This window comes from Carettochelys insculpta, chromosome 29 (assembly GCF_033958435.1).
Source record: "Carettochelys insculpta isolate YL-2023 chromosome 29, ASM3395843v1, whole genome shotgun sequence".
In the NCBI taxonomy this organism is placed as follows: Eukaryota; Metazoa; Chordata; order Testudines; family Carettochelyidae; genus Carettochelys; species Carettochelys insculpta.
Genome location: NC_134165.1, coordinates 3053179 through 3328070, shown reverse-complemented (window position 1 = coordinate 3328070; position 274892 = coordinate 3053179). Strand labels below are relative to the sequence as shown.

General features: G+C 60.9%; 8 protein-coding genes and 1 long non-coding RNA gene across 22 annotated transcripts in view; 4 read left to right on the top strand and 5 right to left on the bottom strand.

Annotated features, from left to right (window-relative positions):
- Positions 1-10010, bottom strand: part of ZNF653 (zinc finger protein 653) — a 15661-nt gene extending 5651 nt beyond the window's left edge. The window contains exons 1-4 of one of the 2 annotated variants that reach the window (XM_074979819.1): positions 9667-10010; positions 6690-6733; positions 2721-2936; positions 1089-1670 (exon numbers count right to left, since the gene is read on the bottom strand). In XM_074979819.1, coding sequence (XP_074835920.1) covers positions 1089-1670; positions 2721-2936; positions 6690-6733; positions 9667-9983 — 1159 coding nt within the window. In that variant the 5' untranslated portion in view covers positions 9984-10010. The remainder of the gene's footprint in view (positions 1-1088; positions 1671-2720; positions 2937-6689; positions 6734-9666) is intronic. The other variant, XM_074979820.1, reaches the window with a different exon arrangement.
- Positions 10011-11544: 1534 nt separating this feature from the next.
- ECSIT (ECSIT signaling integrator) lies at positions 11545-17107 on the bottom strand. Of its 3 annotated transcripts, none has more exons than XM_074979878.1 (8): positions 17048-17107; positions 16381-16680; positions 15408-15810; positions 15042-15265; positions 14604-14661; positions 14024-14172; positions 13253-13355; positions 11545-12164 (listed from the first exon to the last, which is right to left on the bottom strand). In XM_074979878.1, the coding sequence occupies exons 2-8, from the start codon at positions 16495-16497 to the stop codon at positions 11944-11946; spliced, it is 1275 nt and encodes a 424-aa protein (XP_074835979.1). In that variant the 5' UTR covers positions 16498-16680; positions 17048-17107; the 3' UTR covers positions 11545-11943. The 3 variants fall into 3 exon arrangements, with proteins under 3 accessions (XP_074835979.1, XP_074835981.1, XP_074835980.1); XM_074979880.1 differs by having other exon boundaries at positions 16381-16677; positions 17048-17066; XM_074979879.1 differs by lacking the exon at positions 17048-17107 and adding an exon at positions 17002-17019.
- Positions 17108-19467: 2360 nt separating this feature from the next.
- LOC142003171 (TLC domain-containing protein 4-like) lies at positions 19468-28675 on the top strand. Its single transcript, XM_074979891.1, has 7 exons — positions 19468-19586; positions 23520-23716; positions 24043-24132; positions 24898-24956; positions 25449-25543; positions 25989-26062; positions 26521-28675. Exons 1-7 carry the CDS (start codon positions 19488-19490, stop codon positions 26825-26827), a joined length of 921 nt encoding a protein of 306 aa, XP_074835992.1. The 5' UTR covers positions 19468-19487; the 3' UTR covers positions 26828-28675.
- Positions 28676-38381: 9706 nt separating this feature from the next.
- On the top strand, positions 38382-52110 carry CNN1 (calponin 1). Its single transcript, XM_074980358.1, has 7 exons — positions 38382-38509; positions 47175-47296; positions 47637-47703; positions 48301-48438; positions 49400-49510; positions 50097-50243; positions 50456-52110. The coding sequence occupies exons 1-7, from the start codon at positions 38447-38449 to the stop codon at positions 50696-50698; spliced, it is 891 nt and encodes a 296-aa protein (XP_074836459.1). The 5' UTR covers positions 38382-38446; the 3' UTR covers positions 50699-52110.
- Positions 52111-55586: 3476 nt separating this feature from the next.
- ELOF1 (elongation factor 1) lies at positions 55587-61544 on the bottom strand. Its single transcript, XM_074980359.1, has 4 exons — positions 61442-61544; positions 60695-60816; positions 58784-58854; positions 55587-57438 (listed from the first exon to the last, which is right to left on the bottom strand). Exons 2-4 carry the CDS (start codon positions 60808-60810, stop codon positions 57374-57376), a joined length of 252 nt encoding a protein of 83 aa, XP_074836460.1. The 5' UTR covers positions 60811-60816; positions 61442-61544; the 3' UTR covers positions 55587-57373.
- A 3240-nt stretch (positions 61545-64784) lies between these two features.
- On the bottom strand, positions 64785-76739 carry ACP5 (acid phosphatase 5, tartrate resistant). Of its 4 annotated transcripts, XM_074980202.1 has the most exons (6): positions 76585-76739; positions 71473-71621; positions 69379-69648; positions 67522-67649; positions 66743-67088; positions 64785-66223 (listed from the first exon to the last, which is right to left on the bottom strand). In XM_074980202.1, the coding sequence occupies exons 3-6, from the start codon at positions 69646-69648 to the stop codon at positions 65981-65983; spliced, it is 987 nt and encodes a 328-aa protein (XP_074836303.1). In that variant the 5' UTR covers positions 71473-71621; positions 76585-76739; the 3' UTR covers positions 64785-65980. The 4 variants fall into 4 exon arrangements, with proteins under 4 accessions (XP_074836303.1, XP_074836301.1, XP_074836299.1 ...); XM_074980200.1 differs by lacking the exon at positions 76585-76739 and having other exon boundaries at positions 71473-71771; XM_074980198.1 differs by lacking the exons at positions 71473-71621; positions 76585-76739 and adding an exon at positions 71086-71390.
- On the top strand, positions 69137-74492 carry LOC142003330 (uncharacterized). Its single transcript, XR_012642811.1, has 3 exons — positions 69137-69313; positions 69419-69636; positions 72879-74492. It is a non-coding gene; the product is annotated as an uncharacterized LOC142003330 (long non-coding RNA).
- A 28688-nt stretch (positions 76740-105427) lies between the features above and the next one.
- On the top strand, positions 105428-114164 carry LYL1 (LYL1 basic helix-loop-helix family member). Of its 2 annotated transcripts, none has more exons than XM_074979832.1 (4): positions 105428-105750; positions 111566-111974; positions 112632-112723; positions 113210-114164. In XM_074979832.1, exons 2-4 carry the CDS (start codon positions 111610-111612, stop codon positions 113587-113589), a joined length of 837 nt encoding a protein of 278 aa, XP_074835933.1. In that variant the 5' UTR covers positions 105428-105750; positions 111566-111609; the 3' UTR covers positions 113590-114164. The 2 variants fall into 2 exon arrangements, with proteins under 2 accessions (XP_074835933.1, XP_074835934.1); XM_074979833.1 differs by having other exon boundaries at positions 111563-111974.
- Positions 114165-117105: 2941 nt separating this feature from the next.
- NFIX (nuclear factor I X) lies at positions 117106-241237 on the bottom strand. Of its 7 annotated transcripts, none has more exons than XM_074980293.1 (12): positions 240915-241237; positions 217754-217934; positions 175443-175974; positions 137766-137828; positions 137394-137468; positions 136015-136135; positions 135574-135710; positions 132745-132867; positions 130358-130533; positions 128776-128923; positions 126153-126244; positions 117106-123216 (listed from the first exon to the last, which is right to left on the bottom strand). In XM_074980293.1, exons 2-12 carry the CDS (start codon positions 217778-217780, stop codon positions 123202-123204), a joined length of 1509 nt encoding a protein of 502 aa, XP_074836394.1. In that variant the 5' UTR covers positions 217781-217934; positions 240915-241237; the 3' UTR covers positions 117106-123201. The 7 variants fall into 7 exon arrangements, with proteins under 7 accessions (XP_074836394.1, XP_074836395.1, XP_074836391.1 ...); XM_074980294.1 differs by having other exon boundaries at positions 240949-241237; XM_074980290.1 differs by lacking the exon at positions 240915-241237 and adding an exon at positions 239956-240099.
- Between the last annotated feature and the right edge of the window lie 33655 nt (positions 241238-274892).

Here is a 274892-nt window from a genome sequence, read left to right as displayed (position 1 = left end):
GCCGGTACCGACCGAGCTGCGACATTACTGGATTTTAAAATGAAATATGCAAACCATTTCTGTGACCACCGGCTTAAGTTTGCACCAAATCTTGCGCCGACGGAGGTGTCTCCTGAAAGCTGGGGATTTGCTGACTCTGACTATGCTGCTTATGCCTGTATCACGCTCGCATGTGAAGTTACAGCTGCTGGCTCTGTACCTGGACTAAAAATGGTGCAGTGCGGGATTCCCAACAGAAGCTCTAGAAGAGCTGGCTGAACAGCGACGCGGCCATCAAGCCGCATCTCAGGAATTGGACCGAGACGACTCCCCCGGGAACCAGCCAATGGCAGAGGGCCCCAAAAGGGGAAGGACAGACGCCCTCCATAGCGTGTGTGACAAAAAAGGGCTTTTCCCTCCAGGTAGTAAGTTTCTAAAGAGGAACCTGGCAGGAGCCATCTTGTCCTTCAGTCCTGAAACCACGGCTCTCAGCCTCCATCCCGGGAGCAGTTTGCAAGAACATCTCTGCTATGAACTCAGCCTGTACGGACTGGGGATCTGTCCCTCAGGGGAGGTATTCTCACAGACCTTCACGACAGCGGCTTTTACCACCAGCTGGAGCCTGCATCAATAGTTTTGATTTGATGCATGGCATTTAACCATCTTAATTTCTCTCTCTCACCCTATTCTTCCTTCCTCTATTAATAAGCATTTAGATTCTAAAGGATCAGCGCAGTGTGTTGTTTTGGGTTAGATCTAAGTATACGTTGACCTGGGAATGTGGCTGGGCCCTTTGTGGATTTGGTGAAATACGTTTACAGAACTTCGCACCTGAGTAAGGAGCCTTACTGGTTTTGGGCATAGGAGTAGCTGGAGAATCTGTGGGATTTGCTTGTGCAACTTCTGGCTGGCAGAGGGACTTTTGAGGCTGGCATGGTTCGCCTAATTGAGGAGGAAAACCCCCGTCTGGGCTGTAAGTGGCCTGGTTGTGACCAGTTTTCCCAGGGCTGGTTTTCTTAGCACTGCCCACAAACCTCTTGTATATGACACAAGCTCCCCCGGCAGAGCTGGGGGCAGGGTGGCAGGCGCTGAGGGCTGGGCACAGCTACCTTTTTTGGTTTCGATGCACTCTGTGCTCTCCACCAGCTGCCCGCTGTCCGGCTGCACGTTCTCTGGCTCTGTCTGGGTGTAGGCGGCCACGCCCTCGATCATGGCACAGGGCACGTCCTCGCCCCCACCACTGGTCACGTTGAGCTGGATGCTCTCGGCCGTCAGGGCGTCGTAGCCGGGCCCGGCGATGATGATGACCTGAGAGCCCTGCATCATGCCCTGCACGGGGCAGCTGGCCACCACCTCCCCCAAGGTCTCCTGCGTCACGTTCTCAAAGAGAGTCCCATGGCCCGAGCCCACCTGCATGGGCATGGGCACGCACACCACGGTCTCCATGCTCTCTGGGCCGTTGAGGGGCGGGTTGTGGCACATGGCGGCGCCCTGCTCGGCCGTCAGGTTCTCTATGTGGTGCTCGAAGGGGATGTGGATGCCGTCCTGCGTGATGAGGCCGCTGCTGCTCCCACCTTCCACGGCTGGTGCTGGCTGGGCCTTGGCTTGACGGCTCTCGGGCTGCTCTTCCGAGCCTGAGCTGGAGCTCTCCTCGGAGGAGTCCGAGCTCCCGGCCCTGACGCCGGCGCCAGCTGCAAAGGGAAGAGCGATCAGCGAGTGCAGGGTAGAGCCGGGACGTCTACCACGACCCACAGGCCAGAATCCAGCCCATGAAGCCTTTTCATTTGGCCCGTGGACCCAGCAGTGGTGCCACTTTGAAAGCTGGCTGGGCGGCTCCGAGCCCCTGTGCCTCTTTAAGGAGCCATTTGCACCTCCTGCCTCCTCCAGCTCCCTGCCCTGCAAGGATAAAGCTCAGTTTAATGGCCGGCAGGAGGGAGGAGGCCATTAAACCAATTAAGCTGAGTCCTATTGGTTCAGGGCGGCTGTGCAGAGAGCCGCATGCTCTATGCGGGGGGGGGAGCCACACTGAGGAGGAGACCCAGAGCTCCTGTGTATTTACACACACATCTCCTAGTGCTGGAAGGGACCTTGGGAGGTCATCTAGGCCAGTCCCCTGCCCTCTTGGCAGGACCAAGCACCATCCCTGACATCTACTTGCCCCAATCCCTAAATGGCCTCCCCAAGGACTGAACTCACACCCGAGTTTAGCAGGCCAACGTTCAAACCTCCAAGCTATCCCTCCCCCTTATTATATTCATGGAATGGACATGAATCCTGGGTGTGGGGCTGCAAGGGGTTAAGCCTGGGACGGGGGCTGGCAGTGGGTTGGGGCTGCGAGAGGTTTAAGCCCAGGGGCGAGTTTGGGGCTGAGGGGGTGAAGCCTGGGGCTGAGGGGGGGCAGGTTAGGGGCTAGTTTGTGTTCGGCCCCTGGAACGTGCAAAAAATTGCCATATGGCCCCCACTGAAAACCCGTTGGACGCCCCTCAGTTACAGGCACGGCAGGTCCAGAGGGCAACGGCTTCTGCTGCTGCCCAACTCGCAGGGCTGGGGGAGTGCTCGGGCTGCGAGCAATGAGCACCTCCCTCCCCGAGGGCTCGGACTTGCGGGCCTAGCCACCGCTCCCTTTCTGCTGGAATGCAGCCGCTTCTGGGGTGGGGCACGCCGCAACGCCACACAACAGGCAGCACTAAGAGCTCCCCTGCCCTCCCCTGCTGCCTGGGGCAACTAGGATCCCGGCTCACCCTCGTCGCTCTCGTTCTCGGAGTCGCTGAGGGGCTTCAGCGGAGAGTGCAAGTCCTGGAAGTAGCGGTGCCCGGCCTCGCACTGCCACACGGCCGTGGTGTACAGCCCAAAGGTGGGGTCCAGTTCCGCCAGGTGCGGCTCATAGGGGCAGCGGTTCTTGTGGTCCTCGTACCAGATCACCATGTTCTTCAGGCAGTTGACGTTCCGCCGCCTTCCTGGGGGAGCGGGAGAGACGCACGTGAGCCAAAGGGGTGTGCCCACTGCTAAGGAAAAACGGGGGACGGAACCAAGTGGGGTTAAACCACCTGCCAGGTGAGTGCCCTGTCAAGCAAAGGGGCAACCTGCGTGTGTCAGAGCTACTACCCTCTACTAACGACCAGCAACCCCTGGCGAGGACAGCCCAGGCTGCAGTGGGGCGGCTCCTGCCATCCGCGCCCCCCAGCCCTGCTCCAGAGTAGGCCTTTGTCCTTCCAGTGCTGCCGTGCCCGCAGGAGGGCGAACTCTGGAACTGAGAGGGACGGCACCTGCATCTAGACCAACTGACTCACTAACGGGCTGTTCCTGTCAGCTGGGACGTGGGCAAACTGCAGACGGTTTTTGCACAGGTACTCCAGTGCCGCCAGGGGGCAGCAGATGCAGACCAGGCTCTGGGTAGACGCGAACAAATCGGACCAAAGTTGTGGGCTCACAGGTAAGGGAAACAGCAGACGTGACCAATCTTATTTTGGGCAGGCTTTGACACAGTCACAGTAACGTGGCCCAGCTGAAATCAGGGTAAGACGGGTGCACGACCGGTTCAAAGATATTTTGGAGCGTAAGCTTTCGTGGGCAGAGACCCCCGGTTCTTTGCCCACGAAAGCTTATGCTCCAAAATATCCGCTAGTGCACACGGTATCAGAGGACTTATTGTTTCGGAAGATACAGACTAATGCAGCTGGTTCAAAGATCACTCTCAAATATTATCAATTTGACAGTCAAACGCGGAAAGGGCGCGTCTAGCAGCATCGGCAGGGGTCAGTCCAGAGCCCAATGCCGGTCAACATTTTCATTAACGATTTGGATCGTCAACTGGCAACTACGCTTAACATTTGCAATGATACCAAGCTGGGAGGGGTTGCAAGCCCTTTGGAGGGCACATTAGAAATCATATTGCCCCAGATCAACTGGGGAAATGGCCCAAAATCAACAAGATGAAACTCAGTGAAGACAAGCGCAAAGCAGAGCCTTTAGGAAGGACGCATCAGATGCGCAACTAAGAAACAGCAGGACCCCGAGAAGCCACTGGTGTTCCAGCAAACCCGAGTCAGTGATGTAAAACGAATGCACCAACGGCTAATGTCATCAAGGGGTGTGTTTGCAGGAGCATCACTGGGATGTGATGGGTGGGGACTGAACTCTAGGAAAGAGGTGGGTGAGGAGAGCAAACCAAATCAAAGATTTTCATCCCCTGGTCTACGGGGAAAGGTTACAAATCGGGGAGCGAGAAAAGGCGAGTGAGACGGGACCTGGGTTAAGGGCTGCTATGAAAAGGGCAGGGATCAGTTACTCTCCACATCCACTGAAGGTAGGATAAGTAGCAATCGGCTTCTTCTACAGCAAGCGTGACTTTGGATAGATGTTAGGAAAAACCTTCCAAGTCTAAGGGGAGCTCAGCTCCAGCGCAGACGTCCAAGGGATGCTGTGAGATCCCCGACACTGGAGGTTTTGGGCACAGGCTGGACAAACTTTCATCAGGGATCGTTCAAATCCACCTGCTCCACCTTGGCACAGAGGGTTGGACATGAGCTTGTGAGCTCCCTTCCAACACCACCCCTGCACACTTTGCTATGACTGCACGGCATTGTTAATGCACATTGCATGGGAGAAGGTCCTGTCCCTGCTGGGTCTCCCAGGCCCCAGAGAAACGACAATTTTTCCCAGCTATTTCCTGCATTTGAGCCCAGAACGGAGCTGCGAAGCTCTGGAATGGACAGCGCCTCTGTGTCGCAAGCCTCTGTCCTGCCAACAGAGCCTCTTGGACCAATGTTACCAGGAGATGGGGACAGATCGCAGGAAGAAATTCAACTGTAACCTGGCCGCCTTCCAGGGCGAGCAGAGCCTGAAACAGAGCAGCTTCCTAGCAGGTATTCATTTCAACAGCAACAGTCTCCTTCAGATGCTAAGATGCTGGAAATTAAGCTTGGGACAGGCTGTAACAGCAATGAACGCAGAGCAGGGTGGCTCCCCGGCAAGGCATCCCTCCTCTGGGAAGGCAGAGACGTGTGCCTTCGGGGTCCTGCATCTCCATGGTGTTTTGCAGTCTCTGACCCTGTGAGGCACCATCCCACCATTTCCAGTCTGTGTTATGCACTTTGACAGCTCACAGCCTGAAATTCTAGAGGTTTTTGCCCCAGTGGGAATGCAACCACTTCTGAGAAGAACACAGCCCTGCTTAAGAGCTCACAGCTTATGGCAGAGGCAGGAAAGTTATGACTCAGGCAGAAGGGCAAACCCCCTTGGAAGTGGCATAGGGCAAAAGGAATGGCTGCCCCGTAGCATCCATACAGCCCTGTAAGGGCACCTGAGCACTTCCCAGTCATTGAAGGGTCTGGATTTCACAGCTTCCTGCGGCAGGGCAGGACTATACAGAGGGCAAACTGCGTCACAGAGAGGCTCGGCAACATGCCCAAGCTCACTCGGAGTCTGTGACAGAGGTGGGATTTGAACCCAGGGCTTGCAGGTCCTACACTAGCACTCTAACCACTGGGTGACCCTCCCCTCCGGGACAGTGGCTTAAGAAGGCCTGCGACACACCGAAAGCTGCAAGGCTCTCCACTTGCCCCTCAGATATGGGCCAAGCTGGCACCGCGCCTGCTCAGGCAGCCTTCCAGCAGGAAAAACCCTGAGAAACTGCCCAGCATGTCTGTGTTTAACGGCCATTCTTTGCTTGCTGGATCCCTCCAGAACAGTGCTAGGGCAGCATTGGCTCTCCTGGCCCAGCCTGCGGCTTCGAACTGTGCACGTGAATTTACCAAAGCCCCCACACAGGCTCTGCTGGTGCTCAGCAGTTAAGCCAGTCAAACGAAAAGCCAAGGAGCAAATGGCCAGATGCAGCCCTAGCAACCCCTCCAATCAGCATATAACCCAGTCGCTCCCTCAAGCCCCATCAGGCCAGCTATTTCTGCACCAGCCGTTACCACCTGTCAGACGTAGGAAAGAGCCTGCACTCAGCACCACTGCCACAAACCGCTGAGGGCAGTTTGAACGAGGAGACCCTACACTTGCCTCTATGGAGCACATTAGGTAGAAGACAGGTTGTCAGTAGATCTGACTCCTCAGGGGAGATGAAGTCACACCAATTATTTAGTAACAGAGAGGAAGCCGTGCTAGTCTATGCACTATCAGAACAAAAAGCAGTCAAGTAGCACTTTAAAGACTAGCAAAATGGTTTATAAACCATTTTGCTAGTCTTTAAAGTGCTACTTGACTGCTTTTTGTTTCAATTATTTAGTGGGTGTGTTACAGTCATGTCTACACACCCTAGTCATGCAATTCATTTGCGGAAGGCATGGTACGGTTGTATTTAGGCGTATCACGGCGGTCCTGATGAGCTCTAGTCACAGAATAGGACCCCAAGGGGCTGGGCACTGTAATTTACCAGGGAATTCCCGTCAGGGCCGAGAACCACAGTTTGTTAAGAGCTGTACATTACGTATTGGTGCGTTATGGTAGCAGCTAGCTGCCCCAGTCACAGCCCCAGCTGAATTGTGGTGGTCCCTGTAAGTGATGTATTAGGTGGATTACGGTCACCGCAGGGCTGCCCGGTTAGGGAGCAGGATCCCATTTGGTTAGGTGCCATAAGACAACCTGACGGGGCAGCGGACAGCTGGCTAGACTAGCAGAGGGCTGCAGGAACAGGTTCTGGGCACCGGCACGGATCCCACATTCGGGCACCGTCACAGGCTGGATCCCCAGTACAAGTCACTTACTTTTCTTTCGTTTCGGCTTTTTAGGGATTTGTTCCCATGGTTTCCTGCAACAGAGAAAGAGAGCAGGGATGTGTTATAGTGCCAAAGTTTCCGTATCAGGATGCCTCACAATCCTTTACATAAGAGGCAGGGCTGTGCTAGTACTCCTCCCCTTTTACAGATGGGGAAAACAAGGCACAGAGGCTTGTGTCTGGTCACATGAGACAGATCTCTGAAAAGTTCCCAAAAGACAGATTTACTCCCAGGTTCATTCAAGGGGAAGGGCTATTTATTTACTTCTTTTTAAGATTACATAGAGACTTCTGTTCTACTACAACACACAGAGAGTGGTAACCATCCCTTACAACATAAACGCTGTATTGGTACCTCCTCCAAGCCATGGATTACAGACCTAAACACAACAGACCCTGAAATCCAGCTGACTAGATGCAACCTAGTGGGATGATGCCCTTAATACAGAAAGGCCACTAAAAACGCTCCAGTCTGTTTTCTGGCAACACATAATTAGCCTGAAAAATTCACTCAGGCAAGTTATTATGTAAAGACCAGATTATCTCATCAGATCCCCTGTGTGCAACCACCCTTACAGGCACTCCTAAAATGAGCTCAATGACTTTAGTTAGACCAAAACATTTTAACCCTCAGGAGAATAAAATGTGTCACAGGTAGAGAGCAGGAGAGATCCAGGTAGCACCCAAGCCCCTGGGACAGCAGGGAATTGTTTAGGTGGAGCATGGCCAGCTGATCCCAACACGTGAGCCCCAACCCATGTTGCAGAGGAAGGTGAAAAATCCCCAGGGTCTGTTATATTCGCTAAGGCCCTGCACCTGCAACGAAATGCAGGCAGATGGATCTCTGCACCTTCATGGACACATGACTCAGACGCAGTACCCTGCGAATGCAAGGAATCCACCCTTGTCTCTCCCCTCCCAGGTTGAGCACCCAGGATATACCACAAGGGAAATACCCGAGATCTCACACATTAGGAGCTGGGATCAGAGAGTCATTTCCCTGCATGACCCAGAATTGCCTGGTGAAATTTCCTTCCCTGAAGCCTTCTGTGATGGGGTTCTGGGGTCCCCCAAGCTCTGCACCCTGTCCGCAGGCAGGAGTCTCTCTCACTCAGCAGGAAAACAGCAGGTTTATTAGCCGACAGGACACAGCATCATACAGAGGAGTCAGTACAGCAGGCAGAGACAGCCAGTTCAATCCATGTTGGGGAGAGGAGGCCCCGAGGGGCCCCCAGAGCTGGGGCCCTGCCCCCTCCTTTGTCTCTCTCTCTCTCCCAGCCCCGACTCACTGCTTCCAACTCCCAGTTCCAATTCAAACCCCTCAGGCTCCACCTCCTCCTTTGTCTGCAGTACAAAGGTGTTACCTGGTTGTCAGGGTTACCCTCAGCAGGAGCCCCATACCCTCTGTGAGCCACTCACATACACACAGGTATCCCCCACTCCATCACACCTTCATCACCAGAAGGAGCACAGAGTTAAGAGGGCCAGTACAGACCACAATGCTAGAGTGATTTAACAATCCTTTGAGGAGGAGCAGAGCACATAAGCAGTTCTACTTCGAGACAGCTCGAATTTGCAGAGCCACAGGAGACACGTACCACTGCAATTCAGCCGTTACTTGGGTGTCTATTTAGGCACGTCTGTGCTACAGATATTTGCCAGTACAGCTGTACGAGCAGATTCTCCTAGCACTGAGCAGTTTATCCTGGTGAAAGAATTCTAGAGGGAAATGTGCTGCACCAGCAAAAAAGAATTTTTGCTCCTATAAACATGTCTACACTAACCGGCATAAAAACCTTGTCAAAAAAAATCAGCCCCCACCCCACCTAAAGCACCATAGAGTTTGCCTGGAGAGTTTTCATATTTAACACTTTTCTGGAGGGCTTTCTACGCAAGGGTCACAAAGTGATTTGCCAAATCGCAGATGCTCAACTCCCTCACCACCTGGGGGAAACTAAGGCATGGGGGTGGGAGGTGACTTGATGAGAGTGTTTGCATTCCTTCGTGAGGAGGGTGGTGTAAAAATGTGAGTTAAGTCATAGATGGAGTATCTGAGAAATCCCTCATCCACCTGCTCACTTGCTGTCCCAGCCCCAGCAATTTGGGGATACAGGATGAGGATCAAGGAACGAGCGGTCCCCACCCAAGTGGGGTTGCCCTTGCCTTCAGTCTAGAAAGGAAATGGACTAAGGGGTAAGGAATAAGAGACAATCAGGGGTCTCACTTGCAACAATCCACTAGCTGCCCCTATTCCAGCAAATGGGGAGCGTACAGGAACAGGGACAGAACAGGAAGAGTTACAGCTCAATGACAGACCACACCCAGCATGCGTAGGAGTGGGGACAGAAGAAAATCTGGCTCAAAAGAGGCTGACTCTTTCCTGCAAGACCCTGCATGCTGTTTTCACTCCAGTCCCACGGTTAAGAGGTGGAGAGAAAAGGGGAGCAGAAGGAAATCAAGCACAGGGGAAAGAAGGTCCAGCCCCACACCCCGCAGCAGAGACTGGAGGGAGCCCATCTCTCGTGTGTGGTACCCCACACCATGCCCCCCTCCAGCTGCAGCATGCGTGTGGGAGAAGAGAGAGCCCAACTCTCAGCCACAGCACCCTGTACCCACGCCAACATGCAGCAGGTGTACGAGGAGACTGAAGACCTGGTTCTCACCCACGGCACCACCTCTGCTCCAGCCTCAGCAAGTACACGTAGGGGGCTGGCGGGACGGCCCCAGGGGAATGCGGGGAGAGATCGGGGGGTTCAGGCTCTCACCTGCAGCACCATATCCCTGCTCCAGCCCAGCAGGCAGGCAGGAGTACACGGATAGGGGGCTCGGGAATGGGGGGTATGGGAGGCCTGCAGGGGGAGAGGGCCAGGCCCGGGGGGACCTATGGAGGAGAAGGAGATGGGGGGCCAGGCCCAGGGGTAACGGGGACCCGAGCGGGGGCGGGGCGGGGCAGTCCCGGCTCTCACCCGCGGCGCCCGGCGCGCTGCCCCCGCTCCAGCCCCAGCAGGTAGGCGGCCAGCTTGGCGTCGCTCCAGCCGCTGCGCCGGCGCAGATCCACCCAGGGCCCGTGCGCCTCGCCCAGGTACACCCGCCGCACGTCGTACTTCTTGCGGGACTCGAGGCGGCGCCGGGCCCGGTCGGACTCGGTCAGGCGGGGCCGCCCCCGGGCCTTGCGGCCGCCGGGCCCCGCCTCCCCTGCGCCGGGCCCCTCCTCTTCCGCCTCCTCCTCCTCGGCGGTCGGGGGCGGCTCGGCCGGGGCCGGGCCCCGCTGCGCTTCGCTCATCCCCAGCCCGTTGTCAGGACTCGGCGCCCCGGCGCAGGGCAGTGACGTCCGCGACCCGCGACACGCCGCTTCCTGTTTCCGGCCCGGCGTCCTCCGCCCACGCGCACACGTGACGGCGCGTGCGCCCTCCCCCGCGTCCCACCCCCACCTCCCGTCCGCCAGTGCGCATGCGCTGAAAGACCTGCTTCAAAGTGCGGAGCCGCTCTCGCGCCGGGCTCAGCGTCCAACTGGCGCGGGAGACGAGCGTGGCTTAGCTCGGCGCATGCGCTGAAGACCCCCTCCCACACCTGCTCCCTCCTCTCCCCACCCTGCCCCGCCCCCCACACCTGTCCTTCTGCACCTGCCTCTCCCAGGGGCCAGCACCCAGGCGGGCCCTTCCCCACTCTCCCCGCCCCCCCAGGACAGACCCCATCCCGCCCCCCACAGTGGACAGCCCCCCCCCACCCGCAGGATGACAGACCCCCCAACCTATCATCAGAGGGGTTGCCCTGTTCCTCTGTATCTGCAAACACAAGAAGTTCTGGGGCACCTTATAGACTAACATATTTGAAGGAAAAAAAGCAGTAAAGGAGCACTTTAAAGACTAACAAAATAATTTGGAGCTTTTGTGAGACAGACCCATTTCTTCAGCCCAGAGCCAGACCAGAGCAGACTCCATATTTAAGGCCCAGAGAACCAATGATAGTAATCAAGGTGGACAAATCAGAAAAAAAAAAATGATCAAGGTGAGCAAATCAGAGAGCAGACGGGCAGCAAGGTGGGGGGAGTGAAGAATTAGATTAAGCCAAGTATGCAAAAGGGCCCCTATAATGACCCAGAAAATTCGCATCACGGTTCAAACCACATATTAATGTGTCAAATGAGAATAAGTTGAGATTGTTTCTCATTTGGCACTAGTAACAGAGAGGGAGCCGTGCTAGTCTACACACTATCAAAACAAAAAGCAGTCAAGTAGCACTTTAAAGGCATTGTTTGCGTATAATGCGTATAAGCCCACAAAAGCTGATGCTCCAAAATATGTTAGGCTATAAGGTGCCCCAGGACTTCTTGTGTTTGTACCAACCTATCAGCGGTCCCAGACAGCTCAGTCACTTTATCTCCTGGCCGCCCATGCACACTTCAGCCCCGTACAGACCGATCCCCAGTCCTGGGCCACTCCACCGCCCCTGCCCCCGCCCCCAGGACAGATCCTGACCCCCCACTCAGGAGCCAGCCCCCACATACCCATACAAACAACAGGCCCAGCTGGCCTCAGCTGGCCACCCCCCACTTCCCCCAAACCACCAAGAAGCCACCCTGCATTCAACAGAACAAGCCTCCCCATCCCCTCAGCCAGAGCAGTCCACAGTATCAGGAAATGCCCTGCCTCAGGTGTGGGGCCGGAAATGCCAGCCCCCCCCCCCCCCGAGTGGTTTGGGCAATACCCGCCCCAAAGCACAAAGCCAGGTTTGTAATGTTGAGCTGCCCCCCTTTCAAAGAGGAGGAGCGGGACCAGGTTGGGGCTTGTTCCCTGCCCCTCGTCAGCACTTTCTGAAGGCTTTTGAATAACATTTCTGCTGGATCCAAGGGGAAGCAGTTTAATAGGAATTCGGGTTACAACTCAGGGGGTTCCAGGCTATCAGAGACCCCGTAACACAATGACCAGCTCAAACCTCCTCCTCTGCTGCCACTACAGCAAATCTTATGGCAACTAAGCACAGTCAGCCAATGCTCGGTACGGTACTTCGGGTCACTGTGACAGACGCTAGGGCCCGGAAGGGAGGTGGACAGTCGCAGCATTCCATCGCATGGGCCTCGGCAGAAAGTGGCTCAGTCCAACTGGAAGGACAGGTCCGTCCCTCTGCCACGGGGGCAGCTGAAGCAGATTCCCCCCTGGGCCCATCCGCTCAAATGGCAGGGCAAGGAGGGAGCTACATGCAGTTCAACGATCACCAAGGAAGTTGACGAAATGCAGACGGGCTCAAAGCTCTCGCTCTGCACGGCAGCTTTGTGGGATCTCCTCCTCACCACTCTCCAAGTCAGAGGCCTCCTGGAGCTCTCGGGGCCCTGGTGTGAGGTGGAACACAACTGGCGTCTGGCTCAGAACGGGATTGGTCTGCTGCAGGCCCAAAATCCACTTGGTCAGGGTAGCCTGGTCTCCCGCCCCAGCCATGCACATGGCAAATAGGGGCCCTTCCTCCACTGCAGGAAGAGGACAGAGAACAGAAGGCGTGTCAGCACGAGCGTACCCTCCAGCACCTTGCATGCGGTACAACGCAGCAGCAGAGTGCAGCGTGACCGGAACTCAGGACCCTGGGGGTCCTAATCTCATCTTTGCCCCTCCCTCCACAAGAAAAAACAACTCTATCAAGCTGCCAGAAGACAATAATCCATCAGCCTCAGCAGGGAGGGGCTCATGCATCAAGGACTGCAGGTCCCTAGTTCGAAGTCTATGCACAAAGGAATTATTTTTTCACCCAGTGCTGAAATGCAGCCTCCCCTGGGGCAGAACACAACAGCAGCAGCACCCATTTAAAACAGAAATGACTGCTGTATCCCATTACAGAGGAATCCAAGTAGGGAAGAAAAGTATCTACTGATATATGTGACCTGAATGTTTGGATTTTTTTTTTCCCCCTCAAAGGTTCAGATGGGGATGGGGAGGAGTCAACCATTCTTATTATCAAAACAAAAAGCAATCAAGTAGCACTCTAAAGACGAGCAAAATAATTTATTAGGTGAGCTTTCGTGGGACAGACCCACTTCTTCAGACCAAGGGTCTGAAGAAGTGGGTCTGTCCCACGAAAGCTCACCTAATAAATTATTTTGCTCGTCTTTAGAGTGCTACTTGACTGCTTTTTGTTTTGATAGTATATAGACTAGCACGGCTTCCTCTGTTACTATTCTTATTATCCTGTGCTCCATTTTGTGAATTGAGCCAGGGTTAACGTATGCAGGCTAGGAGGACCTCGCTCAGCTGCTTTGGATTAGGACTGGGGCGATTTACTGTAGCAGTAATGTCCATCCACAGCCGGGCTGGATTTCAATTGGTAACAGAGAGATTGCCCTCAAATATACCAACACATTACAGGCACTGGAAGTGTACACCAAGGGGGAGTGGCTTTAGTTAAGGGGCAGAGCTAGGTCTTGGGTGAATGATGGGGGTGTATGTTAACCCTGGAACAGTCTCCCACGAGAGGGATCTATTTCTGCTTCCCAGCCGGCTGGCCGGGGAGATTTGCTTTGCTCTAAATGTGCACCTGCCCCACGGCTACTCCCGCACCAGCTACCTTCATCCACGTCAAATTCCTCTTCGTCCCAGATGTCCCGATCTAGGTCCACGTCCAGGTGCATGGGGTAGTAGAAGTTCCTCTCCAAGTCGATTGCCTCTTCCTAGGGAGGAGGGGTGAAAGGTATTTCAATGTCAGGGGTAACGCTCCCTGTCTCTCTTCACCCTACCCAGTGACTAACCAGCACCCCCTGAACCACATGCATCTCTCTGCCCTCCTGGGACAAGACAAGGCCACGCCTTGCGGTACCAGCTCGGGCAGCCCACGGCTTTCCAGAGGAAGATGCCAGAATGGCAGCCCGGTGTATCTGCAAGTGTGAACCTGCTCTCCTGATATCCCTCAGCCCAGCTCTGGGCAGACCCCTCTCGGTGGAAGGGGAGACCTCAGCCTCTCCATTGAGGCTGTAGGGGAAGGGGTTAGTCACTGCCAGTTGTGCTGGCAGTTGTAGGACACCATCACCAGGCTGGCTGGGAATGAGCTGAGAGCTGGCAAACTCATTGTGTGGGGACCAATCAGTGGCCTTGGGTAGCAGCAACCACTGGTCTGCACCATAGTCAGATGGATGGGAACTGGCGCTCCCTGGAAGGGAAAGCCCCATATCTACATCTGACTGGAGGGGAAACACCTCCTGAGCCAGCCCCTCCCCCAGCAGGCTGTCATTCACCAAACCAGCACCAGCTCTGTGGACTTTGCCATACAGGGAAGCTGACCAGAAATACAGCCCGAGCCTCCTTCCCAGGCCCACTGTGGGGAGGTGAGGCCACTCTTCACCTTTTCTTCAGGTAGCAGCGGCTGTCCCCGCAGAACGTAATAGTAAACGCATGTCTTCTTCAGCCACAGGGGGAAGGGGCCCTCGACAAACACCGGCCTGGCGGGACTGTGGCGAGCTAGGAGCTCCTGCTGGTCAGGGCTCTGGATTCCTAGAAGGAGGGCAAATCACACACCCCACAAAGTGAGGGTTAGCCTCCCGAGCTATGCCAACCCAAGACCCGGGCTTGGGCTCCACACACCAGACTCCCAAGCTGCCCGCGGGTTACCCAGACGTGGTGCTCCGCTGAGAGGCTTAGCTCATTATTGTCTCTAAAGACGTTGGCCGCCTCCGAGCCACAGCAGGGCTGTTATTTAAAAAGGCAAGAAGGGCCGTGAAGAGGGAAAATCCATCTCACTGGGGCAAGAGATCTCCTCCATATTACCCCCTCAAGGAACCCCCCACTGAGTCCCTCCAGGACGGCACCCTAGCCTGGCTGCAGCTGGAAGGACGATACACCACTCAGTGGCAGCTGCCCCCTAGCATAGGCGCCAGAGAGCTAGAGATTCTTCGCTCCCACCTCTCATCTGCGGCGTCCCATACCTACGATGTGTGGTTGGGTGATCTCTTTGCCAGCTTCTGAAATATCTGTCAGAGGCATCTGCAGGGATGACATTATAAACAGTTTCCTTCAGGCACATGGGAGCCCCAACCCGCTCGCTCAGTTCAGACAGCCCAGCAGACCAGGACTCAGGAGGCCTGGACCCCAGGGCCGAGCAGGGCAGACCAGTCTGGAGGGTGTTCCCTGCCTCAGGCCTGTGCTAGCTGGATAACAGGCAGAGAAAGGGGTTGTTCCACGTGACCAAAACCAGGTTGCCTCCACCTACGGTGGCCACTTGCTCTTTCTGGGACTCCACCTCTGTGCAGTGAGAGGCCCTGGCACATGGAGACCACCCCCCGCAGCGCTTACCCCTCCAGTGCACAGAGTCAGTCACTCCCATAGCTACAGGCAACACGTAACGGCCAAGCGCCGTTTGTTACCTGATAGACCGTGACCTTGGCACTCAAGTCCGCGGCGATCCTCTGCAGGCTGAGCCTCGCGAGGTCGACAGGATCGCGAGGGAGCTCTGCCGGGACCGGGTAAGGGTTGACGTGCTTGAATTTGGGGAACCAGTACATGATCCGCTGGTACTTGCGAACAGGATGGCTCTTTGCCCCAAAGATCTGGAGCAGCAGGAATTTCGTCTGCTTGTCGGGCATGATGCCTGCGCACACAAGGGGGGAGAAATGGGTAACAGATGCCAAAGGCGCAATGATTTGCCCAGACAGTGGCAGAGCTGGGAATGGGACCCAGCAGTCCTGACCCCACATTGCCCCCAGGTGTGTTCAGACACCTTCCACCCCTACCGTAGTTCTCCATCTGCTCCAAGACCTGGACTCCGCATTCCTGCTGCTTTGGGTAGTGGTTGAACATCCTCTGGATATAATTGTGCGGCACAAACACTTCCTTGGGGAAAACATCCAGGATCTTGTTGTAGACCTCCAGATCCCGCTCCACCCCATACTCGGGCATCTTCCTGAGGGCTGCATAAATGAACTCAACGTGACCCCTCCGCCGGATGTCTCGCTGGCAGAAGAATTCCACCGCTCGGCTGAAAGCAGCCTTGTTCCTGTCCCCTTCGCAGGCCCACTCAAACAGGTCGTCAAAGGACACCAGGGCTCCCCCTTGGGGCTCTCTGCCTTTCTCCTTGTCCCCCCTTCCCAAGGGGGTGAGCTGAGAATGGTTCCGCACCAGCGCTGGCCAGAAGTACTAGCAGAGAATCAGATGAAAACAAGGCTGTTAGCTGCTGTCCTTTTACCAGGTGATTAGACCCCTCTCACTGGGGCAAGGCCCAAGGTATCAGCACCAGGCTCTCTACACCCCCTCTCCTGGGCCGCAGGCATGGCATGGCAGATTACAGGCCAGCCCAGGGCTGCAGCAACTGGTACCAATCAGACAGCTGCTTAGCAGCCTGTGCGCAGTGAAACTGGCTGAGTCTCTGACTACTTCCCAGCAGCCTCTTCTGGTCACCCTACCAATCCACTGAGACACCACATGTACCTGCCTCCCACCTCCAAGTACCCGTCCCTGTCTCGTTCCCCGTGGATTACGATGAACGAGAGCAGTGGTGGGTCCACTCAGCCCTTCCCGCAATCAGATCCCCCTGTGCAGCAAACTTTGGGCAACCAAATAATGAGGAAGAGAAGTTTTGGCAGATGCACCATCCCCTCCCCCAGGCTGGCCGCCTGAGCCTGTTCCTTGGCCTGGCAGCTGCACAGAATGTGTCTGTCTCTCCCTCACTGCCCAGGACGCATTGTCCTGCTGAAGGATGGCCGGTACCTGGACACCGCTGCTTCCTGGCAGCCACGGGAGATCCCGCCCTGGAGCGACTTGCCGTGGGATGCGTCGTCCGGCAGGGAGCTCCCAGGCCAGGAGCAGCCTCTTCACACAGTTCATGGCGGGGCAATTGTCCCTCCGACACAGGGCAGGGGCCAGCTAGGATGGGGGCTGCTGCTGGAGCTGGGAAAGTCAGAGTGCCGGAGAGGGGGCAGGGTCCGTCATGCCAGACAGCCAGAGTTTGCTTGGAACAGCCAGAGGTAACTTGGAGGTTTACTGCCACGCACCAGGACAGGGAACCTACTGCGGGGAGAGGCCAGAAGAAAACGCCCTCACACCTGTTCAGGCTCCCCAAATGTGTCCACATGCGCCACTTGTGTCCCCTGCAGACATCCCATCCCTGGCCCCACCACCCGGCCTGCCAGGTACAGCCACCAGCCCCCCAGCTCACACATACGCTTCCTAGATGCCCCACTGCCAGCCCCCTGGAACTGCATCCCCACCCCACACTCATCCCATCTCATCCCCTCCGTGCCCCCGTCCCCTTGACACGGGCAGGCCCCGTCGGCCCCATGCCCCACCCCCACCGGCAGAGCCCTTCAGCCCCATAACCCCCGCACACACGGGCAGGCCCCCGTCACCCCCGCGTCCCTCCTGCGTCCGGCCTCACCGCCCCACTGGACGCCGCCATCTTGGCACCGCCCCCCGCCGGGTCACGGGGGGAGCTCACCGCACGTGGGGCTCGAAGCCCCGCCCACCCCAGGCTCCTCCCTCTCCCCACGCTTCGGCCCGGCGCAGAGCCGTACACGTGGGCACTGCTGGCCGCCCCGCCCCCCCCGCCGCCGGGAGCCCGGACTCCTGGGTCCGCCCCTCGTGCCGCCGCGATGGCAGAGCTCAGCCCTACGGGGCCGGGCCGGGCCGTGTGGTGCGGGTCCTGGAGCGTTGTGCGGGGCGCTGGGCTGGGCTGGGCGGGGCTCTGGGGCAAGGTCTCCCTTCCCCCCACCAGCTTTCGCCAGGGCCCTTCCTTGCTCTGTGCCTTGTTTTCCCCGGCTGGGGCTGGGGTGAGGCTGAGTCAGCCGGTTCCCGGGAGCTGCCGAGCCCGAGCCCTCCCCATCCGGCCTCAGACGTGCCTGGACGGATGGGTTCTCTGAGTCACCAGGGCTGCTCGCCCAACAGGGGCAGGGCCAGGTGAGGACGGTCCCACCCCAGAGCATCTCTCACCCGGCCTGGCGGGGGAGCTGCCGGCGGCGTAAGAGAACACGCCCTCATTCCCCAGGCTCGGCAATGCCTTCATATTCTCCACGCCCGCCCCCCTCCATCAGCTCCTGCGCTGTGTCAGGTGCTGTATCGACCCAGCCCCTGCCGCGCAGCCGTCACGGCAATGGCAGGGTCAATGACCCCTTTTCACAGATGGGAAACTGAGGCTCGGGAAAGGGCAGTTCCACACTCACGGATCCTGTGGCAGAGCCGGGAGCTGAACCGAGATCTCCGAAGGCAGCGAGGGGCCACCTAAGCTAGTGAGTGGGCTGCAGCAGAGGCCTCCCTTCATCTCGCTGGGCCCTCAGCACACACCTCCCTTCACGTGCCCTGGCTTTGCATGGGGGTCACTTTAGTAATACCAGGAGGAAAAAACCTACACGGGCAGAAACCCTGGGAATCTGGTGACCCTGCACCTAGGCAACAATAAAGAAGACATCCCATGGGTCCCATGCGGCACCCCAATGGGCCGCAGCGTGCCCACTGCCGAGGCCTAGCCCAGGGAGTCCCTCCTGCTTCCCCATCTCCGGGCTGACCCAGCGGGTGCCCAGGCTTTCCTTTCCCAGCCCTGCCTTAGAAGTGCCCTTCCGGGGCCACTGCCCTGGTGTTCCCCTGTCGGTGTGCCAGTTGGGCCCTGGGTTCCCCACCCCTGCAGAAGGGATCGCTGCCTGCCTGCAGGGAGGGAGCAGATGGGTGGGCGCCTGGTCTGGGTGCAGCTGCTTTCAGCTTCAGCTTTATCAACAACGGGAAGGGAAGGTTGGGTTCCCACTTGATTTCCGCCCCTCTCCCGGGTCCTGTTCCCTCCTTCAGGACCACTCGGATTTTTCCTCACTCCCTGCCCCAAACAGGGGCACAGTGTTGCTGTGCACTGCTAAACACCCGCCATGCCCCAGCCCAGAAGTGGCTGCATCTGGGCATCAGCTATCTCTGTGCAAACAGCTGGTGCGCTCTACCCCCTGAGTGACTGTTCCACAGCCCTGGATGAGGGTCTCTGTGTAAACCATCCCTGGACTCCACAGTGGAAGTAGCTGGATTTCAGCAGAGGTGGAAAAAGTATCCAAAATCTACTTGAGTTACAGTACAGCTGTGGCGGGGTAGTCAAGTACAAGTCACTAGTGCCCCACTGGAAAACTACTTGAGTAAAAGTGCTCATGTGTGCACGCACACAGACATATCACCTCTTCATTGTATGCAAGTACCCAGAAGTGAAAGCAGCTACTCTTTTACTCAAGTAACTTTTTGGATCCTCTCCCAGGTCTGGATTCGGGCAGAAAGGTGCCTCTGCAAATATGGGGCTGGAGGGAAGGCTGGGTTGGGAACACCAGAGGGCAGTTTCCTCCTTTTCAAAGCATGGCAGGTACATTGCCCCAGGTGATGGGCGTATTGTCCCCATTCTTCAAGAGGGGAAACTGAGGCACGGGAGTGGGGAGAGGCGTTGACTCGATTATGAGTCCAGCAGGCGGCAGTGAGACCAGAAACCCAGGAGCTCTGGTCCAACCACTAGGCACCATGCCCCTGTGGCAGCCAAGGACAGACCCCGGAGCTTGACTGGTGGCCTGCAGCTGTGAGTGCAGGGGACAGCACCCCCATCCCGGTTCTCAGCCTGGGAGAACCCAGGTGTCCGAGGCGCCCCGCCCCGCCCAGGGGGCGAACCCAGGCGTCCTGCTTCCGTCACAGCCCTGCGGCGCGAGGTGTCACCTCACCTTCGACTGCCACCTGGCCGGGTCCAGGGGCGTGGCTAGGCTCTGGAGGAGGCGTGGCTGGCCGCAGGCGGGGGCGTGTCCCGCGCCGGGATTGGCGGAGGCGGGGGCGCAGACCAGCCCCGCTGTCAGAGCCAGGCGCGGGGCGTGGGGATGTGGCAGCTCCGCGGAACGGCCGCCTGGGAGGCCGCAGGAGCTGGGAGCGCGGCGGAGCCCCGGGGCTCCCCACGGCCGGGGGCAGCAGCCTCCCAGGTGGGTGCATCGGGCGAGCCACGCGGAGCAGGAGGAGCCTGGGAGCCGGATCCGTGGGGGGCTGAGTGCTGGGCGAGCCGGATCTGTGGGGGGAGCCGGAGCCGAAGCCGGGGGCGAGGAGGGCTGAGTGCTGTGGGGGGCTGGAGCCGGGGGCTGGAACCGGGGGGCTGAGCGCTGTGGGGTGCAGGAGCCGGCGGGCTGAGCGCTGTGGGGTGCAGGAGCCGGGGGCTGGAACCGGGGGGCTGAGCGCTGGGGAGAGCTCACCCGATGGGGGGGACATGGGGCGGAAGATGTTTGGGGGAGTCCAGCTTGTGGGGTGATCCGGGGGGCGGTTCAGGGCCCCAGCAGAGGGAGTTGGGAGCACTTGTCGGTTCGGAGTCCAGACCCACCCCCGCCACCGCCTCCGCAACCACTAGTCTCTGCTCCCTTCCCGGCTGGCTGAGCTCGCCTGGGCGGGGGGGACCCCTCCCCTCGGCCCCACCCCCTCCAGTGCTGCACGGGAGCCTGGGGCGAGGCCCCATCACCTGAGGGCTCCCCTCCCTCGGCCCCCGGCCATCGCTTCTAGCGTGGGGCTGCAGAGCTCGCCCAGCCAGCCCCATGGCCACGAGCTGCACCCGCCCGGCTCTTGCCCCAGGCGGGCCGGGGGGAGGCTGCAGGCCCAGGTTGTCCAGTGCCCGGCCGAAATGCGGGCTAATGATTTACCTGGGAGGGGGCAGGGCGGCTCAGGTGGGGGGGAACAGGGCAGCCTGGTTGTGGGGGGCAGGGTGGCTCAGGTGGGGTGAAGAGGGTGGCCTGGCTGTGGCAGGCAGAGCGTCCCAGCTCAGAGGGGAGCAGGGCAGCCGGGCTCAGGGGCAGGAACTGGTTTATTCAGCCATCTGCTCCCCGGGGTGGGGCGTTCAGTCCCTGAAGGAGAACAGCCCAGTGCTGTCCTGGAGGCTGCCGGCTTCCCCGAAACCCCTTCCATGTGCCCCACTGTGCTGACCTGTCCCCGCATCCCCGTGCCCCCCCGGTCTCCCTGCAGCCCTCCCCAGGCTGGGAGAGATCCCAGGAGCCCTGGCGTCCAGCCCGCCCCGACTCCAAAGGTGGATTTTAGCGTTACCCTAGTTCACCCCCACGCCCTCCGGATATTGAAGTAAGTCACGTGATCAGCCCCCTTTTTTGCTCCAGGGCAGCACGTGAAACCAGGGAGCTGGCAGCTGAGCCCAGCATGGCCTGGCACCCGGCACAGCAGCCTTAGGTCCTGCAGGGGCCTGGCCTGGCTCCCACCTGCACTCGGCTTCGTTCTCTGGCTCTGGCTCGTTCGCCTTGGCAGCGAAAGCAGGAGGAGGCAACTTGATTTAACTCGAGAGCCCGTCCCCGTTCCCTCGCCCAGCCACGCCGGCCACGCCGGCTGGCACGTCCGCGGAGAAGGGACCTCAGGAGGGGGCCGCCCCAGCTGCCCCACACTGACGTGAACCCTGGAAACCCCAGGCCAGCCCAGCCCATGTTCTGAAAAGCTGGGGTTAGCCTCAGCCCCCTCCGCAGCCTCAGCCGTTGGCTGGCGGCGCCCCGCATGGAGCAGGCCACAGGCAGTCAGGCCTAGGGGTTGGAGCTGTAGGGCAGGAGCTCAGCACCATTGTGCCTGGGGCTGTACGTTGTTTATTAGGAGTACCATGGCCCAGAAGCAGCGCCGCACAAGCACAGAACAAAGACACTGTCCTGGCCCCAACGGCAGCGCCATGCGCAGCATGGAGCCGAGGCCAGCACGAGGCAGCGTTGGGAGGATCAGGGCCCAAGCGTCAGAGGAGAGGCGGGTGCAGGGACCATGCAGGGGGAGGGAACAATGAGTCAATGCTGAAGGGCAGTGACGGGCCGCGGGCTCAGCTCTGAGCGTCATGCTGCCTCAGCGCCCATCACCGTGACGTCTGGTCTGGAGGAAGGGTGTGGCAGAGCGGGTAGCGTAATCAGCGCTGGGTGCATCCCCACAGCCAGGAACCTCACCGCTCGACCCCGGTGCCCAGCACCTGGCTCCAGACACAGCCACAGCTCCTGGGCCACCGCCAGCCCCTTGCCAGGCCAAACCCCTTTCATCCCCTACCGGCCGGGGGCAATGCTCAGTCCCTGGGCCCCCTGGCTCTGCCTGCCCACTCCACACACCTGCCACCCCTGGGATCCCGGGGTCACCCCCCACCTAGGTCTTCTCCCGGGGCCAGACAGATCCAGCTCGGCTCTGGTGGGAAAGGTGGGCCCTGCCCCCTGGAGCTGGGGCTCCTGACCCCCCTGTGCCCAGGGCAAGGGGATGGGTAAGTAGGAGTGGCACTATTTCTGTTCTGCTGGTGCCCCTCACTCCCAGCCTGCAGCCCCTGCTGGCCCAGCCCTGGGCTCCCCCGGTTCTGCCGGTGCCTAGAGGCAGATTACCCTTTGGGGGGCCTTGGGCCCAGAGCAAGCGAGGATCCCTCCCCACCTGTCCTGCCTGCAGTTCCCCCTCACCTGGGGCTCCTTCCACATTGCAGGGGAGCAGGTTGGTGATTCTGTCCTAGGACCCCGACTCGGCTGGGGCCCGGCCCTGGGCAAGGACCCCATTCACCCGGGGGGCTAATCGGGCACCGTCTGTGCCTCTCAATCCAATCTGCCAATGCTCCCTGCCTGTTCGATCCACCAGCTTGTGGGCAGCTCCCCAGCCTGCTGCCTTTGTGACCTGGGCGCGGTCTCCGTCTCCTGCCCCAGCCCCCCCACCACACAGGGTGAATTGCCCCAAAACCTGCCCCTTTCCAGGCCCCCTGCCCCGAACCCCCTGCCCCGCCGGGTGAGCTGCTCCTGAAAGCCAGGGTTCCAACGGGACAGTTCCTGAGCCAATACTGAATGAAGTACAGAGGTTAGTTTACAGAAGCTCATTATGCAAATCCTTAATTACAGCCAGCAGAGCTCTCTGGACAAGGATCCCTCCTGAGGCCAGCCAGAGCCAGGGCTTGCCTAAAAGTTCCTGCCTCTGACCTTTCACCCACAGACATGATCCTGCTTCCCTTCTGGGTCTGGGGGTAAAACCCAGGCACCCTGGGTCCATCCCCGCCCCCCACTCTAACCACTAGACCCCACTCCACAGGCAGTATTGGGGACAGAACCCAGGTGTCCTGGAGCCAGCCCCCTGCTCTAACCACTAGACCCCACTCCACACGCAGTATTGGGGACAGACCCCAAGAGTCCTGGACCCAGCCCCCTGCTCTAACCACCAGACCCCACTCCACACGCAGTACTGGGAACAGAACCCAGGTGTCCTGGAGCCAGCCCCCTGCTCTAACCACTAGACCCCACTCCACACGCAGTACTGGGGACAGAACCCAGGCATCCTGGCTCCCAGCAGCCCCTTCCTTCTCCTGCTCATACCATTCACTAATGCTCCCCTCCTGCTGGCAGACCCTCCACATCAAGCCTCTCCCCCTGGGGTGGCATCTTTCCCCAGCTGTGGGCAGGGAGTGGGGTCTAGTGGTTAGAGCGAGAGGCCAGCGACCAGACTTCTGGCGGGGGGAAGAGCAAGCTGGCAGCAACCAAGCAGCATGTCCCCCAGTACAGGGCCACCTTGGCTGCAGAGTGGGGCACATACTGGGGGGGGCTGCTCTCATGCCCCCTGGCCTTGGCATTCTGTGCCACAGGCTGCCACTTCCTGGGCACCAGGGCTGGGGGCCAGCTGGGCCGCAGCCAGTGCGAGTCCCAGCAAATCCCCTGACTCGTGGGTGGGTGAAGGGGGGATAAACAGACAGAGCTGGGGGGGGACCTGAGAGAACTGAATTCTGAGTGTTCTCCCCTCTGGGCCGCAGACAGCTCGCTGCTCGGCAGAGCTGCAGGGCAGGAGTCGGGGGCACCTGCCACCGGCCTTTGCGGGAGGGAAGGAAAACGGCGCAGCTGTGTGTCATATGCCCTGCAGTGCCCTCGGCCAATGGTGATTCTCCCACGCAGGTGTGGGGACTGGGCTTTCTGAGCAGGCGCCACGGAGCGGCCATGGAGGACTCCACACGCCTGGGGTATTGCATCGTGGCCGGCAGCTTCGTGGCCTTCCAGTTCTTCTTCTCAGCCGTCAGCCCCCAGCTCTCGCCGGCGCTCAGTCGCCGCTACAGCAGCCTGCCCGCGGGCAAGAGGACCGAGTGGGACTCCAGGTAGTCCAGCCCCCCGGGAAGCCGGAGAGAACCCAGGAGTCCTGGCTCTTGACCCCTCCTCTGACCACGGGGCCCTGGCCAGGGCTGTAGCCGCCCTCCCGGTGGGCTTAGCCTGAGAACATCCTGAGCTGGAGGCACCCGAGGCTGAAGGGAGCCATTGTTGGAGTGCAGGGGGGCTGGGCACGCAGAGCAACAGGGGGGTGAGGTGTGTGATCCCTGGGGGGGGCTGAGGTGCATGTGATCTGTGGAGGGGTGTGGGGGGGCTGACCCATGGGGAGCTGTGGGGGGGCCGTGGGGAGCTGACCCCTTTGCATGTTCCCCCCCAGGTGCGTCTCCACTCTCCATGCCCTCATTGTCGGACTCTTCTGTCTCTACATCCTGTACTTCGATGAGGCCGTTAACGCCAACCCCATCTGGTGAGCTCCACCTGGGCCCTTCCACCCACCCAGCCCCCACAGCCCTGGCCCACAGCCCCCACTGCCCCCCCGCCCGGGCCCCTCAGCCCCAACCTGCAGCCCCCTGCTGGTGCCTGACCCACAGCCCTCCCTGTGACCCCTGAGCCCCAACCCACAGTCCTGGGCTCCCCCACATCTGCTGGGACCCATCAGCCACAGCCCCCATTCCGCTGGGACCCTCATACACAGCTCCCCACTCCCCTCCCCCTCAGCCCTGACCCACAGTCCCCCGCTTCCCACTCTGCTGGGACCCCTGGAATCAGATCCGCAGCCCCTGCTCCATCCACTCTGCTGGGACCCTTCAACCGCAACCTGCAGCCCCCGATCCCTGCCGGGACCCCCAGTATCCCCCCATACAGCTCTGTATTTGGCGACAGGGGGGCTTTGTCCTGGTCACTTTCCCAGGCTCTGTCTCCCAGCTGGTTGGAAGGTGCCAGCCCTGAGTGGGGGGGTCCCGGGGGCCCGAGGTCACATGGTGGCAGAGGGGATAAAAGGCCGTTTGTGTCTGGGAAGAATGGCCCCCTTGTTCCCCGGCTGCCAGGAGCCAGAGCCACCCATGCAGCTGCCATTGGCTGGGCACAGGGGCTGGCATGGTGCCCGGGCCTGGGGGCTGCAGGAGAGGGGGACTTGGGCCAGGCACTGGGGGAGCTGGTCCCGTCATCGCCCCCACTGCCTGTGTTCAGGGTTCAGCCCCTCACCCCCGCCCCCGACTCCTTCTGCTTCCAGGGGAGACCCTCACCTGGTGAAACTCAACGTGGCCATCACCTGCGGCTACCTGCTCTATGGTAAACACTGGGGGCCCCGCGCTGCCCCCCGGCCTCCCTGACCAGGACACCCCAGACTGGTGTTGTAGACCCCGACCCTACAATAGGGAGGCTCTTTCCTTCCGGAGCAGAGGCCTGCAGTGGGGGGGGGTCAGTGGGGCTGGACTCTGATCCCCGGCCGAGGGGGAGCATTTGCCTGCCCCCTAAGCTGAGGCTCCCAGGCATGGCCAGCAGCAGCTGGCAAACCCAGCGCTCCCCATGCCCCCAGCCGGTGGTTTGTCTCTGCGGGTGCTGCAGGACGAAATTTATCCCCCCCACCGAGGGAAAGGCCCGGCAGGTACTCAGGGCCCCCCGGGGCGAGGGTCTTCCGGCAGTGGGTGGCTTGCAAGGGCTGACTCTGGGAGCTGGGCCCTGTGCTGCGGTGCTGGGCGTGGGGTGTCTCTGCATCTCCCCATTGCTCGGTCACACACACTGACCAGCCCGGCCCCCAAACCCTCTGTCTTCACCCTCCAGACCTGCTGCTGCTCCTGCGCTACTGGAAGACGCTGGGCGACTCCCTGTTCGTGTACCACCACTTGGTGGCGCTCTACGCCTATGGATACGTGCTGGTGAGTGCCCGCCGGGGGGGCAGCTGTGGGGCAGGAGCCCCCATCTCTGCCTGTGCTTCCTCTGCATGTACCCCACCTCTCTGAGGGTCACGACCCAAAGGCACCAGCAGGGACGGGCTACTGGGCACTGGCAGAGCTGGGGGGAGCCCGGGGCTGGGCTGGCCGGGGCTGCGAGTCGGGAGTGAGGGGCACCGGAAGGGCTGCGGGGGGGCACTGCCCATCTCTCCCTCAGTCTAGCCGGAAGGTGCAGTCTGGGGGGTGGCCCCCTCGTGTGGCCCTTGACGTGACCCACCCCGATGCTCTGCTGTTGTCTTCCTGTGGGGTCCCAGCTTAGGATCCCATCTCTGGGGTGGCCCCCGAGGAGGCCTGGGGCGGGGACCCCATGCCCTTCAGCCTGTGGGGCGGTGCCGTGGGGCAGGGGACTCACAGTCTGTCTCTCCCCCAGAGCCGAGGGGTGCTGCCCTATTTCGCCAACTTCCGCCTCCTCTCCGAGCTCTCCACCCCCTTTGTCAATCTGCGGTGAGTCGGGGGGAGGCTTGGGGGGCTGGGCCTGGGGGGGCTCTAAGGTGCCGGTCGTCCCATGAGACACAGATTCAAATCCTCCCAAGGCATAGGGAGAGGGGCGCCCCTAAGCCAGAGGATGCTGCGCTGCCCCCCGGGCTGCCCACGCCCACCCCCAGAGCAGTGCTGGCAGGGCTGCTAAGTGGGGACCTGCCCCCCAAGAGGCAGCAGCCACCCCCTCTGCTTGAGCACCAGGGAGGGCACTAGGGGGCTGCAGCCAGGGGGCGAGTGCTGTTCCCTCCCCTGGCGGGAGCCCGAGCTCAGTGGGGCTGGGAGTTAACACCACCCCCCCGGCTTTGACTTGCGTCAGGACCAGCACCCCCCTGCAGCTGGCCCGTGGGCTCAGGCTCTCTGCAGACGGGATGCTGGAGGGGGCGGGGCTCTTCAGCTGACCACGCCCCTTTCTCGCGGCCCAGGTGGTTCTTTGACGCCGCCGGGCAGCCCCGCTCCTCCTGGTTCGTCCTGGCCAACGGCCTGGCCATGACCGTGGTCTTCTTCCTGGTGCGCATCGCCGTCATCCCCAGCTACTACCGGCGCGTGCTGGCCTGGTACGGCACACCCGAGTTCGCCCGCCTGGGGCTGGCGGTGCAGGTGGCCTGGATCGTCCCCAGCCTGGCGCTGGAGGTCCTCAACCTCATCTGGATGTACAAGATCATCCGGGGCTTCTACCGGGCCTTTGGGCGGCCCCGGGAGCACAAGGCGGCCTGCAGCCACGGCGACTGAGCGATGGCCCCCCGGTTAGCCGGGCCCCGAGCTCCGGGCAGAGATGGACGAGCCGCTCCGGCTCCCAAACCAGCCAGCAGCAGCAGGACTAGGCTGGTCTGGCATGTGCCCCTGGCCCCCGCGGAGCACCGGGGCATCCGGGCCAGCCCGTGCCCTGGAAGCACCCAGGAAAGCCCCGAGGCTCCCAGACTGGCGGGTGCGCCAGGAAAGCCGTGGGGCAGCGGGACTGGGGCTGGGACGTTTGGACGGGTGCACAGCCGTAGCCAGGAGCTCACTAGAGCCCCGGGGGGCTAGCAGTGCCCCTGCGCCTGCGCCAAGGCAGCCCCGCCCCCAGCTGGGTGTGGCTCCGGGGGGGCTGCGTGTCTGTGCGGAAGGTGGGTGTCCCATGGGGCAGAGCAAGGAGCTAGGCTGGGGCTGCGGTGCAGCCTGGTGAACGGCTTCCCTGGGCTCCCACCCCCTCCACTCTGGCAGAAAGTGGGGAGACCCCCACTGCCGGGCTGGAGAGTGGGGGGCAGGATGGCCACGTGGCCAAAGGTTACATGTGGCCTTTGGGGACACCCCTCCCTGTGCCCCAACCACCTCCCTGCCAGGAGCCTGGTGGCCATAACGCTCCCTGGGCCCCTGCCCAGGAGCTGCAGCACTGGGGGATGGGGCCAAGCCCTGGAGCTGATCCTGCTGGGGGCTAGGAGGGTGCTGGGACCTGTCAGGGCTGTCCCTAACACAGGCCAGGCCCGAGCCCCAGGCCTCCCATGGCTGCAACTTGTTCCTGCCTCCCAGGCTGGGGCCCCAAAGTGTGGGACTCCAGTCCCTGCTCTGCTACAGCCTTGCCAGGCAGGCCGTGGTGCTCTGGGGCCTCAGTTTCCCTGTCTGTTAAAGGGGGACAATGCCCCTTTGTCTGTGCCTTCTCCCTTCTGTCCAAGAGCCTGTCCCTGCCCGGGCAGTGCCCGGCATGGCCCCTGCGCTCACCCTGGCCAGCACGCAGGGCTCCGGGAAGGCCTTGGTCTTGGCCTGCACAGCTCCCGAAAGAGCTGGTCCAGACAGCGCCCCCGAGCCAGGCCTGGGCCTCCGGCCGTTCCGGCTCCCCTGTGTCGCTCAGGCCCGCTGGCGCCGTGGGCAGGTTTCTCAGGTGGTTAATATATGGAGATACAAACCTATTGCCTAGGGCTGGCAGGGCCCCAAGAGGCTATCGCGTCCTGTCCCTGCCCGCCCAGCAGGGCCGAGTACCCCCGACAGATTTTTTTTATATTTAATCTAGTTGCCGCAGATCCCTACCCAGCCCCCTCCAGGGCTGAGCTCACAACCCCGGGGTTACACGGCCGACGCTCTAACCACTGAGCCATCCAGCCCTCCCTCCCCCTCCAGCCCTGCTCCAGTTCCTCTTCCACCACCGAGGCTTCCGCCCGTGTGAGGAATTACCTGCCCCCCCGCCCTGCCCCCCCCAGTGCCGCCCCCCCCTCACCGTGCCTCAGTTTCCCCTCTTGCCCTTTGGCTCGGCTGTGCGTGGTTGGGGCAGGGAGAGGTGCGAGGGGTCCCGATCCTGGGGACGGGCTCAAAGCACAGCAGGCCCAGGCTGGAAAACACCAGTTTGCACCAGCTGAGGATCAGGCCATGAAGTTTCACCAGAATCTTTCCCTGCTTGGCCCTCCAGGCGCCAGCTGCCGATCGCCCCTCCCAGGGCCTCCTGGCAGCGCTGTGGCTCATGAGCCTCTCGTTACAGGTCGCCCGGAGCCCGGCCCAAGGCCCAAAGAGATGTCCTGAACGCTCCAGCCTGTTCTCGGCCGGGCAAGGGGACGCCTGGCTGCTGGCTGGGGCGGGCGTGTTTTCAACTGGCAATAAACCTGGGTTAGGCTGGTGAGCTGGGCCGTGGCACCACATCTTGGGGGTGGGGGGTGTCAGAGGCACCCAGAGCTGCGCCTTGTGCATGTATGGGGCATTCGAGGGGGGGTGCCCCTTGGGTGCCAGTGGGGAAGGGGGGATGTGTATGGACTTGGCTGGGGGGTGCTGGGGACTCCGGGGGCATCAGGGCGCTGCACATGTTGGGCTGGTGTGTGGATGTGTTGGGGCTGGGAAAAAAAATCCCAGGAAGCGCAAGTCCCAGGCCCGCCCCTGCTCTAACCATAAGACACCACTGCCCTCTCAGAGCAGGGGATGGACCCCAGGAATCCTGGCTAGACCCTCCCACCTCCCTTTGGCTTCACATAGCCCAGTGTGGGGGCAGCTCCACGGACAGGTGACCGGGGGGTGGGGGGCTATTGTTGGCTGGTGATGTGGGCCCCAGCCCTCCCCTGGCCCCAAAGAAATAAGCGTTAGGCCTGGCTGTGCCTGGCAGCCCTGCAGAGCCGGGGCGCAGGGAGGGGGTGGGGTGCTACGCAGGTGCTGTCAGTGTTCCCTGAACGAGCCCTGGGAACTGGCTTCTCATGCCAGGGCGGCTGGGGATCCTGCCTCATGAATCCAAACGTGGGGCTGGGGGACGTCTTCCCCATTGCTGCAGGGCACCTCCTGGCAGCCTCTGGCCTAGCTGGTCCTGCGAGGTCCTAGCACAGGGGTGGGCAAAGCACATCCCCTGGCTGCCCCGCTCTGCCCACCTGGGGCCACCCCCTCCCGCCAATGGCCCCCAGATGTGCCCGCCCTGTCCACTGCCTCAGGCCCCTGGCTGGTCCCCATGGCCGGAGGGAGCTGGCACAGCCCCGTGGATGGCCAGAGCCCCTGCCCCCAGAGTCTGAGCCAGCCCCCAATGTTGCCCCTTGGCCCAGACAGCTGCTTGGATCCTGCCACCAGGTGGGGGGCAGGAGGCTCCTCGCACTATGCCCGCCCCCCCGGCAGGACCCCCAGTCCGGGGGTGTCTGCGCCATGGGCACTGGGCCAGGCAGCTATAAATGGCAATGCTCGCTCCAAGCGGGGGGCGGGGGCTTGGCGCCCAGCTTGACTCAGCCTCACGTCACCAGGCCCGAGGAGCAGCCGAGAGGCAGCCGGGCTGGCTGGGCCCTTAACCCCCTGGCTGCTGTGGTGGAGACAAGCATACGCACCCCCCAGCCAACAGCGCTGGGCTGGCAGGAGCCAGCCTGGGGGGCAGAGGGCTGGTCCCCAGGTAACTCCTCACCCCACCCTTCTAGCCAGCCTGCCTGGCTTTCAGGCCCAGCCCCCCAGTGCCCAAGCTCCTGCTGCAGGGAGCAGGACCCGACACCCCAGTGGGGCAGGGGCAGGGCCCCGGCTCCCTCCCACGGGCCCAGCAGCGGGGCTACCTCCTGGCAGCAGCTGGCACCCAGCTCCGAGTACCACACTCCTGCCAGGCAGCCCTGGCAGTGCAGCAGGGTCCCCCCAGCCAGGGCCTTCCTCCCTTTCTGTCTGCCTCAGAGCCGCCCCGGTACAGACGCCATCACGGTCAGTCACAGCCCCCTTCCCGGGGTGTCAGCCAGGAACCAGAGGGACACCGAGCCCCCAGAGCTTCCACCCGCAGAGCTCAAAGCACCACGGTGGCCTTAGCCCATAAGGGGAAACTGAGGCACCGAGCAGGGAGGGGACTTGGGCGGAGCCAGGGGAACAACCTGCTCCGGGTTTGCTCCAGCTGCTAGGCTGCGCTGCCGTGCTCTGCATTCAACGACCCGCTCACGTGGCGGGGGCACGGGGCCGGAAGCGTTGTGGGGGTGGGGAGGAAAGGCTAACCAGCTTGGAGTCAGGCGGGGCAGGGACGTGGTCCATAAATGGAGTTTGGGGGTGACATGGTCCATGGGTGCTTGGTGCGGGAGGCCTACAGGGGATGGGTTTGGGATGGGGGCCTGTGGGTGCTAAGTTTGGGGGACTCAAAGGCATGGGGTTTGGGGGACATGACCCAGGGCGCTGGGTTGAGGGGACTCAAGGGCACTGGGTTTGGGGGGACACGACCCAGGGCGCTGGGTTGGGGGGACCCAAGGGTGCTGGGTTGGGGGGACATGGGCCAGGGGGTGCTCGGATGGGGGGACCCAAGGGTGCTGGGTTGGGGGGACATGGCCCAGGGGGCGCTGGGTTGCGAACATAAGAGTGGCCGCGGTGGGTGAGAGCAAAGGCCCATCCAGCGCAGTGTCCTGCCCCCCGACAGCAGCCAGTGCCCCAGAGGGAGCAATCTACCCCCACCCTCCGCTGCCCATTTCCAACCAGCCCCAGGCTGGGATACCAGCCCTGCCCCTCCAGCTACCGGCCCTCGTCGGACCCAGCCTCCAGGAACGGCTCTCGCTCTTCGCTGGACACAGTTAAGCCCTGGTCTTCACCCTCCTGCGGCGAGGAGTCCCACAGGCCAACCCTGCTCAGTGGGAGGAAAAGCTCCTTTGCTAGGTTTAAACCTGCTCCCCCTTAATTCCATCTAGCGACCTGTCGTTTGGGGGGATCGCAGCCGGGGGGTGCTGGACTGTGGGGGGGTCATGGCCCATGGGCACTGGATTTCAGGTAATGGGGCCTGCAGGTGCCAAGTTCGGGGCCCCCACAAGGGCTGGGTTTGGGGGAATGTGGCTTGCTGGAGCTGGGCTTCGGCGGGACCATGGATGCTGAGTTTGGGGGAGCAGGGCCTATGGGCTCTGGGAATGGGGGGCACTGGATTTTGGGGGCACTCTTGGTTCCGGATTTGGGGGAATGGGGCCCATGGGCACTAAGTTTCAGGGGAGCTGTGGGCACTGGGTTTGGAGGTCCCCTAAGGGCTAGGTTTGGGGGAACAGAGCCCAGGGGCACTAGGATTCAGGAAGCTGTGGGTGCTGGATTTGGGATAACACCACCCAGGGGCACTAGGGTTTGGGGGAGGCCGTGGCTGCTGGGTTGGAGGAACGAAGCCCACACATGGTTCGGGAAGCGGAATTGACGAGGCCGTGCCAGGCAAGGGCTGAGCTGCCAGGTTGTCCTGCCACCATTGATAACACCCCCGGTCTGGCTCCAGGGGATCAAACCTCCTCTGGCCCCTCAGCTCCCTCCGTATCAACCGGGGAGCCCCAGGCTTCCCCCCAGCCTGTCCCACTGCCCTGCCGCCAACCTGGGTCCGAACGAGCCATATAAAGGCTGAAACTGTCTCGGGCTTGGCCGGGGCCAGCGGTGTTTATAAGGGAAGTTCTCATTTTGGCAGGGGTGCGCTGCCCCCCCCCAGCCTGCGCTGCTGCCGGCGCTTTGATGGCTCCCAGATTTATGGGGAGCCGCTCACAGGGACGCCGGACTTATAAGGCAAGTCCTGAGCCAGGGCTGAGGCTGAGGCGGATTCACTCCAGCAGCACCCAGGCAATTTAAAGAGACAGGCGCAGCTTGCCCAAAGCACGGAGACCTGGGGTGCAGCACTGGGGCCAGCCGGGGGGGGAGAGCGAGGGGTCATGAGAGTGGGCTGGCTCTGTTCCCAGCCATGCAAGGGCAGTGGGGCCCAGTGATTAGAACCTCCTGGGCTGGGCTGTCTCCTTGGCTTGGGAAGACAGCAGCGTCCAGTGACTAGAGCAGGGAGCCAGGACTCCAGGGCTCTATAGTGAGCTCTGGGAGTGGAGTGGAGGCTAGTGGTTAGAGGCAGTGGGTGGGCTTGGAAGCCAGAGGTGGCCTCAGGCTGGGGCTGCATTCCCAGGGATACAGCTCAGGGCAGGGGCTCTGCGAAGGGAGCCCTCGGGAAGTGAAAACCCAGCCACCCACCCTTGGCCAACCCCGGAGTGAAATGAGTTTGCTGGGCTAAGGCCCCGCAGTGGCAGTCCCCCAGCTCACCACCTCCCTCGGGCAGAGGCTGGGCCCGCAGGGCTGGGATGCCCTGGCTTGGGGAGTTCCCACTCCGGGCTCCTGAAGGTTTGATTCCCCCAGGTGGCTCAGTCCAACACGCTCCCAGCTCAGCCAGGGCCTCAGGGGTGAGCCACCTGCTCTCCCTCCTGGCCACCTGGGGTCGGTTCTGTGGCCATGGGCCACGGTGAGCCCCTGCCACATGGAACAGGTCCCAGGAGTCACTGGCACGTGCTGGGACATCAGAGGGAGGTTCTGTCACATCCTCTCTCTCTGCCACCCAAGCGCCTCCTGCTACCCGGTATGATGGAGTGGGGGATACGTGTGTGGGGGGGGGGCTCACAGAGGGTAACCGAGGCGACTTTGTGACACCTCTGGGCTGCAGACAAAGGGGCAGGTGGAGCCTGAGTGGTTTGAATTGGAAGTGGGAGTTGGGAAGCAGCGAGTCTGGGCTGGGAGAGAGGGAGACAAAGGAGGGGCCCCTTGGGGCCTCCTCTCCCCAATGTGAATAATACTGACTGTCTCTGCCAGCTGCACTGACACCTCTGTACAACGCTGTGCCCTGTCGCCTAATAAATCTCCTGTTCTCCTGCTGAGTGAGAGTCACTTCTGCCTGAAGATGGGGTGCAGAGCTTGGGCACCCCTGAACCCCATGACAGCTGGTGGCAGCAGTGGGGATGCGCTGCACCCTGGGGATGGAGCATCCGGCAGTAAGTGACTGGGGCGCAGGAGGAAGAAGGGGGCCAGCGAGAGCCAGGTGTGCTGACGGGCAGTGAGGTGCGGTTCCCCAAGGGAAGGGCCTATGGCTGAACCCAAGAGAGTGTGGTCGTGGTTCTCGGGGCGGGGGGGGTCACACCCGAGGGTGGTTCCTCCTGGGAGTCCGTAGGAGTCGGTCCCAGAAGGTGGAGGGGCCTACGGCCTAACCCCCGGGAACATGTGACCCGCGAGGAGGCTGACACGTTGAAGGGATTCTTCTGGGAATCGTGGGTGCAGCGGCATCGGCCTGTGAGTCTGCAACCCCACTCGGCAACTCAGCTGGGAAGCGGCGGCGCCTAGAAACCGAATTGAGATTAAGGGATGGGAACAACTGCGAGAAAGAAAGCGGCAGTGTGAGTGTGCAGTGGCAGAGCTGAGGGTTAAGGAAACTCCTGCAGGGGTGAGCCCAGATCAGGGCAGGGAACCCTGGACTGCACGGAGCTCTGAACCCAGTGGCCGGCCACAGCTCAAGGAGGGAAGGAGCGATTCCAACCCATTGTCTGCTAGTGGCCAGGACAGGCCTGCGAAGAGTTTTCCAGGCCTGGGCCGAGGAAGGTGCCTGTGTGTCTGTGCAGGAAAGCAGCTTGTCTACTGGGAACGGCAAGTTGTCTCTGACAGAAGCTGCCTCACCTTCTGGGCATGTGTCTGAGATCAGCCGGGGGGCTGGGACAGAGGAGAATTGTCTGTCTGTGTTGAACAGCAGCGGCCGGCCTGGGGAGAGAGCAGAGCCTGCCTTTGGAAAAGGTGCCAAGGCGGAAACTAGTCCATAGTCTGAGGAAGACTCCCCCCAGCCTGGGGTGGCTGGAGAGAGAACCACAAAAGAGTATTCCAGGTGTGATTCTGAATCCAGCCATGGGGGCTGGAACAGGGGGAATGGCTCTGGGATGGGCAGTGGCATCCCTGGTAAGGAAGCTGGTCCTTGGTGTGAGGAAAGTGCTTCTACTTCTGGGGAAGCTGGTTCTTTGCCTGAGCCTAGGCTGGCTCAAAACAGTGGTAAGATCCCAGAGCTGGATCTGAGTGCAGCTGAAGCCCGGAAGGAATTGGTTGTGGCCCAAGGGAGCAGGCCCCTGTAAAGCCGAATGGAGGTCAAGTGTTGCTTGAGGGAACTCCTGAGGAAGGGGGTTCCCCCTGGAAGTTTCCCTGAGCTGTCTGTGGTAACTGCAGGGAACAGGAGCAAGGTAAACGAGAGTGATCAGGAAAACTGCTTGTCTGTAGGAGGCAGCAGTTTGTTTGGGGAGACATTTGTGTCAGTTCCTGATGGCCGAGACCTGCCTGAGTGTCTCTGATGACTGGCAAAGGGGAATACGCCCAGACTCCCAGGCAGAGGAGTGGTCACACCGTGGGCTCTTTTCACCCATAGATCTCAGGGCAGAACAGTGCCACACACGCACACACTCTCTCTCTGCAGATGGGGACCTGCGGTGCGGGCAGAGGAAGCAACCCGCCCAGGTTCCTCCAGCAGCACCAGAAGGGCGGGGGGTAGGGGGAAGGTTTCTGCCCCTCTGAGGAATGGGAGCCTGGTGTGGCCGCCCAGCAGGAGCAGGGCAAAGAACCAAGCTCGGTCTAGGTGGGAGCCAGCTCAGTTTCGGGTGGGGGCTCCCAAGGGGGGCAGCAGGGAGGTGGATCTGCAAGTCCCGAGGCCCAGGCCCTTTGCACAGCGCTGTGGGATCTGCGGCTGGACCGCAGGGAGAACATAAGGCTGGCCATGGCTGGGTCAGACCAAAGGTGCATCCAGCCCAGCATCCCAGCTGCCAACAGTGGCCTGTGCCAGGAGCCCCGGGGGGGCGGACCAAAGACAATGATGAAGCGACTTGTCTCTTGCCATCCATCTCCAGCCTCTGACAAACACAGGCCAGGGACACCATTCCTATCCGCCGGCTAACAGCCTCTTATGGACCCAACCTCCGTGAATTTATCCAGCTCTTCTCTGAACTCTCCTACAGTCCCAGCTGTCACAGCCTCCTCTGGCAAGGAGTTCCACAGGTTGGCTGTGTGAAAAAGAACTTTCTTTTAAACCTGCCACCCATTAAATTTCATTTGATGTCCTCTAGTTCTTATATGATGGGAACAAGTAAATAACTTTTCCTTATTCGCCCTCTCCACACTGCTCAGGATTTTATAGACCTCTATCATATCCCCCCTCAGTCTCCTCTTTTCTAAACTGAAAAGTTCCAGTCTCTTTAATTTCTGCCCATGTTGGACCCGTTCCAAACCCCTCATCGTTTTAGTTGCCCTTTTCTGAACTTTTTCTAATACCAAAATATATATTTTTGAGGTGAGGAGACCGCATCTCTACGCAGTATTCAAGATGTGGGCATACCATAGTTTTATAAAGGGGCAGTAAAATATTCTTTGTCTTATTTTCTATCCCTTTTTTAATAATTCCTAACATCCTATTTGCTTTTTTGACTGCTGCTGCTACAGACTGTGTGGATGTTTTCGGAGAACTATCCACAATAACCCCCAGATCTCTTTCCTGATTAGTTGTAGCTAAATTAGCCCCCATCATATTGAATGTGTAGTTGGGGTTATTTTTTCCAAGGTGCATTATTTTACGCTTATCCACACTAAATTTCATTTGCCACTTTGTTGTCCAGTCTCTCAGTTTGGTGAGATCCTTTTGAAGTTCTTCACAGCCTGCGTTCGCCTTGACTATTTTGCTTAGTATCATCCGCAAACTTTACCAGCAAGAAATGCACCAACAAACAACGCAGCCTGGCGGGGCATGGTCTCAAAAACACACTACTTTTGCCGAAGCGTCCAGCTGGAGATGCCAGGGAAAAGCCACGAAGGAGCTGCCCCAAACCAGACCGGAGTCAGACCACACTCGCCAAACAGCTGACACGGCCACTTAGCAAAACTGGTGGCTAGTTTTGTGGCAACTCAAGAGCTGGCGAAAGGAGGAGAAGTGCTCGTGGGTGGTGGGTGTGGAAAAGCGAGTGTTCTTGAAGAGGTCTCTGAGCAGCTGCATGGTGATTTCAAAGCCAAAATGAAATTGTGCAGACTCCAGAGCTCTCCAGAGAGAAAAGTTTGGGGAGGGAACGTCAGGCAGCCAGTGGGCCAAACACCCACGTAAAGCGCGAGGAAATAGAAGATGTAAAAAGTTGGTGAGTGTCCTGCAGTGCCCGTGGATTGCATCACAAATCAGGGTGGGCGCGCTGTTCTTCACACAGGGGTTGCAGCAAGTCTGGCTGGACGTAATTTATTAAGGACCGTCTCCCATTCACATGCCTCGTGGCTCTTGAATTATGGAGTTTTTTACCGAATTTGGAAAAAAAAAGGCTTTCCTTGCTATTTTGACAAGTATCAGAGAGGGAACCCGGTTAGTCTGTATCTTCGAGAACAACGAGAAGTCCTGTGGCACCTTATAGACTAACAGATATTTTGGAGCATGAGCTTTCAGGGGCGAGGACCCGCTTCATCAGATGTATGAGTGGATGGGGGGATCTCTGTGTAAAATAATAATTGGACGTAAATCAGACATCAGGAACAATAACGTACAGAAACCTGTGGGAGAACACATCAATCTCCCTGGACGCTCAGTAATATTTAGAAGTACAAGTCCTAAAACAAAGAAATTTCAAAAATCAAATGGAGAGAGAAATCTCTGAGCTGCAATTTATTTGCAAATTTGACTCCATCAACCAAAGATTACACAGAGACTGGGAGTGGCTGGCCCCTTACAAAAGCAGTTTCTCTGCCCTGGGGGTTAGTATCTCCCCATTAGACTCTGACATTGGGCGACATTCCCCATCTGATCTGGCTTGTTTTTATCTCTTTTGATACATACTGCTGATAAGGGGCCTTTTCCACCTTGCTGAATAGACCTCGTCAGCTCTGGCCCTCCCTTTGACTGGGACCCCCCTCTTTAAATACCCCTCTGAAACCATCCCTGCCCCACTCACGCATCTGATGAAGCGGGTCTTTGCCCACGAAAGCTGATGCTCCCAAATATCTATTCGTCTATAAGGCGCCACAGGACTTCTTGTTGTTCTTACTATTTTGGTTGCGGACCCCGGAATGGACATTGTGTGTCTGTACATGCGCATGGCTCTGTATAGACAGTGAGCGTGTTTGTGTCTCCCTGTGCGTGTGCGGTTTCCCATCGGTAGCTTTGAGCCCAGCCCCGCTGAGGACACCGCTGGCAGCAGCTGGCGTGTTGGGGTTGGCAGCCCGAAGGGTGCCGGGAGCGAGGGGGACGGATCCTGAGCTCAGCAATGCTGGCGTGCATCAGGATAGACTCTATGTGAGGGTCAGACTGGCGAAAGCCGGAGGGGAACCGGCCGTTTTTGTCAAATGCCGGGGCTCAGGTACGTGGGCCTGGGGCTCCCAAAGGCTCTTATGTCATATCCGGGCTCCTCCCATCTGTAGTGCTTTTCTCCTCACAGCATCCTGTGAGGCAGAGTAATTATCTCCATAAGGGATGGGGAAACTGAGGCACGGGAGCTAAGTGACTTGCCCAAGGTCCTGCCAGAAGTCTGTGTCAGAGCAGCAAAACTGACCTACAGCCCCTCAGGTGCCAGCCACGGCCTCGTTCGTAATGAACAGCTGCAAATTAGCTCCCGGCGCCATCTCCGGGGAAGCGGCCTGGGCTGGCAAAGCCCTTCCCTGCCCGGGGAGCTCCGTGTGCACGGGGTCCTGGGGAGGGTCTGGACTTGAGCCGCAAATGGTTCCTTAAGAGCCACGTACAGCCGGGAGCCACCCTGCCGGTGACCCTTAGAAAATCTAACGGCCACCCCTATTTGGGCCCCGACCCATAGGCCCGGACCCCGGTCCATTCAGTGCCTGGTCCTGCCCTGCGCAGGAGAAGGGAGCAGCCAGAGGGGCGCCGGCCAGAGCGCGGCTCCTGCACAGCCTCCCCCAGGGAGGGGGAGGGGCAGCACGTGGGCCCGGGACAAATCGCCGCGTTCCCGGGATATTTGCAGGTGGAAAAAGTGACGTCCTCGCTCCTCGCTCCCCCCCTCCCCCCAGCCCCCCCAAGGCTGACATCAGTGTCCGCGGCGATTGGCTGGGCCGGCCCGGGCCGGGCCGGGCCGGCCAATGGGGAGGGCTCGCCGCGGGGGGGCGGTGGGGGGGGCCGGGCCGGGCCGGAGAGCGGAGGGTTTTCAAAAGTTGCGGGGCGGCGGCGGCGGCGGCAGAGAGCGCCCAGCGCCGGCCGGGATGTCGTCCGCCCACTTCAACCGGGGCCCGGCCTACGGGCTGTCGGCGGAGGTCAAGAACAAGGTAAGGGGGGGGCCGCAGCGGCTCAGGATCGGGGCCGGGGGGGGCCTGTTCCCACGGACGGGGCCCCGAGCGGGGCGGTGGGTCCCGCGATCTGACCTGGGGCGGCCCCGCGGGGCTGATCTCAGAGCTCGGGGGAGCCCAGCTGAAGTGACCGGAGGGCCCCCCGCAGCTGGGCTGGGCCCAAGGGAGGAGGGGAGGTGCCCCCCAGGCCAGGAGGGGGACGTTCTCCAGTGGAAGGAGGGAGGGAGGCCAGGAGCGGCCGGCGGGGTCTGTACAGCGCCTGGCACAGCTGGCGGCGGGTGCTCCCTGAGACAAGGGCTGAACTAGGGAGGAGCGGGTGTGTGTGGCGGAGATCAGGGCCCCCCAGGCCCGGAGGTGGTGCCCCCAACCCTCCCCCAGGGCAGCCCCAGCAGCCGGGGGAGGGGGGCAACACTCTTCTCTGCTTTGGGGGGACCTGCCTCTCTCCCGGGCACCCCTCCCCCCACGCTGCTGAGGGTCCCACACGCCCTTGGGCAGGGGAGACCAGACCCCACGTGTGCTCAGCGCACCCCTGGGTATTTACCAGGGGGAGGGGAGAACCGAGGCTCCCCCACATCCACCCTCAGGTTCAGCTGCCAATCACCGTTCGGAGGGGGAACATTAGTGCAGGGCAGAGACAGCGCCTCCTGCTGGCCAGCGCACAGCAGTGGCCTGCAGGCTACTCTCAGCTCTGCCACTGGCCTGCTGAGGGACCTTAGGCAAATTATTTGGCTGTGCTGTGCCTCAGTTTCCCCACCTGCCCAACAGGGATGATGCTCGTGAGCGGCCAGATCAATGCAGCAAAGGTTACGCCAGAAAGTGTTCAGTGAGAGCCAGGGAAGATGATCACTAAAAATAAACATTCTCAGCCCCCGCCCTGGCCTGTGGAGAACTGGCTCTGTCCCTAGCCAGGGGTCTCCATCCCTTAGGATACGGATGGTTTCTAAACCCCTTCAGCCCTGCAACTGCTCTGCCTTGAGCTATGGCCACCCCCCAGCCACTCCCTCCTCCTTTACAGCTCCCACTGGTAAGAAACAATCTCCCCGACCCCTGCCCCTGCCTCCACCCCCTCAGTCATGGCTCAGCTGGTACACAGCTACTGTGAGGCATAATACTGATACACCAAACAGCTGCTGTGGCTCCAGGACAGGGGTCTAGTGGTTAGAGCGGGGGGGACTGGTTGCCAGGACTCCAGGGTTCTATCCCCAGCTCTGGGATGGGAGTGGGGTTCAGTGGTTAGAGCAGGGGGGCTGAGAGTCAGGACTTCTGGGTTCCAGTCCCAGCTCTCATGCTGATTCCCTGCCATGGCCTTGTGCCTCAGTTTTCCTGTCTGTGAAATGGGTGCAGTGGCCCCTTGACCTAATGTTTGTGGAATGTTTTCATGCTGAAGTGTTGGGTACTCAGGTCAGGGCATGAAAGCACTGGTGGGGGAAGGAGGGAACAGCAGACTGCCCAGATACCAGAGTGAGGGGCACAGGACACCTGAGGCCTAACTACCTCAGAACACACCATTTTCCACTGGGGCTCTTCTCCCTTTGCTTGGATCACTGGGCATCAGGTCTGGGTACTGGGGACACCCCACCCCCAGCTGTCACGGCTCCTCGCTTGAGTGTTAGACATTCCTGGAGCTGCTCACCCCAAAGGAGCCCAGTGCACTTTGAGGGCTTCCTGCACCCACCTCTGGAGGGGAGCAGCCAACAACCGTGTAGCAGTGGGGAGTCAGGCCCCCATGAAGGGGGAGATTCTGGAACGATACTGGGGGAGACAAGCTCCTTGTGCTCCGGGCATTGGGGTCCCCTACTGCTTTCCTGCCGCTTGGCTTCTCCCACCGTGAGACATAGCTGAGCTCCCCCGTCCCCGCACCACCTCTGTTCCCTCCTGCCCCCAGGGATGCAGATGCATCGCAGGAAGTCAATCCCCGAGGACTGAGGAGAGCTGCGGAGCTGGGCTGGGGTGGGTGCTGGGGAGCTCCCAGCTGGGGACAGGCCGGGGTTACGCAAGCACATCTCCGACTGTCCCACTGTCAGACCTGGATTTGCTACTGTCCAGTACCCGCTCCGGCTATGCAGGGACCCCCATGTGTCCCCTGCTGCGGGGCTCTGCTCCTCCCAGAGGCCTCACCCCAGCTCCAGAGTTGGGGGGCAGGACTTGCCCCCCCAATGCCCAGCAATCGCTTGGCAGCATGCACCCCCAGCCCTTCTCTGGGGCTCCCCCTGCTTTGAATTCCTCAGCTACCTTCCTGGCCAGCCTGCTGTGTGCATGGCGGCCCGGCGGCAGGCTGGCCATATATGGTCGGCTTTGGGGATTCTTTGCGGCCAGGCCCAGGAGCAGGCGGCTCTATATAAGGCGTGGTTTGCTTTATACAGCCGCCAGGGCCAAGCAGCCGCTGCGCTGAGAGATCCCCGGGGGGGGGGGGGGGGCACCCCAGGCCTCGGAGATGGATACTCTCCCCCATCCCAGCGCACGCTCGTGCCAGCTGTCAGAGCCAGACGCGGACATGGGGGGGACCAGTCCTGGGCAGGCAGGGTTGAGGCCCCTCCCAGGACACAGGCCTGGCCCTCCCATGCCCACTAGCACTGCATCTGCCATCCTGCCAGGGGAACAGGGGTGTACTGTGGGCCAGCCCCAACCACACCAGTGGCTAAGCTAGAGCCCCCCAGATCCCTCTGGTCCCCCTCCGGCGCTCTCAAGTGGGACACTGCGACACCCCCGGGGGCAGGAGGGGGTGGAGCCAACATCCCTTCCCTGGCTGTTCCCTGGACCCTTTGCCCCACCCCCCAGACTGTGGAGCCTGCTCAACGGGGCCCCCGAGACATCAGCTGGCTCATTGAGGGGCTGTAAGGCCACGGGGCTGGGCCTGAGCTCTGGGAGGGGCGGGGGCTGGGATGGCTCGTCCCCATGCGGGCTGCCCAGAGGTGGCTGGCGGTAGTGGCAGCTCAGGGAACAGCAGCCCACAAAAGGGGCCAATTCCTTCCCTCCAAGGGGAGCAGGACGGAGTGGTCAGAGCAGGGGGCTGGGAGCCAGGACTCCTGGGTTTGAGCCCTAGCAGAGGGAGGCTGCAGCTGGGCTCATTTGAGTTAGGCCAGGTCCCAGTGACCTGCCGTGCAGGTGGCTCAGGCAGAAGAGCAGCGGGCTGGGCTGGGCTGGGCCAGGCACGCAGGGATTTCCTGCAGCAGCTGGTGTCCCAGCCAGGGACAGTAGCTGTCCCCAGTGATGGGGGAAGGAGCTGGGCTGGATCTCAGCCAGGCCAGGTGTGGGAGGGGAAACCACCACTGCAGCTGGCCCTGACTGAGAGAGCCAGAGGACTGCACTGCCCCCCACCAAGCGCTGGCAGGGCTGGGAGAGCCGAGTGACCCCATTTCACACACTGGTAAACTGAGCCACAGGGGAGCAAAGACATTTCTCTCCCGACCACAGAGTCTGTGCTGGAAGACCCACCCCCAAACTCTGCCGCCCAGCCTCTCCCAGAGCTGGAGAGAGAACCCAGCTGACTCCCGGCGACACGCCTCCTCCCTCACATGTTGCCCAAGCCCCTGACAACTATGGCAAGCTATGGGGGGCACCCGCAGGGGCCCGGGAGCACCGTGAAGACTGACCCCCCCATCACTAGCTGTGCATCTCCAGGGTTGTTATTGCAGGGCGATTGGCCTGCTTGTGGGCAGGAGGATTGCTGGCCCACCTGGGGTTCCAGCTGGCTTGTTTTGGTAGGGTTGCTGACCCAGCAGGGGGTTCCGGGCCAGTGCGTCAGGGGCCACTGGCTGTAGGGGGTTACCAGAGAGCTGGGGGAGGTCTGCCGGCTGGTTGCGGCTGTTGTGCTGGAGACAGGGCACTGCCCCTCCCAGGCAGGCAGCCGGCAGCTCTGCGCTCTGGGCCACGGGGATGCGATGCTGAGGCCAGCACAAGGGTGCCCCAGCTGGCCAAAACCCTCCCAAGGTCCTTCCACAGCCTGACCTCGCGGCCCCACGGGGGCAGAATTTAACCCTCACTCTCCCTCAGACCTGGGCTGAGACCCACCAAACTCGTTTCACTGGTGCCCTGGGCCAGCCCCTGAGTGCACACGACTCAGCCTCTGGACTGGCACCAGTTCCGTAACATGCCCGGGAGCTGGCATCCCCTGGAGAGGAAAAGCCTCACGCTCTGCTCCCCAGCCCTCGGCGCCAGCCAGCCCCTGACCCAGGGCCCGACCAGCGCCAGCCCCACTGGGCTGGAAAGACCCTGTCCATGTCCCCTGTCCCCCCAGCCTGGCCTGGATGGACACTTGCACCTGCTAGAGCTGAAAGGCACCATGTGCTGCTCCCGAGCCAGCCCAGCCCCCGGACCCGGCCTTCCGCCAATAGCCATGGCATGAACTGAGGCCTGTCCCTCACCGGATGCTGCTGGTCCCATCCCACAAACGAACGAGCCAATTCCTCGTCAATGGGATCATCACCACCACATGCCCAGCCGGCTCCTGCTGCTCTAGGTGGGATGGTCCCCAGCCAGGGTCCTGCTGCCATCTCTGCCACGCCGAGGGCCCCCCCCAGCCAGGGATACATCCAGGGGATCAGGCCCAGACCAGGCCCCATTCTTCTCCCAAGTTTGGTGAATTCTTCCTGCCGGGGCTGGGGCCTGTTTGGGTTGGCAGCCGGCCCCGGTGCGGCCGGAGCACGCAGACAGGCTGGGTCGGAGGAATGTGAGTGCAGCAGCCGCCGGCATTGGTGGGTAGAAGCAGACAGTGTCAGAGCCCCTCGGGGATGCAATATGGCACCTGCACGGGCCAGCCTGGGCTCTGGCAGTGCCTCCTCCTGGGACAGGCTCTCTCCCATCAGCCCTTCGCGGGCTGGATCGGCCATTGCAGCCCAAGGACTGGTCGGCCGCAGGCCTGCAGCCTTGTGCTGGGCTCACACCGCTGTGGGCAGGGCCCGGAGCTGGACCAGCTCCCCTCCCACGGGTTAACTACAGCACAGCAGGTGCCCTGCAGCAGCGGACCAGGGAGAACGTTGGGACGGATGACACGTGGCCCATCCTACTGGCCCTTGGTAGCCAGGGGAATCACCCTCCCTGGCCGCAGGGGGCATCTCCCTCCAAGCAGAGGTGCAGGCCTGGGCTGAGGTGTGCGGCCCTCCTGCTGCGCGGAGACGTGGGGAGCCAGGGTCCTGGCAGTACAGAAAATCAGAGCAGGAAGGGGAAGCAAGACCCCCGGGGAAGCAAAATGATTCCCCAAGTAGGATCCAAGGATCTCGACTCCTCCTCTTCTCCTCTTTCCCTCCCACCACAACACTGGACGCCACCTCCCCCTGGGAGGGGGTAGCAGCCATGGGGTTCAGCTGCCAGGCCCCTGCTCTAACCACTAGACTCCACAGCCCTCTAGGAGCTGGGAATAGTCCATCAGAGCCAGACCCAACCTGCAGTCCTGACTGGGCCAGATTCTGATGAAAAGCAGCTCCCAGCCCCTTCCCCCAGGGCCCAGCTCTGGTGGCTGGCAAGGTGCTGGGGGGCAGATTTGAGCCAGTCGGGTAGAACGCCGGAAGGGATCCAAGTGTGTCTGCTCCCACCGCTACCAGCTACGGGGCACCAGTTCTAATCCACCCCCAGCCAGCAGGGACTGAGAGCCATTGCTGACATGAGCTGCCCAGGATCTCCGCCACACATCCTCACTGGCACTAAGCTTGCCCTGGCCCCTTGTCATTTAGTTCCTCTGTACACAAGGGCTCAGGGCGACTCGCACGGGGGCTTTAATCTCAGGCAGACAGAGCAGGAGGCTGCGACCCGCCGCAGGACTCTGGGCGATCTCTGAGCCGCCTCATTTCCCTGTGGACCAGACCCAGTGGAGGGCTGCTGGCCACAGAGCAGGTGGGACAACGACTCCCTGCTTCACCCGAAAGCCATAACGCCGGCCTCCTGCTCCCAAGCACATTGCCAGCTGCCCCTTTTATCTGCTGGACATGGGGCCAAATGGATCCCTGATGTCACTCTAGAGCCAATGGGCTAACAGAAGGCAGGAACTGTTCTTTCTACCAGCTGTTAAAACAGCTGCCGCTTTCCACCCCCGAGGTGGCTGCATTTCAGCAGCCAGGGAAGAGCAGCCCCAGGCCTGGGAACCCTCCAGAATTCACTGAGGCCTTGCGGTATGAGCTAAGATTGATAGTCCAGGCGAGGGGAGGCAGAACCCTTCTCAGGCAGCCCCAGGCGCCGGACATCAAGCCCTGTCGCTCAGCGGTTCTCAGACTGAGTGTGAGGCTCCCCCAGGGGGTCACAACCACCTTTCCGGGGGCTGCCCAGGGCTGCCCCCTACCCTCCCCGGGGCTGGGCAGCAATTCTGTTGTTCGATGTGGGTCGTGGTCCAGCGATGTGGGAGAACCCTGCTCTAGTGCGTCTCCTGGCGCCCAGCGGAGGACTCTCCCCAGGGCAGGGAGCTCAGGGCCATGTCTACACGTGCCCCAAACTTCGAAATGGCCATGCAAATGGCCATTTCGAAGTTTACTAATGAAGCGCTGAAATGCATATTCAGCGCTTCATTAGCATGCGGGCGGCAGCAGCGCTTCAAAATTGACGCGCCTCGCCGCCGTGCGGCGTGTCCAGTTGGGGCTCCTTTTCGAAAGGAAGCCACCTACTTCAAAGTCCCCTTATTCCCATGAGCTCATGGGAATAAGGGGACTTCGAAATAGGCGGGGCCCTTTCGAAAAGGAGCCCCGTCTGGACGCGCTGCGCGGCGGCGAGGCGCGTCAATTTTGAAGCGCTGCTGCCGCCCGCATGCTAATGAAGCGCTGAATATGCATTTCAGCGCTTCATTAGTAAACTTCGAAATGGCCATTTGCATGGCCATTTCGAAGTTTGGGGAACGTGTAGACGTAGCCCAGCAGAGCCGTCTCCTGTCACTCAAGCAGGGGATTCCCCAGGAGGCCAGGAGCTGGAATCTGAGGCCCAAAGGGGCCACGGATGGTGCTCTGGAGGCTCTGACAGCCCTGAGAAGGAGCGTGGGGACCTGGTGGTGAAGCACGTTTCCTAATAGAGGTTTGGCTCTGCAGAGCTTTGCCCCGGTGGGCTGGGGGCAGACCGCAGCTGGGCTCCCTTTTACCAGAGAGGAGGGCACAGGAATTACCTAGACCCTGGCCACTCAGCCTGGGGCAGCTTCTGCCCCTCCAGACGCTGCAGTGTATGGGGTGGGGCGGGGCGGGGCAGGACAGAGCCCGGCTGGTGACAGCATTGGTGTGGCACTTGGCCCTAGAAGGCCCAGCTGAGATGGGAGCGCCCCAGGGCAGGTGCAGCCCAGACACACCCAGGGAGCATCCTGCCCCAGAGAGATGAAGAGCCTTCTCCTATTTCACAGCAGGGGCAAGGAGCCCAGAGGGACACTGCATGGAGAGGCTGGGGCTGAGTCGTTAATTGCAGTCAGGTAGATCCACCCTCTCGGGCATACAGCTGGGCAGTGCTGTGGCCAGAGAGTATCTCTCCATGGGCAAAGTAATTCGGCTGCTGGTGCTTTCCTGTGGTGGGGGGTGAATAGCCAGGAGACGGGTCCCCAAACTGGGGGGCTGCTCAGTACCAAATCAGCCAATCAGGGCCACATGCCCCTTCCTTGCTGCTCAAAAGCATTAAAGGCATCGAAACAGGCTCAGGAACAATCCAGATCACCACCAGAGTGGACCAGCCCGGGGCCCATGTCAGTAGCCAGCCCCAGGAACTGCGAGGCTTACGTGGTAGGCAGCTGTCAGGTGATCTGCCCCCAAGTGCTGATGCTTGGTTTAAGCCAGAGGTTTTGTATCCCATCCAAAGCTCTTGGCGATGCTCGCTCCGGTTAGGTTGGTTCCCCACAGAAATATGCAGTTCTTTCCCTCCCGTGGCTCGGAGATCCACCGTCTGCTGCCACTGGCGGAGTGGAAAAGTCGCTCATTTAACTGACGACCTTCACAGAGACAGAGCCCAGAAACGCGTCCGCCCCCTTCTCCACCCGGTCGCGAGCTTGTGTATTTGTCATCATCTCTTCTCGCGTTGGCCTCTCTGACTTCTGTCCCGTCTCTCTCCAAGTGAGCGGTCCCCCCTCGTCACCCATCTAACTCTCCAGCACACAAGTGTTTCTTTCCCAGGGAACTAGCTGCCGAGGCTGCCATGGAGATGTCATTCAGGAGCCAACAGGCTGGGAGGTGGGGGACCACCCAGCGGTGACTGCCCCGCCACTTAAGCTGTACTGAGCAGCGTACGGATCTGAGATGGTCCCAGGCTAGCAAACAAGACCCCATCCCCCAGCAGCAGTGGGTTTAAATAGCTACTGGAGGAGGCTTGTGGGAGCCCCAGGGCAGGGAAGCAGGATGGTTTGTGGTTACAGCACTAGCCTGCTCTGCTAAACACCCTGTGAGATGGTATGCAAGTTGCTTAGCCACTCTGTGCCTCAGTTTCCCCAGACTCTAGGTGCTCACAGGGTTTGCCCAGGCAGGGGGCAAGGAGCAGGAGGTTCCTGGCCCGCACTGAGCTCAGCAGGATACCCCTGTGGGTCACCCTGCTAGCGAGGGCTGCTGCCAGCAAGGTGAGGTCACCACAGGGCTTGTGCTGCTGAGGGTGCTGCCCAGCAGGTTCCCACCGATGGTGGCAGCTCTTTGGCTGGCAGGGGCCTCTGAGCACCTGGCCCCTAACAGCTTGGCCCTGCCAAAACCCCGCGGCTCTGTTACAGCTGGCCCAGAAGTACGACCCCCAGCGGGAGCAGGAGCTGCGCCTGTGGATCGAGGAAATGACTGGGGAGCACATCGGAGACAACTTCATGGAGGGGCTGAAGGACGGCGTCATCCTGTGCAAGTAAGCGGGGGTCCCCCCAACGGGCGGTACAAGAGCCGACGGCGGTGTTCTCCAGGACTCGGGGGGCAGCCTGGGAGCATGGCCCGATTCCACCCTCCCAGCCCCACTCAGCGCTGGCTGGGTCCTGGTGTCGAGACCCATCCACTGCATGGCGGCTCCCGCCGGGGCACGGCGCTGCTGGGATGGACCCCCGCGTGCGTGCTCCCCGCAGATCCAGGCGCATGTCCTGCCCCATGTGATGCAGTGGGGAGTCCTCCCTTCTGCTCCGACTGGCTGGGCCTGGGGAACAGATCCTGCAGCCCAGCCGTCGCCGTACAAAGCAACCCCCTTCTCCTTCCAGGCTCATCAACAGGCTCCAGCCTGGCTCCGTGAAGAAGGTGAACGAATCCAGTCAGAACTGGCACCAGGTGAAGGCTCCCTGATGAATTTCAGTGGCAAAGATTCCCAGCTTAGGACCCCGGCCAGGTGCACATAAGCCGGCACCCTGAAACTGGAGCAACTCCAACCTGCAGGAGACCTCCCCCGGCCCCAGGGTGCTGGGAGACAGCCCAGAAAAGGGGGTGGGCTCCCAACAGCCAGGTCTTTGGGAGGGGGAGCGAGGAAGGGGCACTGCAGCTATGGGGGTGCTGGCCATGACCCAGCTCTCCCCTGCTCTCCCCTCCATCCCCGGGGCCCTTTGCAGCGCAGGGCAGCTAAAGCCTGTGTATGTTGTCGAGAGCACTGATGTGAGAGCCGAGATGCAGGCGCCCCTCTCTGTGCTCTTGGAAGAAGGGCTGGGCATCTCAGGGGAGCAGGAAGGGGCAGCAGAGGTAGGAAGAGCTCAGCTGGGACGTGCCATCTGGCCAGACTCCTTCAGTGCCACTGCAATACTGTGGGAATCCTGAGGCCAGATGGATTCCCCCTCTCCCCCACTGTTGGAGAAGTCGTTGGGTTCTGGGACCAGGCAGGGGGAGCTGCTGGCTTTAACCCCCCGGCTGGTTTAACCACCTGCCGTTCTGCTGCAGCTCGAGAACATCGGGAACTTCATCAAGGCCATCACCAGGTACGGCGTGAAGCCGCATGACATTTTTGAAGCCAACGACCTCTTTGAGAACACGAACCACACCCAGGTGCAGTCCACCCTGATCGCACTGGCCAGCCAGGTGAGTGCGGGGGTGGCCGCGTGGTTGTGCCCCCACCACGAGATGGCAAAGACAGCTCAAGACACCTTCGGGGGAGAGGCGTGGCCCCCGGGCAGAGCCATGGACCCCGCAGGCTATGGGCGGCCTTCCTGCCTCATGGGCACTGCGGCAGAACCCTGAGCAGAACCAGCCTCAGCCGCTCCCCCTGTGCCTTGCCGGACCCCTGGCCCAGGCATCGGCCACTGGGCTGCTGGCTGTGCTCGCTATCAGGGCCAGAGCTGAAGTTCTGTACAGAAGCCTCCTGGTGTGAGCTGAAGAGGCCCCTCTGCCCCCACCCCGGGCTGGGGTCCCAGGTGCCTCCTGGCCTGCGAGGCTGGGGCAACACGCCAGGAGAGGGTGCAGGCTGCCCGACAAGGACCTCCCATGGGCTTAAACTGCAGCAAGGGAGGATTCAAAAAAACTTCCGAACTCTCAGGGTGGTTAAACACGGGAATAAAGCACCCAGGGAGGTTGTGGCGTTTCCATCGCTGGAGATATGTAAGAGCAGGTCAGACAGGCGTCTGGCAGGGATGGTCTGGACGGTGCGTGGTCTTGCCGGGAGGGCAGGAACTGGACTCGATGACCTCGAGGTCCCCTTCCAGTTGTGGCGTTCTGAGAGTCTGAGATTCTGGGCCCATCTCAGCTGCAGGGACGGAGGGACGGACACAGGGGCCCAGCCCTGACTGCAGATTAATGCTTGAAGTCATCTCCCCGGGGAGAAGGGCTCCTCTACTCCGTTCCCTACCCCCGCGCACAGCGCCGGCCTTGGCTTTGAACTGGTCACTGCTGGGCGAAAGAGGAGCTCGCGACAGGGGACGATGGGGGCTTGTCTCCCACTCCATCCTGGCTGAGGCTTTCTGCAGGGAGTTGGGGGGTAGGAGGGAGATTCCTGCCCCTGCCCCCCGCCCCATGAGGCCATTTGGTTCCTGCCTCCCCCACCCAGGCCAAGACAAAAGGCAACAAAGTGAACGTGGGCGTCAAGTATGCGGAGAAACACCAGCGCCGGTTCCAGCCCGAGAAGCTGAAAGAAGGACGGAACATTATCGGGCTGCAGGTCTGCGACTCCCCCAGCCGTCCCAAAGAGCAGGTCCCAGCCCCACGCCCGGGCACAGAGCAAACCACCCACCAGCCCCAGGGCACCCAGCTCACAGGGCATCACAGCTGCGGGGCGGCTGCTGAGCCTCCTGTCGTGTGGGCAGGACTCAGCTGACCCGGGGAACAGGAAAGTCACCCCAGCCCCCAGCAGGAGGCACCCACGTGAGCTTATGGGCCCTTCTCTGCCACTGCACCAGGGGCTTCCCACCCGAAAGTGCCACATCCCATTTTGATTTAGGCCAGCGATTGCCCCAGGGATGGCTGGAGCTGAAAGCACAAACCTTGGGAGCGCCCGGCAGTTTCACAGCCGCTGGGCAGGAGGCATCTGGGGTAACAGCCGCACCCGGTCTGGGAACTGGCAATTCCTTCCTCATCCTCCGGCAGGGAGGGGGCAGCTGGGAATTCTGTGCCCGTGGGGCGACAGCTCTCTGGGCGTGACGGTACCAGACAAAGCCTTATGCCAGGGCACAGGCACGCAGAAGCTGGGTCTTCCACCCGGCCAGCCCTGATCCCCGCCCTCAGCTCTACTCTGCTTCCCCTTCCAGATGGGCACCAACAAGTTTGCTAGCCAGCAGGGCATGACGGCGTACGGCACCCGCCGGCACCTCTACGACCCCAAACTGGGCACAGACCAGCCCCTGGACCAGGCCACCATCAGTCTACAAATGGGCACCAACAAGGGAGCCAGCCAGGTAAGAGACGCAAGCCTGGGGCCAGACACATTAGAATCCAGAGGGGCACGGGGGCTCCCCCACGAGCCCAGCCTGCTGCCATTCCTGGGGGGAACTGGCTCTAGGGTGGAAAGGCCCCGGATCCCACCACCTGGTGCTGCTCCTGAGCCGTCACCTCTGCACGGCTCCCCCCCGCCCCACCCACCCAACGACCCCCCCTTCTCTCCCCGCAGGCAGGCATGACGGCCCCCGGGACCAAACGGCAGATCTTCGAGCCCATGCTGGGCATGGAACACTGCGACACCCTCAACGTCTCCCTGCAGATGGGCAGTAACAAGGGCGCCTCGCAGCAGGGCATGACTGTGTATGGGCTGCCCCGCCAGGTCTACGACCCCAAATACTGCCTCCAGCCCAGCTACGCCATGATCGGCGAGGAGTACAACCACAGCGAACACAACTTCTACAACTCCGAATGAGGGGCAGGCACGGGCCGAGGCCTGGACTGAACAGAGACACACGTCACCGTGGCGTTGCAAGAAGCTTTTTCTGAAAAAGAGCCAGGGGTTGCTTTAAAAAGAGGAATAAGAGGAAATCCCAGCTGCTTCCCCACCGCTAACCAGCTCCCAGACTCCCCCGATCTAGCCCCCCCCCCCACACCCAAGAAAGAAAACCCAGCCCCAGCCGTATTTCCCCGCCTTGAAGTTGTTTTTAACCGTATAACCTAACACCTGCCAAGGCATCGGCACAGAGGAAGCAAGGCCGCTGCTCACTTGCAGTAATTTGCGGGAGGATACGTGTAGATGTTTTTAGTGTTTCTTCACCATTCACACCAGCGTCTCAGCTCTGAGGCGCTCGCCCCCTTTCCCCGGCCCTGCCCTGCGGGCGCTGAAGTAGCTCTAGAAACGTTGCCCCCACCCCATCCCCTTCCCTAAAGGAAGGAGGAGAACAAAGGAGCTGGTGAAATAAACTGGCCTGCGATTGCATTCACTGCTTGAGGGCTGAGCACATCTAGGTCCTGGCAGCTTCCTGCTTGACTGTGCAGGTAATCCCCCTCCCCCGCGGCTCACCCTGCCATCCCAGGTGTGGTTGCACTCCTAGCAATAGTGGCCTGAGTGGAGCAGGGGCACAGAGGACAGGTGAGACTAGCAGTACAGTGACCAATGCTCCCTTTTTTTTTTTTTTCCCCCACCCATGGGCGGAATAAATTTTGTTACATGCACGAAGGAATAAGCAGATGCGCCCCACCAAAAGACAAACAGGCTGTCAGCTGTGGGCGCTCTGCGAGTCAGCTGGGCAGCACCTGAATCTCTCCTGGGCGGCCGCCCAAGCGTTCAGCTTACAGGGAGCACTGACGTTGACCAAGTTTAAACCGCCCCCCACCGACAGGGTCTCCTACCACTTCTGTGCCATTTCCGTAAATTAGATGCTCCCTGTGTGCGTAGAAGAGACCCACTCTACGTACGCTCCCCACCTACCACCAGGACAGCAACCTCAACTAACAAGTTTTGTGTCTGCAGGTTTTCCAGTGGCAAATCTCGGCATGAAAGCCTCTCCCCGCAAACAACCACAGTTGAGCGCCTGGAAGGTTGCCTGTCCAGCCTCCTCTGCTGTTGCCCACGTTGTCATGAGTATTTTGGTGACCGACTAACGTACGGGAAAAATAAGAGTGTGAACTACTGAGAGAAGCCACTGCATTTCCTAAGGCCAGGCTGCCTTCCACAGCCAAGGCTTGTCCCCTACTCTGCATGCTGGCAAACCAAACACTCTTTTTAAGAGCTCCAGACCAAGTGATTTATAAACTGATAGAACAGCAGTTTGTAATTTTCTGCTGATGAGCACTTTTTAATCTCTCACTATGGCACAATAAAACAAGGAAAAAAAAAGTCTATATTCTAACTCTGTTTCTAAGCTTGTTCGAGAGCTCCCTGGAGTTTTCCCTTCGCTGGGGAAGCCTGTGTATAAAAAGGCAGGTTGAATCAGAATCTAGCCAATTTCACAAAGCCCCACGCATCCAAATCCTTCGCCCTGCAGCCGCTCCTGGTGCAACTGGTTTTTCCAAGCAAGTCTCTTCGGTGAAGGGACCTTTTCTTCAGGACCTGCTAGCCCAGCTGTCTGTATGTTAAAGCATCTAATATTAATCCTCAGCACACGTCTTCCCCTGTGTTAGAGATGAGAGAACTGAGGCAAATTAAAACTCTCTGACTTGCTGGAAGCCAGCACAGATCTCTAGCCAGCACCTTAACCGCAGGGCCATCCTTCATCCAGAAGCACCTGTGAACCAAAGCGAGAAAAACGACCTGCCACTCCCAGACAGTGCTGGGTTCACAAGAGGACAGATCGGGTTGGGTAAAATGGCTGCGGCCAGAGGTTCAGTCCCACAGCAGTTAAGGGAGAATGGGGCTCCCCAGAAAATGCTGACAGCTAGGTGGGTTTCGCTGCTCCCAGGACACTGGGGGCCACACAGGCTAGTTGGCCGTGTCTGATCAGGGAGCATTCAAGTGCTTTGAAGAGAAGAAGCCATCTATAAATGCTCATCCCTTCCCAGCACACATCAATGGTTAGGTGAGTTCTGTCTCTCCAGCCCTGCCCCAGCTTTCCTCCCAGACGGACTGCGTGGCTGGGAAGCATCACGGAGCCCTGTAACAGGTGAGAAGCCAAAGCACTGAGATGCAGCAACTTGCTGAAGCCCATGCTGGAGAACTGAACCAGTTTTCTGCGACTGACCCTCCTTCCCCCTCTCCCTTGCCTGGTTCGTAAATCCCAATGCCAGCTGGCGCACAGGACTCGAGAGAGTTCGCGCTCGTACCAAACGGCTTTGATAGCTGTTGTCACGGAGCGTGGGGGTGACCAGGGCCTGTACCCCATCCGCAGTCAGGCTGAGCCGGCCATCCAGGCCCCTGGCCCTCCTCCCTTCCTCTCCAGCCAGACAAGACCCAACTCAACTGCCCAGCTCCAATTCAAACCAGCCAGGCCCCTGCTTTGCCCTGTTTCCTAGGGAAGAAAAGCATCACCTGGCTGCCTAGGTTATAAAGAACCCAGAGGGTCACTGTGTACAGGTGAGAAGTCATCACACCGAAACTCCCATCACCACTGGGCACTGATGCTGTGCCTAGGGAAACTGAGGCACTCGCTGTGGACAGTAGGAAACATGCAACCTGACCAGGGCGTAAAGCCCTCACACGCCCCACTGCGTCACCCTCGCCCCCAAATGCCGCCAGATCTGTGGGGTCACTCCCCCAGCCCCCACCACTTGCAGAAGGGCTCAGCCTCTGAGCCTGCCCCTGGAGCTTGGAAGAAGTGCGCCACTTGCACGGAGATCAGCCACCAGGGGGCGATGTGCGCACACGCCCAGCCTAAACGCAGACTCGCGCAGCCATAGGAGCATCCGCCTTTACTCAGCTATGTTCTCATCACAGTCCCGGGCGGACACCCAGCAAACCCCCTTCCAAGTCACGCTGCCCCTCAGAGCACGGGACAGGCGCTTCGCAGAGTCTGAGACACGGGCCTTGCAGGGGCCGCTCCACCCCAACTCTTCCAGTTACCAGTCTCCATCCCAGCTCCGGGAGAGTCCGTGACTGGGTTCTTGATGTGCCACACAGCAGGCCATTGGGAATGCAAGCCAGGAAGCTGGACAAACCCACTCGGGCCTCTCAGGGCACTCCCGTTAAGGTCTTCGCAGGAAAGGTCAAATGGCACCTGGGCCTTGGAGCATGGGGTAATGCTGCAGCAGGCCTGGGAGTGGGGAAGAGACGTGTCACATGGAGCATGGGAAGGAACAGGCTGCAGGCCCCAGGTGTTACAAGGCCACGCGCAAAGAGCTGATGCTCCCGGTCTGCTCTGCACTTAAAACCAATGACCAGGGGGGTGGAGGGGACTGGGAACCACCACCACAGCCACCGTAGCTACGCCAGCAAAATCCCCAATGCAGACACAACTACGCTGCGAGGAAATGACGCCTGTCGAGGGCACCTGGAAGGTGGCGACCCTGCCCCCACGGCACGGCTTCTGGTGCGGAGGCTGCATCTATGCTCTGGGGCTACATCCTGCTTTGGAGCAACTCGCCTCGGTCCCTTCCAGTCCTACAGGGCCAGGAACCCGAGAAGGAAACGTCAAGGGGAGAGGGATGCAGTTTAAAAGCTCCGTAACCTGCTTCCACCCCGGAGAACCTTGCAGAGCCTTTGCCCAGTCAGAACCTGGCTTTGCAGCAGTTCAAGGCCACCCTGGCTCAGGCAGCCCCCGCTGAGAGGCATGAGGAGTCCGCGTGGCTGGCCTTGTGCCTCTGCAAGGGACAGGCTCCTGACAGGCCACAAGTGAAGAGAGTTCGCTGGGTAGCAGGGGACCGTGGGTCAGGACTGAGGGGCACGGGCAGAGATTCAAAAGAAAACAGCAACCAGCCCATGCAGCCAGTATTATCAGCCCCTGTCCTGTGACAGCCAAATTCCCCCCGATTCTAAGGAACATGAGTTAATTGTTTAAAGCACCTGGAGTAAAGCGAAAAGGTCCCCGAGAGTCCTCCCCACATTACCGCCAATCAGGCAACTCTGCTTTCACAAGCTATTTAACCAGCATGCCCTTCCAGAACAAACAGCACCCACTCAGCTGATTTCTCCTCACACACACCCCGTCCTCCAAATGCCCAGGCTTTTCTCCTTCGCTGGAACGCGGCCTCGCTGCCATTCAGCTGATTCTGCTGAGCGGGGTTGGCCACGCCAGGACCCCCGAACACTAGGAAGCTGTATCAGCGACACACTGTAGCTTGCTAGGGGTCCAAGGTCTTGCTGCTGCAGTGGAGATCGTGGAGGGAACAGGCTGTACTGCAAAAATACCGTGGGGGCAGGAAGGCTCCATGCCCACAGCAACTCACGCGACGCGGGTAGCATGAGGAGGGCAGATGTTGCAACTTGGGCTGGAACCAGGATCCCAGCAAGGCAGGGCAGGTCTCAGAGCCCAGGTGGGGACATCTACGCTGCTGCTTTCAGCAGAGCAATCTGCTCAAGTCAGCTGACCCAGGCTCAGAGTCATGACCAGACTCAGCTGCCTAAGAGCTAGACTAAGGAATCAACAAAGGTGGAATCCGAGCTGTGTCTGTTTGACCCATCAGTGTTGCAAGGCAGAAGCTCCAAGTACACAGCACACGTTTAGGGTCCGAACCCGCATCTCACACAAAGGGAAACCAAGGTGCAGAGCAGGGAGGGAACGTGCTTAGAGACGGGAACAGAACACACACTTCCTATCGCCTCGGCTCACCTGCTGTCTCCCTCACACCGGCACGTAGCTTGCGCAAATTCCTCCCTCCTCAGGGAAACAAGTCCATCACTCAGCCCAGAAGTTTTGTGGCACGAATGATGATAAAGGACAAACGAAGACCACTTCCCCCCAGGACGGCATTTATTAAAGGGTTGTTCTACAAAACAATTTCGAAAGAGCCCCTCTGCTCACACACACCCAGGCCAGCTGCCTTCTACGCCCTGCTTTGTACTGCACCGAAAGGTAGCCAGACCCAGCCAGGAATTCAAAGCAGCTTAATCCCCAGCCCATGCAGCTACCTGAGGCTGAAAATCAATCAGCGCCCAGGAAGGAACTCCAGGCACTGCCGGTACCATCCAGGAAGATCCAAGGAAAACTCTTAATACACTAAGAATTTCCTCAAGCTAAAAGCAGCAGGTAAAAGCCAAGGGAGACGAAGGGGGCTAATTTAGCCCATCCTCCCCTCCCCGCTTTCACTCTGATTTGTGCATCCCTCCCCTTGGCAAACTATCCCCCACCCATTCGCTGCAGGCTCAAGTTCAGTTCTGCCAGGGATCTGCCACCTCCTTAAAATCAGCAGCACCAAGAGCTGAGTGACTGCCTCTTGCAGGACCCCAAGTAACAGCCGCATGAGAACAGAGGCGAGCACTGTGAATCTAAGAGCGAGGGGTTATCACAAAGATAAAACATCAGAGCAGTGACCCTTCAAATGGCTCTGCAAGCTGCTGCAGCAGAAGGGTTTTTGCTCAGTCTAGCATCTGGGTGTTCAGATCAGAAAACATGCTTGTCACCATGACTAGAGTCAAGAATGCATCACGGTACCAAAACCCTTTATCTGACCCTCAGCCTTCTGTCCCACTTCCCACAACTCCTCCAGTTCTCCGACGCTGCTACCCAGTTCGTTTCCCACCCTCCAGTTCTGAAGTTTTGCTGTATTTTGATTAAGGGACGAAGGAGCAAATCTGAGCCAACAGCTGCAGGGACCCGCCTGAGAAAAGCGGTCATCTGTGCCGGTGTGATGGCCCTGTTCTCTGCCAAACCAGTTTATGCTGCACTGGAGAATGTAAACCAAAGACAGCAGCACCTTCGTTTAGGTAAGTCAAAGTGAAATGTATCAAACGGGACTTTTCTGCCCCAGTGAATCCTCTCGGAGAGGCCAAAAGCCAACATCTGGAACTGGGCCCGGAGGGAAGAGTATTTCACTGTGGATGTTACATTTCTATCACACTTTGTGTCCAAAGATCTCAAAGCACTTTGAAAAGGTCCAAGTGTTATTCACTCTGATTTATAGGGGGAAACTGAGGTGCTAAGAATGGAAACGACTTGCCCAAGATTACACTGGAAGCTCACAGAAGACACAGGAAAAGAACCCAGGACTGCAGACAAACTGCTGCCCTGCTCTAAGCACTAGACGAGACCGCCTCCACATCAAAGTGTCAGGTGATAATATTAAAAGCCAGCTGGAATCCAAGACAGCTTATTCCGACAGGGATCCAGCCAGCAAATGGACACTTCTTGGCCGGCCTAGGATTAGTGACTGTTTTGGTTTTTAATTAACTGCTGCAATTGAATCATGGTAACAAGCCATTTCTTATCTCGTGAACTTTCAAACTGCCTGGCTGAGCAAAACAAAATATCTCCCCTCCCCGCCCACTAGAGCAACACTTCCAAATTATCCCTTAGCAGCGTAACACGCGCACAAGGATAAATTGGCCCGAGGGTAATTCACAAAGGAACAACAACTATAAAAAGATCCCTGGATGGAAAAGCTAAAAAAAGAAAAACCAGCCACCTTCTCCAAAGGCCCCGATTGTCTCATGTTATGGAACTAGCACATTTTTTTTCCACGTACGAAATACTGTAACATCCAGAATTAGTACAAGGAGCTTCCTGCCCAGCTGCTGCTACTGATTGGCCGCCTCACAAGCATCTATCCAATCGCTGTACACATCCACCGGTTCTGAAAGATCTGAAGGTCAAAAGTCAAGGAAGATGACACCAGAAAACCCCTGTTATCACCTCCCCTGACACGTGCAATTCAGCTTGTACTGGGAGAGGAGGAAAAAAATTTGCACCGTTCTCACTTCTCCACAACACCTGCCTCTTGGCCCTTTGCAACAGCAATGTGGAGCAAATACCACCACCTCTCTGTCCTGGCCACCGAATACCACCAACTTTCTGACCCTTCCTTCCACTGTCATCCGCAGATCTCAAAGCAGCTTCTGAAGGGAGATGAAATCACTATCCCCACGCTAGGGAGGGGAAAACTGGGGCACATACCGGGAGAAGTTCGCAGACAACCCTGCTAACAGTAATCGCAAGTTATTGGCCGTTGGGGCAACCATGATTCTGACCCTGTTGTGGACACGCACTAAGAACTTGCTCTCCAGGGAATCATCTCCTACTGCTACAGGACAAAAAGGCCAACATGTGAACGCACGGATGGGAAGTTATTTGTGCTTCTGGGTTCAGTTCCCAATAGTAACATGCCCCACACGAGTCACTGACATGCTCAAGATGGGCTGTCTTCCTAAAAGACTGGCCCTGGTCACAACAAAATCATTTTGGGGAAGTCCCATGATCTGTATTGTCCAGGTCACACTAGAACATCACAATGGTCCCTGAGGCTATGGAATCTATGAGAATTTCTACTTGACTGTCTGGTTATTTTAGCTGCTGCTTCTTTGCTTCCACTTTCCAACAGGAAGTGCCAAGATACCGCAAGAAGCTGTGCTCCAGCCCAGTGGAAAGCACTCAACCCCAGGCAAGGCTCTCAGGAGTTTGCTGCTGAACCAGAGCAGGGTCTAACTTTGCAGATACTTGGATGTTTCATGTCAGCAAAGTTCTGGGGGCTCATCAATACCTGAACTCCAAGACCGCTGTGGCTGAAGTGTAACAGCAGTGAAAATATGTTTCCCTCCATGAATTCATGGGGGTGGGGGGAAATCAACTACAGGTGGTACGTCTCTCGTCCGGCGCCTCCAGAACCTGACCGGAGCCGGATTAGAAAATTTGCCAGATCACAGGAGATCAATATTCTCTAGCACATTACCAACACTTTCAATGCTGACTGGGCTCTTAGAAGCCATTGAGGGGGTACGTTACAGCTAAATAACAGCACAGAACACTGAGAGCCAGGCCTGGGGTCCGGAAACAAACTTTAGGAAACCACAGGAAACATGATATATGATCGTCCAGCTAACTAAAATCATACCAGATTACGGATGTTGCCAGACACAACAGGTCTGAATTAGAGAGGTTCAACCTGTACTGTAAAGATATCCTGCTTCGGTCATTAGAAATGCAAAGGATACATGTTATGGGAGTCTGAAATTCCTCCAGACACACAGTACATGATATCACACCAGTGTTCCGAGCCCGGTCCCTGAAACATAGAAAACAATATTCCAATAGCAAACATTTCCAAATGGCAGTCTAAAGCGCAAACAAACGAGAGCAAGTGATTAGAGGAACTGAATTAAAAAAGAACACACTTCTCCTCTCTCACGCCCACTGAAACAAAACACAACATTAACAAATTAAGCATCACAAGCCAAGAGCCACTAAGTTAATTCACATTTTGCTGATAGGGAAACAAGTGAAGAGAAGACGAGCAACTTGTCTGATGTGATCATGAAGAAGGTTGAAAGAGCTGGAAAAAAACCCAGGAGTCCCGACTCCTAGTCTTCTGCTGAAATCAATCGATTACGTTCCATCTCAGGATTGATGAGAAAGTAGAAGAACTAAACATTTAGGCACTAGGCTAAAAGATAACTAAGATGGAAATGAGCAAGCCATCTGCACACTCTGAAGGGTGAGAGAGGAAGCTTTTGAGGTGGTTTTAACATGAGCTCCAGCGTGGCTGATTGTACACTCAAAAACAGGAAACCAGAGGCTGATTCTTAGGGAAAAAATCCAAAGAGGGAAACCTTGCTGCACTTTACTTTACACGATCCATGATCTGCACAGCCACACTTCAGCAATGCTTGTTGATGGGGATATAGCAAAGGGCCCAAGGCCCTTAGTGTGATGTTAGGTAATATCAAGTTCCTTAGTTACTGAAACACAGTCATACAGCTCTTGGTTGTCATGGATGCAGACACCACACCAGTGGGCCTGTCTAGCCTTGTATCTCCCCCCGCCTCGCCTCCCCAGTCCTGTATTGTCTTATGACATAGCAAATCAAATAGACCCCTTCCAGCCTGCCCTCCACTTCCAATCGGAAGAGACCAACCGGCCCAGCTTACCCAATAGCATCCCCCTTCCTTCCATGTCAGACCTGACTAAAGGGCTCATCAATCTACCGATAAGCACTAATAATAGTAGTAACAACAGTCCCGAGCTCTTGTCTAGCTCTTTTCATCTGTAGCTCTCAAACCACTATATGGTGGCATTATTATCCCCATTCTACAGATAGGGAAACCGAGGCAGGGGGAGGTGAAGCAAGCAGACTAGTGGCAGAACTGGAAATAGACTCGACCCATCTGGAGTTGCCCAGTGCTCTAGCTTCTCTACAGGAGTGACGTACAGTAAACCCATGAGTGACACGCTCTCAGGTTAATGGGACTGCTGCCAACAGGAGCAAAGAAACCGCTCCAGTCAGTGGCAGTAGCGGAGAGTCAGGCTCCGGGCTGCCGCCACTGACAGGAGCTGGGAAATTGATGAGGGCACCCACCCTGGTCAGTTTCCCCGCTCTGCAAGAGAAGGGGAGCTGGGAGGCAGGCTGCTCCCTGCCCTCCACTAGCTGGAGCCAGGAAACTGATCAACGAGGTGCCCGCATCAGTTTCCCGGCTCTCCTGAGTTAGACGGGAAATTTTACTTACACAGGGGTGCGAAAACACAACCCCCGCACAAATCGGGGGTCTACTGTATTACAATCTACCCTGTTTCATTCACCCTTCCCTTGCTCCCACACTGAATCACACCCGTCACTAGCCTCATGTCCTCCCTCCCTGGCACACCAGAATAAGCAAACAGCCTCATGTCCTGTCTCCAGCAGCAGGCAGCACACAATGTGTCAGCGTATGCCTGGCATCTCCAGTAACTCCTCTAATCCCGCGGAGCAAGGGACTTTCTGCCCCAGCCCCAGACGGGGGTCAGCTCAACCCCTGCTCTCCTGAGGAGCGACAGCCCCCTCCCCAATAAGCGCATCCTCTTGAGCACTAACGTAGCCGATCAGCTGGCTCCGCCCTAGGTACTGGAGCCAGAAAGGCCACTCCACTTACATTTTGACATCGCAGGACTTCTCGTGGTTACAGAAGGGGCAGGTGAACTGCGTCTCCAGGGTGCCTGTCATCTTCTTCTTCGGCGGGGGCTTCCGCTTTGACTTCCTGCGGCCCATCTTTGCCTGCAGGGCCCAAAGGGGAGGGAAAGCGTCAGTCACCTTCCAATGCGGGGGGGGGGGCGGGGGGAAATCACACATGCGGCCCTTTCGCCTCCCTCCACCCCACCGTGCTCCCGGTTCCAGGGCACCCAGGAACGAGGGTGTGGGGACAGAAGAAGATGAGGGCAGGTGGGCTCTCCAGGTCTGGACATAGACAGACCCCGCCCCCCGCATTACCACCGCAGGTGGGACATCCGCCAGCATCCCCTGGGACCTGGGAGCTCGCCCCGCCCCCCAAGGTATGGAGGAAAGGAACCAAGCACCGCCCGCAGCCTGAGCTGGAGCGTCTCCTTCCAGCCAGCGGCTGGGGAGCAGAAGCCCAGATCCCCGAAACAGGCACGTGGGTGCAACACCCCCTCCCCCAAGCATGGGGGGCAGGGCCCAGCACTCCCCGGGGATGGGGGGGCAGGTGCAAGGCCGGGGTCGGGGGCTCCCCCCCGGGATGGGGGATCCCCAGTGACGGGGTCCAGCGGCTCCCCCCGGGATGGGGGGGCAGGTACGAGCCCAGGGATGGGCCCCCCGGGGTAGGGGGCTCCCCCAACCACAGGGAGACAAGAACCGAGCCGATCCCAGCCCCGCGCGCGCGCACCGGGAGGCCACTTCCGGGGCGGGAGGAGGTGGCTGTCGGACTCCCACCCCCCACCTGGTCTCCAGCCTCCCGCCCCGGCCGCGTTTCCAACGGCGACCGGCACTTCCGCTGCTGAACCGGAAGAGAAACGCGCTCGCGCCCGGCCGCCCGCCCGCCCCGCCGGCAGCCATTGGCTGGCCCCCGGCCCAGCGCGGGGTGATTGACAGCACGGGCAGGAGGAAATGAGGTCAGGGGCGGGGAGGGCCTGAACCTGAACCGGAAGTGGCGCTGAGGTGATGTCTCCTCCCCTCCGCGGTTGTTTTCAAGATGGCCGCTGTGGTGGGGGCGAGGCCAAGATCTAGAGGGGGAGGGGCTGCCAGAGGCGGGGGTGGGGGCCATGGGGGGCAGCCAGATGGGACCCATGGGGGAGGGGCAGACGGGAGCGGCATCACCAGGCACTGAGGCTCAGCGCTGCTGGGACCGGGAGGCTCCAGCTTTCGCTGCCGTCGCGTCGCCCCACCCCCATTGCCCCTCCCCCCGCCAACAGGGTCTCACCCCCTCCCCCCTCTCCGCCCCCCCGCCGCGGGAGCTGCAGCCCGGGCAGCAGGAGGCAGAATAAACTCTCCCTCAGCGGCCTGTGGCCGGGACCAGGGATTCACACCCCCCCGAGCCGACCCCCCCCCCGCAGCCCTCGCTCTGCCCGCTCCCTCCTGTGGGGTGGGGGGGGGCCTCTCCTTCCCCTTTGCTCCTCGTGACAGGAGGCCCCAGATAATGGGCAGCGCGAAGTGCGCCGCAGGAAAGGCTGCTGATTAGAGGCTATTAAGGGTCATGAATAAGTTCTGCCCTGCAGATAAAGGACATCGGGTGGGCAAGGGGAAAAGACTTGTTGGTTGGGTTTGGCCAGGGCTGTAGGTTGTTCGTTGCTTTGCCTGACCGATGAAGAGAACCCCCCTATTTAAAGACCCTTTCTTTGCCCGGCTGGGATTACAGGCCAAGAAAGCATCTGCCGTTTCATTAACGCTGTGTGAATTCCTGTCGCGCTTGGGAACGTCGGGGCGCTCTCGTGTCAATGGCTGTAGTTCAGTAGTTTTGTTATTGTGACCTGGTTATGTAGGCTCAAGTTGTAGCCACCCAAGGGAGTTTTCCATCACTATAGGGATGTTTTCTCCCTGACGCACAGTAGCTAGGTTGATGGAAACACTTTTCCCAGGCTAGCTCTGTCTGTGTTAGGGGTTAGCCTACCTACAGGTCTTGCAGTGATGGACTCTTCATACCCCTAAACATCTAGTTTTGTTGACTTACATTTTAAGAGCATAGGGCTGAAATTAGTCATTGGGCTACCAGCTTCTGAAGTCATAATCCTCATGCCCTTAGCTGCACAATGCCTTTGACTTGGGGTTTTCAACACCATAGTTATTTCTATCAAAACAAAAAAGCTGTCCAGTAGCACTTTAAAGACTAACAAAATAATTTATTAGGTGATGCCCTTTCGTGGGACAGACCCACTTCTCTTTTACATACTTTGCTTTATCTAATTCTTGACTCCCCCCGCTTCTGCCCCTCTCCTCCCTGATTTGCTCACCTTGATCATTTTTCTGATTTGTCAACCGTGATTACTATTTTTGGTTCTCTGTGGCTTAAATATTGAGCCTGTTCTGGTATGGCTGTTGTCTGAAGAAGTGGGCCTGTCCCACGAAAGCTCATCACCTAATAAATTATTTTGTTAGTCTTTAAAATGCTACTGGACTCCTTTTTTTGTTTTGATAGTATATAGACTAGCATGGCTTTCTCTCTGTTACTATAGTTGTTTCTGTTTACTAGGTGTTGTCTACACTGCCAATTGAATGACAAAAATTCTGTTCATTTGCAGGAGCTTAACCCCTCTCCCTCCCAAAGACACAAGTTTTGTGTAAACAGCTTATTGTCCGCAAGAGCACTCTCCTATGGAGAATAGGAACCGCACCCATGGGGGTGGAAGTGTTTTGTTGGCAGAAGTAGGGACAAACAGTGTTTACATTGCCCTGACTTTTAGTGATGTAGGAGCAGTTGCACAGGTTTTCAAACAAGTATTTTTACGCCTTTTCCTGTGTAGTCATTTGCAAATATCTTGACAATGGTTAGGCAACTGCTGGCAAGTATTTCTTCCTCGTGCTGTGTCTACCTCTCACCTGTTTTGTCCTTAGACTGGAAGCACTTTAGTGGCAGGGACTAGCTTTGTATTGTGCGTTTCTGCTACCTTTAGCAACCTCAGGTCTGGGCTGTATTTGAGGCTCTTACATGCTGTGGTAACCATTGAACCAAAACCAGGTTTTAAGTCAGTATCATTAAACCGGAGCAAACCCCTGGGGATTCCAGGAGAAGGCTCATTTTGGATTTAAATGTCCCTTATTTTGGTTCACGTAAACTTGTTCCCAGTCTTAAACAAGCTGAAAAGAGCTGCCTTCTTGTGTAACAGAGCAGCGACCAGCCCTGAATGAATCCCTGTTTGAATCTGAGCTTGTCTTTCACAAAAACATCAGCTCAGGTTAAAAAAGTCTAGAGCAGTTGTGTTAAACTTTGATTCGAATCTCCTCCTTGTGTCCTACAAAACCTCCCTTGCTGTAAGTAGAGAAACAGTTCTGTGCTGGAGACAGATCGGGGATGGACTCCAGAGACCGAGCGTCTATGGGGCTCGCCCTAGTGAGGAGTCAGGAGCAGAGGAGTTGCAGATGAGCGGGCGGCCTTCCTTCCTCCCAGATGTGGTTCCCAGCCACTGATCCCTGGGGAATTTCTGTATGTTCCCTCCCTGACCACCTTCTGGGTTTAAGATTCTTCAGGCAGGTGCCCTCATTGTTAGGTGACTGTGTGCCAGGGAAAAGCGGTTGACATTGGTCATGTGGGATTTCCTGGCAAGTGCCAAGGAAGTGGGATCCGGTGAGGAAAGCCACTTCTGCTGCTGGAGATCAGGGGAAGGGGGAAAGCTGGGCCATGAAGGCCTGTGAAGATGATGTCCCTGCGCATCACAGAGCTGTCATGTGGATCATTCCCAGACCCTGACAAGGAGAAGTCAGTCTAGTGCCTTATATCTGAGAGTATCTCGGTACGCCTGCAAGAGCAGGGGCTGCTGGTCAGGACTGAGGGGTGTTGGCTGAGTGCCAGGAGAACCAGGGCTGAGTAGCAGGGGTCTGTGGGTTAGGATTACTCGAGTGCGGCTCTAGCAGAGCTCTGTGCGTTGGAGCATCGTGGGAAGGCTGCCGTTTGGGACTGAAGGCCATTGGCAGAGTGGTGCCGCAGCCCATCACAGCCTGCCCGTTGGTTCCCTAAACATTGTCCCGTGTCATCGTTTCCGAGGGGGACAGGTTTGTGGAGCGAAAACCACTAGGACTTTTCCCAGTATAATTTATTGAAAATAGTCACAAGAAACGCATGTGAGAGTCTGTCCCTTTTGAAGCAGTCTGGGAGCAACAGATGGCAGGCGCAGTGCTGAGCAGCGTAAACAAGTAGTTTCTCTGGAATTTAAAAGTCTTTGACAAACACATGGGAGTCACATATGCACGCACACAACCCTTAAATGCAGAGGGAACACCCCGGACCTGTTAGTCCCTGTGGGTTAAAACAAGCCACTCAGAAAACGCAAACACCCCCACAGGGTCAGAGCTGGACAGTCCTAAGTCCTCTTCTGGTCCAACACACTTCACAGGTCCAAAAAAAAAAGAGTTGTCTTCCTGGCCACCTGTTACGTGATGAGGGTTTTGTACCTGAGAAGGGAGGCCAGAGCACCTCCAGATGGCAAAACGGGAGGAGCTCAGCTGAGAGAGCCTTGGTTCCTGCACGAAGGGGATCCCCAAGGCATTGACAGGCTCAGCAGGCCAAGGGGAAGCATGTGTTGACCCTGTTTTCTCGGAGGAGAGCTAAAGCCCAGAGAGAGACGGGTGACGTCATGCCACAGCCAGGCATCAAACCCAGATCTCATGCGTTGGAGCCAGCCTGCCTAGCCCCAGGAAAAGCTTTGCAGAGCCCCTCTCTCCTCCCACAACAGCCAGGGGCTGCACCTGGAATGGAGATGGCGGGAGACCTTGTCCCCCAACTAACCCAGTGACAGCAGAACAAACCCACCAGCTGCAGGGCAAGGAGGTGTGTGAGCAGCAGAGCATCTCCCTGGGGCTGTGGGGCAGTACACAGAGCCTGTGGTTCACCCACACATCCAGAGAGGGCCTAGACGTGGCAAGAGAGCTTTCAGAAGAGCTGGGGAGCGGAGGACCCCAAGCCAGCGTTGTTTGAGGGGGATTAAAGGGGGCTGGGATCTGCAGGGATCTACTGAGATGGGCAAATGGAGCCAAGCAGCCGATACTGGGGGGGGGTCTTCTCCAGCCAGCAAGTGGAGATAGGGCGAGAGGTGTTTGCGAAGCCGTGGGTGGTACCTCGGGGGCCTACCAGGAGGGTTCCCCAGAGGTCGGACTCCCCAGCCTGAAAAATCAGACAGCTGCAATGCCTCTAGCAGCGTTTCCCTCGGCGCCAAAGGAAAGAGCTGGGAGCTCTGAGCCCCCCTTTCCCGCACCCGTCGAGATCCATGGGGGGCTGTCAGAGGCGGCTTCTCCGGGGGAGGGAGGTCTTGTACAGGGACTTGCCGCTGGCCTCGATGTAGGTGACACTCATCTGCTTGCTGTCGATCTCCACGTAGGCGAAGCCGCCCAGGGAGGCCGGCTCGGCGTAGAAGAAGCGCAGGTAGCCCTCGGGCACCTTGCGGTAGTGCTTCCGCGAGTTCTCCACAAAGTTGCCGGCCCCGCTTAGCACGTAGCCCACGCCGGCCTTGTCCTGCAGGTACTGATGGGGGAGAGAGTGGGTGTCAGAGCAGATCAGCACTCCTGCTTTGTCCTTCCCCCACCCCACAGCCAGCAGGCTTGCACCAGGGCGAGCAAGCAGCAGCTATGCTGTGCCCCATTGTCCCGGGGGCACAGAGCCACACTGGCCGGGGGAGCTGTTCTCTGGAGAGGGCTGGGGGCGGGAGCAGGAGGAGAACAGCTCTCACAGCGAGAGGCCTTACATCGCCTCCTCTTCCAAACTGTTGGGGATCTAATGGATTGGAAGCGGGAAGACATTAGCCAGATCTCATGGGTTCTAATCCCAGCTCTGGGAGAGGAGAGGAGTCTAGGGGGCTGGGAGCCAGGACTCTGGGGGTCTGAGGGATCGAGGGGGCTGGGAGCCAGGACTCTGGGGGTCTGTTCCCAGCTCAGGGATGGTCGTGGGGTCTTGTTGGTCAGAGCAGTGGCCTGAGCCGGGCTGCGGTGAGCCATCCAGTGGTCGGTGGGCATCTCCCTGGTAGTGGGGTGGCCCCCTACTCACTTGCAGGTTGTGATCGTGGCCGCACAGGTAGGCGGTGGCCTGGTACTTGAGCAGCAGTGGCTGCAGGCGCTTCACCAGGCAATGGGTGGGGCCATGCTCAGCCACGGACCACACCGGATAGTGGCCAGCCACCAGCAGGTAGTCGTCCTGCGAGGCAGCCATCTGCTTGCGGAGCCAGGCCAGCTGGGTTCGGGCCAGCTCCATGTCCCGGGGCTGCTGGGGCTGCTGGCTCTGGAAGTCATCCGAGTTCCCACACAGGGTGACCGTGTCGATCATGATTATGGCCACCGTGGCATTGCTCCTGGGGACCTTGAACCTCAGGGTGTAGTAGTAGTTGGGAAAGTTCCTGCAGAATGGAGGGTTCAAAGGTGAAATTAGAGCTGATCTCCACGTACCCCGCTGCCCGCCCCGCCCCGCAGTCTCCTGGATTGGCCTCTGGGTTGCAGGTTGAGAGTGAGGGGCACCAGCAGAGCTGGGGCTGTAGCCCAGGGCTTGGACAGCACGTGGCTGTGGTGGGTCAGGATTGAGGGACACTGGCAGATTTGTGGGTTGAACCCCCAGGCTGAGCTATCAGGCGGCTGCGAGTAAGGAGATGGCAGGGCTGGGGGTCAGGACGGGCGAGCAGGGAGCTGTGGGTTGGGAGTGAGGAGCGCTGGCAGAGCTGTGGGGGGAGCCCCAGCTGGGCCAGCAGGAAGTTTCTGGTGTGGGAGGGGATCCGTTCCCCATCTCTGCTGAGCCCCTCTGTGCAGGAGAGCTGGGTGGGTGCGCAGAGCCCTTACCAGCGCTTGGAGACCTTGCTGTAGGCGATCTGAGCGGAGACATTCCCCGAGTGGTCGTGGTTCCCAGCCAAGACGTACCACGGCACTGTGCGCAGCGACTGGGCTGTAAACACCTGCTCGAAGGTTTCCTGCCAGGGCAAGGGCACGGCAGACGGTGGTCACAGGGGAGAGCCACACCTGCCAACGCCCCCCGGCACCCGCCGGCGCTGCCCTTCGTGGGCGGGAGACAGAGCTCAGCTGTTTGGATCCTGGTGCTTTCCCAGGGCATGGGGAGCCCTGTGCTCCACCCCCACAGCCATGCCCACCGGTGCAGTCACAGGGCTCACGCCAGCGGTTGTGCACTGTGCATCCTGCCCAGATCACACAGGGGCACCACCTCCAGTAAACAGGCCACGGCAACGGACGGGGGGAAGAGCAGATAGATGTGTCTATCCAAGGTTCAGCCTGCAGTTTCCACTCAAGTGTTGGGTGCGGTTAAATAGCTGGCGTGCCCCACCCCAGAGGCAGCCGCATCTCAGCACAGGACAAGGGATTCCTTTGCAAACTGCCCCTGTGCCCCACCCCAGAGGCAGCCGCATCTCAGCACAGGGGGAGGAATCCCTAGATCAGGGATTTCCAGCCTATGGGTCGGGACCCAAGCATGGGTTGCAATTACATTTTCTAAGGGTCACTGGCTGGGATCTTAAGGAGCCATTTGCAGCCGCCTGACTCCTCCTCAGCTCCTAGGCCCTGCCCTGCCGCACCGAATTGGTTTAACAGCCGGCAGGATAGATCCCACCCTGAAACCAATTAAACTGAGTCCCATTTAATCCTGCAGGGCAGGGGATTGCCCCGCTGTAGGTGGGGGAAGGGAGTAGGAGCGCTGGGGGGAGCCAGGCAGAGAAGGATGCAGCCCAAGGAAGGGGTAGTGGCAGATCGGAACTCCTCTGTGAGGTGGGTGGGAGGGACCGGAGTGGCTAAGGCTGGTTTAAGCCTGTGGATGGGAGCAGGACAGAGGGGACTGAGAGCCATTCAGGGCTCTGCGCCCCAGCCAGCTCTCACAGTGCTGCTGTGGGGTCCTCTGCCCCCCTGCCTGGGATCCTGCAGCTGGCGCTGACGTCCAGAACTCTGCGCCCCAGCTGGCTTCAAGCCGCGGGGCTGCAGGGGTTCCCCCCTCCCCACCCCCAGCCGGGGATCCTGCCGCTGGCACTGCTAGCCAGGTTCGTGCCCTAGCTGGCTATCAGTTGCAGGGCTGCCAGGGCTCCCACCCCACCCCCCGCCACTCCATTTTTGGAAATCTTATCCAGGACGAGCAGCCCTGGCTGGGGCTCCCACGGGTGGGATAAGTCCTGTCCTGTATCAGTTTTCCAAGAATCTTGCAACTGTAGCTGAGAGGGGTTTAAGTGTGGGTGGGAGGGGTGGGCTGAGAAGGGTTTAAAATGGGGGCAGGGGTGGTCTGAGAGGGGTTTAAGCTGGGGGGTGGAGGGGTGTTTATGGGGCTGAGAGGGATTTAAGCTGGGGGAGGGGTGGGCTGAGAAAGGTTTACGATGGGGGTCAGGGAATGTTATGGGGCTGAGAGGGGTTTAAGCTGGGGGGTGGAGGGGATGTTATGGGGCTGAGAGGGGTTTAAGCTGGGGGGTTGAGGAAATGCATTTTTACCTCCTCTCCCCCTGTTCGGTTTTGAATTGCCTTGGGGGTCACACAGTGTTCCTGAATTGTCAAAATGGGTCCCGGTCTTGAAAACGTAGGGAACTGCTGCCCTATAGAAACAGCCCCTGTGCCCCGTCCCAGAGACAGCCACCTCTCAGTGCAGGTGAGGGATCCCCGCTGGACTCCAGTGCCTGACTGCTGGGGGGGAGGGACCCCAGAACTCCCTACCTGGAACCTCTTGTCATGGACGTCTTGCACCCCGCTGTAGTAGAAGTTGTCGCCGAGGGACAGGATGAAGTCCGCGCCCAGCGCTGCCACCGTGCGACCTATCTCCTTGGCCGTGGCCACCTCGCGCGCCGTGTGGAAGGGGGGGTTGGACACCCCACCCCAGTCCCCCAGGGCGATGAAGCGCAGGGAGGAGCTGCTGGAGAGCTGGCTGGCGTAGGGGGTCAGCGGAGCAGCCAGCAGGAGCGCGGCGAGACACAGGTAATCCGCCATCTGTGGGGAACGGGGGAGGTACAGCCACGGGCCACGGCATTGACCTGGTCTCAACGCCGGAGGTAGGGGGTTAGATCCAGGGAAGAGCCCGGACACGTGGGTTCTCTTCCAAATCCCAGAATGGGAGCGTGACTCGCTGATTAGCTCATGGGCTGCAGAACCTGGGCGCCTGGGTTCTCAGCACCACTCTTGTGTCTGCTGCTGGGAAGTAGGAGCCAGGACTCCTGGGTTCTTTTCCCAGCTTTGCCACTGACTCCCTGTACTGCCTGGAACACATCCCTTCCGCTGCCATCCAGCATTGAGGCTGCAGGCTCTGTGGGGCAGGGACTCTCTCAGATGAGCAGCTTTCCTGTGCTCCCAGCTTGCAGGAGAAGGTTGGGGTTTGAAGGAGGGGTAACGTGAACCCCAGGGTGGGGCCCTTTTCCAGCTGAGCCGGGTTTGGGTTAAGCTCAGACCTGTTCTCAGTCTACTTAAATCAAAATCTGGGTGTCCGCAGCAGGGCTGGGCCCGTGTAGCTAAACCACTTCAAATCACCTCTAACCACAGCGTCTGAGGCCGGAACAGGTGACCCCACCCTCTCAGGCTGTCTGCACAGCCAGCCGGCACAGCTCTGCACAAAGCTTTCTGTGTGTGCGGAGCCTGTACTCGGCCCCTCATCACCCTGCTGCAGACTGAGAGAGACAGCGAAAGGAAGGTGGGAATGGCCAGTTAGAGCCACCCAGACCCCACCCAAAGCCCATTTGTTGCCCAAGGCTCTGGGAGACCGAGCAAGTGGTGAGGACATTCACCCTGGAGAAGACAGTGCTCAGCTGTTCTGGGGCAGGTAGATCTTTGCAGGCAGTTCTCCACCTAAACTGCAGGGATCCAGCCACCTCTGGCCTCCAGCCCCAGGGCAGGGCCAGGAGGGCAAGTCAGATGCAGCAGCAAGGTCAGACAGGAGGCTGCGCTCTTCCCAGGGCGCCAGGCAGCTCCAGGAGCCTGTGTGCCAAACCTATCCCTCGCCGCTTGTGAGAGCAGCCCCTGGCTCCCACCTGCCCTCTGGTTTACTTTCAATTCTTTGCATTTCAGACCCTATCCAAGAACAGGGCCCCTGATGTGCCAGGCGCTGCCCACACCCGGTTGAGATCAGGGCCCCTGTTGTGCCTGGTACTGTCCAGACTCCAGCCAGGATTAGGGCCCCCCTGGGCCAGGTGCCGCACAGACGACAGACCTTGGCCTTAGGAACCTGCACCCTAAAAGTGACAAAAATGGCCAGAAACACCACAGAGCAGGGTAGTGACAGAGCCAGACAAAGCCCAGGGGTGCTGCCTCCAGCAGTTGTGCCCTGACCCGTTGGTCATCTCCTCCCAGTGCCCCAGCTGGGATTGCGCCTGTCCAGCCCTGGCTCAGAAACGTGCAGTCCCAGCCTGTCTCTGGGCCACTCCAGAGCTCACCCACAATTCTCACTTGCATGAAGTCCAGCGGTCCGGCTGTCTGGGCCTTTCCAGTCCCGTTCAGGTTCAAGCAGAAGGGTGAGCCTGGAAGGGGAAGCGTGCCAGGCGCCCCATTTAACCCCTCTAGGGTGCGACATGTGCCATGGAAGGAGCCCAGCTGCCACGGTGATGGGCAGTGGCTAAAACCCAGGGGTAGGCTGCTAGCTGAGGCAGTGGCGCAGCCGCCCCGGCACGTCACAGCAGCTGCGGGCGGGAGCCTGGCTTTGAAGCGGGTGCGCTGTGATAAGGCTGAGCAGGAAGAGGGTGAACCAGGAAGCAGGTGAGGGGGACAGAACACGCAAAGGAGACGAGCTGGGAGGAAGCCAGGAGCTGGCAAAGGAGCGTAACTTACGCTGGTCAGTTTCGCAGCCGGGCACCCGGGGAGAGTGGCACAGTCAGGGGTCGAGCCCTGCCTGCTCTGGTCTCAGAGAGGCTCCGGCCAGCCGCCCGGCAGCCCTCCAGGTGCCACCTGAGAGCCAGACGCTCGCGATGGAGGAAGCTCTGCCAACAAGGACATTTTATCAGTCCCAGAAAGGGGAACTTGGGTGCCGGGGGAGGGGGGCGAGCAGCTGTGGCTCCCTCCCTCCCTGCACGTGTCAAAAGAGGCTCCCAGCCGCAGAGTTGATTATTAAGAGTGTGATGGGGAAACGGCTGCCCAATGACCCAGCGTTCCCCCCACCCCCCCGCGGTCATGTGACGCTTCTGACCCATAACTAGCCCGAGTCCTAGTCACACTGCAACGCACCCGGCAGTCACGCCCCAGCTGATTAGGAAGCCAAACACAAGCCAGGCACAGGCGCTTAACCCTCCTGCGCCTGCCTCCCAGCCGCCCCGGGGCCGCAGGAAGATGAATGGACCTGAGGCCCAGGACTGGAATAATCAGTGGGCTGGGGGCCGGGATCGAGGGACCCTGCAGAGCTGCCTGGCCAGGAGGGAGCTCGCACAGCACCCCCGTGAGATCAGCGCTCTGGTGCGGCCCTTGATTTCTCTGTGTGGGTGGGGGGCTCCAGTCGGGCCAATGGGGCTGTCTATGGGGGCAGACCACATGCCTGACAGGTTTGCAGGAGGAGGGTGCTCCCCCGACTTCCCGAGCTACACCCATAGCAAGGAGAGTGTCACGGGGACACTGGAGCATGTGCCGGCCACTGCCTGCGACACGGGGTGAAGGTCCAGGAATGTCCCTCCCGACACGATGCAGGGTCCCTCCCAGCACCTTGCCCAGGTGATACGGGGCCCAGCTGGGAGGCTGTCCTCCATCCAGCGCCCAGGGTCCTTCGCCAGCTGTGAACGTCCAAGCTCCAGCTGCTCCACTCTCCCAGAGGCTGCCAGCTTCCCTGCCTGGCACCAAGATCCGGAAGCCACTAGCCAGCCAGCCCCAGACACTAGCCCAGCTGCAAGGAGCGTCAGCCCAGAGCACAAGGTGGGATAACCAGAGAGCATCAACTGCTCCTCCTGCAGGCCCCTGGCTGTGGGGTCACCGTCCCAGGCCCCAGCGCCGCCTGCTGAGCCCAGATTTGTAGGAGAGATTCAGACACACGAAGTGGGCCTTGGCAGATGGGCTGGGAGCTGGACGGGCTGTGGGAACAGAGCCTCTCTGCCCCTGGAGGGAGTCCTGCGGCCGGGGGGCACATCAGTTTGGGGGGGGTGGGAATTCTCCCTGCTGCTTGTATATGAGCTACAGGTAGAACCCAGACGTCCTGACTCCTGCCCCGCCCCCTCCCCGCCCCCCAGTAACCACTGCGCCCCTCTCCTCCTCAGAGCTGGGGAGAGAAGCCAGGAGTCCTGCCGCCCACTCCTCTTGGAATGAACGCACTGCGATAGCCGCACGTGGGGATTTGCACCAACAAATGGCAAGGAAGCTCCATGCTAAGCCCTCCCCAGCGCCTGTAACGGAGGTGATTAGCGTTGGCAGGAGTTTGCCAGGGCTCCTGGTCCTGTTGATGGCCCAGGCCCTGGTGGCGTGGGCTGGGATCCGGGGCTCCTGGCTTGCGTTCCCAGGCAGTTGGAGATGCCCTGTGGAGTTCTGACGCTGCCTGCGGCTCTCAGCAGCCTTTCCAGGCTCTGTATAGGAAACGGTGAGCCCAGGATAACGCGGCTCCTGCGAGATCAAAGGAGAGTTCCACCCCCCCAGCTGCCAACAGGGGGGAAGCCAAGGTGGCTCGGACGGATGCGTCAGCACCAGGAGAATTCCCTCCGACTAAATACTGCTCTGGAGAGGGACGGTGCTTCCCAGCCCCCAGCTCTAGTCATTACACCCCACTGCCCTGTCAAAGCCCCCTGCTGCCCCTCCTCGCCCCCCCCCCAAGCTGGGGGGGGGAACCCAGGCATCCTGCAGCCATAGCCCTGTATTTCAACCCCACCCCATCCCACTGCCTTAGTCTGGGTTCCTCAGGGAATCCTGCATGCCCAGCATGGCTCCGTTTCCCTCTGTGCTCAGACTCCCAGCCCCCACCCCAGGGCAGGGCTTTTCCCATACCCAGGCCTTCTAGGGTGGGCAGGCCTGCTCCCCCCACACAGGCCACCGGTTCCTGACTCAGAGGCACGCGGCGGAGGAGGGGAAGGGCTAGCTCACAGCCGGAGGCAGTCAAAGACCTGCTGGGGAGGGAGGCAGCATGCACATTGGGCCCCCCAAAAGCTTAATTCCAGGGGCTGGGGGATCCCACAGAGTGACGTCTGGCCCCTCACTAATCTGGCCACCCCCAGTAGTGTAGGAGAGGCACAGTGGTCTGTTGGAGGGGCATGGGATCAAAGTGCTGTCCCCAGCTCTGGGAGAGGGGCTGGGAGCCAGGACTGCTGGGTTCTATCCCTGACTCTAGGAGCAGGGCTGGGAGCCAGGACTATCTCTGGCTGTGGGAGGAGAGTGGGGGCTAGTGGTTAGATCCCCGCTCTCCCCAGAGGAAAATTTGGAGGTGGGGTTTTGAAGAGACAAACAGTTTGGTCCCAGGAGCTCTCCCCAGTTCCTGTAGGCCCCTGTTGGCAGGGCCTGGGTGGGGCTCCCTGGCTCCTGCTGAGGGTAACCGAGGGGACCAGGTGACACCTCTGGGCTGCAGACAAAGCGGGAGGTGGAGCCTGAGGGGCTTAAATTGGAACTGGGAGTTGGGAAGCAGTCTGGGCTGGGAGAGAGGGAGACAAAGAAGGGGGCAAGGCCCCAGCTTCCGGGGGGGCCCTTGGGGCCTCCTCTCCCCAGCATGGATTGGACTGTCTGTCTCTGCCTTCTGTACTGACTCTTCTGTATGACGCTGTGTCTTGTCAGCTAATAAACCTGCTCTTCTCCTGCTGAGTGTGTGTGTGTCTCTCACACACACACACACACACCCTCCGCTGTTGTTACAGTTACCAGTCCATTACTCACCCTGACCTACGGGCCACATCGATCAGAATTGGAGCACTTCAGCCAAGTCCTTTCTGCCGGGACAGGTCCCCGTGTTTCATTTTCTCAGGCCTTACTCAATCACTCAGCGTTTCAAACAGACCAACAGTTCCCAGCATTTCCAGCCACCCTGCTGGGCACAACCTCATCTGGGTGGTGCCTCGCAGGCTGATGGCCCGAAGTTGTTGGTCTCTTGGGAAAGTCCTTCCCCATTCTTTATCGAACGGGATGCCTGCCTCCAAATTTGAGGTAGTCAGTCTGTCCTGATTTGGTTTGCCCCAAGTCCTGTGTCCACCCACAACTATTTCAGATTTGAGGACAATTTATACCTTAAAATCAGTGGCACTGTGATGGGCACCCACATAGCCCCACAGCATGCCAACACTTCTAGGGCTGACACGCTTCCACAGCTCTCGTCCCGTAGCGCCCCTCCTCTACCTGCTCTACACTGATGACATCTTCATCATCTGGAGCCATGGGAAGGAGGCTCTTGAAGAGTTCCACCATGATTTGAACAGTTTCCACCCCGCCATCAACCTTAGCCTGGACCAGTCCACGCGAGAGGTCTACCTCCTGCGCACTACTGTGCAAATAAGTGATGGTCACATTAACACCACCCTGTACTGGAAACCTACAGACCGCTATGCTTATCTACATGCCTCCAGCTTCCATCCAGAGCCCACCACCCGATCCATTGTATACAGTCAGGCACGAAGGAATATCTGCATTTGCTCCAGTCCCTCAGACAGAGACAAACACCTACAAGACCTTTACCAAGCTTTCCTGAAACTACAACACCCACCTAAGGAAGTGAAGAAACAGACTGACAGAGCCAGATGTGTACCCAGAAGCCACCTGCTACAAGACAGCCCCAGCAAGGAAAACAACAGAACACCACTGGCCATCACATACAGGCCCCAGCTGAAACCTCTCCAGCCCATCATCAGCGCTCTACAACCCATCCTGGGCAATGATCCTTTACTTTCACAGGCCTTGGGAGGCAGGCCTGGCCTCCCCTACAGACAGCCTGCCAACCTTAAACAAATTCTCACCAGCAGCTATAGACCACATCGCAGTAATTCTAAACCTGGAACCAATCCCTGCAACAAACCTCACTGCCAGCTCTGCTCACATATCTACACCAGTGAGCTCAGCACAGGCCCTAACATCAACCACACCACTGGGGCTCTTTCACCTGCACATCTATTAATATCATATATGCCATCAAGTGCCCCACCACAATATACATTGGCCAAACGGGACAGTCTCTACGTAGAAGAATAAATGGACACAAATCAGACTTCTGGCACGGTAACGTACACAAACCTGTAGGAGAGCACTTCAATCTCCCTGGATGGTCAGTAACAGATTTAAAAGAAGCCGTCCTGCAACAAAAATACTTGAAAAACAGACTACAGAGCTGCAATTCATTTGCAAATTTGACACCGTCAACCAAGGATTGAACAGAGACTGGGAGGGGCTGGCCAATTACAAGCACAGTTTCTCTGCTCTTGATGGTTCACACCTTCACATTAACTGGGCCACACACCCACCCATCCTGACTGAACAGACTTTGTCAACTCTCCCCTCCTCTTGCTGGGACTTCTTCCTTCCATGAGCCTAGATGTTTGGACCTCCTCTGGAACCCCCACTCATGAAGGTCCTTTCGGGTGCATTCTTTCTCTCGTTCACATGCACAGGAACATACTTAATTGCAGCATGGCAAGAACAAAGAGTGTGCATCCTAACAGAGAATGGATATCCAAACTTGTTACAATTAATAATATACAGAGTGAACCGGATATAAGAATGGTATATGTTACCCAGCAGAAAGTCTGAACAGAGTCTATAATAAAAGCAAAAAATCAGTCATGTAGCAGTTTAGAGACTAACAAAATAATTCAATATATACATCCCCTAATAAATTATTTTACTAGTCTTTAAAGTGCTACATGACAGCTTTGTTGTTGTGATAGAATACAGACTACCACGGCGACCTCTCTGTTACTATTCAACATGCAAGAGTCTACAATAGCATCACAAAAATCTACAAAACTACATCTGCACTATCTCTTACAAGTCTACAGCACTCACCCCGCTCACGCTGGGCCTCAGATTCAAGCAGAGCCAGCAGAGACCAAGGCTGGACCCAGCGCTTGGAAGCAGCCGAGTGGAGAGAAATCGACCCACTTCAGCAGAGCCACCGGCAGCCTGTCTCCGAAAGGGCGTCCTCACCCGCATCCAGCACAGCCGCCCTGCCTGCCTGCTGGGGGATTCCACCCACTGCCCAGAGCCAAGAGGGTGGTGGTGTCTGTGGCAGCTGACTAATCCCTCACAAACACCCTCCCTCTGCCCGGAATTAATTAACCTCTGCTGAATCCAGTCCCTCCTGTCCCAGGAGAGAGCCCAGGCCCAGCCCCTAGGAAAGGCCAAGCGCACCTGGTGGCTGCTGAGGAGCAGGCCAGGCTGGAGGACAGCTGAGGCCGTCTCAGCCCCTGGCCCGCACACGGGGCTCTTGCTTTGGTCAGAAACCGGTGGCTTTGGAGAGGTTCATGTGGGTGGGCGGTGACCATCCATCCAGTTGTTCCAGGGACAGTCCCGTATTTAAGCTGTCTCACAGGCCTCGCGACCTTTTTAAGCAAATGGGCAAACTGTCCCATGTTTTGTGGGGCTCCTGTTCCCGGCCACCCGGTGTCTCAAGGCAGCAGCCCATGCTGCCAGGGAGCTCTTCTGCTGGGCAGCTGCCCCATTCCCTGGCACCCCACGGAGGCACTCCCCACTCCCAGTGAGCTCTGGCATGTAGCAGCCTCTTCATTCCCTGGCGCCCTCCTGCTGGGAGGTTGTGGAGCACCCACTCTCTGCTCCCCTCATCAGGAGGCTGGGGAGCCCCCTTCCCTGGCGCGTCACTGTGGGGCACCTGCTCCCTTCGCTGAGGAGCCCTGGCATGGAGCAGCAGCTCCCCCACCCCTGGAGGCCTGTGTCCCAAATTTGCCATGGGGCAGAGCGGTCACCCTGTTCATGCTGCGGTTGGGCGGGTTCTTTCATGCAAGAATCTGCCACTAACCCACTCTCTTGGGGAGCTGGCAACAGGAGAGCCCCTAAGCATCGCTGTGACAGCGCGAAGTCACACTGTATCATTTCTTCTGTAGTCACCCTCGAGCCCGTCAGCGTGGGCTGCCTCTGCCCGGTTCGGGTTCCAGCCAGGCGATGAAACACTGGCGACGTAATCGCCGGGGTGTAGTTACGGCGAGCAGCGGCTGCTGGCCTGGTGAACGCGCTGCCTTCATGCTGGCGGCGTTATTCCAGGAGGGTGAGTTTCTACTCCAGGGGTCGTGCTGCTCTGGCGCCTTCTGCAGAGCCCGCGGGAGTTGCACAGAGGCAGCTGAAGATCAGAGCAGAGCTGCAGAAGCGACTGGACAAGGCCAGGCAGCGGGAGAGGGCGAATTGGATCGGCTGCACAGCTCGAAGCCAGAGGCGGTGAGCAGCACGTGTCAGCAGCGCTGCCGGGGCCCGACGGAGAAAAGCAGAACAGGACCAGGCGGCTGGAGGCAACGGACAGACGTTCTCCACCCGGGAGCGGGCAGGTGCTGTGTCTGCGGACCGATGGCCCTGCGGAGTGGCGGGCGCCCGTCTCCGGAGCCGGACCAGCTGCCTCCCGGGAAGGGTCGTGAGTGGGGGCACAGGCAAGTCCTGTCCTACAGGGAGGGGAGGCAGAGCGAGGGCACCTGGCTTCAGCAGTTAAAATGGGGGGGACTCCTCATTCTCCCTCATCACCATGCAGAGGGGTAACAAGGTGACCTCGTGGTACTGGCTGAGCAGCCCAGAGCCCCCGGATCCCAGTGTCACTGTGTCCAGCCCACTGCAGCTAGCCCACGTCCACCTCCCACAGCACTTTCGCTCTGCAACGCCCTCGCCCCCCCACCGCCGCCACATGTGAAACTGCAGCGGCTGGGAAGCAGCTGGCCCAGGGCCCAGCTCCAGGGCTGCCTGGCATGGAAGGAGCAACACCGCCCCCCAGTGGGTAACCTAGACCAGTGCAGCTGCTGAACCTAGCGAAGAGCTGGCCTGGGGGCTCCCATGTCCCCACTCCCCTCCCAGAGCTGGGGCTCGATCCCAGGAGTCCTGGCTTCCAGCCCCACCCCCCAACTCCCTTCCCAGAGCTATGTGTTCTACTGGGGGATGCGAGGGACAGGCATGGGGCATCTTCCACCCCCTGAGAGAACTGATGGGCAGGATCCCTTGGGAATGAAGATGAAGGGGAGAAGAGTTCAGGAGAACAGGCAGAATTTTAAAGAAGTCGTACCAAAGGCACAGGAACAAACCCTCCTGCTGCATAGTAAGAAATGCAAATACGGTAGGCAGCCAGCTTGGCTGAACAGGGAAATCCTTGGTCAGCTTAAACTCAAAAAGGATGCTGAATAGCAACAAAGAGGAAGCCGTGCTAGTCTATACACTATCAAAACAAAAAGCAGTCAAGTAGCACTTTAAAGACGAGCAAAATGGTTTATTAGGTGAGCTTTCGTGGGACAGACCACTTCTTGGTCTGAAGAAGTGGGTCTGTCCCACGAAAGCTCACCTAATAAACCATTTTGCTCGTCTTTAAAGTGCTACTTGACTGCTTTTTGTTTCAAAAAGGTTGCGTGTAAGAAGTGGAAATGTGGACAGTTGACTAAGGAGGATTATAAACATAAGGCTGGAAAATGCCAGGCAGTAATCAGGAAAATGAAAGCGCAGTTGGAACTGCAGCCGGCAAGGGATGTGAAGTGTAACAGGAAGGGTTTCTGCAGGCATGTTAACAGTAAGAGGGTGATCAGGGAAGGTGTGGGGCCGTTACTGGATGAGGGAGGTAACCTAGTGACAGATGATGTCAGAAACGCTGAAGTACTCAATGCTTTTTTTGCCTCAGTCTTCACAGACAAGGACAACCCCGACACTACAGTGCTAGACAATGCAGCATGGGAAGGTGGAGGGCAGCCCTCAGTGGGGAAGGAACAAGTGAAGAGCTACCTAGAAAAATTAGATGAACACAGATCCATGGGTCTGGATTGAATGCACCCCAGGGTACTGAGGGAATTGGCAGAGGTCATTGCTGAGCCTTTGGCCATTATCTTTGAAGACTCTTGGAGATCGGGAGAGATCCCAGGTGACTGGAAAAAGGCAAATGTAGAGAAAGGAAAAATGAAAGGACAATCCAGGGAACCAGAGACCGGTCAGCCTCACCTCAATCCCTGGGAAATAATGGAAGGCATCCTCAAAGAATCCATTTTGGAGCACTTGGAAGAGGGAAAAGTGATCAAAAGTAGTCAACATGGATTCACCAAGGGCAAGTCGTGCCTGACCAATCTGATTAGCTTCTATGACGAGGTAACAGGCTCTGCTGACGTGGTGAAGTCAGTGGATGTGATATACCTTAACTTCACCAAAGCTTTTGTTCAGTTTCCCACAACATTCTTGCCCATAAGTTGAGGAAGTATGGATTGGATCCATGGACTACAAGAAGGATAGAAAGTTACCTTGATGGTTGGGCCCGGCAGGTAGTGGTCAATGGCTCAATATCTGGATGGCGGTCGATTTCAAGCAGAGTGCCTCAAGGCTCGGTTCTGCGGTAGTGTTGTTCAACATCTTTATTAATGACCTGGATGGGGGACTGGATTGCACCCTCAGCAAGTTTGCATATGACACTAAGCTAAGGAAAGAGGCAGATATGTTGGAGGGTAGAGGTAGGATCCAGAGTGACCTGGATGAACTGGAGGTTTGGACCGAAAGAAATCTGATGCAGTTCAGCAAGGAGAAGTGTAGAGTCCTGCACCTGGGGCGGAAGAATCCCAAGCATTGTTATAGGCTGGGGTCTGACTGGCTCAGCAGCAGCACAGTGGAAAGAGACCTCGGGGTTATGGTGGATGAAAGGCTGAATATGAGAAGACAGTGCACCCTTGTAGCCAAGAAGGCTAACGGCATACTGGGGTGCATTAGGAGAAGCATTGTCAGCAGATCTAGAGAAGTGGTTGTTCCCCTCTATTCGGCACTGGTGAGGCCACATCTGGAATATTGTGTCCAGTTTTGGGCCCCCCAGTATCAAAAGGATGTGGATGCGCTGGCGCAGGTTCAGTGAAGGGCAACAAAAATGATTAAGGGGCTGGAGCACATGACCTAGGAGGAGAGGCTGAGGGATTTGGGCTTGTTTAGTTCACAGAAGAGAAGACGGAGGGGTGATTTAATAGCAACCTTGAACTTCCTGAAGGGGAGCTCTACAGAGGAGGGAGAGAAATTGTTCTCAGTGGTGTCAGATGGCAGAACAAGGGTTAATGGTCTGAAGTTGCAGAAGGAGAGGAGTAGGTTGGATATTAGGAAAAAACTACTTCCCCAGGAGGGTGGTGAAGCACTGGAACATGTTGCCTAGAGAGCTGGTGGATCCTCCATCCCTAGAGGTTTTTAAGTCCCAGCTTGACAAGGTCCTGGCTGGGATGACTTAGATGGGGTTGATCCTGCTTGAAGCAGGCAGGGGCTGGACTAGACGAGCTCCCAAGCTCCCTTCCAGCCCTGGGATTCTGTGATTCTATGATCTCTGTGAGAGATCTCACAGCTTTTTACTGGGGGGGCATGGTCCTATTGACAGCCACTCTGCATGAGGGCTGGGTTGCCCTAGGGAAGGGGCAGCTCAGCCCAGCCCAGAGCCTCTGAGGAGAAAGACGGGGCTCTAGAGGCTGCTGGGGCCTGACGCACATAATCCAAGGGGAGAATCTAAGCATTGTTCGCAGAGGGCAACCTACCAAGGACAGCTCTGTCAGCAAGGCATGATGCCCACTGACCTGGCGCAGCCTCACTCATCCATTTTTCCTCCCAGAGCTAGAGGTAGAACCCAGGAGTCCTGGCTCCCAAACCCCCACTCTGCTCTGACCACTAGACCCTACTCCCCTCCCAGAGCTGGGACCTGCACTGCAGTGAGGGGCAACCTGGGCTAGCGAGTGGGCTGGATGAGTTGCCCCCCCTTCATCTCCGTGGGCCACAAGGTTGTCGTACCCAAGATGGTCTCCTGGGATGTAAGTTTGCTAACAGTTCTTGCAGGCCTAGAGTTTGCAGGCTGTGCCGACTGAACCGTAGGGGAGAGAGCACGCGACTCTCACAGTCAGCAGGCACTGCACCTCACGTGCCCTGCCTTTCTGTGCGTCACTTCACAGAATCACAGGGCTGGAAAGGACCTCAGGAGCTCATGTAGTCCAGCCCCCTGCTTCGAGCAGGATCAACCCCCACTAAGTCATCCCAGCCAGGACCTTGTGTGATGGGGTTCAGGGGTCCCCCTGCACTGCACCCCGTCTGCTGGCAGGAGAGACTCTCACTCAGCAGGTACAACAGCAGGTTTATTAGGCAACAGATGTCCAGTTTCTCACAGAAGCAACACCATAGCAGCCAGAGACAGTCCTTCCAACCTGTCCTGGGGAGAAGACCGCGAGGGGTGCCCCTCTGGGGTGTAGCTTCCCCCTCCTCAGGCTGGCTGCCTTCCAGCTCTCCCTTTTCCTAGCCTCTAACTGCCGCCCCCGATTCAAAAACCCAGCTCAGCTCCTCCCTGCTCTTTGTTCAGGCAGAGGTGTCACCTGCCAGTTGTAGCCCCAGGGTCATCCTTAGCCACTGGGAGCTGCTGCTAGCCTCAGACATCCAGCCTGACTCACACATGCACTCCCCCAACTCCATTACATCTCTCCCCCCTTCCAGACCGCACTGAGTGGGGTCACTTAGCCAGTGACCTGGGGAAGTTCGGGGCCCTCCCTGCGTGACAGGGCATCGGCTATGGTGGTGTTGTTCCCCTTGACGTGGACCACCTCCATGTCGTAGTCCTGCAGGAGCAGACTCCACCGCAGGAGCTTGGCGTTGGCCCCTTTCATGTGATGCAGCCAGGTCAGGGGTGAGTGATCGGTGTACACGGTGAAACGCCGTCCAAACAGGTATGGCTGCAGCTTCCCCAGCACCCACACCATGGCCAGACATTCCTTCTCTATGGCCGCATAGTTCTGCTCCCGGGGCAGCAGCTTCTTAGTCAGGTACACGATGGGGTGTTTCTCCCCTTTGTCATTCACCTGCATTAGCACCGCCCCCAGCCCCACGTCTGAGGCATCGGTGAACACCAGGAAGGGCTTGTTGAAGTCTGGATTTGCCAGCACTGGGGCCCTGACCAGAGCCTCCTTCAGCGCGCAGAGGGCCTCTTGGCACTGCTCTGTCCAGACCACCTTGTCAGGCTTTCCCTTTTTACACAGCTCCGTGAGGGGGGCTGCGATGGAGCTAAAGTGGGGCACAAACCTCCGGTAGTACCCCGCCATCCCAATGAAGGCCTGGACCTGTTTCTTAGTCTGGGGTGTTGGCCAATCTCTGACAGCCTCCACTTTAGCTGGCTCTGGCTTTAAGCAGCCGCTGCCCACCTTGTGGCCCAGGTAGGTCACCTCAGCCTTTCCCACCTTGCACTTCCCTGCCTTGATAGTCAGCCCGGCCTTCTAGAGTCGGTCCAGCACCTGCTTGAGTTGGGACACATGGTCCTCCCACGTCTGGCTGAAGATGCAAATGTCGTCCATGTAAGCCAGGGCAAAGCTCTCCATCCCTTTCAGTAGCTGGTCCACCAGATGCTGGAAGGTAGCGGGTGCCCCCTTGAGGCCAAAGGGCAGGACCAGGAACTCGTAGAGCCCCACAGGATTGATGAAAGCCGACTTCAGCCGGGCATCTTGGTCTAATGGCACTTGCCAGTACCCCTTGGTGAGGTCTATGGTGGTGAGGTAACAGGCTCCCCCCAGCTTGTCTAAAAGGTCATCAGGCCTGGGCATGGGGTAGGCGTCCGAGACAGTGATGGCGTTAAGCTTGCGATAGTCCACACAAAACCGAACAGACCCATCTTTTTTAGGGACTAACACCACGGGAGAGGCCCAGGGGCTGGACGAGGGTTGGATCACCCCCAGAGCCAGCATGTCTTCAACCTCCCGCTCTATGTCCTGAGCCGTCCTCCCTGTGGCTCTGAATGGCACACACTTGATAGGGGCGTGGGTGCCTGTCTCTATTCAGTGGACGGCCAGGTCAGTGCGTCCGGGTCTGTCCAAGAACAGCTGTTGATGCGAATGCAGCACCTCCTTGATCTCCGTCTGCTGGGCAGGGGTCAGCTGGTCTGAGAGGGGAATAGACTCCAGCAAGGAGCCAGCTCCAGTCCTTGTGAGTAAATCCACCAAGGGATCATCCCCCTGCCCCTCCCAGTGTCTGCACATGGCCAGCACCAAGTTCTGTCTGTCCCAGTAAGGTTTCATCATGTTCACATGATAGACCCGGTGGCTGTGGGCCCGGTTCGACAGTTCCACCACATAATTCACGTCAGTTAGCTGTTTGACAACCTTGAAGGGCCCATCCCAGGCCGCTTGCAGCTTGTTCCGCCGCACAGGTATAAGGACCATCACTTGATCCCCGGTGGCATAGGCTCGGTCCCTGGCGTTACGGTCATACCAGACCTTTTGCTTCCTTTGGGCCATGGAGAGGTTCTCCCTGGCCAGGTCCATGAGCTCGGTGAGTTTTTCCCGGAAGGCCAGTACATACTGTACCACTGACTCCCCTTCAGGAGAGGCCGTCCCCTCCCACTCTTCTCTGAGCAAGTCCAAGGGCCCCCGTACCCTCCTTCCGTACAGCAGCTCAAAGGGGGAGAACCCCGTGGATTCCTGGAGCACCTCCCTGTATGCAAACAGCAGGTGGGGTAAGTACTTGTCCCAGTCATGGGGGTATTGATTCATGAAGGTTCTCAGCATCTGCTTCAGAGTCCCATTGAACCTCTCCACCAGCCCATTGGTCTGCGGGTGGTAGGCCGTGGCCCAGGTGTGCCGGACCCCACACTTGTCCCACAAGCTTTGCAGTAGGGCTGACATGAAGTTGGACCCCTGATCTGTGAGGACCTCCTTGGGGAACCCCACTCTGCTGAAAATGGACAGCAGTGCATCTGCCACGGTGTCAGCGTCGATAGAGGTCAAGGCCACTGCTTCTGGGTATCGCGTGGCAAAATCTACCACTACCAAAATATATTTCTTCCCCGAACGCGTTGCCTTGCTGAAGGGGCCCACTATGTTTATAGCCACTTTTTGGAAAGGCTCCTCTATGATGGGTAGTGGCCTCAAGGCAGCTTTCCCCTTGTCCTGGCTCTTCCCCACCCTCTGGCAGGGATCGCAGGACAGGCAATACAGACGGACAGCTGCAAAGATCCCTGGCCAGAAAAAGTTCTGTAACAACCTTCTCCTGGTGCGGTGGATCCCCTGGTGTCCTGCGAGTGGGACATCATGGGCTAGGTACAGCAGCCTGCGCTGGTACTTTTGGGGAACCACCAGTTGCCTCTGGACCTTCCATGGCTCCGCTTTGCATCTGGGAGCCCATTCCCGGTACAGGAATCCCTTTTCCCACAGGAATCTCTCCCTGCAGCCCTCCCGCAGCTGTGGAGCTGGGCTGAGACTGGCCAGTTCCCTCAGCTTCTGCAAGGAGGGGTCTCTCTGCTGCTCTGCCTGGAATTCTTCCGCTCGGGCAGGAGCGGATGCTACTTCCCCATCCCTGCCTGGCTCCAGCACCCCTGGCCTGTGAGATCTGGTTTTTGGGGGTCCCCTTTCTCTCAGGGTTGGCCCCTGTGGCTCCTGTGACTTTGGCTGGGCCTGTACCTCTGAATCTGGGGAGCGCACCCCTCGTTTTCTTTGGCTACGGGTCAGGACCAGGGCACGAGGGCGTTCACCTTGCCAGTTCTCCAGGTCAGCCCCCATCAGTACATCCGCCGGCAAATGGCTGTGCACGCCCACTTCCTTGGGGCCTTCCTTCTTCCCCCATTTCAGGTGCACCCTCGCCATGGGCACCTTGAAAGGGGTCCCATCAATTCCTGTTATCGTCAGGTGGGAATCGGGTATCATGCAGCCTGGTGCCACCACCCCGGGTCGGGCCAGCGTCACGTCAGCGCCTGTGTCCCAGAACCCCGTGACCTTTTTCCCGTCTACCTCGAGGTGTTTGAGACACTTGCTCCACAGAGGCATTGCTGCCCCCACTTTGTAAACTGGCCTCTGAGCATTTGGTCCCCTTGAGGAGCTGGTCTGTGGGGCGGACTCGGCCCAATCCGAGTGCCCATTATCAGCACCACCCGCCTTGGCCACCAGCTCTTCTGGCTTCTGGGACCCCACCCAGTTGACTCCATGACCCCCCGGCCTGCTCAACCTGTCTGGGAGCCTGGGGCACTGGGCTGCTCTATGCCCCTTTCGCCCACAGCGGTAACAGCCTGGGTCTTGTTGTGTCCCTCGGGCCGGCTGCTCTGTCCGGGCTCTGTTTGGCTCTCTGGGGGGTGGGTGGCTGGCCCCTCTTTCCTGGGCTTGCCCAAGAGGTGGTCCCCTCTGTCGTACAGTTAGGGACCGGTCTCTCTGAGATTCTCGGTTTCTCCAGGACTCCCTCTCCCTCCGGGACTCCCTCTCTTTGTGGGGCTCACTTTCAAACCTGGCTCGGCTGTTTGTGAAGTCATCTGCCAGTTTCCCTGCATCTTGTGAGTCCCCTGGCTTCCGGTCCACGAGCCACACCCTCAGGTCAGGTGCGCACATCTCGTAGAATCGCTCCACGACCGCCAGCTCGATCAGGTCCTCTACGGACTGGACTCCCATTCCGAACGCCCACTTCTGGTAGTATTGCTTCAGGCGGGCAGTTGTATCTACATGGGTTTCCTCTGGCCTCTTCTGCGCCTCCTGGAACTTCTTTTTGTACATCTCCGGAGTCAGCCCGAACTTATGCAGCAGGGCCTGTTTGAACCGTTCATAGTCCCCAGGCTGCAGCCCCACCAGCTGGCTGAGCACCGCTGCGGCCTTCTGGCCCAGCAAGGGGGTGAGGTGCCGGAGCCACTCATCTGGGGGAACCTCATGCAACTCACAGGCTCGCTCAAAGGCGGTAAGGAACTCATCCATGTCCCCTGGGTCCTGACACTGGGCCAGCACACGCGTCTCCAAGTGACTGGCCACCCCAAGCCGTCTGGCCCTCTCCCCGCTTACCGCAGCTGGGGCCTCTTGGCGTCTCGCCTCTGCCATGGCCCGCTCATGCTCCCGCTCTCGCTCTCTCTCCTCCCGCTGTCTCTCTTGTAGCTGGCACTCGTGCTCACGCTCTCTTTCCCGTTCCTGGCGCTCCAGTTCCTTTAATTTCACCTCGAGTTCCAGCCGTCGCAGCTCTGCGGCGGGGGACTCTGCCCGCGATGGACCACCGCTAGCTGAGCGTGACCTGGCGGGCACCGCGTCTGTCTGACGGCGTCGAGCCCCTGCTCCTGTCGGAGAATCCGAAACGCTTCCCGAGGCTGACCGGCCACTTTCTGCCGGGACAGGCTCTGCCCCCCCGGATCGGTCATTCTCTTCCAGCTGTGCAATCAGCTGGGCCTTGGTTGCCTTCCCCACGGTCAGGCCCCTCTCTCTGCACCGCCCCACTAGCTCTGCCTTCAGGAGTCAGGTATAATCCATCTCCCCGCTATCTCCTGGGGTATCCACTCACCAGCAGCAGCTGCAGGAATGGCTCTGTTCCCCCTCTGGCTCTTGTGAGACTCCTTCCTTCTCTGGTGCTCAGTCAGCCACTGCTGGGAGCTCATCCGTGGGTGCAGTGCATCCCACTCCTGACACCGGTGTGATGGGGTTCAGGGATCCCCCTGCACTGCACCCCGTCTGCTGGCAGGAGAGACTCTCACTCAGCAGGTACAACAGCAGGTTTATTAGGCAACAGATGTCCAGTTTCTCACAGAAGCAACAGCATAGCAGCCAGAGACAGTCCTTCCAACCTGTCCTGGGGAGAAGACCCCGAGGGGTGCCCCTCTGGGGTGTAGCTTCCCCCTCCTCAGGCTGGCTGCCTTCCAGCTCTCCCTTTTCCTAGCCTCTAACTGCCGCCCCCGATTCAAAAACCCAGCTCAGCTCCTCCCTGCTCTTTGTTCAGGCAGAGGTGTCACCTGCCAGTTGTAGCCCCAGGGTCATCCTTAGCCACTGGGAGCTGCTGCTTGCCTCAGACATCCAGCCTGACTCACACCTGCACTCCCCCCACTCCATTACACCTTGTCCAGCCGGGACTTAAAAACCTCGAGAGATGGAGAATCCACCACCTCTCTAGGCAACGCATTCCAGTGCTTCACCACCCGCCTGGTAAGTAGTTTTTCCTAATATCCAACCTACTTCTCTCCCTCTTCAACTTCAGACCGTTACTCCTTGTTCTGCCATCTGCCACCACTGAGAACAGTTTCTCACCCTCCTTTTTAGAGCTCCCCTTCAGGAAGTTGAAGGCTGCTATTAAATCACCTCTAAGTCTTCTCTTCTGTAAACTAAACAAGCCCAAATCCCTCAGCCTCTCCTCACAGGTCTTGTGCTCCAGACCCTTAATCATTTTTGTTGCCCTTCGCTGAACCTGCTCCAGCAAATCCACATCCTTTTTATACCAGGGGGCCCAAAACTGGACACAATATTCCAGATGTGGCCTCACCAGTGCCGAATAAAGAGGAATAATTACTTTTCTAGATCTGCTTGAAATGCTCCTCCTAACGCACCCTAGTATGCCGTTAGCCTTCTTGGCTACAAGGTGGGATGGAGTGGGGGGAGTGCATGTGGGAGTCAGGCTGGATGGCTGAGACTAGCAGCAGCTCCCAGTGGCTAAGGATGACCCTGGGGCTACAACTGGCAGGTAACACCTCTGCCTGAACAAAGAGGAGGGAGGAGCTGAGCTGAGTTTTGAATCCGGGGCGGCAGTTAGGAAGCTGGGAAAAGAGGAGCTGGAAGGAGCCAGCCTGAGGAGGGGGAAGCTACACCCCAGAGGGGCACCCCTTGGGGTCTTCTCCCCAGGACGGGTTGGAAGGACTGTCTCGGGCTGCTGTGCTGTCGCTTCTGGGAGAAACTGGATATCTGTTGCCTAATAAACCTTCTGTTGTACCTGCTGAGTGAGAGTCAATCCTGCCAGCAGACGGGGTGCAGTGCAGGGGGACCCCTGAACCCCATCACATTGGTGTCTGGAGTGGGATGCACTGCACCCACGGATGAGCTCCCAGCAGTGGCTGTCTGAGCACAAGAGAAAGAAGGAGTCTCTGAAGAGCCAGAGGGGGAGCAGAGCAATTCCTGCTGCTGCTGCTGGTGAGTGGATACCCCGGGAGGCAGCGGGGAGATGGATTATACCCGACTCCTGAAGGCAGAGCTAGCGGGGCTGTGCAGAGAGAGGGGCCTGACCGTGGGGAAGGCGACCAAAGCCCAGCTGATTGCACAGCTGGAAGAGAATGACCGATCTGGGCGGGTAGAGCCTGTCCCGGCAGAAAGTGGCCGGTCAGCCTCGGGAAGCGTTTCGGATTCTCCGACAGGAGCAGGGGCTCGACACCGTCAGACAGACGCGGTGCCCGCCAGGTCGCGCTCAGCTAGCGGTGGTCCATCGCGGGCAGAGTCCCCCACCGCAGAGCTGCGACGGCTGGAACTCGAGGTGAAATTAAAGGAACTGGAGCACCAGGAACGGGAAAGAGAGCGTGAGCGCCAGGAACGGGAAAGAGAGCGTGAGCACGAGCGCCAGCTACAAGAGACACAGCGGGAGGAGAAAGAACGAGAACGGAAGGAGAGAGAGCGAGAGCGGGAGCATGAGCGGGCCATGGCAGAGGCGAGACGCCAAGAGGCCCCAGCTGCGGTAAGCAGGGAGAGGGCCAGACGGCTCGGGGTGGCCAGTCACTTGGAGACGCGTGTGCTGGCCCAGTGTCAGGACCCAGGGGACATGGACGAGTTCCTCACCGCCTTTGAGCGAGCCTGTGAGTTGCATGAGGTTCCCCCAGATGAGTGGCTCCGGCACCTCACCCCCTTGCTGGGCCAGAAGGCCGCAGCGGTGCTCAGCCAGCTGGTGGGGCTGCAGCCTGGGGACTATGAACGGTTCAAACAGGCCCTGCTGCACAAGTTCGGGCTGACTCCGGAGATGTACAAAAAGAAGTTCCAGGAGGCGCAGAAGAGGCCAGAGGAAACCCATGTAGATACAACCGCCCGCCTGAAGCAATACTACCAGAAGTGGGCGTTCGGAATGGGAGTCCAGTCTGTAGAGGACCTGATCGAGCTGGCGGTCGTGGAGCGATTCTACGAGATGTGCGCACCTGACCTGAGGGTGTGGCTCGTGGACCAGAAGCCAGGGGACTCACACGATGCAGGGAAACTGGCAGATGACTTCACCAACAGCCAGGCCAGGCTTGAAAGTGAGCCCCACAAAGAGAGGGAGTCTCGGAGAGACCAAGAATCTCAGAGAGACCGGTCCCTGACTATACGACAGAGGGGACCACCTCTTGGGCGAGCCCAGGAAAGAGGGGCCAGCCACCTACCCCCCAGAGAGCCAAACAGAGCCTGGGCAGAGCAGCCGGCCCGAGGGACACAACAAGACCCAGGCTGTTATCGCTGTGGGCGAAAGGGGCATAGAGCAGCCCAGTGCCCCAGGCTCCCAGACAGGTTGAGCAGGCCGGGGGGTCGTGGAGTCAACTGGGTGGAGTCCCAGAAGCCAGAGAGGCTGGTGGCCAAGGCGGGTGGTGCTGACAATAGGCACTTGGATTGGGCTGAGTCCGCCCCACAGACCAGGTCCTCAGGGGGACCAAATGCTCAGAGGCCAGTTTACAAAGTGGGGGCAGCGCTACCTCTGTGGAGCAAACGGCTCAAACACCTCGAGGTAGACGGGAAAAAAGGTCACGGGGTTCTGGGACACAGGCGCTGACGTGACGCTGGCCCGACCCGGGGTGGTGGCACCGGGCTGCATAATACCCGATTCCCACCTGACGATAACAGGGATTGATGGGACCCCTTTCAAGGTGCCCATGGCGAGGGTGCACCTGAAATGGGGGAAGAAGGAAGGCCCCAAGGAAGTGGGCGTGCACAGCCATTTGCCGGCGGATGTACTGATGGGGGCTGACCTGGAGAACTGGCAAGGTGAACGCCCTCGTGCCCTGGTCCTGACCTGTAGCCAAAGAAAACGAGGGGTGCGCTCCCCAGATTCAGAGGTACAAGCCCAGCCAAAGTCACAGGAGCCACAGGGGCCAACCTTGAGAGAAAGGGGACCCCCAAAAACCAGATCTCACAGGCCAGGGGTGCTGGAGCCAGACAGGGATGGGAAAGTAGCATCCGCTCCTGCCCAAGCGGAAGAATTCCAGGCAGAGCAGCAGAGAGACCCCTCTTTGCAGAAGCTGAGGGAACTGGCCAGTCTCAGCCCAGCTCCACAGCTGCGGGAGGGCTGCAGGGAGAGATTCCTGTGGGAAAAGGGATTCCTGTACCGGGAATGGGCTCCCAGACGCAAAGCGGAGCCATGGAAGGTCCAGAGGCAATTGGTGGTCCCCCAAAGGTACCGGCGCAGGTTGCTGTACCTAGCCCATGATGTCCCGCTCGCAGGACACCAGGGGATCCACCGCACCAGGAGAAGGTTGTTACAGAACTTTTTTTGGCCAGGGATCTTTGCAGCTGTCCGTCTGTATTGCCTGTCCTGCGATCCCTGCCAGAGGGTGGGGAAGAGCCGGGACAAGGGGAAAGCTGCCCTGAGGCCACTGCCCATCATAGAGGAACCTTTCCAGAAAGTGGCTATAGACATAGTGGGCCCCTTCAGCAAGGCAACGCGTTCGGGGAAGAAATATATTTTGGTAGTGGTAGATTTTGCCGCGCGATACCCAGAAGCAGTGGCCCTGACCTCTATCGACGCTGACACCATGGCGGATGCACTGCTGTCCATTTTCAGCAGAGTGGGGTTCCCCAAGGAGGTCCTCACAGATCAGGGGTCCAACTTCAGGTCAGCCCTACTGCAAAGCTTGTGGGTCAAGTGTGGGGTCTGGCACACCTGGGCCACGGCCTACCACCCACAGACCAATGGACTGGTAGAGAGGTTCAATGGGACTCTGAAGCAGATGCTGAGAACCTTCATGAATCAATACCCCCATGACTGGGACAAGTACTTACCCCACCTGCTGTTTGCATACAGGGAAGTGCCCCAGGAATCCACGGGGTTCTCCCCGTTTGAGCTGCTGTACGGAAGGAGGGTACGGGGGCCCTTGGACTTGCTCGGAGAAGAGTGGGAGGGGACGGCCTCTCCTGAAGGGGAGTCAGTGGTACAGTATGTACTGACCTTCCGGGAAAAACTCACCGAGCTCATGGGCCTGGCCAGGGAGAACCTCTCCATGGCCCAAAGGAAGCAAAAGGTCTGGTATGACCGTAACGCCAGGGCCCGAGCCTATGCCACCGGGGACCAAGTGATGGTCCTTTTACCTGTGCGGCGAAACAAGCTGCAAGCGGCCTGGGATGGGCCCTTCAAGGTCGTCAAACAGCTAAATGATGTAAATTATGTGGTGGAACTGTCGAACCGGGCCCACAGCCACCGGGTCTATCATGTGAACATGATGAAACCTTACTGGGACAGACAGAACTTGGTGCTGGCCGTGTGCAGACACTGGGAGGGGCAGGGGGATGATCCCTTGGTGGATTTACTCACAAGGGCTGAAGCCAGCTCCTTGCTGGAGTCTATTCCCCTCTCAGACCAGCTGATCTCTGCCCAGCAGATGGAAATCAAGGAGGTGCTGCATTCGCATCAACAGCTGTTCTCGGACAGACCCGGACGCACTGACCTGGCTGTCTACCGAATAGAGACAGGCACCCACGCCCCTATCAAGTGTGTGCCATTCAGAGCCACAGGGAGGACGGCTCAGGACATAGAGCGGGAGGTTGAAGACATGCTGGCCCTGGGGGTGATCCAACCCTCCTCCAGCCCCTGGGCCTCTCCCGTGGTGTTAGTCCCTAAAAAAGATGGGTCTGTTCGGTTTTGTGTGGACTATCGCAAGCTTAACGCCATCACTGTCTCGGACGCCTACCCCATGCCCAGGCCTGATGACCTTTTAGACAAGCTGGGGGGAGCCCGTTACCTCACCACCATAGACCTCACCAAGGGCTACTGGCAAGTCCCATTAGACGAAGATGCCCGGCTCAAGTCGGCTTTCATCACCCCTGTGGGGCTCTACGAGTTCCTGGTCCTGCCCTTTGGCCTCAAGGGGGCACCTGCTACCTTCCAGCATCTGGTGGACCAGCTACTGAAAGGGATGGAGAGCTTTGCCCTGGCGTACATGGACGACGTTTGCATCTTCAGCCAGACGTGGGAAGACCATATGTCCCAGGTCAAGCAGGTGCTGGACCGACTCCAGAAGGCTGGTCTGACTATCAAGGCAGGGAAGTGCAAGGTGGGAATGGCTGAGGTGACCTACCTGGGCCACAAGGTGGGCAGCGGCTGCTTAAAGCCAGAGCCAGCTAAAGTGGAGGCTGTCAAAGATTGGCCAACACCCCAGACTAAGAAGCAGGTCCAGGCCTTCATTGGGATGGCGGGGTACTACCGGAGGTTTGTGCCCCACTTTAGCTCCATCGCAGCCCCCCTCACGGAGCTGTGTAAAAAGGAAAAGCCTGACAAGGTGGTCTGGACAGAGCAGTGCCAAGAGGCCCTCTGCGCGCTGAAGGAGGCTCTGGTCAGGGCCCCAGTGCTGGCAAATCCAGACTTCAACAAGCCCTTCCTGGTGTTCACCGATGCCTCGGACGTGGGGCTGGGGGCGGTGCTAATGCAGGTGAATGACAAAGGGGAGAAACACCCCATCGTGTACCTGAGTAAGAAGCTGCTGCCCCGGGAGCAGAACTACGCAGCTATAGAGAAGGAATGTCTGGCCATGGTGTGGGCGCTGGGGAAGCTGCAGCCGTACCTGTTTGGACGGCGTTTCACCGTGTACACTGATCACTCACCCCTGACCTGGCTGCATCACATGAAAGGGGCCAACGCCAAGCTCCTGCGGTGGAGTCTGCTCCTGCAGGACTACGACATGGAGGTGGTCCACGTCAAGGGGAACAACACCACCATAGCCGATGCCCTGTCATGCAGGGAGGGCCCCGAACTTCCCCAGGTCACTGGCTAAGTGACCCCGCTCAGTTCGGTCTGGAAGGGGGGAGAGATGTGATGGAGTGGAGGGAGTGCATGTGTGAGTCAGGCTGGATGTCTGAGGCTAGCAGCAGCTCCCAGTGGCTAAGGATGACCCTGGGGCTACAACTGGCAGGTAACACCTCTGCCTGAACAAAGAGGAGGGAGGAGCTGAGCTGAGTTTTGAATCGGGGGCGGCAGTTAGGAAGCTGGGAAAAGAGGAGCTGGAAGGAGCCAGCCTGAGGAGGGGGAAGCTACACCCCAGAGGGGCACCCTCGGGGTCTTCTCCCCAGGACGGGTTGGAAGGACTGTCTCGGGCTGCTGTGCTGTCGCTTCTGGGAGAAACTGGGTATCTGTTGCCTAATAAACCTTCTGTTGTACCTGCTGAGTGAGAGTCACTCCTGCCAGCAGACGGGGTGCAGTGTAGGGGGACCCCTGAACCCCATCACACAAGGGCACACCGTTTACTCATATTCAGCCTTTCATCCACCATAACCCCGAGGTCCCTTTCCATCGTACTGCTGCTGAGCCAGTCAGTCCCCAGCCTGTAAGAATGCTTGGGATTCTTCCACCCCAGGTGCAGGACTCTACACTTCTCCTTATTGAAAGGTATCCACTTCAGGATACTGGCAGGAAAATAACTACGTGGATGTAAATCAGCAGAATCCAGCACGGGGCAACGCTGAACAAAATGTCTCAGGTCACACACAGACCCCCCCAACGGGCCACATGTGCGTTGCAGGTTGCCCACTGAAAGAAAAAAGAGATAGTGGTCGCTCGCTGACCCTCTTTCATGGGAGTTATGGAGCCTCAGGTGGCTGAGGAGGCCTATCCTTGAACCCCAACTTCTGTGACCGTGAGGAACGATGTTTCCAGGCATGGCTGGGGGCTGTTGACCTGACTAGACACATAGCCAGTCCCTCCATCCTCCTGTGCCTCTTATCTTCCTCAGCTTGTCGGCAAGCAAGTACAGAACACAGGAGACCATCGTGTAGGTCTGATCTCCATTTTGAGTGCTCCTGGATGAGTACCCTCCAAGCGTCAGTGTCAGTATCGCACTTCTGTAAGTTATCCTTCAGCTAGTCCGTATAACACTTCCATTGGCGTTATGGTACTCTTCTGTCAGCTGAGAGAACAGGCCCTGTTCTGGGAGGTGACGGTCTAGCATCTAGACAATGTGAGCAGTTGCGATGGAGTGGGGGATACGGGTGTGTATGGGGGGGGCTCCTGCAGAGGGTAACTGAGGCAACCAGGTGACACCTCTGGGCTGCAGACAGAGGGGGAGGTGGAGCCTGAGGGGTTTGAATTGGAACTGGGAGTTGGGAAGCAGTTGGTCTGGGTTGGGAGAGGGAGAGTGACAAAGGAGGGGCCAAGACCCCAGCTCCGGGGGCCCCTCGGGGCCTCCTCTCCCCACCATGGATTGTACTGGCTGTCCCTGCCTGCTGCACTAACTCCTCTGTATGACGCTGCGTCCTGCTGGCTAATAACCCCGCTGAGAACCCCTGAACCCCATCACACCAGTCTGGCAGAGTAGCTGACAGATTATCATTGCCTTGCTACTGGTCTTTGCCTCTTCTAGAACACTCATGTTGCTGTGTCAGTCTTCCCATTTGATCTTCAAGATCTTGCAGAGGCAGCGCTGGTAAGGCCATTCCAGGACTTTCAAGTGATGTCTGTAGAGTGTGCAAGTTTCAGACCCAAACCACAAAGTTGGGAGAACAACGGCTTGATAAACAAGAAGCTGGGTGTCTATTCAAACGTTGTGATCTTCGAAACCTGTGCACGGGCACGGCTCAGACAGTGTTGGATTTCTGCATTGAGTCCTGCCTGTGATGAGAGATGACTTCCAAGGCAGAGGACGTGGTCGACGTTCTCCAATACCTCTCCATTGATTTTAGTAAGGGGCGTGTGTGGCACCTCTTCTGAAGAGGGCTGATCGAGCTCTTTGGTTTTCTTGACGTTGAGCGTGGGGCCAAGACGTGTAAGCATCAGGAAATGCATTCAGGATAAACCAAAGCTCTTTCTCGGAGCGGGCACAAACTGTGTTGTTATCAGCATAGAGAAGTTCCATGATAGACGTGGTGAAAATCTTCTTACTCTTAGCTTTCCCTCCCTTCGGTAAATGATTTCAATGCCAGCCGGGCGTTCCCCAGCAATTAAGTAAAGAAGCAGGACAATAAAAACTGCAAACGTGCTGGGGCAATGCTGCCTCTGTTTTCGAGTCCTGATTGTACTTTGAAAGATTCGCTCTGGGAGCCAGGACTACTCAGAACAGTTGTTTTCATGTTGTCATGAAGCAAATTTCAGACACCGATCTATTTATCGGGACGTTCAGTCTTCAAATGTACAATTCAGGAGGTGAGCTGATTCACTGAATCAAAGGCTTTAGCTCCGTGGTGTCTGAAAGCAAGACACCCGATCGCCACGGACCCCCCTACATCAGCCAGGCTGTGCCCCCCAGTTGCCCTCCCCAACCCATCTCCGCCCCTGCAGCCAGGTACCCTATCTGCCTGCCCCTGGTGACTCACCGGAGCTACCCAGCTCCAAGCCGTGCAACCCCAAGAACCACGCACCCATGGCGCCCAAGGAGTCATTGCGCTACTGCATGGCCCCGAGCTCCCAAGCCACTGCCGCTGCTGGACGGCACCCAAGGAGCCACTGCGCGAGCCCCCAAGCCGCCACGCTGTCACACCAGCCTGCTGAGCTGCATTTTCCGCAATGCACCTCCCCGTTCTCCAGAGTATTGGACACCGCAGCTTTAGCTAGACCAATGAAATCCATATAGGGTGGTCAGCTTTGCTGCCGACATTTTTCTTGCAGTTGCTGTGCTGTGGAGATCGTCTCTGCGTTTCCGTGACGGGGTCGGCGACCGCTCTGTCACTATGGTCATGTTCCTTCTGCCTGGAGCTGCAGGCAAGTTGCAAGGATCTGTGCCACAGCTTTGCCTGCAATGGCAAGAAGAGAGACACAATAGTTTCCACAATCTGCTTTTTCCCCTGCTCGAGGAGGGTGATAATCAGGGTGTCCCTCATTTTACTTATTTCTCCTCGTTTATCCAGATGTTAAGGAAGAGCAGGAAAAGCTACCAAATTAGCTGTGACCCACTATCTTTAAAGATTTCAGCTGGGATCCCATCTGGACCTGCTGCCTTGTTGTTCTTCACCTGCTTAATGGCATTGTGTGCCTCATGCATATTGGGAAGGTCTCCAAACTCATCCCTAGGAGGTTGCTGGGGGATTTGCTCAAAGCTTTCCTCTGCAGCCGAGGAGTTCTGTTTAAGAAGATCTTCAAAATGTTCTTTCTAAGGGAAAAACATTCATGGCTTCATTGGCCTTTAGCAGTTTGGTCCCATCAGCAGAGTGAAGAGGATTCATACCATAAAAAGCTGGCCCACAGACAACCTTAATGGCCCTGAAGAAACCATGTGTGTGTTGTATCAGAGAGGGAGCCGTGTTAGTCTGTAGCTTCAAGAACGAGAAGTCCTGTGGCACCTGATAGACTAACATATTTTGGAGCATGAGCTTTCGTGGGCAACGACCCGCTTCATCAGATGCATGACTGGGGAGGGGGAAGGTTTCCAGAGGGGTATTTAAAGAGAGGGGTCCCAGGAAGAGGGAGGGCCAGAGCTGATAAGGGCTATTCAGCAAGGTGGAAATGGCCCAGTGTCAACAGCACTTATCAAAAGGGAAAAAAAACCAAGTCAGATCAGAGAGGGGATGTGAGCCTTTGTCAGAGTCTCATGGGGAGATATTAGCACCCAGAGCAGAGAAGCTGCCTTTGTAAGCTGCGAGCCACTCCCCGTCTCTGTTTAATCCATGGTTAATGGAGTCAAATTTGCAAATAAATTGCAGCTCAGAGATTTCTCTCTCCATTTGATTTTTGAAATTTTTTTATTTCAGAACTGTCACGTGTCATGTGTCAACACACTGTCATGTGTGTGTTGGAGTTCTTGCATGATCAGAGTCCACCATGTGTTTTTGAGTTCCTTGGTTTTACATTGGAGGTCTGCCCTCACTTCGGTGTGGGCTTCTCTCTTTGTATGACAACTTATGCCATCCTGCCAAGCTCGAAATGCCATTCTCTTTGCATTGATGAGTTACTCCATTTCAGCATCAAAGCAGTCCTGATGTTTTCTGCTTTGGCAGCCTGTGGTTTCTTCACAGATTGATCATTTCTGCTTTCAGCCAGTTCCGTTTTCCTCGATTACTTCTGGAAACTCTGATGGAAGCTTTTCTTCTGAGACTGCTTGGAAGTGGTCGCTCTGAACGGGGTCCTTCAGCTCTGGAACCTTCAGTTTGCAGCTGACCTGCTGCTTTTGCACCCTCCATTTGGGAGTGATTTTCACGTTCATTGTCGGGCGAATTAGATGATCGGTCCAGCAATCATGAGCACTTGTCATTTGCTCTTGTAAGAAGTATGTCCCTGCGATCTTGGACACGAATCATGACAGAGTCGAGAAGAGGCCAGTGCTTTGATGGTGGATGTCTCCAAGATGTTTTTAACTTGTGCTTCTGTTGGAAGAGAGATTGTCCCTGACGAGAAGTTCATGTTCACCACACTTTGGTCAAGAGCAGAATTCCTTTTGAGTTACTTTGGCTCCTTTCCAGGGTTCTGAGTCTCATCCAGCAGGTGCAATGAAATCCCCCAGGGGGATGATCTGATCTTCTTCAGGGGTTGCCCATAAAATGGCTTCCAGCTGAGAGCGGAAATCTTGTGTTACCTCCTCATCAGCATCCAGAGTTGGTGCACAGGGGCTCAGAGAGTTGCCTGTTGGATTTTAGTGAGCCTCAGTCAGAGCATCATGAGCCGCTCATTGATGCCAGCTGGTACCCCAGAGAGGTTCAGCCACAGATACGCCCTTACTGAAGAAGATGTATCCTGCTTTCTCCTCCCCCGCCTGTCCTTCATCAGCTTGGACACCGCAAAGATTGTAAATCCTCATTCAGCTGCAGCCTTCACCTTCACCTTCACAGCCATGGCAACGTTACGTTTTGCCTCCACTGCCGTGCCATTGAGGACTTCTTGGATCACGCTTTCTCCAGATCCTCGTCCTTGACTGTTCTGCCATGGGTGACCCTAGTGGAGTATGTGACTCCAGGCAGAATCTCTGCTGGGGTCATTGAAACACGTAACCCGCTCCACCACTACAAGGTGGTGATCTGTGAGAGGAGGTTGCACACCCCTCCTTGGCTGGCTTGTCCCAGCTCAGCACAGCCAACGCCAGCCTGGGACAGCTACCCCAGCCCTGCCCTCACCTGCTTGGCACATGGGACAGCTGTCCAGGGCCCAGGCAGTTTGGCCTAGCTCATGGCTTGGAACAGCTGCATGGAGGCCCAGACTAAAGAATTTTGGGGCCTTGTGCACCATGGAAATTGGCAGGGGACACACAGCAGAGCCCAGGCCCCACAAGTGCCAAGCCCCACACAGGACAAGGCTGCAGGTCTGGTCACAGGTAACACCCTGGGGCTGGGGTGTGTTAGTGCATTAGGGCTACGTCCCCCGACACACCCACTACAAAACAGACACCCGATGCAGATGCTTCCCCGCACCTGCACACACACAGCCAGTAAACACCACCACTCTATGTAACCTCAACTTCCAGTCTGGCCCCAGACCACAACTAAGTGCCCCCACCAGGCCCGCTGCTCTGGGGCATTCCCTGTGCAGTGCTGGGCGAACAAATGCTGGGCATTGCTGATTAATGAGGGGGCGGGGGGGTCTCCCCATTAAACCTTTGGGAGCCGTAGTTCCTGGCCTGGGTGTTTTCATGGCCATCGCCAGAACCCCCGTACATGAGGAGGGCCTGGGGAGGCTGCCACCTGCCGGGGTCTCTGTCATGCACATCCTGTTTGTGACAGAGGCCGCTTACTGCACCCCCTGTGTGCCCTCCGTGACCCACCCCCCTCGCAGGCAGGAAGGGGCCGGAAGCAGATAGGGCCGGCTGCATCCTGCTGGGCTGACCAGGTGCATCCTGCCACCAGGCCCTGCCAGTGCGGAGGCGAGGGAGTGTGAACGGGGCTGGGCGTGTGCAAGGGCGAGTGTGTTCGGCTGTGTGATGTGTATAAGTGTGCGCAGGCCTGTGATGTGGGTGAGCGTGCATAGCTGTGTGCTGAGTGTGCAGGGCCTTGTGATGTGTGTGCAACCAGGCGCAGCCTTGGCACGTTTGTGAGTGTGTGCTGCAGAGTGAGCGACGCCAGGTCTCCACGAGTGTGAATGGGTGTGTTCAAATGTGCTGTGTCTTGTGCTGTCTGGGTGTCTGCATGTCTCAGTGCATGAATGTGCACAGCTGTCCGTGAGTGTGAATGTGTGACGGTCTGCAGCAGAGGGGAGGGAAGTGTGAACGGGAGTGTGGGGAGGGGAGTGTGTGTCGGTGTTGAGGGTGTGTTTGTGGTGGTGCGGGGAGGAGAGAAGACGTGGCAGTGCAAGGGCAGAGGCACGACCTCAGAGAGCACATGGACAACTGGGGAGCAGGGACCCCAGCCCGGCTGTTTCCATCACCGGCCCCCACCGACTAGCACAGCCCCTTAAGGAAGAATGAAGGCCTGGCCCAGCTTGCTATGGGGAACGTCTGTCACCTTAGGGAGCATTGCTATGGGGAGCAGCTGTTGCTAGGAATGGCATCATCCATGGGGCACATGTGCCACCTCAGGAAGCGTTCCTGTGGGGAGAGTCTGTTTCTATGGGCAATATCTAGTCTCTCTACTGCTGCTCTATCTGTTGCCACGGGCAGTGGTCATTGCTATAGGGAGTCTCTGTTGCCATGGAGAGTAACCATCACGTATGGGAGTGTTGCTATGGGGAACAGCACCATGGAGAATGTCCCTCACCGCGGTCCAGTGAATAGGGGGTGATGCTGGGCGTGGCTTCCGGGAGGCAGAGTGCTGGTCAGACTCAGACCCTGGGTGGGGGAACGCGCTCCAGCCCTCGCTGGCCTCCCAGCCAGAAGTCAAAGCAACAAAAAGTGTCAGACTTGGGTCTCCCAGCCCAGCTCCATCATCCCTCCTTGTAACGTGGTTGGGTTTTCAGATGAACGGGCAAAACACGGTCGCAACCACTGTCCTGGGTTTGCATCAAATCTCTTGCCAAGTGAGGCGTCTCTTGAAAGCGGATGATTCGCTGAATCGGTTTAAGCTGCTCCTCTGTTTGTATCCGTTTCTGCGTGGAGTGGCAGGTGTCGGCTCTGGGCTTGTGTTTGAAATGTTAGCTTCTTGGACAAAACCTACTGGGAAAGGTGCCTAGGCAGGAGAAACAACGAGAAGTCCTGCAGCACCTTGTAGAGTAACAGGTATTTTGGAGCATAAGCGTTCGTGGGCAAAGCCCCGCTTTATCTGGTACATCTGATGAAGTCGGTCTTTGCCCACGAACGCTTATGCTCCAAAATATCTGTTGTTCTACAAGGTGCTGCAGCATTTCGTGTCATGTTTGAAGATGCAGATTAACTCAGCCCCATGTCATGTTTGAAGATGCAGATTAACTCAGCTCCCTGTCTGATACTAGACAGGAGAAATGTTTGGAGGTCAGGTCCATAGGTGGCTATTAGCAAGGGGTAAGGGATGGTGCTGAGCCTTTTGTCGAAGGCGGGAGATGGATGGCAGGAGACAAACCGCTTGATCATTGTCTTTGGTTCACCACCTCTGGGGCACCAGGCATTGGCTACTGTCGGCAGACAGGATACTGGGCTAGATGGACCTTTGGTCTGACCCAGTATGGCCGTTCTTATGTTCTTAACCGAACTTGATGAAGGGCCTTATCGGATTCCAATCACCTCTGAGGAACCTGGCTGGAGGGTGTCACCCAGCAAAGAGGCAATGGCACAGTGCCTAAAAAGGACACCGACGGGTGAGCTGCTCACGTGACAGGCTCCATCTCAGACGTGCTTCCAGACAGGGAGGAACAATGGAGTTCCCTCCACGAGGGCAAGGGGTTAAAGGGGAACCTGGGGTCCCTCCATCTTTGTCTCCAGTCCAGCTCATCACTCCAGGAGCATCTCTGCTATGAACTGAGCCTGGAAGGGTCACTGACCCATCCTAAGACAGGCCCTACTCCAAAGAGTTTGAAGATCGCAGCCTACTCCACCTCTGCTGCAACCCGCACCAAGAGCTTTGTGGCTGGTGCTGGCAATTTTACAGCTTTAACAGTTGTACCCTCACCCTGTTCTCTCTTCCCTTTTATTGATAACCCTCTAGGTGTTGGATTCCAAAGGATGGGCCCGGCGTGCTCCTCTCGCTCAGATCTGAGGTATGTGCATTGAGCTGGGGACGTGGCTGGTCCTTGGTCTGAAGAAGTGGGTCTGTCCCACGAAAGCTCACCTAGTAAATTATTTTGCTAGTCTTTAAAGTGCTACTGGACGGCTTTTTGTTTTGATGGCCTATGGACTAGCTTGGCGCCCTCTCTGTTACCATTCAACATGTCTGGATTTGGTGCGATTGGTTTTCAGACCCTCCCATCTGTGCACGGAGGGGACTGGTGGTGGCACAAGGGGCGCTGGAGTGGGCGAGGGAGTTGCTGGCGTGGCTTCTTGCTGGCCGGTGCAGTGACCGATGTGCTCTGTGTGACGGGTTTGGTGCCTTACAGCGGAGGATCCCCAAGCTCGGGCTGTCACTAGCCCTGTTTTAAGCCCTTTCCTGGTTTGGCCCTCTCAGCTATGCCCGGAAAAACCTTCAGTATTACCCCCTCTCATCACTGACACGTCACCCCCCAGCCGCCTGGGCAGAGTCCATCCCCTGCCCGCCCCCAACAGTTCTCCAGGGCCCGCCAAGCCACACTCCCCAAATCTGTGCTCCAGAGGGGTTGCTTATCCCCCAGGGCTTGACACAGATAATTATTTATTTAACAGCCCCTGTTGTGCCCTGCCCCAGGGCGTCCTGTCCCCTCCTAGAGTCAGCCCTAGGGGAGGCCTGGGGCCTGGGGCAGGCCCCATCTCACCTCTGCTCTGCCCAGCCCCACTCCACCCCTTCCGACTTCTGCTGCCACCCCATTGCCAGGCCTCCCAGGTAACCCCCCGATCTCCACGGGTCCTCTTCTTAGGACAGTTTAGGTGGCTGCCGTGGGGTCTCCCCAAAGCATGGGGACCTGGGGCGGGGGCCATCGCCGAACCGTCCTAGGGGTGGGCTGGCTCTATCCCCAATGGGCCGGTTCCCCAGGGTCCTCCCTCAAGCTCTGCCATGCCCACCCCCCCCCCAACCCCTTTGTCAGCGCTCCACAGGAGCGGGTGTAACCCCCCTCCAGAGACGCGCACCCCGAAATAGCCCAGTGCCGCCTGGCTCCGGGCCAGCTGGGGCTCCCTGCCCCCCACTCATTAAGGAGCCGCATTGTGATGGCTGTGCGGGGAGCTGGCTGCGTCCCCGCTCGGGGAGAGTCAATTCCAGGACCGGTGCAGGAAGCAATGAGAGCTAAACAAGTCTATTTCTCTGTGTGAAGTGGCCCAATGGCGCTGACTAATATTTTCCTGAGCAGTGGCTCCAAGGGGAGGGGGAAGTGAGGGAATTTCCGGCCATTCTGGGCTAGAACCCGGCGTTATTCATAAGCAACCGGCCCACCCCGCTGCATCAGACGGTCTGGCGGGCCCTGGCGCTGGGGCTCGGTTTCAGCAGGGGCAAACCTGTGTGAGGGTCAGGAGATACAGGGACCAGGCACAGATCCCTCTTCTTGGGAGAGCACATCTAGCGAAGGGAGAGGATTGCAGTACAGGGCATATGACACACAGGGGAGCAGTTCAGATTCCACCTGCGCCACCCACACAGTGACTCATTCGTGCACACGTGGCCATCCCAGCCAAGCTAGGGACCTCGTTGTGCCAGGTGCTGCATGGACCCCAACCAAATCAAGTACCCAATGTCCCGGCTACAGACGCTGAAGGAGGGCAGGATCCTCTCTCGGTGTCGTGCTACAGACTCACCGTCTTTTAGCTGCAGGGGAAACTGAGGCACCAAGAAGGCCTGGGACTTGCTCAGAGCTGGGGCCCGAGTTACAGGCCAGCACCCTGGCACCCCAGGCTTGTCACAGCCGAGCCAGGCCCTGCCCGCGGCCTGCGGGTGACATGAGGGCTGAGCTGAGCCAGCTCGGGTGGCAGTGCTTTGTGCAGCGCCCTGAAGGAGTGAGGAGCAGCCGGACCAGCCACTAACAGCAGCCACAGAACGAACTGCAGCCCCTGGGGCTGCCTGTGCTGGTTACAGCCTCATGCACCCAGCTGGGCCCTCCGAGCCCAGTCCAAGCGGGGAATGGAACCCAGGAGTCCTGGCTCTGCCCCACTCCCCTCCCAGAGCTGCGGAGCCACCAGGAGCTCTGGCTTCCACACACAGGGGCCTCCTCGGTGGCGGGGCTGGTTGCTTGTTCCCGAGTGTGGGGTAGGGGCTCCCGGCCCGGGGAGGGGTGCAGAGGAAACCTGAGTCCAAGCCCCCCGGCCCGGTTGATTTGAGGCCGAGGCGAGGGCGCTTAGTGGCGTTGCCAATCCCCCCAGGGCCGGGGCACCAGTGGAGGTGTGTGTGGCTGGCTCAGTGGGGTGGGGAGTGGGACACGGGGCCTTTCCCCACTGCCGGGGTGTCTCCTGTCCAGCCCCTGGCAGCCGATAATGGCCCCTGGTTCCAATGTGCTTTGAGATCCTCAGGGGGAAGAGTCAGGCTTGGCCCTGACCCTGAAGGCAGCTGGGGGCTGCCCCTTCCCCGCTGTGCCCTGGGCAGGGACTGGCACCGCTGCCCCCAGACAGCCGAGCCGCACGGTTCAACCCTTCGGCGCCACAGTCACGAGCTGGGCCCCGGCTGGGGAAACAGAAGCACAGAGCTGCAACGTGGGTGAAAGAACCCAGGCGTCCGGGTGCGACCCCCTCCCCCCACGACTCTACCCACTGACCCACCCTGCTATGGGGCGGGGGGGGGGGAAGAGGTCTTTGTAAAATAGAAAATGAAACTCCTTGTTTCGCAGAACTTCCTCAAAAATGTCAGTTAGAGCCAGTGGGCGGAGGAGGGGCCCTGGCTGGCTCAGCTCTGGCCTGGCTTGTCCCCCCCAACCCCCCAGCCTGCCTGTGGCCCCCCACCCCAGCGCACACCCTCAGGGCAGCGCGGAGGGCGCGGGAGAGCCAGGGGGGTCCCACTGCACCTCTCAGCCATGCAGAGGGAGCCTGGCTCAGCCCCTGCGGCCTGGCACCTGCCCGGCACCCTGGCACTGGGGGCTGGCGCGTGCTCGGGGGCGGGGGGCATCAAAAGGCGCCTCCCTGGGCCCAGGGTGACCCCACCGCCCCCCCCCCCCACAACACAGCAGCGCCTGGGGCTCCACAGCCTCTCGCCCGGGGGCACCAACCCGCCTGCGCCAGGGCTGAAGCACCCAAACAACCCGCGCCAGGCCCGGCCTGCAGAGCGCCTGGCCCCCGGCTCAGCGCCTGGCCGGGCTGGGTCGTGCGGCGGGAGCTGCAGGCGGCTGGGGGCGCGGCAGGGACCCCCCTCCCGAATCCCGGGAGCGCTCGCCGCAGGCCCCGGCCATGGGCAGGGGGAACGCGGCTCCCGCCTTCCTCTTGCAGCCGCAGGCGCTGGGTCTGCGGCCCGAAGCGCCCCCATCCCAGCAGCCCCCGCAGGCTGGGGAGGGAGAGGGGAAACTGAGGCACGGAGCTGGCCCATGACATGGCTGGGGGTCCCCGGCGGGCAGCGGCAGAGCCGGGAACAGGCCCCAGGAGTCCCGGGGCCCGCAGCTCCCCCCCGCCCCGTCTCCCGTGCGCCCCGCAACCCGCCCCAGCGCTGCCGCGGGCCCCGCTGCGCCTCGGCCGGGACTTCTGTCCCAAGCGGCTGCCGGGCCCCCCGGCCCCGGCCCCAGCCCGGGCAGTCCCAGGCCGCCGGGGTCTTTGCTGCCCCCCCACCGTGGGCAGGGCAGGGCCGGGGGCTTCCGCGCTCCAGCGCCGGGCTCCTTCGGCCCAGCAGCCGCGGAACCCCCGAGCGGCCGCTCCGGGCGCTGCGGCTGCCGGGTCACGTTATCCCGCTCCGGCTTCCTCTTGTTTTCCTGCCCCGTCTCCCGCGAGCTGGAGCCCGCCGAGGGGTTTCCTTATCAGCGCGGCGCAGGCGGCCGGTCGCCTCTTATCTGCCGGCAGCAGCACCATCCCCCGGCCGAGCGGCAGGAAACCCCTCGGGGGGCGGGCGGGGGAGGGACGGCGCAGACTTCTGCAATCGCCCTGGCCGCGCAGCGCCCGTGGCTGGACCCGGAGCCGGGCGGGGGGCCGAGGCCGGGGAGACGCTTGAGCCAATCTGACCCCCCCCCTCCCCGTGGCGCGGCCCCCCCCCCAGGCGCCCCCCGAGGAGCGGAGCGGCCGAGCATGGAGAGGGCGCCCGGCGGCCCGGAGCGAGCATGTGGCCCGGTGGTGGGGTAAGACGCGCCCCTCGCGGGGGTTCCCCGGGAGCCGTGGGGCCCCTTCGGCCAGCGGGGCCAGCCGGGGCTTCGCCGGAGCCACCTGCGGCCGGGGGACCGTGCGGCGGGCGCGGGGAGGTGCCGGGCCCCGAAGGAACCCGGCGCAGGGCGGGCGCGGCTGGGGCTGGCGGGTGCGGGACGCGGAGAGATCCGGCCCGGGACGCGCCGCTGCCGCAACCCGCGTGGATTTCTGCGGCGGCTCTTTGGGGCGCGGCCGGGGGGGGCTGCAGGGCCGCAGCTGGGGGCTTTGGGCTGAGAAGCGGCTCGGCGCCCGCCGGGACAACTCGGGCCTCGCCCAGGCGCCGCTGCGCTCCCCGAGTGTAAACGCACCGGAGCACCAGCGCCGGCGGGACGCGCTGGCCGGACTGCCCGGGCGGGCTCTGTTACCGCGGGCCGGGGGGGCAAAGTCCGGCCCGGCCAGAGCCACGAACGCTGCCCGTGCGGGGGGCTGGGGGCGCGCGCGGCCGACTGGGGGGCGTGACTCGCGTGTGACGCCCTCGGCGGCCCTGGTGCCGGGCGCGTTGCAGCCGGGCCCCATTTCTGTCCCCTCGGGAGCCCTCGTGGGGCTGCGTCGCGGGGAGGGCGGGTGTCCCCGGGGCGCGGGGAGGGGCCCCCTTCGGCCGGGCTCGAGCGGGACAAGCCCCCCGGCGACCAGCGCTGGGAAGAGTCACGCGCGCGTGTCCCGGGTCTGCCCCCACGGGAGCTCGGCACCGGCCGCGCGGGCGGAGCGCGTGGGGCTGGGTGGAGGCAGACGGACACACGGACAGATTCCCGTCCCCGCCGCACTCAGAGGCGAGCCCCGGCGCTCTCTGCAGAACAGATCAGACTCGGGTTTTTCGCGCCGTGGGGTCGGGCCTGGCGCCGAACGGCGGCGGGGGGGCGGGGGCGCTACACGAACTGGCCGGGGGGACGGGGGTGTTACACGGGCCGGGGGGGGGGGGGCGGGGGCGTTACACGAACCGGCCGGACGCCGCCTCCCTCCGCCGGCAGCGCCCGGGGCGGCATTTGCAAACCCATTTCCTCTCGTGCTCGGCCCGGGCCTCGCCCCCGCAGCCGGCCGGGGCGAAGCTGGTGCGGAGCCGCGTGAACCGGGCGGCGGTGCGCGGTGCCCCCGGGCTGCCCACGGGGCTGGTACCCGGCCTGGGGCGGGGCGGGGCGGTCCCGGGATGCGCTGCGCTCCCGGACCAAGCGCGGCCCCCGGCAACCTCCTGGTGCGCCGCGCGCGGCGGGGCTGGAGCGGGAGGGGATTGGTGTGGAAAGCGCCTGAGAAGCGGGCGGCTGCAGAAGGGCACCAGCCGGGACCTCCGTGGGAGGACGCAGCCCACGGGGCGCCCCCTGCAGAAAGTCCTGCCACGCACGTTCCAGCCGTCTGCAGCTCCGGCGTTGGGCACAATGGCCGGCTCCGATGGGAGGACAGACCCCCAGGGAACGGGCGGGTGAGCCCATGGGTTGGCGCAGCGCTAGGCTGTGGAAACAAGGCCGCTCCACACGGGGCAGGGAAGAGTGGAAGGGAACAGCGAGGGCGCATCGGCCACCACCGGCCCTGAGCCCAGGGCTGCTGCTGATGACGACGATGGATGGAAAAAATTAGAGGAAGCCCCGTGTCAGGAGGCGCCACTTGCGTCGTTAGGGTCGGGACAAACCAGAGCCCCCCGTGCTGGGCGCTGTACGTTAGTTGTTAGTAACTTGACTTAAACGCGCCGCCGCTGGGTGGCGCACAGGGCAGCCGCAAGGTGCCTCCGCTTCACTCTTGTCTAAGTGAGGCGTCACCACGTTTCCAGCTGGGAAAAACGCACCACAGCTGGTGAGATCTGGGCTCCCCCATGAGAGCGGGGCCTTTGGGTACTTTTGCCCCAGGCAATGGGTCACCCTTCTCAAGGTGGCAGCCCGAACCCCGTGGGGAATCATGAGGCTGCCCTCAGAGCTGGACAGCAGGTGAGCAGCGGCTGCTGGCCGGGACCCCAGCTCTGTAGGCAGCGTCGCCGCCAGCAGTAGCGCAGGACGGTGCTACCGTCACCCCTCTTGGGCCGGGATCCGCAGGCCGCAAAACACCGGCCCTGAGTGTTTTTAAAGACCCATTCCCGCTTCGTGACAATGATGCCTTTTCAAATGCCGCGACCGGGACCGTTCTGAAAAGGGGCCGTGGTGTGCGGGGCCCGGTCTCTCCATGTAGCCTGGAAGCGTGAGACCCCGTCCGGCTGCGCTCAGCGCCGTGTGCGCTCAGCAGGCCATTTAGCGTGGCTTGTGTGAGGTCGGGGCAGATGGGCCATTTCTCAGGGACGTTCGGCTCTGGACGCGGGAGGCCCTGGGGTCCCGTCACTGGAGGCCTTTAAGGACAGGCTGGGCAAGCGGCTGTTAGGACCGGCCGAGGTTTGCTACTAGCGCCTGGGCCCCAGTGCTGGGATTCCGTGAGCCTCAGGTCCCTCTGCTCGGCTGCGGAAGGGAGCGCAGCCAGGTGTCCCAGGGCCTGGGCAGGGCCCTGCATTCTGCCTCCCGCTCTAGAAGGGGCGTGAGGCCTCAGGAGCATAGTGAGTGGGACTGGGCGCCAGGACGCCTGGGTTCTACCTCAGCCCTAGGAGGGGAACGGTGCCTAGTGGTTAAAGCGCGGGGGGGGGCGGGCTGTGAGCCGCCAGCTCCTGGGTTCTAACCCCAGCTGCACGTGGGGGGTGAGGGCTAAATGGGGAGCGGGCAGGGAGCCAGGACTGCTGGGTTCCAAGCCCAGCTCCGACGTGGGGGTGGAGCTGGGACTCCGGGGTTCTACCCCCTGAGCTGCCTCTGCCTTGACCGTCCTGTGTGGGACTCAGGTTGCCCCCGGGGGGCCCCTGGGCATCTCATGGCCAACAGTGTCTGTCCCCCCCAACCCCCGGCCGACACTCCACAGCCCACCAAAGGCACCTGCCCCGCACAGGACAAGCTCCCTTCACCTGCATGGCCCGGAGGAATGGGAATGGCTTTCTGAGGCCACTTCCGGGCCACTGTGGGGAGCCCCAGATGCCAGCAGGACAAGTACATGAATAGGGCCAAAACCCCTGAGAGGCTGGGACAGTATTGCTGGGGGGGGGGGCCTCCCTCAGTGGTAGCCACTCCAGGAAAGCTACTAAAACAGGTTCAGGTGGAGTCATTGCGGGGGGGGTACCACGTGCGCTGGGGTGGGGTCACCCCATGGGGTACCACGTGCGCCGGGGTGGGGTCACCCCTGGGGTACCACGTGCGCCGGGGTGGGGTCACTGCAGCAGTTATGGGTGAAATTGTGGAGAGACTGGAGCCGGCCCGGAGAAGAGCGCCAGGAATGGCGGAGGGTCTGGAGAAGAGGAGCTGCGAGGGAGGCCGGAGAACGGGGCTGGTCCCCTCCGGAGGAGAAGGGAAGAGCAGAGGCGGCTGGGAGGGGACGCGCCAGAGTTTTTCAAGTACCTCAAAGCGGGTGAGGCGGAGGAGGGAGAAAACGGCCCCCGCTGGCCTCTGGGGCTGGACACGAAGCGATGGGCCTCGACCCGCAGCCGGGGAGCCTGAGCTCGGCCCTGCGGAACAACTCACCCCCTGGAATAAGGGCGCAGGGCGGCCGCGGCCTCCCCGTCTGCGCAGCCACGTCAGGGCGGGCGAGACGCGTCCCCCCGGGGATGGTCCAGGCGAGGGGCCCCCACGGCGGCCCCGGCGCTGCAGGAGGCTCCTTCGGGGTTGCTGGAATCGCAAAGCGGCGCACAGGCCCGCTGGGGATGGACCTCCGCGGCCCGGCCCGGCCCGGGGCTCCGGCGTGCAGCGCATTGCGGGAGCCGGGTACAGCGGGGCCTCCCCAGACCCGGGCGGGGGGTCCCCGGCCTCGCGCCTCCTGCCCTCTCCGCCCCCTTCGGGAACAGCAAAGGGCTCCCGCGCTGCGCCCGGCTGCGGGTCCCGGCCTGGACTCGGTGGCCTCTCCAGGGCCCTTCTGCTCCTCTGGGCCACGCGCGGGTCGAGCCTGCAGGGGCCGCGGGGCGCACGTGGGTCGAGGCTGTCCGGGCTGCGGGGCCCGCCGGGCCGAGCTGGGTCCTGGGCCGGGAGCGGAGTCCGGGCCCGCTAGCCCCAGGCAGGGGGAGCTGCGAGGTCCCGGCCCGGGGAAGAGGTGCGCAGGGAGCCGGCGCTGGCCCAGCCCACCCTCGGGGCGGGGGCGGTGGCCGCGGTTCCTGCCCCAGAGAAGGGGGGAGGGGTCCTGGAGGGAGCAGCCAACGCCGGCGCGAACCGGGGACCCCGGGGGCTGCGGGCGGGCTGCGGTGCAGCTCCCCGGGGAGCGGGACGCGCAGGGAGCGGCGCCGCTATTTTCAGCCGTCACGCCCAGAGCCTGGCGCGGCCTTGGCGCCCCCTGGCTGTGCCCCAGGGATGCGCGCCCCGCGGCCCCCGAGAGCCCCGGCGCTCTCCGCTCCAGCCGGGGAGGCTCCAGGGACCTGGGTTCGGGGCCGCCCGGGGGCGGTTACCTGACCAGCCTCTGCCGGCAGCAGCCTCCGGCCCGAGCCGCTGAGAGGACGCCGCCGGCCGCTCCCGCAGCGAGGGAGGCCGTGGGAACCGGGGGGCCTGAGGCCGGGCGGGGGCTGCCGCTGCCGAGGGCCCACGCCGGGGGGTTCGCACCCCAGTGCTGCCACGCGCGGCCCCAGGGAAGGCGCTGCGAGCGGGGGAGAAAGAGGAGTGAGCGGAGGTCCCGGGCCGGTTCCCCGGTGCTCAGCGGGGGGCCTGAGCCGAGCCCAGCCCCCCCCCACTGACGGGCACAGGGGGCTCCCCTGAGCACGGGGGCGCTGCGGATCGCCGGGCCCACGCAGGCTCTGCTGCCCCGTGCCAGGCCCGGGCCGAGGCAGCGCGGACAGGCCGGCGGGTAAAGGCCTCTGAGAGTCCGCGGGGAGCGGCGCTGAGCCCGGCCCGTGGGCACCACCGGCACAGGCCGGCCAAGGGCCACGGGTAGGGCGGGTCCCAACCAACCCCCAGCACGTTCAGCGGGCCCGCGCGGGGACAGTCACCGCAGGGGTGCGGGACACGCGGCTACACGCGTGGGGGGCTGGATCTGTTTGCACCGGGCGCGTTGGCGGCCGGGCGGGGTCTGGGCAGCGCCTGGCACGGGGGGGCCATGAACCAGCCGCCCCCCGGCGCGGCTCGGCCCGGCCCAAGCCAGGGCAGGGAGCTGGGGCCCTGGCCGCACGGCCCGGGGGCTTCGCCGCGGTACTGGGGGCAACTCCCCAAACCGCAGCGCTCCGGAGCGCTGCGCTTGGCCGCTGTCCGGTCCCCGGGGCACCAGGCCCGGCTCGGCTGAATCTGGGCCCAGCATCAGAAAGGACGGGGCCGGGTGTCTGCCGCTTCTCCGAGCGGCGCAGGGGCTGGCAGCCGGGACTCCGGGCTTCCAGCGCTGCGTCTGCTGCTGGCCTCGCTGGGACACCTGCAGCGAGGCACTTCCCGGCCCCCTGCCTCAGTTTCCCTCTCTGGCACCCCCCTGCCTCAGCCCCCCCGGCCCCCCTGCCTCAGTTTCCCTCTCTGGCACCCCCCCTGCCTCAGCCCCCCCCGGCCCCCCTGCCTCAGTTTCCCTCTCTGGCACCCCCCTGCCTCAGCCCCCCCCGGCCCCCTGCCTCAGTCCCCACCCGGCCCCCCTGCCTCAGTTTCCCTCTCTTTACCCAGACGCTTTGGGGCGCTCCAGAGCAGTAAGCAGCGGGAAGAGGCTTCTCGAACGGGCTGGGCCCAGGGGTCTGATCGGGGCCGGGGGTTCCGGGGGGCAGAAACTGGGCCCCGCCTCGGGCTCACGCCGCCCTTCTTGTCCCAGCAGGTGAGCCCTGGCCGCAGCCGGAGGTGCCCCGCCGCCCCTGGAAGATGATGGAGAAGCTGAGGACTCCGCCACCCCCCCGCAGCCCCCCACCCCCGCCCTCGCCCCCTGCCGGCCACTCCCCTGCCCCTCCGCCCCCGCCCTCGCCAGCTGACGCCAAGGGGAGCCCGCCCCCCCCCGCGCCTCCCCCGCTGCCCCCTGACATCCCCGTCATCAGCCTGGGCCACAGCAAGCGGCCGCCCCCCCCCGACGTGCCCACCACTGAGCTGACGGCCCTGCGCCCCATCCCCTCCCTGGTCCAGCTCTCGGCCCTGGCCCCCGCGCCCCCGCCGGCCCCGGTGCCCCTGGGCGGTCTGCAGGGCCCGCTCCTGCCGCCGCAGTACCACCCCCACCCCCACCCCTTCCTGAACAGGTCAGTGCGCGCTCCGCCAGCTGCCGGCCCTGGCCCCCCGCGCTGCTCCCCGGCAGGGCCGCAGTGTGGCAGGCTGGGGTGTCAGGGCAGGGCTGGTTTACGGGGGCGGGGCTGCGTGGTGACTCCGCCCCCTCCTCTGCGCGCCCCCCGGCCATGGGGCCCTGCTGGCCCCGCCCCCTTCTCTGCGTCCCCCCGCCATGGGGCCCTGCTGGCCCCGCCCCCTTCTCTGCGCCCCCCGCAGCCATGGGGCCCTGCTGGCCCCGCCCCCTTCTCTGCGTCCCCCCGCCATGGGGCCCTGCTGGCCCCGCCCCCTCCTCTGCGCGCCCCCCGGCCATGGGGCCCTGCTGGCCTCGCCCCCTTCTCTGCGTCCCCCCGCCATGGGGCCCTGCTGCCCCCGCCCCCTTCTCTGCGCCCCCCGCAGCCATGGGGCCCTGCTGGCCCCGCCCCCTCCTCTGCGCGCCCCCCAGCCATGGGGCCCTGCTGGCCTCGCCCCCTTCTCTGCGTCCCCCCGCCATGGGGCCCTGCTGCCCCCGCCCCCTTCTCTGCGCCCCCCGCAGCCATGGGGCCCTGCTGGCCCCGCCCCCTCCTCTCAGCTCCCCCGCGGCCATAGGGCCCTGCTGGCCCCCCTCACCTGCTGCTCTCTGTCCCTCTCCCCAGCGTCTACATTGGCACCTCCGGCTCCTTCAGCCTCTTCCCCAGTAGCCGCCTCAAGCGCCGGCCCAGTCACTTCGAGCAGGAGATCCTGGACGGTGAGCGCCCCCGGCCCGCTCTAACCACTAGGCCTGCTGCCCCGTGAGCCAGGGCCGGGACCCAGGAGTCCGGGCACCGCCCCTCCCCCACTCCCTTCCCAGGGCCGGGACCCAGGTGTCCTGGCTCATAGCCCCCCCAGCTCTAACCACTAGCTCCTGCCGCCCCCCGAACCAGGCCAGAGCCCAGCCCCCCGCTGGGCCGAGCCCTGCACACGGCGCTGGGTGATGGCTGCGATAAGCCCCGCCCCGCCCCCAACGAGGACACCCGAGGCGCCCCACAGAACCCCAGCGCGTGTGGCCTGGCCTCCCCTGGGGCGTGGTTTGGCCCGGGGGCTCTTACGCCGCTTCCGCGCTGCGCCCCAGAGGTGGCTGCATCTCGGCCCGGCCCGGCAGGGGGAGCCGGGTATAAACAGCCTCCGCGCTGCGCCCCAGAGGTGGCTGCATCTCGGCCCGGCCGAGGAGCCCCACATCCGCCTCTCCCCGCAGGGCACCAGCCGCAGAAGGTGGCCCGGCGCGTGTTCACCAACAGCCGGGAGCGCTGGCGGCAGCAGAACGTGAACGGGGCCTTCGCCGAGCTGCGGAAGCTCATCCCCACGCACCCGCCCGACAAGAAGCTGAGCAAGAACGAAATCCTGCGCCTGGCCATGAAGTACATCAGCTTCCTGGCGCAGCTGCTGCGCGACCAGGCCACGGCCACGGCCACGGGCGAGCCGGCCACGCCCCCCCGGCCCGAGGCCAAGGCGCCCCCGCCCGGCAGCCCCGAGGCCCCGCGGGGCGCTGCCCCCCGCCCCATCAAACGGGAACGGGCGCCCGCCCGGGAGCGCCGGACTCTGCGGGGGGCCCCGGCGGCCGGGGAGGCCCGGTGATGACTGGCCCCACCCCCCACGCACACTGGATTCGGGGTGACTGTGGACGAGGGGGGCGGGGCAGCCTGTGTGGGACTGAGTCGGGAGCCCGCCCCCCCAGTTGCAGGGCTGCCACACCGGGCAGGACCTTGGCGGGGCCATTGGTGTGATGATGTTCGTCCAGTCTCAGCCGCTGCTGCTGGCCCGCGAGGAGACGCTCCAGCTCCGCGTGGGAAATGGGGGGGGGGGCTGAAGTGGTCAGGGCAGCGCCCCAGCTACTGCCAGAGCCCCCCATGGGCAGAGCCCCCCCCGGAGTGGACTTGGCTGTGTTAACCCCTTCGGGGCGTGGGGCTGAGCTCCCCCATGCCTGTGCCCCCAGTGCTGTGGCTGTGGAGGGGTCGCGGGGGGGTCTGCAATGGGGCTGGGAGTCAGCAGCTCCGGGTGGGTGGGCCCCCTCCATGGGCCTTCGGAGCCCCTGCCCCCCATCTGTGGGGTGGGGCCCTGCTCGGAGCTGGGGGAGGGGCCCCGGCGGTTTTTAATTTAACCCTGTGTGGGCTGTAGCTGTGCAGCAGTGAAAGAAAGGCCGTGGACACAGGCGCCTGTGCCTGCTTCTTGGGGCGGGGGGGGGGGGCGCCGTGGGGCAGAGGTTGTGGGGCGGGGCAGCGCCTGGACACGCCACCGGCCTGGCTGGGGGCGGGGGCTGCCGGCAGGAACTGGGGGGCGGGCAGAGCTGGGCCAGCACAACGGCCCCTTCCAGGCAGCAGCGGGACTCGGCTGTGGGGGGGGGGGGGGCGCTGTCCCTGAGGGGCCCATGGCCGCGGGGGAGGGGCAGAGCGGCGGAGGGGGTGGGGTTTGGGCGGGGGGTGATGACTCAGCAATAGGGACATTGTCCCCCCCCCCCCGGCAAAGCGGGAGGGGACGGGGGGCCAGGAATACATCGGTGTCACCAGTTCCCCCCCCCCACTGGCGCCCTCGCTGTGTCCCTGAAACCCCCCAAACGACCCCCTCCCGTTCTGCCCTGCCCAGCTGGGCCTGTGGCTGGCTGCCTGGCCCGGCTCCGTGCCTCAGTTTCTCTCCCCTACGCCCAGGTAGGCCCTGCAGCCGGGCTGGCTCACGCTGCCTGTGTGTGTGGCGGGGGGGGGGGGGGGGGCAGACCCAGTAACGCCCCCGGGTCTTACCGTAATAAACCTAATAGTACCCAGCTGTGACCCTCCCCGGCCAGGGACCCACCCACATGAGCACGAAGGGGCTGTACTAGCAGTGGCTGAGGGCGGGGCAGGGCTCTGATGCCTGGGGGGGCTGCTGGTCTGGAGTGAGGGGCACCGGCTGAGCTGGTCGGGGGGCGGGGAAACCCTTGGGGGCTGCCCCCACCAGCGCCCCAGCAGAGGGCTCCTGCAGCAGAGCCGTTGCTCCACCTGGTGCCGTTGGGCTGCTGCGGGGGGGTCGGTGGGGTCCCGCCCAGAGGTGGTTGGTGCTGAGTCACAGCCCCGGCAGCCCCTCGGCGCTTCCGCGCGTGGGGGGGGGGGCTGGGGTGCATGGTGAGTTTGGGGGGGGCGGGAGGTGAAGCTGGGAGGATAGAATGGGCCAGATTGGGGGGGGGCTGGTGGGGGGGGGCAGGACGAGGCACAAGGCTTCAGAAGACGTGTGGGGGGGGGGGGTCCCCGGATGGGGTGAGGTCCGGGCATCGGGTGGCATTGCTGGGTGAGCCCTGCCCAAGGTACGCCCCGCCCATTAATGGGCTGGCTCTGGGCGGTGGGAGGGGCCACATTGGCTCGCCCCCCCCCCCCCGCAGAACAGCCCCCTCCCCTGAGAGGCCCCCCCCATTATGCCCCACCCCCCGCTGCTCCCCAGCCAGGCCTCTGGGTCTGTTCGGCATGAGCTGGGGCGGGGGGCGAGGGTGGGTCTGCGTGTGCAGCTCTGGGGGACCAGCCAGCGGATCACGGCAGGGGCAGCCTGGGCACCCGGACGCCTGGGTTCTCTCCCCAGCTCTGGGCAGGGCACAGGGACTAGTGGTTAGCGCACTCAGGCTCCGCCCCTGCCTGGCCTGGTGGGCGGGGGGGGGTGTTGCTCAGTCGGGGGCGACGGCCGCAGGGCGGGGGCGGGAGCCTCACACCAGGTCTTGCGTCAGCTGACGCTCGGGGGGGGGGTGCTCGGGACGCCCCCCCCTGGCACTTGTGGCTCTGCAGGGGAGGGGAATCGCTCCCATGCCGTGGGGCGCTGGGGCTGGCGGTGCCCCCGCTGGCTGGGCAGAGCCAGGCCCTGAGATGCGCCCTGGGGTGGGCGGGCAGGACCAAGGGGCGGGGGTAAGCGCGCCAGGCCCCAGGGCTGTCCTGGGGGGGTAGGGCCATCTCCCCCCAGGAGCCAGCTCGGCTCTGCTGCTGCTGCGCATGTGCAACCCCGAGGCCAGGGCCTCCCCACCCGGCCAGCCCTGAGGGGCCCCCAGCCTGCCTCGCGAGAGGGAAACTGAGGCCCTGCAGTGGACCATGCCCAAGAGCTGCCCCCCAGCCCCAGCCCATCACACTGCGCAGGGCCCCGCTGGGGGGGCTGCCTACGGGTTCCTTTCTGTGCACAGGTGCGACTGGGTCCTTGGCTCCAGCCCCCACCCAGGGCTTGTCTGCCTGGGCTGGGCACACCCAGAGCGCTGGGGACAACCCACCCCCCGCCAAGGCCCGCCCGGAAGCAGGGGAACCCACCCGCCCCCGTCAAGGCCCATCAGGGAGCAGGGAGTTGCCCCTCCCTGCCAACGTCCACTAGAGAGCAGGGGAATTCCCCCCCCCCCCCCCCCCGTGATGGAGCTGGGGGGGGGGAGGGCTCTGTGTGTGTGTGAGAGAGAGAGAGAGAGAGACAGCCAGGCAGAGCAGCTCCCAGCGCCTAAGGGTGACCCCCCCACCCCCGGGGCTGTACCCTAAGCTGGCAGGTAACACCTCTGACCCAAACACAGATCAGGGAGGAGCCGAGCTGGGTTTGAACCAGAGGGGGCACTTGGAAGATGGGGTGCGGGGGGGGAGGCACCAGCCCGTGGAGGGGAGGCCAGACCCAGATGGGGCACCCCTCGGCCTCCTCTCCCCACCATGGACTGGACTGGCTGTGTCTGCCGGCTGCACAGACTCCTCTGCACCACGCTGTGTCCTGCTGGCTAATAAACCCACTGTTCTGCCGAGTGAAAGTCACTCCTGCCCGCAGCCGGGGTGCAGAGCTTGGGGACCCCGAACCCCATCACATCCCCCACCAAGGCCCATCAGGGAGCAGGGACCCTCCCCGCCCCCCCCCAAGGCCCACCAGGCAGCGGGGCCACCAAATCCCTTTAAAACCCTGGGCTGCCCTTCACCCTCCGGCCTGGAGCCAGTGCTGAGATGGGGGCTGAGCACGGCTGCCCCCAAAGGAACTGGGGGGGGCGTGAGGCGCAACACTCCAGGGGGCCAGACACCCTCCCAGCCCCCGGTGCCAGGCGGGGAGGGGGCCTCCAGGTGGGGGGGGGGGTCCCCCCGCAAGGCCGGCGCACGACGGCTCAGGCAGACACGAGGCGGCGCGCCCAGGTATAACAGGTTTTGCATTTTATTATTTATCATTTTTTTTGTCTTTTTGTGGTTGTTTTTGTCGATTTTTTTGAAACGCCGTTGGGGGGAAGCGAGGCTGGCGGCCGGCGCGGCGGGCGGGCGGGCCGGGGACGGGCGAGGAAACGCAACCGGACGAAGAACTACGCGTCATTGGCAAAGGCGGGGGGCGGGGGGGCGGTGGCGAGCGAGCGCGGGGGGACAGGGACACGGAGGGGCCAGCCAGGGACAGACGGAAGCACACACAAGGCCATTAGTACTACCTAGATATACGGTACTGGACTGGCTATACTGCGTTTCTTACCCTACGAAGAAACTTGTTGGAAGGGGCAGAGACGGACGGGCAGGAGCAGCCGGCTCCCTGCTGTGCAGCCTAGGGCAGGCCCTGGAGCGAGAGGGGTGGGGGGGTTGGGGTGTGAAGGGCTGAGCCGGCCTAACGAGGGGCAGCGGGTGCTCAGCGGCCTGTGGCGGAGCAGGGCCCTCGGCCTGGGGGGGGGGGGGGTTGCCCTCCTTTGGGGGCCCAGGGTGGGGCACAGGCAGAGACCAACCCAAAGGTCAGAAGCTGCTTTGGAAAAAAAAAAATTCCACCTCATCAGTTTTGGGGTGTGGGGAGGGGACCCCAGCTCTTAGGGTGCGAGGGGACAGGCTCCGGATCGGGCCCTCCCAGCTCTTAGGGTGCGAGGGGACAGGCTCCGGATCGGGCCCTGCCAGCTCTTAGGGTGCGAGGGGACAGGCTCCGGATCGGGCCCTCCCAGCTTTTAGGGTGCAAGGGGACAGGCTCTGGATCGGGCCCTCCCAGCTCTCCAGGTGCAAGGGGACAGGATCCACAGTTCAGGGCAGGGGTGGGATCTGGCTTGGGCCCTGGGATTTGGGCATGGCAGGATCCGGCTTGGGCCCCATGATTCTGTGGGGGGGAGGGGGAGAGGCTCCAGCTTGGACACCTCTCCCCCCCACCCAGCGATCAGCATCGTTTGTCGGTGGAAGCTGGGGTGGTTATTGCTTTGCGTGGCCGCGTGGCACTGGGGGCACGGCTCAGCCCCCTCCGGCCGGGCCAGCGAGGGGCGAAGGCACGTCGGCTGCCAGGCAGCGCGGGCGGGTAAGGCGTGGGCAGGGTCCTTCTCCAGCTGCACGGCTCTGTCACCGCAGGGGCAGTCGGGGAAGGGAGGGAGGGGGCCCCCTGCCCCCCACCCCCCACCCCGGAGAACAGAAAAAAGGGGGAACACGACCAACTTTCTGAAAAAGGCGCCACGACAAAATGCTGGTGAGATCAAAGTTGGCTTTTGGCTCCAAAGAAAAATCCTCCAGCGGGGTGGGGGCAGAGGAGGGGGGCAGGGGGGCAGAGGGGGCGGGAGGGGGCTGGGCCTGATTCCAGCTAGAGTTTTGCCAGGGACCGAGGTGGGGTGGAAATTGGCACACAGGGATCCCGCCACCATCAACATGGGAGGTGTGACCCCCAGCTGGGGGGGGACCCCTTGGCCAAGTCAGCTCCCGCCCCCTCTCGCTCGTGCCCCCAGGAAGAGCAACGAAAGCTGGGTGCCTCTGATAACCGCAGTCCGTCCTGCCCCTTTCAGTTAAACATAAAGGATAATGTATGTCTCCTAACATGTGCTTTATGATAACAATTAATTGGTTCATAAACTATGTATAATAGAGTTTTTTAATGTCCTTTATACTGTAAAAAGCACCAGGGTTTGTGGTTTTATATATAATTTTTTTGTTAATTTTCTCTTTTTTTTGAGTTTTTTTCATCATTTTTCTTTTCTCGCCATCCTCGTGTCTTCGCCTTGTTTTTTTGTTTTTTCTTTTGTTACATTTTTCTCTCCGCGGCTCTGTAACCGATATATATATTTCTTTTTTCTTCTTTTTTTTGCTTGAAAAAAACCTTCCCTTCAGCCTCCCAAAACAAAACAAAACCAAAACAGAAACAAGAAAAAGGCAAAAACAAAATGAATAAATGAATGAAAAAATAAACAGGAACCGACAGCCCCACACTTACAAAGGTTGGGGTTTCTCTCTCCTGCATGTTTAGAGTCCCCGGGAACCAGGACTGCTCAAGAAAAATAGATTTTTTTCTTCTTCTTAACAATCTTTAACATACAAAGATATTAAAACTATGCAAATCATTGCACTGGCTCAAAGAAAACAAACTTTGTTCCGTTTTAGCCCCCCTATATATATATATATTTAGCTTTTTTTAAAAGGTTTTTTTTTTTTTCTTCATGTTTAACACATTCTCAAGTGAGTCTCATTCTCTGCAGCTGGGCCGGGCACTGGCCTCGCTCATCCGACAGCGTCCCGGGAATTCACGCGGTCCCTGTCGGATGGGATGGGGACGGCCACGCTGGGAGAAGCCTCCAAGCCCAGCTCTGGTGACGCGAGCTCATGCCCCACAGGCTGTGTCTACACTGCCGGGTTTTTCAGCCATTGCTGACTTCCGCTCCGAGCAGAGCGGTCAGGCGGTGAAAGCGTTTAGGAACAGAGCGGTCACGCTGGAGAGGCTGATTTCCAGGGCAAAGCAACGGCAGTAGCGACCAGCTCTGCTCAGCACACGCTGACTCAGTTTTGAAATTGAGAAGTGGGGTGGGGGAGAAAGTCCTTCGTTTTGACGGAGTTACTCCTCCGAGTCAAAGGCCCCGGCACTCCAGGGTAACACCCTTCGTGGGGCGGACGCAAGGGGCATTTTTTCGGGACAAAAGGCTTTTTTCCGCAATAAACCCGCAGTGTAGACAAGCCCCAGGCTGCAGGGGAGACATGGCTCAGGCCCTGGGCTGGGCTCTGGCTCCCCCGGGGTTTCCAGCAGCGGAGACGTACTCTGAGCGTTGAGCGGATGCTCTAGTGCAGGGCTGAACTGGGCCGATACCCCCGTTCGACGGCTTCGACCCTGTGACCATGGAGGCAGCCGAACAGCGCCAAGGCCAGAGGCAACGACGCCTGAATTCTCACACCCACCATCAGCCTCGGAGGAGCTGCCTTCTGAACCCTGCAGAAAGCCTGCAGCCCCCGGCCTCTGGCGCTGCAGCGGGGTCCTTCCAGCCTGGCACTGACGGGGCAGTGAGTCCCTGTCCAGCCAGGCCAGCCACTCCAGGAAGGCCTTGGGGCAGTACTGGGGTCTGTCAGCGAGCGGCCTGTGATGTCCCGAGGCGCGGGACAAGGCTGGCGTCCCAGCCGGCCAGGAGAGCGCGTGGCCGGCACTGAAATGGGGGCGGGGGAGGGGAGTGAGAGAAACCAGGGCAGGCCGTCAGGGTCTTCCCTGGCATGAAGGGCCCCCCCTGCTTTACACCCACTGTAGGTCTGGCCCAGGCTTAGCTCCCTGTGGCCAGAGTGAACAGCCCAAGCCCAGCTTGGGAAGGAGGGTGACTCGCAGCAGCGCCAGGGCAGTGGAGACGGGGTCAGACAGGCAGGCTCCAGAGCTCAGGCCCTGGCGGGCGGGTGGCTCTCCCCAGGCACCGCTCTGGGGCACTGCTGGGACAGCCAGCTCTCAAAGGGCCTTTCGCTCCCATCTAGAGCCAAAGGCGGCCCCTGGGTGCTGCCACGCGCTAGGCGGGGGTACAACCGGGCTCTCCTTGGAGGTCTAGCTCCTTCAGGGGACACTTGGAGGGGGTGGGGCCCTGCACTCTGCTTTGGGGGGGCTCCCTCATTTCCTGGGCTCTGTGCTTTTCTGTTGGGAGGTAGGCGGGGGGATCAGGCCAGGGCCCCAGTGTGTACGGGGGGACGACCCACGGCAGCAGTTAGTGCTGTTGGGTCATGTCCAGGCCTGGACCAGGGAGGCGTTTAGCTCGCGGCCCCCCAGGGGCAGCCCAGGCACAGCTGGGACCTCAGCGCCTGTCTGCTTTGCAAGGGTCGAGTTAGGACGTCTGGCGCCCGGGCCAAACTCCAGCTCCGGTGAGCCCAGTCTGGCCCCCACATCTCCCAGCCCCTTCCCGGGGGCCTCATCCAGACGCAGCATCCCCCAGCCCCACTTCCAGCCCTGAAACGACCTCGCGGTGCTGCTGCTAGTGACAGCCGCCACGGTCCACCCCAGCCGCGGCTGCATTCCCCCGCGCCTGGCCGCTGAGGCTGAGGGCTGCCAGGTGGGCGTGAGATGGAGAGAGAGTTTCACTTGGGTTTCCTTTTGGACAGCAAAGGAGCGCGTGAAGTGGGGTGGGGTGGGACTGCCCCCGCGTGCCGCATCCCAGCGGGACGATCAACCCCACCAAAGGGGCCCACGTCCCTTCAGCGCTGTGACCTGGGACCACACCAGAGCTGTAGCAGCAGCTGGGCGCGGGCCTCGCGGGCCTGTCCCTCGGGCCCTTAGCGTTTGATCACTGGTGCGAACGGAAAGCCCCCAACCCTAACAGAACCACCAAATGACGGGGATGGAAGAACGGAAGGAGAAGGAAGAGAAAGAATCCAACGATCGAAACCAAAACCCACCCACCAAGCAGCAAACCCCACGGTGTGCGTGAGAGGAGACCGCGGTGCGGAGCATCCAGCCATCAGCTGAGTCACCTTGGCTGTGACTTCAGCCAACCCACGCCAGCTGCTGCGGCGCCCCCACTATTTGGGGGTGCAGGGCTGGAGAGAATCCCATTGCGGGGAGGAGGGAGCCATGCTGGGAGCCGCTGGGAAGGGGACTAGACAGCCCCAGCCCTAAAATAATCTAACTGCCCCCTGGCAGAACAGCCATCGGTTGGGGGCTCTGGAGCAAGGGGTTGAGATAGGGGGCAGGAAGAGTGGGAGCATGGCCCCCTCTGGCCCCACAGCCGGAGATCTCTGCTCGGCCCGTATGCTGGGTATGAGGGACGCCTCTGCCCCAGCGACTGGGACCTGTTTGTGCCCTTGGCTGCCAAGCATCCTGGGTAAACTCCCAGCATCCTCTGTGGCACCGCTCAGCTCCGAGGCGATGGGGCAGGTCCCTGCACGTCCCTGCGGTCCCACGGCACAGGGGAGGGCCCAGCCCAGGCAGGATCAGCCCCGAGGTTTGTAGCCAACCCGGCAGCGAATCTCCAGAGGCTGGATCTGCCAGAAGGATGGGCCAGCCCAGGGGGAAGGCAGAGGGGCCCCGGCCAGGCTCCGTGAGCAGCGCCCTGTTCCCGAGCGCCCAACGGAACCAGGAGGGGATGCCCAGAGACCAACAGGACTGAGATGTGGCGTCCATCAGCAGCCCAGTGGGCAGGCCCCGCAAACAGGCGTACACCCCACCCCCCGTGGTGTGGCCAGGGTGAAGTTCCAGCCATGCCACTGTCTCCTGCGGACAAGGCAGCACGGCGGGTTTCACCGGGTTCACCACAGACGGGAGCAGAGCACGGCACTGGGCGGGGGCATCAGCAACAAACACAGCGGCGGCCAGCCCGCCGGGGCGGCTTGCAGTTCCTGGCAAGCTGGCAAAAAGGGCAAAATTCCAGCTGTCTGGGCGGGTCGGACGTTACCTTCCAAACCGTGAGCCAATCTGCCCGCAAGCGGGAGGATAAAGCCCGGGACACAAGCCCGCGCCAGTGGAAAAATGACCCGTTCCGACCGACCTGCAGAGAAGCGCCCGGGGCCTCTGAGCGGCCAGTCTCAGGTGTCCATTTTGCACCCCAGTTTGCACGAGGGAATCGTTTGGGACGGGCGCCAGTGGGGGCGGGCAGAGGAGCTGTTTCCATTCCTGCTCTGTTCACCCCGGGACCTCGACCTGTGCCAGCGGGGGGCTGGTGCGCTGGGAACGCCGGTGCCAGATTGGAGCCAGCGTGGGTCAAAGCCCACCTAGGCGCCTGCATAGCCGGACAGGGTCCTGGGCTGTGGGACTCTGTCCCAACCGGCCACCCTAAGTCACGTAGGGCTCCGGAAGAGCCACTGGCACCAGGCGCGTCCGGGGCTGTGGGACCCCGGGCCGGAGCGGCTGACCTGTGGCCGTGCTGCGGCTGGGCGAGCTGGGGGCTGCTCTTGGTGAGGCTCCTTCCCGAGGGCGGCGTGGATTCGAATTGGCTGCGGGGCAGGGAGGGCAGGGGGGAGACGCCCCTGCGGGGCTTGGCAGGAGCAGCTCAGTGAAGACCCTGGCGAAGTTGAGCGCTTCCAGGGGGGGCTGGGGGAGATTTTTCTTCTCGCCCCGACAATCCCGTCACAGGAACCAAGACTGGAAGAGAAACAGCCCCGTGGGGTGGGTCACGTTCCACGCAGCGACCTGCTAAGGGGCCCAGCCCATCCCCCTCCCCCGCCGGCCCCCTCTGACCCCGCGCAGGGGCACCAGAGCAGGTGGTGCCTGGCGCGGGCGAGCAGGGGGCGGGCTGGGCCGGCCGGGAATCCACCCCGGCAAGGCAGGGAGGTAACACCGCCGGCTGGAGCCTGCAGGTGCGGGGACGAGCCACCAGGAGGCGCTTTCCCCCCGGCCAGCCGCAGGGCGCAGGGATTCCCCGGCTCTGCCCGGGGTTCGGCTGCCAGGCCCGGGAGCTCCCCCCGGCGCCAGCGCCCCCAGCACACGCGGCTCCCGGCCCCCCAGAACACAGCCTGACCGCCCCCCCAGCAACGGGGACACCCGGCACCTCGGGCCCAGCCCGGAGGGGAACCCAGGAGTCCTGCCCCCACCCCCGCTCTACCCACTAGCCCGCACTCCCTTCCCGAGCCGGCACAACCCAGGAGTCCCGCCCACCCCCAGCCCAGTGGGCTCGCGGGGATCCTCAGGCTAAAGTCTCTGATTGGCCAAGCAGCAGAATGATGGCCGAACGTCCCAGCCAATCAGGAGGAGCCAGGCTCATAACGGCCTCGGAGACCCGTCTCCACGCCGGTGGGGAGGAGCACCCCAGACCGCCTGCCTTGTGATTGGCCAGGTCCCATGATGTGTGCCCCTTTCCACCAATCTGAAGGCCGCCGCTCAGGCACAAGTGTCAGTCCTTTGCGCCACTGGCCAATCAGAGGACTGCCCCCTCCTTCCCCGTGCAGGGGATGAGACAGGGAGTGGGGGTGCCAGCCACGTGCCCTGCCCGGCTGCCCCACCCCACACGGAAGGGGCGGGGGCGGGGCGGGGCCGGGGCCCGGGCCCTACCCCATAGGGGGGATCCAATCCCTGTGGGGGCTGCCACCCCCGCCTGGCGCACTGGGGGTCGCTCCCAAAGTAAATGGGCAGATCCATGTGACCAGGATCCTGCCCCCCATGGCCCCCTGGCTGCTTCCACGGCCCCGTGGCTGGGCGCGGCCGGACCCCCAAGCTGGCTCTGCAGCCCCCTCCCCGCGCAGCACCCCACAGCCTGGGCCAGTGGGGTCTGCCCCCCCGCCACGGTCCCACGGGGAAGCCTCGGCTGGCAGGGCCGGATCCACCTACCCCACAGACCCAGGGCTGGCAAGGGGCCGTGCCCCACTTGCTGGGGAGGGGGGGCTGGCTGCATGACGTGCTGGAGAGGGGAGGGGCTCGTGGGAATCCCCCCCATCCCTGCCCCTATTTTGTCCTCCCTCCACCTGCTGCGGAGTCGGGGTTAGGATGGGACGCCCAGCCCAGGGGCTCGGGCCACAGCCTCTCGGAGGAGGATGAAGGCGCAGACAGGCAGATGTGAGCCCTACAGCCCCCCAGGGGCTTTCGGGAACCAGACCAGGCAGGGGAGCTGGTGAAGACCGGGGGGGGCAGGCTGAGCCCCCCCCCATATCGGCCCCCCCTGCTCCTCTTGGGCCCAGCCCTTTGTTTCCCTTCGCCCCCCCAGTCCAAGTTCACCAGGGTGTGACATCATGTCTGGTTGCTCAGGGCAACCAGACAGGTCCGACGTGACTCGGGTTATGGGATGGGACGGAGCTGGCCCGCCCCCTCGGCCCAAGTTCAACAAAGTTTGGGAGGACGGGAAAAGAGCCAGATCCCCCAGCCGAGCCTCAGGCGGGGCAAGGGGGGGGGCTCTGTAAGTGCCCCAGGTCTTTCTCCCCCCGGGGTGTTAACACACAGCTGCACAGGCCCCCACACCCTGGAGTAGGGGGCTGCCCCAAAGTCCCTGCCCGGCTGGGACAGGGCGGAGGCGCCTGAGGAGGGAGAAATCGGCTTGCCTGCGGGCGGAAAGGCACTTGACAGGAGGAGGCCCTCAGAGAGCAGCTCTCTCCGCCCTCACCCCATTCCAGCAGCACCCAGGGGTGCGGGGAGATGGGCCGTGTTCCCTGTAAGCCGGGCGCTGGGACGGCCACCCAGGGGCGCCAGGAGCCCAGTCCCCGCCGGGTTCGTGTTTCTGGGGGCGGTGCGCATGGGCACAGGCCTTGGCGTACACAAGAGACGGACTCTGCACCCGGCTGGGAAAGAGAAGACGCAGCCCTGGCGTGGGGCTGGCCCAGGGTGTACTACAGGGAGCCGGCATGCAGCCCCCCTGCTGCCAGCTCCCACACGCCCCACCCCCTGGGGGTTCTTCCCTCCTGCAGTCCTCCAACCCCCCCCTCCACAGTGACTCCATACAGCCCCACAGCTTGCAGTGCCAGCACCAAGGGAGGAGCTGCTACGGAGGGGCCCCGGCCGATCGCGGGGGAGCCTGGGGCTGCAGGTCAGAGCAGAGCGGCCCCGGCAGATCGCGGGGGAGCCTGGGGCTGCCCGGAGCGGAGGGAGGATGAATCCTGCCTGCCCTCACACCCCAGAACACCTGGCTCTAGTCCCCCCACATCAGTTATACAAGCACCCAGAAGTGACCCCAAAACACGCCCCGTCCTGGCCCCTTGAAACCTGGGCCCCCAGGGCCCCCTTGCTGAGGGCTGGACCCTGTAGAGGCAGCTCAAGACAGAGCCCCCACAGATTCACCTGGTAATTTACCAACTAACTTGCTCCTGGAGCAGGCCCCACTGGAGGCCAGGGGAGGGGATTCGCTCCAGGGACTCCACAATGGGCCAGAGCCCCCCATGGACGCAGGATCCCCTGTGGTGCTGTAGCACAGCCAGTAGAACCCAGGAGTCCAGGCGCCGGCTCTGACCACTAGCCCCCGCTCCCCTCCCCACACCAGGGACAGACAGGAGTCTGGGTGCCCGGCCCCAGCTCTGACCGCGCCAGATTTTGGGGCCCTTCCTGCCTGTGCTACTACGACAAAGAGCCCCCCCCGACGCAGCATCACCCCCTCTGACCTGAGACTGCTGGGGGATGTTTAGAAAGTTGCCGTCCCGGGGTCCGATGCCGACAAACCGGTTGGCAGTGGAGGAGCCTGGCGCTGCGAATGCTGCAGGGGAGAGAGGGAGAGGGCGTGAGGGGGCTGGGGGTGGGCACTGGAGGAGGTCTGGGGGGGGGCCAGGGAGGGTGGGGGGAGCTGGGTATTGTGGGCTAACGGTGTGACCGGGTTGGAGCTGTGCCATGGAGATGGTGGGGCAGGAACAGAGCACGGGGCAGAGGCGCCCGAAAGCCCATGGCATCCATAGGGCTGGGGGGTGGTGTCTGACAGAAGCTGCTCCAGTTCTGACCCCCTCACCCCCTAAATAATTCTCTGCCCACCTCAAGCCCCCACTGAGCCGGCGACCTGCCGGCCCCCCAGAGGAGGGGTCAGTATCGGGGCTGTGGGTCGGGAGTGAGGGGCACCAGCAGGGCTGTGCATGTTGTGGGGGTGAACCATTGCTGTTTGCAGGGGGATAGTTTGGCTCCCCCACTGTGCTCCAGTTTAGCTGCCCCCCATGGGGGCGGGGACACATGCACATCTGCCCCACCTCCAGGGGGCTCCTGGCCTGGCAAGTGCCCCTGCTTGGAGCTGGAGAACCCGTGCTGCGGGGTCGGGGGGGACTGGATGTCGGGGCAACTGGGGCCCTCCCATGGGCCACGGCCCAGCCAGGAAGGACTGAGCTCAGGCCTGTGGCATTTGGTGCTGGACATGGGGGGGCAGGTGGAGCTGGGCAGGCCCAGCTGGGCGGCCACGGGGGTGGGGGGTCTCTGGGCACCACAGATTGCAGCCAGCTGGCGTACCCAGGCCCCCACTGGCAGTGCCTGTGGCGGATGCCCAGGCAGGACAGGCGGCTGGGCCTCCAGAGACTCCCACGCCCCGGCTGGGCTGCAGGGCAAGGGGGACTTGTCCCCCAAGGGCCAGCGGGGGGTGCGGCATCCAGGGCAGCTCCGCCCAGCCCCAAATAGCTGCGCTTGCTTCCTTACCTGTCCTCTGCCTGCCGGCTGGGGCGGCCACAGCTGCAGTGGGCACCACCGGAAACCCCGCCCCACCCGGGCCCCCAGAGATCCCCCAACCCTGTGGTCCCTGGCTGGACCCTGGGAATCCTCCCACCCCCACTGCTGGGCCCCCAGAGACCCCCCACCCGCCGCGGCCCCCCGGCTGGACCGAATGGAGAATGGAAACGGGGGGTGGGGGGATGTCATGGGGACAGATGGAGAGAGTCCAAAAAAGAAAGAGAGAGAAAGAAAGAAAGACAAAGGAAAATGGAAGATCTTTTCCCCCCTTACACACCAAGCACTTCCCCCCTTACACACCCAGTGCCACCCCCTTGCATACCCAGCACTGCCCCCTTACACACCCAGTGTGGCCCCCCCTTTACACACCAAGCACTGCCCCCCGCCTTACACACACCTCGCCTGCCCAGAGAGGCCAAGGAGCCTGGGAATAGAACCCAGGAGTCCTGGCTCCCAGCTCCATCCCCCTGTTCTAGCCATTAGACATCATTCTCCTCCAAGGGGACCCAGGAGTCCTGGCTCCCAGCTCCACTCCTGCTCTAACTACTAGTCTCCAGCCTCTCCTGCGCAGGCCGGAGGTGGTTCCTCGGGAAGGCAGTCTGCTCTGGAGCTGAGCTGGGCGGGGTTCGGCCGACACCTGATGAGCCCTGCTCTCTGGACCCCGTTCCCGCCCTCCCTCCACGGTGCCTGGGCACGGCCAGACGGGGGCATGGCCGGGAGGAGGGGGGGGGGGTCTTCTGTCCTTTTGTTTAGCCCCGCCCCCGAGAGTTGCCAAGGCAACGGACAAAATAATAATAAAACAGAACAAAACGGAGAAGCCCAGTGGCGGGCGCGTGAGCCGGCGGTGGCGGCGGCGGCGGCTGCGGCGGAGAGCGGGTGGGATGGATGGCGGAGGGCGGGTGAGGCTGGCACACGAGAACGCACAAGACTCAATGATGGCATGAAGGCCTGCCCCATTCAGGCCAGCTGGCAGCCGGTTGCCCCTACCTGCCCGCCTCTACGTGCCTGCCCCGTCTACCCCCTAACTGCCCCCTGCCCATCCCCTGCCTACCCTCTACCCATCTGTCCCCTGTCCGCCCCCATTGCCTGCCCCGTCTGCCCTCTACCTGCCCCTTCTCTGCCTGCCCCCTACCTGTCTGCACCCCAACTGCCCCATCTGCCCCCCACCTATCCCCTCCCGGCCTGCCCCCTCTGTGGCTACCCCACCTGCCCCCAAACTGCCTATCCTCGGTCTGGTCCTACCTACCTGCCCCCACCTGCCTGTTCCCTAACTGCCCCCTGCCTGCCCCCTAAATGCCTACCTGCCCCCCGCCTGCTCACCCTTGGGCTGCCCCCGCCTGACCCCCACTGCCTGCCCCAAAGTGTCCCCCAAAGTGCCCGCTCTCCAGCTACCCCCAACTACCCACTAACTGCCTGTCCCCTGCCTGCCCCCCAACTGCCTTCCCCCTATCTCCCCTCCAACTCCCACCCCTACCCCCTCTCTATGCTGCCTGCCCTCACCTGCCCCCCAGCCCCTACCTGGGCTGCACAGCTGGGTGGGTGGGGCCAGGCGGGTGCCTGGGGTCGCTGGTGTCGGGCGTCACTTACAGGGTGATGTAGGTGTCGGCGCTCCGCCCTCTGGGTTAGCGCTGGTGGGTTTTGTGTCAGGCATTGGAAGGGGAACAGGTCTGGCCACAGGTGGGGGCGGCGGCAGCAAAAATGGGCCGGTGCCTTTGCCCTGGCCGCCAGCGTTAGGCTGCGAACAACATAAATACAAGGCTGGTGAACGGGCAGCGGCCGAGACGCTGTGCGGGGGCGTCTGCTCCAGCGCGCCCTGAGCCAAGGGGTGGGGAGTTCGGGGGTGTCCAGCCGGCCCCTGCGCCCTGGCTAGGACCTGCCCGCTGCCCCCTTCGCACCCGCCGCTGCTGCCCTGCCAGATCTCCGGGGCCGGGGCTGCACCTGGGCGTTTGCTGGGTTGGGCTGGGCTGGCCCTGGGCGCTGGAGTCTCCACCCCACGGGCCCGTCCCTGTGTCGCTGGACGCTCCGGGCCGGCGGGGACAGTCTGCGGGGGAGCCCGGCGGGGGGGCTGTGAGCGGGAGCCAGGAAGGGTGCAGCCACGTCTCTTCTGCCAGGGCTGGTGTCTCCTGGGTCGGACGCCAGGCCGGCTGTGCTGGGCGGCGGGCCCCAGTGGGTGCACAGCCAGGGCGCGAGCAGGCCCTGCCGCGAGCCTGCTGTCCGTCGCGCCGGTCGGTGGCTGGACGTCTCCGCTGGGCAGGGCCGCAGAGCCCCCGCCGCCGGTGGCTGGGGCGATGGCTGCACAGGGCCTCCAGCTGGAGGCGTCCGCAGGTGAGAGCGCAGCTCTGGGGTTGTGACCTCGCCGCCGCGGCAGCCAAAGGTACCAGCTGCCCCCCAAGGGCAGAGCGGATTGTCTCCGGGCACCGAGTGCCCCAGCCGGCGTTACCGGGGAGTCGTCCCGCACGGCACGGTCCCCACGGCAACGCGTGCCTCTAGCCGGCTGGTTTCGGGTGCAGGAAGTCACAGGCAACAGATGCCACAATGCTGAGAAGCCCCGCCTCCAGGACCTGCTCTGAGGCCCCGCCCCTACAATTTGCCCTGAGAGGCCCTGCTCCCCCACACTGATGCTGAGGCCCCGCCCCCTAGAGCTCAGGCCCCACCCCCTAGAACTCCCCACTGCAGAGGCTCCGCCCCCTAGAACTCCCCAGCAGGGAGGCCCCTCCCCCTCAGCACTTTACCTCCTACAATGCCTCATGTTGCAGAGTTATGGCCATTCTAGACCCGCCCCCCCCGCTGCTCCAGAACCCACCACAGCTTTGGTCTCTGGAGCCTTCTAAGAGCTGCCGCCCAGCCCAGGCCAGCGGCTGCAAGGAGATGGGTCCAGAGCCCCGCCTATGACATGGCCCCCCACCCCAAGCCCCATCACCCCCACACGCCATGTTCCCCCGTGGCCTCTGAGCTGCCCCCCCCCAATCCCAAGCCTGGGGCAGGAAGCCTCAGCCCCTGGGAGACCATGCGTGGGCCCCTGCGCCATATACCCACCGCCCGAGGCCCCAGCCGGGATCCCACGGCCGCCCCCTGCCCCTGAGAGAGAAAGAGAGACAGAGAGAGGAGAGGAGAGGCAGGGCGGGGCAGGGGGCGGGGCATCCAGAGGGGCGTGGCCAGCGGCGCTCACCTGCCCGGCCCCCTGGCCCGACCCGTCGGAGCAGACGAACTGCACAAACTCCTTGAGCGAGTCCTGGCCGTGGTGGTGGTGGTAGCGGATGGTCGGGTGGGTGAAGTAGGGGCTGGACTGCTGGATGATGGAGGTCGAGGGGAAGTGCAGGGCAGAGGCCGTCGCCCGGGGGCTTCCTGGGATGGGGAGAGAGACAGGGATGGGAAGGGGGTCAGGGATCGGCTGGGGACTGATGCTGTGTAGTCCTCAGGCCCAGGCCCACCTGCCCCACGTGCTGGGATGAGGTGCGGTTTCCGGGCTGAGCCCCATGTCCCGGTCTCTCCCCTTCTCCAGCGCCTCCGAGAGGCAGGGCTGGGATGTCAGTGTGTGGCTGCTCCCAGGGCCAGGCCGCAGGCACAGAAGGAGCAGGGCGCCCGCCTGGGGCACGGCCTTAGGGGCAGAGCTGTGACTCCCAGCCAGCTGGGCCTCTTCCTCTGGGCTCCCTCTGACCCACCTGGGGGCCCAAGCCCCAGAGACTGAGTCCAGGTCTGTCCTTTGAATGAAACGCCCCTAGTAACCCCCAGCCCGTGACCCCCAACTCACAGCCCTGCCCCACCCTCCCCTTCCAAGCCTCCCAGTGAGCCTGCTGTCCCCAGAGGGAGCCAAGGGAGGGATAGCTCAGTGATTAGAGCACTGGCCTTGTAAACCCAGGGGTATGAGCTCAGCCCTGGAGGGGCCTTGCAAGGCTCAGCGGCAGCTCTCGGGGCGGTGCTCGGTCCTGCACCGAGGGCAGGGGCTGGACTCGATGGCCTCTTGAGGTCCTTCCACTCTTATGAGATACGGAAGGGCCCACGTGGGGCCTTCGTGAGCGCTGGGGCTGCAGAGATGTGTCCTGGGAGCAAACCCCCAGGACGTGCTGGGCCCCAGAGAAGGTTCGAGTGAAGCACGCCTGCTCCCTGCCACATTCGGTGCCCCTCCCCCCTGCCAGCCCAGCCCTGTCCCCTGGCATCGGCTGCCACCCCTAACCCAAAAGCAGCAGCTTCTGGCCTGCAACCTGCTGGATGGAGGACCAGCTCTCCCCAGGGGAGGGGCAGGAGCACTGCCCCATGGGGATGGGCTGCTGGGACTCTCTCTTCCCCCTCTCACTGGCGCCAGGCCCCAGGTGGCGGCTGGGTCCCCGGCTCACTGCCCCTGGGCACTGGGAGCTCCCGGTGCTGGCATGGGACAGACCAACAGTTGGGACCCAGGTGTCCTATCCTGCAGTGCTGTAGGACCCATACCCACAACGCCTCTAGCTTCTGATCCCAGCACTGCCAGAGCTACTCCAGAGTCGGGCCACCTAGGCTACGTCTACACGTGAAGCCTACATCGAAGTAGCCTGTTTCGATGAATAACGTCTACACGTCCTCCAGGGCTGCCAACGTCGATGTTCAACATCGACACTGCGCAGCACCACATCGAAATAGGCTTAGCGAGGGAACGTCTACACGCCACAGTAGCACACATCGAAATAAGGGTGCCAGGCACAGCTGCAGACAGGGTCACAGGGCGGACTCAACAGCCAGCCGCTCCCTTAAAGGGCCCCTCCCAGACACACTTGCACTAAACAACACAAGATACACAGAGCCGACAACGAGTTGCAGACCCTGTGCCTGCAGCATGAATCCCCCGCTGCCGCAGCAGCAGCCAGAAGCCCTGGGCTAAGGGCTGCTGCCCACGGTGACCATAGAGCCCCACACGGGCTGGAGAGAGCGTCTCTCAACCCCCCAGCTGATGGATGCCATGGAGGACCCCACAATTTCGACGTTGCGGGACGCGGATCGTCTACACGGTCCCTACTTCGACGATGAACGTCGAAGTAGGGCGCTATTCCGATCCCCTCATGAGGTTAGCGACTTCAACGTCTCGCCGCCTAACGTTGAAGTTAACTTCGAAATAGCGCCCGACGCGTGTAGCCGCGACGGGCGCTATTTCGAAGTTAGTGCCGCTACTTCGAAGTAGCGTGCACGTGTAGACACAGCTCTAGACCTGTCTACACTGCGGCTCTTCTGGAGTCACTCTGGATTAACTCCCCCAGATGTTCCGGAGTGACGCTGCTGAAATCCCAGGAGATCTCCTGGAAGCCTGGCTACCCTGAAGTTACTCCAGAATCACTCCCCAAACCTTCTCTGTCCAGTTCTGCTGAGGTCTCAGCTATTCCCAAGTCACCCCACTAAACTCGACTCGGGCCTAGGGCCTAAAATCTGCCCCTTCCCCTCGAGCCCACCTGCCTCCGGAGCCCGTTAGCTGCCGCGACAGAGGAGAGACAGAGAGCGCAAGCGAGAGAGACCCGTTGCCAGAACCACAGTGGCTTGGAGGGACAGGGTCCCAGCCCCCCCAGCGCCCCAGGATAGCGCTTCGGTGCTCACCTGGTCTGACTCCTGCAAGGACTGGCAGCGGGTGGTGGCTGAAAGCCATTCGTGGGGAGGTGGTGTGGGTGGAGAGGGCACTGCAGAAATCTAACTTCCCTGACTTCTTTAAGGAAGCCGGTCCTGGCAAGGAATCAGCGAGAGAGGCACATGGGTTAGCAGGCGGAAAGAGGGGTTAGTTAGTACCCTGCAGGAGTCGCCCCCACATGGCCTAGGCCCCCAGCCCTGCCCCTGCTGCCCCAGCCCCTGGTGGCCCTACAGGGACCTGGCTCTTGACAGCTAACTGCAGTATCTTCGCAGCCCTGCAGCCCCCCAAGCCACGGCCCAGCCCCACAGCTCAATGGTCCCTGGGAGCTGGGCACTTGGGCGGCTGCCCAGGAGGGAGTCAGGGGCCACCCAGCTGATGAGCAGAGCGTCCCCAGCCAGCTGCCTGTGCCTAGGGGTGGTGCCCATTGCACATGTCCCAGTGCAGAGAACAACATTTATTCCACATGCGGATGGAAAGTTAGAGGACTGCTGGCCCCGGGGCCCTGAGCCTCCGGCCTCGACCTGCAGAGCTGGACTCTGACTGTCGCCCCTCTCAGCTGTGAGGCTCCTGCATTCATGTGGCTCCAGAAGCTGGAGATTTATGGCCAGCCCCAAGCCTGGCAGGTGTCCACCCCCTGCTGCTGTCCACCTGCCCCAGCTGGCAGGGCTTGTGCCTCCTATCCAGGCCCTGCGGTGCCTCAAGCACGAGCCCCAGAGGTGGCTGCATCTCAGCTCCGGGCCAGGGATCCCTGTGGAACCAAACCCCATCCCCAGCGGCCGCCCCTCCCCACATGGCGCAAAGGGAGCACTGTGGGATGGGCTGTAACTAGGGAATAGGGCTGATGAGCTGCTTGGGGTGTGGGACCAGCCCGTTCCAAGCTGCAGGAAGCACAGGGGGGCTGGGATGGGGGCTCTCCCTGCAGCTGCCCCCACCCAGAGCCGCCGGGGGGTGAGGAATGACGGGCACTGGAATGGCAGCCAATGGCGGGGCTTGGGCCCGGCTCTCTGCCCGCCTCCCATGGCCTGGGCTGCGCATACCAGTCCCTGCGCCAGGCTGTGCCACTGACGGCACCATGGATCAGGGACAAAACCAACGCAGCCGGGTGGGGGGGACCACACGATGCCCAGGCAGGGCCGGCCGGTGCCCTGGCAGCTGGGGGAATGGGGCAGATTCTCCCGATCACGTGCCCAGGGCCGCCGGCCTGAGTCACAGGCACAGTCCGAGATTCAGCCCCGTCCCCGCCTCCCTCTCGCCCTCAGGCCACCTCAGCCGCACACCCCCCACCCCCGAAAAACCAGACAGGGCAAGGTCTGGGTGTGGGGGGCAGGGCAGGGCAAGGGCTGCGGGTCGGGAGTGAGGGGCACCGGCAGAGCCGGGGGAGGGGAGCAGCTTTGTACCTGCCTCTGGCGCCCTCGTGGCCTGGGCCTGTGCTCAGTGCCCCACAACCTTCCTGCTCCCCAAACTGCCTCCCGCATGCCGGGGGCCAGTGCTCACCCCACCCGCAGTGCCAGGCCTCTCTGCGGCCCACGCTGCTGCTGGCACGGTGCCCACCTCCTGGGTGAGCATCAGCTGCGGGGGGAGGTGTCACCCCGCAAGGGGTCCCTGAGCCCCAGGGCCGGCAGCACCCACAGTAATGACCTGCAGGCCCACAGGGGCTCTGGCCTGGTGGAAATACGCCCTTTGCCACTGCTGGGAAGGCACAAGCCCTGCCCCCCCCAACCCCGCCTTTATCAGGGCCTGTCCCCACCGGCAGAGGGCTGGGACCCAGAGATCAGGGTTTGGGTCCTGGCACGCAAGCCTGCCCATGCCTCAGTTTCCCCATGCGCCTGCTGCCTGCTGGGGGGCGGGCGCTCTGCAGGGCGCCCAGTGAACAAGGCCAGGCCGGGGCCTCCAGACACAGGGCAGTCACCACACCGGCCCTGGCGAGATGTGGGGATTGTCACAGGCCCCCAGCCCAGCTCGGAGCCGAGAACCGGAGATCAGACTCTCCACACCCAGCTCCCAGGTGGGGAAACTGAGGCACAGACTGACGACATGCTCCCCCAGGGAAACAACCAAGAGACATCGGCTCCCAGCCTCATGCACTAACCACTAGACCCTGCTCCCTTCCCAGACCTAGGGAGAGAACCTAGGTGTCCTGGCTCCCAGCACTACTGCTCTAACCACTAGACCCCACTCCTCCCCAGAGGGAAGGGTTTGTTGTTCGTCCAGCTCAGGGAACTGTTCAGAGCCGATGGGAGAATAGGGGACTGAAAGAAACAGACGGACAGACGGACAGAAAGAGCAGCTCCCAGACAGCCTCTCAGCTCACTGCCCCTCACGCCAGGAAGGAAGGGCCACAGCAGGGTGCCCCGCCTGGGGGCTCGGCCACTAATTCCTTACACCCCTCTCAGCCAGTGCCCCTCATTCCTGACCCACAGCCCCTGCCAGCCCTGCCCTAGATTCCCACACACAGCTCTGCCAGTGCCACTCACCCCTGCCCACCAGGCCCGAGATTCCCCCAAACCTGCGGTACCCCTCACTCCCGACCCACAGCCCCGGCAGCCCTGTCGCTAGATGCTGAGCGCCTCTGATCCTGCTGCGACTTGGCCTATCCAGCTGCCAGGCTACGAGAGGGAAAGTTCTGGGCCCGGCCCCCATGCCACACCCTGCCATGGGGCTGCTGCTCACCTGTCGGGCCAGGGCCCAAAGGAAGGGGACTCCCGGCACAGCCCTGGCCTGGCACCACGGCCCGGGGAGCAGCCAGGGCTCTTTGCTGGTGTTTGGGGGTGCCCCTGAGGTCCCCGTCCCACCCCCCATACCTGCATCCACGTCATTGGGCCAGCCGCTGGACTGGCTGCTGCCGGCGGCCGGGGAGCGCCCCGTCCCGGGGTAGAAAACCTCGTCCACGGGGCTCTCCATCTCGCTGTCATCCAGCGACTTGGGGCGCTTGGTGGTGCTGGGGAGAGAGGGCGGGAGGTCAGGGAGTGGGGCGCAGAGCTGTCCCCTCCAGGGGGCACTGCCCGCCATCGGCCCCAGGGCTGGCTGGGAGAGCCTGAGGGAGGAACTGTTGCAGCCTGGGTGTGCAGTGAGTTTGTCGAGTCTCAGCACAGCTAGGGGTGGGGGGGCTGGGTGGAGAGCCTGAGGGCGGCTGGGCAGGCGGGAGGCCCCCCCCCCGAGTGCGGCTGGGGGAGGAGGGAGCCCCCCCGAGGGCGGCCGGGGCAGGAGGGAGCCCCCACTGAGGGCGGCTGCGCAGGCCATACCTGGTGGAAGGTGGGGAGGTGATGGACCGCCGGCCCAGCGTCACCTGGTTGATGTTGTAGTAACTGGGGCTCTCCAGGTCTGCCAGGGAGAAGTTGGGACCGGACGCAGTGGCCACAGGAGCTGGGGAAGGACAGACAGTGGGTGAGGGGCCGTGTGGGGCTCGCAGCCCTCCGCCTGCAGCTGGCACTGGGGCGCTACCCCCTGCCCAGTCCAGCTACCAGGCACTCCTGCAGGGAGCCCACCAGGACCTAGTCACACCCCCTCAGAGCCCTGGCCAGGCAAATCAGGGCCTGGAGACACCCCAGGTGCCTACCCATAGCCCCACCCCTCACGGCCCCGCCCCTGCCCCATGGCCCTGCCCCCTCAAGCCCCACCCCTGCTCAATGGCCCCGCCCCTCAAGACCCCACCCCTGAACCAGGGCCCCGCCCCCTCATGGCCACATTGGTTGCACTCAGGTCCTGGGTTTGAGATTTTCTCACCAGCCATGGGGGCTGGGACCTCTCTCTTGTCCCTGGGGAGCTACAATTCTGCTCTGCCCAGCACCCCCAGCGCCCCACAGACGCAGGGCCCGGCTGCTGCGAAGCCCCCATGAGCCTCCCCCTCCGCAGCACCCACCTCCCCCCCATGTGCTCAGCCCCCTGGCTGGCCCAGGGGTGCAGGGGGCCCCTGCTCCTTTGCCAATCCCCTCGCCAGGTCCACTTCACAGAGGGCACTGCATGAGATCGGGGGGCGCAGTGTGGAGGGACAGATTGGTGGACTCAGCAGGTCAAGGTCTCTGTACCACCCACGACCCCCCCCCCAGGCCAGCTGGGCCCCCCGTCGGCCAACCCTTGGGGGTCGAAGGCACAGCAGGGACGCCCCCAAGGCCAGCCAGGCCCCCTGTGGGCCAACCCTTGGGGGTCGAAGGCACAGCAGGGACCCCCCCAAGGCCAGCCAGGCCCCCCGTGGGCCAACCCTTGGGGGTCGAAGGCACAGCAGGGACCCCCCCAAGGCCAGCCAGGCCCCCCGTGGGCCAACCCTTGGGGGTCGAAGGCACAGCAGGGACCCCCCCAAGGCCAGCCAGGCCCCCCGTGGGCCAACCCTTGGGGGTCGAAGGCACAGCAGGGACCCCCCCCAGGCCAGCCAGGCCCCCCGTGGGCCAACCCTTGGGGGTCGAAGGCACAGCAGGGACCCCCCCAAGGCCAGCCAGGCCCCCCGTGGGCCAACCCTTGGGGGTCGAAGGCACAGCAGGGACCCCCCCAAGGCCAGCCAGGCCCCCCGTGGGCCAACCCTTGGGGGTCGAAGGCACAGCAGGGACCCCCCCAAGGCCAGCCAGGCCCCCTGTGGGCCAACCCTTGGGGGTCGAAGGCACAGCAGTCCTCCCAGACCGCCACTCACTCTGGGACACTCGGACCAGCTCCGTCACGTTCCACACGCCCGACGTCACAAAGCAGTCCTGGAAAGTCAAGTGCCCTGCAAGGGAGACGGGCATCAGTGGGGCAGCGAGCGGGCGCAGAGCCTGGCGACAGACGTGGTCGTGCCCCTCCCTCCCTCCCGATCCACAGCCCCGCTACCATCCCCCCGGGCTCCGCTGCACCCTGCCTGTGCCCGGACCCTGGGGCAGGGCTAGACACTGCTGTGGCGTCCCTCGCCCCTGGGCAGTGGTTTGATGGGGGCTGGGGGCAGTGGGGGGCCGTGGGGGTCTCTCACCATTGGGCAGTGGTTTGATGGGGGATGGGGGCTGTGGGGGAGCCGTGGGGGGTCTCTCACCATTGGGCAGTGGTTTGATGTCCACATCTCCTTGCTGGTTTGAACTGTCTGATTGTCCGGATTCTGTAACACACAAGCAGAGAGCACCGTCAGGGGCCTGATCCTGGTGGGAGTCTGTGTCATTACTGTAACAAACACACAACCTATTCCCATCCCCAGGGGACCAGCCTGACCCCAGAGCCCCCGCCCCATAGGCTGCCCCAAAACTGGCCTTCAAACCAGTGCACCAAGACCGGGGACCCCAACAACACACACCCCCTTCCCATTGCCAGGCCCCCCAGCCGCCCCCCTTCCGACTGCTGGTTTGGGCGACACAGTGGAGCCGTCTGGACAATGCAGTGGCGCAGTTTGGGTGATGCAGAGGCGCAGTGTGGGTACTGCAGTGGTGCAGTTGGGGTGATGCAGTGTGGGTGCTGCAATGGTGCAGCTTGGGTGACACGGTGATGCAGGGTGGGTGTGGCAGTGGTGCAGTGTGGGTGACGCAGTGTGGGCATGGCAGTGGCGCAGTGTGGGTGACACAGTGGTGCAGTGTGGGTGATGCAGTGGTGCAGCGTGGGCATGGCAGTGGTGCAGCGTGGGTGACGCAGTGGCGCAGTATGGGCGTGGCAGTGGCGCAGTGTGGGTGACACAGTGGCACCATGTGGGCGTGGCAATGGTGCAGTTTGGGCAGTGGCAGTGGCGCAGTGTGGGTGATGCAGTGGCGCAGTGTGGGCGTGGCAATGGTGCAGTTTGGGCGACACACTGGCGCAGTTTGGGCATGTCAGTGGTGCAGCCCCACACACCGTGCCCTGCAATGGCAGTGCCTATGGCGTACCCACAGAAGTTACTTCAGCTCTAGCCCATGTTTACTTTGCTGGAGTAAATGGGCCGGGCCAGGCCCCCATCTCAGCCCAGCCCCGCATGGCAGCAGCCGCTGGGTGGCAGGACAGTGCCATGGCCTGGCAGCTGGCACCGACACATGGTGAGGCTGAGGACCCCAGCGACCCGCGCTGCACCAGATTCCTGGCTGAGCACCTCCAGGCCTGATGTTGCCAAAGAGTTAACCGGCCTCAGCCTTCCCCTGCAAGCTTGGCACCCGCTGACGCCAGCCCACGGGTTACCTATGCCAACACCCACCCCGCCTGGCACCAGCCAGGGCAATGCCCTCCACCCTGGGGCCACCTCCTCCCTGGTCAGCCCTGCCAAAGCTGCCCCGGCCATTGCTGGCAGCCATTTTAGTGCTGGCGGCCCACGGCTGGTGGGGGCAGCGCTGGGGCTGAGTCTCTGGGTAGTGGGGACACAGCCTTTTGGGTGGCGAGGCGGGCAGGGGCGCTGACACATGGATGCTGGCAAAGAGGCCAGGAACAGGGGCTCTCCAGGCCTCTCTTGCCACCAGCCCCGGCCAAGGGAGCTGGCTGAGGTCTGCGTGAGACAGGCCAGCGCTTTGGGTCTGTGTGGCTGGAGGGGAGCAGGGTGCAGTGGTTAGAGCAGGGGAGGGGGCGGGATTCCTGGGTTCTATCTCCTTCCTCTCGTTATTGCCGAGGCGGGGGAGGGGGTGCGGGGCAGGGCCCTCCCCAGCTGGGTAGGCACGTGGGAGGTCCCAGAGCCCAATGCACTCAGGGGCCATGGGAAACTCTCTCCCGTCCCCAGCAGAGAACAGCTGTGGGGCAGCCCCCTACCCCTAAGCCACACTCAGCTGCAGGGTTGAGGAGGGAACCCAGGAGCCCTGGTTCCCGGTGCCCCCACCCCCTCCCGTATAACCCCTAGAGCCCACTGTCCTCCCACAGCCAGGAGGGACCCAGGAGTCCTGCGCCAGCCTCACCTCCCTCCATCAGACCCTCCCCTGCTCCCTTCCTCTGCCCAGCCTGCATCCGACACGGCGGCTGAACAGACCCAGACCCGGAGCTGGCAGAGACCCTGCGATGCCCCGCTGGGCCCAGCCCTGCCAGCAGCGCCCCATGGCACTGGGGGGCAGAGCTGGATTCTCCCTCCCCCGGCCCAGCTTCTCCCTGTGGAGCAAGAGAGCAGAGACTGGGGGACCTTGGGCAGTGACCCCTGCGAGCTGCTGCCCCTCACTGCTGGGCTCCGCTTCCAGAGAAAGGGAGAGGAAGGACTGGCTGGCCGAGTGGGGCGGCTGCCCATGTGCCCAGCTCGCCCCACCGCCCAGGGGAGAATCTCGGCACAGATTTCTGCCCCCCCGGCTCCGCTGGGGACAGCTGGGCCCGTCCCCACCCACCGGCCCAGCCAATAGGAAGTGGGGTGCGATCGGCCGGGAAGTAAGGAGCTGGGATGCCCAGTGAGGAGGGGAGACCTGCCCCCCAGCTCCATGCACCCTACAACGGCCGCTCGGCTGCGCCCTCCCAGCCCGCCCTGCTCTGCCCCTGCATCTGTCTCTGCTCCCTCCTGCCGCCAGCCTCCAGCGCCCCCCGGGATGTACAAACCAGCCCCTCGGCTTTCCCCCCACTGCCCCTCGCACCCCAAAGCTCCCCTGGGCCTGCCTAGCCCCCCTCCCCCCCACTGGGCCACCCACAACCCCCCCGACACCCACCAGCCCTCGGGCTGCCCAGGGCCACAGGCACTGCCGTAATACACCTAATAACGTGCCACGCCGCACACCACGGGGCCCTAGACGCTGCCGTCACACCCCTCCTGATGTACAGCACCGAGCGAACCCACGCAGCCCTCGTGCCACGTGTGTGCAAACGTGCAAAAGTCGTTCAACATTCATGGTGACACACCCCACCAGGGCCGCACACCAAAGCTCGTGCTGTATTCATGCCAGCGCACGCACTGCCCACCCAATGCTCCTTCCCCCCAGGCGTGCTAATACCCCACGTGCACACTCACCCACTGTGTGCAAGCAGCTCGCACGCTCAGTGCTCACGGGTGGCAAAGGAGCTCACACACACACACCCCACAACACATGACAAACACAGCTCTCCTCTGACACGCAGGCACAATCTGCACGGACACGCGGCAGGCACAGGCGGGCCCACGCTGTGCACGTGGAACAGGCGTGCCTTGCACAGGCCGCACTCGCGTGACGTGGAACGTCACACAGGCGTGCAGCGCTTACCAGGCGTGACTGTAATGTGCGCACACAACACACACTGACGTAACGCACGCTCGACACCCACAAACACGCCACACGCTGCCCATGTCACACACGTGTATGCACTCCCCAGCTGGCCCAGGCAGCGCCCCACTCCCAGCAGGAGAGCGGCAGCCGTGGGGGTGGGGCAGAGCCCCCCCAGCCGGGCTACAGGCACAGGGAAGCAGTAACTACCCCTCCCTGCATCAGCCACTTCCCCAGGGTGATGGGCGTGTCGGTTCCCCCCAGAGCACAGGGGGGAGGGGCGCTGGGCAGAGACTCCAGGAGATGGTTAAGGGCCCCAGGGAGCCGGCGGTGGGGTGCCGGGGCCGTGTTGGCCCCAGCGTGGCACACACTGCCCCGAGGTGTCTGTGAACAGGCTGGGCCTCCCCCAGAGCCCCCCACGCCCCGAGCAGGGGCTCCCACCAGCTGCCCCATCAGCCCCTCTGGCAGACAAGATCCGCCTACTTTTCCTAAGCCCTGTCTGTCTCGCTGGCAGTGGGACCTCACTGTGGACCACAGGGCCTGGTCCGCACCAGACAGACCCTACAATAACAAACCGGCCTGAGCAGCCCCAGCACCAAACAGACACCACAATAACAAACCGGCCCGAGCCGCCCCAGCACCAAACAGACCCCACAATAACAAACCAGCCCGAGCAGCCCCACAGCCAAACAGACCCTACAATAACAAACCAGCCCGAGCAGCCCCAGCGCCAAACAGACCCTACAATAACAAACCGGCCCGAGCAGCCCCAGCGCCAAACAGACCCTACAATAACAAACCAGCCCGAGCAGCCCCAGCGCCAAACAGACCCTACAATAACAAACCGGCCCGAGCAGCCCCAGCACCAAACAGACCCCACAATAACAAACCAGCCCGAGCCGCCCCAGCACCAAACAGACCCCACAATAACAAACCGGCCCGAGCAGCCCCAGCACCAAACAGACCCTATAATAACAAACCGGCCCGAGCAGCCCCAGCACCAAACAGACCCTACAACAACAAACCGGCCCGAGCCGCCCCAGCGCCAAACAGACCCCACAATAACAAACCGGCCCGAGCAGCCCCAGCACCAAACAGACCCTACAATAACAAACCGGCCCGAGCCGCCCCAGCGCCAAACAGACCCTACAATAACAAACCGGCCCGAGCAGCCCCAGCGCCAAACAGACCCCACAATAACAAACCGGCCCGAGCAGCCCCAGCGCCAGACAGACCCTAAAATAACAAACTGGTCTGAGCCGCCCCAGCACCAAACAGACCCTATAATAACAAACCAGCCCGAGCAGCCCCAGCACCAAACAGACCCTACAATAACAAACCGGCCCGAGCCGCCCCAGCGCCAGACAGACCCTACAATAACAAACCGGCCTGAGCTGCCCCAGCACCAAACAGACCCTACAATAACAAACCGGCCCGAGCAGCCCCAGCACCAAACAGACCCTACAATAACAAACCGGCCCGAGCAGCCCCAGCACCAAACAGACCCTACAACAACAAACCGGCCCGAGCCGCCCCAGCGCCAAACAGACCCCACAATAACAAACCGGCCCGAGCCGCCCCAGCGCCAGACAGACCCTACAATAACAAACTGGCCCGAGCCGCCTCAGCACCAAACAGACCCTACAATAACAAACCGGCCCGAGCCGCCCCAGCACCAAACAGACCCTACAACAACAAACCGGCCCGAGCAGCCCCAGCGCCAGACAGACCCTACAATAACAAACCGGCCCGAGCCGCCCCAGCACCAAACAGACCCTACAATAACAAACCGGCCCGAGCCGCCCCACACCCCGGCTGGTGCCATGCTGCCAGCACAGGGGCTGGGTCAGAGCCCCAGGATGGCAATGGTGTGAGAGCAAAGCTCGGGCAGCACACGGTCCCACCCTGCCCTACTCTCAGCCCCACAACGCTGGCCCATCTCCCCCAGCCTCCCCCCAGAGAGGCACCAGGCAGGACCCCCACCTGGGGCAGCCTGGCATTTCCCTGGGCACCCTGCCCGGCCCATTACTGTGCTCTTCAGCCTGAGCCTACTGATGTTGGGGACGTCACAGTACTGTCCAGCCCCCCCGGCTGAGCCCCACTGCGTCAGGTGCTGTACGTATTCATTTGGGTGTTACAGTAGCACCCAGGAACTCCCCCTGTGACTGAGCCCCACTGCGCTGGGCACTGAAGGCGTTTACTAGGGTTATTATGGTAGCAGCCCCCTCCCCAGCCTGCAGCTCTTTGCACTGGGGAGAGACAAGCCTACAACTGAGCTGCCAAACCTCCAGCTCCATGTGCCCCACAGGCCAGAGCGACGGGGCCCAGCTCCCTGCAGTCCAGCCCTGTGCCCCTCTGCCCAGCCCTCACCCGCTGACAGTGCCTGGGGGGCTGGGCCGCTCTGGGCAGGGCTTCCAGAGAGCAGCAGGGGAGAGATCCGAGGCTCCTAGGACATCCCCATGGGAGGGGAGTAAAGGGGGCCAGTTACAACCACCTCCAGCCACCTCGGCAGCAAGCTTCAGTATGGGACCCCAGGAAATGGGGGCGGGGTAAGCTTGGCGTTCACCAGAGAGGGACTGGCCCCATGCTGCCTGCATGGCCTGGGAGAGGGCTGGCCCCAGACTGCCACATGCCGTGGGGGAGGCTCTGTGGGGCTCACGCTCCCCGGGGGCGGGAGGGCTGGTACTGTGCTACTTGCCCAGGAGAAGAGGCTGAATGGGGCTCACACACAGGCTGGGGGGGAAGTGGGGCAGTGGAGACCCCCGCCGGGCTGGGCCCCCCACACCCACCAGCAGCTGGCCTGGGCAGGGCCAGGCAGAGCTTGGCACTGCCAGGGCTCCTCCCGGGGGTGTCCTGGGAGGGGGGTGGGCTCGGCTGTGGGGGGCTGGCAGTCAGGACTGCGGGGTCTGACTCTGGGAGGCCGGGAGGGGTCGGAGGAACGCCGGGAACAGCCCCTGCAGGGCCCCAGCCCTGTCCCATGGGGCTGCTCTGGGGAGGGGGCAGCCCTGGATTGGGGGAGGGGTGTCACCCCCAAGCCCACAGGGACCCCCGTGCAGGGGGAGAGCCAGGGCGGCCAGCAGGCCGGGTGGTGGTGGAGGGGCTCCCTGCTGTGGTCCCCAGCCGGCTGGGCCCGGCCCCTGCTCCCAAGAGCGTGTGTGTCTCTTTAAGAGGAGACTTGGCACTGCCCGGTGCCCGCTGGCAGCCAGGTTTTATGAGCAGCCTGCGCCGGCTGCAGCCATTTGACGAAGGGGAAGAGGCAGCGGCAGAGCCGGAGCAAGGCCGCGCTGCCAGCCCCAGCCAGCCTAAGATGGCGGCCCGGCAACAGGGCTGCCCAGCAACCACCAACGCCTGGCAACCGCCATGCCAACGCCTGGCAACCGCCAGCAACTAGCAACCAACACCGCTCGGCAACCACCATGCCAATGTCCAGAAACCACCCACACCTGGCAACCATCAACACCCGGCAACCGCCAACGCCCGGCAACCGCCATGCCAATGCCCGGCGGGGGCAGGGCTCCTCTCCGCAGGAACAGGCAGATCCGTCCCCGCCGGCACCCGGGGCCCAGGCACAGCGCCAGTTAATGGCTGCCCAGGCGGGAGATTCGCCACCTGTCTCGGGGGACGGACAGCCAGACAGTCAGGTGCAGAGGACAGCCAGCCAGAAGAGGTGTTGGGAGGTAGATGGGTAACAAGCACCTAGGGGGATGGACAGACGCACGGACGTAGAATGAGGACAGACAGACGCACACAGGAGGGGGACATATGGCTTAGCTGGGCTCCCCTGCTCCCCAGATGCCATAAGCACAAGCACCCCCAGTTCTCCCCCCACCCAGCCCCTCACAACTCCAGCTGCCCTGGTGCATTGTGGGAGGCGGTGGCAGGTTCAGGAAAGATCCCGGCACCCCCTTAGCGCTGCCCCCCCCCCACCAGCGACCCTGGGACTCACCCCCAGAGCTCCTCCTGGGGCTTGGCAAACAGAAACCACTGGGGGAGGCGCAGGGCTGGTGGGTCGGATTGGACAGGGAGGGGCTGGACCAGCACCCCAACCACTGTGCTGCTCCTCCAGCCAGAGCCCCAAACACAGCACCCTGCTCCCTGAAATCAGCCCCCACCCCCAGTGCAGCCCCCCACCCCATCCTGAGTTTTCCTCTCTCAGGTTTAATAGAAGTTAGTTCAGAGGCGGGAACTGAACAATCCAAAGACCAGAGCCCCGAGCTCCCGGGGCAGGAGAGGGAGAGGCAGACAGACAGCTGGGACGGGGGGCGCGCAGAGCACACAGGCAGGGGTCTGGTGGTGGGGCGGATGGACGGGGGTCAGGAGGTGGGGGGCGCATGGGGATCGTTTGGAGGTGGGCCTGGGGCTGTGTGGGGCAGCCGGACGGGAGGGCTGGCGGTGGGGCTGGGGGTGTTTCTGGAAGCTTCCCTGCCCCACTCGCTGCCCCGCTCTAGTTTCAATACCCAGGTGCGGAATCAACTGGGTTCTGCGCCCCCCGCAGCCCCGGCCCGGCTCCAGCCCCGCAGCGCGGCCCCGGGCTCCACTTCCCCCGGCCGGCGCTAGGTGGCGCCCTGGCCCCAAGCAGGGAGGCGCCTTCCACCTCCCCGGGCTGGGCGCTGGGAGCCACTGCGGGGCGCCCCTCACCCGCCCCTCTGGGCTGCCCCCCGGCCCCACACCCCGACCCCCGGCCCTGCCCAGCCCCACACCCCGACCCCCGGCCCTGCCCTGCCCTCCGGCCCTGCCCAGCCCCACACCCCCATCCCCGGCCCTGTCCGGCCCTCCAGCCCGCCCAGGGGTGCCCTGCAGGCGGCGCGATGGGTCGCTCGGGTGCCTCGGCAGCGCCCTGCCCCGGCCGGCCAGCGGGGACATGCCCCGCCCCTGGCGCTGGGAGCGGAGCCCCGGGTGCCACCTGGCGGGAGCAGCTGAGGCCGGGGAGGCGGGGCGGGGCCGGGCCGGGCCAGCTGCCGTGAAAGGCCCTTTGTCCGCCGCGGAGGTTATCCGAGGTAACCGCAGGATCGCGCCCGGCCTCCTGTTCCACATTAGCGCTGGGGGGCCCCGCTCCCGCCGCTGACCTACTTTCCACCAGCGCCGAGCCAAGGGGCCGGGCTCCGCCCCACGGGGACCCTGCGGGCAGAGGGGTGGGAGCCCCGGCGCAGGTGGGGAAACTGAGGCCTGGGGCAGGAAGGGGCGTGGGCCAAGGTCACCGAGTCCGAAGAGGCCCCCGGATTTGCCCCGTGGCGGGACAACTGCCCCCGGCTCTGGCTCAGCTGGGGGCTCTGGGCAGGGGCAGCCCCGGGGCTGGCAGAGGGGTCAGGGCGCCAGCCGGCCTGGGCTGAGCCCAGCAGGGTCTGGGCTGCCGGGGGGCCTCGCGGCGAGTAAGGGGGAGGGGGACTCAGCCCCAGTGCAGGTCCTGCCCGAGCCCAGCAGCCTGGGTCGCCCTGACCGGCCCTCGGGGACAGACAGAACCAGCCCAGGGGCAGACCCGGCACAGCCCGAGCCAGAGCTGACGGGGCCTGCTGGGGCTGGACACGTGAGCTGAGCCGGGCCCAGAGCCGGGCCCAGAGCCTGCACACAGGAAACCACGCTGGGAACAACCGGCCTTTGGCCCCTCGAGTGTGACCGATTGGCGCTGGTGGGGTTGGGGAGGGGCCAGGCTCCTAGGCCCCCTCTGTGACTGCACAGGCAGGGGAGACTGCGGCCCCTTCTGGGCATGCAACAGTCCTGGCCTTTTGCGAAGGGGAAACTGAGGCACCGAGTGGGGCTAGGGCTTGCTCAAGACCCACTGAGTCAGAGGCAAGTTAGGAATCCCTCCACTCCTCCCCTGCCAGAGCTGGGGACAGAACCCAGGAGTCCTGGCTCCCAGCCCAGCAACAACTCCATAGGAAGGGTTCCTGCACCTTGCCTGAATCTAAGAGCCTGAAGCTACTCAAGGTTTTGTCCAGTGGGGTCCCATCCCGCAGGAGGCAGAGCTGAGGGGGTCCGGTCCCATCCCGCAGGAGGCAGGGCCGGGGGGTCCCATCCCGCAGAAGGCAGGGCTGAGGGGGTCCCATCCTGCAGGAGGCCAGCTGTGGGGCAGGTCACACCCAGCAGGGGCTATGCAGGGGAGCCTGTCTGCCTCACCACCCCATGTCCGGCTGCGCGGGCCCAGCTCTCACGGCAGGAGCTCAGTACCGGCTGCTGTCCCTGCTTACAATGTCCTGCCAAAGCTTCTACCGAGTAATTTGATTAAAATGGGAACAAACTTCCCAGATCCCCTTGTCTGTCAGCACAAACCTCCCCCTGCCAGCAGCCCCGGGCCCCGTCCAGGCCTGGGACTCGGGTTCCTGAGCCAGGGCACGGGGCTGCGGGTTGGGAGCAAGGGGCAGCCCCAGAGCAGGGGGCCCAGGGCTGGTTCCCAACACTCCCATCCCCCTCCACAGACACAGTGGGGGCAGGATCGCTCCCACCACCACTAAGGTGCAGCCACCTCTGGGGTGGGAGGCAGCAGCCAAGCTTCCCCAGCAGTTTGGGACAGGAAGCGGAGGCAGAATCCCATCACCCAGGAGCCTGGAGGAGCTGCCAGCCGCGGAGGGCTCCTCTCCCGGCCGTGTGCGGAGCAGCCACCAGCTCTGGCACTCCGGGCCGGCAGCCAAGCAGGGAGGGTTATTTTTAAAAGGCAGCACAGAGCACGTGGGACTCAGGTAGATGGAAGCAGATGCAGGGAGCGCAGGGGGATGGGGGAGCAGGGAGAGACTGGGTCTTCAAACCGACTTTCCGAGAAATGTCTCGCTGAGTTCCTTTGCCACCTTCCCAGCCAAAAATAGCACTTTCCAGCCCATGGGGGGGTTGTCTACATTTAGCAGTTTCTAGCCCCCCCATTGCTGGTTTCTAGTTCCCCCACAATTCTAAATTTAGCAGATTCTAGAACCCCCCCATGGGTGATTTCTAGCACCCCACACCACACATCAAAATTTCTAGCACCCTACACATCTAACTGTACCAGTTTCTAGACCCCCCATAATATTAGTGGTTTCAAGCACCCCACATATCTAAATTTAACAGTTTCTAGCCCCCTCTCCCATAACGTTAGTGGTTTCTAGCACCCCACACTTCTAAATTTAGCAGTTTCTAGCCCTCCAGTGCTTGTAAGATTTGTAATTTCCCACAAAAGGGGCTGCTATTCAGTGGAGTTCACCTGGGCCAGTTCATGACAGCCCCTGTGGCCAAGATTCCCAGGGACCCCCTAGCCTGGCTCCCCAATATAAAAGGAGTGATTTCACCTGACAAGAATTAACAGTTTCTTGTCCACCGCAACTGAACATGGCAGTTTCTCAACCCCCCCGTGGGGTGAGGCCTGGAACAGATCCGGCTGGAGGCGGGGGGTGGGGGGGGCACTGGGGCTGGTGGTCTGAGGATGATGGTGCAGGAATGTGGGTCCCTGCACTGCACCCTGCCTGCCCCACAGGACAGGGCCATCCCTGCCTCTCATGCCAGGCTGCAGAGCCGGGACCCCTAGAGAACAGGCCACACCGCGCAGCTAATAGGGGGGTGACACAAAAATTGCTTTCAGTTCAGTAACAGCGGCTCCACCCCCTCCTACAGCCAGTCTGGGGAACCTTAGGGCCACCTGGGACGACCACATGAGGCCCAGGATCCCGACTCCCTGACCACTGCTCCCCACAGCAGAGCCCAGCCCAGGGCCCAGGCTAGGGCCACTCAGAGCCAAGCCCAGAGGGGCTCAGTCACAGCCACTGACCAGGCAATGGAGGGCTGGAAGCCCAGGGCACAGCAAAGAGCATTAGCAGCAGCCTCGGGGCGGGGAGTGGAGTCTAGTGGTTACAGCTGCCGGCTGGGAGCCAGGACCCCTCCACGCTCTTCCCAAATTTGCAAGAGTCCTGAGGCGAGTCTGTTCCTTGCTCTGTGCCTCAGTTTTCCCATCTGTGACATAGGGCAGGGTGGTCCTCAGGAGGAGCCAGGTGGTGCTGCCAGGTGTTCTTGGGCACAGGGCAGGCCCAGCCCGGGTGACAGGGGCTGTTTCTGCCTCTCAGTCCCGGGATGAGGCTGGCTCTGGGAAGTGGGGGCCACCCACTCTCAGCCCCCTCCCCCAGCTTGTGGCCCTGCGGGGTCCAACACCCCCTGGGTCTGGAGTTCCCAGCCCCCCACTCGGCAGGCCCCAGCCCCCGTGCCTGGCGGTGTTTCTGGCGGGGCGAGTGGCTAGATTCACAAGCAGATGCTGGCATGGAGCAGGTTGTAATTTTAACCCCCAGTCGCAGCCTCGGGCTGGAAGCAATTTCCCATCACAGTCCCTGGGTTCCCCGTCACTCCCCGCAGCCAGCTGCTGCCCAGCTGACCCCCTGGCACCCCACAATCCCCCTCCCAGATCTCCCGCTCCCTTCCTCCACCCCGCAAGGCCCACTCCACGCCCCGGGTGCCAGCTCGGTCCTGGGGGGGGCTGTGCATGCAATGAGTGGGGGGGTTCTCCTCACCCCACGGACCCCCAGCGGGGAGCAAGCTGAGGGCTGGTGGCTGGAAGCGGGATGGCTGGGGGGGTCTTGGGGCTGCAGGGATGGAGGGGGCAGCCGGGGCCACAGCCACTGCGGGACCCCGAGGGCCTGTGGGCATCAGACACAGTACTTCTGCCACGGGAAACGCAGCTGCAAGGGGGGCAGGGGACTGGGGACCCTCACGCAGCTGGGGAGCAGTCCCCAGTCTCACTCCGCACACCCCCGGCAGTCCTGGGGCAGCTGGGCACCTGCGAGTGGAAAGGCCACACCCCTGCTCTGCACCCCGAGCCAGCCAGTGCCTGGCACACCCTGTGGGGTTCCTGGCGCGACCGTAATGTACCTAATACCTACCATACAGCGCCCTGCACCATGGGGTCCCGGCACTACCGTAATGTACCTAATACCTACCGTACAGCGCCCTGCACCATGGGGTCCCGGCACTACCGTAATGTACCTAATACCTACCGTACAGTGCCCTGCACCATGGGGTCCCTGGCACTACCGTAATGTACCTAATACCTACCTTAGAGCGCCCTGCACCATGGTGTCCCTGGCACTACCGTAATGTACCTAATACCTACCTTAGAGCGCCCTGCACCATGGTGTCCCTGGCACTACCGTAATGTACCTAAGATCTACCATACAGCACCACGGGGTCCCAAGTGCTACCGTAATGTACTTAATACCTAACATGCAGCACCCTGCACCATGTTGCTCCTGGCAGTACCATAATGTACCTAATACGTAAGGTACAGCACCCTGCACTCTAGGTTGCAAGCGCTGCCATCATGTACCTAAAACAAAGTGAACAGCAGCTTGCTCCCGGTGGCATCGTTCTGCCACTGGGACACCCCAGCGCTATCGTAAGACACCCCCGTGTGCGGGATTTTCACCCGGAGAGCTGCAAGCACATCCCTCCCCTTCCTTCCCCATGCTGCTCCCCTCGTACCCCACCCTGCACCGCCCTTCCATATCCTGCCCCCTCCCTCTGTACCCCACCGCACACAGACAGCCTGAGAACAGGCATCTGAGCCGCAATGGGAATCCTGTCCCCCTCCAGGGGACCGGGGGGCATTGCCGGGGGTTGGCCTTTGTCAGTCTAGGCTCAGGCACTGGGCAGGAACCTGCTTTCCTGGGTCAAGGCCTGGCTCTGCTCCTGGCCTGATGTGAGTCCTCGGCTGTGCCTCAGTTTCCCTTCTCACGGGGCAGGTACCCTCTCTAACGTGTGTCTGGGCCCCAACGGGGCCCGGTCTCAGCTGCTGTGACACATCTAACAATGGCTGGGGTGCAACTGGCCCAGCCAGCGTGTGGCCAACGCTGCCAGATGCTCTGGACACCAACCACGGGGCTAGGCCAAGCCCTGGGCTGGGTCACTCCGGACCTTTGGGAGGAACCAGCCCCATCCCGGCCTCAGAGCTCAAGGGGCAGGTAACAGAAGCCACCCCACACACCACAGCTCGAATACCAGTCCTCAGTGCCCACCCACAGCCCCTGCCCCCCCGCCCTGCCAGCACCCCTCACTCCCGGCCCCCAGCCCCTGCCCCCCTCCCCCGCCCTGCTGCCCCTCACTCCTGACCCACAGCCTCTGCCCTCCCAGCCCTGCCTTGGGGTGTCTGGCGAGACGGGGGGCGCAGGAAGGATGCGGCTCTCTGGCCGCGCAGGCTGGAAGGGGCCAGGCAGGGGGAGGCAAGCAGGGAACTCAGCGGAGGAAGAATTCGCCTGGCTCGTGGCCAGGGGGTCAGAGGAACAAAGAGACATTTGTTTATATTGGGCCTCCCATGGTCTAGGCGGCCTGGGGCGCCCCCCCCGCATGGCTGGCTCCCCGACAGCCCCGGCTCCCCGCCCTCAGCGCAGGACAGTACCAGCCCAGCACCACAACACCAGGGGCTCCGTCTGCCCCCCCCACAGAGTCCCACAGTGACCCCAGCTCATGCCCCCTCCCCAGCCAGGGGAGACACCCCAAGAAACTGCCCCAGCACCTCCACACCTGGGTGTCCCCGCACACTGCAGCCCCTGGGGCCCTAGGTGGACCCTACCTCCCATGGGGCATCAGCTCAAAGACCAGCTGTGCTGAGGCTGCACCTGGGCCCTGTCCGGCCCCTCCCCGGCAGGACACTGACAAACACTGAGCAGGACTCCTGGGTTCTCCCCCCAGATTCCACTCACAGTGTCACCAGAGCAAGCCCAAGCCTCAGTTTTCCCTTCTAGCGGCGCCTGGCAGCGGCAAGGGGCAGCACACTGCAGGGAGAAGGCTGTTGGGATCCAAAGCCTCAGCTCTCGGGGGACAGGCGGCTTTGGGGGACAGGCAGCACTGAGAGGCTGGGAAGCTCTGGGGGGGCGTTGGGCAGATAGGGGGGTCTGGGGGCCTGGGCAACTCTTGGGGGGACCTGGGGGGCTCTGGGCAGTTCCGGGGGGCCTGGAGGGGGTCTGGGCAGTTCTGGGGGGGGCCTGGGCTGCAGGCAGAGCGGTGGGAGCCCTGGCTGGGGAGCACATGGCTCTCAGGGACTTGGGGGGCAGGCCAGGCATTCTGCTGTCCCCGGTGGGGTGGGGGAAGCCCGGTGGAGCAGACGGGCAGCAAGGGAGAGGGGGGGGCAGGGCAGGACCCACAGCCTGGTACCCTGGCATGACTGTGCTGGGGCCCAGGCCAGGAAGAGCCCAGATCAGAGCCCCCAGCCCAGTGGGGCGGATGGGGGAAGGGAGAGCAATAGAAATAGGGTGGTCTAGCAGTTAGGACGGGAGATGGGGGAGCCAGGATGCCTGGGTTCTCACCCCAGCTCCAGCCAGCCCAGCAGGGCTCAGACGGGCAAAGGGGGGCGGGCGCAGCGGGCAGCCAGGCCCTTTCCCACTCGGAGGGCGCTCCCCCACGGCCGGTCCACTGGCCCTCCGGCAGAGGGTGAGTAGCCGAGGGGGACAGGGAACAGGGAGGGCGCGCGAAGGGTTAACGCGCTCCTTCCCCTCCCCCACAGGCTGTTGCTCTAACCTGGGGCCCTGTTGACACGGATTAGGCCGGGGGTCAGGGGTCCCGACCTCGACAAGTGGAGCAATAAAGAGGCGCGTGGCGGGCACGGGCGGGGGCGGGCGCAGGCGAGACAGGCCCTGCCCTGCCCAGCAGCCAGCAACGGCCCACGCAGGGCTCCGGCTGGCTCAGGGAGGGAGCGGGGCCCAGTGAGCCCGGGGAGACGCGCAGCCCAGCCCCGATGCCAGCAGCCCCCTGCAGGGGCTGGGTGCCCTGGGCACCTGGCAGGGCCAGCCGGTCCCTGGCCTGTCTTCTGACAGGCTGCTGGGCCGGGGTAAACTGAGGCAGTGAGGTCTGACTTGCCCAAGATCGCACCAGGAGTAGGTGACAGGGCAGGAGTCCTGGCGCCCGGCCCCCTGCTCTAACCACTAGACCCCACTGCCTGCCCAGAGGTGGGCACAGAGGCCCCCGGCCGGTCTGACCACTAGGGGGCACTCTCTCCAGCCAGCACCAGCACAGCCAATGCTGGCTGAGCGCCCCCAGCCAAAGGAGGGCCAGGGGCTGGGCAGGCCCCGACCTCCCTACAACCCACTGCCAGGCTGGCTCTGCCGGCGCCCTCCCTGCCGGGCACTCCTCCGAGCCTGGGGCAGCCGCCCCCTGCCCCAGCCGCGGCCCCCGAGCTCGGCCCCCTCTTGGCTCTGCTGCTGGGGCTGCTGAGGGGCTTGGCTGATTCTGGGTGGGCCTGGGCAGATCTGCGAGGCCTGGGGGAGCTGGGCGGCCCGGGCTGAGTGGGGGGGTAAGCGCCCCCTGCCTGCCCCTTCCCCATAGCACAGCGCCCCCTAGCACCAGGCTGGAATTTGTAGCATTCTCCCCCCCCAGCAGAGCTCCTCCGAGGGGACGTGTGTCCGAGAGCCCCAGGGCCGGGAAGTTTTGGCTGTGTCGGGGGTGGCGATGCCAGGAGTGAGGGGTGGAGAAGCGCCAGGAGGGCGTGAGGAGGTGCCCGATGGCGAGGGCGAGAGAACACCTCTCTCAGCAGACGGACGGGACGGGACGGGCCCAGCCCGCGGGCGCCAGCCCCCACTGCAACCAGCCCTGGGCTTTTGCCGGCCCCCCTGCAGGGCCGCGCCAGGTGGCTGGGCAGAGACGCCACACAGGGCCCTGTGCCACTGCCGGTGCCCCTCTCTCCCGACCCGCAGCCCCCAGCCGAAACATCCCCAGGCGGTGTCAGACCACGCTGGCCTCCCATGCCCCACGCAAGGAACGGGAGGGTCTCGTGCTCTCACTGGCAAACAGGTGGCTCCAAGCTCTCTCCCCAGACACAGCCTGGCCAGGACGGCCTCACCAGTCGCTGCTCCCCACCACCGCACAGCTCTGGCACCGGCCCTACGGCTGGGGCAGCAAACGGCTGCCCACGGGCCCCACCCGGCCAGCTGGCGCCTCCCGTCCTGCTGCCCCCGCCCTCAGCACAATCTTGCAGCTCCCATTGGCCGATTTCCAGCCAATGGCAGGGTGTGATGGGACCCCCCCCCCGGGGGGCCTTGGAGATGCACATGGTGTGATGGAGTGGTGGGTACCTGTGTGTGTGTGTGTGGCTCACAGAGGGTGTGGGGCTCCTGCTGAGGGTAACCTTGATGACCAGGTAACACCTTTGTACTGCAGACAAAGGAGGAGGTGGAGCCTGAGGGGTTTGAATTGGAACTGGGAGTTGGAAGCAGTGAGTCTGGGCTGAGGGAGAGAGAGACAAAGGAGGGGGCCAGGCCCCAGCTCTGGGGGCCCCTCGGGGCCTCCTCTCCTCAACATGGATGGGACTGGCTGTCTCTGCCGGCTGTACTGACTCCTCTGTACGATGCTGTGTCCTGTCGGCTAATAAACCCGCTGCTCTCCTGCTGAGTGAGAGACTCTGCTGCCTGTGGACAGGGTGCAGAGCTTGGGGGACCCCAGAACCCCATCACACTGGTGTCAGTAGTGGGATGTTCTGCACCCTGAGGATGGAGCATCCAGCAGTAAGTGACCGGGGCCCCGGAAGAAGTGGGGCCTGCGAGACCCAGGTGTGCTGAAGGGCAGTGAAGTGCAGCTCCCCAAGGCGGAGGGGCCTGCGGCCGAACCCAAGCAACTGCGGTCGTGGTTCTCGAGAGGGGGTGCCACACCCGAGCAGGGGTTACTCCTGGGAATCTGTTGGAGTCAGTCCCAGAAGGTGGAGGGGCCAAGAGCCCAACCCCCAGGAACAAGTGACCCACAAGGAGGCTGACGCTGAATTAGTTCTTCCCAAGACAGTGTGCTCATGGTCCCTGAGAGCGGGTGTCACACTGAAGAAGGGGTTCCGCTGGGAGTCTGTTGGAGTCGGTCCCAGAGGGCAGAGGGGCCTACGGCCTAACCCCGGGCAGCTTGTGACCCGCAAGGAGCCTGGCACACTGAAGGGATTCTTCCAGGAATCGTGGGGTGCAGAGGGCATCAGCCTGAGAGCCTGCAACCACGCTCAGCAACTCCGCTGTGAAGTGGCAGCACCTGGAGACCGAATCGAGATTAAAGAAGCTGGACAAGGCAGCATGGATGTGCAGTGGCAGAGCTGAGGGTTAAGGAAAATCCTGCAGAGGTGAGCCCGGATCGGGGCAGGGAACCCTGGACTGCCTGAAGCTCTGAACCGAGTGGCCTGCCACAGCTCAAGGAGGGAAGGAGCCATTCCAACCCATCATCTACTAGTGGCCAAGACAGACCTGCGAAGAGTTTTCCAGGCCTGGGCCGAGGAAGGTGCCTGTGTGTCTGTGCAGGAAAGCAGCTGATCCACTGGGAATGGCAAGTTGTCTCTGAGAGAAGCTGCCTCACCTTCTGGGAGTGTGTCTCAGACCAGCCGGGGGGCTGGGACAAAGGAGAGAGTGTCTCCCATTGTCTGTCTGTGTTGAACAGCAGCAGCAGCCTGGGGAGAGAGCAGAGCCTGCGTTCGGAGAAGGTGCCAGAGAGGAAACTTGTCCATTGTCTGAGGAAGATTCACCAGCCTGGGGTGCCTGGAGAAGGAACCACCAGGAAAGAGCATTCCAGGTGTGACTCTGAATCCAGCCATAGGGGCTGGAGCAGAGGGAATGGCTCTGGGATGGGCAGTGGTATCCCTGATAAGGACACTGGTCCTTGGAGCAATAAAGGTGCCTCTGCTTCCAGGGAAGTGACTCCTTTGTCTGAGCCTGCGGGGGGCTTGAGATGGTGCTAAGATCCCAGAGCTGGATCTGGGTGCAGCTGAAGCCCAGGTGGGAAGTGGGCCTGCCTCTGTCTCTCTCAGGGAGGATGATGCTTTAACTCGGTATAATCCAGTTAGTATCATCAGGGAATCCCAGAGACCAGGCAATTCCGGTACTTGTTCTTTGCCTGATGCTGAGGTGTCACTGGGAGGGGTGAGAGGACTCTGTCCTACCAGAGTCATCCACTCGCCAGGACACAAGAACAGACGGGCAATGGAGTTACGCTGACTGATGAAGATAAAGGAGCTGGTAGCAGAAGGGAGGAAAGGGATCCTAACCGTCTGTCCGGTGGTACTGGCTGTCTGCCTGGAGGGGGATTATGTGGGAATCTGCCTGATTGGCCAGAAGTGATCCTGGGTGTAGGTGAACCCAGGAGCTGGTTGTGGCTCAAGGGAGCAGTGCCCCCATGGAGGCAGACAGGGGTGAGCTGTTGTTTGGGGGAGCTCTTGAGGAAGAGAATTTCCCTGAAACTTTTCCTGAGCAGTCTGTGGGGACTGCAGAAAATGGGGGTGAGGTGAAGGAGAGTGAACAGGAAAGGTGCTTGTCTGTAAGCACCAGAGCAACCCTTTGCCTGGGGAGAAGTTTGTTTCAGCTCCTGATGGCCAGGACCTGCCTGAGTGTGAAATCACTGGCTGTGCTCTGGAAGGGTCCAAAGCAGGCAGGGTAAAAGTTTCTCAGGAACTGGAAGTTGGTCCAAGTAAAGTGAAAACTATCAGGTAGTGTGAGCAGCCCTGTGAGAACCAAGTAAAACTGCTGCACAGTCAATCTCTGTAGGATGCAGGAGAGCGCCAGCAATTCCCCATCTCCAGATGCTAGAAACACTTATATTCTCATACTGGACTCCAATTCTGATTCCATGGGGAGGCAGTAGTTGGAGGTGGAAGGACAAAGGAGCTTTGGGCCTGGTGGTCCAGTAAGGGATAAACAGGGATTCCTCCATGTGGATTCTGCGTCTGGGACTCACAAAACAACTTTTAGAAACCAGTTTGGTTTGCAAATTTCCAGGCTGGCTGGGAGGGGGCGTCTCCCTGAGATCATCAATGGCCCAGCTCTTGTTAGAAGGGAGGGCACAGCCAGAGAGATCAGATTTCCACCCCAGGGGGCAAGGGAGAAGATTAGAACTTGATGGTGCAAAGAAAGGCCTCAGCCATTTATCCCCCAAATACCATATTCTCAAGGAGGTTACACAAAAGTTGTGGTCTACCAAAGAGCAACGTAAATGTACAATTGCAATGGGTTTGTTCTGTTACTCACGCTGACTGCTGTAACCAAGGGGTGCTGCTACCAAAAGCTGTAGAATTGTACCATGCACTGAATGTTTGGAAAGAGCCATGTGACATGATGACATTAATGTAGAAGCATGAATTGTATGTTGAAGGAGTCTGTAACTCTGAAATGTCACCGTTGTTCCCTGTAACTAGTCTTGCAACCTCTGACATGAGAAGGAACATTCCAAACCTATTGTGTGGCATGGAAGGGGAAACTGAGGCACACAGCCATTGTGGTGGTCTGGCTGAATGCCAAGGATGGAAGCATTTGTACCTTCCGTCACTGGACTGTAACTGAATTCCAGACATTGGCTGCAGCAGCTGTATGGACTTGTGGTCAGATGGGGCAGGACCCAGACCACAAAAGACCTGTTTGATCTGTTGGTGCTGCAGCATCTGTATGGGCTCTGCCTGCCCGACTTGAGAACGTGGCTGACGGACCGGGGCCGAAGCAGGGAGACCAACCAACCCAAGGGAACTAAAGGGACTTGCCCGGCTGCATCACATGAAAAGGGCCAAGACCAAGCTCCTGACTTGGAGCCTCCCCCAGCAGGACTATGACGTGGAGGTGGTGCACATCGAGGGGAGAACAGAGGGTACAGCCGATGCCCGATCACGAGGGGAGAGCCCCGAACTTCCCCAGGTCACCAGTTGAGTGAAGGGGGGAGAGATGTGATGGAGTGGGGGATACCTGTGTGTGTGTGTGAGTGGCTCACAGAGGGTGTGGGGCTCCTGCTGAGGGTAACCTTGATGACCAGGTAACACCTTTGTACTGCAGACAAAGGAGGAGGTGGAGCCTGAGGGGTTTGAATTGGAACTGGGAGTTGGAAGCAGTGAGTCTGGGCTGAGGGAGAGAGAGACAAAGGAGGGGGCAAGGCCCCAGCTCTGGGGGCCCCTCGGGGCCTCCTCTCCTCAACATGGATGGGACTGGCTGTCTCTGCCTGCTGTACTGACTCCTCTGTACGATGCTGTGTCCTGTCGGCTAATAAACCCGCCGTTCTCCTGCTGAGTGAGAGACTCTCCTGCCTGCGGACGGGGTGCAGAGCTTGGGGGACGCCAGAACCCCATCACACATGGCCCCCACAGCTGGCCCCTCTGAGCAGTATGGGGGGCACAGGAGGCAGGGTCCTGCTGGCTGGCAGCTGCCTAAGGGAAGCACCTGCTCTGCTCCCCCTTCTGCACCCCGCCCCCCTCCCCCGAGCCCCCTTCTGCACCCATCCTGCACCCCAGCCCCGCTCCTGACCACTTCCCACATTCCTCCCCAGTCCTGCAAGTGCAGACCCACAGCCAAACATGCCGTCCCCTTGCACGTGTCCTGGGACCCAATTCGTAATACCACCTTAGTAATGACGGCCATCCCAGGCTACCCATGGCTGGACAGCATCATCATTAAAATGCTACTGCCTTCAAACAAAACACAGCATCTCTATAAAACAATAGCGCCCCGCCCCGCCCTCCTGAACACCTAACATACCACCTTAAAAAAAAGAGCATTCCATCTTAAAAGATGTTCATAATTTAATAAAATATCACTTCCAATTGTATATCACTGATATAATTAAGAACACCCAATATACCTCCTTAAATGACTACAAATATCACCTTGACATAACATGCACACTGAAATACCTTTTCAAATGAATACAAATTCTCCCTTACAGAAATAAAAATACCACCTTAAAAATACCACCTTAACTAAAAATACCACCTTAAAAAAAATACCTCCTTAAACTGCTGCCTTTACAGACGCTAAATGCCAGCTCCCAAACACCTTATAAAGCGGCACCTGGGCAGAGGGCTCAGGCAGGCGGGAAGTGAGGGGTCGCAGCAGCGCCCGCTGAGCATTTGAAACGTCCGAGCATTGGCCTTTGCATGGCTGTCTCTTTGCCCGGCCCATCTGTGGCCAGCCTGGCGCGGCTTCCCGAGAGCAGCCCTTGTGCCCGGCTCTGGCCTCCTTGGCCCAGGTTGACTGAAAGGCCGGTGGGGTCAGAAGGGGGTTTCTGTGTATGGAGATCGCACACTGGCCTGTGAGCCCCATGCAGAGATATGGGGGTGAACTGCCAGCCCTGGGTGCCCGGCCCAGTTCAGGGGCCAAGCAGGGAGGGGATCGCGGCAGCTCCACAAACGCCGGGTTCCAAACTTCGACACTAACCTCACTAGGGGCCCACGCTCGGGGTCGGCCTCAGCCTCGGCCAGGCAGACCTGGGCAGCAGAGCGTGGCTCTGGCCTGGCAGGGCCCGTCAAAGCCACAGGCTGCCCGCTCCCCAGGCCCCTCGCTCTGGCCCTTCTCGGCCCCGTTCCACCTCGCCCCTCGGGAACGGTTTAAACCCCAGTTCCCCAGTGCTGGGCGCCACCAAGCCCCGACTGCCGCGCGGACACGGCCCCAGGCCCACGCAGCCATTTCCAAACTCTTCCGAGTCGGCAGGTCGGGCCAAGTGGCCCCTTTGGGGGGCCCCCTTCCGGCCCATTCCGAGGGCTGCACAAGGCAAACGGGGTGTGGCAGCTTCTCTGATGCACAAGGTGGGACCGTTTCTCAGTCAGACTGGAACCAACTCGGAGCCAGGCTTGGCCCTGGCTGAGCTCTGGCCTTGGAATCTGGCTCCCAAACCACCGCTGGCTGGCCCAGCTCTCCAAGCCCCCTGGGCACTGGGATGCTTGGCCTGGGGGCCCGATGCGAGGCTCTAGGCCAGCACACATGCTTCCCCGCCCTGGCGCCCTGCAGGGTGCGGTGCCTGCTTGGCAGCCAGAGCTGCGAGGGGCAGGAGGCCGAGTGTGTGCTGAGTTTGCCGGTTCTCCCCAGCAAGGGGTGTTTGGCAGCGTAGCCTAGTGGCCAGAGCACTAGGTCTGGAATTTGGGAGCCTTGTCTTGTCCTTCCCCACCTGCCCCTCCTTTGCGATGCGCTAGAGACTTCCAGATGCTCAGCGCGAGGAACACCGCGAGGTCTGAGCTACAGCAGCGCCGTCGCCGTCCTCCCAGAGAGCGCCCTGAGCGGCGGGCACCGCTCCCCGGTCCCTCAGAGGGCCGAGCGAGCAGGGAGCCCATCTGCTGCCGTGCCCCAGGGCCGCAGACGTCGGTTGCATCAGGCGGCCGGGGCAGCTGCTTGCTGGAGCTCTCTGGGAGCCGCGCTCTCGCCTCGCCCCTCTGCTGGCAGCCGGCGCCCTGGGACACCAGCTAACAGCCCGGTGCGTGTGCAGCCAGCCAGCCAGGAGAGAGCCCTGCGAGGGCAGCACACACCCAGCCAAGCAGAGACGCAGGGCTGGGCATGGGACGGTGGGAGCTAAGGGGCAGCCAGGCCACCCGGGGTCCCGGCTCCCAGCCCGTAACGTGGGGGCCCCCCGCAAGGGAGATGCACCCCGGCAGGGGCTGTGCGTCTCAGAGGCTGGGTGTGCGCACGTCGGGGTGCGTGTCACAGCAAGCGTGCGCAGGCGTGTCTGTGCTGCGTCTTCACGCCAGCGTGGGCCACGTCTGCCCTCCGCGTCTTGTCTTGGTGGGCGCTGACACACGGAGCCCGTGATGGAAGGCGTGATGTTAGCGTGTTAGTGCGTGTGCTGGGCAGCTCTTGCTGGCGCAGCTCCGTGCCTGCATGGGAGGCATCCCCCGGGCACACTGCCCCTCACCCATACAGCTCCCAGTTCTGGGATCTCTCCCAAATTCAACCCCGCGGGCCGGCCTCAAGCTCCTGCAAAGGAGAAGTCATCACTTGGCGTTAACCTAGTGGCAGGGGGCCCTCTGGGAGCCTGGCTCTGACACACACCGGCCGACGGCTCCTCCCGGCAGGCACGGCTGGAAGTCCCCGTTTGGCTCGGGTGGGAGGAGGTGAAACGAGTTGGCTGGGTCTCAGCCCAGCTCCCAGCAAGACAAAGCAGCCCCCAGGCTGGATCCCTGCAGCTGGGAGGCCAGGGCTGCAGTGGGCCGGGGCAGCTGGGACCCTTTATAGCTGATATTCTTGGTTTTGCTTCGTCAACAGCCAAGGAACCAGAGCCCTTAGGTAGGATCAATCGGCTGTCACCGCCCCCACCCCAGCAACGAGCTCCCAGGATTAAGGCTAATGCGAAACGAGATCAGAATCTGTCCCTCGTCTTTCACCCCGCTAGTTTCCAGGCCCCGGTGCTACTTCACACCCCGCTGCAAAGGTTGGATCAGGTCCTCCACTCGGCTCCACCTGCCGGGGCTTTTGGCCCCGCTGAGGAGATCTGTGCCCCAATGGCCAAGCGGCGCACCGAGGGGAGCAGCAGGTGGGTGCTGGGGTGCTCTGGGGACGTGGTTGCGTAGCACACGCCCAACGCACCACAGAAAGGCTGGGAATTCTGCCTGCTGCTAGCCAGGGCTGCCGTGTGATGCGATTCCCATCGTACACACAACAGGAGCAGTCACAGGCCCAGGAAATAACGGCAGCTTCCCAAAACAGAGATGATGCTTTGGTGCTGTGTCCCAACGTGGGTGGGAGGGGCCCCCGGCCCTGCCCCCGGCCCTTCCCCCAGCCCTGCCCCCGGCCGCAGGCCGACGTCACTCTCACAGGAGAACAGGAGATTACGAGGCGATGGGGACACAGCGCAGAACCAACTTGTCAGCCAGCACAGGGACCAGAAGCCATCCGTGCGATCCATCTCAGGGAGAGGGGCCCAGAGGGGGTCCCCGAGCCAGGCCCTGGCCCCCTTCCTCCCTCTCCAGCCAGACCAGACTGCCCCACTCACCAGCCCAGTTTCAATTCAAACCAGCCAGGCCCCTCCTCCTGCCTCTGTCCTGTTTTCCGGGAAAGAAAGGGGTCACCTGGTGGCCCGGGTTACAAATGGCCTGGAGAGTCATTGCCTACTTGGGAGAAGCCATCACGCTGAACTCCCATCACCAGCTATGAACTGTGCACTGCCGTTGTGCCTAGGGAAACCGAGGTACCCACCTCACGTTACCGCAGGCCAGTGGGAAACACCTGCAACACAACCAGGGGAATAAAACCCTCACACGCCCCACTACGTCACAACTATACTAGAGAAATCACTCCTAACGCGAACGCTGTGGCCGGCTCTCACACCCGGCACATTTCGCATACAATACGCATATTTGCCGTTCTGCTGGAATCGAAGCTTTTCAGGAAAATGTCAATTTCAGTGACATTTTGTGAGAAAGTGTCAACACAGATCAGTTCAACTGTCTTGTTTCATTCTGACGATGTCGGAACATTTCCCTTCATCTGTATTTCCATGCCCGTCACGTTGCCTTTTCCAGTCTATTAGACTGAGGACAGTAGCAGCATGGCTCAGCGTTGCCGACATGAAACCTTATCAAAGTGAAACAACTCAGGATTATTTAACCAGAATGTTCAGAGGGGCCCAGACTGCATTGGGTTTGGGTTTGGGTTTTTCGGCTTTTCTGCCGCGCAAGACACTTCATGCCTCCAACGTCACGTTCTGACCCGCACGAAAGCAACGTTTGGCCCGTCCGAACTTTCATTTCTTCCACATGCACCTGGGAGGTACATTGTGTCCTACGATTCACAGCATTCGTCTCAGACTTAAACCACGGGAGTTGATCAGGGGCGCGCGAAGTGGGGGTGGGCCTCTGGGGCGTGAAATTTCGCAAGGGGGGTACAGCACAGTTAGCTGCTGGGTCTCTGGCTCATCCAGCTCGTTAAAACTGTTGGACTCTGTGACTGTTTTCATGTCTGGGCACTCACATTTCAGTCCCGATTCCCAACGTTTTTACGTCCCACTGACTTGTTTTCTTACAGGTGCCGAAAGGGCTGGGGATTTTCATAGGATCGTAACGGCAATTTCCCTCCGTTTGGATGACATCAGACAGGTTGTGGGGGACAGGGGTGACTGCCAATTGCAGGGACGAAAAGTGCGGCCCGATGTAAAAAGTTCGCTCCTCCCTGGAGCGGATGATCGGGGCTGCACCCACTGCACCTAATTCCTGGTACACGGACCAGGATGCTGGGGCTTTACGCAGCTTTGCCCCATGGGTTCGGGCGGCATCAGCAGTTGAGTCTCCTGGGCGGCAAGCAGCATTTTTGGCTGCAAACATTCCCCTCCTGGAGAAACGCAGCGCCTCTCCCCAGAATGCCGGACGCTGACGGATCAGCCCACGCTGGGGGCACTTTGCGTCCACCTGATGGAGCCCCGATCTGCCGTGCTCCTGCGCTCCAAAGCCACCGCGGTGGGAGGGTTGTGCTGAGCGCATGGCCCAGCTCCTGCCTGCTGCAGCCCTCGAGGCGCGCCCGGCCCAAGCCTTCTGCCGTGCCGCTGGCACCACGGGCCTGGCACTGCCAGGCACAGTGGCGGAAGTGAGCCCTGGATAGACCAGGCTGAGGCTCAGGACAGATGAGCACCCACTGATGCCAGCAGGACTGGTGGCGGTGCTGGAAACCAGCCTGTCTTATTCAGGGGTCCCCCACTCAACACCTCCCAAGTCCATCCTCTGGAGAACCAGGACCTAGTGCTCAGAACGGAGCCACCCATGAGCTCCCACAGCAGCAGAACCGGCCGCCCTCAGGCCCCACGGCTCCAGAACACCCTGCCGTTGTGTGAGGTTCAGGAGCAGGCGGCCCCGACTGCAGACGGCTGAGAGGTGAAATATGGCGCCAATGGACCAGAGTTTTGCCCTGACGTCTGAACATCCACAGCCCTGGCTGACGCCCCGGGAGTCGCTCCACAGTCCTCCAATCCGGCCTGGCATGCTGCTCACCACGTCCACGGTTAAGGCAACTGACATGAGAGACCCGAAACGCACACGGCGGTGAAACCTTCAGGACAGGCCCAATACAGGTTTGGCTGCAGGAGGGCGACGGGCACGTGGCCAGGGCCACCCTCGAGGGCCCCAAGGGAGCACCAAAGGGGGGTGGTTTATCCTGGCGCAGACAGGGGCTGAGAACTCTCTGCCGGGCTGGCTTCACGAGGGCAGTGGTCGGTGTCTTTCCGCAGCTTAACCTGTAGCCAGGGAGACGTCGGTCACACGTTAGCCTCAGAGACGGGGAGTCGGCCGTAGGGCGGAGTTTCCCAATCGGGGAGATGTGAACAGGCGTTCCGCGAAAACCTGGCGATGCCAGTGACACTTTTCCTTCTGAACTATTAAACATGAAATGACGTGTGTGTCAAAAATGCAAAGGTATTTGAATAGCATTTCGCTTGTGGGTATGTTAATATGAATAATGCATTCAGAATTATCCGGTGGTTACTATATGACCTGTGTCGATCTGGGTTGTATCGGGATGAGTCGTCTTCAGAGGAATCACACGAGGCAGCACCTGACATGAGGTTCCAGCTCTCCAGCACGGTTCCTACTATTAAGCGGGTTTGTGATCAAAAGCTGCAAAAACAGGTCCCATTAAAAAAACTGTCCAATGTTCCTTGTTTTTATTTGCAAGTCGTGTGTAAAAAGAACACATTTAAAAACTATAAAATTTAGACGGCATTGTCCGTCCCTCATTTGTTTCGCGTCTCTTTTTCAGAAAAGTGGTTTTAAGCTTTAAGGAAGGACAGTCCTTCTCTGACCAATACTGCCTTGTTTGTGTGCAAAAGAACACCACTAACAGTCCTTCTTTCCGCTGTCCTGCAGATGTTTTGTTTTGGGGTTGTTTATAATTTTTAATCTTTGTACTTCATGACAAGGTTGCTGGCCGTCCACCTACCAGAAGGACGTTTGTTCTTCAGTCAGGTGATTTTCCCTCGTTATTTTTTGTTCTTTGTTAAGTAAATGACATCTAAACACATTAGCTCTTTTAAATCAACTTTCCAGGATTACGTGAGGGAATTTTTCTGGATGAAACCCTCCCCTGCACTGCCTGACCAGCATGTATGTGATCCGTCAATATAGTCCAAGCCCAAAAGCGTTCTGCTGGTGAGCTCGTTCGGAAGCGCTGCAGAAGGAGCAGTGCCCGGGCGTTGGAGGGGGACCGTGGCGGCCGGGTGCGGCAGGCTTTCAGAGCAGGGCAGCCACGCCCGTGTCAGTTCCAGGGCCAGGCCCTCTTGCGGAGAGCCTCAGGGCAGGTCATGGCTGCAGGAGGCATCTCCTTAGGCGGGGGCTTGGGAAGGGAAGGTGCAGCCGGGGCTTCTCCCTCAGGTTAGCACCTCTGGGTTCACACCACTAGGGCAGGCTGGGACTGACTCTGAGCATCAACCTGGGCTGCCCCCGGCGTTTGCAGCCTGAGCTGAGTGCAGCTGTGGCCTTACAGGATGTCCCTGCCCCTCCCAGGGGTCTGAACTTCTGCTGGCCTCCAGCCCAGGACTGCAGGGGACACACACCCGCTCAGACTCTGGCCCTGCGAGGCTGCGCTTCTCACCAGCCCCCTGCTCTGCAGCGGAGGAGCCAGACAGACCGGCCACACAATCCACTCGGGCAGGCGGTTAAGACCCAGCTGAAGAGGCCTCGGCTGGGAGGATTTAGTTGGGTTGATCCGCCTGGAGCAGGGGCCTGGGCTTGACCTCCTGAGGTGTCTTCCAGCCCCGGGGTTCAGTGGGTCTGTGAATGCACTATGACCACCTGAGCCCCATAAGAAAAGGGAGCCAGCGCCGCGACCCTCTGGGGCAGGGGGAAGAAGGGGTTAACACCACCAGAAGACTCCTCTGGCCGGTGCTCTGCTGGAGTCACGCGAGGACGCGGGAAACGCAGCTTCCATCGAACGCCGGGCGCACATGGGATTCGCGACCGAGCGCATCTGGCGCTTTGCTGCCGTAGATCTCCAGGGAGGCAGGGTCGTTACCCCCACTTTTGCAGATGGGGAAACTGAGGCACAGCAAGTTTCTTACCAACAAATCCCTCCTGCCCAGCAGCGAGGACGTGGCCTGAAACTGAAGCAACTCCTCCAGCTTCCCCAGCTCATCAGCCGGGGGAGCTGCTCGAGGGGTATCAGCCAAGAGCAAAGGGTGCATCGCGGAGGAGGGCAGGGTCCCGCAGGGCCTGTTACCTGAGTCGCTCACCCAGCACCAGGGAAGCCGCAGCAGGGGACGATCTGGGCCTGGCCCAGCTAATCCCAAGGTCTTTGCAAGCTAGCAGCAGCAGGGCCCTGGAATATGGCGCTGTGCCGGCCAATTCCCGCCCGCTGGCTCCTGCGGGGAGATGTGCGTGTACGGCGAGATGGGCACCGCAGAGGCGCACAAGGCTCCCTCGGCTATTTTCACAGTTCGAGGGAGCCTGAAATGTAGTCGCCGGCTCCCAGCGCTGGCTGGGCCTCGCGAGGAGCTCGTCTCTCCTTCCTGGCCTTTCTCCGGGAAACTCCTGAAGCGACAACACATTGTTTGCTCCACCCCCGCAGCCGGGGGCGGGGGGGGGGATCTCGGCAGCAGACAAAATCCCAGGCCATGCTCCGCTTGTGCCTTTGCTGTGAATCTCGCAGTGGCGGCTGCTTCTCTACAAGCCCCGGGCGCTGGAGTCGGGTGAGCGCCGAAGCTTTCATCGCACGTGGAGAACAACCACGTTCACTCCCTCGCCTGGCACTTTTCACCTGGCGACCTTCAGGCACGTTACAAAGGGGCATTGTCGCCACTGTGCAGCAGGGGAAACTGAGGCAGGGGCAGAGTGGGACTTGCCCAAGGTCAGCCGGCAGAGACCGAGCAAAAGCTCACCCACCCCAGAGAAAAAGGGCCCCCACAAGGCTCAGAAGCCAGAGAGCAAACAAAGGGAACCCCAGTTTATTGTTTCTTAAAGTCACGGGGTGTAAGGGACAGATAGGCTCCCGGTGAACATCTAGGATGTTCTATAATTCTAGTTATCGTCCCCCATTCATCCCATCTCTTCTAGCTGTGGGATTACCGGTGATCTGCCATACTGGGGGGAGGAGCGTTTTCAAATCCCCACCTCCTGGAGCTCTGGGATAAAGTGCGGGTCTCGGCTGTCCTCTAACACGAAACAGACACTGGGTTTGTCCACGTAGAGGAAAGGCGGAAAACATGAGTTGGCCGCAGCTTTAAGGCCCAAACCCCCAAGAGAAAGAAAAAACCCCTTCAGCTTTGCTCCTTTCAAAGATATCACACGATTTTTCAGGCCAATCTCGCCATTTTCTGCAGGAGGCAATGCAGTGAGGGTGATCACACCTCATGCGCTTGCAGAAACACATCCAGTCGGCTGGTTTTAAACCCCTTGGGGTGGGGGACCCTGGAGGTTGAGGCCCCATCTCTGGCGTTCCTCGCCTGATCTCAGTGGTGTTTTCCTTTCCACGTACCCAGACACACATTCCATCCGTGAGTTGTTTGTCAGCATTCATCATAAACAGGCCTGGCAGAACCCAGATTAACCATGGTGCAAAATCCGTTTTTTCTTTCTGGATTTTCACCCATTTATTCCTATTCTCCCGTTTGCGGGCGACCGGGGGGACCTTCACGGGGGAGCCCAATCATCACAACAGGAGAGGCTGAGATGCAAAAAGTTTAAGCCTTCCTAGCCATTAAAACACAAACTCGTGACCACATGGCCCAAGCTCCAAAGTAAATATCTTCCAAGCAAACATCCAGAGGCTCTTGCGCAGCCGCTCTCTGATTCTGCCTCGCTGTCCATTGTGACGATCTTCGAGGGAAATGGTTTTGTCGCCAGTTTGTGAGCGTATGGCGAAATCAACATTTGATTGCTGCTAAACGCCAGAGCTTCCAAGTCTGGAGAGGTCACCCACAGCATGGGCGTTTTCCATTCCTCTCCTGCCCTGGGAGCTCTCAAACCAGCGACCCCGCGTCGTCACTGTAGTTAACATAATGAAACAAGGCAAGAAAACTAGCCTGGATTCAAGGAAGAGTAACACAAGTGGTTAGGGATAGAGAGCAGGACAAAACAATCAACCCACAATTAATTTAATTTGCTACAAACATAATTAACGGAAACCAACCCCGCAGGTAATTTTACGAATGCCGTAATGACACTGCTCATGGAGGGATTGTTCCCCCAGGCCGCAGAAACCCAGGGGGATTGCCGCGGAGTAGGAGGCGGATTTCTTTCTGATTAGCTCAAACTGCAGCCCTTTGGGTGGATTCTGAAGTCCCATCACTGGCCCCAGTGAACGGGGAGAGGCACGTTTGGTACATCCGGCCGAGCCCATCGTAACGGGGGCTGGCCCCTGCGTGGCGCTGGACGGATGCTGTGACCCAATTTACACGTACGGCCAAGCAGAGGAGAACGAAGCAGGACAGTGAAGTCCAATGAGGTTTCCGTGGTGCAAAGGAGGTGAAACTGGGACGGGAACTTGTCTCTCCTCTTTCTGAGCAGCCTGCGCCTGGCCGAGACCGACCCCAGCCCCACCACGCTGTGACCGCTGGGGAGCACAGGCCGGGTTAATAAATATTGCTGCTGGTTTCTGACTCAGTGGCTGCTGCAGGCGAGAGGGGGCTTTCTGGGAAGGACTGTTACAGAAGAGCTGCAGACCCAGCTCCCGATTGGTGCTAATTCCTGAGCAAATACCCTGCTGGGAATTAAAAGGGACCTGGCAGGACTTGGTCGCCATCGGCCCGGCGGAGAGTGCAGTGCAGGGCCCTGGCCAGGCCACAGCTGAGGCAGAAAAGCTTCGGGAAGCAGCAAGGACTCGTGGCTGAGCCGGACGCCCCCAGCCCGCGCTCAGAGGGTCGGGATCTGGCACTGCCTTTGGCAGCTTTTGCTGTTCTCTCATCAGCTCTAGAACGGGGACGAAGACTCACCGATGAGCCCTGTCCCGCATGGCAGGCCGGTCAGTTGCTCCGGCTGAAGGGACAGAGGCTGAGACTGGAGGGGTGCAGGAACGCAGGCTCGTCCGGCCCCACCCCGCGGAGCGGGAGCACAAACCGCAGGGCGAGTCTGGATCCACTCGAACGGCGTGGCCCAAGCCGCGGGCCCCTCCACGTCCCAGCTCTGAGGGCGCCTCCCCGCTGGGGCTGGGGGCAGCAGCCGGGGCAGCTCACGGTGCCAGAGAGGCGCTGGCCCTGTGCAGCAGGGGAACGCCACCAGACCAGCGCCGGGACTTGAGACTCCCAGCAAGGGAGGCCCGAGGCGTCCAGCCGCCAGGAGGCTGCAGGAGGAGAGACGCCCAGTCAGGGCTCCCAGCCCCACCACGCAGCGCTGATGGCCACGCGAGATCGGGGGCCAGGGCCAGCCACGCCACCTGCCTCCTGCTCAGCCCCATGGCAAGCTCATGTCCCGCCAGCCTGCAGCCCCGCCCCGCCCAGACCTGAGGCCGAGCCCACAGATCACATCGGCCGCCAAGGGCCCCGGCCCCACTGTCCCAAGCCACTTCGCAAAGGAGCTCCCATCCCCCCGTCCGCAGGTCAGCACGGGAGCCCTGCCCCCGCCCACTCACTGAGCCACCAGGCCCCGCTCCCCTCCCGCCGCCAGGCGAGAACCCAGGAGTCCTGACTCCCAGCTCCAACCACCAGGCCCCGCTCCCCTCCCGCCGCCAGGCGAGAACCCAGGAGTCCTGACTCCCAGCTCCAACCACCAGGCCCCGCTCCCCTCCCGCCGCCAGGCGAGAACCCAGGAGTCCTGACTCCCAGCTCCAACCACCAGGCCCCGCTCCCCTCCCGCCGCCAGGCGAGAACCCAGGAGTCCTGACTCCCAGCTCCAACCACCAGGCCCCGCTCCCCTCCTGCTGACTTCCAGCTCCGCCCCAGGCAGTGACGCTTTGCTGAGCAGAGACCCCTGTGGCTGGGGCACAGGCACCCACTGGTGGTGGTGTGGGCGGGGGCTGGGGTTCAGCTTCAGCTTGCGCCTCTCCCCAGCTGCCCCTGCCCAGAGCGGCACAAGATGGCGGCAGCGTCTCCCTTCTGAGACGCCCAGCGCTGGGCACCAGCGGCTACATCTCCCTGGTTCCCTGCTTCTGTCCCAGCCTGCTCGCCAGGGCTCTGCTCACTGCCAGGCGCGCCAGGGCCGGGGATGGTCCCCGCAGGGCCCCAGGGCTGGGGATGGTCCCCGCTGAGCCCCAGGGCCGGGGATGGTCCCCGCTGAGCCCCAGGGCCGGGGATGGTCCTTGCAGGGCCCCAGGGCTGGGGATGGTCCCCGCAGGGCCGGGGATGGTGCCCGCAGGGCCCCAGAAGGTCTCAGGCCCGAGCGGGCAGATGGGAGCACTGGCACCTCTGTGCCCCACGCCCGGGCACGCTGAAGACCTTGCCAGACGCTGGCTGCCCCCACACCCCCGACGCATCTCCGGCTGGGCAAAGGGGAGCTCCCTGGCCGTGTTCTAGAGCAGCCGGTTCCCAGGGGGTGCACTGAGGTTTTCCCCCTGCAGGGAGCGCCGGACGGAGCTTGACTCCTCACACCAGGAGGCACCTGAAGGGCCTGGCTGGCTCCTGGCCTGGCCCCTGCCCAGCAGGGCAGTTGAGGGATCAAGGAGGCAACTTGTGGGGATGGCGCCTGTTCGCGCCCGGGAAGCCTGGACCCAGAGCCAGCAGCAGTCAGGGCCCAAGGCCAAGCCCCAGGAGAACCAGCAGTGGCAGGAACGCCAGTCAGCCACCAAACCGGGGACCTGCCCCATGCCTGCCCCCTTGGCAGACCCCTCCGCCCCGCCCCCTGGCGGTGCTGCCAGCCGCAGGCCTCAGCCCCCACGGAGGGGAGGTGGAGCAGCAGGCTGGGCACTTGGCCGCACCCCACGGGCTGGGCCCGGACCTGCAGGCTGCAATACGCAGTGCCAGAGGGGGTGGTGGCTGCAGGGGCTCAGCCCAGAGGCAGGGAGGTGAAGGGAGGGAAGGGGCCTGCTCCTTGTGCCCAGGACCCTGCCACTTCCGACTGCCGGCAGCACCCAGCCATGGCCAGGCCTGGACACCGCCCACCCTGCGCCGGGTACCAGCCCCTCCCTGTGCCCAGACACCACCCGCCCTGTGCCAGGTGCCAGCCCCTCCCTGTGCCCAGACACCACCTGCCCTGTGCCGGGTGCCAGCCCCTCCCTGTGCCCAGACACCACCTGCCCTGTGCCGGGTGCCAGCCCCTCCCTGTGCCCAGACACCGCCTGCCCTGCGCCGGGTGCCAGCCCCTCCCTGTGCCCAGACACCACCTGCCCTGTGCCGGGTGCCAGCCCTTCCCTGTGCCCAGACACTGCCCACCCTGCGCCGGGTGCCAGCCCCTCCCTGTGCCCAGACACTGCCCACCCTGCGCCGGGTGCCAGCCCCTCCCTGTGCCCAGACTATACCCACCCTGTGCCCGGTGCTCTACAAACCAGGCTCCTTTTTCACCGACACAGAGTGAATCTGGAGTCGCTCCCCTTTGGTAGCTTGACTCTGGTCCTGTGTGGCGGGAAGGGGCTGGCAGCCGGCCCCACATGACTCCCAGAGCTTTCCCCAGTCACCGCACTGCCAGTGTGAGTGGGGGTCCGAGCTGGCGCCCAGGGCCAGGCCCAATGGCACATGGGCCATGGGAGGAGAGGAAGGATGGCCTGGTGGGTAGAGGGTCAGACTGCAAGGCCAGAGCTCATTTCCCTGCTCTGCTAAGTCTATCTCACTCTGCCCTGGGCAAGTCCCTTAGCCGGGCTGGCAGGGGGCTGCAGGCAGAGCCTGGATCTGCGCCGGCACCACCCAACCCTGGGCCCCGAGTGCCCCCGGGCTGTTGCCATGGTGCTCGGCAAGCTCCGACGGGCTGCACAGGGCCTGCACGCCAGCCACCGCGGCCTTCCCCCAGCTGGCACCGGGGCTGGCAGCCAGGCAAGGGGAAGAATTTGCCGGGGGGGATGGGCAGGTGCCCAAAATCCCCAGCTAAGGGCCCTGCCCCCACCCTGCACCAATTCCACTGCCAGGCAGGTGAGGCTGCACCCCAGGGTGGGGCTGGCAGAGAGCTGCCTACTGAGAGCAGCACCCCCCACCCGCCTGAGCCCTGGGCACTGGGACCTGCACCCCCAGCTCTGAGCACCCAGCACAGGCACCAGGACCCCCCCCAGCTCTGAGCACCCAGCACGGGCACCAGGACCGCCCCCAGATCTGGGCACCCAGCACAGGCACCGGGACCTGCACCCCCAGCTCTGAGCACCCAGCCCGGGCACCGGGACCTACCTCCCCAGCTCTGGGCACCCAGCGCAGGAGGCCTTGGCTCCATCTGTCTCCCCTGTTGTACGCCAATGGCGGCACAGAAGCAATTTGCCCAGGGCCTTGTGGTGAGCCAGTGGCAGGGTAGGAACCCAGGCGTCCTGAGTCCCCGCTCGCCCTGCTCTGAGCCCCAGACCCTCCTCCCCACGGGCGCAGGGCTCCCCGCGCTGGCTGAGGGCAGCAGTTCGCAGCAGCACCTCCCTCGGCCAGAGCTAGTCCTGCAGGGCGAGAGTCCCGCTCAGCCGTCTCCCCACCCCTGCAGGGGGATCCCTACACCAGACCCCTCTCACCACTCATCCCACAAGGGCCTGCTCGGGGCGCCCCCTCCTCCCCGGGGCGGCTGGCTCCCCGAGCTCACAGCCAGCGAAGGGAGCTCCGGAGCCCGGGTGGTCCCGGGGGAGGCTTTGGACATCGAACCTGAGCCTGGACACCCCAGGCTGTGCTCCTGCCTGGGCCAGGGAACCGCCCCGGCTGGAAGTCAGAGGCGCAGGAGGCTGGGGGGCAGCTGTGCCAGGGCTATTTACCTCCCTGGCCCCCCGCTTTCCCCACCAGCCGCGACCCCCCCTCTTCAAGCTGCTGCTCCCCCAGCAGGGCTGAGAGAGGGGCGTGCAAATGCGAACGGGGGTGGCCAGAGGTACACAGAGGGGTGTGAATGGAGAGGGAGAGGGAGGTGTGAACAGGGACAGACAGAACCAGGGAGGGGTGTGAAAGGCAGAGAGGGGGTGTGAATGGCGGAGCCGGCTGCAGAGGGGTGTGATTTGGGCCTAGAGGGAGTGTGAATGGAGCTAGAGCGGCAAGTGAGAACAGACACAGGCAGAGCAGAGGGGTGTGAATGGGGGAGACAGGTGTGAATCCAGGAGGGGGTGTGAAAGGGGCCGAGACGGGGTGTGAACGGAGACGCTGCAGAGGGGTGCGAAGCCCTGAAACCTTGTGGGGGGGAGAGGCAGGGTCGATTTCCCTCGGAACAGCCCAGGGGCCCTGCCCCCCCAGCCCCACACGCTGGCGCTGCTGCCCCACTGCCAGCAGACAACCCCCGCCCCCCCGCGCTCCCTACCGGGCCATACGGCGCTCCTCAGCCCTCCACCCCCGGGAAGCACTGGCAGCCAGACCCCGGGCCCCAGCCGGGCTCCCGGTGCCGGGAGAGCAGGAAGTACAAGGTAATGCGGAGCCCACAGCCAGGGGGAGGCTTATGTCAGCCTGTGGCTCCCTGGGGGACTCCCTTCCCTGGGGCTGGCGCCTCGCGGACAGGGGCAGAGGGAGGCAAAGGCCCAGCCGCGTCTCAGAGCCCCTGGCCTGCCGGAGCCCGGGCCCATCCCCCAGGGCACTCTGCAGGCAGCGCAGGCCGGGCGGCGGGGGTCCGGCCCAGTGTCTGTTCCCTGCCCTGGAAGGGGGGTGGGCAGAGACACAGCCTGAGCCCCGGGTGGGGCCGCCCAACCCCGGCAGGCTGGCGCGGAACAAGCTCGCCGGTCCCGTGTGCCATTCGGCACCTGCGGGGCGCTGGGGAGGCAGCCGGAGGCCGGGCCAAGGCCGGGCTGTGTGCCAATGGCCAGACATTGCTAAGGGCAGGGCAGGGCGGGACGGGGCGGGCTCCGGGCACTGGGCACTGGGCAGGGCAGCAGTTTAGGGGGGCAGAAATCCAGGGATCTGGGGCTGGGTTCCGTGTGTGCACACGTGTGCATGGGCTGGGTTCTGTGTGTGTGCAGGTACATTCCGTGTGTGCACACGAGTGCATGGGCTGGGGTTCCATGTGTGCGCAGGGTTCCATGTGTGCACGGGCTGGGGTTCCGTGTGTGTGCTGGGTTCCGTGTGTGCACACGTGTGCATGGGCTGGGTTCTGTGTGTGTGCAGGTACATTCCATGTGTGCACACGTGTGCATGGGCTGGGGTTCCATGTGTGTGCAGGGTTCCATGTGTGCACGGGCTGGGGTTCCGTGTGTGTGCTGGGTTCCGTGTGTGCACATGTGTGCATGGGCTGGGGTTCCATGTGTGCACACGTGTGCACGAGCAGGGGTTCCGTGTGTGCACATGTGTGCATAGGCTGGGGTTCTGTGTGTGCACACGTGTGCATGGGCTGGGGTTCCGTGTGTGCACACGTGTGCATGGGCTGGGGTTCTGTGCGTGCACACGTGCCAGGTTCCATGCACGCACTTGTGCGCCAGGCGCGTGTGCGCTTGAGGGTTCGCTGGGTGCTGGGATCTGCAGCTGGGTGTCGTTTGCTCACGGTGGCTCTGCGTGTGACCAGGCGTGTTGCACGCCCGCGTGTGTTCACACACGTGGGCGGGTTACACACGTGTATTAACGTGCCCGGCCTTCCCTGGGCTCTTCCCTTCTGCGGGCTCTTTCATTCCCTAGTCCCCCCCAAGGTCGTGTGCCGGGGGCCGCTGGCAGCCTGCGCTCTCTGTGCCACCCCTGGGCTGGGCGTCAGCCAGCGCACTGGTCCTCCCAGGCCCAGGGGCACAGGCGCTGCCCTGGCACACACACAAACCAGGGGACAGCAGCCGAGCGGAGGGGGTATAAAATACAAACTGCTCAGGAGACTGGAGCTCGCGAGGGAACAGACTTGCTAAGAACCAGCACAGCCAGAGACTGAATCCCGCCCTGATCCGCTCCCGACCCGTCCTGACGACAAGCCGGTGGCGAGGGGAAAAGCCAGTGACTGGGGACCATGTGGAAGGGCTGGGGCCGTCCAGAGGTGCGGGGAGACCCAAGGAGAGAGAGCAGGAAAAGACGGCAGGGTCAGAGACAGAGCAGCCGAGAGAAACAAAAGGGGAAGAGAGAAAGTCCCGGCGGGAGAGGCAGACACCGGAGAGACACCCCAGGAAAGGCAGGAGGGGAAAGTAAGCAAAAGAGAAACAGGAGAAGGAAATTCTGGTCGACCTCATCATTACCAGTCAGTGGAGCAAAATGTAAACACGGACTCACAGGCCACCAGCCCCTTCGATTTCAAAGGCTGCGGCAAATTGGGCGTAGCTGGGCCAGGGCGAAAACCAGCCGGGCCTTTCTCATTCAGTCGGAAAGAAAACAAAACAGCACAACAAAATCGCCAGGGCCGGGGCTGAGCAGAGATCCAGGGCCAGCCCAGACACTCGCCGGCAAAACACTCGCACGAGAAAACAGCCGGGGCAGAATCGGAGAGACGGTCAAGGGACGGGGGAGGAAAAACGACAAGGGGGATGGTAAAGACCAGAGTAATTAACCACCCGGCTTGAGAGCATGAGCCAGAGAGACCCACTTCCCTGCCTGGGACAAGGCCCACTGAACTGGCAGGGCTATTTCCCTCCCCACACTGTGAAAGTGCCCAGCGTCGCCGAGCTGCACTAACTCAGCCGACAAAGGAAACCCAGCCGGGTGCTCGGTGACCATCAAAGCGAAAGGGAAAGGAAAGCTCCCCTCTGAGTGAAACCGCGCGGGTTCCCCGCCCACACCGACTCTTTTTCTTTCTTTCTGCAAGTCGCCGGTTGCACAGGGCTGGGCATTTCACCGGCACACGTGCACAAGCACCCCCCGTGCAAACAGTGGGGGGCTTTCACCAGCGAGCGCGAAGACGAGGGTGCACCACGAGCCATCCCAAACTCGAAGGCGCAGAGGCCAACGTTCTGTTTGCATGAGAAGCGCCGGGGGCCAGCTGGCTAAGGGCGGAGGTAAAGCTTCGGGGAGAGAACACGGGAAGGAGCGAGGGCGCCTGGGAGGTGCCCGATTAAGAAGAGCGCAGCGGCCGTGCCGGAGGCGGTCGGACTTACCAGGAGTGTGAACAAAATAGGCCAAGTAAAGATCCAATTCTTTGATTGTGACTCCAATGTGGTGCGGCTGGACGCAGAGGCCCGGGTTGGAGCACTGCGGTGATTTGTACAACCGCTCCCCGTCAGTACTTTCGAGGGGGATCCCTTTGAACAGGATGACCATGACCAGATCCAGTCTCCAAACCTTGTCGGCCTGCCGCAGGCAGTCAATCCTGCGGATTTTGCCCTTCTGGTCCGGGTTGGAGAGGACACAGCAGGGCGGTTTCTTCCCGGTGATAGTCAGGACAAAGTCCTCCCGGAACTCGGGGCGGATGTCCTTGCGCAGCTTGGCCAGCAGCCGCGAGGCCCATTTCTGCTTGATCTCCGGCTTCTCGCCCAGCAGCTCGTCCTTCACAGCGCGCTCCTCGTCTTTGGACATCCGCTTCTCGTGCTTCTTGAAGTACTTGCGCTTCCTGGCTTGCAGGTTGAACCATGTGTAGGAGAAGGCACGCACATGAGGGAGAAGAGCTTCGATGAATGGGTGGAATTCATCCTGCCGAGGGGGAAAAGAGGGAACGGGGCAGAAGAAGGGGGGAAGGTTAGAGCGAGAAAGCCGAGGAAGCCCCCGCCCTCCCCGCTGGCCATCCAGCCGAGTCCAGCGTGCCCGACCCAGCCGGTCAACATGCGCCCAGGCCGGAGGAGACACCGCCTCACTCAGGCCAGCGGCCAGGTGGATTTCCTTCAATCTCTTCCCTACCGTCCCCGAGGCCCAAGGAAATTCACCCTCCGCACGGGAAACTGCCGATTTTGCCACCTTCTCCCCGAGAGCCCCGCTGAAGTTTAGAGGTTAAACCCAAAACTGGCCCCCGCCTGGCCTCCCCGCCACTCCACCTGGGTTAACCTCTTTGGCGGCAGGTGGGGGTGTTCTACCCCCACAAGCCAAGCCGAGCAAACGCGCAATAATTACCATTGCTCTGTCTCATTCCGGCAAAGCTACGCGCCCGATTTGGAAATTCTGGACTCGACCGAGTTGCGGGGTGAGGGGGGAGGGAAGCAGAGGTGGGGGCTGGCTGGGGGAGGGGGAGGGCGGGGAAGGGAGGCCGGGGGGCGGGGGGAAGAGGGAATTTTTGAAAAGTGGGGGACGGGAGGGACGGAGCGACAGGAGGGCAGGAAGGAGGCTGCGGACGGAGGGGTGGGAGAGAGCGGGATGGGGCTGGGGAAGAGGCTGCGGCAGGTCCAAACGAAATAAACGCGCCCAACGGCCCCTCCAGCACAAATAAAACGAACCCGAGCCGCGGAGGAAGGAAGGAAGGGAGGAAGGAAGGGAGAAAACCCAGCGCGAGGGAGAGGGAGTGCAGCCGCCGGGAGGGGGCTGGCAAAGCGCGCGGGTGCCAAGTTCGCTGTGGGCGGAGGGCAGGCGCAGGCCTGGGGAAGGGAATCGACCGCGCTCCGCCGCTGGCCGAACCCAAAGTGCTCCGGCGTCGGGGCTGGGTTTTGTTTTGGGTTCGGGGGGGTTTATTGTTGTTTGTCTCCCTCCCCGCTTTCCCCTTTTTCCTCCGAAACTCTCCCGCTCGCTCCTTTCACGCTCCGTCCCCAACCATTTGCCTGTGCCAGTGCCAGCAGAGGGGGGGGCCGAACGAGCGAAGCAGAGAGGAAGGATCCACGTATTTGGCAAGGAGACACATTTCCAGACCAGCCAATGGCTGCCTGCAAGCAAAAGGGAGGCGGGGGGGGGGGGTGGGCTGGCGGAGCAGAAACTGGGGGGGCCGGGCGGGGGGGCGGTGGCACAGAGCAACTGTGCAGCCAAGAGGCTGAAAACAATTTGCCAAATTGACAAGTTTCTATCTAATGAATAAGCAACGTCCGGCCACGATTCGGCTTTTCTCCCTGGGCGGCGGCTGCTTGGAGGGTGTGAGCCTGGCACGGTCCTGCTAAATAAATAAAAATCTCCAGCCCCCCCGCCAACCGAAAAAAGGCAGTTCCCCAAGGCCTTGGCAAAGCAGCTGCCGGCTCCTCCCGTACGTTCCGGCCCGCATTCTCTCCCTCGCTCTATTTATAAAAGGGACAGAAGATTTCGTTCCAAACCAGCCCCCCCCGCCCCCCGCACACACGGTTCGGATTAAAGCCCCCGATGCTTTTCTTTCGACGCGGCAGAAGCCGCCCACCCCGACCGCACACAACACCTCGGCACGTTAAGCATCTTTTCCCTCCCGAGTGAGGGCCCGATTCGACGGCGGCCAGGCACCCGCTCCCGCCTGCTCCCCTGCCGCTTGACTTAACTCCTTCCCCCAGCCCCAGGGTGTAAACACAGTGCCCAGAACGGACGGCACAGCCACTCGCCGATATTAGCACCCAGCCCGGTCCCCGAGGGGCCCCGTTCAACTTTTTTGAATAATCCGAGGAAGGAAACAACCCTATTCTGGGGGGTCGGGGAGATGCCAACTTACGCCACTTTTCAAGTCCTCCAACGCACAGGGAGGATTGTTAAATCCATCCCTCCCGAGGTTGCCTCTTTGAGGGGCACAGGGACCGGCTCTTCTCCGGCTATTGTCACTGCCGGCGCTTGGCTGCGTCAGACAGCAAATGCGAGAGGGGAAGCCGGAGAAAGTGAGCAAGGAAGGGAGCCGGGGGGTGAGCGCAGTGCTGGGCAGAGGGGACGACGGGAGGCAAAGCCCGGGGACGAGAAACAGAGCAGGAAGAGTGAGAAAGTGCAGGAGAGAAGGCGACACCGGGGCCGGGGGGGGGAGAAAATCAAAAGACAAGGGGGAGAGAAAAGTGCCCAGCTTGTCAGGCTGGTAATTCAGGCATCCGAGGGGCACGGAGGAGACGATCCTGCCGGCTTCTCTCCGAAGCGGGGCCCACCCACCCGACGCTGCCCCCCGCCCAGCCATCCCGGCACTTACTCGCCCGCCGTCACTGTAGTAGCGCAGCATCCCTGCCACGAACAGCCCTCCACCCGGGCACCTGCCAGCCGGGCAGAGCCCCGGAGCCAGGGAGAGCAGGCCTGGCCCTCCGGCTAGCCTGCGGCAGCTCTCTCCCCAATGCCCGCAGGCAGGCCCGGGCCCCGCTGCCAGCTCCTGAGCAGGCTGCCAAGGCAGAGCGAGCAGGGATGATGGGGGAGGGACGAGGTGGGGGGGCGACGGCTGTCAGTTCCCCGCCCCTTCGCCCCCAATCCCAAACGGAGCCGCAGCCCGAGAGCAGGGTACGGCAAGGCCCAGGCGCCGGCCCTCCGCTCGCACACGCCGCACGAGGAAGCCACGGCTCCCAAAGACGCTGCTTCTCTGGAGGCACTCGTGGCCCGGACCTGAGTGTACGGCACACCCCGGGAGGGGGCAGATGCAGGGACCGGTCCCCTTCCAGCCCACTCGCCTGGCTGAAGAAGCCAGAGGTACAGGACACCGGTGCCTGTGGCCGTCTCCTCCACTGCAGAGGACGGACAGACGGACAGCGGCCTGGTGCCAAGACGGCAGGACAGCGGAGTCCGGGGGGTACATGTTGTGAAGAAAGAGAGAGAAGAAAAAGGCAAAGCGAGAGGGTGAACCAGGCCCGAGGTTTGCTCCGAGAAGGCAGAAATCCGCATTGGCGTCACCAGGCTCTGAGCCCCGGCCCTGCCCCCCGTCCCCGCCCGGCGTGGGCCTGCTTGGCTCTGGGAGGCTCCACAGGGGATTGTGCCCCTCCTCGGGGTCGGGTCCCTACGGAAAGTCCAGCAACCGGTTAAATCCACACCCCGCACCCGGACGTGCAGTTAACCCCGGTCCGAGCGTACAGCCCCAGCAGCCAGGCTGGGGTATCGCCCGGAGCCTGGGGGTGGGGGGCAGCGCGGGGGAGACGGGAGGGAGGAGAGAACAGGGCCCTCAGGTGCGTGCAAAGGGGGCGGAGCAGCCTGTGTGTTGAGCACCTTGCGGCCTGGGCCCCGGCAGGCACCGCTTGGCATCTGTGGAGCTGGCTCGGGCCACCCTTGTGAGCTCCAAAAAGCCCCCCCGGGGAGGGGAGAGCCATCCCCTGGCTGCCATGCCAGGCCTGCTCGGCGCTGCAGACGGGGGAACGCCTGCCAAGGCCGGACAGGCCAGCACCCCACGCCGGCTGCGCTCTGCCTCGGCCGGCGTGCAGTGGGGCGGGTCGCCCCAGGGGAAGCCCAGCGCATGGCAGGAACCGACGTCCTGCGGTGCCACCCACGAACAGCGTCCTTCCCGCAGGCTCTGGAGTGGGGGGCAGCACCGCGGGGCTGGGTGCCCGAGCTGAGCCCAGCCCCCACCTGGCAGTTCACCCAAGCAGGGGCCAGCTGGGCCTCTGCCAGGCAGGGACACTCTCCTGGCTGGGGCGACGAGGCCCCAACACCAGGCAGGCCGGGGGCTGCGTCCCTCGGGGACTGCGCCCTGGCACCCGCCGGCGGGCACGAGGAGGCGATGGGAAAGGCAGCCGTCGAGGCAGCAGCGAGGCTCGGCACTGCGATTTCAGGGGCAAAGATCTGACGCTCCAGCCCAGCGCCGGGTCTGAAACAGGACCTGCGCCGGGGCAGGCTTTGGAGAAACCCGCCCGCCTGCGGACGGAGAGGAACCGCTGGTGCTGGGATTGCTGCGGGCAGGCCCCAACCCCCCTGGCGTGGAGTGCAGGGTCGGGCCCAGCTGGTAGCAAGCTGCCAGGCACAAGGGCCCCGCACGTGCCCGTCGGGGCTGGGGGAGTCGGCAGCGGGGCTGGCACCAGTCCCCGCTGCTGGAAGGAGGCGAGAGGAAAGATGGACGCAAACTTCCAGCCAGGGCAAAGAACCCGCTTGGGCCCCCGACTGGAGCAGGCGCAGCTGGCCAGACACCCACCCCTCACCCCGGCGGGCCAGGCCCCAGCGTGCAGACACCCAGGGGGTGTTTCTTCCTGCTCAGCTCATCCTGCTCCCGCCCACAGAACGTGGGAGCTTTTAGCAATCGGGGTCTGCCCCCCAACTCAGCCCCCCAGCAGAGGGGCTGGCTCTGACCCCCACCGGGTCAGCACCAGCCAACTCCTGGCTCCCACTCCCGCCCGGCAGGGCCCGGGAGACCCTTTATGGGTTCAGTAACTCTGGGTCCAAGTCGCCGACTCCTGAGCCCCCTGGCTGGGGGCCGCTTCGTCGGCAGGGCACGCCAGCTCTCTCGCCATTGCCAAAGGAACAGGCCTGGGCACCCCGGCCCCCTATTGCCCCAGTGAATGAGTCGCACGTAAATTCCGTCTCTGCGCCAGGCAGGTGAGACCTGCGCGGCTCCCCCTGGGGCTGCACTGGCAGTGGGGGGTGATGGGACCCGCGCGGCTCCCCCTGGGGCTGCACTGGCAGTGGGGGGTGATGGGATCCGCGCGGCTGCCCCTGGGGCTGCACTGGCAGTGGGGGGGGTGACGAAACTGGGGCAAAACATTATGGGGGGGCTTTGACAGAGAAACTTACGGGGTGGGGAGTTTAGTCCTCTCTGGGCTGCAGCAGCACGTCTGCCCCTTCTGTGCTGGGGTGGTGGGTTGCAGGGAGTCAGCACATCTCCCGACCGCCTTTCCTGGGGCGCGGTGGGGGAATCTTCCCTGCCCCGTGTGCCCCCGAAGCTGTGGGCTCCCCAGCCACAAGGCAGCCGAGAAGGGAACAAATCTGGCTCCGTCGGCAACCTGAGTTAGCACAAAAAAATGCCCTCCAGAGCTGGGCCGGCCCAGGCTGCGAGGGGAGCATGTCTGTCTGTCTGTCTGTCTGTCTTTCACTGTCTCGCCCCCGTTACTCTCCCCAGCAGACCCGACGCTATTCAAAAGCCACAGCCTGGGTCCAACCTTCTGAGCAAGGCATCCTCAGACAAACCCATCCCTGGGAAGCCCCCCGCATGCAAATACGAGGCCGAGTCCGAACGCTCTCGCTCTGTTTTCTCGCCGCATTCTTCTGCCCCGACACAAAGTGTTTGCTCGGTGCAGTTTTCCTCCTCTGACCCGACTGAGTCCTCACAAGAGAAAACTGGGCAGCAGACTCAATGTCCTAACGAACTTGAGTTAATTAATGCTAAGAAAGAAAGAGGCTCCCCTCAGACACTCCAGGCACGGTTCACTAGCTCTTTCAGATTTCGATTGCCAAAAAAAAGCAGTCGGCTTTCAAATATTTTTTCACGTCTGAGCAGAGAACACAAACGACACCCAGAGCCAGGGACGGGGGGTAAAGCAGCCGCCGAGGGCAGGGCTGTGCAGGGAGAGCTGCGAATAGAAGGTGGAAGAAAAGCCTTGGTTCCCAGTGGGTTGCTTTTTTTCTTTCCTGGGCAGCTGCAAAAGGCGACCTGCCTAGCCCAGGCGAAAGAGCAGCCTCCCACTGCCCGTTTGCTCCCAGCTTTAAGAGACTAAGCAAAGATCTGAAACTCCAGCCCAGCGCTGGGTCTGAAACGGGACCTGCGCCGGGGCAGGCTTTGGAGAAACCCGCCCGCCTGCGGACGGAGAGGAACCGCTGGTGCTGGGATTGCTGCGGGCGGGCCCCAACCCCCCCCCAGCCTGGAGTGCAGGGTCGGGCCCAGCTGGTAGCAAGCTGCCAGGCCACGAGGGCCCCGCACGCGCCCGTTGGGGCAGGGAGCGTCAGCACAGGGGCAGGCACCAGGCCCCGCTGCCGGCCACGCCAGCGGCCCCCACGATAGGTGCCGGGAAGCGGAGGGAATTCGCCCGGCACAAGGCAAATCAGAGGTTTCCACTGCGGGGAGCAGAGACGTGAGGGCTCAGGCCCAGCCAGCAACCGCTAAGGAGGCACGGAAGCTTCCCCTCGGGCCCCCAGCACTGGCACGACTGCCCCCTTTCATCGGGCACACGGCCTCGCTGGCGACTGCCACGGCGCAAACGGCAGCGATTATCCGGCCTTCCCCAAAATCCACCCAGCGCCCCCCGGGGGCGTCTCCTGCTTCACATTCTGCCCATGGGGGGTCCCTGCCCCACGGCCAGCGGGTCGGAGGAGGGATGGTTTGACCGTTGCCAGCCACTGGAAGCCCTGCTCAGTGCCCAGCCAGCATGGCCTGCCCGCCTCACCCTCTGTCCACTGACAAGGGCTTGGAGGGGGCCAAGTGCCCGAGGCCTGGGATCCCCGGCACTCTGCTCTCAGAGGTTTCCTTGAGGCCCATAAAGGAAGAGCGCCCGGTCGGTCGGGGGCACAGGCCACGCTCCGGGCTGAAAGCAGTAAGCTGGCTGCGGGCCAGGACTGAGGAGCACTGCGGGGATGGGGGGCTGAGGACTGGGACAGGGCTGATGGGACTGGGAGTCAGGACCGAGGGCCAGCAGCAGAGCTTGGGGGCGGGCAGGAGCCTGGCACTGGAATACCAGAGGGGACTGGCGGGTCGGGTTTGAGGGGCATCGGCGGAGCTGGGGGGAGCCCGGCGCTGGCACAGCAGCGGGGTCTGCACGGCCAGAGCTGGGGGCCACGCGCACAGAGCAGGCAATGCCCTCGCTGTACCTGGCTGCTGTCGCCTGCATCCTTTGTTCCCACTCGCTCACCCATTTGCTTGCCGCTGACAGCAAAAACCCTCCTGCACCTGCTCGGCTTCCCGCAACCAAGTTTGTATTGAGGTCAAAACTAAGCAGAGGCGCCGCTTGGCAAGTGGACGCCAAGGTCAGGGGGAGGGGGGGTTTCATTCAAAGGCAAACGCCTGACAAAAATCAGCCAGGGAAGCCAATCTCTCCTCGCTGGGGCACAGGTGGTGAGCCCAGGGCCAGCGCTTTTCGGGGGGCGGGGGGTCGTCTCTGGGAAATGCAACAGTGTTCGCCGTTGCTTTTTGCTGCGCTCAGGAAAATCCTGGAGGCAGCTGCCTGCCACCGCGCCGAGGCAAGGACGCGAGCCGTTTCCGGGGCCGCCGGTGCAAATCCAGCCAAATTGAGGGATCGACACCAGTCCCCTTTCATTCCCGCCGCTAGCGACTTGCCCACAAATTATTTTTTCTGATAAAAATCCCCAGCAGGAGGGAAATATTCCAACTCCCCCCAAAGCCAGTGGAAAGTCTCCCACACTTTCCGAAAAATGACAGAGGGAGAAACACTGGAGTGGCTCGGCCGGAGGGACAGAGTCTTGGTTGGAGACGCTCATTTAGAAATATCCCTTCCAACCAACCAAGACCGCGGAAGCTTTTCAAATCTGCACCTTTGCTCCCGCAAAACAGGGCGGATGAAAGACCCGACCCGCTTTTAGCAAAGAAATCTGGGTCTCCTGGGTCACCCCACCCACACCTGCCCTCACTTCCCAAGATGGGGGCAGAGAACTCCACAACCACACAGAATAACAACAGGTCCCGCAGACAGAGCAGGGGTAAGACTAACTGAGGGGCAGATAAGCCCAGGGAGAAGTTTTCACAACACGTGAAGCGCAGCAGAGAAGGTGGGTGCTGAGCTGCAGAGAAGTGGGACGCTGGGGACAGGTCGCGGGGAGAAATTGGCTGCGGTAAGTGCCCCTTAAAAGCCAATTCTGAAAGCAGCCCACGGAGCAAGGAGAGCAGCCGGGGCCTAGCCAGCAGGCCGGGAGGACTTCAGGGCTTCTCATTTCATATTCTGCCCATGCGGCCCCCACACAAAATTATGGGGATGCAGGTAAAAAAAATCCGGTTCCCCCTCCCATCCATCAGGACCGCCTGCAGCCCACAGCCAGTGTGCGTCTCCACTGGCAGGAAGGTGAGCGGCTGACGGAGGAGGACGCCCAGAGCTGTTCGCATTCCCCGGTTTGCTGGATTCCAGGCTGCAATGAGATCGGGGGGGGGGGCTTACTCCTAACAGAGGCAGAAGTTTCCGCGGCGGCTGAGACAATGCATGCCACGGGAAGGAGCAGGGCAATTTACTCCTCACACGTTAATTATCCCCATCTCGAACATTTTGTTCAAAGGAAAAAAAAAAACCCTATTCTCGTGCTTACAAAAAGCCCTCGGCTCATCACAGCCTCTCGCCGGCCGGCAGAGCCCCAGCGCTTGGCACCCAGGGGAGGGGCAGGGAAATCTCGCGTTTCACCGAAAACCACAGATTGATTCAAAGGAGAATAATCCGTCCCCCACTCGCCCGGCGGGAGCTGTGGGCCCGATCCTGGGAAACGCACCCGTCTGAGCCATGACTCCCACGCCAAGTAACGCGTGACCATTTTCTCAGAATCGGGACCCGCAGGCGGCCAGGGCCAAGCTTGGCTCCCATCGCTGGCGCCCGGAACGAGGCTGGAACGCCCAGCCTGAAGCTCAAAAGGGAAATCTGCCCTGCTCAAGGCTGGGCTGTGCCACAGGGGAGCTACTCCCACGGCCCGAGCCCTCTCTCTGCACCTGGCACTGAGCAGCACGGCCGAGCTGCGCTAATCCTCGGGAGCTGCCCGGCCTGGCCTTCCCCAGGAGCATTTCGCTGCGGTTATGCCCAGACTGTCCCTTCACATAAAGCAGCTGTGAAAAAACCCAACTGCTCACGCTGCGGCGGGGAACCGGCTCCGGCCCTCCAAGGGCAGCGAGACGTCTCCCGGCTGGGCGGGGCTGAGTCAGGGCTCCCGGCCGGCTGGGTGTTGCACGGCCATCCAGGAGGGAGGCCGATGGTGCCTGGCTGCTCCGCAGAGGGCTCGGGTTTTTTCTGTGGGTGGTGCACATGGGCACAGGCCTCGGCGCCCACCTTCCGCACGTGGGTGGGAAAGCTGAGTGGGAGCCCTGGGCTGGGGCAAAGCTGTCAGTGGCCCCTGGGGACCAGCCAGTAGGAAGGGCCCACGGCAGCAGGTTGTAAGGTCACAGGGGCTGCTCTGCCCCCGCCCCCCCCACACACACGGCTAATTCACGCTTTGTGAACTGCTCCCAACCGGGGCCGCCGTAGCCAGCCAGGGCTGCAGAATCCAAGCGTGGGCCCGAGTCGGCCAGGCCCGGCTCGCTGTGCGGGCCCGCTCGCCCGCCTCACGCTAGGCAGACGCCTACGAGGCAGGTGGCACCGGAGGAGACGCCTGTAGGGCCGGACCCCCGGCGGGCGGAAGGGGCTGGGCGAGAGCCCTTCGACCTCGAGCCCTGCTGAACTCAAAGGGATTTCGGTGTCTAAGTCCCTCGGGCCCAGAACGTCACCGAGGGCAGCGGGGGGCTCCGAGCTCCTTGGGGATCTGACCCACTTGGCCTGCTGTCCCGTGCTGCCCCGGGCCGCAGAGACCCCCTGCGCCGCCCCACGGCGCTCTCACAGCGCCTCTCCGGCAGCGGGCGGCCCCCAGCGGGAGTCAGGGACACAAACGCGACCCCAGATTTCCCAGGAACTCCCAGCTGGTGTTCCGCCGTGGTCCTCCCCTGCACCCGGGGGCCCGATCCTGATCTCCCTTTACGCGGAGGCCAATCTGGAGGGACAGTGACAGGATGGCGTGGTGCTGGCTGCCTTAGCTCTAGTCAGGATCTGGCCCTTCTGCTAGGACCAAACCTCCCGAAATCAGCCCTGGTTGAGCTGAACAAGCTCAGCACCAGGCCCAGCTCAGGCGGCTGCTCGGAGCCGGGGACTCTGCCCACCCACCGACACAGCCCTGCGCTGGCCGATTCCCTCCCGGAGCCGGGCCAGGGCGGTGCCCGGCTCAGGAAAACCACTCCCAGGGCTGCGACGGGAGGCGAGTGCCAGTGGCCTGTTCTCCGCAGAGGGGGCAAATGGGGAACCGAAGGACGGCTACAGCCAGCATCGTCGTCGTCCTCTTGCAAAGAAAGAGGATGGGTCTTCCTCCCGGCCCAGGCCTCCTCTGCGCCAGGGCTGCGTCCCGACACCTCAGGGCTCGGCAGTTCGTACCCTGGCGCCTCTCCCAATGCAAACACGGCCCCGCACCCCCAGCCGAGAGATGGAGGGAGGTAAACTCTCCATTTCGTGCCCGGGGCTTGGGGGGGCAGGTTAATAAGGACAAAATAGTTCAATTACTGAAGAGTGACAAAGGAAGAAAGAAAGACGGCCAGCAGGAAGGAGAGAAGGACAAACGGAAGGAAGGAAGCCTGGGAAGCAGGCCTAGCATATTCTTCCCCAGTGGGGACCCGGTTCAGTTACACGCAAAACCCTCCCAAGACCCTGAGCAGAACCAAGCGGTGCCTTGGCCGCTGACACCGAGCGCGCTCTGTACAGGGCCAGTTGGCGCCGCTGGCTGGGCAGGGCGGGAACAGGGGAAAGGCTCAGCTGAGCCAATCGCCTTGGGTCCAATCTCCTAATACGGGGGCAGGGGATAGCCTGGAGGGTTCTGCCTGCGGTGCTGGGGCGGGGTCCGACGCTGGGACTTTGTACAGAGACTTGGCGCCAACGGGCCGGGCAGAGAGGGAAAGAGCAGAGAAATCGGGCGAGGACAGGCTCAGGCCGGCAGGCTCAATGGAGAGAGATCCCCGAGTGCCCGCGCTGGGAACCAGAGCCAGGCCTGGCGCCTAGAGGCAAAATTAAAGCAGAGCGGGGGCTCTGGGCTGGCTGAGCTCTGCCGGCTCTTCCGCCAGCCTGTGGCCAGGGCTGTCCCCCACCTCCTCTCTCCTTGGTGGTGTGAAACCCCACGGCTGCAGCCTTGGGTCCAAAAAGACCCCCTGCATCCCTCTCACTTTCAAACCCGCCTGCAGCGCCTCACCTAGCAGGGCTGCCGGCTCCACCCATGGGACGGATACAAACCCGGCCTGAGCAGCGCTAAAGATCAGCCCTCGGTGCACATTTACTCCTTCCCCAGCCAGCGGGAGGGCCCTGCCCAGCTCCCAGAAGCCAGGCCAGAAGGCTCCTGTCTGGGAAACTCTCCCCGCTGCCCAGCCCAGCCCAGCCGTGAGAGCTACGCGCTCCGAGGCCAGAGATCCCCAGCCATGAGAACGGTGACTGGGGTTGCAGGTGCAGAGGAGAAGTTCCTGGTCGTTTTTTGTGCGTTAAAAAAAGCAGCTGGTGTCTTGCGTTGGCACAGAGACAGGGGACGCTCGCTGAGCCAGTGCAACCTGGCAGAGCCCCACTGACGCCAACGGGGCCAGCTTCCCACCTGGGGTAACCCCAGGGATCTGCAGAGCGCTACACACCACCGGTGGCACAGAGCGCCCACCCCGCTGCAAACTCCAATGGCGACCGCGTTCTCAGCAGGAACACCTGGGCACCCCTCACAAGTGCCCATTTCAGGAGCCAGCCTCGAACGAGAGCGGCCCCCTCCCTCCAATGGCAGTTCCCAAGCTGGGGGCCACGGAGCCGGGGGGCCACGGGGGTATCTCAGGGGGTCCGTGAAAAAATCGCAACAGAAATACAAATGATCACGGCACGTAGGGTTTGCACAAAGTGCAACGTTACAGTCGGGGATTACGTTTAAACTAAATCTCCCAGTCGTGTTCTGAACGGCTCTGCGGAAATCGGGGGTGTGGGTCACTTTCCATTCAACGACGTGCCCAGAGCGGCCAGAACTGGCTTTGATAGGGCTGCAAATGGCTGGCAGGTAACTGTGGGTCTGTGGTTTGGGGGGTGACTAGGGGTTTGTGAACAGTTCCAGCAGGATGTCCAGCGTCTGTGTTTTGGGGGGGAGATTGGGGGTCCATGAATGGTTTGGGGGTGATTGAGGGTCTGCAGTTTGGGGGTGACTGGGGGTTTGTGAATGGTTTGGGGGTGATTGAGGGTCTGAGGTTTGGGGGTGATTGGGGGTTCATGAATGGTTCCGGGGGTGTGTGTTTGAGGTCCTCGGTTTGGGGGTCTGTGAACGGTTTGGGGGGTGATTGAGGGTCTGCGGTTTGGGGGGGTGACTGGGGTCCATGAACAATTTGGGGTGGCGTTTGGGGACCCATGAACAGCTGGCAGGGGCGACTGGGGGTCCATGCTAGTGAAAAGGTTGGGAATCGCTGCCCTAAAACGCAACAGAAACACCTCTGGGGGAGGCAGGTTTCCGCAGATGGTGCAGAGCCCCAGTCCTGAGGGCCTACGGCTGTTCAATGGCTGAGCCTTGCCCCGACCAGGCCTCCTGCTCTACTTCCTTATTGCTCCTCCTTAGCGCCGGTGTGGGCACAGCAGCAATGGGTGCCCGGCGCTGCCACGGCTTTGGGAACGGCTCGCACAGCAGCAGAACAAGTGCTGGGCACGAGCAGGAGACAACAGCCCTGGGGCGGCTCTGCCGCGGAATGCCCATTTCTAACCACCGGCACGTAGGTGTCTGCCCCCGACGGGGACGCAAGTCGATAACCGTGCACACGCTGCTCGACCGATAAGCACCGCCTCAGCCCTGCGCCCCACCCGCCGACCCCTCAACACCCCCCCCCCCGTACACGCATCCAGACAGACAGACGGACACACACTGATCGATCGCTGGGGTGTCAATCAATTCACACGCACCACCATCAGCCCACGCACCCGGGTTTCTGTCTCTCCATCTCTTTACGCTGCCGGGTTAACGAGATCCCAGAGCACAGTGCTGAGATCCGCAGCTACATTCTCCCCCCAGGGAGCAAAAGAGACCGAAGCTGGCCGTTCACGAGACTCAGCACCAGCAGGCAGCAAATGACCCCGACTGAAACAAACCAACGTCCCATTTCCTCTCTCCCCCATAGGAAGCTCAGAGCCTCCCCCGCCGGCCCCAGCTCGGTGGTGGAGGGGTGCGGCAGGAACACTCACACTGGCAAATGAAGCTCCAGAGCCCAGGCCCAGGGTGCTGCAAGCCAAGCCCGCCAATTCAATGGCCATTTTTCCAAACGTGGCCCCGGTGGACACAAAGGCCGGGGCCCAGTCCCTGTGCCACGCCCCGGCCGCTCCTCTCTGGAGCTCACCTTTCTTTTTAAGCTAGCTTGCACTGCCGAAAGATTAGGAAAACGATCACTAACCATCCGGTTTTCAGCTGCCCAAGCCAAGGTTTCCAAAGACCCCAGCAGACTGTCAGACAAACTCCGGCCTGACTTGTCCACGCTGCTCCATCCCCAGCTGCTCCTGTCGGCGCACTCTGGGACGAGGCCTAGGAGTACAGACACGGCTCCAAAAAGCCAGCCTGGGGAGCGGAGCCCAGAACGCTTTTCACACGCGCAGGGAAAAGACTTCCCAGCCCTGGGGGATTCAGGAACATCTTTCGTTTTCAGCCCCTTACTTCCCACCGGCCTTTCAGCACAGCAGCCCCTCAGCAGCATTCCGAACACGAGCTCTCACTCAGGCACAGCACCCGGGAATCCGATGGGCTCGGGTAAATGCTGTGAACCAGGGCACCCAGCTCAGAATCAGGGCCCTGTTTCCCCACCAGACAAAGCTGCGGAGGAGATCAGGGTGAGAACCTGCCCTGCTGAGCAGAAGAACAGACTCCCAGGGCACCGTCTCACCGTTCCAGGCCTGGTCAGTTCCACATTTGTGGCTGGTCAGTTTCGGTGCCGGGGGTGCCCCCCCATCCTCTCCCTAACTCATTTCTCTGAGGGCCCCACGTCAGCCCCCACTGCACCGCCCAGGTGGCAAGCGGGGTTAGGCGAAGGATGGATTTTAATAGGAACAAGGCTGTAAAATCAGAGGAAATTCAGCTCAGCTCCAACGGAACATGTGAATTTCAGCCTTTTAGTTTGCGCTTTTTAAACTAGTAAAAGGGAAGGGAGAGGCAGAGTTCGGCTTTTCCACCGCATTGTCCAGGGGCCTTGACACAAAAGAGGCAAAACCCCAGTGGATTTGCGCCAAACCTCCGTTTCCAGGAGAAAACAATTCATCTGGGGCAAAAGATCCCACCCGCCGACAACTGCAAAATCTGGACTTTGCAAATACTTCAGGGGACTGTCTCAAATCACACACACACACGCTCACAGAGAGAGAGAGGCACACATGCAAACACACACACCGATACACATGCACACACAGACACACACATGCACACAGACACACACGCACACAGACACGCGCACGTGCATGCCCACGCCCACGCCCGGCGAATGGGCTTCCCCGGCCCAAGGGGAAGGAAGCGGTCGCTGTTTGTCAGGCCTGCGGAGAGGATGCTTCTGCTTCCTGCAGCAGGGAGACAGGGCACGGGGGGCAGGGAAGTGGGGAGAGCAGAGCGGGAACGCAGGGCTGCCAAGTGGCCTGGCTGGAGGGTCCTTCTCTGGCCCACACCGGGAGGGCCAGAAGCAGCCGCAGTGGCCAGGGCACAGGCCCTGCTCCGGGGCAATATGGGAAAGTGGGGCTGGCTCCCACGCGCTGCAGGCTCCAGCCCCCTCTCAGCCAGGCGTCAAACCTTGCGCTGGCCCAGGAGCTCTGGGGGCAGCGGCCGCTGCAGACCAGGAATCCATCCCCAGCCAGGCCAGCCCAGCTGCCCCGCGCAGACTGCAGCAGACAGAGGCGACTGGGAGGCTCCTCTGAGAAGCCAGGAGTGCGGCGTACGTGGGCATCGCTAGGGGAACAGGCTCGCAGCAGCGGGCACGGTAACCGGGGCTCCAGGCCGCATTCCCGCGGCCCTGCCCTGGCACAAGGGCCACGCCCTCCATCCCAAGTGCCAAACGGATTCCTGCTCCGGTTCCTCTTGCAGGATCAAGCCCCCCAGGTCGGTGTAGGTCGCCCGCCTTCAGACGGGGAGGGCTCTCAGACACACCTGCCACAGTCACATGCCCAGCCCGGGGGCACAAGGATGGGCAGGGCTCATGTGCCAGGCTAACCTCAGAGACTCTCAGCTGGGAGCCCCAGGGTGCCCAGAAGGGGCTGGCCCCTCACAAGCCTGGCTTACCAGCTGATGGCCAGAGGGAGCCTGGGGCTGGAGAACAGAGAAGGCGCCTCAGGCTCAGGCTCGGGCCCCAACTGAGACCCACCCTCCACCCATAGGACAGAGAGATATGTGGGGTGGGGGATGGCACCAGAAACTCAGACATGCACTGAGGCCTGGGCTGAGTTCAGGGCACCAGGAATCCCCCTGCACATCTCAGCGGGAAAGCTCAAAGCACATCACCTGGAGGTCAGGGCCAGGAGCCTCCTCTTCCAGATGGGGAAACTGAGGCACAAAGCAGGGAAATAGTTGCTCAAGGTCACCTAGCAGAACCAGCTCTCCTGAGCACCACTGCTCCACCCACTAGGCCACACTGCCACCCTACAGAGAGGGGAGGGAATTGCCGCAGCCGCTCACTGGTAGGCTACAGGAGCAGTTCCACCAGGATCCCTCTTGTCCCAGGGCAGAGCCATAAGCACAACCGCAGCCCACTTCCCTGCTCTGTCCCACCCTAACTTCCTTCCTCTCTCCCCCACTCTGGGGGGCAGCAGGCCCCCAAACTGCCTCCTGGCCCCCACTCGGTGCCCTTGGGCCCCTGCGTTCTTCACCCTTGCCAAAGAAAGGGGGGCCAGGCCAGCTCCTCTTTCCCCCCGGCCGCCGAGAGGCCAATCAAGCTCTGTAACCACCACCACAAGTTTCCACAGGGCAGGCTGGGCGGGAGCCAGGCTGTCCTTAAATAACATTGCAAACCACTTTGTAAACTGTGTTTTGTTCACAAGGACCAGGCAGGAAAGGCCTGGGGGGATGAACTGGAGCAGGCTGCTCTTCCAGCTGCCCTGTCGGGTCGCCCCTTCCTCCCGCCTGGCTTCCGAGCACAGCTCTGCCTCCCACACTCACCAAGCCCCACTGCTCACAATCTCCTGTCCAATTACAATCGGGCCCAGGCACATTTCTGCCTGCGGGCGTGAGTGTGACCTGACACGGTGGTGTGTGCAAAAGTGCAAATAATTGGGCATGATTGTGTGCAGCTGGGCCTGCTGGAAAGTCACTGCGCTCAAGCGTGCAGGTGACTGGATTGTGTGCGGTGGGTGTGCGCGCAAGAGCCAGCATGCTTGTGCACTAGTGCTCATGGCAGTGTGTGCAAGAGCAACCATGACCCTGCAGTAGTGCCCGTGATGGTGTATGAGAGCAAGTGTGACCCAGCGATGGTGCCCGTGATGGTGTGCGAGAGTGAGTGTGACCCAGCGATGGTGCCTGTGATGGTGTGTGAGAGCGAGTGTGACCCAGCGATGGTGCCCGTGACGGTGTGCGAGAGCGAGTGTGACCCAGCGATGGTGCCCGTGACGGTGTGCAAGAGCGAGAGTGACCCAGCGATGGTGCCTGTGATGGTGTGCAAGAGCAAGTGTGACCCACTGATGGTGACGGTGTGCGAGAGCGAGTGTGACCCAGCGATGGTGCCTGTGACGGTGTGCAAGAGCGAGTGTGACCCACCGATGGCACCTGTGACGGTGTGTGAGAGCGAGTGTGACCCAGCGATGGTGGCCGTGATGCTGTGCGAGAGCGAGTGTGACCCAGCGATGGCGCCTGTGATGGTGTGTGAGAGCGAGTTTGACCGAGAGATGGCACCCGTGATGGTGTGCGAGAGCGAGTGTGAGCCAGCATTGGTGCCCGTGATGGTGTGTGAGAGTGAGTGTGACCCAGGTGATGGTGCCTGTGATGGTGTGCAAGAGCAAATGTGACCCAGCAATGGTGCCTGTGATGGTGTGCAAGAGCAAGTGTAACCCAGCGATGGTGTCCGTGATGGTGTGCGAGAGCAAGTGTGACCCAGCGATGGTGCCCGTGACAGTGTGCGAGAATGAGTGTGACCCAGGTGATGGTGCCCGTGATGGTGTGCGAGAGCGAGTGTGACCCAGAGATGTGCCTGTGATGGAGAGCGAGTGTGACCCACCGATGGTGCCCGTGATGGTGTGCGAGAGTGAGTGTGACCCAGCGATGGTGGCCATGATGGTGTGCGAGAGCAAGTGTGACCCAGCGATGGTGCCTGTGATGGTGTGCGAGACTGAGCGTGACCCAGCGATGGTGCCCCTGATGGTGTGCAAGAGCGAGTGTGACCCAGCGATGATGCCCGTGCCTGAGGAGGTGTACGCTGGACCCACGACGGGGTCTCTCTTCTCTCCTTGCACGGCACAGCAGCAGCTCCGGGTGCCGCTGGAGAAGAGGGCCCCTGCCCAGGCCGGGGCGGTTGCGGTCTCTGCATGCGCCGGGTCGGGGCGGAGGTGTGAGCGGCGCCCTGGGAAATCGCGCCGGCCCCGCGCCTTGCGTCTCGCTTCCCGAAGGCGCTTTGCAAACCAGAAAGGCGAAAAGCAAATCCACCTGCCCTTGTGCGAAGGAGGAAACGCCCGCGAGGGGCGCCTGGAGGGAGCCGGGCTGCGGGGCCCAGAGAGGTGCCGACGGGAGCCAGGCCAAAGGAAAAGGCGCCTGGGGAAGGGGCAGGTTTGGCTGGGCTGGGGGGTGTTGGGCATCGAAGGCCAATGGCTTTTCCATCGCCTTGGGCGGCTCGCAGGCCTGCACTCGCAAAGGAAAAAGCCCGTGATCGCTCCCAGGTCCGGGCCTGGCTGTCATCCCGTGCATGACACCATGGAAACTGACACGGTGCGGCGGGGAGCCGCCCAAGGGGCCTCCACCTCCAGCCCTCCCCGGGGAACGTGGCGGCGGCTCCCCCCAACCAGGCGCCAGCCCCCTTCGCGCCGCTGCTCCCCGGAGCGGGCGGCGGGGATCTCCGGGGTGGCTGGTACCGGGACAGCGGCTCAGGACAGGAAGAATGATTCATTGGGCTGCAATTAAGGCTGATGCCGACACCGGCCCGGGCCAGCCGGTGAGCTCAGCTGCCCGGCTGCGCCAAAGAACATTGAAAATAGCCCCGGGGTGTGCCGGGCCGGGCCGGGCTGGCCTGGCCCTCGGTCAGCGCTGCCCCGGTCCCAGTGTGGCGACGGCAGCGGGACCCCGTTTGACTGCCGGGGGGGGGGCACTCGACTCAGCCTTGCAGAGGGGCCAGCGGCTGCTTCGCCTAAGCCAGCCCAGCTGCTCCCTGTACCGCGCACACGGGACCCACGTCCTGCCCCCTCCGGGACTGATCCGGGAACGAGCGGCACGTCTACACCCCACCCAAGGGAGGGCGCAGCCGCTGGAGCTGCCTGGCCCCAAACTCTGCCCAGCTCCTCCGCGCGGCGGGGAAGGGGGGACATTTGGCACGTGACCTTGTGCAAGACCCTGCCTCGGTTCCCCCCCGCCCGCCCAGGGAAGGGGGAGGAGTCCTCCTGCCTGCCCCCCCCCCCCGGTGCTGAACGTGGGAGCAGCAGGCCAGGTCCGGCCCCGCGAAGGAACTCGCTCTGCCGCCTGCTCCTTCGCCACAGCGGCTGGCAGCCACGGCAGGCCGAGGCAGCGAGAGACTCGGGACCCAGGCGTCCTGCTCCCTGGGCTCGCGGGCACCTCCCTTCAGGGGAAGGGGGGCGATGGAGGGAGCCCGGGGGCGGGGCGGCTGCAGCATCTGGCTAAGGAGCAGCAGGGGACGAGGGGCGAGCCAGGCGCCCCTGCGCCGGCCTGGGCGGGGATCGCCCAGGGGCCCGGCCCGGCCCGGCAGGTCCGTGGAGCAGAGGCAGAAGCGCAGGCGCGCTGGGGCTGGGGTCTTAAAGGGCCTTTGCCCGCGCGCTCCGGTGGGTCTGGGCAGCAGAGCAGAGCCCAGGGCCCAGCCGGCAGCAGGAGCGACCCCGGGCCGCGGCATCACCTGACCCGGGGGGGAGGGAATCCGTGTTTTACAAAGGGGAAACTGAGGCAGGGCGGCCCATCCCCCACTCCCGCCAGAACCAGCTCGTCCCCACTCACCCCGGGCAGCCGCGCCGGACCCACGCGGGAGCGCAGAGAACCTGCTCCAGTGGCCGCGCAGGGACCCTCGTGGCTCGCTGGGGCGCAGGAGCAGCGCAGAGGGGGCCCCGCTCTCCCCGGCAGCAAGCCGTGGGACGCCCCCCAGGCATGGAGAGGGGGGCAGAGGCCCAGGGGCGGGGTCTGAGCCGGAAACGCCCTTGTCCCCGGGAGCGGGGGAAACTGAGGCAGCCGGAGAGAACCCAGGCGTCCGGGCTCCCAGCTCGAACCCCCAGGCCAGGAGCGGCCGCCAGCCTGCGGGCTCCCAGGTGCTTTGCTGGCCCAGGAGGAGCGCCCCTCCCCCAGCTCTCCCCAGCCCCCAGCCCCAGTCTGCCCCCTCGCCGCCGGCTGCCCCGCCCGGGAGGCGTCACTGCAGAGCTCCCAGCCAGCTCCCACCTCCTGGCCTCCCGAAGCCCGGGGAAGCTCCCAGCTCCGCCCCCGGGGCCCTGTCTTCAGCCGCAGCCCAGGCACAAACCCCCACCCCCACAGCCAGGTGAGCGCCGCCTTACAAGTGCCCGGTCGCAGAGGGGACCACAGCTCAGGCAGCCCAACCCACCCAGCGCCCCGCGGGAGAGAGGCGAGGAAGCCCCAGGGAGCCGTGGGACGATCCCGAGGGATCCCGGTGCTTCGGCCAACGCCCAGAGACGCGCCGAAAGCCGAACGCTCCCCCAAGGCGCGCGTGAGCCCCCTCCCGTTTCACTGGGGGGGGGGGGGAACTGAGGCACGGACGGGGACTGGACACTGCCAAGGCCGCCCAGCAGCGGGGCTGAAAACTGAACGCAGGTCTCCCATGCAGCACTCTACCCACTCAGCCTGCCTCCCCTCCGGACACAGCCCTTTGGTCCCCGAGGACTGCAATGCAGCCAGCTCTGGGGAGGAACAAATGCAGCAGTTTGCCCCGTTTACTGCCACGGCCAGGCTGCCTCTCCTCACAGCGACCACTCTGCACACAGGAGCCAAGGTGAACGGGGCTGAAGGTTGAACTGAAAAACCCGGCTGAGTTTGGGGCAGCAGAGGGGAACACAGAGACCCTGCTGAGGGGTTTGGAGATGGGGTCAGAGCCCATTTTACAGAGAAAGAAACTGAGGCCCAAGGCACAGAGCGCCAAAGACCCAAAGGGAGGTTGGCTCCTAACTGCCTCTGGGCCCAAATGTCTCTCATTGAGACGCCTGCGACTCACACCAGAGGCTGAGGTGATGGCTCTAGCCACTGGGCCGCCTGGCCCCAGGTCAGCCACTGCCCTCCAGTGAAGGAGGCTGTGGAAACCCGGGTGCTCTGAGCCCATCTCCCGCTTGACCCCACGCCAACCTCACCCCGCAGAGCCGGGACACTCACCCAGCCTCAGGTTTGGCTGCATCATGAATAGAGCCCACTAGATCTGAGCTCTCCCCTCCCATGCTGGGGCCCCGACTCCAGGCATCCAGGCCTCCCATCCTAAACCACAGACCCCGGACTCTGAACCCAGGAGTCCTGCCCCCAGCTCCTCCCTGTGCTACCCCTTTGACCAGCCTGGCCCTGGGATCCGGCTGTGGCTCTCCTGAGCCACGCCAGGGCGAGGGGACCATTTCAGAAGCTTGGTGGGTAAGGAGGGACAGGGTGACCTCTCCCTAACAGGATTAAGGCTTTGGCTCCATGTCCACTTTGCTCAGCACAAAGGGGAGATAAGAACTCATTGGAGGGCTGCAAATCCCCAGGGTCGCAGTGTCACAGGAGCAGGGGAGTCAGGCGCTGAGCCCCCAAACTCCATGGGAAGCCAGGGGCTCTGGAAGGTTTAACTCCGGACCCTGGGGACCCTGGAGGAACCAGCGCGTTCGTTGCGGGGAGGAGCACCGGGGACCCCTCACAATGGACCCTCCCACCTGCGAAAGGCCCCGGCTCCGCAGGGCTGCAGGGGCTTGGTCCTGTTGCAGCTCACGGTGCCTTGTCCTAGACCTGCACTGTGCCCTATGGCAAGGCATGTCCTGCTCTGAGCCTCGGTTTCCCTCCCTCCAAAGCAGGGCTAATGCTGCCCTCGGTCCCAGGGAAGGGGGGATCCAGGACTTTAATTCAGCTGGGGCTGGGACCAGCGTTCCCTCTAACTTCTCCCTTCCGGGGAGGAATAAATTTTATGCGCACCGACGTTCATGAACCTGTGCACCAGCAAGGGACACGTGCTGCTGGCTGCGGGCGCTCCGCTAACCAGCTGGGTGGGCCCTGGATCATTCCTGAGTGGCCGCCCCAGTGCTGGCTGGGGCTGTGACATGGAAGGAGCGAGAGCAGTGGAGTCCGCAGCTGTGTCCGCGAGAGCAATGCAGGGGCCAGGAGAAAAACGAGAGAGAAGTAAAACCGAGCGCAGGAAGTAGAAGTGGCCTGGACGTGGGGCCGCGAAGGGCTCGGGAGGTAACTGGGGCCACGTCCTGGTGGACACTGTTGGGACCCGCCGGGCTAGAGGGAAGCAAAGAAGGAAAGGCCTCGAGCACGCACAAGCGTGTGGGAGACACCCCGGATGACCAGCTCACACGAGTTGGCCTGCGTGTTTGTGCATGGCGATGCGTACCCAGCCCCGGGCTCCTGTGCCCACCAGCCCGCCCACACGGCCCAAGGCTGGCAGGAGACAGTGAGCCCCTAGTGGGGAGCTCTGCCCAGGCTGCCCTGGGACGCTCTGCTTCCGCCCCAGGCTGAGGGAAGGGCCAGGTAATTAGATTAACGGGGAGCAGGCCACAGCTCGTTAAAGAGTGGCCAGCTCTGACTTGTGGTCAGTCGCTGGAGCACTCCAGCGAAGATAATGCTAACGGCCTGGCTGCCTGCCTCCCTCCCACGCACGCCCCCTCTCACTGCCCCCCCGGCAGAGCGCGAGCCCTGGGCCGGCGCCAGGCTTGAGAAAGCCAAAGCCGAGTGACTCCTTGTTGGGGGCAAGAGAAGCTGATGGGAAGTCAGGAGTCCTGGGGTGTGCTCCAGGCTCAGCTCAGTCGTGAGCTCGTGCCGTGCCTCGGTTTCCCTCTCGGCATCATGGGGCAGACAGAGTGGTGAGGAGGGCCAATGGCTTGTGCCCAGGTGGGGCGAGCTCTGCTGGCTGTCCTCCCTGCCGGCGCAGAGACACAGCCTTGCCCCCGCCCTCGCCCCAGTACGGGGTGTCCCGCCAAGCCCCTCGGCCTGGGGGCCCAAGGCAGAGTCCCCGGCCCGGCTTGCCGCAGCCCTGCAGGGGGCTCAGTGCCCTTCGCCCAGCGCCTCTGAAACCTGCGCCCCGCCAGGGCCCGGGCCAGCCCGACTCCCCCTGCCTCCTGATTGGCTGCCACGGCCCGCATTGCTGTTCCCGCTGCAGTATGAGACGCAGCCGCGCGGCCAAGCCCACAGCTGTAGCCGCCCGGCAGCGAGCCAGAACCCGGCTGCAGGCAGGAGGGAGCACGAGGGGCTCCCGATCCTCCCCCCGGCCCCCCATGCCCACCCCGGCTGCGTGGCACCCCTTCCGCGCCAGCAGCACACCCCGGGCAGCCAGGCCTCCACTCCTGTCCCCCTGCCTGCCAACGCCCCCCTAGTGCCGCACTCCCCCCTCCGCCGGGCGAGAACAAAGTTTGCTGCGAAGTGGCTGCCCCGTGGGGTCAGGGATTGGCTCGGCACAGCCTCAGCCCCAGCCGGAGCCAAAACCCAACGCCGGGGCTGGGGGGGGCAAGGAATTCATTGGCAGCCAAAAGAGGGTCGGCGATGGGACAGCGAGCGAGAAAAGGAGGCAGCTTCCCAAGCGAGTGTGTGGGCCCCAGCCAAGGGGGCCAGCCTGCGCCGGGGGGGGGCACAGCCCAGGGGGTGCTTGGGGCCCCCCCCCGCTCAAAGGCAAGCGGCCCAGGGCGGGGGCAAACGAACAAAACAGGAAGGAAGAAATAGGGTGAAAGCAGGCAGGGAGCACGCGGAGAGAGAGAGGGAGGGTGGGAGAATCAAGATGGCCACCCGGCCGGCACCAGCATTGTGTGGCAGGGACGGACAGGCGGACGGAGCTCTGTCCTTGTCACACACACCGGCCCAGCTTCCGGGGGTCAAAGACATCGAGTGGACCGGCTGGGGGCAGGACTGGCAGGGACCGGAGGAGAAAGGACTGCAGGGGCTGCCCGGGCAGACAGGGCCTAGCCCGCTGTGTTCAGAGGCCAAAGGAAGTTTACCCCCTTGTCACCACTCCTCTCCCACAGCTGGGACAGAACCCAGGAGTCCTGGCTCCCAGCCCCCTCCCCTGGATCCGGGGCCAGACCCCTCCAGAGTGCAGCTCCAGCCGATGGAAGCGCCGTACCGCTGGGGAACTCGTGGGCGTCATGCCTGGTCCCACCCGCACAGCCCTTGCAGGTCCTGTGGGGAGGCCAGCCATGCCAGGCAGGCGACAGCGGGCACTCCCGGGGGCGGCTCCTGGGCCGGGCTAGAGAAGTGTCGCCCGCACAAGCGAGGGGAGAATTAAAACGGTTGTCTCTGCGCCCTGCCAGCGCCTCCGGCTTCCTCCCGCTCGCCCTCCCTTGGGCTGGGGGCTCCGAGCCTCCCCCACCGCCCCTGAGCTGGGACACTGGCAAACTCCCCGGCAGCTGCCAGGCTGCTGCTCAGGGCCCCAGGTGCTACCGTAATACAGCTAATAAGGTGCAGCACTTAGCACCCCAGGGTACTGGGCACTGCCGTAATACACAGTGGCTCGCACAATGGGGCCTTGGGCACTACCAGAATACGCCCACTAACGTGCAGCACTGAGCACTGTGGGCCCCGGGCGCAACCGTAACACACCTAAGAAATGACATCGTGTAACTCCCTCTACACACGCTGCGAGAGAAGCGGGGATCCTTCCACGCCTGTTTGTGGGACTTTGGGAGTGGCTTGCGCCTCTCCCCTGCCCCTGAGCTCTCCCTGAAAGGGCTTTGCTGGTGGCGTTACCCCGACAGACTCCCTCGCGGGCATGAGGCCCAGACCTCACCGGGGTGCTGGGGCAGCGGCTCCGGCATCCCCCACCAGAAGTGGCTATCTGCAATTTGGCCCTTTGGGCCAGCTGCCGCTGTAGGCCCTGCCAGCCGGGTGAGTGGGATGTTCCCGGCCGGCTCACGCGTCGGGTCCCTGCAAAAGCTGGCGTGAGCACGGCAGAGGCCGCGCTAGTGCGGGTGATCATGGCAGCCGGCCACGCAGTGCAGGATCCGGCGGCCACGTGCAGGCTGGGCACAAGCCCGGGCTGCCTGCAGGCAGGGGGACGAGGTGCTGGCAGCCTAGCTAATCCCGGCTCTTCCCTGTGCCGGTGAAGCTGCAGCTATGCCGGGCTGCTACCGGGCCCCCTTTCCTCTGCACCGCAGCCGGTGCTACCCCAGCCCGGGGACGCGTTCGCTCTCGTACCTTTGGGGTGCTGGGCTGGGCCAGGACATTTTTCTGGCGAGCAGGAGGATCGCTCCCTCTCTGGAAGACACCACCCCCCCCCGCCGCGCTGCCACGCCTCCATCCACCCCGCTGCACACTCAGGCTCAGCTGTTTCGCCCCAGCCAGGCCCTCCTGCACCCCCAGCCAAAGCTGAGGCCCGGAGGTCACCCCCTTTCCGCTGACCCCACCCGACATCCCCCCTTGGAACGCAGCAGCCGGCTCGGCCAAGACCCGGCTGCTGGGGATGCTCTGCCAAGCAACCCTAGCGCACCGCTCACCATCTGATGGAGCTGTGATAATTGACAGGTGGTGACAAGGGATTTGAAGGTCATGGCCCCCCCCCCCATAAGCCTAATGCCAACAGAACTGTGAAGGGTTATCTGCCACCATCTGGCTGGAGGGAGCCTGAACCCCGCCGGATCTGATGCCCCTGGATACCCCAAAAGAGGGGCCTACAAGCCCCAGCTGTCTCGGCCCTCCCTGCCACCTCTCCCGATGCCCCCCACAACCCGCAACCCAGGGCCTTTTGTTCAAAGGGCTTTGTGAAACCGCAGGGCGAGAGGCAGCCCTGGCCCAGCGCAGGTGCCTCTGGTCCAACGGGGCTCTCAAGCCAGCCTGGGTCAGGGCCCCCTGCGCCAGGGGCCGCGCAGGCCCAGTCCCTCCTCCCCCGAGAAGGCTGATCAGTGTCCCCACAACCCAATGCATGGAGGGCAGGGATATGACCCAGGAGTCCTGGTTCCGGCTGTAACCGCTACGCCACACTGCCCTGGCAGACAGAACCCCAGGATCCCGATCCTTCATCCCTACCCCTCCTCTGCTAACCACTAGAGACAACTCTCCCTTCAAGCTGGGGAGAGAGCCCAGGAGTCCTGACCCACGGCTCCCCCACCACCAGCACTCCACGTCCCCCTTCCCTAGGGAGCCTTTCTTCCCAGCCGATGGAAGGTCATGTCCCCCCCGGGAGGGGCACTACGCTACAAGGCCCCCAGACTGGGGCTGGGACAGACGCACGTCCCACCCTTCAGAGGGGAAGTCCATAAAGAGAGGAGGCGGCGGCGTGGGCTAAGCCCAGAGGTGGCGCTCACGTCCTGGCTGCAATGGGCTGTTCCTTACCCAGCTGAGGGGGTGCTCAGCCCCATCTCTCCCCAGCCTCGTCGCTGGCTGCCAGACCCAATGGCACAAGCACCGATCCCAAAGCCACATGCTACGCCGCGCCACGGGGGTGCCATGCGCCTTCTGCTGCCAATTCCCCCATCACCCACCCGGCTTCCCAGGGACTGGCTCATGCGTTGGCGCTCAGCAACTTGACTGACGCAGATGGGAATGAACTGGGGACTTCTAGAAGGAAGAGGCCCCAGTGCTACAGCATGAGCGAACGAGCCCGGCCTGTGCCCCTTGGCACTGTAACAACCCATCCCCTCCTGTGGCTCGGTGTGAGGGTGCCCAGCCCAGCCCAGCCCAGCCCAGCCCAGCCCAGCCCTGCGCTGCCCTAGCCGGCTACGTGAGCAGACAGCCACAGCCAAGCAAGGAGAGACCATAGTTAAGGCTCAGTCAAGCAGCGATGTTTCAAAGTGCTCGCAAATCCACAAGCATGCTCTGCTTGTCTCGAAAATTACTGCAGCTCCCCAGGGCAGGGCGAGCAGCGGAGCTGGGCAAAGCCTGGATGTTTCGGTCCATCGCCAAGTCTGGAAAACCAGGAGGGAAATTCGGCCCCAACTCTTCCTTTTTTTTTTTTTTTTTTTTTTTTTTCAAATTTTGGGAGTTAATGAAAAAGGCGGGAGAAGAATTGGCGGCGGGTGGAACGAAGCATCGTGCGCTTGTGAAATCCAACCGTTCTGCTCGAGACGCACTGACGTTTTTAGGCTGTTCGGTCAGTGATGTTTTTAAAAACGCACATCTGCTTTCCACCGTTTTTAGGCATTTTTGAGCAGATTTCAATAAAAGTCAAAGAAAGGCTCAAACAAAAAGCCACTGGGAAGGAAAAGAGAGGTCCCAGTTCTTCCAGAGGCATCAAAACGACATTGCCAGTGGGCGGGCGGGGTGGGGATGAATTTTCAAAGCAAAAGAATTTGGTAAAACTGACAGCAAGTCACAAAATAGAAAAGCAGTCAAGCAGCACTTTAAAGACTAACAAAATAATTCATTAGGTGAGCTTTCATGGGACAGAAAGCTCCCGGTGAGAAAGCTCGCCTAGTAAATTATTTTGTTAGTCTTTAAAGTGCTACTTGACTGCTTTTTTGTTTTGATAGTACATAGACTGGCATGGCTCCCTCTCTATTGCAAGTCACAAAGGGTTCCGCTTCCCCAGAAGTACATTTATTGCTGGAAAAGAAGTTAATCTGACAAATCTCCCCCAGCTCCTGTGAGTGGGAAAATGGCTTGGGTCAGCTAGCCCGGAAAGAACCAGCCAAGAAGAGATCTGGCCTCTTTGTGCTTCTTCTTACCTCACTTTGGAAGGGTGACAGGAGCTGCCCGGCGGCTCAGACCAGGTCTTACCTACTTGGCTCAAGCCTTCTTTAGGGGCTGGCCCCCACTCCAAGGCTTCCCATATTGCTACGGCCTGGCTCCATGCACTGCCCCACAGCACAGAACGCCAGGAGGCCGCAGCTGCTTGGGGGCCGGGTACCGGCCCTGGAACGTGGGTGCCACCGAGCCGGCGCAAGGGCAGGTTGCTGCAGACACGTTCTGCCTGCGCTCGGAGCAGAAGGCTGAGCCTGGGAGCAGATCCCGCTGCCGAAAAGGCCCTGCAAGCTAGCTGGCAAATGGCGCGCAGGAGTAGCAAACCCATCAGGGTCAGCGTGTCACGCCCTCTTCACGGGCCGCTCATCACCCCCAGTGCCAGACTCCCCCCGCCCCAAAACCAGCCAGCTCTTTGCTCCTGGCGGAGGCTTACACACCACCTCCCAACTCGCAGCCTCCCTTTCTCCCCAGGGTTCATCTGCCAACGCTGAGCTCTACCTTCCCCGGCCCACCCCTCTACCAGACTCCCGGCCGCCATGTGACGGAGCATAACCGGCCCCGCGCTTGGCCAGGCGAACCAGCCGTGCCAGCCACCGCCTCCTCGGGTGCAAGGGCTGAGGGATAATCTCCAGGGGTCACCCTGGCTCAGTCTTGTCGTCAAAAACCCCCCCAGTCACTGGCAAATAGCTGTCCCCGAGGAGTTAAGGTTACCGGGCGGCAACTTGCAGCTTCCCTCCAATCAGCCCCGGCCTGCTTCTTCGAGGGTTAATCGGAGAGGAAGTCAGCGCTGGGGGGGGGCTGGCCGTGTGGCTCTGGCCGCTCAGATTTAACTGCCTATTAGCACCGGCTTTGGCAGGGAGTGCGTAGGAGGCGGGAAGGTGTTTGCCACCCCACGGAAACCAGCCCTGAGCTGGAAACGTGCCCCTCCGCGCTGCCCTCGCAGCCTGGCAGCAGCCCCGGGCAGCTCGTGAACGCACATGGTCACAAACCAAAACCAAACCGCACACCGGGCTTTCGCGGCTGCGCTGACGGAGGGGCCGGGGCCGCGGCCGCGGAGGTAGGCGAGAGAAGAGGCAGAGAACAACTTAACAGGCAGAGTTCGGCCGCCGGCGAGAGCAGAGCGTTTGAGCGCCACGCCCTCCCACGCAGCCCCAGCACAGCCCGGGGGACCGAGCACTGGACTCGGGTTTGAGCCCAGCTTTGCCAGCTTGTCCGCCTCAGCCACAGAGAGGGCCCCGTTGTAGGTCCTGGCCTGGAGAAGCGGCTCTGCCCCGGAAAGCTCCTCAGCTAAGCAATTATTTTGTTAAAGTGCTGCAGGGGGCTGGTTTGTTTTGTGCTCGGCAGGCTCTCCGGCCTCGGTTTCCCCAGCCGTCACACGAGGGTGATACTGACCCTCCTTGTAAAGCCCCTGGAGGCCGACAGGTGAAGGGTGCTAGGTGAGGTTTACCGTACTCTCCTGCAGCCAATGTGTCGAGAGAGGGGGATACATCACACGCACTCCTGGAGAGAGAGAAGTCCGATGGCAGAATAGTGGCTCTGCAGAAGTTTACATTCCTGCCCCCGCATTACCTACGCCGACTGTACGGACATACACCCCGGCCAGGCAGTTAGAGAGTCAATACGTGACAGTCACAGCCACCTGCAACTCAGACGACGGCCGCCGGGCGTTTCTCCCTGCAGACAGGACTGCGGCACGGCCTCACATTCCAGTTCACCCGGCCACGTACGCCGCACACAACAGCCGCAATCCGGACTCCAAAACACTCCCAATCCTGCCCTGCACGCGCACAAAGGGGCTGGACCCACAACCCAGCTGCCTCCTTGTCCCTCTAGCTTCTACGGCCCCTCACCCTGGTGCCTCTAAGTGCCCCTCACCCTGGTACAGACACTAGACAACAGCAGTACCAGCGGCGGGAATCTAACCTCCTGGGTGCCGCAGGCGGGGGCTGAGGTGCTCCACACCGCCCAGTGTCCCACCTGCCTTCAGAGGGCGCTGGCAGCCTCGCCCGCACACGCCAGGCCCACAAGCCGCAATCTGCTTTGGGGGCAGCGGGAGCAGAGTGTTTCCGTGGCACTGAGCAACTTTTCCGCCGGCGGTTGCCCTGGGGGTGCAGATTATAAATTTATATTCCTTCCCCGCTCTGCGCTTGCAGCGGTTCTTCACCGCACGGGGTGTGGTGGGGAGGGGCTGGGGTTAAAAGCCAGACGCAAGCCCCCTCTTTTCCAGGAGGGACTGAGCTGGCATCCAGCTTCTTCCAAGAAAGCTTTTTGCTTCCCATCAATTATTCAGCTTCCCATTCTCCCCCTCCCCAATTCTCTTTTTTCTCTCCCCTCGACAGTCCCAGGCCTGCTCAATAATTTACACGGCTCTCAAAACTCAACCAAACAAAAGCGCCCAAAGTTAAACGAACAGAGTTAGATAACGAAGGCACGTTTCAAACCAAAAAGCTTCTCGCCCCCAACAGACACACGCACACAGGTGACCACCCTTGCTAAACCGCTTCTCCTTCACACTGGCCCTCATTTGCATGGACTCTCTCCACTCGGCAGAGAACACCCCGCTTCCACTGAACTAAGGGTGTATCTGTATCGGCAGCTACCGACTCACCGTGTATTCAAGGACCTGACACGCTATTGCACTTTAAGGGGCTGTCGGCGCAGCAGCCTGATTCGGAAATGAGCTGCTCCGGAAGAGCTGCTCCACAACAGCTTTTTTTCGATACAAGGCTGCTACACACAAAAACGCATTTCGACACCGCACGCGGCTGTGGCGAAACACAGCGTCTGCACACGCAGAGCCTCTCTGCAACCAGAGCCACTGGCTGCATGGTGGCTTATTTGGAAATCGGCGCGATTCCCGGCCTTCGCAGCCCAGGCGCTATGCCCCCTAGAATGAGGTCTCCCGATTTTGAAAGAAGCCGACCGCTAGTTTGAATGGCGACAGGGTAGTTATTTCGAAATAACTTTGCTGCGGAAACCTGCGCTAACACAATGTGAGGCACTGGCCCTCTCCTCTCTTTTAAAAGCTGACCTCCATACGCAGCAGAGCCCCAGTTATCCAGCTAACAGAAACGTGGGAGAATACGGAACACTACAGAGGCAACGGGGCTCTCCTCTTTTCTACGCGAACCCGAAGCAAGCTGCACTCGGCGCAGAACGGAAGAGAACGGTGGATGTTTTGGTGGGACTCTGGGACGCAGGCCGTACAGCAGCGGGCGGGGGGCCTCGTGAGGGAACGCTATTGCTAGCTCTCCCTGTCAAAGGCAGCGAGGGAAGTGGGAGAGCGAGTTCTAGAAATCCAGCCCGAGTGAGCTCACTGGTGGCGGGAGAGAGGAGTCAGGCAGACTTGTCGCATCAGATGGAAAAAAGGGGCTTGTGGCGTCAGTTTCAGGCAAGGCGAGAATAGTGGGCTACGGGGTAAGGAAGGACCTCCGGCCTATGCTGCTAAGCCCAAGCTGGGGACACCTAGCCGGGCCTGGTTTTACACCTTTCCACCATGCTTCCCAGACACCACCCCCACCCCACCCTCCCCCGGACCGGGAACGTTCTCACTTGGCAAACTCCTCTCTCAAAGCAGAGGGACGAGAGAGACGTGTTGGCCCTGGAGCCGGATCCTCAGCTGGGGTCAGCTGGCCTAGCTCTCCAGTGCAGCTGCCACGACAGACACCACCTGAGGTGCCGGTCTGCTGCACTCGGCAGTCTGGAAACCCGGTTTAGGGAGGGAGAGGCCAGCGGAGCAACCCGAAATCCAGAAATCCTAAATGAAGATGAACCAACCAAGCGAGCAGCCTCTGGCCACATCGTGCCACCGCGAGGCCTCGTTTCCCCGAGGCACACAAGGGGCCGGGAAATTAATTTGGATAAGCAGAGGCTTGGATAAGCTGGGGGCTTTCTGACGCTGTTAGCAGACCCAGGGGAACATGACCTCATTCGGGATAAAGGACTTATTCGGAGAATCAAAGCTCAAATAAACAAGGTTTCAGCATCTAGATTACACAGATGCACAAACACACGCTCGCGTCTATGCAGACTAATGGCCCCGGAGCGGAAACACAAAATAGACCTCACAGTCCGTCAGTCCGCAGCCCAACGCACCCCGCTATGTGGCAACATCTGGGGAAGGGCAGCGAGGGTGGAAGTTGAGATCATTTCCTTTAAATATATATTTACGCACGACTCCACCATACGAGTCTGTAAATGGAAGCCTACTCTACCCGGGTAGGGCAACGCAGCAAAGCTATTGAGGAAAAGCTCTCCGAGCACCTTGACTTATTTCAAAATTGGTAAAACCTCATTGTACGAGGAATTTCAGACACAGGTATTTCAAACTAGGCCGGGTACCACGGTTAGTTCAAAATAAGCCACGGCACAGGCAATGGCTCTGTTTCGAAACACTCTCCATGTGTGCAGACGCTGTGTTTTGAAATAGCCGAGCGCTATACCGAAGCGCATTTTTGCGTGTAGCAGCCGTGTTTCAAAATAAGCTCTTCCGCAATAGCTTGTTTCGGAGTAAGGCTACTGTGGAGACCTACTCTATGGCTAGGGCTACACCAGAGAGCTTTGTCGACACAGCTGGGGCTCTGCCGACAAAATTCAGGGAGCATCTCTGTACAAAATGAGCTTTGGCGACGGAAGCTGTTGACAAAAGAGCCGTGCAGACGTTCTGAGGGGCCCTTTTGTCAACAGAGCAGATCAAAAGATTGTTCTGCTTTTATGTGTAGATGCAATCGGTCCACAGAAGTTTTGTTGGAACGTCTCTTCCAACAGTAACTTCTGTAGACAGACGATTCTACTGTAAACACAGCCCATGGGTATGCAATTAGATCTATAGCTGTAGGTTATCTGTGTACTTCATATACCGATACGACAGACATGCATGGAAAAATGCACACACAAAACAGCAACGCAGACATACACGCAATACACATCTCTAAATAGATGCGTGCTATATATTGCGTTGACATCTGTATATTATGTGTGTTCTTTCTGTACATGTACAACACACAAATTACAATACAGATAATATGCAGACAAGTATACAGAGCTACAATAGAACATAAATTTTATACACACACACACACACAAGTATCGACACACTGACTGTATATTTCATATATGCACTTTTAATATACAGATGTATATGCATAAATATATATATACATATATGTGCACATGCAAAAACAACACAGATACATTTTAATGGAAATGAAAGAGAAAAGCATTTGCATTGTTCAGCTTCTGCGTTTGTTTACTTCCATTTTACTCTGTATAAAAGTGCTCCTGAGTGTGAGAATTTCCGTACTCCCGCACACGCTCACTACTGTTTAGATCATCTAAAAATGACCATCAGAATTCCATGGCACAATGGGATTCTTGTGGATACTGTGAGTCCACCCACTCCGCAACGCACTATAAATATCTGGGTTTAATTCTGAGAGCAACCCCCACCCCCGCCCGAGTTCAGTAAGTGATGTTTCTAAGGCCGCAAGATTTGGCCAGCCGCCCTGTTGAAAACCCTCACCCTTAACGCTGCGCTAAGGCCATCCTTTGCACTGCAGAAAAGTTCCTGGAAATGGCAGGCTGACGAAACTCATGTATCAAGGATCTGAGCAGACCCGTCGTTCGGAAAACCACACCTTCCCCAATGAGTCCCACCTGGCATTTTAGATCACGCAGGGTCAGCTTCTCCGCTGGTGTAAAAGGCACATGGCTCTATTGACAGCTATTGATGTACAGGACAGAGAGATCCCATACAAATACGTACTGTATTGTTGAGTGTGTGTACTGTAGATAGTCACGCCTTGCCGTTTTGACTGTGAACGATGCACAGAGAGCAGTAACTGTTCATAGATTAGCTGCAGACATCTGTAGTTTACAGAGGCACCCAAAAAATTACATCTGCATTGGCTAGCTAACTTCTCATTTTACGGACCATTGCTCCTTAAAAAACAAAATGCAGAGTGTGTTCGCCTGCAAAATTAAGCAACAGTATCCCAGTGCCCAGAGCACAGTCAAATATAAAAATGGGCAACAAAAATAACAACAACAGCAAAAGACTTTCCGAGGAGCGATCCTACTTTTAAAAAAAAGTAGCAAAGGAAAAGGAAAATTAACAACCGAACTTTAGGGTGGATCTTTTTTTTTTTTTCCATTTTCTAATGCAAAAAAAAAAATACTGCTCCGTAAGAAACTGAGAACCAGCCCATTTTGGAAGCCAGGGATCGTCATTCCGATGAAAATGGAAAGTTGTTTACAGTTTGTAATTAAGTTTCTATTGATAGCCCCAAACTGTGAAAGTTTATAAATCTCTTAATGAATTGTTTGTAAACTCACCTGAATACTGTCTCAACACTGCATAAATGTTTATTTATAGGCTGTGCTAATTTCACTCTCCCTGTTCAGCTCATTGTTCCATTCTTTGATGTGGGCATGGATTTTTATGCTTTCATTTCCCTTGCAAGTATCTTAACATCCTCGACAGTCTGAACCGTTTTTTTTTTCCTGCCCCCCCAAATGCCAAAAAACCAGCTCTTTGCTGCAATCTTTCCAGGACGTTTTTCTAGAAAAGACCACTGGCAAAACTCCCGGGAACTTAGCTAGAGCCCAGAAGGACTGAAACAAGTTTTCAGCTTCATTTCTCCCCCCTTAGCCCCAAGAGTTCCTTGAGTGACTAATTCTGCTCAGAAGATCAAGAGGTACAAGTCCAACCCATAGTGCAAAATGGCTCCCAGCAGCACACTGCGTTTGGACTACACACGAGCGTTTTGTTCGCAGGTTTTTTCGGTCGGTTGGGCCCACGCCGGCCACCTAGTTCTGTGATTTTCTAAAGGAATACAGCTTGCCCGTGCTTGCTAGCAGGCCCAGCAGGAATGCCAGCCAGGCCCGCAAATGATTGTGTCCAGGAGTGAGGGTTTACAGAATCGACTTGCAGAACAGTCAAGGAAAAGGTGAGCAAGGATTTGCTCGATCAAAGACCAGGAGATGCCTCCAAAGCAGGCCAACCTACGGAGCATGAAAGCCAGATTTTCCATCTGCACCGCTAGGAAATTATACAGTATCGCTGTGTGTGTACGCCAGTATCTTCCGAAATACAACCAGATGCAGGAAGAGGGACTGATCACACACACGCCACCTTGATGGTCCTGCGAAAAACACATTTCCCCGAAGATCCGCCTCAGTTTTAGGGGGTCAGAAGGCCTGAGTGCCATCCCTTTTCTTAGAGGGCCACCAAGTCACTCATCCAAAAATCCACCCCGAATTTCCAGTGTTAAACAGCCAGACAGCCCAAAATGCATTTAAAGGGGGCTGAAAAGAATTCAGCTTTATTAAGGAAACTGGCTTTGGAATGGATAACGACGAATTGCTTTAATAGAGGACATTGTCTCAGAGGGCAGCCGTATTAGTCTGTGGCTTCTCTCTCTCTCTCTCACACTCGCGTGCACACACACACACACACAAGCAGTCCTGTGGCACCTTACAGACTAACCATTTCATTGACTAGGTCATGAGCTTTCAGGGGTATGACTCACTTTGTCAGATTCTGAAGCAGAAATGAGCAAATAGGGTGCATGTATCGTGGGCTGTGGGGGGGAGAAAACAAGAAAGAAAAGGAAAAAAGAGGGAGTCGACTGTCGTTAAACCACCTCTGGGAAGAGTAAATGAAGTGAAGTGGGATGGGGGGAATTTCTGCAACTATGGAAGGTGGGGAACTTGTCTTTGTAACGGGTAAGAAAACGGAGAGTTCTCTGAAGCCCCTGGTGAAACACCTCGGCTATATGACACATGCACACATATGCTAGGGTGGCTGTCGACGACTTAAGGGGTTGTATAACCACCTAACAGGGATGGTGTAGATGGTGCCGGGTCCTGCTGGGTTGGACGATCTCTTGGGGCCCCCTCCAGTTCTGGGGATTCTGTATTAGACACATACCCTGCCACTAGACTCATTTTCGGTACTCCCTTGTTTGTGTGGGATTGGCTATGTTAGTAGGACGGGATCACTTACGGCAGGATGCTATGCACCGGCCCAGAGCACCCCGAACAGCTGGGGATACTTGCCGTCCTGCACCTCAAGCCCACCTTCTCCAGGGACTTTAGGTGGCCAACATGAGTCTTCCTGCAGGGCACCACTGGCAAGTGTGAAATGCCTCAGGTCACCGGCCAGTGGTACAAACATCAGCCCATGTTTCTATGTTCCACACACGCATCTGGGCAGAGATTCTCATGTGTGTGCAATTGCTGTGTGGGGATTATGCATAAGGGATATAGTGTGTACCTATTCACACGACACACAAACCTATACTATCCCATGCCGTGTGTGCATGTGTTTACAAAACCACACGACGCACTAACAAACCCATAATATGTGTCTGTCGCACGTGCGTATTGGTGATCTACTCCAGGGGTGTGCAAAGTGGGGCATGGGCCCCCGGGGGGGGACATTTCACAAGGGGGGAGGCAGCGCAATTGGCTGCTGAGTCTCAGGGTCATTCCCCTCATTAAAAATGTCGAAATCTGTTCCTGGTTTTCGGTCTGGGCGCTCACACTTCTATCCCGATTCACAACGGTTTTGCATTCTGCAGACTGATTCTCTGACACCGCCCAAAAGACGTTTTATGGTTTTTGCTTCGTATGAACACAGCCAACATTTGCGTCGGTTTTGATGACATCAGGCAGGTTTTGGGGGCACTAACTGCAGGGAGGAAAAGTGGGGCCCAAAGTCCAAACTTTGCTCACCCCGCTATACCCTACAGGCTCTGTACATGTGGTATCACACACAGCCACACTGTAAATAGGATAAAACATGTATATTGCATATTCACTAAGCACACGCAAACCCACGGCCTACAGCAGAACCTGAGTTACGAGCACTTGGGAACGGAGGGCGTTTGTAACTCTGAACAAAACGTTATGCTTCTTCTTTCACAAAGCTCACAACGGAAGGCTGCCTCCATCCAGCTCGGAAACTTTACTATGCAGGAAAAAAACGCTGCTTTTAACCATCTTAATTAAAATAAAACAAACACAGAACCAGTCGCCTAACCTCCTCACATCTTTTTTTTTTTTAACTTTCCTTTTTTTTTTTTGGTAGCTCACATTTAACACCGTATGGGCTGATTTGCTTTTTTTCTTTCTTCTTTTGTCCCTGCTGCTGTCTCACTGCACACTTCCAGTTCCAAGTGAGGTGTGTGGTTTACTGGTCTGTTCATACCTCCGGTCTTCGTAACTCCGAGGTTCTACTGTATAAGCGATTAGGGTGCAGATGTGATTAGACTATATAAATACACTATATATATGCTACATACAGGGCCACCTATTATTATATACAATTATATATTATACCTATTATTATGCACAGCGTACGCACATAGGGTACGTCTACACAGCAAAGTTATTTAGACTGAACAGCCATTATTTTGAAATAACTCTCCTAGCACCTCCTCAGCGCAACCACTCCTTCGAAATAATTTCAAAATGACAGTTAGCCTATTTCAAAACTGGTCAACATCATTCTACGAGGAAGAGCGCCTCTTTCAAAATAGCTATTTTGAAATAGGTGCTGTGTAGACGGGGATAGAGCTGATTTCAAAATAAGCCACAGTGTGCCCAATGGCTGTATTTTGAACAGGCTCTACGTGTGTAGATGCTGTAGTTTGAAGTGGCTAAGTGCTATTTCAAAATGCATTTTTGTGTGTAGCAGCCTTATTTTGAAACAAGCTGTTCCAGAATATCTTATTTCAAAATATCGCTGTCGTGCAGACATATCCAAATTCTTAATGAGTGGTCCTATACAATAAATAAGTGTGAATACCTCTATCTATGCTTGTATATTACAGACACCTCGTACAACATACACACAAAACATACAAAAATAATATTGATTACACACTACAAACCAAATTTAAGAAGTCTCTGTGGGTATGTCAGATACACACACTGGTGATATGCACATAGGAAAAGTAATGTATACAATACACCTCTGTTCCCACGTAAAGTGCTTTGAGATCTACCGATGACAAGCCTATGTAAGTTAGGTATTATTAACTATTATAAATAAAAACATAACCTGTTACTTCTCCCAGGCACATACATTCTCCTTCTCCACTTCTTTCTACCTATTGCAGCATGCTCCTCCAACTCCTCCTGGCTAGCAGAGACAGATTTCCTTTTACATTTGCAACGTCGATGGGGTTGGGGAGAGAAAAATCTCCACCAAAAAGAAAACCCTGAGATGGTGGTACACAAAAAAATAATAACAACAATAATAACAACCCTAATAAAGCTGAGGAGTGCTGGAATGGGGCCAGATGAACAGGGAGAACCATTAATCGGACGGAGGGGTAAGCGGTCCAGAGTTCTCCTTCACCCAATAATAAAATCAACGCTTGCAGAGCAGAGGCCATTTAAAAAGCAAGTGGCACCAAGCGCCACAGGAGGCAAAGTTGGAGAGTTATTTCACCTCCGCCCAGGACAATCCGGCCCCTCCTGAAAAGCTCTTATGTGGAATTCTTCTCTAGTCTCCTCCAGACCTGACCTTCCCCACTTTCAGCACGTTTCTGCAACCTCTAGGCCCCAGACTGCTTCCACCGCAGGCAGCAGCCAGTCTTTCGGGACCAGATACACCCTTGGCATAAGCTACTACCGTGCAACAATTTACACCAATAGAGGATCGGGTCCTACATGATAGCAGGATTGGGCTCGCCAAGCGCCCGGGTCGGGAAATCACTTCCAGAGGCCGGTGTGGGAGTGGGGAGGATGCAGACTGGACCTGCAACAATAACCTAGTTCAGACTGGCTCCGACCGAGGTCCAGTATTTGGGACTCTCTCCGAGGGGAGGGAGCGGGAAAGCCAGCACTGCGTGAGCTGGGCCAGGGGCTGGCGTTAGATCACTAACAACAGAAAAGGGGGAGTTAAAGAAAAAAATCCACTGCTCCGGGAACTGAAACCAGGGAACTGAGTTCAGAAGAGAGCCAGGCAAAGGCAGATGGGCAGCAGGGACGCTGCCAGGCCGGGTTTAATTCACTAGGCACAAACAAGGGGTGAGTCCGAAAAAGAAAGCTGGGTTTTCCCTCCCTGAGACAAAAACGAAACTGGTCTCTCCAGGCTGGCAAGGTCCCAAGGACGGGACGAACACAGAGGAGCTGAAAAACAAACAGATGCAAGAAAAGAACCCTCCAAAAATATTCCGAAACTTATCCCAGAAATGGCGGGCCTCGCTGGGAAAGTTTGTGAAAAATAAAGACAGATCGATCGCATGGAGGGGAGGGAAAGAGCGAGGTTCTCGTGCTGTTAAGATACATATAACCATTGATAATTATAAGCTCCGTGGCTAGATAGACACAGATCTAATGCTAAAATACCTAGCCACGTTTCTAAGATTATATACACAGAAAGTCAGACAGGACCGACTGCAATGTAGATGTATAGGCTTTAAAAATACAGGCGCTAATGCTAAATAAATATACAGAAATATAGGTGCGCGCGCACACACACACATACTGTATGTAAAATATAGGCTCTGATGCTAGCTAATTACTGGATGCAGAAATGGAGGGGCACCCACATGTGCACATAAAATAAATAAATAAAATGTGATAAAAATATTTTTCCAAGCCTGTGATAGTACAAAAAAATTCGCCTTTTGGCCTGGAGGATGGGGCAGGGATTATGAAGCAACATTCCATCTTAACTCCTCACCTTACCCCAGAAAGGGTTTCCTGCCCAATTAACGAAACACCATGAAATTATAACGAAGTTGGCTGTTGTCTCAACTTTTTTTAGTTAATTAAATGACCCCCACTTAGTTTGGCTTTGGGTACTTTAAACCTCTTTGGCTTGATTTTTTTTTTTAATTTTATTTTTCGTTTTTAATCCACGTAATGTTTGTACGGAACGATGTTGCAATTATTGCTTTATTGGTAACAACTGTCTTTTAATTGTTCGCATAGCACCCTAGAGCCCCGTGGGGAGTGGCGGAGTGAGAAGCGAGATGCCTTGATAAATAAAATGCTCATCCACAACCCTGTTTGCGCAAAATATTTTTTTGCTGTACACTTCCGATGTAATATAAGATCTCCACCATTAAATTACAGTATGTAAAGCAACACAGCATTGTGTTGCAAAAATATGCACGTGTATGAAATTTTATGTATTTATACACACGCACCACAGATGCACAATTCCCCTACATGTGAATTTACATTTGCACACATACCGCCAGGTAATGTGCTGGTGTCACACCAATATGTACGGACACACAATATACACACAGACATATACAGACACACACTGTATCTTGGGCAGAATAGTTCTATTTTATAGATATTATACCTAATATCTCTAACTTGCTAAATAAGCATATTAGGTATTGTGTGTATATGTAATTTATAGTATTATATTATATAAATTATTAAATATAAGAAGTATAACACTTGTGTTCACACAAGTTGTATATTAATATATAAATATTGCTACACAAAGCATTACGTTCCAGATCAGTGGATGTAACTCCAAACCTAGCTAAGAAAAATATTTATTTGATCTATATTGACAGAATCTAAATGCAAGCTCTATACTGTGTGTCTGTATCACATGTGTGTCAGTGCCCACAGATGTACATATGTGTGTGGATAATTACAGGAATGTCCATACCATGCCAGATACCTTACATTCATAAGGAAGTTTTTATCCATAAACATTAGGCACTAGGTGCTTATTTCCATACCTAAACCTGCCAGTCATGTATTAGGTACTGGTAGTAATTGCTACTGGTGGGGAAAGGACCTAATAGAGCACCATCAACAGCCTCCAAATAAACCAAAAATACTGTGACAAGGCGGCTCACCCAGTAACTCTCCGGAGTCACTTGCCAGAGTTAAAAAACACCCCAGAAAGAAGAGGTTCCACCTCTCTAATTCCAACTGCTCATTCGCACGGTAGTAGTAATTCTACTACACTCCCATCAAATCCAAAATTAAAGAAGGCAGAACTAGAGCGAATTCATTATATTCTTTCACAACCAGTAACAATACAAGTCTGCTCCATTTATGACTGACTTACTGCTGGTCACAGAAAGGAAAACATGCCCAGCTACGGATACAACTGCATTTTTCCCCCAAATCTTTCTCCCCATCGAATGAGCAAAGAGCTATGCACAGCTTCACCATGGGGCTGTCCAGAACTGCCCCAAACCACAGAAATTACAGCCAATTAGAAAGATCTATCCATGGCAAACCTCAAAAATGCAATTCGCATTATTTGCAGCCAGCATGGCAAAGAGGAAAGGAGGAAAATATAACAGGAAAAATGCCTGGCTCAAAAGAGACTCCCATTTCTGTTTCTCGGGCAGCTCCCAGCCCCAGCTATTGACCTGGCCCACTAGTTAAGCAAAAGGAATTTAAAACAATAAAAGGACCGTGTCATTTTAGGGTTATTATTTCTAAAAAATGAAAGCAATTTTCTGTACAGCCGAGTGGCTTTATGTGGGAAAAAAAAACCAAGCTGTAACTGACAAAGATATAAAAATATTTAATGACACTGAACTATACAAATTGGTGCTTTAAAAAAATAGATCAGATATTGAAAGGGCTGAAATTATACCCTTCTGATAAACAATACCAAAGATTTCTACCGACAGGGTTAGTAAAAGAGCATCCAATACTGCAGTGCCGAAATTGTCTGCAGACTGAGGGATGAATTTAGGGTCGGCCCCAAACAAAACAGCAATGCTGATGGGTCAGAAAAGAACCAGTTCAGCCAGTTCACAGTTTAACGGGAACTCACTTGCCTTGGTCTGTCCAGGGGGCTCCCTGACCTTCCCCCCACTGTCTCCTGGGGAATATCACAGAAGGAAGGACACAGAGGAGGTAGGGACAAAGTTCCCTCTCAGAAGCTGAGCTGGGAGAGGGGATCAGAGCCATTACTTCCTCCCCCCGCCCCCCGAGCGGGAGCCTGGTCCCCTGGTAACTGCTTCCCCGATTCCGGGCCAGGCTGGGGGGCTAGAGGTGGGGCCCGAGGCTGGCTTCTGGAAGTTGCAGCGTTGCCTGGGCCTGGCTCTGGGCCCCAAGAGGCAGGACCGGCTCCCGGTCGCTGACACCCTGCCCAGCCGAGGCCAGGGCCGGCTGCAAAGGGCCAGGCGCGGGTGGGGGGCATTTAAGGGATTTGAGGGGAAAGTGCAAAGAGCTGTCGGAGGGCTGGAAGGGGCACTGAGCTGCAGCTCCCACCGGTGCCCCTGTCACCGCCCCCGGGCCGCCCCAGTGAACAGGCCAGCCGGATCTGCTCTCTGCCCCCCAGCTTGCGGCTCACCAGTGCCCCCACCCCAGCCAGCCAGGCCCGGGGCACACTGTGCAGCCCCTGCCCGGCCCTGGGCTGTTGCACTGACCTCCATGGGAACCCCAACAGTGCAGCCATGCAAACTCCCTCTGCCCCGAGGGGCCTGTGTCCCCGCACCACCGCCCCGGCCCCGCTGCCCCCAGGCCCACTGCTGTGCGCCACTGAGACACCGAAAGGTGCGAGGCCAGCGCCCAGTGGCTCCCTGGGAAAGGGATCCAGCCAAAGAGAGCAATGTGGGATCAACTCCCCCGGCCACGTCGGGGCTCCCTCAGCTGGGGGCAGGGGGTTCAGCAAACAAAGCCGCGAGGCAGCCCCCGGCCCCAGGCAGAGCCCCTACGCCAGCAGCTCAGAGCGGTACGGCCCGGAGGGAGACCCCGATTAAATCACATCTGCACTTGGGTGTCCCCCGCAGGGCCAAAAGAAACCCAGATCCCCTCCCCCCGCATCCCCAGTGGGAATCCAGACCCCCTCCCCGCCCCTCCCCTCTCCCCCGGGTCCAGCAGCCCCCTCCCCCCAAGGGACCCCAGATCCCCTCCCCCAGCCCCTCCCCCCAAGGGACCCCAGCCCCCCCCGTCTTTAATTCTTGCAATAACTGGGAGACTCGCCATTTGCCGCGGCCCCCCAGCGCCCCGAGCGCAACAAAGGCCCTGCCAGGGCGCGGGGCACCCCGGTCTCAACAAGCCAACAGCGGAGCCCGGCCGGGCCCCGGGCGGGCGGGGTTACCTGGGTCAGGCAGTAGGGGGAATACATGGCTGGGGCTGGACGCGGGCTGGTGCCGGGCGGGGGCTCATCTGGCGAACAGCTGGCGCGGCGGCTGCATGTCGGGGCGGCGGCGGCTCCCGCGCGGGTCCCCGGCTGCCGGCTCGTCCCGTCCCGCCTCGGCGCGGCTCGGCTCGGCGCGGCGCTGAAAGTGAAAGTTTAGACAAAGTTGGGACCCGGCGCGCTTCTGCCTGGAGAAAGTTGTGAGCGCCCGCCCCCGTCCCCGCCCCCGCCCCCGCCCCCGCACCGGGCCCGGCCCCGGCCCCCCTGTACCGCCCCGGCCCCAGTCCCCGTCCCCGCCCCCGCCCCCGCACCGGGCCCCCGCCCCCGCACCGGCCCCGGCCCCCCCGTACCGCCCCCGTCCCCGCCCCCGCCCCGGGCCCCCGCCCCCGCACCGGCCCCGGCCCCGGCCCCCCCGTCCCCGCCCCCGCCCCCGCCCCCGCCCCCGCACCGGGCCCCCGCCCCCGCACCGGCCCCGGCCCCCCCGTACCGCCCCGGCCCCCCCGTACCGGCCCCGGCCCCGGCCCCGGCCCCCGCCCCCGTCCCCGCCCCCGCCCCCGCACCGGGCCCCCGCCCCCGCCCCGGCCCCAGCGCCCCCGTACCGGCACCGGCCCCCGCCCCCGCACCGGCCCCGCACCCGCACCGGCCCCCCCGTACCGCCCCCGCCCCCCGCCCCCGCACCGCCCCCCCGCACCAGCCCCGGCCCCCCGCACCGCACCGGCCCCCCGCCCCTCCGTCCACGCACCACGCCCCCCCGCCCCCGCCCCCCCGCACCGCACCGCACCGGCCCCCCGCCCGCGCACCACGCCCCCCCGCCCCTGCCCCCACGCACCAGGTACCCCGCCCCCCCGCACACACTGTCTCCCCGCCCCCCAGCCCCCGCTCCGCCTGCAGCCGCACTGCGGGCGGGCGGGCTGGGGTCAGACGGGATCGGCTCGGAGCCCGAGCGGGACTGGCCGGGCTTGGCCGCCTCCGCCAGCTCCTCCCCTGCTCCGAGCCCCCGCAGCTGCTCTGGGCTTGGGCGCGGTGTGCTCGGCGCTGCACAGCGCTGGGCCGCAGCCGGCCGGAGAAGCCAGAGGGGGCCAGGCGGCTGGGGGTGCCCGAGGCAGGAGCCAGCAGAGGGGTTCGGCCTTCTCCCTCAGGCGCCAGCCTCTGCCAGGAGCGATTCCCAAGTGCCCTGGGCTACCCCGGTCCCTAGCTAGAGAGGCGGGGATGGTGTGACCCTCCGCCTGGCGCCGGGCAGAGGAGCTACACAGAATGGCCCTGGAGACAGAGGGGCGGGTGGGTGAGGTGCAGACCAGGCAGAAGGGAAGGGAGCCGGGAGGGATGGGGGGGGGATGGGGGGACGTGGGGGCAGATGGAGGTGTGGAGATGGAGGGGTGGGCGGGGGGGGTCGATGAATGGCAGTGTGGAGACGGGGGTGGGTGGATGGATGGATGGATGGCGGTGTGGAGGGGGCGGGCGGATGGTGGTGTGGGGGGTGGTGGATGGCGGTGTGGAGGGGGGGGGTCGCCGGATGGTGGTGTGGAGGAGGTGGGTGGATGGCAGTGGGGGGGGGGGCGTGGCGGTGTGGAGGGGGGGTCACTGGATGGCAGTGTGGAGAGGGGCGGGCGGATGGCGGTGGGGGGGGTGGATGGTGGTGTGGAGGGGGGGGTCGCCAGATGGCGGTGTGGAGAGGGGCGGGCGGATGGCAGTGGGGGGGGCGTGGATGGTGGTGTGGAGGGGGGGTCGCCGGATGGCGGTGTGGAGAGGGGCGGGCGGATGGCAGTGGGGGGGGCGTGGATGGTGGTGTGGAGGGGGGAGTCGCCTGATGGCAGTGTGGAGAGGGGCGGGCGGATGGCAGTGGTGGGGCGTGGATGGTGGTGTGGAGGGGGAGTCGCCGGATGGCGGTGTGGAGAGGGGCGGGCGGATGGCAGTGGGGGGCGTGGATGGTGGTGTGGAGGGGGGGTCGCCGGATGGCGGTGTGGAGAGGGGCGGGCAGATGGCGGGGGGGGCGTGGATGGTGGTGTGGAGACGGGTGGATGGGCCCAGAGACAGGTGGGCAGACGGCTGCGGAGCAGAGACAGGTCTGTCTGGCGGACAGGCGGACAAGGGCAGGCAGGTGACAGGTACCTCGCCAGCAGAAGGGCAGTTTCCCACTCTACCCCCTGGATTCCCGAGGACTCCCAGGGGTTGCCCAGCTGGACTCTGCATCCCCCTCTGCTGGGTTTCTCTGTGACACGGTTCACCAGCCTGGGGTCTTTGCTGTCCTTCTGCACTTGCCACTGAGCAGCCCTTACCGAGCCTGGTTCACACCTGGGGCCCTGCTAGCGAGACCCAGAGGACTCCCATGCAGGAAGCCAGGGACCCAGCTCCTCTGGGTCAGGGTGTGATGGGGCAGCTGAGGAGCAGCTCAGTCCAGGCCCAGAGGAGAGCAGCCGGGGGCAAGGCTGGAAGCAGAGTTGTACGTTCACCCCGGGCTGAGCCCTGTGTCTTCTGCAAGTCACCCGCAGGGGCTCAGCCAACTTGGGAGGCATCTGCCCCTTTTGTGCCCATCCCTTCCAGCCTGGCATCTGCTGGCCCCATGCCTGGAACCTGTGTCCAGCACTGCTGAGATACTGGCTACCCACCGCACCCGGCTGCTCCAGGAGACAACCGTCTGCTTGCTGCTGGGAGCAGGGAGTTTAGAATTACCAAGAGGGAAGAGGGCTAAAGTTTCATGGTAATATCCCCATTGAAAGCCCTGCTTTGTTTCCGAGTCGCTGGGGCAGAAAGGGGAGGGCCGGGTGCAGAGGTAGAGCGAGGGAGCGGCCAAGGTGAGAGGCCGAGGGAGGGACAGAAGGGAGGTTTGAGGCCGGGGAAAGCCCTACCCCACGCAGCAGGTTGGGTGCGGGCTCCAGGGGAAGCGGCCAGGTGCCTGGGTGGCCGCTTTATCCGGATAGGACCTTTTCACTGGGGGGGGACCCGACGGTGAGTGTTTCCTGCACGGAGCATCCTCCCGGCAGCTGCAGGCGGCTTTACTCTCTTGGAAACGGTTACACACGCACCCAGGACATGACGGGAGGGGAGACCCAGCGGCTACGCACCCACAATACCACACACGCAGCACACACCCGGAGACGGGCCGCAGAAAGGGGACGCACCTGCATGACACGAGGGAAACCCCGTCGCACACAGCACACACTGGAGGCACACCCGGCGGCAGGGCCGCTCGGGAAGGCCCGACGCAGAGGAAGTGGGTTTCACAGCAGGCGGCCATGGAAGGAAACGGTTCGAGCTGCCCGAGGACCCCTCAGTGGGGCCGAACTCCCGGATTTTCCCCTGACTTTCGGTTCATTTGCGATTTCGACTTTTCAGGACCAAACCTGGCAAGTTCCAGCCTCGTGTGAGGCTGTGTCCATGCCAGGCTGGAAGACAGACTCCCCCGCCCAGGGCAACCAGCACCGTGGCCATTGGGGTTTGGGCCACAGCTGGGCCCCACCTACCCCCTGGAGACCAGCAGGGTGTGGCTAGCCCCGCTGGGGGCTCAGTGCCAGCCCGAAAGGCGCTTTCTATTGGGCCCGGCCCGGCCCGCCTCCTGACATTGGAGACGTCGGCCTGGTCCAGGCTGGGGCTCTTCGGCTTGGTTCTGCACTGGGGCTGAAGGCACCCAGGTGCCTGGGCCTGATGGGAATCAGGTCCATTAGCCACTTGGCCAGCTCCAGTCTGGGCCTGAGCTTCACACAGACAAAGGGCAAAGAAGATGCGGTCTAGGCCCTGTGTCTGGCTAATTATCTACCCTGAGCACCTCAGTACCACGTGCCCCCCCCACTCAACAAGCAGTGAAATGTTAGTCCCCTTTACAAAGGGGAAACTGAGGCATGAGGCAATAGAAGGACCACAGTGAGTCACAGGACAGAGCTGAGGGGAACTGAAAACTCTTGACCCACAGCCTCTCCCCTCCCCCTCTCACCCAGCAGCCCCCACTGGCCTCCCAGAGCTGGGGAGAGAACCCAGGAGTCCTGGCTCCTACTTCACTCAACTTAGCTCCAGGCTACCCCCTTCCCTGGGCTTTGCCATGGAGCCCAGGATCCTGCCTGCCCCTTCCCACGGCCACCTCCTGCTCCTGGGTGGAGCTGAAAACCAGCCCTGAGACTCCCCTTCCCCAGCCACGCACAGGGAGCAGGCAGCCCGGCACAGCTAAGCGCCCCAGCCGGAGGGGCTGTTTGGTGCTATGACCAGGAGGGGAGGGGCTGTGCCAAGGCTGGTTTAGCTGGCCCAGGACCCCGTGTGCCTCTTGGGTGCCCAAGCTACGGTGATGAGGACACGCGGTGGCCTGGAATGTGCCGATCAGGCAGGAGGCCAGGGCACAGGTTGGGAAGCATGAAATGAGGTGCGAGGCTCCTCCACTCTACAGGGTGCTGCTCTGGCCCCAGGAACAGGGGTGGGGTGGGAACGGGGGTTCTCCCCTCCGGGCCTCCCCCTCTCCGTTAACTCCACCGCAAGGCCTAGGCCCTGAGACCGGCTGTCCCCACCACCAGCAGCCCCATTTGCCAGCCACCAGACCTGGCTGCGGCAGTGCCAAGCAACTGGGACACGAGACAGTGCTGCCACGAGAGGGGCACTGCACACAAAGGGTCCTGTGCCACGTGGCAACAGTCGGGCCAGAGGGGTCCCTGGCAGCACTGCCCAGAGAATGGGAAAGTCCCCTAGCCAGGTTGGGGTGAGCAATAAGGTTGTCATGGAAGCACTCAATCAAGAGGGGAAAGGGGGGTGCAAAATGAACACTGTGCCACGGAAGGACCCACGCAGAAGGGGGAGATGAATGAGGTGCCACGGAAGGACCCACGCAGAAGGGGGAGATGAATGAGGTGCCACGGAAGGACCCACGCAGAAGGGGGAGATGAATGAGATGCCACGGAAGGACCCACGCAGAAGGGGGAGATGAATGAGGTGCCACAAAAGGACCCACCCAGAAGGGGGAGATGAATGAGGTGCCACGGAAGGACCCACGCAGAAGGGGGAGATGAATGAGGTGCCACGGAAGGACCCACGCAGAAGGGGGAGATGAATGAGGTGCCACAAAAGGACCCACGCAGAAGGGGGAGATGAATGAGGTGCCACGGAAGGACCCACGCAGAAGGGGGAGATGAATGAGGTGCCACGGAAGGACCCACGCAGCAGCGGGAGACGACTGAGGTGCCATAGAAGGACTCATGATGGAGTGATGGACGAGATGCCACAGAGGGACCCGCAGATGATGGGGAGACGAATGAGGTGCCATGGAAGGACACGCACAGTGGGGATACTGGGAATTTCCCCAAGCTCAGTGCGATCGCAGAGCAGCCTCCTTCCCTGGGCAGCTGCAGAGGCGCTAACAGCTCTTGGATCAATTCAGCTGGAATTATCCTCCCATTGCCAGGAAGGAGCCTGTGACTCCGGCACGCCCTGCCGCGAGGGGCCAGGTGCCAGGCAGCTCCAGCACTGTGAGCAACACAAACATCCGAGGCCCAGAGCCCTGCTGGGACCCACGTCCCTGCCACCGGGGAGAGCAGGAGTGCTCCTACCCTGGCTGTGGGCACCCCCTTCCCCTGCCTTAACACCGAGTGTAAATCAGCCCGTGTGACACCAGTTCCAGGCTGGGGCTTGGCCCCCACGTTCAGACTCCTGCCCCTGGAAGGGAAGTGGGGCCTAGTGGTTAGAGGTTCTGGTCCCAGCTGTGGGTGGGGATGAAGCACCCTGGTCCAGACCCCACCCTAAAGCCAACCAAGGGGCCAAGAACGACCCATTCTCCCCCACCCCAGGGATGGAGCGAGCTGGGATAATCATCAACTGCTAGCACTGTGCACTGGCTGCTCTGAAAGCATCTCACACAGGCAGTCAGGAGCATGAGGCCCATTGTACGGAAAAGAAAACTGGGGCACAAAGGGGCCGACCGGCACCCCAAGTCACGCAGCAGGGCAGCCACAGAGCCAGGAAGAAACCCCAGGTGTCCGGCACCCTGGCACCGGGGAAGCAGGGTGCTCAGGCAGGGCTCGCCATGGGGCTGCGGGTCAGGGCTGAGAGGCGCGGGCAGCCCACTACGAGAAGCTTCCCATCTCTCCCCCAGCTGAGTCAGTGTCAGGGAGCTGAATGACCGCCCCCCACCCACAGGCAACATGGCTTCAGCCTTCCACAGGCTGCTCCCCCCAGGCAAGGGGGGGCACGTCCCCGACTCGTGCAGCTGCGCCCCTGCCCAGCTCCTCCTCGCTGGGCTGATGCCCAAAGAGTGCCCAGCCATGCCAGGAGCCACCTGCGGCTGGGGGAGGGGGGCAGCTGGCGACCCAGGCAGGAGCGAGCCCACCCCCTCCATGTGCGTGCCAGGTACCCCCTCCCCTGCCTGGCTTGTGCCATCCTACAGCACCCCCTCCCCAGGTCCCCCCACCCCCATCGCCTCACCTTCCAGAGTGCCGGAGGCCATCTGTGCCCCTCCCCCCAGCCCGCTTCACTGCCAAACCTCTGATGCCAGTGGATGTCCCATTGTGCCCAGTCCCGCCAGCCCGGTGCCACGTTCCTGCCCCCCACCCAGGTTTCATGCAGTGGGGGAGGCAGCTCTTTCTCTTCAAGCTCCTCAGCCAGGGGGTGAATGGGAGGTCCCAGTAAAGCAGCCGTGGCACAAGCTACGTGGATGCGGGAGGCTGAGAAAGCCGGTCACCCGCACAGAGCTCCGCCAATGCCCCCTGCCAGCCCTGGGCCCCCCCGGCCTGCCAGGGCCCCTCACTCCTGACCCACGGCCCCTGCCAGCCCTGGGCCCCCCCAGCCTGCCAGGGCCCCTCACTCCTGACCCACAGCCCCTGCCAGTCCTGGGTCCCTCACTCCTGACCCACAGCCCCTGCCAGTCCTGGGCTCCCCCACCCTGCCAGGGCCCCTCACTCCTGACCCACAGCCCCTGCCAGGCCAACTGCCCTGGGCCTTTGCTGAACAGAAACTGTCCCTGGCCAGAAAACGACAAGCACCAGGCTTCCCCCAGGAAGGGGCAGCAGTTAACATCAGGCGACCCTCAGCAGGCCAGAGGAGACCAGACCTCCCTCCGTCACACTCACGACAGCAGGGCGGTTCCGTGGCAGGAGGAGGGGGGTCTCTCCCCACCCAAAGCCTCAGGCTCCCCCGGATGCTGGCGCGGGCGGGCCCTCAACAAGCTCTCCGCTGCCTGGCTCTTGCCCCCAGGCTCTGGGGCGAACTGATATGGCGCCAGGTCAGGCTGGCAGAGACCCTGGGCAGGCGCACCTCACTCTGCAGCGTGGGGGGCACATCCGCCGCCCGGATCAGCTGGGCACTTGTCCCTTCATCCCCTCAGCCTCCGGCCCCACCCTGTGCACGGCACGGCCCTCCGGGTGCCTCATCAGTGAAGGCCAGGAGCACTGCCTGTTGTTCCCAGGTCCCCGCTGAGAAACCGAGGCACAGCCAGGCACAGGGGCCAGCCTGCAGCCGCTGCGCGGCCCGGCGTCTCGGCTCCTGTTCCCGCCCCACCAGCTGGGGCAGTGCCGCTTGCCAGCCCGCCGGGCCTGTGGTGCCAGGAGCTAGCAAAGCCCTTGGACGGACAGACAGACAGACAGCTGGGCACAGGGTTGCATGGCCGGCCGGCCAGACTGTCGTGGCTGCTGAGGGACGGGCACAGGAAATGCCACCTACCCCAGTGGCAGCTTGTCCTCCCTCACATTCCTGTTACAATTCAGGTGGGCCCAAGGCTATGTTCCCCAGCCGCCAATCAAACCACAGAGGAGTCAGAAGCCCGGAGCTGTTCTCCCAGCTGCCCCTGGGTCACCCATGTCCTCAGGGCTGCCCATTCGCCTCGCTGATCTGTCTCAAAGCCCCAGCTCCAGGAGTCATGGGATCGCAGGTGCCAGCTGTTTGTTCAAGTCAGTGTCCAGCCCTGGGACTGCAGGAGAGCCCCCTTCCCCCCGCGCCCCGGAGTGCCTCCACCCCTGCAAAATCAATCTCGGACTGGTCGAAAGCCGGTCTTGGGGCATTTTTGGGGTCCTGCTCAGACAGCTCAAGCCACACTGTCCCACTGTCACTTCCCTGGGGCTGGTTTAGATGCTCTGTGTGCCATTTGTCTCAGTAACACCAGGGCTCCCCAGGGGCCTGTCAGACTCGACCTTCACACAGCACCGTGCCCATGACCGGGGTTCCCAGCTGCGGCCAGACAAACAGATAATAAACACAGCTGGGCAAAGGGTTTGCGTCCCATGCTGAAAAATCCATTTTAAAGGGAATAATTCGGGGTCGAACCCGACCCAACGTTTCTCTGCACATTTTAGCTACGTCTACACGTCCTCCAGGGCTGGTGCCATCGACGTTCAACGTCGACGTTGGGCAGCACTACATCGAAGTAGCCACTGCAGGGGAGCGTCTACACACCAAAGCGGCCCACATCAAAATAAGGGTGCCAGGAACAGCTGCAGACAGGATCCCCAGCTGCAGCAGCAGCAGCCAGAAGCCCTGGGCTAAGGGCTGCTGCCCACGGTGACCACAGAGCCCCGCAGGGGCTGGAGAGAGAGCGTCTCTCAACCCCTCAACTGATGGCCGCCATGGCGGACCCCGCTATTTTGATGTTGCGGGGCGCGGATTGGCTACACGTGCCCTACTTCAACGTTCGATTTCGAAGTAGGGCGCTACTCCCATCTCCTCATGAGGATAGCGACTTCGACGTCTCGCCGCCTTATGTCGATTTCAACTTCGAAATAGCGCTCACCATGTGTAGACATGGCGGGCGCTATTTCCAAGTTGGCGCGGCTACTTCGAAGTAGCCGGCACGTGTAGACGCGGCTTTGGAGACTCTGAGAACTGGGGGCGGGAGGGGGGATAATTTCCATTTGAACAGAGAAAAGTTGGGGCTGCTAAATTTTGCCCGGCCAGGAACATACAGGTCTCTGCTGCTGGTAGAATCAAAGAAGCAGCAAACAACCTTGATGGTCACACAGCACGGTGCCGAGGGGGCTTATGCAGCACTTGGGAAACCAATGTTCTGTCCCCTGCTCCCACACTGCCTGGGTGACTTTGACATGATGGTGCCTCAGTTTCCCCACTCCTACAAAGAGGTATAATAGCACCTGGTATAGCACCCCTGAGCCTTGCAGGGGGAAGGGAAATACACGAAAGACCACAAGTGCCTAGATGCCACAGAGACACTCTAGCAAGCCAGCTCAACGTGGCCCGCACTGTCAGGGAAAGCCCTGGGCACCACTGCCACGCCAGCAGAAGACCGATGCTTCAAGCTGGGATTTGCAAGAGCCCAGCCTCTGTTCTCGCAGGGCCTGCGCCGGTTCCCACTGGTCGGGGGGCAAAGCTCTCTGCGTGTCTGAGAAACGATCAGCTTCCCCAAGGGAACTCCATGCCTGGGAGCAACTGAGCCAAAGCACGAGACCTGAGGTACAGAACCCGAGCGTCTGGGATCCATCCCCCCGGCCAGACAGCCTGGGAGCTACAGCCCCACTGCAGGGCTCTTACACAGACAGGACAGGCCAAACAAGTGCATATCTCTCCCCTGCCCTGGTAGAAGAGACTGCTGTCAGCTTTTCTCTGGCTCACCCCACGAGCAGGAGGGAGGCGATGGTGACGGAGCCGGCTGGCCAATATTTTCATACGGTTCCTGAGGTCGAAATCCATGAAAAAATCCGGTTTCCCCTTTTCCAGCGGGGAGGGGCTTTCCCAGCCTGCCAGGGCTCTGGTTGGTGGAGTTTCCTCTGCCTTCTGAAGTGGAGAACTTGGCAGGGAACAGAAGAGGGGAAATGGCTTTTTTGCCCCATGGAGACTTCAGACATTGACCCCAATGAAACCGTAGGCAGTGGTTCGGTCCCCAGCAGGCCAGGCTTGCAGGCAGGGGAGGTAACCTCCATTACTGGGCCTGCTGCTGCAGAGGAGACAGATGAGCCCTGGAGCTCTCCTGGGGGTCTCCAGTGGGGGGCTGCCAACACCTGGCTGTTTCTCAAAGGAAAAGGAAGTTTGGGATGAAAAACATTGCCGGGCGGTGGGTGTCAAACAAGGTCCCGTTAGAATTTCAGCCACGACCAAGAGCTGAAACCCACCAACCTCCCTCCCGGCCCCAGCCAGGGCTGGGCGTTCAGACCACCACCTGTGAGCCAAAGGTGCCCAGCCGTGGCGGGCAGGAAAAGCTGCTGTGTTCTCTGCACATGGGATTTATTACACATACATGTACATTCCCCGTGCCCGAGCCATGTCACATGTTCCAGCCATGAGCCAACACTTCCTCGTTGCATATAGCACTTGGCTCCAGCTCCTTATTGTTTTTGGGAGCGGGAAAATATTAAATCTGAAACGAGGCTTGGCCACCATATGGAACAGATTGAGGCCCTAGCGCTCTTTTCCTTTGCCCCCCCCCGGATAAGAACATAGCTTTACTAGCAAGGGGCTGAGGGGGGAGCCCTGGGGACGGGGGAGGGACAGCGCTGGGCTCGGAGCCGACCGCGCTTTCAAAAAATAGACGGTTCCGAGCTCAGCTGAGTATGGAAACGTGTGTGCGCGTGCAGGGGAAATCGAGGGCTTGTGTGCAGCTGCAGCCCGGAGCTGGGGGGCAGAGGGGGTAGGGGAGCAGGGGGCTGGGAGCGGCGGCGGGCGGGGGGAGAAGGGGGGTTGGGAGGGTGCAGAGTGTGGGTGGAGGGGGCTGGGGAGCAGGGGGCTGGGAGGGTGCAGAGGAGGAGTTGGGGTGCAGAGGGGCTGGGGAGCAGGGGGGTTGGGAGGGTGCAGGGTGGGGGTGCAGGGAGTGGGGATCGGGGGGTTGGGAGGGCGCAGTTGGGGGTCCAGGGTTGGGGAGCGGGGGGCTGGGAGGGCGCAGGGTTGGGGTGCAGGGAGTGGGGAGCGGGGGGCTGGGAGGGCGCAGGGTGGGGGTGCAGGGAGTGGGGATCGGGGGGTTGGGAGGGCGCAGTTGGGGGTCCAGGGTTGGGGAGCGGGGGGCTGGGAGGGCGCAGGGTGGGGGTGCAGGGAGTGGGGAGCGGGGGGCTGGGAGGGCGCAGGGTGGGGGTGCAAGGGGTGGGGAGCAGGGGGTTGGGAGGACGCAGGGGGTGGGGAAAAGGGGGTTGGGAGGGCGCAGGGTGGGGGTGCAGGGGGTGGGGAGCAGGGAGGGTGCAGGGGGGCTGGGAGGGCGCAGGGTGGGGGTGCAGGGGGTGGGGAGCTGGGGGGCTGGGAGGGCACGGGGTGGGGAGCAGGGGGCTGGGAGGGTGCAGGGTGGAGGTGCAGGGGTGGGGAGCAGGGGGCTTGGAGGGCGCAGGGTGGGGGTCCAGGGGTGGGGAGCAGGGGGGTTGGGAGGGCACAGGGGGTGGGGAGAAGGGGGTTGGGAGGGCGCAGGGTGGGGTACAGGGGGTGGGGAGCGGGGGGGCTGGGAGGGTGCAGGGGGTGGGGAGCAGGGGGTTGGGAGGGCGCAGTTTGGGGTACAGGGGGTGGGGAGCAGGGGGCTGGGAGGGCGCAGGGTGGGGGTGCAGGGGGTGGGGAGCGGGGGGTTGGGAGGGCGCAGTTGGGGGTGCAGGGAGTGGGGAGCGGGAGGCTGGGAGGGCGCAGGGGGTGGGGAGCAGGGGGTTGGGAAGGCGCAGGGTGGGGTACAGGGGGTGGGGAGCAGGGGGTTGGGAGGGCGCAGTTGGGGGTCCAGGGGTGGGGAGCAGGGGGCTGGGAGGGTGCAGGGGGTGGGAAGCAGGGGGTTGGGAGGGCGCAGGGTGGGGTACAGGGGGTGGGGAGCGGGGGGCTGGGAGGGCGCAGTTGGGGGTACAGGGGGTGGGGTGCAGGGGGGCTGGGAGAGGCAGTTTGGGGTACAGGGGTGGGGAGCGGGGGGCTGGGAGGGCGCAGGGTGGGGGTGCAGGGGGTGGGGAGCAGGGGGGCTGGGAGGGCGCAGTTCGGGGTACAGGGGTGGGGAGCGGGGGGCTGGGAGGGTGCAGGGTGGAGGTGCAGGGGTGGGGAGCAGGGGGCTTGGAGGGCGCAGGGTGGAGGTGCAGGGGTGGGGAGCAGGGGGGTTGGGAGGGCGCAGGGGGTGGGGAGAAGGGGGTTGGGAGGGCGCAGGGTGGGGTACAGGGGATGGGGAGCAGGGGGCTGGGAGGACGCAGGGTGGGGGTCTGGGGTGGGGAGCGGGGGGCTGGGAGGGTGCAGGGGGTGGGGAGCAAGGGGTTGGGAGGGCGCAGTTTGGGGTACAGGGGGTGGGGAGCAGGGGGCTGGGAGGGCGCAGGGTGCGGGTGCAGGGAGTGGGGAGCGGGAGGCTGGGAGGGCGCAGTTGGGGGTGCAGGGAGTGGGGAGCAGGAGGCTGGGAGGGCGCAGGGGGTGGGGAGCGGGGGGTTGGGAGGGCGCAGTTGGGGGTGCAGGGAGTGGGGAGCAGGAGGCTGGGAGGGCGCAGGGGGTGGGGAGCAGGGGGTTGGGAGGGCACAGTTGGGGGTACAGAGGTGGGGAGCAGGGGGGCTGGGAGGGCGCAGGGGGTGGGGAGCGGGGGGCTGGGAGGGCACAGTTGGGGGTACAGGGGTGGGGAGCGGGGGGTTGGGAGGGTGCAGGGTGGGGGTACAGGGGTGGGGAGCGGGGGGCTGGGAGGGCGCAGTTGGGGGTACAGGGGTGGGGAGCGGGGGGTTGGGAGGGTGCAGGGTGGGGGTACAGGGGTGGGGAGCGGGGGGCTGGGAGGGCGCAGTTGGGGGTACAGGGGTGGGGAGCAGGGGGCTGGGAGGGTGCAGTTGGGGGTACAGGGGTGGGGAGCGGGGGGCTGGGAGGGCGCAGTTCGGGGTACAGGGGTGGGGAGCGGGGGGCTGGGAGGGCACAGTTGGGGGTACAGGGGTGGGGAGCGGGGGGCTGGGAGGGTGCAGGGTGGAGGTGCAGGGGTGGGGAGCAGGGGGCTTGGAGGGCGCAGGGTGGGGGTGCAGGGGTGGGGAGCAGGGGGGTTGGGAGGGCGCAGGGGGCGGGGAGAAGGGGGTTGGGAGGGCGCAGGGTGGGGTACAGGGGATGGGGAGCAGGGGGCTGGGAGGACGCAGGGTGGGGGTCTGGGTTGGGAGGGCGCAGTTGGGGGTACAGGGGTGGGGAGCGGGGGGCTGGGAGGGCGCAGTTGGGGGTACAGGGGTGGGGAGCGGGGGGCTGGGAGGGCGCAGTTGGGGGTACAAGGGTGGGGAGCGGGGGGCTGGGAGGGCGCAGGGGGTGGGGAGCGGGGGGCTGGGAGGGCGCAGTTGGGGGTCCAGGGGTGGGGAGCGGGGGGCTGGGAGGGCGCAGTTGGGGGTACAGGGGTGGGGAGCGGGGGGCTGGGAGGGCGCAGTTGGGGGTACAGGGGTGGGGAGCGGGGGCTGGGAGGGCGCAGTTGGGGGTACAGGGGTGGGGAGCGGGGGGCTGGGAGGGCGCAGTTGGGGGTACAGGGGTGGGGAGCGGGGGGCTGGGAGGGCGCAGTTGGGGGTACAGGGGTGGGAACCGGGGGCTCTGCCGCAGCCAGGCCAAGCCGAGGGCAGGACACAAGCAAGGGGCTGTGTACGGGGAAAGATAAAACAATCCCGCGGGGCGCCACCCGCGAGCCCGCCCTGCCCCGCCCGCCCCAGGCCCCAGCCCCGCGGGCCCCCTTGGCAGAGGTCCGGCCTGGGGGGAGGGCGCGCCCCAGGCAGCCGAGCGGGGGGGACCCGCATTGCTCCAGCCCCCGCTATTGACCCAAGGCTGGAGCCCCCCCCAGCCCCTCGCCCTGCCCGGCTCTCACGAGCGGCCGAACTGCAGCCAGGGGGGCCCGGAGCGATGGGGACCCCGACGCCAGCGGGGGAAACTGAGGCACGGAGCGGCGAGGGGCTCCAGCCTCCCGCCCGCGGCCGCCCCTGCCCCGCCGCAGCCCCGCTCCGCAGCCGGGCACCGCTCGCTCCCCCCTCCGGCCCGAGGCGCCAGCCCGCAGCCAGCCCCGGGCTCGTCCCCCCGCAGCAGCCCCGCGCCAGGAGCCCATCCCCGCAGCCCCGGGCCGGCCCCCCCCCCCCGCTCCCCGCTCCCGCCCGCCCCCACACAGCCCTCGAGGGGCCACCGGGGCACAAGGCAGCCGAGGGATCTGCCCAGGCTGCCAACAGGGGCCGGCTCAGCCCCCCGCCGAGCGGCCCACGGTTGAGGTCACCCACCCCGCCTGGGGCGCTGCCCCCCGGCCCCTTCAACCAGCCACCCCGCCAGCCAGGCAGGGAAACGCAGAGCCGGCGGCGCAACCTCCCCGCTGCGCTGCAGAACCACCTCCGCCCGAGCAGCCCCGCTCCCCAGCCTCCTCCGGCGAGCCCGCGCCCCGCAGGGCAGCCCGTGGGCGAGGGGCCACTTCTGCCCTTTGGCGTCGGACCGCACAAGCAATTTGGCCCCACGCTGCCCCCTGCACCTCGTCTGGCAGAGAGGCAGCCCTGGCCGGCTGCAGCTGCGAGGACGAGAAGCCCTGGGGCACCTGATAGGCTCACAGACAGTTGGGAGCATCAGCCTTCGTGGGCAGAGACCCGCTTCGGCAGATGCACGAGTGGGGGGGGGGTTTCAGAGGGGTGTTTAAAGAGGGGGGTCCCAGGAAGAGGGAGGGCCAGAGCTGCCCAGCCATCTCCACCTTGCTGAAGAGACCTTGTCAGCTCTGGCCCTCCCTCTGCCTGGGACCCCTCTCTTTAAACACCCCTCTGAAACCACCCCCCACTCATGCATCTGATGAAGTGGGTCTTCGCCCATGAAAGCTCATGCTCCAAACTATCTGTGAGTCTATAAGGTGCCACAAAACTTCTTGTTGTTCACCTCATCTACGTGGAGGCAGGCCCTGCACTGCCCTGCAGCACTGGGAGGGGGGCTCCAACAATCACGCAAGGATTTAAAGAATAACAATTTGTCTTTTGATTGCTGTTAAGCCTCTGGGGTCACGGTTTCCAGATTTTCTCGACACCCAATAGAGCTAGCAAAAAATATTTTTTCCCTCTCGTTTTATTTAAGTTTCATTTCTATTAAGTTTCTGCTGAAATTCCAAAATGTCAGGGAATGGGGCTTCCGGCAAAGGATTTCAAGCAAGAGATTTTTTTGTTTAAATGAACATGCCAGAACTGGGGATTCTGGTAAATGGGGAAGAAGAAGAAAACAAAACGCACTTCCTCTGAAGTCTTCATCAGCAGGTCTCACGCCGCTGGACAAACAAGGGCAGCACCACTCTCCCCATTTTACAGAGGGGGAAACTGAGGCACTCAGGCCAGTAAGAGAAGTCCCCTCTCTTGACTCCGAGTATAACACCCATTGTATCGCAGCTGCTCACAAAATGCACGCTATGAAAATGACAGCGCTGAGAACTGTGGAGGGAGGAGGGGATTGAATGAACCCAGCCCAGGGCTCCAGAGAATGGTTAAATTAGTTGTGTTTTGGGTTTTTTTAGTTCTGCTTTCAATCACTCCAGAAACGTTACCAAGCAGCACGGGAGGAAAAAACCATTAAATGTGCATTTTCACTTGGGTAACATATTGTAATTTCGTCTTCTGTAAAGTAGCTGCAAAAAAGGCAGAACACCCACCCACGAGCACAGAGAAATTGTATCTTGCCCAGGGATGTTTACGGCCAGAAGGGACGGCTCTGACCCGCTCTCCACCCGCCTCGTGGAGCCCACAGGATCCTGTACGCCAATTGCTGTCACAAAGCCGTAAATCCTGGCTGAATCAGAGCACATCGGTTAGAAAGCTGTCCCATCCCACTGATAGCAATGGAGAATCCCACACGTAACTAGCCAGTTGCTGCAACGGCTGATTCCTGCCCTGTTAAAAATCTGCACCCTATTCTCAGTCTAAACGTGTCTCACTTCAACGTCCAGCCGCCGCCTCCGGTTAAGCCTTTGCCCACTGGGCTGAAGAACCTTCTCATGCCGTATCTAGTTCGGGGCGTAGGACGGTGTGTGTCACCGCACTCTGTGAGGAGGTTCTCAGAGACTCACAACAGAACCAGGTGAATCGCAGGACTGTCAGCTCGTTGCAAACTCCAAGCCAGGGCAGGGAGAAGAGTTTGGGGCCAGGCTGAAAACGATCAGCAAAAGCGACATGTGGGAGCGGGGGAGGTCTAATTTCTGGTCAAACCAAGCACGGTTGTCGGACGCTGTCAAAGGGGCTCCTTGGAACGTCACCCTCTAGACAGCAATTTTGCATTTTTAATCAAACGCGGGACGATCTTGAAAGGTTTCAGGATGAAAAAAACGGAAATGTTTTGCTGTTGTCTGATCGCCGCCCCCAACAGAACAAACTGACAAAAGTGACACAAATTATAAATCTCTTCGGCAACGGCTGAAATCCAGACAGCGCTGGGGAGAAACCAACGCAGGTTCGCGCCGCGTGCCAGGGCGCAGTGAACAGGGACTTCTCCCAGTGAAATCCAGGGGATAATTTATTACTAGAGGATCAGTCTCTGTCCCTCAGGGCAGTTTTTCCCTCACAAAAGCAGGAGAAACCAGGGAAAAGGGGAAAAACTTAGCAAACGGCTAGAAATGAGGTGTGTGATGGCGGGCCCAGCCGTGCAGGCCGGCCCATACACATGAAGATGATGAGACAAACCTAAACTGAACAGAGGCGAATGGGAGGCCTAAAATCAGGGGTGCAGGAAGCTGCCTGGGATCGCTCTGTGTGGAAGGAATGCTCAGAGTTTGCTGGAGCAGCTCACACAGAGGCCTGTTCCCTTTTCAGCTCAGGGAGGGCCGAGAGCCACGAAGCAGCAACGCGAACGCTTGGCCGCCACATTTGAGGCTGAGCCCATGAGCCAAATCATTTCACAACAGGCAGAAGGGAACAAGCCACCGAAAATCACAGCCCGGTGCTCACACATGGAAGGATTCGCTGCCAGACACTGGGATCCGAAATCCTGACGTTCCCCAGCAACAGACAGATTGCCCCCCTCCCCGACCTCGATTTTAAAATCTCAGCTCTGTCCCTTGGGCCCTGGCTGTTCCAAAGCCACCTTCTGCAAGCGACTCTTACCTTGCCAATGAGCAGAGCATCTGACCCTAAATCAAATCCTCCCGGATCTCCGGGGGAGTCGCATCTCCCCATCCCAGGCAACAACTTGGGCACCACCTCTGGACGTTTTGAGGCCAAAAAACACCCAAAGCCCCAGCTGAAGGTCACATTCCCTTGTTCACCCTATGATAAGTCCTACCTCTTACGGAGACTGCTCAGCAGGAGACCTCAAAGCACATCATACACTGTAATGTATTTATCCTCCAACCTCCCTGGGGCGTGGGGCAGAACTATTATCCCCATGTTACAGCTGGGGAAACTGAGGCATGGAACCATTCAGAAGCTTGCCAAGGTCACACAGGGAGCCAACAGCAGAGCAGGGATTTGAAACCAGGCCTCAGGATCTAAGCAGGAGCCCTACCCACAGACCACCTTCCTCTGCTCTTAGCCCCCTCGTGCACAATTAGCCATTCAGCCTGCGCTGGCTGGGTTCCCACTCGGGTAACTTTACATGCATGAGCAAGTTCTTCCAGGCTCACGACCTAAACTGGATGTCCCTCTGAGAAGGGCTGAGCACTCCCCAAGGCTCACAGAAACGGATGAGATCTGCAAAGGGGAAAACTCAAGACGGATTTTGTGCCAGTCCTTAAATGTGGCTGAAATGTAGGGACTCCTCAGGCAGGGATACAGTAATGACAACCGTGGATTTGAAGGTTGTTCTGATTACCTCGGCCAACATCTCTTTCAGGCTCTGAACTTGGGCGGTGTTATACAAACATGCCTATCCCCTCCCTTTAAAAGGCACCTATTTTTCTCGCTAAATATGTATATATATATTTATATATAAAATTGCCAGGTATCTGGAATTTTACAGCTGCCACCTCCCCACATTTCTAGGTCTTTTCAAGGCTTTGGGGGTTTAGAGATATAAATTCTCCTTCACCGGATCTGGTTAAAATCCCCGCAACCCTCCGTTGGAGGCAACACTGTTTTGCAAGTGAGGCAGCCTCCTGAACTTTGCTCCATTCAGATTCACACTCGCACTTGCCAACAGGGGGAAGGGGGGAGGGAGGGGAAGTGTCACTTTTGTGTGTGTGTGTGTGTGTGTGTGTGAATCCAGGCAGCTCAGAGAAAGAGACTTCTGTCAAAATAAACCAGGGTTGCATATGCTTCTAAGGTACAGCCAGGCAAGAGTTCGAAAGGCATCAAAAGTTACTTTAAAGGGAGGAAAATCTCGTCTCGGTTTAGATTTGCCTCCTTGGAGTTGCTTTTCCATCCCCCCACCCTGCCTCTCTACGAAACCTCTCACTCCCTCCAGATCGCAGCAGAATATTCAGCTTATTTTTAATAGCGTTGGTTGAACTCAGATGTTCCAGTTTTAAAATAAGAAATCTTGGCTTCCGAGCACCAAGCGCTGACGCAGAACTGCCTCCTGCCTCGCACAGATCAGCTCTACACTGAGTAAAATCTACCCCACAAACGAGACCCTCATCACGCCCCTTGTGAACCACGGAGGGAGAGGGCTGCTGTTCATTTCCCATCTGACCAGGCAGATAGGTGTAGCACAGGCCCCAACCCAAACGCACGAGCTGCTTGAATGCACATTCCAGACCAAAGTTGGCTCTACCCACGTTCGCCTCTGCCGTAAGCTGGTTCCACTTCCCGCATAAGACAGGACACCGGCCTAGACACTGGTCCGAGAGGCTTGTGTCAGCGGGACCTCCGCCCGAGCGAGGGCTGCAAGATCGGCCCCGTTCGTTAGTTCATCTTGCAAACCTGGCCCCCTCCGCAGCAGCGGCCCAGCCTGAGCAAAGACTGTTGCACAAGTAACAGTTACTGCAGCGGGTTGTTTCAGCTGGGCGAATAGCCTGACGAGGCACAGTTGTTCATTGTGTCGGTGAATTGCGCTGGTGTCATCGCTGTAAAATCAGAGCTCCGCTTCTAGCTGCCCACAGCCAGATCCACCAAGGTATTTAGGCTCCTAAAGCCTTTGATTTCCTCTGAGTGCTTCCAGCGGACTTTCAGAACCGAAATAACGTGAGGGATCTGGGCTCGGGTGTTGAATTGTCTTTGCTCGGTTGACATGACCCAATGCCCTTATTTTTGCAAAATTTCCCCGAGCTCTGAGAGTGCGATCACAGGAGCGACCTGTACAACGCAAGTCATCAAAACCAAGGACAACTGCTTGGTCCACTTCTGGCTACATCGGCCTGCAGCCACGGCCACATGCAGCGAAACCGCCCCAAGGAACCAGAAGCCAACCACCTCCCAGAAAACAAAGGCTGAAGCCTCCACCTCGGGTTATCAGCCAAGTCCCGCCCATGGCCGTGGGGCCACCTGCCCCCCAGGAAGTGAGAGGCGAATCGGACCCTGTGATTTCATCTAGGCCTCAAAGCACTTGGTGCAGAGTCCCTCTTCGGGTACGTCTGCACTGCAGCCCGGAGTCTCAGAGCCAGGATCAAATGACTCCAGCTTATGGGACTAAGGCTGCAGGGCTAGAAAACTGCCATGTGGTCTGGAAGCTCAGCTCTGAGGCCACCCCAGAGCCCAGGCTCCAGCCTCAGCCCACAGGTCTCTGCCCACCGAGTCCCACAAGCCCAAGTCACGAGAGGAGGGCCAGGTGATGGCAGGAGAGATACGCCCTGGGCGACTTCACAGCTTTAGACCGATTATCAAACAGGATTTAAGCTTAGGACCTGAAATCCTATTGGCTTTCAATGGAACTTTTGGAGCAAAGGCCCAGATGTCAAGTGTATTTAGGCACCTTGCAGTGGAAATAAGCAACTAGCCCCAGACCCATCCAAATACTGATGCACCTAACTCCCATGGAGTTCAAGCTTTTGTGGCTGCTCATCTGCATCCCAAAGCTCCTAAACATCTTTGGACATCTGGCCCGTAGGAGCCTAGAGCGCACTGGAAGCCAGAAGGATTTAGGCTTCTGAGTCTTTGGAAAACACCCTTGTGATTTTTCAGAAGCTTTGTTTCCATGACCGCTTCAGCTTCCTGCCAACTAGCCACCAATTGCTTGTTAGCCAGAGCTAAACATTTCCAGGCCAAATCTTCTCTCCAAGCTAAAGATTTTGAGCCGTCCTATTCCCCCAAAGGCAATGTGAAACGGGCTTCTGATAGCTCAGCGCCTTTCTTCGTTGATATCAATGCATTACGTTCAAAGTAACATACTCCCCTCTGCGCGCTCCCCCTTCCCCCAATAAGATAAGGGCCTCTTTATTGAAAGATGGGCAAAAAAAGATAGTTTGCCAAAGGAGAGTATCTACGCGGACAGGAATTGTTTCACACACCAGCGTCTGAAGGAAAACCACTGCACCGAGGCAGCGCCTCGTCTTTCCCAGCATGAACTCAAATTCACACAGCTATGACATGAGGTGTTTTTGCAATAACTTGTCCACAGGCTTACCAAGCTATCGGGGGGAAGGGGCATCTGTTTCCTTTGCGTTTGCTTATTTGAAATTTGTTCTCTATCTGCAATATGAAACGAAAGGAATATGCCAAAACCGAGCGTCTGAAAGGAAGCTTCAAAACCAAGAAGTCCTGTGGTACCTTATAGACTAACAGATATTTTGGAGCAGAAGCTTTCGTGGGCAAAAACCCCTGTCAGACACAGCGGGTCTTTGCCCAGGAACACTTACGCTCCAAAATATCTTCTAGTCTATAAAGTGCTGCAGGACTTCTTGTTGTTTTTGAAGATGCAGATTAACTCCACTAACCCTTGACACAGAAATAAAGCCGCCTTTGGTTAATTTCTCTGTGCCTCAGTTTTCTGTTTTTCAAACACACTTTGTCCATTTTGTTCATTAGGCCCTGATCCTGTCCAATGCACAAGTAAATAACTTTCTGCCCAGGACCAGCGTGTCACATTAAACACACATCTTTACAGAAAGAGGGAACTTTCTCTCATAAACGGTCACTGGCTGGCTATAGAGCCCCTGGCGCAAAAGGAAACCAACCTCAAATGGCACCTTTGTAGTGATTATAATCCAACTAAAATACACACACACACACACACACACACACTGCAGTAAACTCTGCTTCCTTGGCCAAGCTGAACAGTCAGTCCCTCCGCTAAATCTTTTTAATTCAACTAAGGAAGTTTGCGACTTTCAACAGAGCAAAGCTAAGATTGAATTCAGCTGTTGGGTATTTCAAATTCCCCTGATCCCATTTTTTTTCTCCTCCACAAGACAGGCAGGAAAGCCCTTATCGATTTCTTCCCCTCGTCCCGGCCTACCGATCAATCAACTGCACACGAAAAATAGAGTTGCAAAGAGGAGGAGGAAGATATGGATTAAAACTGTGGCAATCGGATTTTTTTTAAACAACTGCCGCTGCAGCACTAGTTTCCTATAAAACAGACCCACCCGACTTTTCTGCTGCCTTCCCCAACACAGCCCATAGTCGCTTATGAGGCATAACCCCTCTCTAAGCCCGCAGCACCTTGGCCAAAAGGCTTCTCTGCAATCTACCGTTCAGAAAAGGAACTGGCAACGTGGCAATGACCCTTTAAAAATAAGAAGTCCTGCCCCTGTCACAGCAACAAACACACAAATAAATGCTTTGTTTCGGTTCTGGCGAAAACGTTCCCCTGGCAAAAGGAATTGGGATTCCTGGCCACTGCTTTTAAGGTGCACGAGCCTATTTTCTTTCTGAATTTGCTTACCAGCTGGATTTTCCTGGAGCAATACCTTACTTTCTTACATACACATGCAGCCATACTCTCCTCACTGATTGTTCGCATTGCACCCGCTCAGAATACTAATAAAAAGAATAAATAAATTGGGGGTGATTGCTTTTTTGGTTGCTGTTCCTCCCTAAATTTCATTTGCTTTTTATCCCATTGGAGAGAAGTAAAAACACTTTGGAAGAAAACTTGGATAAACACCAAGTGTTCTGGACTTTATCTCGCTCACCCCTGTATAAAATATTGCTTAATTGTGTTCTCTTTGCTTATTTATTTTTGGAAGGGTGTGGGCTTAGCAATGAAAAAAAAAGGGAAAATTTAATTTTGAAGCAGTGCTCAAAATGACATTCAAATGGTTTTCCTTGAGCTGCAAATGCTGTTAGAACAGTCTCTCTCGCTGGCACCAGACGTTCTCTCGATCGAAAGAAAACAGGGGATTCTTACTCGAAAACTCCCTAGCATTGGCTCAAAACACAACCGCTATCTTATGTCAGCTGCTCAGGCCACTCGATTTATCCCCACATAAGGGCTCCCACCTGCCCAAAGAGCGGACTCACCCCAGCATGATCCCTGCAGAAGAAAATACAGCACACGCATACACTCACCGATGCCCTAGAAAAACCAGCGGTATCTTATTGACTCCCAAGGCAGGCCAAGGTAAGGTCAATTTTGTATAATTGCCGTCTTCTCTGAGTGCCCTGAGCATGTGCTCTCTTCACCCGGCAGCTCTGTGTTTTGGGGCTGTCCGGCTGGCGTTTAAGAAAGTGACTTGGAAATACCGTATTAGCCCTTTGGGGGTTTATGGCCTCCCACACGCAACATAAGCGATCGCTGAGCATTACGGTGACACACACACACACAATGTCCTCTAATCTCACACATGCTCCTTCCACAGATTCTCCTTGGCCAGCCACACTGATTCATCCAAGCCAAGACCTACGGTCACTGCTGCGATGTTCCATGAGCCTGTCTACTGAAACACCTGCACAGAATTTACTTGATCATTGAGGGTTTGGGGTTTTCCCCCCGCTTAAGGGAGAAGATTCTTTTGAGATTGTTTCAGAATCAAGCGGTGGCCTTTTTTCCGAAGCCAATTCAATGTAAAGCGGGGGGGGGGGGTAGCCAGGCTCCACAGCCCCTCAAAGTTGCAAAGCAAAATCACTGATAGCAAATGCCCTGTCATTTCTCCTCCCGAACCCCTGCCCCCTTTTACCTGCCCCGTCGGTCACCATTCCCTTCTTTTGTAAACCCCACTCCCCGCAAGACCCCAGCTCTGAGTGTACACACACACACACACACACACACTCTCTGTCTCTCTCTCTCTCTCCCCCTTCCCTCCCCGGAGTTTGTAAAGTAAAAGCAGAAGCCAGGAGCCCAGGCAGAGGTTCGGTTTGCAGAATACAAAGAGCTCTTGTTGGCTGCTTTGGAAGGGAAAGTATTAATAAGGGAGGAAATTATTGATTCTCCCGGCACGTACCATTATGGTGCAGGGAAATGGGCCAAACATCAGAGTCCCATTTCCCCCTCTCTCTACACAACCCAACACAACCCAACAACCACACACCGGGGGGAAAAACTCCTCTCAAGTTTGCACAAACCCTTCGTCCTCTTGCAGCGGGAGCGGCCCAGGCGGAGGAGCGGGCGGCCGGGGAAGGAGGGACGGGGCAGGAGGAGGAACGCGATTCGTTTTCGCCCGGCGCTGGAGGGAAACTCGCGGCGCGGCTCGGCTCGGCTCGGCTCGGCTCGGGCTCTCGCTCGTCCTCCGCCGCCGGAGGCTGTTTTACTCCAGCGCCTCGCCCAAGCGGGAAGGAGATTGGCCTGCCGGGACTGGAGCTCTGCCACCGCCTGTGCCGCCCGAGTTTGAAGCCTTCCAGCTCGGGCGGCGCCCGGGGGGAGGGGAGGCTGCGCCCGCGGCCGGCGGCGCTCCGCTGGCGGGGGGCAGAGGCCGGGCCGGGTCGGGCCGGGGGCCGCGCAGAGCAGCGAGAGGGGCTCGGCGGGCTGGCCTCCCGCGGGGCCCGATCCGGCGGGCTGCCCGCAGGAGGAGAAGGGCAGGATCGGGCCCCGCGCTCTGGAGAAGCAGCTGCTGTGGGGGCTCCCCCCCCCGGCTCATTCCCTTCCCCCCCCCCGGCGGCAAAGTGAGTCCCAGGGCCACAGCCAGGAGCCGCTCAGGGCGCGTGTGCCCCGCGGGGGGGCGCTGTTCCCACCCCCCGCCCAGCGCTGCGGGGGGAGCGGCAGGTCCCCCCCCCCGGAGCCGGGGCCTTTCACGCCCGCTCCGCTGCCTGCGGCGCAGCAGACGCGCCCCTCTCCGGCCACGGGTTCGAGTCCGCCGCCCCGGGGCCCAGGGCCATTGCCGGGCGCGGGGTGAGCAGCCAGGGCACCTGCTGCCGGCCGGGGGCTCGGGGGCGGGTGGCTCCCCCGGGGGCAGCGCCGGGCTTGGCGGGCGGCTCAGGAAGGGGCCCGCTCCGGGCTGGGCCTGCAGAGCTCCCCGGGCCATGGGGGCCTGGGCAGGGCTGCGGTGCCGCCCCCCCAGCCGGGCCGTGTTTATCCTCCCCAGCCGCCGGCAAATGGCTGTTTGCCTTCCCCCCAATTTGTGCGAGTTTCTAATTAAAGTGCCGGGAAGCGCCTCGGCCGCCCTGACAGGCTGCGCGTCCCCGAGCGGAGGAGGCGGGCGGCGGCGGCGCTAATCACACTAATTACCGCGCTGGAAATACGGCGCTGCTGCGCGCGCCCGAAATAGCGCTGCGCCCTGTCTGCGGAGAGCGGCCTGCGCCGGGCTTCGGCCGAGGGGCACGGGCGGTCCGCAAACGTTCCCGATGTCCGGCTCCCCCACCCCAAAAACCACAGGCACACACACACGCCACCCCACACACACAGACACACACACACCCCTTTCACGCACAGGCACACACACACGCCACCCCACAGACACAGACACACCCCTTTCACGCACAGACACACACACCCCACTCTCACGCACAGACACACACTCACCCCCTACACACCACCCACACAGACATACCCCTCACACATACAACCCCCACGTACCACACACACATACACACACCACTCACATATACACCTCCTAACACATCACATACAACACCCCACACATACACTCCCCCCCACACACACACTCCCTCGCAAGAGCAAACCCGATTTTAATTATTTTGAAGAGGAGCCAGGCTGCCCGGTCCCAGTTTTGCCCTTCCCCGCTGCGGTGATAAAAGCAGAATTTAAAAACCCCAACAACCCTCACCTGAAAACTCCCCCGACGCCTCGCACCTTCCCCTCTGAAAATAGGTTTGATTTCCCCCCCGGAACTGGCGCAAAAGCAACGCGGAAGGAGGGGAGGTCCTACCCCTCCCAGATACAGCCCGCAGCGTTTGGGAAATCGCGCCAGAGAAGCGCCTCCCGGGACTATGCGGCCTGCGCGCGGCATTTTCAAAGCTTCCCGCGGAATCCGGATTTTTGAAAGGCTCCACTGCGCGAGGGATGGAGACTCCCGCAAGGGGGCAAAGCCGGGCAGCGCCTGTCGGTCCCTCTGCTGGGTGTGAAGTGCGCAAAGAGACCGGGGAAGTTTGAATCCTCTTTAGCTAAAAGGGAGTTAGAGCCGCTCAGAATCGCTGCGGGGTAAGGTCGCAAAAGCAACCAGAAGGCCCGGGGGCACCTTACAGACTCCCAGATATTTTGGAGCATGAAAAGCTCATGCTCCAAAATATCTGGGAGTCTGTAAGGTGCTCCCGGGACTTCTGGTTGCTTTTGCAACTGCAGACTGAGGCGGCAAAGTTGCAACACAAGCCCAGACCCAGCAGCATTTCAACCCTGCCGGGGCGGATCCCGAACTACCGCCTCTCTCGCCTGAAATCCGCGCAACCCATCCAAAATCCCCTGCGCCCGCCTGCAAGGGTTGGTGTGGCGGCTAACCAGGCGCACTAAACAGACCTGAACCCACCGCGGGGGGCGGGGGAGGGGGGGCGGCTGTTCCCTCCGCCGGGCTCCAAAAAACCCCCTGCGGTTTCCGAGAGGGAAAACTATGAATCGACCCCGCTAAGAGCCCAGCAAGTTGGGAGCCCACATGTCCAACGAATCGGGGCCCTTCGCAGGCAAAAGAACCGGGCTTCTTGCGCCCAAGAAAGCGCTTGGCGGTTTCTTGCTGCTACCGACCCACTTAAACCAACTTGCTTGTAACCCAGGGAAAAGAGCGCGCGATTTTCTTCAGTAAAATTCAAAGCTTTTTCTGCATCTACCCCAAAATGTCTAAAGCAGAGCCGAAGCGCTGCGCGCCGGCTCTGCGCACAGCCACCTCGGGTCTTGCCCCCCCGGAGTTGGATAGCGCCCGACGGGTTGATTTTAGAAAGGAACCTCTCCCGTGCGATTTTTAAAAACTAGCCGGGCTCACAGATAAACCAAAGGAGCGAGTTGGACGGCGTTCTCTTGCGTTCTTTGGAAACATATTTCTGCATCAATCTCCACATTGGATTGGGTTTGGAGCCCTGGGTTTGGATAATATTTTGACAGACAATTGCTCAAAACAAAAATCGCAGTTTGCCTCGCAAACCTGTCAAAGAGAAGAGGATGGGTGGGGGTGAACCAGGCTCGGCTTTGGCGCTGTCCTGGGACGCGGGGGTTTCAGGAGGGTGGCAGCCAGGGGTTCACTGACATTTGAACAACCTGGGGCTGGCGGAGGTGGTGCTATTTTCCCTGGGAACTTTGGAATTCTCCCCTGCGAGCAATTTTTATTCCCGGCTTCCCAACAGCGCTACCGCATTTTCAACGCAAAACAATTGAAATCAGCTGCAGCAAAAGGCTGGTCTGTTCGGCAGCCGGGAGAGGCAACAGGGCGCATTACAGAGCTCAAGCGGGAGGATACGGGGAGGGAAAGGTGAATCCCCCTCAGCGAGACATAAACCCAGCGGGGGGCAGCAGGAAAGCCGGCAGGCTCGGGAAGAAGTTACCCGCTGGGTAGCCCTGGCGTGCGCCTTTACGCACCCTGCCTCAGGGAACTTCCTTTCTGGTTCAGCCGGGGCACATGAAGCCAGTCTTCGCTTGTGTGTGTCTCTCCCCCCAAGGCCACAGGGCCGGGGAGATCGGTGAGGCTGGAAACCAGCAGTTGGTGCGGTAAAAGATACCCCCTCCCCGCCTGGGAGCCTCCCTCCCTAGCGCCCCAGGGAGATTGCCTTGGAGTCTGGGGGACATCCTCACCCCGGATGGCCCAGCCCGCCTGGGAGGGGCTGCCAGCCGCAGAGGGCAACAAGGGCTGGGCTCCCCTCCTGGCAGCCTGGCCAGGTCCGAAAGGTGAGCACGTCCCGGCCTCTCCTGCACCAAGGGGGAAACTGAGGCACTGAAACTTGGCCCGGGTGGCCTGGTGGGAGAGAAGCCGGTCCTGATGGACGGCCCCCTCACCCTGCCACTCCGAGCTGTGGCGCCGGCCCAGCAGCCCAGCGCTGGCGGTCCTGCCCCTTGCTAGTCCAGGGCTCCCCACGCGGCGTTCCAGGAAGCGAAAAGTGGGTTCTGCCAGACAACGATCGCGGCTGGCAACCTGCGGCTCCCAGGGGTCGGTCACGGCTCCGGGGGGGCACCACAGCCACACTGACGTGCCTAGCTCTGGCCCTCCGCCCGCCGGCCTGAGCGCCCTGTTTCAGTGGCGGCAGGGCGGGGAGACGCAGAGGCCCCCCACCGGCCAAGTAGCTGGCACGCCCATGCAATGGGGACAGGCCGGGGCAGCCAGATGGGCCCTGCAGTTCCTGCGTCCTCCTCACCTGCCATTGGCTGCAGCTGGCTTCTCGCGCGGCCACAGGACGGCCCATGACACGGGTGCTCTGGGCTGCAGCGGGAGGAGCCTGGGTGCCTGGCTGGGAGAGGTACTGGGAGGGGCTGACGGGTGGAGTACGTTCAGGTGGGGTTAGGCTGGGGGCCTCTTTGGGTCGGTGGGTGAGTCCCGGGGGCCAGTGTGGGGCTGAGGGGGTGAAGCCCCGGGGGACGGGGGGAAGGTGTGGGGCTGAGAGAAGCCTGGGGATGGGGTGGGGTGAAGCCGGATACGACCGTTATTGGGGTTCCGCAGAATTCACTGGCATTTCAAAGGGTTCTGGGGCCAACACAGCGGGAAACCCGGCCCTAGTCTGGGGTCTCCTCCGACGCGGGCAGAGCCGAGCACCTCGCTAGGGCAGCAGGTAGTGACGGGCGCTGCCAGCACCCACCAGGCCTCCCGCTCACTCTTCACAGTGCAGAGACACCCCCATCCCCCGACTGCCCCACTCCCATGCCGCCTCGCAGCCGATGCACAGCCTGCTCCCCCCCACCCCTCCCAGACCGAAGACCTTCCCTTGGCGTCCTCACCCGAGCAGTGGCACAAGCTCCCTGGCCATGGCAGCCAGATGGAGCACCAGCGAGAGGGCTGCCCCACCCTCCAGGCCTCTCTAAGAGCCCTGCTTTCCAGCCCACCCTCCCAAGAGGGGCTGGAGGGCTCCTGCCCCATCTGACGGCCCAGGAGGGGTGGAGAACAGAGCCGGATGCAGCTGAGAGGAGCCCAGTGGGTGCAGCAGGGTGCCCCAGGCCTGGGGTTGGGGATGGCACTCATGCCTCCCCACCTACACCCCCACAAGGCCCCCCAGGAAGCAGCAGCGGTTCCCATCCCAGCTTCAGGCCTGATCCCAGAGCCATCTGTGGCCCAGGACCCAGAGCTTGGATGAAGGAAGGAGAGCCGGGCTTCTAGTCCAGCCTGGGGGGCAGAGTGGGGACTAGGGGTTAGAGCAGCAGAACTCCCGGACTCTGTTCTGAGCCCTGGCAGTGGAGTTGGTAGGGCTATGGCAGCAGCTGGGCCAGGGGTCTGGAGTTTCCCCTCCTCACGTCTGAGCTCCTGGCACCAGTGCCCCGCTCTCTCTGCTGGGCGAGCTCAGCCCACAGCTCAGGTTGCCAGCACAGATGGGCCAGGGGCCCTTTAACCTCTGCCCTGCTCTTCGCCTGACTCCCTTCGCAAAGGGCCTGTCTGGGGGCTGGGGAAAGGCCTGGGCACAGGACTGGGTCCCAGGAACGCTCAGCCCCTGCACAAGCTTTAGAGATGAGCTCACAGCTGGGCAGGACTTCTGGGTCCTTCCCTGGTGACTGTCAGTCCCCGGCTGCCCTGAGGGGGGGACAAGGGTGTACCCAGGGGAGCCTGGGGCCAGGCTCATTAAGCTGCTGGGGAAGAGGGGAACAGAGGAGTTACCACAGCCAGAGCAAGTGGGTGTTCCCTGACACCAGCCACGGCACCAGAACCAGCCACCGGCCTGGCTGCAAGTCTGGTCCTGGTGCCACAGCGTCGTGAGACCCTAGAGACACGCCAGCCTTGCAGGGCTGCACTATGATCCCTGGGTCCCAAGCAGGCAGGGAACCAGAACTGGTCTGAAGCACTGGCCAGGCAATGGGCCACGGGGCCTGGCCCCCTGCGTCCCTTCAGCCGGGCAGGCTGCACGCAGCCCTTGGCCTGCTCGAACGCTTTTGCCAGCATCTCCTGCTACCCCTCCGCACAGCCCTTTCCCCTGGGCGCCCTGGTGGTACGGCGCAACGCCCGAGTCCTGGGCCCTCCCACCTGCCTCATCCTCCTGCACCTGGACCGCTGGGCTGGGAACTTTTCATTCCCTCCTCACTTCCTGCCTTGGGACCTCAGGATTTGCCAATTTAGGGAAACAGGATTAAGGGGCCTGGGACACTCTGTGATCTCCCCCTTTCCCTCCCACTGCCCAGATTTAGGGGGCCACCATTTTAGCATTTCCCCCTTCCCAAAGGCCTTCCATTCTGTGGGGCTGCTCCAGGCCCGGCTGAGCACAGTTCAGACAGAGTCTGTGCAGGCCATGAAAGCGGGGCTGGGGGGACACGGGCGTGCCCCCTCTACTGGCAGGAGAAGCCTAGGAGCAGCGCTGCAGCGGGAACGAGGAGCAGGTGAGGCAGCAGAGCGCAGGTGGCCGGCTGTAAGTGCGCATGCGCTGCTCATCAGCTGGGCCGGCCGGAGAGGAATGCATGGCGGGCTGGATCCGGGCCCGGGGTGTAATTTTGCCCAGCCCTGCCCTGGCTGTGTCCTGCGCCATTTGGCTGCAATAAGGGCACCGTTTATTGCAGCCAATTTATCAAGTGACCCAGACGGTCCCTGCACCTTCCCCTCCCCCAGCGCGCGGCAGCTGTGAACTTTCTGCTGAACTCGGGGCCAGCTGGGGCGCTCCAGCTCGGACGGACACAAGCTGGACCAAGGGCAGTCTCACCGGCTAGGCCCAAAGCCCAGAGCTTGGTCCCCCTCCCCCACACACCTGACTTGCCCCTCAGCCCTGCAGTCGGCCCCTTTGTGCCCGGACGTTCAACGAGCCCTCACTAGCTCACAGAGCAGCATGGGCTGGTGCAGCACCAACCGGCCTGGGACTCTTGCGTGTTGTTCCCAGCTCTGCCACTGAGCTATCGTACGACCTTGGGCAAGTCCCTTCTCTGCTCTCTGCCTCAGTTTCCTCTCCGGTCCTTTGTCGATTTAGACTGAGCACCTGCCTCTCGGTGTCCGTGCAGCCCTGGCATGAGGGACCCCCCCTCCCATGGGATGTTTAGGTGCTACAGTAAGACACCTCCCCATCGAAACCAGCACCGCCCAGAGCAGACAGCAGACTCTGTGCCAGAGTCTCGGTCCTGCCTCTGAATGGGCAGCAGTCACAGAGCCCCAGAGCGGGCTGGGGGTGTCCAAGCCATCAAACAGCTAAGCTACAGCCGCTCGGGCACCAAGCCTGGCTGCATATCGGGGTCCTGACCCCCGGCCTTTGGTGGTGACTGTCTCTCCCCGCATCCCCAGCTCTGCCACGGCTGGATTTGCAGCACGTCCCAGGTCTGGGCTCACCCCATTGCTCCTCTCTGCCCCGGAGCAGTCCCCTTCTTTGGAGTTCTCACCGGGACAGGACGGAACAAGACGGCTCTGGCAAGGGCAGCAAGACCTGGGCACCGTTCATCAGTTTCGCCTCATTAAAAGGCAAGTATCGGCTTCTCTGATCCTGTCCAAGGCTGACTGTGCCACCCACCTACCTCTCCTCTCCTCAGCCAAACAAACCTGTGCCCAGGCTGCCTGCTGGCATCCCGTGTGGGGGAGGGGGCCAGGCTCAGAACCTCCCAGCTGCTGAAGCAGGTGCAGAACACCTGGGTTCCAGCCCCAGCTCCAGGAGGAGTGGCCTGGGAGCCCCCACCCCTGGGTTCTCACCCTGGCTCGGGGAGGGAAGTGGGGTTGAGCGGCTGGAGCAGCGGGGGAGGCTCCTGGACTCCTGGGTTCTCTCGTCCATCACTAGAGTGGCTGGTTCTCGTTAATGCATCCTCTCCACAAAAATACAAGTCAAGCCGCTCCCGCACCGAACGCCTCCCCCAGCCGCGCTGTCCCCAGAGGGGAGACACCTGCCTGCCCGCCGGTCCCTGGGACGAGGTACCGTCACGGCAAGTGCCATGCTGGGAGAGCTGGGAACGCAGCACAGAGAGCAAGGGCTGGCAGTTCGCTGACCTACCACTCAAGTAGAAAGTGAGGGATGACGAGAGCTGCGTCCCCTCACCCTGCTCTGCTGGGGGCCTGCATCCCAGCACTGTCAGCCACAGCCTCCAGGAGCCCTGGGCTGCCCCCCATCTCTGCTAGTGCCCCTCAGTTCCAGCCCAGCTCAGAAACCAGCACTTTAAACCAACTCAGCCAGATCCATGCTGGTTTGAAGCCTCTTTTCACCCCAGCACACACCCCTCCCTCAACTTCTCCAAGCCCTGCCCTGCGGGGGGAGCAGGGGGTCGCTCCCCATGGTCCAGCTGGAGTCAGGACTCTTGGGCGCTCTCCTGGGTTAACCACTGAGCTGAGACCCAGCACGCTTGTTTCGTGGAAGGGATGCCCAGCTCTGAGCCAGGTGGAGACAGATCTCTTAGCAAAGCCCTGTTTTCTCGCCACTGCCCTGATGAATAACTGGGCCGGGCGCTCATATTTACAAGGCGCACAGCCCCTGGCAGCTCCAGAGATGCCAGTCATGCTGGGATCAAAAGGCACATGCTGCCCGGCTCTGGTTCCCATCTGACACTCCCCTGCCCCCGTATCAGCTGCTGAAGGAGCCAAGCCCAGTGACAATGAGTCAACAGCAGCGGTGCCTTGGAGGGACCTAGTGGTTGGAGCAGGAGCGTGTGGGCTCAGGACTCCGGCTCTGGGAGTGGAGTGCCCATGGTGCTATTCGCAAAGCCCTGGGACAGGAGTGGTGAGCTGGACCTGCTGGGTGAGCCCCAACCTCCCCACCAGCCCTCACCTGCTGCTCTAACCACTGGGCACCACTCCCACCGCCAGGGATAGCTACTTCCTGCTACACTACTTGTGGAGGCCTGGGGTGCAGGAGAAGCCGATGCTGGAGCGGGGAGGGGAACCAAAGGGCCAGTCGCTGCCAGCAAAGCCACCCAGCCCAGCGCCTCTCCCGGCGGGGCCACTGACCCAGATGTTCCCTGGCACCAACAGCTGGGGGGCCATTTGCTGCAGAGAATGCACGACCGGTGGGATTGTGAATGGGGGGCCCTGCCTGGCGCCTGGGCAGCAACGCCACCGACACACCCCTGCGGCCCAGCTGCCGGCAGGACGAGGGGGCTAGCGCTCGCCCTTGGCCTGGCACTCTAGGGTCAGAGCTGGGCACCCGGACTCCTGCCTTCGATCCCCACCGCTGGGAAGGGAGCAGCAAAACATGTTGAAGGTCAAAGCCCCGCTCCCCCCGGGCCCTGTCCCCCTGCCCCTGTGCTGCCAGCCAGCCTGGCATTGCCGACATGCCAGCGGGGGTGTCTGCCCAGCTCCTGCATTCCCTGCAGGGGTGGGGCAGGCAGCAGTGACACTGGGCACAGCCCGCCCCACAGGCTGCTTGGGGAGCAAATAGGGCCTGGGTGGTGGCACTCTGCCTCTTCCCCCCGGGACCCTGCAGCCAGTCCCAGCCCCCCCCATGACTGCCCAGCCCCCACTCCTGGGAAAAGGGGGGCCCAGAGCCTGCAGGGGAGCGTGTCTGCGCAGCCGGGCAATCCCCTGCCCCCGACGCCGCAGGGACACCTGCTGGGTCAGCTGAGCCAGGTCGGTGCCAGCCCAGGCGAACAGCCCTAAGCTGGAATAGTGGGGGCCTGGGGGCTGCCGGTGGAGACAGACGGGCACCAACAGAGCTGGGGGCACGGGGAGACCAAAGCTTCTTCCCTGGGCTGAGCCAGGGCAGCTGGCTCTGGCGAGGTGCAAGACAACCGTGCCCCTGTCGATGCTGCTGGAGGCTGGGGAACGGGTTCTGTGTCCCATGCAGAGAATGAAACCCAGCCCAGCCAGGCCCCAGAAAGGACAAAGAGGGGGATCGGGGGGACCCCCGAGCAGCTGAAGACGGCACAGGCGGTGGGTGCATCGTGTGAGTACGGGGTGAATGAGGGCGAACCTGGAGACCAGAGCAGGGGCCGAGAGAACGGCGGGGGGCCTCAGCATCTCTGTAGTGGGATGACTCACTCTCCCGCGGGCCTTTGAACAGGTCTAAAAATAAATCCCTGGAGGACCAAAATAGCTGAGTTTTCTCCCTGGCTTCCTGTCCCCAGGCGCTCGGGAAGGCTGCACACAAGGGATGTTCCAGCCAGCGCTCTCCCCCGACAGGGCTGCCTCTGGGGAGGGGCACAGCATGGCAGCTGTCTCTGCAGGGATTCCTCGCTTGGCCCTGAGATGCAGCAGCCTCTGGGGTGGGGCTCGGGGGCTATTTATATCGGCCTTCCGAGGCGGCACAATGGCTGGAATGTGGATAGAATAAGCCTTGGCTTATGGAAGGTGCTACGGAGGCTTTGATGGCCACAATGTGTCAGCTGCTGCCAGCTGACGTGTTGGGGTCAGCGCAGACGGCAAGGGGAGAGCGCCCCTCCAGTGCCTCCCCCAGCGTCAGGCGGGGAGCAGTGTCTAGGCAGTGGGGGGCTGTGAGTCTGGGGCCAAGGGGGGTGGGAGGTGCCAGTTCAGGGGGAACGCACTCAGCTGCCAAGCCGCCCCCAGCAAGGAGCTCGGGAGGCTGCGGATGGGGCAACGGGGGGGCGTGGGGATCTCAGGGCTGGGATAGCCGGGGGCCATGGGCTGGGACGGAGGGGTCCGAGCAGAGCTGCAGCCTTGGCCAGCCAGACTCTCTGCAGCCACTTTCCCCCAGCGTGCGGCAGAGGCTGCAGGGGGAGCGCAAGCGATGGAGGGGGGGGATAACCGAGCCTGGCTCAGGCGTGCTGGGAGAGGCAGCCATGGCACAGCCCGGAGCTTGGCAGAAGCTGGCGGCAGCCATGGGCCTCCCACAGCAGATGGGACGGCTGGAGGCCAGACAGCGACTTCGGGGGGCCGGGGGCGGGGTGGTGGCGAAGGGCCCTGCCTGACTGCGAGTCTCCTGTGCCAGCTGTCTCCCTGCTCCCCCCCAGCTCCCTTGGGAGAAGGGGCACCTGCTGGATTCCCCAGCCCCCGAGCTCACTGCTTTGTAACTGGTGGGGGAAACAACTTCCCAGCCACCCGTCCCGCCTGTGTGATACGGTGCGCACGTGTGCGGCTCCCAGGGGGTGGGGGGCTCCAGTGGAGGGTAACCGAGGCGACCAGGTGACACCTCTGGGCTGCAAACAAAGGAGGAGGCGGGGCTGAGGGGTTTGAATTGGAACTGGGAGTCGGGAAGCAGTTTGCCTGGGGGAGAGAGAGAGAGACAAAGGAGGGGGCCAGGCCCCAGCTTGGGGGGGCCCTTGGAGCCTCCGCTCCCCAGTGTGAATCGGACTGACTGTCTCTGCCTGCCGCACTGACTCCTCTGTACCACGCTGTCCCTGTTGGAAAGCTGCTGTTCTCCTGCTGAGTGAGAGTCACTTCTGCCTGAAGATGGGGTGCAGAGCTTGGGCACCCCTGAACCCCATGACAGCTGGTGGCAGCGGTGGGGATGCGCTGCACCCTGGGGATGGAGCATCCGGCAGTAAGTGACTGGGGCGCAGGAGGAAGAAGGGGGCCAGCGAGAGCCAGGTGTGCTGACGGGCAGTGAGGTGCGGTTCCCCAAGGGAAGGGCCTATGGCTGAACCCAAGAGAGTGTGGTCGTGGTTCTCGGGGTGGGGGTCACACCCGAGGGTGGTTCCTCCTGGGAGTCCGTAGGAGTCGGTCCCAGAAGGCGGAGGGGCCTACGGCCTAACCCCCGGGAACATGTGACCCGCGAGGAGGCTGACACGTTGAAGGGATTCTTCCGGGAATCGTGGGTGCAGCGGCATCGGCCTGTGAGTCTGCAACCCCACTCGGCAACTCAGCTGGGAAGCGGCGGCGCCTAGAAACCGAATTGAGATTAAGGGATGGGAACAACTGCGAGAGAGACAGCGGCAGTGTGAGTGTGCAGTGGCAGAGCTGAGGGTTAAGGAAACTCCTGCAGGGGTGAGCCCAGATCAGGGCAGGGAACCCTGGACTGCACGGAGCTCTGAACCCAGTGGCCGGCCACAGCTCAAGGAGGGAAGGAGCGATTCCAACCCATTGTCTGCTAGTGGCCAGGACAGGCCTGCGAAGAGTTTTCCAGGCCTGGGCCGAGGAAGGTGCCTGTGTGTCTGTGCAGGAAAGCAGCTTGTCTACTGGGAACGGCAAGTTGTCTCTGACAGAAGCTGCCTCACCTTCTGGGCATGTGTCTGAGATCAGCCGGGGGGCTGGGACAGAGGAGAATTGTCTGTCTGTGTTGAACAGCAGCGGCCGGCCTGGGGAGAGAGCAGAGCCTGCCTTTGGAAAAGGTGCCAAGGCGGAAACTAGTCCATAGTCTGAGGAAGACTCCCCCCAGCCTGGGGTGGCTGGAGAGAGAACCACAAAAGAGTATTCCAGGTGTGATTCTGAATCCAGCCATGGGGGCTGGAACAGGGGGAATGGCTCTGGGATGGGCAGTGGCATCCCTGGTAAGGAAGCTGGTCCTTGGTGTGAGGAAAGTGCTTCTACTTCTGGGGAAGCTGGTTCTTTGCCTGAGCCTAGGCTGGCTCAAAACAGTGGTAAGATCCCAGAGCTGGATCTGAGTGCAGCTGAAGCCCGGAAGGAATTGGTTGTGGCCCAAGGGAGCAGGCCCCTGTAAAGCCGAATGGAGGTCAAGTGTTGCTTGAGGGAACTCCTGAGGAAGGGGGTTCCCCCTGGAAGTTTCCCTGAGCTGTCTGTGGTAACTGCAGGGAACAGGAGCAAGGTAAACGAGAGTGATCAGGAAAATTGCTTGTCTGTAGAAGGCAGCAGTTTGTTTGGGGAGATGCTTATCTCAGTTGCTGATGGCCAGGACCTGCCTGAGTGTGAGACCACTGGCTGTGCTCTGGCAGGGTCCGGAGTAGACAGGGTCAAGGTGTCTCAGGAATTGGAAGTTAGTCCAGATAAAGGGAAAGCTGTAAAGGAATGTGAGCAGCCCTGCGATAACCAAGTGACTGGCTGTGACGTGTACTGGGAGTGTGGTCCTGTTCCAGCTTGCTGGGGTAAGTGAACAGAAAGGGTCTCAGGTTTAAAGGAAAGAGAATGTGTGGCTAAGTATGTGGAGCAGACCAGCTGCACAGTCAATGTCTGCAGGATGCAGGAGAGGGCCGTCGATTCCCCATCTCCAGATGCCAGGAACACTTGTATTCTCAGACTCCGCTTCTCATCCCATGGGGAGGCAGAAGTTGGAGGTGGAAGGACAAAGGAGCTGTGGGCCGGGGGGGGGCCAGTAAGGAGTGAGCTGGGAGTCCTTCCTGTGGATTCTGTGTCTGGGACTCACAAAGCAACTGTCAGAAAGCAGGAGGAGGAGGCCCTCCTGAGGACCAGCAATGGCCTCGCTCTTGGTAGGAGGGAGGGCACACCCAGAGAGACCAGATTCCCACCCCACAGGGCAAGGGGGAAGGCTAGAACTTGATGGTTCAAAAAAAGGCCGCAGCCATTCAGCCCCAAAATGCCAGATTCCCAAGGGGGTTACCCAAAGGTTGTGGTCTACCGAAGAGCAACGTAAACGTACAATTGCAATGGGTTTGTTCTTGTTACTCAGGCTGACCACTGTAACCAGGGGTGCTGCTACCAGGAGCTGTAGAATTGTACCACGTACCGAATGTTTGGAAAGAGCCGCGTAACGTGTTGACGTTGATGTATAAGCACGAACTGTAGGTTGAAGGAGTTTGTAATTCTGAAACGTCACCGTTCCCTGTAACTAGTCTTGCACCCTCTCACATGAGCAGAGACAGTCCAAACCTACTGTGGGGTATGGAAGGGGAAACTGAGGCACACAAGCACTTTGGCTGTATAGCTAAATGCCAAGGGTGGAAAACATTTGTACCTTCCTTTACTGGACAGTGACTGAATTCCAGACATTTGCTGGAGCAGCTGTATGGGCTCTGCCTGCCCGACTTGAGCACATGGCTGCTGACTAGAGGCTGAAGCTGGGAAACCAACCAACTGGAGGGAACCAACGGGATTTGCCCAGCTGCATCACGTGAAAGGGGCCAATGCCAAGCTCCTGACATGGAGCCTCCCCCTGCAGGACTATGACGTAGGGGATCACCGAGGGTACAGCCGATGCCCTACCACGGGGGGGGTGCCGAACTGCCCCAGGTCTCTGGCCGAGTGACCCCGCTCAGTTCGGTCTGGAAGTGGGGCTCACAGAGGGGTGTGGGGCTCCTGCGGAGGGTAACCGAGGTGACCAGGTGACACCCCTGGACTGCAGACAAAGGGGGAGGTGGAGCCTGAGGGGTTTGAATTGCAACTGGGAGTTGGGAAGCAGTTGGTCTGGGCTGAAAGAGGGAGACAAAGGAGGGGGCCAGGCCCCGGCTTGGGGGCCCCTTGGGGCCTCCTCTCCGCACCATGGACTGGACTGGTTGTCCCTGCCGGCTGCACTGACTCCTCTGTACCACGCTGTCCCTGTTGGGTAATAACCCCGCTGCTCTCCTGCTGAGTGAGAGTCACTCCTGCCTGAAGATGGGGTGCAGAGCCTGGGGACCCCAAGCACCTCCCCACCGCTCCGCCGACAAGGAAGGAGTCTAGTGGAAGAGGGGGGCTGGCACGGAGGGACCTGGGGGAGCTGCTGGCTGCTTGGCAAAGCTTCAGCAACAGGATCTACGAGCTGCTGCCAGCTGCAGCCATTTGCAGGGGGAGCCTGGCGCTGCAGCAGCCGAGGGCGGTGCTGGGGGCGGGAGCAGAGCACAGCTCTGCCCCGGCCCGGCCCCATTCCTCCCTCAGGCTGGGCTTCTGGAAATCTGAGGGAGCTTGGACCACCGCCTGCCCGCCCAAGCTGAGGCCACAACCAGGAGTGCGGGTGCCCCAGGGTGCCTCTAGGCCGCTGACTTTTCACAGCTCCCTGGATCCCCGAGCCAGAGAGGCCTCTGCAGAGCCAGGCCAGAGAATTTCCGCCAGCATCCCCGTGGCTTGGCCCTGGCTGCTGGCAGGGCTGGACAGACGAGCCACTTGTTTCGCCGCGCCGTTGCTGCTGCCTCTGCTGCGACGACCCCTCCCCGTGTCAGCCCAGCACCTTCCCCCTGCTCTGAGTTGGTCGTTGCATGCCCCCCTTGCAGCCATGGGCCCTGGCGCTGCCCTGGGCTGCTGGCTCAAGGAGCGCTGCCCAACGCACTGATCCAGGGACCCTGCCCTGGAAAGCGGCGGCAGTTCCCTGCAGGGGATGTCGCACAGACCAGCCCGTTACAGAACAGGGCCCCACTGGGCCGGGGCCGCAGATCTCCCTACAGGCCTGGGTTTCCCAGGCCTGCCCTGCCCCCGGACTGCCTGGTCCTGGCAGAGGGCACCCAAACCCGGCAGGGCTGCGGCCTGGGTCAGGCTGTCTGGTGCAGCCTGCTGGCCTCGCCATCGGCACAGCTGCTTGCAGGGCTGGGAGGTCCCATGCTAGCAGACAGACCGACATGAGGGCACCAGCCCAGAGCCTTCGATGGATGGATTAATCGGCACAAAGGGAGGGATGCGCAGTCACAAGGGCGACTGAGATCCGATTCTGCTCCCATCTGCCTGACCACACCCAGCTCTTCAGGAGCGGTGGGGGCGATGGAGGCGGCTTTGCCAAGGTCCCAGGGTGCCTGACTCCCCTAGGCCACAGGTTCAAAGCCTCTGATACTTCCCAGCCCTTCACAGTTCTGATCGCCGTGCCAGGGAGAGCAGCTAACGCCCCGGAAAGCCCACTGCGGCTCAGCAGAGCTCCCGGCCAAGAGCAATCACAGGGTCAAGGAGCAGGCTGGCCTGTGAATTGTGCAGTTCACAGCACAACTCCCCTGCGTTCGCGCTGGGTTTTAGCCGCTGCTGTTGTAATTTATTCTCGGTACACCTGCAGCTCAGGGCCCCACCAGGCCGGGGGGCCACACGGACACAGGGAGGGATGGTCCCAGACTCGGAACTCATGCCGGGTGGGAGAGGGAACAGAGGCCGAGGGGGAGCTCGCTGTCAGCCAGTGGTCCTGAATCTCAGCCCCCTGCTGGGATCACTAAACCCCGCTCCCCTCCCAGAGCGGGAGTGAGAACCCAGGCGCGCCGGCTCCCCATGCAGGGGCCAAGGCACTGGTTTGGCGCCACGTTTTTGTACCAGATTAAAGCCTAGTTTGATCAAATGGAGGAATACACTAGCTGGTCGGTCTGGTCTGCCCTGCACTTCACTCCAGAGAATCCAACAGCTCTTTCCAGATGGGCATTGTACCCCCCACCCAGCCCCCGTGGGACCATTTCTCCCCCCACCACAAAGACAAGGAAACTGAGGCACAAATCAGGACAGGGCTTTGTCTGCACAGTGAGTCAGTGACCGAGCAGGTGGGGGACCCCAGAAGCCCCAACGCCACACTGCCCTGCTTCAACCCCTTGGCCCCCTCCTGCCACATTGCCCCCAGCCCCGCTGCTTTCAGGTCTCTCTCCCCTCCCTTCCTCTCCCCTTGCAGATCTCTCTTCCCTCGCAGTCTGTTCAGTGGCAGGCTGACTGTGCCCCCCCAGCGCCGGGTTGGGGGGAGCTGGCACCGGAGGGCTGGTGATGCAGCCAAGCGAGGGCAGACTGGGTCTGAGCTGTTGGCATTCAGTCTCTCACATCTCTCTGAGCTGTATTAAAGAGACAGAGGCAAGTGCCCCTCTGGACAATAAACCCCCCCCTCCCTTCACCCACACATGCCGCCCCCCTCCCCATCACTGCCACCCCCTCTAATCCGGTACCAGAGTTCCCATAGCTGGGAGAAAACAGATGCCACCTTCTATTCAAGGAGCTGGTATACAGAACAACAATAAGCCATCCCGGAGGCCGTGCCAACTGAGGGGGGCACCCTATTGAGCAGAGCTCTCCCGCCCAGCCCCCACTTGGCAGCCGGACCTGTGCCAGCCCGCGCCAACCTGGGGGGAGGGGAAGGAGGGAGGCTGTCCCTTTAAGGGGAGTGCCCTCCCTGGGGGGCAGACGGTTGCCCACGTCGGCGGCTTGGATCTCCGCGTGCCCCTCGGGCGTAACCATGGCACCCTCTTGGCACACGCTGGCCCTGCGAGACGGAGCTGGCGTTGCCATGGCACTGGCAGCGCCTCCTCAATCGGGGCTTTGTTTGAAGGCTCTTACCCCTTGGAACCTCCCGCGAGGGGACGGCATCCGTGACTCGAGGGATGTCGGAGAGCAGATGCCCCACCCCTACAGGAGGAGATCGCCCCCCAGCCCCCCGGGGGTGGCTCGCACCCCCTGGAGCTATCATCCCGCTGCCATGGGCTCTCCACAGGCACCCACGGCTCCCCTCCAAACTGCCCGAGAGCAGACAGCCCCCCCCGGAGCTACTCCCTGCTTCACAGCAGCCCCTGCCAACCGTCATCCCATGGAAGCAGCTCTCTGGGCCCAGCCCCACCAAATCCACCCTCAGGAGCAGGCTACGGGCTCCAGTCCCTCTCACTCCCCCGCTGGGGAGCACCTGTAAGACCCGCACAGCCAGGGAGAGCGCCCCCTGCTGAGCCCCTGCAGCACAGCGCCCCCCACTGCCGCCCTGACTGACCGCCAGGGAGAGCGCCCCCTGCTGAGCCCCGGCAGCACAGCGCCCCCCACTGCCGCCCTGACTGACCGCCAGGGAGAGCGCCCCCTGCTGAGCCCCGGCAGCACAGCGCCCCCCACTGCCGCCCTGACTGACCGCCAGGGAGAGCGCCCCCTGCTGAGCCCCTGCAGCACAGCGCCCCCCACTGCCGCCCTGACTGACCGCCAGGGAGAGCGCCCCCTGCTGAGCCCCGGCAGCACAGCGCCCCCCACTGCCGCCCTGACTGACCACCAGGGAGAGCGCCCCCTGCTGAGCCCCTGCAGCACAGCGCCCCCCCCGCCGCCCTGACTGACCGCTAGGGAGAGCGCCCCCTGCTGAGCCCCGGCAGCACAGCGCCCCTCACTGCCGCCCTGACTGACCGCCAGGGAGAGCGCCCCCTGCTGAGCCCCTGCAGCACAGCGCCCCCCACTGCCGCCCTGACTGACCGCCAGGGACAGCGCCCCCTGCTGAGCCCCTGCAGCACAGCACCCCCCCACTGCCACCCTGACTGACCGCCAGGGAGAGCGCCCCCTGCTGAGCCCACTCCCCAGCACTCTGGCTTTTCACTGCAAGAATCCCATCCAAGGGAGGAGCAGGCCCAGCCCTGCGGAAATGCTGCTGCCCCCGGCCCCTGGGCTGGCACTGCTGGGCAGGGGAAATCTCAAGCCTCGCTAATTAGGCTGGATTACATGGTGGGCCTGTGGTGTGCCCAGGCCCTACAGGGCACCGTGTGCCCCGCCATGGCTCGGCCGTGGGCCAGGCACCTGCGAGCCCAGCCTCTTGCTCTTCCTGCCCGGGGCCTTGTGCGCCGTGCGGCTGGTTTATGGGCAGGTGCTGCTCCATCCTGCCTCTGCGTGGAACTGGTTCAGTCGCTCCTGCCGGGACCCATTCTGCCCACCGCACCCTGTGCCCGCCCCCGCCATGCTCTGGCGGGCTGGCCTGGGATGCTTCTGCCACCCCAGAGAAGAGCCCCGCTGCAGTTATGCCCCCAGCTGCTCAAGACAGCCACAGGCATGGCTCCCCCGTCACCAATGACTCCCCCCTGCCACCTAGCAAGGACACAACCTGGCCTGCCCGGCACAGTGCTGCACTGCAGGGAGAAGTTCTCACACCAACGCCCCAGTGTGGCAGGAGGGAGAGCTGCATGGCGGGGGACACTGAGGACGACTCAACAGGGGGAGCTCTCCCCTCTCAATGACTCAGGCCCATCACACACTCTGCCCCGTCCTGTGTGTGCACTGCAAAGACGTCTCTCCTCCGGCCCTACCAAGCGGCACCGCGCAATTCTTCTGACAACCTTTGGTGAACGTGTTGAGTCTTGTAGGCTACGGGGTGGGGGTTTGGTAAACTCTACGGCAAGCTGTTGTAGGCAAGAATGAAAGCAAGGCCTGCAAGATGCCACACGCAGACACCTTGGACTGCACAAAGGCGCAACCTGATATGATCTTGCCAATGTAATTAAAGCCAGTAACAAAAGAATTCACCTGCACCCAAGGGGCAGAGTTAAGGTTGTAACTTTTATCTCTCTATTTTTTTTATGGTATTTCCCAGGTTTTATTCTGAGGGAACAATGGGAACGAAGGTCGGGGGCATCGAGGTCACCCAGCAGCAGAGCCAGGAACAAAATCCTGGCCATCAGAGATTCAGTCCAGGGCTCTGCCCATTAAGCTATCCTGCAAGGACACAGGGAGAGACAATCCCTGCTCTGCGCTGCTTACACACAAGCCAGGCGCCAGCTGTGGGGCAGGGCACAGCACACACAAGCGGGAAGTGCCTGGAGGGACGGGCTGCAAACATCACCGGAGAGGCGGAGGGGGCAGAGGAGGTGGGAAAGGGGGAGCAGAGGTCCGGGCTGCACAGATCATCTGCCCCCGAAGCAGGACTCAGCCGGGCAGAGTCTCCAGACTGCTCTGTTCACACACAGGCACCCAGTCCTGCGGCAGAGGTGCTCACCAACAGCGCACAGACTGTTTCTTCCCAGGGACCTCAGCCCAACCCCAGCGCCTGGCTCCTGCAACCCAACTCCCCTCCAAACCCATGGCAGAGAGCAAGCCTCCTGCTGCTTCCTTGGCTCACCCTGTGGCTGCCAGTTTGGCAGAGCGAAAAGCAGGAGCAGCCCCAGCGGCTGGGGCTGGAACACACATGGCTATAGATGGGCAGGAAGTGGCACTCCCCTGGGCAGGGAACGGCATGGCTTTTGAAGTCTAATCCATTCCCACCCGTCGCTGTCACAGGGCAAGCTGCTGCCTGCATGCCCCCGTGTGGCCCCCCAAGCAACCTTTGCCTCAGTTTCCCCCGCACAGTTCTTCAAACACTCACCAAAAAGCTCATGTCCAGTAACAACACCCCTGCTTGGGGCAGAAGCTCAGAAATGACACCTCTTCTGTCCTGGACTCATGGTGGGCCCCACTCTTCCCTGGGGTCTGCCATTTCAGAGCTCCCTTCTTTCACCCCACATCCAAAAGAGGCACAGCTCCCTCCCCCTGAGGGTCTGGATTCCTGCTCTCCCACCACTATTTACCTGGCGTTTCAGTTGCCCACACCTCCAGCTTCTCCACTGGCATCGGCTCAATTCCAGCACCCTCTGAGTCCCACCGCCATGAACTTCCACCCACTTTGCAGCTGCCTGCTGCTTTTACTAACGGAATCAGCTGGCTCCTGCTGAGCTGTGCTGGCTTAGTAACTAGGGCTAGCCACTGGGCTCTGGCCCTTACACACTATTTGGGAGGATACCCCCCAAACGAATATCCTTCGCCTTTGCCTTGTTTTTCACAGCAATTCAATTTGAACCAGAAAGTTTTGCTGACAAAATATTTGGATGAAAATTTTCCTAGTTCTGTACACATGGCCTCTGCAAAGCTGGGCCCAGAAACCCACCCTGACCAGTACGTCATGCTTGTATAACCTCAAGCTAACATCACCACACAGCCTTTCTCCCAAGGCTAACCATTCGCTCGCATGCTGCCAAAAAACCCCATGCAACAGCGCCACCTGATGGCATCTGCCATCCCAGCAGTGCTGTGTTTGCACGCTTGAGGCCATATTGGTGTCAGGAGCTGCTGACCCCAGGCAGTGCAAAAGACACGCCAGCCTGGCCGGAGGGACATGTCTGAGCCGTACAGCACTCATTGCTCCATTTGGGGGTTTTGTGAAATGGCCCTGATTTGGCCTGGCTGGCTCGCAGAGCGCAGTGGAACAGGAAGAGTGCTCGCTCTCCCTCGCTGTAATCAGAGAGGTAATTCTGTTTTTCCTGGCAGCAGCCGGGCCCTGAGACTGCTGTGTGCGATGTATGGAACAGATTCTTTATTCGGAGCCCTGCCAAAGTGACCATCTGCTTCAAGCTTCCCCACCCCCATTCCTACCCCCTCCCCTTCTCCCTCTGATCTGTGGCTGTTCGCTGAGCCGTCTCCCTCCATGTGTGTGCGCACGCACACGTGGCTAAGACCAGCACGCCTCCTGCTCTCTCTCTTCCCTTACGGTGTCCATCAAGCCTGGTGGATCTTCAGCCAGAGGCCCAGGACGCCAAAGAGAGACCTGCCCTGTGCCGGCCCAGTGGCAACGCAGACAGCCCCAAGTCTCTGGGACTCGATGTGGACGAATTTCCCTCTCTCTTCCTTTATAAACATACCCCGGTCTCCTACCAGCTACAGCCCTTCCATAGGAGAGTCTCTCAAAACCTGGTCAACATCAAGCAATACAGAACCCCAGAGGCCTGGCTGCCCGCTAACCATTAGCAACCACAGCCCATCCAAAGCGGGGACTAGCACGAAGAGTCCTGACTCCCGGCCCATGTGTTGCACTCACTAGGCCTCACTCTCCCACAGAGCTGGGAAGAGAATCAAACGAGCCCCAGTGGCAAACTTCTCCTCCCTGACGACTCCAGCAAAGTCAGCACAAGTCCTGATTCAAAGGAAGGCTCTATCACCTCCTTCTTCCTGGTTCCTGTTCATCCTGGTCTACTGGTTCCGTGGCAGAGGAAATCCCTTGGGTGGAAGTTTGCAAGGTGCCTCTATCCAACTGAACAAGCAACCACTGCGTGCCAGGAAACACAGAGAAACTGAGGCAGGAAACCAGGGTTTCTCCCCTTCCTCTCCTTTCCATCATTACAGCAATGATATGCAATTCTCGGGTCCCTTGCTCTTCGAAAGAGTCTAGGCTGTCTCTTGGTTCTTGGGCTTTACAATGCCCAGTATAGCAGGTTCCTAGTCCATGGCTTGGGCTCCTTGTGGTTACCACAATGTACCTAACAAATAATATACAGCACCCAGCACAAAAGGCGTCAGGGCACAACCATAATAAATTACCACTGCTGAGCTCTTATGATCAGTAGCTCTCAACACGCTTTTCAAAGAAGCAGGGAGGAGGGGTTGGTCAGAATCACTGCCCCCATTATACAGATGGGGAAACTGAGGCACACCATAGTGAAATGACTCACTCAAGGCCAGTGGCAGAGGCAGGAATAGAACCCAGAGCACTAGTCTAGTGCTCTATCGAGTAGGCAATGCTGCCTCTCCAAAGAGATGACTGGCTCCATTGAAAGTCCCATCATACGAAAAGCAGCTCGAGCCACGCACTAAGAGCCACTCAAAACCAGCAGTTCTCCACCCGGGGCCCAGTCAGCACACGGCTCTGACCTGCCATAACCGGCTTGAGAACCTCAGCTCTAACCCATCTCTGCTCACCACATCCGGTCTGTCTCTGCTGAAGTGCAGCTGCTGCTGGGCAAACCGGCGAACAGCAACAGCGGGCAGGAGAGTCCTGAGCGCGCCGCCAGGGTGTGTATGATGGGAAGCTGCCCAGCACTGAGCTGGAGAGTAGGCCGGCATGTCGGGAGCCACACGCCTGCACTTGCTGTAAAGGGCCAAAGGGTTATTGCCAGCCAGGGCCTGGGCTTTCCATGGGCTGAGAGATGGCAAGGCTGGCAGCACAGCCCCCTGCCCACACACTGGGTCAGCACAGACTGCAAGGGGAGAGCGCCCCCTACCGAGTCGCCCACCCCGTCTCCTGCGGCACAGCCCGCCCCCGGTGCCACGCTGGCTCAGCACTGACTGTCACAGGAGAGAGCTCCCTCCTCAGTCACTCCCAGCTTAATGCGAAGCACGAGGAGGTGAGCAAAAGCCACTGGGGCGACAAGTTACATGGAAATTTCAGCCTCCACTGAGCATTTGGGAGTTCAGGTTCACCAGGTGTGTCTGGGGATGGCTAGAGGGATATGCAGTAGATGGGATTGGTGGGGGCGGATGGATACGCAGCAGATGGGGCGGGTGAGAGCGGATGGATACGCAGTAGATGGGGTGGGTGAGAGCGGATGGATACGCAGTAGATGGGGTGGGTGAGGGCGGATGGATACGCAGTAGATGCGGTGGGTGAGGGCGGATGGATACGCAGTAGATGGGGTGGGTGAGAGCGGATGGATACGCAGTAGATGGGGTGGGTGAGAGCGGATGGATACGCAGTAGATGGGGTGGGTGAGAGCGGATGGATACGCAGTAGATGCGGTGGGTGAGAGCGGATGGATACGCAGTAGATGGGGCGGGTGGGGGCGGATGGATACGCAGTAGATGGGGCGGGTGAGAGCGGATGGATACGCAGTAGATGGGGTGGGTGAGAGCGGATGGATACGCAGTAGATGGGGTGGGTGAGAGCGGATGGATACGCAGTAGGTGGGGTGGGTGAGAGCGGATGGATACGCAGTAGGTGGGGTGGGTGAGAGCGGATGGATACGCAGTAGATGCGGTGGGTGAGAGCGGATGGATACGCAGTAGATGGGGTGGGTGAGAGCGGCTGGATACGCAGTAGATGGGGCGGGTGAGGGCAGATGGATACGCAGTAGATGGGGCGGGTGAGGGCAGATGGATACGCAGTAGATGGGGCGGGTGAGGGCGGATGGATACGCAGTAGATGGGGCGGGTGAGGGCGGATGGATACGCAGTAGATGGGGCGGGTGAGAGCGGATGGATACGCAGTAGATGGGGCGGGTGAGAGCGGATGGATACGCAGTAGATGGGGTGGGTGAGAGCGGATGGATACGCAGTAGATGGGGCGGGTGAGAGCGGATGGATACGCAGTAGATGGGGTGGGTGAGAGCGGATGGATACGCAGTAGATGGGGCGGGTGAGAGCGGATGGATACGCAGTAGATGGGGCGGGTGAGAGCGGATGGATACGCAGTAGATGGGGCGGGTGAGAGCGGATGGATACACAGTATATGGGGTGGGTGGGGGCGGATGGATACGCAGTAGATGGGGCGGGTGAGAGCGGATGGATACGCAGTAGATGGGGCGGGTGAGAGCGGATGGATACGCAGTAGATGGGGCGGGTGAGAGCGGATGGATACGCAGTATATGGGGTGGGTGGGGGCGGATGGATACGCAGTAGATGGGGTGGGTGAGAGCGGATGGATACGCAGTAGATGGGGCGGGTGAGAGCGGATGGATACGCAGTAGATGGGGCGGGTGAGAGCGGATGGATACGCAGTAGATGGGGCGGGTGGGGGCGGATGGATACGCAGTAGATGGGGCGGGTGAGAGCGGATGGATACGCAGTAGATGGGGCGGGTGAGAGCGGATGGATACGCAGTAGATGGGGCGGGTGAGAGCGGATGGATACGCAGTAGATGGGGTGGGTGAGAGCGGATGGATACGCAGTAGATGGGGTGGGTGAGAGCGGATGGGTACGCAGTAGATGGGGTAGGTGAGAGCGGATGGATACGCAGTAGATGGGGCGGGTGGGGGCGGATGGATACGCAGTAGATGGGGCGGGTGAGAGCGGATGGATACGCAGTAGATGGGGCGGGTGAGAGCGGATGGATACGCAGTAGATGGGGTGGGTGAGAGCGGATGGATACGCAGTAGATGGGGTGGGTGAGAGCGGATGGATACGCAGTAGATGGGGTGGGTGGGGGCAGATGGATACGCAGTAGATGGGGTGGGTGAGAGCGGATGGATACGCAGTAGATGGGGTGGGTGAGAGCGGATGGATACGCAGTAGATGGGGTGGGTGAGAGCGGATGGATACGCAGTAGATGGGGTGGGTGTGGGCAGATGGATACGCAGTAGATGGGGTGAGAGCGGATGGATACGCAGTAGATGGGGTGGGTGAGGGCGGATGGATACGCAGTAGATGGGGTGAGAGCGGATGGATACACAGTAGATGGGGTGGGTGGGGGCGGATGGATACGCAGTAGATGGGGTGGGTGAGAGCGGATGGATACGCAGTAGATGGGGTGGGTGAGAGCGGATGGATACACAGTAGATGGGGTGGGTGAGAGCGGATGGATACACAGTAGATGCGGTGGGTGGGGGCAGATGGATACGCAGTAGATGGAGTGGATGGGGCGGATGGATACGCAGTAGATGGGATGGGTGGTGGGGGCGGATGGCTACACAGTATATGGGGTGGATGGGGACGGAGGGATACGTGGTGGGTGGGGGCAGACGGATACACAGTAGGTGGGGTTGGTGGGGGCGGATGGATATGCAGTAGGTGGGTTGGGTGGGGGCGGATGGATATGCAGTGGGTGGGAGCGGATGTATACGTAGTAGATGTGGTGGGAGGGGAGAGATGGATACGCAGTAGGTGGGGTGGGTGGGGGCGGATGGATACGCAGTAGGTGGGGGCGGATGTATACGTAGTAGATGTGGTGGGAGGGGACAGATGGATACGCAGTAGGTGGGGTGGGTGGGGGCAGATGGATACGCAGGAGGTGGGGGTGGATGGATACTCAGTAGGTGGGATGGGCGGGGGGGAATGGATACACAGTAGGTGGGGGAGGATGGATACGCAGTAGATGGGGCGGGTGGGGGAGGATGGATACGCAGTAGGTGGGGGCGGATGGATACGGAGTAGGTTGGGTGAGTGGGGGCGGATGGATACGCAGTAGATGGGGCGGGTGGGGGCGGACGGATACGCAGTAGATGGGGCGGGTGGGGGCGGATGGATACGCAGTAGGTGGGATGGGTGGGGGAGGATGGATACGCAGTAGGTGGGGGCGGATGGATACGGAGTAGGTTGGGTGAGTGGGGGCGGATGGATACGCAGTAGGTGGGGCGGATGGAGGGAGATGGATACGCAGTAGATGGGGCGGGTGGGGGAGGATGGATACGCAGTAGGTGGGGGCGGATGGATACGGAGTAGGTTGGGTGAGTGGGGGCGGATGGATACGCAGTAGATGGGGCGGGTGGGGGCGGACGGATACGCAGTAGATGGGGCGGGTGGGGGCGGATGGATACGCAGTAGGTGGGATGGGTGGGGGAGGATGGATACGCAGTAGGTGGGGGCGGATGGATACGGAGTAGGTTGGGTGAGTGGGGGCGGATGGATACGCAGTAGGTGGGATGGGTGGGGGAGGATGGATACGCAGTAGGTGGGGGCGGATGGATACGGAGTAGGTTGGGTGAGTGGGGGCGGATGGATACGCAGTAGGTGGGGCGGATGGAGGGAGATGGATACGCAGTAGATGGGGCGGGTGGGGGCGGATGGATACGCAGTAGGTGGGGTGGACGGGGAACAGGTGGATTGACTGATCTCCAGCCAGCTGCAAACACCATTCCATTTCTCTCCCCACACACGTCTAAGGTTCTGCGCTTCAGGACAGTTCCGCCTTTGTCTACCAGCTGTCGTCGGAGGTCGGGTGTGTTTCTGCTCTGGGGGAGAGGAGAGGGAAGACTGAGGCTAAGGGTAGGGGGTGGGGGAATCGAATGGGAAAGCCACCAGAGGGCCAACGTCCAACACGCGGGCACTGTCCACAATCCAAAGGCAGGTGGAGGTGAGCAGACCCAGCCGAGGGCTGGGAGGTCTGCAGCCTTCTCGCTGCTGGGGCGGAGAGCTACTGAAAAGAACACGGACAATCCGACAGGGATTTGGCCAACACTGATCCAGGCACATTTGGGGGTGGGGGCCGGGGAGTGCTGGGAATCTGTATCTGCGTGTGCCTGTGTACAGGGACGCAGGAGCAGTGTGTACAGACCTGTGTGTCAGGGTGTACGCACAGTTGTGGACACAGTGTATGTGTGGCTCCATGTGTGTGGATGCAGCTGCGGTGCATGTGATATGTGTGTGTAGCGTGCCTATGTTTTGGGCGTCTACCTGTGTTTTGCAGATGTTTGTGTGTGGCGTTTGCACACGTGTGCATGCAGGTGTGTGTGTTTGCTCACATGTATGTGTGTATGTTTATATATGGCTGCGTGCCTGCACGTGGGTGTACACAGATGTGTGTTTACGCCTGGGGCTGTGCTGTGTGGGCAGATGTAGCGTGTGCACGCAGACGTGTACATGGTTATGGTGTGAGTGGGTGTTTACAAACATGTGTAACAGACGTGTGTTGGGAGTGCAGCACGTGAGGCGTCTGCATGTGCACGTGTCCACGTAAGCATGTGCGGATCTCTAGGCGTACGTGTGTGGTGTGTTTATGCACGGAAGCCGCTAGTTCTAGCACGTCAACCTGCCGAACGCATTCTGCTCAGTGGCAGCAAAGAACTGCCAGCGCTGGGAGCTAGTCTTAAGTAACGTCCATATGCCTCCAGTTATCCCAGAGATGGATCTGCTTTTTCTCTCCAAGACCCAGCGCACAAGAAGAGGAGGCAGGGAAAAAAAAAAAAACCCTCAACCCCTCTCTCCAGATGGTCGGAGCCGGCTGTATTTGCGCTACAAGTCTCAGACCCAGCAGATGTGCCAGGACGCCATATTGCGAACACAGATGTAGGAGTCAAGTGCTGTGTGAAGATGCTACATCTTCTTTGGGGAAATGAATTCAAAAACACACACACGACTACACAACCAGCCACACGGGCCTCCCAGGGAAGCGAGCGGCAGCGGCAGCATTTGCATGGGGGGGGCTAAAAAGTCCTCCTCAACACACCCCCACGCAGCCACTTGGCCCCCCCCCCCACAGCCTCCTCTGCAGCTGACAATCGTTTCAGGGCATTTTGGATGCTGTCCACTCAGGATCTGCAAAGGCAATTAGATGCGTGAAGAGCAGTGGAGGGGGGTTTTTTTGCACAAAGCACCAACCTTCTCTCTTTCCAGCCTTCCTGCTCCCCAGCCCACTCAATGAAAGCGAAACACCAGGATGAACCGCAGGCAATCAATTTAATCCTTTCATCACATTCAGCAGCATCGCTCTCATCATCGACTTTGGTTAGATCGTAGGTTAACAGAAATCAAATGCCAGGCAGGGAACTGGGACACCTGGGCTCTATTTGCAGCTCTGCCACTGGCCTGCTGGGTGACCCTGGTCAAGTCACTTTATCCCTCTGTGCCTCAGCTTCTCCACCCCTCCTTTTGTCTGTGTTACTTATTTGCATTAAGAGCTGTCAGGGGAAGACGCAGCATTCGGCATGACATGGTTTTGCTCTTTGATTGCAACTTCTAGGCACTTCTATAATAATTAATTGCTACTACAACTCTCCTATATTATAGCATAAAATATAGCCCAGTGGCTCCTACCTGAGGTCTCCAAGGAACTTTTCATCTTGAAGAACAGATCCAGCAGACAGCTAGATTCCCGCTGCTCGACTGTGCTCTGAAATGCAGCCACCTCTGGGATGGGGCAGAGCAGCACAGTGCGCCACCAAGACACAAGTCAAGGTGTGAGGTGCACAAGGGGATGGCAGGCACCTGGAAGAGCACAAATCAACAGGCAGTTGGACTAGTGGGGCTGTTGCCGACATCAAGCTCCTTAAGGGCCACAGGACTGAGTTTATTCCTCATTAGAAAAGTGGAACCCCTATAGTGCAGCACCCCAGCACTGCGCTTGGGTTTGCGGAGGAAATCACTTCCAACTGAGCTCCCCACCCCGCTCCCTGCCGCATGCTGCCCCGAGCCCTGCCCTGGGGCACCGGGAGCAGCAACGACTGCCAGTGGGAAGAGCACCACCCATAGAGGTGCTTCTCCACTCCCTCCACCTCTTCGTGCCATGCTGGGGCACACCCTACTGCCCCTCCTCCGCCACTCACGGTGGTGGGTGCAGCACAGACCCCAAATGAGACTGAGGACCCCATTGTATCAGGTGCTATCCAGCCTCTGACCAAGACCAGGGCCCCTGTGTGTGAGAGGTTACAAGGACCCTTCCCCAAGGGCTCACAGTCTAAACAGACAAAGGCTGGGAGGAGAAACAGAGGCCCAGTGCAGTGCCTAATGTCGCCCAGCAGACCAGTGCAGTCAGGAATAGAAGCCATGTTCCCTGAGGCCTAGTGTATCACCCAAACTACCATGCCAGGCAAGCGGCCCAACGAACCACCAGTCTTACCCTTCCCCCTGCTCACCTTGAGTAGCCCCATACTCAGAAAAGAACCCGCGTGGGTCTGGTTCACCAGGCTCTTAGACCTGGGTGAAAAGGGGTTGGCAGAGTAGTGACTCAGGGTGTGTCTACACAGCAGCCGTATTGCTGTGCAGAGGTACTGTCAGAGGGCAGGGATCTGGGCCTGAAGCATTATGGGACGAGAACAAAAGGACAAGGGTGAGGACAGGAAAAGAGAAATGCACACAGAAGAGAGAAGAAAAGAAAAAAACCCTGTCCAAGCAAACAGGCGCACTCCATTCCAAAGGCAGGGTCCCGGCGTCTCTAGGAAAGCAACTGTCTAGTTCTAAATCTTGGTGCTAATTACCAACCCAAGGGAGAACCCACTTAAGAAGGTGGGATCCGTCTGGGAAAGCTGGGGCCAGCTTCTGATCAGCAACGCCAAGCTGCACTCTATCTCTTTAAAAAACTTTTGAAGAAACTCTAAAACCCATCAAAGTTCCAGCCGAGACGTTAGCCAAGAAAAACGTTACGTCTCAGCCATTCGCTGGGTTCCAATATATATTATATAGAGGATATAAAATGAACCCTGAATCAAAAATAAACCCCAGCCCGGGGTGTGTTTTCTACAACTGCAGACTTTTGGAAGCAATTTGCAAAAATGTGCCTTTAAAAAAATTGGCAAAACTTAAGAACAAAGAGAGAGAAAGGTTGAGAGGGAAAAAATGGCAGCGGCGGGAGAAATACAGAGAGCTGGGATTGGAAGGGGGGGCTTGACGCAGGCTGAGATTTATGGAGTGTGATATGAGCAGGGAGAGGAGAGCGTTTTGGAATGGTGGGGTTTGAATTTGGGAGCTGGGAGGGAAAGCCACAACGTGTTTCCTTCTGCCTCCTTTAAAAGACACAGGCGAGAGCTCGTAACTATCGCCTACGGCAAGGCTGCGGGGGGTCAAAGTTCGGCCAAGCTGAGCAGATTCACCCCTACATTGACCCCCGGGTGGGTAGACGACGCAGCACTAGCTTTGCGGAGGAGGGGTGGGTTCAGGCAGGTTTCCGCAGTGGGAGCTGGCCCAGCTGAAGCTGCGGTGGGGTTTTTTTGGAAGGCGTCTTGGCCGGCACGCAGCACCGGGGCCAGCGAGGGGGGGAGAGAAGTTGGGAAGAAAAGTGTGTTTCCACTTTGGGGTCGGTTTAAGGCTTTCACTGCAGCGCAGGGCTGGGAGGGAAAGGTCGACAGAGGGTGGGGGAGCAGCTGCAGCCCATGGCCTGAGGCAGGGGGCATTCACATTGGGCCGCCTGTCACTGCAGGCCAAGCTCAGCTCACACCAGTGCAGGGCAGTTGCGGAGACGGGCCTGCCTGCGTCCTGGGAGCCAGCAGAGCACGTCTGGGGCGACGCTCCTCCCTCAGCTGCCCGAGAGCTTCCTCTTGAATCCCATTGCACAGATGGGGAAACTGAGTCCCACATGAGCCAAGGTGGGCAGGGGCCAATCAGAGTGCTTCCAATCGCTAAGCCACACCCCCTCAGAGAGCAAGGAATCGAACCCAGGAGTCCGGGCTCCCAGCTCCATAACTATAGACCCACCAGCTCTAGTACTAGGCACCTCTCCCTTCAGCTGAGTCGTGCAGGCAGAGGGAGAGGCAGGGCTCCATTCCCGGTTACACAAACAGCCCTTCAGGATGCTCAAGGGGGGCACAGGGTTAAAAATGGGGGTAGGGCAGCACCTGAGAATACCCTCTGCACACAAGGGCCTAAAGGCCAAAGGGCAACCCCTATATTATCTCTGCCAGGGGCACAGCCAGCCAGCCCTGAGCTCTGGCTGGTCGCTGCTCCCCAGGGGCCATGGGAAGTAGTCTTAGAACAAGTAGCCCTCAGGGATGCTGCTGGACAGAGCTACAACCCAGCTGGTCCAGGGGCTGTAACAACAGAGGAAGGGCCCCGGGGAACAGAACTGCACCAGGCCCTTCTCTTGGCTCCGAAGGGTTCGGCACAGGTTCAGCTGCGAGTGAAAGATTCTGGGGAAAGGAGCAGGGTTTGGACAGGCCCTTCCCTGGCCAGCCCAAGCCGAGGCACCCAGAAAGCCACGGCAGGAAGACATGGTCCAAGCAGGGAGCTGGATGTCAGGGCCCCTGGGCTCTCTTGCCACTCCAGGGACGACTCACTGAACAAGCTGGGGTCAGTTACAGTACCGCTCCCTGCCCTGGTTTCCCCATCTGTGCCATGGGGGTGACAATGGCAACAACTCCCCTCCCCTGCTAGGGCACAATGAGCTGTGACATCAGGGACTGGCGATCCCGCCTGTCTCTCAGCATGGGCAGCTCTCGCAGCTCTGCTCCAAGGGAGCCTCCCCGTGCAAAGAGAGGACCCCAGCATAGCAGGGTTCATCTCATGTCTCCCTGCAGCCAGCCCCCACCCAACCTCCTTCCGCGCCGCCTCTCTCACTCCCCACTCAATTCCTTCTGTAATTAAAACCGGGTTTTTCCCCTGGCCGGCCCAGGAGCAAGGCATGGAACCCATTACGCTGCCTCATTACTGTTCCAAACTTTCCCAAATGGCAGGTTATTAGGAGCAATAATCTTTACTCGGAGCAAAAGTGGGGAGGCTGGGGAGATATTAACCCCCTGCCTGACCCACAAGCACGTCCGCTGTGGGTGTGCCCGGTACTCGGTAGCCAAGCCATGTGCCTGAGTCATGCGACCTGCCCAGGGTCACACAGGTGGAGGCTGAGGGGGTCACACCCCTGGTGAAGTTTTGCTTTTCAGGCCTGTCATATGGATGGGGGGTCTGACCCACACCACTACCAAAGAGGGAAGAACAGACAATTGGAGTGCTCTAACCATTACACCCCACTCCCTTCCCAAAAGCAGACACTGGACCTAGGCGTCCTGATTCCTAGCCCGTTACTCGCTGGACACCACACCCCTCCCAGAGCTGGGCACAGAGCCCACGAGTCCTGACTTCTAGTCACGCTTGCTCTAACCACTGGACTCCACTCCCTTTCCAGGGCCAAGACTATAGCCCAGTCCCCCCTGTGCTAATGACCAGACCCGCTTCCCCTGCAGCCCCAGGTGACCCGACAGAGCTTGGTTCACCAGCAAGGAGCTGCAGGTGAGATGTTAAAAGGGTAGCTAGGGCACAAGGAGCCTGTGTCCAATGATCTCTCAGGTGCCTAAACCACTTGGACTGTTCTGAACCCCTGGGCAAGGAGTCCCTCTATTTCTGCTAACCTCCAACGAATGGACAGACAGATCAGCTGAGCGGGGCGAGTGAAGGGTTAACCCACCCAAGTGAGACCTTGGCTCTAAGCCTCAGAGACTTGGCTGGGTTTGAAAAGCCAGAGGGGGAGGGGGGTAAGAGCCGCCACTGTCCCGGCCAAGGGGGATTTTTTCTGCTCCAGCGGGCAAAGAAGTAAAAGGGGAGAGAGCCTCCTCCCTGCTTCCCCCACCCCAAATGCAACCCGAGCCAGATAAGGGGCAGGATTTAGGAGCAATACGGTATGGATCCCCAGGCACTGGTCTCTCCGGGAGAGACTGGCCTCTAGTGGATGGAACAAAAGCTGCGGGTCTTTGGGTCCCAGCCCCTGTACATCTGACAGCTAAGGGAGAGTCTCCCTTAGCCACGGACGACGCTCTGTACCCCAGAATGGCACCCTGGATGCCATATTCCCCCCGGCAATAGGGTGAAGGTGTGTTTGCTACCCTCGTGCAGAACTGTTTCGAAAGACTTGCTCTGTTGAACCTGAACACCCTAGCTGCGTCTACACGTGCACGCTACTTCGAAGTAGCGGCACCAACTTCGACGTTAGGCGGTGAGACGTCGAAGTCGCTAACCTCATGAGGAGATAGGAATAGCGCCCTACTTCGACGTTCAACGTCGAAGTAGGGACCGTGTAGACGATCCGCGTCCCGCAACGTCGAAATTGTGGGGTCCTCCATGGCAGCCATCAGCTGGGGGGTTGAGAGACGCTGTCTCTCCAGCCCGTGCGGGGCTCTATGGTCACCGTGTGCAGCAGCCCTTAGCCCAGGGCTTCTGGCTGCTGCTGCTGCAGCGGGGCATTCATGCTGCATGCACAGGGTCTGCAACTCGTTGTCGGCTCTGTGTATCTTGTGCTGTTTAGTGCAAGTGTGTCTGGGAGGGGCCCTTTAAGGGAGCGGCTGGCTGTTGAGTCCGCCCTGTGACCCTGTCTGCAGCTGTGCCTGGCACCCTTATTTCGATGTGTGCTACTGTGGCGTGTAGACGTTCCCTCGCTGAGCCTATTTCGATGTGGTGCTGCGCAACGTCGATGTTGAACATCGACGTTGCCAGCCCTGGAGGACGTGTAGACGTTATTCATCGAAATAGCCTATTTCGATGTCGCCACATCGAAATAGGCTACTTCGATGTAGGCTTCACGTGTAGACGTAGCCCCTGTTGGGTTGGCTAAAACAACGAGGAGTCCCATGGTACCTTACTGCCTAACAGATACTTCGGAGCATCAGCTTGCACGGGCAAAGACCCCTGTCAGATGCATCTCACCAAGCGGGTCTTTGCCCATGAAAACTGACGCTCCAAAACATCTGTTCGTCAATAAGGCAGCCTGGGACTTGTTGTTCTTTTTGCAGATGCAGACTGACCCGGCGACCCCTCTGATACCATTGGATTGGCTGTGTTATCACCGCACGGGAGCTTAGGACAGGCTGTTGTATGTGCTACTGAAAAATTGGCACAACCTCTGACAGGACAAGCAGTAATGGGCTTAAATTGCAGCAAGGGAGGTTAAGGCTGGCCGTCAGGAAGAATTCCCGACCTGCTGGGATATTTAAGCACTGGGAGATGCCCGCAGCTGGCCTTTGAGTTGTAGCACAAGAGCAGCTCTCACTGACCAGAGGGCTGGCAATGGCCCATCAAGAAGAATCCATTGCAGGGGAGGCTGCTGGCCCATGGGAGCTGCCTGACTGACCCCAGCACTGGGGCAAGGCTCTTCCTAGCAGCTGAAAGAAAGTATAAGAGAGGTGGAGCGAGTGACGACATCACAGGGCTCCTCCCTGCCCCACCACTCCCCTCAGCACCAGGAAGATAGTTGGGAGGAAAAAGACTTAGAACTGGGGCGACTGGTCCCAGGCTGGAAGGGAATCCAGCTGGTGCTCTAAGACCGTGAGCTGTCACGTCTGTTCGGGTGAGAGATTGCTGTTTAGTCTGGAAAAGAGAGGACCAAAAGGGGACCTGGGAACAGCTTTCAAGTACCTAAAAGGTTGTTACAAGGAAGAGGGAGAAAAATTGTTCTCCTCGGCCTCTGGGGATGGACAGAAGTGACGGGCTTGAACTGCAGCAAGGGAGGTGTAGGTTGGACATTAGGAAACACTTTTTAACTGTCAGGGTGGTTAAGCACTGGAG

What these genes read in the sequence shown, in the direction of transcription:
- LOC142003171 (XM_074979891.1), top strand. Translation starts at nt 19,488, where the DNA reads ATGTGGCAGCTCCGCGGAACGGCCGCCTGGGAGGCCGCAGGAGCTGGG. An exon ending in AGGACCGAGTGGGACTCCAG is followed by an intron (nt 23,717 to 24,042) that starts GTAGTCCAGCCC and finishes GTTCCCCCCCAG; the next exon opens with GTGCGTCTCCACTCTCCATG. An exon ending in ACGCCTATGGATACGTGCTG is followed by an intron (nt 25,544 to 25,988) that starts GTGAGTGCCCGC and finishes TCTCTCCCCCAG; the next exon opens with AGCCGAGGGGTGCTGCCCTA.
- CNN1 (XM_074980358.1), top strand. Translation starts at nt 38,447, where the DNA reads ATGTCGTCCGCCCACTTCAACCGGGGCCCGGCCTACGGGCTGTCGGCG. An exon ending in CCAGTCAGAACTGGCACCAG is followed by an intron (nt 47,704 to 48,300) that starts GTGAAGGCTCCC and finishes GTTCTGCTGCAG; the next exon opens with CTCGAGAACATCGGGAACTT. An exon ending in TGATCGCACTGGCCAGCCAG is followed by an intron (nt 48,439 to 49,399) that starts GTGAGTGCGGGG and finishes TCCCCCACCCAG; the next exon opens with GCCAAGACAAAAGGCAACAA.
- ECSIT (XM_074979878.1), bottom strand. Translation starts at nt 16,497, where the DNA reads ATGAACTGTGTGAAGAGGCTGCTCCTGGCCTGGGAGCTCCCTGCCGGA. An exon ending in CCAAGGTCACGGTCTATCAG is followed by an intron (nt 14,662 to 15,041) that starts GTAACAAACGGC and finishes TCATCCCTGCAG; the next exon opens with ATGCCTCTGACAGATATTTC. An exon ending in CGCTGCTACCTGAAGAAAAG is followed by an intron (nt 13,356 to 14,023) that starts GTGAAGAGTGGC and finishes CCTCCTCCCTAG; the next exon opens with GAAGAGGCAATCGACTTGGA.
- ELOF1 (XM_074980359.1), bottom strand. Translation starts at nt 60,810, where the DNA reads ATGGGCCGCAGGAAGTCAAAGCGGAAGCCCCCGCCGAAGAAGAAGATG. An exon ending in AAGTCCTGCGATGTCAAAAT is followed by an intron (nt 58,855 to 60,694) that starts GTAAGTGGAGTG and finishes TCTATGTTTCAG; the next exon opens with GGACCGGGCTCGGAACACTG. An exon ending in ATTTCAGACTCCCATAACAT is followed by an intron (nt 57,439 to 58,783) that starts GTATCCTTTGCA and finishes TTTGACCTTCAG; the next exon opens with ATCTTTCAGAACCGGTGGAT.
- LYL1 (XM_074979832.1), top strand. Translation starts at nt 111,610, where the DNA reads ATGATGGAGAAGCTGAGGACTCCGCCACCCCCCCGCAGCCCCCCACCC. An exon ending in CCCCACCCCTTCCTGAACAG is followed by an intron (nt 111,975 to 112,631) that starts GTCAGTGCGCGC and finishes CCCTCTCCCCAG; the next exon opens with CGTCTACATTGGCACCTCCG. An exon ending in CGAGCAGGAGATCCTGGACG is followed by an intron (nt 112,724 to 113,209) that starts GTGAGCGCCCCC and finishes CTCTCCCCGCAG; the next exon opens with GGCACCAGCCGCAGAAGGTG.
- ACP5 (XM_074980198.1), bottom strand. An exon ending in TCCATGACAAGAGGTTCCAG is followed by an intron (nt 67,650 to 69,378) that starts GTAGGGAGTTCT and finishes TTGCCCTGGCAG; the next exon opens with GAAACCTTCGAGCAGGTGTT. An exon ending in AGCAAGGTCTCCAAGCGCTG is followed by an intron (nt 67,089 to 67,521) that starts GTAAGGGCTCTG and finishes TCCATTCTGCAG; the next exon opens with GAACTTTCCCAACTACTACT.
- NFIX (XM_074980290.1), bottom strand. Translation starts at nt 240,056, where the DNA reads ATGCTCAGGGCACTCAGAGAAGACGGCAATTATACAAAATTGACCTTA. An exon ending in CCCCCTACTGCCTGACCCAG is followed by an intron (nt 175,975 to 217,753) that starts GTAACCCCGCCC and finishes CCCCCTCGGCAG; the next exon opens with GATGAATTCCACCCATTCAT. An exon ending in GCTGGTCCGAGTGTCCCAGA is followed by an intron (nt 136,136 to 137,393) that starts GTGAGTGGCGGT and finishes GTCCTTCCCCAG; the next exon opens with CTCCTGTGGCCACTGCGTCC.